A 288358-nucleotide genomic window follows, 5' to 3' on the forward strand; every position below is an offset into this window, starting at 1 on the left:
GTGGGTTTAATGAGGTACTCTCTGTAATGAGGTATTCTCTGTAATAAAAATTAAAAGAGGGAGACAGAGTTCTTCAGCTTAATTGCCACATCTGTTATTAGGCACTTTACTGTGATTGACTGGAGTGTATGTGTCAGAGACTGTGCCAGAAAACAGGGAAACTTTTAAAGTAGACTTCTAACTTATAGCCCAACTGGCATTAGCAGCATCGCTGTTACGATTTCTGCTGCCGCTCAGTTAATCCTACAGGAACATTGGCTTTAGTTCATTCCTTAAGAATAAAAACAAATATTGCAAATTGTGCATTTTTTAAGGGAAATTAAAAGCATTCACTATTTTCAGAAGGAAATGCAGTGAAATCTGAATGCGTGAATGTGTCATCTCTCATTAACGGATGACAGACTTAAGCAATCCAGTGTTTGTAAATTGCACAGGAAGAGATTTCACCTTCAGTAGTATATCTGCAACTTTATTTTGCTAGCAGAGTAGCAACCAGCTGAGGAGACTGAAAAGCAGCACAGCATCTGCAGAGGGACCGGACATTCATGGTGCAGGAGCTTCTGGGAAAAGCCAAAATGGAACGGATGCTCTCCTCAGATCCATGTGGAAATCTGGGATGAAACCTGAACTCACTAAACTGCTTGTTCTTTCTGAAATTCAGAGCCCAACAGATCAATGCTGCCAGCATTTGCCGTATCACCTCCCTGGCTGCAGCAGGGACACTCCAGGCAGCTTAGCTATCACGCTTGCTGCAGAAATAGCAAACCCAAATGCAGGTCCCTGGCAGAAGACAGTGCAAACAAGTAGAGGAAAGCAAAGCCCATGTAAGAGGGAGAGATCAGAGCAGCCCGCACCAGAGGTTGCGTGATCACAGCATCATGTAATAGATTGGGTGGGAAAAGACCTTCAAAAGTCATCTACACCAATCCCCTCTGCAATGAGCTCCAATGTGACCAGGTTGTCAGAGCCTGGCCTTGAATGTCTCCATGGATGGGGCATCTACCACCTCTCTGGGCAACCTGGGCCAGTGTTTTAGCACCCTCATCATAATAAATTTCTTCCCCATCCCTAACCTGAGTCTCCCCTCCTTTAGTTTAAAACCATTACCACTTGTCTTATTATTACAAGCCTTACTAAAAAGTCTGCCCCCATCTTTCTCAGAGGCCGCCTTTAAGTACTGAAACACCTCAATAAAGTCCCCCGGGAGCCTTCTCCAGGTTGGACAACCCCAACTCTCTCAGCCTGTCCTCACAGCAGAGGTGTTCCAGCCCTCAGATCATCTGGCCTCCTCTGGCCCCTCTCTAACAGGTCCATGTCTTTCCTGTACTGAGGCCTCCAGAGCTGGACACAGGACTCCAGGTGGGGTCTCACCAGAGCAGAGCAGAGGGGCAGAACCACCTCTCTTGACCTGCTGCCCACGCTCCTTTTGATGCAGCCCAAGATACAATTTGCCTTCTGGGCTGCAAGTGCACATTGCAGGCTCATGTCCAATCTTTCATCCACCAGCAACCTCAAGTCCTTCTCTGCAGGGCTGCTCTGAACCCCCTCATCCCTCAGCCTGTATTGGTGCTGGAGGTTGCCTTGAGCCAGGTGCAGGACCTTGCACTTGGCCTTGTTGAACCTCATGAGGTTCTCATGGGCCCACTTCTTGAGATTGTACAGGTCCCTCTGGATGGCATCCCATCCCTCAGGCCTGTCAACTGCACCACTCAGCTTAGTGTCATCCGCACTCTTGCTGAAGGGTCACTCAATGGCATTTTCTATGTCATTGATGAAACGCTAAACAGTACTGGTCCCAGCTGGGAAAAAGTGCATCTCTCATCCTGCCCATGGCTGTATGCTGGGTGGTGCTGACAATTGACTTTTGATGACTACAGGCTCAGATTCATTATTAAAAAACCTGGTGAAAACTCCATGCCTGGGCTGGCTAACTGCTATTACACTGTTTCTACTACCAGTAGATCTGCTTTTGACTCTAAAACCCAAGCTCTTAGCATCTTCCAGTCCTGACACAGCAAAATGACTCTGAGCTTAGACACACCTTCTCCCTCAACTAACTGCTTCTTTCCAATTTCACACAGGCTTTTGAATAGGAGCACAAAAATGTATGTTCCTATTGTCAGCAAGGAAGATGGACAGGCCAGCTGCCATACTGCTTAAAATTACTTCTTTTCATCTATTTCATCCAGTAATGAACAAGAGATTATTTGACCTTCCTTAACAATTTTCTGCGCTGCTCTAGAGACTGTGAAGAAAGGTAGGAATGTGTAGAAGAGCAATAAAAACTGTACAGATATCCATTGCATCCGCTCCTGAAAGGCAGAAGGATGCCCTTGTGTTGAAAGCTAAAGAAAAGCCGCCTACCATGGGCTCGAGCAAGTGATGGGTGCTTCGTCTGACCCAACCGATCAGCTGCCCAGTGAACTAATCCATGAATAAATCTTTCTTCTCTCTGGAGGGCAGACTGGGACACTCTAATTCCCTCCCTCCAGGAGAGCAAGTGACTGTTTTTTGGAAACAATCTCCCCCAATGGGTTAGATGAGCCAGGGCAGATGCTCTCTGTCACTGTCTGAAGGTCTTTGTAGCTCTCTCAGGAGTCCAAGGCTGCTCCATGCTGCAAGGGGGTCCAGCAAGTTTCCATGTAGCTCTCTGACTGTGGGGTCTCCTTCCTCTCATGTGCCTTCTGCAAATATCTGATCTCCCTCAGCCTCTTTTATACAGAAAAGTATAAGATTCACTTGCTTAAGCACATTTATTTTTAGGTATATATTATGAAATAATCTCATATACAGTATTTTTATCAACATAACTCTATATAAGATTTACAACACTTTTCCTAATGTTGTAAGGCTTTTTGTTATTAAGGCTGCTCTTAATAACCAAATTGTATATGGATAGTATTTAGACTCCTGTCTATATATCTTATCTCATAAAACAAATCAACAGCAGAGCTGAGAACAAAATTTAGGTCTCCTGGTCTCCAATTTAAGCCTATTCTTAGGACTCATGCCTCGGGTTCAACATTTTGCCAGTGGCAATAACATGCACATCATGCTTACAGTGCTTACCGTGGGTGTAGCATCAGAATAATGAAATACAGACTTTTGGGTCTTAGACATTTACAAAGGAAGCACCACACATAAAATCACAACTGAAAGAATTTTTAACAGATTTGGGTCATCTCTGAAGAGGCCAATAATGCCCTCTTGTCTCTCTGGTTTTTCATATCTTTATTTTTCCCATTGGTATTCATGTTGTAAACTGCAATGAAGAAAAACACACATATATGCATAAGAGAAAGCCTCAATGTAGTAAAACTTTGGTATTTCCCTGGACATAGGCAATACAACAGAAAGCAGGGTAATTTTTAGAAGTGTAGTGAGAGACTCCATTGGAGAAGAAGAGGAAGCTTAAAGTACGTCCCAGGACGCTACCTCCAAAGATGCGTCTGAATGCCACTAGACATTCTTGGAGTGACTGCAATTAATTTATACTTCATTTCAAAAACCTCCAACTGAAGTCCAAGAGGCAGCATCCTCAGACTTTTTTTTTATATCTTCTTTTACCACTAGATGAGAAAGAGCATTTCCTCCCTGCATTCCAACACTACTTTGGCAAACCAAACCAAACCAAACAAAATGACTTTTCTGAAGTGGATCCACTGTCAAAATAAAAAGGAACTTGTAAAAGGGTGTGGTACACACAACAAGGTTGACAGTCTGCAAAGACACAAAAAAAGCTCTTCTGTATTTTAGTGGCACAGACCAGAACCCCAAATTACTGCATCCTTTGAGGTTCACTCACCATGAAGGCATATCTTGGCTGTCATTATTCATACATAATGCAAATTGGCATGTTCAGCAAGAAAGAATGGAACATATCTTAAAAGCGCATTAAAGTCGCAGAGGAACAATGTTGTTCCAGAGATGTCTCCAAGCTCTACGAAATGGGTTATGGAGATGGAAAAATCTACTGACAGCAGCAAGGAAGCACCTCTTGCCGTGTTTTTGCTTCATTTTTCAACAACTACTCAACCAGTCTCCTTATTCAATAATTAAATATGCACTCTTTTATGGGTTCAGAGTTTCAACAACTTCCGCAGAACTAGTGAAACTCATTCTATTCAGCACCATCTCCTGTCTTAAGGTGATGAAGCCCTATGGCATACCTGCACAGCAGTATTTGCAATGTGTGGTGACTTCAATCCAAAATAACCCTAAAGCATAAAGGGCACTAATGTTGCTATGCATTTCAACAGAATCCATTACACAGCTCAAAATTCAGCTTTTTGCTGAAAGAAAATTTAATAATCTATTAAAAGAGGCCAATTGTTTTGACTTCGGTGGAGGCACCTTTGGGATGTCTGGACAACACAGAACATGTGTGTGTGTGTGTGTGTGTGCGCACGCGTGTGTGTGTGCGCGTGTGTGTGTGTGTGTGTGTGTGTGTGTGTGTGTGTGTGTGTGTGTGTGTGTGTGTGTTCAGAGATCCTACAAAGTATTGCACAGGCAATGCATGAGGGTTCTGTATTCATGGACTTCATCTCACTTACTCTGAAAGTTCACTGTTTTCAGTTGAGTTATTCCTGGTTTACTCAATGTAAGCAAGAAAATTGGGCCCTCAGCTTGTCTTCTCTTATACATTTTATTTTAAAAGAAATGAAACTAGCTAAAATTATTTTTTTAAAAAAAGAACATTCTTTGCACTCAGCTAAAATCTTCATGAAATCTACCCCTCAGTTTAAAATACGCATTTCAAACTGCCTGGCAGGTACCTTTCTGAAACAGTTGTTATTTACAATATCAGTCTGTGGAAGAAAAAAAAAAAAAGATTAAAATATCAAGTTACCCTGCACTTCCAAACAAGCCTGGCCACAGCTGTACATCAGCTTCCGAGCAACTGCTCCACAAACACACAACAGGGCTTCTGTCTTCCCACAGGGTTTGCTCGGGTCACCCGCATGTGGCGTGGATTAAAGCCGCACCGAAACTCCATTACAGAGCAGGCGGAGCTGCGAGTTAAGTGCAGGAGCCGTCGGTGCCTCCGGTAAATGCTCCCCATCAGACGATCAGCCCCGAGGGGTCTCCTCAGTGCCGGAGGTGCCCTCACACAGCCCTCACACAGTCCTCGGCCAGGATGGAAAAAAGGACCCAAGTGATTTTTCTGCTCTTACTTTTTCACTCTCTAAGCAGAGGGAAGTCAGTGAAGAGGAGATGAGCGTGTTAAGAGGAGTTGTTGTAGGCAACAAAGAGGATAGTGAGGAGGATGCCTATGATTTTGGTGGTGACAGAGCTATTGAGCCAGGTAACCTGCATAAATTGTGAAATTTTCTTTAGAAACATCATTGTCAAAACTGAAAACCAGTCCCTGTGTCAAACACCTGAGTATTTGGCACAGAGGCTCCCTGTGGCAGGGATCACAGAATCACAGAATGTTGGGGATTGGAAGGGACCTCCAGAGATCATCTAGTCCAATCCCCCTGCCGGAGCAGGAACACCTGGATGAGGCTACTCAGGAATGTGTCCAGGCGGGTTTTGAATGTCTCCAGAGTAGGAGATTCCACAACCTCCCTGGGCAGCCTGTTCCAGTGTCTGTCACCCTCACTGAGAAGAAGTTTCTTCTCATATTTAAGTGGAACCTCTTGTGTTCCAGTTTGAGCCCATTACCCCTTGTCTTACCATTGGCTGTCACCAAGAAGAGCCTGGCTCCGTCCTCGTGACATTCACCCTTTATATATCTGTAAACATTAATGAGGTCACCCCTCAGTCTCCTCTTCTCCAAGCTAAAGAGACCCAGCTCCCTCAGCCTTTGCTCATAAGGGAGATGCTCCACTCCCTTAATCATCTTTGTTGCCCTACGCTGGACTCTCTCCAGCAGTTCCCTGTCCTTCTTGAACTGAGGGGCCCAGAACTGGACACAATATTCCATTGAATCTTCTTGAAGAATTTAGATTCCTGAAAGTCTCCTAGTTACATCATAAAAAACCCCACATTTCACAAGTTCTGAAGCTCCTGTATTTTGATGTCACTGAATATAGTAATTTGGATACTTACAATTCATCAGAAAATGACAAAAGAATGGGAGGAGCTGATAACATCAAACAGGACCATGAAAGCTTACATCATGAGAGAGAGTGACACCTACACCAAACTCTATATAACAGCCAAGAATCATACAGCATCATCTCTGCAAATGTCCTTGTCCTTTGTGGTCCCAAAACCAAACACAGCACAGGCAGATGTGATTTGAAGAGTAAGGCACACTTGCGACACAAGTTAATTTGGACATATCCAAGCAATCCAAACATTAGTATGTGGAAGTAATAACTTCCTTTCATGAGTAAAAGGGCCACCTGTGAGGTGGGATTTCAGATTTGGAGAGGCTGTTCGCTTTGCTGTCTTCAGGAGATGGACAATGTGCTGTTTTACATGACACGTACTTTTAGAACATTCATAGGGACATCATAACTTAAGCAATTCTTATGCATAAAACAGTAATTATATGGATAATTAAAATCCACTGCTCTCGTAAGACTGTGCAGTAGCCTACAATCATCCTATAATGACAGCACAAACAGAGATCACAAGCATTTCCAAAGTGCTTGCAAGAGAAAAGGAAATCCTAACTCTATGGAGTCTGGGACCCTTCTAAAACAGAGTAAAAAAATCAAGTACTGATCCTTCTGTTGAGGTTTGAAAAACAACAGCCTGTCTAGCCCAGCTGTACCCTCCGCAAGCATTTATTCACCTGACTTAGATAACCGAATTTCTTAGACAAACAGCTCGGCCTTAGTCTGACACCAGCTGCACTGTATCCTCAGTATTTCTTTCTATTTAAAAGATTTACTAAAACATGTAACATAAACACTGGAGGAAGAAGCTGCCAACCTGTCTATCTGCCAACGTTGCTCCCCAAACCAAACACCTCCCAGATTTTTCCCAGGAGCAGTAAGACTCTTCAAACACCTCATAATTAAAGAAAGAAGCAACCACCACCAAAAAAACATTCAAGTGCCAGGCCAAAATTGGCCAGCATTTTTACTGACATGTAAAATTCAGGCAAAATTATTAAGCTCTCTAGTTTCGATCCTCAACCACAAGCAACTTGGCATAAAAAGGGGTGTGTGCGTAGAAGTGCCAAGTTCACACAGAGCCTGTAACAAGTCCTGAGAGTCACATTTTTGGAGTTGGGGGGTCAGTGCAGGGAAGGGCCAGCTGCCCAGAACAGCCCTCAGCACATGCTGGATGGAGCAGGACTGAGCTTGGCCCTTCGTTGGTGCAGGCGGGAGTAACAAAATCACCAGCTCTTCAGGCACTTCTATTGTGTATTTAAATAGAGCTACCAATATACCATGCTTCTTGATTTATCATTTGTACCCCAAACACAAAATACGGCCTGACCCTCTTCAGATTGATTCCTGCTGACACAAAACTCTTAATGCAGGCATAAGTAATTTTGGTCATTGTCTCTCCCAAAAATATAGACAAAAAACCCTCCAAAGAAAAGCCTAATGACAGAGAACTGAATAAATAAAAAGATTAATTATTTAATACTATGTTGTCACAAGTTGCGAAAAATGCTTTCTGGCCTTCTTTGCACTTCAAAAACTTCTCTGAAGTAAAACATTCACTAGGAGAGTGTAACTAAAGTAAGAAAAATGTGTCAATATAAGCAAAACCTAACTGAAGAATATGAAATAATTTCGTATTTCAAATTTTTGTATTCGGAAAGTGTAACAGTCAGAGCAAAATGAAAAAAACATATTTGAACCTGATGTGAAATTAAAGAAATTGAACTCTTGGTGCCTTTTTTTTTAATACCTGTCCAAATATACTAATAAACTACATGTTTCCCCTAAGTGTTTAGAAGCAAATATCAGTCAAAAGCAAACACTAGTTTAATGAGGTCTTCAATCAAATGAAGAAAAAAAAAGAGAGGGAAAGAGGAGGCAAAAGGAGGGAAGAGGAAGGAAGAGAGGGGAAGAGAAAAAAAAAAAGAGAAAAGACAGGAGAAAAAAGATAAAAAGGGGGGGGAAGCAAAAAGATAAAAAAATTTAAAATATAAAAGAAAGGAAAATAGAAGTAAAAAAGGAAAGAAAAAATAAGAAAGGGGAAAAGGAAAAAGGGGGCTGGGAGGGAGAGGGAAAAAGAAAACAACAAAGAAGAAAAAATGAAAAAAAAAAAAAAGAGAGAAAAAATAGAAATGTACAGCAGTAGCTAGGGAATGAGGCCAAAGTGCCTTTGCGGGGCGTGATCACCAGCGACTCAGGTCCTCAATGGGTGCCACCCCCTGTGTGCTGGTTAAGAAAATCCAGCCCTCGGGGCAAAGGCAAGACAGTTGTTTTTAAACAAATACATTTCTAATTGAAGAGCTTTCCACTCCAGCTGCCATAACCTATTTTTTAAGTAGATTTACAATGGCTGACTCAAGTATGCTGCCTTTGGGGCCAGGACTGCCTCAGCTCACAAGTCATCAGCAACATTTCTTCATGTATCAAGTGCTCTGATTCTTGCTGGTGGTCTTGAACCCTTTGAAGAGGGTTTATAAGTAACCAAACAAATGCTTCCCACAATCACACTTAAGCATTATTTGTGCCTTAGTTCCAATGATCATAACATGTGTGTGTTGACAGACCAGTGAGTTGAAGATTTTGTAAACACTTTAGAGGAAACTACAACTCAGTTATTCAGGCTCAAAAGCACACTGCAGGAAGCAGTCTTGTAGCATGGAGCAAAAGAACTGGAAGATCTACTTGGTCTGTTGACATACTCTTTTTTTATTCCCACCATGTCTGTCCTCAGTGCTATGTTACATGGCTTCTGCTGATTCCTGACAGCAACTCCAAAAAAACCCATAAACAAATCAAGTACATAATTTTGTACGTAAAACTTAACTGGACCTCAGCACACACGTGAGCATGCACACACAGACACTCATGTATTTTTCTTCTTTTTTAACATACAAGTGGTTCCAGTGTATTCACGTTCTCGGGGCAACCAAGCTTAGTCTGACTATTGGCTTTGGGAGGATATGATGCCAGCCAGCCATGCATAATGGCCTCTTTGTCTGGCTGTCACATGAACAGCGTTGTGTTACAATCATTGTCACTCTGGGTTTAAACTGCAAGGCATGCTTTCACACAAAACATTCACTTCGGGGGCTCCTTTTGGCAGAGCCCTGTGATCGAAACTCTTTCGTTCCTCTTTAGTTAATCAGTTCAGCAATGCTGAAACTTTAAAAAGTCAGGATTCAAAAGCTCTCACACAAATCATCTGCATCTAAAAATTCTCTATGGTTCACATGCAAAAAAAGGGGAAGTAACGTAAAATAGCAATCGCTATGCACGAATCAACACCAAACTCATGCGTTGAGCAACACAGTTAATAAAAAATAGACTGCCATAGTACAAAAGGTCTGAGTGAAACTAACAATAGTGAAAACATAGAAATAAGTTTGATTCAGTCCACCTTTGCAATATGAGAGGGAAGAACAATACCACCATGGTAGTGGGATCCCCCTAAAACCCAGTTTAGGAGAAGACAAGCATAGCACTGCACCTGCAAATTCCTCCCCTTTGTTCCACCAGCTCGCCACCTCACTGTCCCCACCTGTGCCTACAATGCAAGGCAGGTGCACCCTGTAGCCCTGATCTTTAGATACGAATACAGTCAAAACGAGACTGCCGTGTACAGCTTTCCCCAGCACATGCTGGCTGCCCATGAGAAACCCCACGGCGCAGGCAGAGCCGGAGCCAGGGAGCTCTCGGGCAGCTTCTGTACCTTGGGCTGGCACTGGTGCAGAGCTGCAGCCTGACTGCGGAGTACGGGCAGCGCACAGCACTGCCAGGTCCCCTGTGAACCATGGGTGAGGATCTCATCATTACTTTTCCTAAGCCCTTCGACAGCAGAGTATTTTGTTCCAAATAACAGTTTGGGACAGGAAAAATCCCAAGTCAAAGTTATCGCCCCCTTGAATATTTTTCTCCTACACTTCGGGAAAATGTCTGCAAGATAAAATCAAAACATTTCCACAAGATGAAGATGAGCAACTTACCAAGTGACAATGTTGTTACCTGCTCTGTAAATCCTTTAAATTCATCAAGTACCCAAAAAGACTCCTGAAAAGTAGATAAACAGGATTTCTGTATAAGAGAATCTTCAAAAGATGCTGTGAACATGCTGAACTCATTGAGACCCTGCACGGATGTCTTTGTTTTCATTAATGGAAAATATTCTCACAGGGCTAAGTCTAAAATATGTTAAGATCAACATCCTCCAGCCCTTACTGTCTCTCTGAATCACTTTGTGTTGCACATATTTATCTCATACAGTTGCTTAGGGAATACAGCACTACTTACTTTGAACAGGTTTTACAGGATCTACCCCTGTGCAATGCAGCAAGAACTCACAGAATAATGCTTGAAATGTACAGAAAACTTTTCAAAGCAAAGGTTTCCTTCCAAAAAGAAACAGGGGTGTGCATGGAACAACAAAGTACCAGCTTACTTAGTGTTTTCTGTCCAGTTCATTTTTCTTTCCTTTGCAGTTCACCAAAGCAACGTATCTACTGCTAAACTCCGGTTTGGTATTCCACCCTGCTACTGCTTGTACATGTCAGTTGCCCGAAACAGACATTATCGCTCTCTTGATAGTTTTCCTTTCTTGAGCAGCCTTGGCCAGCCCTTCTTCTACTCTACATCCTCCACCACTATTTCAAGCACTCCCTCCCAGACCAGCACTGCCCATGAGAGGTACCACCAGGCTGGGTCAGGGCCCCCCCAGTGTCACACCTGGACAACTTCACCCACACCATAAAACCCTGATGATCTTCTCTTGTCCCCTGACAAATCCACCTTCTGCATCATCCTAAGGTCATGACTTCCCTTTGCCTTTCATGGTCTCCTCCCATGCCCAGCATTTCCCATTCTTCACAAGATGTTGACCCCTTCTTTGGCAGGGCCATGGTACCAGCCCTCATAGGTAATATACCGGTGTTTCAGAGAAGCAGTTCTACACTGTCTCCTACTTGAAGACTCGCACCAGAAAAAAAAAAGAAAACTATCATTAAATCCCTTTAAACATTTTAATTTACATATTTTTATTAATAATATGACTGTGGCTTGACAGCCAATTTCATTATTTCATTGTCCCTCCATATTTTGTATTGTCTTTTGTTTTAAATTTTAGATCATAAAAGGTAAGATCACTTTTGCTGTTGTTTTTGTGCTGTTTTACAGGTACTGTGACTTGCAGGACGCTAGAGCCATACAACCTACGGTTGTTAGTGCTGCTGTTACCATTTTAAATATAAGAAACATTGATATGAAGTCTTTATATTCAAGTTGCATCTCTGTATGTTCAACAAAAATAATTTAGTAGGCTTAAAACAGTATTCTTTTACAGCAGCAGGAAAAAAAGATTAATATTCTTGAAATCACACAGCGTGTCAGTGTCAAAATTATGCTGCTTTCCAATCTATATTCTTTCATTGTGTTGCACATCAAAAGGCCTCAGAATTAGTACTTCATTGCTGGCTATGGGCTAATTTTTCTGACAATCAGATACAAAACATAGATAAAACACGAAGAGCTGTCTGTCTACGTTTTAATGTAAACCTAATGTGTACATCCAAAGGCATGAAGCACAAATCCTTACATAAGCAAAACATCAATTAAAGACTAGACAGTTTGAATAGGTTAATTAACAAGAATGCTGACACAATCAATAAAGCTATTCTAGTAAAGCAAATCCATCCCCAGAATACTCCCAGGTGGCTTTAGATGATACATACTCTTTTAATCAGAAAAACATTTGGCATATCAAGACACAGATTCTTCTCATAGATGAAAAAACACAGTTATATCTAAGTTCATGATACAACAATTCTAGTGTATATTTCAAATCTTCTAAGGGGAATATGAGTACCAGTTACTGGGAAACTCATGTCTTAATGTAAAAAATCAGGGTCAAATTCCATTGCTGACAATGAGTTGGTAACATAACCACTCTATAGTGAAATCTAGAGTCACTGGCATAATTGATCAGGGAAGACACTGTTTAATGGGAATAAGCATGTAAGAACTGTGACTGCAATTCTACTATACCATTCCACTTCGTATATAAATAAAGGCTTATAGTGGATTTTTACTGCTATACACTGTGTTCCATTTAAAAAATGAATATACTGGATCACATCCATGTTATGGTATTCTCTATGGAAGAATCAATATATCTTTGTTTTGCCTAAAATTGCAGCACATATGCAAGTAATCTGTTTAATTTTTTCCTTCCTTAGAAGCCACTTACTTCCCTTAATGAGAAGAAGTGAAAATGCCTAGACAAGAAACGGGGATGTGGAGACACGGTGTAAAACTCCTGCCAAGTAATCTGAATATAAATTCAAGCAATCCTTACCAGCTGCAGTCAAAAGCCCACTCCAAATTCTGTTAATGTTAATCAAAATTAAGTATGCTAATGCATGGTTCCTACATTCTTTGCGTAGATGAGTTAGCCACTTTTGTTGAAGTGCATTTGCTTCCCTAGGTGTGTGACCCATACAGCAGAATACATCATGTTGCAGAAAATGTCATCGTGAGAGTCAGGGAAGAACTGTTCCCTTGGACAAACTCCTCTCCTCACCGGCTGGGCAGGAAAAGCTCATTTAACGCTGTAACCAGGGGACAGGTCCTCCTCGTGCCCGCCCTGTGAGGACACAACCCCACACCCCCCCAGTCGCATTTAAAGTGTTGGCACTAGCTACGTGTATTTTACCTACATGGTAAAATTTATGGTATACAAATGGCTAAAGCATCATGATGTTGCGGGAAAAGCAGTACAGTTTCTGTCTACTGGGGATGTCCATGGAGACTTGAAACTGGTGTCCACAGCCCTGCCCTGGAGAACAGTGCAGACCCTGGATGGTTTCACCACCTAATACTCAAAACAGGGGAAGTCTGACAAGTGATTTCCAGTTTACTTCGCACCAGTTTAGTGTCACTGAGTAGACAGCAGCTGAGAATTTTTTTGCAAGATATGGATTGTAATCAGTGAGCAAGACACAGGAAACTCATTGCCAACACTGTGAACTGCTCGTCTTCTAGCAGAGACTTGTAACACTCCAGACTTAAAACTGCACCATCTTAAGAAGCCAAACATAAAGTCCTGCCACCTTCACAGCATATTAACAATCAATACTAAAATGATGTAACTGATACACCTCTTGTGGGAGCAATACACATTTAAATTAAATTGTATGACATGGCTACACGGTGATTACAGTTGTCTGTGTAAGAAAATCAAATAACTTTCACTAGATGAGGTCCCATGTTTTGATGCCATGCAGGTGCATGAGTTATATGAGCAAACAAGTAGAAACTGGGGCCTATATTACATTGTTTGTCAAGCTTGTTAAAAATCCGGAGCACACCCGCCCTGCTGGCTTTTCTGACTTGAGGCAGAAAATAAATTCCTAATAACATTTTGTTTACAAGGCCATTGAGTAGCAACCGATACAGATAATTTGGCCACCCAGGCTGTTATTTTCCTAAATTCTGTCTCCAGCTCAGACAGTTGCACACCCCCCTGCACTTCAAGAGGAATGCACATACCTAATTGTGTATGCTTTCCACCCAATATTGTGTTATTGGGCACAAATGCCATTTAGGGGTGCTGACAAGGAAACTGAAGCCTGAAGCCAGCTTTCAGTTTCAGTCTCACAGAAGACATGCTGCTCAAAGCATCTCAGACTTTTCAGCACAGGTCTGTAGCTTATCTGCTGGGAAATAAGTGACACTCTCCAGATTTGGTGGGGTTTCTGTTCTTCAAAGTTGCTGAATAAAAACACTTTTTCCTAAACAGAGTCTTTAGGTTAATCTGATGTCCCAACTGCTGCTGCCAAAGCTCAGTTACAAATCTGAGAAAGCATGCCATGAAACATCTTCAGTACCAATAGCATGTTACAAACTGTGGTTTTAAAATCACTTCATAATCAAAAGTTGGTACTTGAGAAAATCTGCAGAGCTGTATATGATTCCAGGAAATACGTCTGCTTTGACTACGTTTAATTACTCAAAGACTGGCAGCAATATTTACATTACACATAAGATTACCAAAAAAGCTCTGCATTCCCACCTCATTCTAAGAAAAGCAGCTGTTTATTTTTTCTAATTGATTTGTGCCTACATTTCCAGATCGAGCCTACTTCTTGGCTAAAACACAAAATAGAAAATCCGTACAGGATACCACACAACTAAGAATTTCTCTAGGCAGCTTCTGCTGAAAGACATATTCTGGAACAAAGTCAGGTTATTAAACAGATGTGAATTTTCAGGTGCAGGTCATGCTTATTTACATATATACACAAACATCCCTCTATCTCAGTATGTAGCCTCGTCCAAGTCTCTGTTTAGGACTGCTGAAAGCTTTCCGTGAAAACGAACAGTAACCTTAAAAAAACAAACCAAACCAAACCAAAACAAAACAACCTTTCGCTCAAATTTTCTGCTCTACGGAGAGCATGAACTGACTCGTCCCGGCTTCGGACCGCTGGCGCGGAGAGACGAAGGCGATGCGAGTTGGGAAGAGCGAGAGGAGCCTGCCCGGAGTCCCAGAGCCGCCCCACCGGCCCGGTCACCCACCAGCGACAACGCGAGGGGCATATACCACGGGCGCCTGGCTGCGCTGCAAAAGCGGCGCGACCGACCAGCGGCGTCGGCGCTCCACCGGTGACCCCAGGACACCTTTTCCCAGGGCAATCTCCGCGGCGGGGACAATAGCGCCTTGCCCTCCCCGGGTGGCCGCCTGACCCGGGATGCCGTCACCCAACCGGGAATGCCGCCACCCGACCGGGAATGTCGCCGCGCTGCTCCGTCGCACCCGCGCCCGGCTTCCCAGCGCCGCACCTGCGGGGCGGGACGGGATGGGACGGGTCCCTGCCTACCTGTCCCGCTGGCACCCTCCCCGGATGCCCGGACGCCAAGAGCCGCCGGGTGCCGCCGCCGCTGCGCCGAGCGAGGGGCGGTGTGTGCCGGGGGGCCGGTGGGACGCAGCCCCTCCTCCGCCCGGCCCGGCCCGCCCCCGCCCCCCGCCCCGGCCGCCGGCCCTGCTGCCGGGGTGGGCGGTGGAGTCCGATTAGCGGCGCGTAGCCACGGCGGGCAGAGAGACAGACAAGGCACTTAACCACTTAGAGGTTTTTAGGACTGGTGTTTCCCTTGGGGAGGTCGCCGTCGGGGATATTGCCTTCCCCCTCTTTCCCCCATCTTCCCACCCCCCAAAATAGCCTCCCTCCAGTCACTTGCAGGCAAAGCGAAAGCTACAGAGGTAATTTTGTTCAGCCCCGTGAAGGATGGGCATCCACCCAGTAGGTAACCGAGGAATATAATCCTCGAGACTCCTTAGGTCTCAGGAGCGCTGGTCCCCGGCTCCGTCAGGAGACCTAAACCCACAGGAAAACAGACGTCATGTACTCCCTTCCCATAAAGCTTGATAAAGAAGAGCATCATTAGTTTTCCACTTATATGTATTTTTGCATATTTAGGTGGAGATACTTGTTATTCCCAAAATATTTCAGGTAACTCAGACCCGTGAGCCTGTTTCGTGACTGAAGTTGCAGTATGGAGCACAGGAAGGAAAATGTTTTGTGAAACTAAGCAACCACTACTCACTTAGGTCTTTAAACAAAAGAGAGACCAAAAGAGACTGACAACTGTCATCCCATCCTTCCCTACTGCGTTTAACACAGACTTTGCACGATTAAAAAAAAAAAAAAAAAAAAAAAAAGTATGTTTTAAATATGAAAATAATGAAGACAGTAGCTAATCAACCAAATGAGATTTTGCACGGTGAAATCTGCCTTGCATAACTGTTAAGTAGTACTTCGTTTATAGATGGAATTTTGCGCTTTGAGCTTCGCGTACTAGGCTGTTGTGCCGTTAAAGCATCTTTTTTTTCTTCACAGAAAAGGGAGCAGGTTTTACTGCTGGCGGTAGCGCACGCTGGGGTGCGCAAGCAGAGCCCAGTTCGGCGGGCGGGGGCTGCGCATCGCGGACGCGCGGGGCAGCAGAGACACCTGCTGTCGCTGCGGGCGGCGGGGCCGCGACACTCCGTGGAGTTCACAGTACGGCAGCTACGCCACTGCAAACAGCTGTCTGCACACAGGATCTTCCATTTAGCACGGGGCGGGGGCGGGGGGGAAGTGCGACAACCCAAGTTTTCTTGTCACATATATTATTGACCGCTGTATCTAACCCTGTTAGAACTAATGGCAGTTTTGCTCAGATCTTAAGCATGAATGGATAAAAAGCACTAAGAAATGGCAAATACAAAAAATAAAAACATAAATTAAACAACAACAAAAACCGAGCTGATTCAGGTTAACTATACTAGTCACAGACAGATTTTTTAAGACAATCCAGTATGAAATGGTAATTGTCTGCACAAGAGGTTAATCTAGCCAACTGAATATCACCAGTATCAATCGTATGCTTGTTGCGTAAATTTGGTTAACTTCCTTATGCTTCATGGGAGAATATATTTGTATGCCCCTTCTCAATGTGTGTGCCTTAGGACTTATTAGTGTTTTAAAACACTACAGTTTTTCTAAAGCAGTAACTCTGTAATTTAGTTGCACATCACCGTTCCTCTGGTTTTGGTGACAGAAAGATATATTCAGTCTCAGATCCCCAATTAACACACCAGATTAAGTTATGCCAATTGTGTATTACTCCTTTTTGACATCTTTTACAACTTCAGGAACTTCCTCTGTTTCTTTTAATCATTTGTTCATCTGTAAGGTGTGCATATAAATGTGAAATACTAAGAAAATATATTTTTATATTTCATCCTCTTTTGCACCAAGAACCACATTCTTCTGTGAATTGTCTCTTTTTCTTGAAGGGAAATTGTGGAAGAATAAGGAACTGCATTACAAGAGTGTGTTCCGAAGTGCTCGTTTGAATATAACTTCCAATGTAGTACACTTGTCATCGAAATACACATAGGAGCTATAAAATTAACAACCCTAGCAACAAATTATGCAAATAAAAGATGTTCTACCAAATAAATGGATGATCTTTAATAAGAAATGAACTGGCCTCTAAAGATGTTTGTCTGTTACTCCTGCCTAACCATGACTTAGATTAGATATCTTAACTTTTAGACTGCAATGAGTGCCATGAGATGAAAGCTACCTAAGTTGCCTTACACAATTATTTCCCTACATAAGTAACACTTTAAAATAAGTAGGAGCCTGTCTCACTCTCTGACTCCCTAAGAAAAACTAGTTGTATGATGATGTCTTTTATCTGGTTTCTCTTTGAGCAAGGAAAGCTTTTAAATTATTGTGTGGAATATCTGAATTCTAGACACTGAGGAGAAATCACAGGAAGAGATTGTCTTCGACCATATCAGCATCTCAAGGCCTTCAAGTACACCCACAAGAGGTTATGAACACACGTTAAGTGACATTGGGTAGAAGTAAAGCTTCAAAAGGAAGAGTATAAGTCCAGAAGGGGAAAGGTATTAAACACAATCTACTGAGAAAAAGAGCTATATAAAATATGCATGTTTATTAAAAGCACAGACTGTTATGTACAGATATACTTATCCAATATTTTCCACTCCTATTTACCACTTTTCCAGCCAAATTATTTGATCAGAAAATAACAATGTGAATATATGTAACATGACTCATTCAGGTGATACACAGAAGCACAATGGTATTTTAATACAAAATTTGCACTCACAGTCCAGACCATGTCTACAGTTTCACACTGTCAGGATTTCAGGTTGATATTATTCCTCAGAAAATCAGGAATGAAGGAGAGAAGCGATATAATTATGAGTTTCAGATGGTTTCATCATTCTCTTAACTTTGAAAGGACAGGAGCACAGAGTAATGCTGCTGCGTTCCCCAAGTGCCTCATGCATAGGCTGTTTTCCAGTGATAAGGGGAATGCTGTTTGCTTTCAAACTATGCTTGCAGGGAAGAGGAAAGGTAGAAGGAAAAAAACCAAAAGAGAAAGAACACTGAAATCAGGCTGACTCTTCCTGTTTGTGCTTTGGCCTTCAGAAGGCAGAGGTGGAATGAAGCAGTGACTGTAGGCTGACCCTGGGCTTCAGATTAAAAGGTGCTGGGGAGTAGAGACAGGGGACTGGAGAACAAAATCAAGAAAAGAAAGTAAGCAAGCGGGGAAAAAACACAAAGATAGTAAGAAGAAGAATCTAAAATAATAAACAGAATGGAGAAGGAAAAAAAATTAGCAAAATAATATGAAAGAGATCATGCAAGATTGTTTTTTTAACTGTCAGGTTCTTCAAAGGCATCCATCCCGCATTTCAAGACAGGCAATATTTTTAACCATTCCTTATAATTTTATAACAAAAATATTTGAGGCCTAGTTCTAGGCATGGACACTGGTGGTAATTCTGCTATTTTGTGTGATAATGTTGTGATATCACAGGAAAAAATGACAAAAAAATCACTGACTCTCCATTTCTTTTTTTGTGTGGATTCATGGACATATGACAGGTTTTCAAATAAATCTGTAAGTGAAAAAAATTATGAAAACAAGTATGAAAATGGAATGATCTATGATTTGAAGACATAGGTAAACAAGAAAGACATTCAGTATTAGAATTTTTAAGTTTTCTGCCGCATAAGAGCTACCTTTTAAAACAATCTTTCTTCACTTTATAATAGTGACCTTGAATAACACCCAAGGACAGTATTGGGTGGAAAAGAATACCTGCTCTGGCCAACAGACAACATTCCAGGCACAATGAAATACGCACAGCAGACACAAACTGTGTAAGATAATCCAATTAAAATAAATTAAACTGAAATAATATTAACTTACACTGTGTATAAAAATTACCTTTACATTGCAAAAATTCTCTTTAGAAAAATAATAGTGTTGCCATGCTTGGGTTATTTGAGGCAATGCAATAGGAAAATCCAAGACTGTTTATTCTACTGCCCATGAAAGGACAAACAGAAATAGCTTAAATATAGTTTTCCAAAATTACTCTTTAATCTTTTATAACACAATTTGTCTAAAAACTCACAGCTTCTTGTAAACATTAAATCAGTAAGTGCTGAGATATTTACATTTCTTATATATGTTGGTAAACCAAGGCTCATGTTGGCTAACTGACAGATCTGAAAATGGGCCTTAGATGTTTTAAGTTGTTGTTCCCTGCTTGACAATACCAGAAGACACCTTTAAACTGCTCCAAATGTAACTTTTCCTCTGGAGCTCAGAATCAGTTAGTCTTATGCTCTGAAATCTCAGGATGAAATAAATTACCTTGTGTGCTTCTCAGTGAACCTGACATTTTCACACACTGATAAAAACAGCAGCTGTAACAGCGTCTTCACTCTTATCAATGGACGTACACTCTGTTCAAACAAACAAACGAACAACTAGAGCAGCCTAAGGGCAATGCTTTTTATTTTTTAAAATAAGATTTCATTATGTAACTTTCCACTCCGCAGAAATTGTAATGCCTGCCAGAAGAGCTATTACAGTCCATTCAGAAGCAACACCATTCATGGACAATTCTGCCTTGCAGCAGCCCCATCCCCATGGGTTGCTCTCCACGGGATGCTCCCCACAAGCTGTTCCCTTCCTTATCTTCTTACCATCTCTCCGCCATTGACTTTGTGAAAGAAGATCAGAGCAGTTCACATCACTCTCACAACAGGATAAAGCTTTTCTGCCTGTGTACTACTGTTCAGAATAGTGCAGAGAGGCTGGTGACAGAAGCCTGAAAGTGATTTCTTCCTACCACTCCAAAATATGGTCAAGCCTAGCACAGTTGTCAAGCAAGGACCTTCTAAATATATCAATATAATATTGCATTTATCTCCTCTAAGAGGCAAGCAGTGATAAAACAATCCCAACAGCTCAGTATCACCTCTGTTAACAATGTTTCAGGTCTTCAACTCTAGCAAAATGGTTTAACTTTTCTGCTTCTCTTTTATATTTCATACTTAAAGCACTCATTTCCTCTTAAAAATCAAAACAACACTTTTAGTGAATATACAATGTGCAACGTATTAAACTTGCTCTGCTCTAAATAATTATACAGTCCCAAAATGTTCAGCTTAGCTAAGGACAACGTTCTGCTGTAGCACAACAGAGGTACAACATACCAGATAAACAGCTTCACAACAAAGTTTACAGTTGTACGAAAACTATTTGTAAAGTAAAGTCTGGCTAAAAAAAAAAACAAAACAAAAACAAAAACAAAAAGTCCATAAGACTCACTGTTGATTTGTTACTTATTCCCTGAAATCTATGAAATACAAAAGCCTGAGTTCAGGTTCATTTAAGTTCAGTATTCCCCACATAACATACTAAATGACACTAATTCATTTGTTTCATTTGTGAAGGCTGAGCATCTTTTAACAGACTTGATTTGTTATTTTTCTGTGCTAGTTTTTAAACTAGTTTCTGTTGTGTAGAGCAGTCAAGTCAATAAAAGCATAGAAGGCTTGTGTAAGAAACAAACTATTTCTAGCTTATGCAACCAACCCAGTTATGTCCCTTGGAGCAATTAAGCTGTAAATAGCACACAATCACTGGCATAATCAATCAAATGTGCTTTACCACATGTTTGTACGTACTGTTGAAAGTAAAGCTATCATCTTCTTCATTTAATAAACGGTATTATACTTGTAGTGTAAGAAAAAACACTATCTGTAAGGTCCAAATGTTCACTAGAATTTGATTTTAGGTTATAGGAACCCAAGATTATGTATATATACATTTTACATATCTAAATATGCATATATACATAATGTATATATATTGTGTATATAGACATTTTACATACATTATTTATCATGCCTAATATTGTTATATTGTGTTGATATATAATAATTATATTAATATATAATATTAATTATGTTATACATTAATAATATTCTGAAGAGAATTTATCTCTCCATCAATGCAGCATCTATGGATTTCGAATATGCTTTTGAATTCACAGTCCTGATACAGAAAATTAATACAAACCAGTACCACTTTCAATGAAATAGCTACTGAAACACTAGCTAACCACATGCAGAAAAGAAAACAACAATCAAAATTTCAATAACTTTTTTGATAATCTCCTATTTTGAGTCTCTCAGTTTAAATGGATGACTCTGATGTTACTTCTTAGTTAAAACTTTTTTTTTAATCTAACATCATGTAAATTAGCACACTACTAAGTAGAAATAAATACAACCTATTATTAACATTGCAGAAAATGAAGATACTTGTTTTTTCATTTCACAGTTTCCCAATATAGCTTCTTAAAAATAGCTCTTCCCCTTATTAAAAGTAAATTTTGATGCTTTGAAAAGCATAGCCCAAAAGCACTGATTGCACTAGGCTCTGAAAACCTGCCTCTTCAGATTCTGAAGGTTGCCAATAAAGTCTTCAAATTTAATTTATTGGAAAATGCTTGCTCTTCTGCAGCAATAATTGTGAATGAAAAATAATATATGTAAAGGTCAATCATACCAAGACAAAGCTCCAATCCAATCATTTTCACTTGTGTGGTAAGAATAGATGAACCACCACTCTCTGTACTTAGAATCATAGAATCATTTAGGCAGGAAAAGACCCTTAAAACCGTTGAGTCCAACTTTATAGAAATAATTAAGTGTTGTCTGCCCCATTACAAATCAGGGGCCTCCTGCATGTGAGGCGAACGTGGTAACCACTACACTACAGAAACACTGGCTCACATCCTCTGGGAGAAGTGCCTGTAGTCAAAACAGTCAAGACATACAATTTTATATATTCAATGTCTAGTGTAAAACTATAATATCTCCTGTTCCAATATTAGATCTTATGTGTATGAATGGTACCTATTAGTATATTTGTTTAAGGTGACAGAAATAAACTCCATACTTTTCAAAAAGTTCTCTGATGTGGCTCTGTAATACAGTTTTCAATACAGAATGTGAAATCAGTGTTGTCATACTTGTATTTAGATCCCACAGTAAGGAAACAAAAGACATTCACATAAATTAAGAGCCTTATTTTAAGTTAGATCTGATTTGTGTAACTTTCAAGCATTTATGTTTGTTGCACTACATAAAGGCAAATGGTTTTCTTAAACCCACGAGAAGAATATAGTGTTTCTCTCATAGGTTTTAGTACCTTAGAGTAACACAAAACTAAATTTTCCAATTCATGTTGACCTCTTGATAAGGTAGATCTCATTTGCATATGGAAGCAGATAAAACTGAGATTTGGTGGCAAAGTTATTCACATAAAAATCTTGACACACAACTCTGCTACAAAAACCATGAAGTTGGTGTGTTGAGTTATTTAACATCAAAGGGAACTTAGCAAACTAGAAACAAGACAAGTTATAGACTTCTAAGCAAATTCATCCTCAGATATTGGAGAAGAAAATTAAGATGTTCAGACACTCATAAAACTAAGTGCAGTTTAAATTAATCACACCTCTTATATGCAGCAAAGAGAATAAAAGTATCACTCAATTAGGTCCACAGTCTCTGGAGTGCTATGTGTTGCCTGGTGCTGAATGTTGCCTACCAGTTTGCATTGGGAAACATCAGAGATGCTAATATGTTTAGCTCAGAGTTTAAACAGAACAGATTCTGTAGCATTGAAAAGAGAGGAGTGTTTAATTAACCCTCCTTAAAGATTTAGTGCTTTCTCATTCACTTTTTAAAGAAAACTGTGCTTGGAGATTACGTCTTTTGAACTGCAAATTTAGCTTCAACAGTTTATTAGTCTTCCTCACTGAAGGGATGTTCCTCGAAGTTAATGCCTGCTGTATTAGCAGCTACATTTTCTGGCAGAGCTGGGAATTTAAAAGACCAGAAAAACCTGCCAGGCTAGAAAAATGGAAGCAGGAAATAAATACTGCTGCATTCCTTCCGACGTAATTCCATAGCCTGAAGTTCACTTAGGTGCCAAGGGTTATTTGCTACCAGCACTCTATCTCAAGTCCTGAATGTTCCTTTCTTTTTGGAGTTGTGCACTTCCATTTTTTTGATAGGGTGGACATCTCAAAGTGTAGCCCACTGCTCCGAATGCAGCACACCAGGGATGGCTGTACTGCAACAGGTATATGAAAATAGGATTGCAAAGAAAACATGCAGATGTTGCCTGCAACTCTGAGACATTGAAGGTGTGTCTGTGTTCAGCCCAGCTCTACTGCTGCACATGTTGATATCTAAGGGGAGAGAATCAATAAGGCAATTATATTTGTAGCTTCGCAGTCTTGCTAGCAAAATCCCTGTGCAATGGATCAGGCACAGGAGCTTCAGTGTGTCTCAGACTGGACACAGCAGCTCAGTATGCATTTATAGCATTATTAACTACCTTTGGGGTTTATTTATGATTTCATTTGGGGCTTCTTTATTCTGTGCTTGGTTAGTTTGCTCGTTTGGGTTGTTTGTTTGTTTTTAAATTATACACTCTATCTACACATCTCACTGGAAACTATGCTGTAATCTTCGTTTCATTCCATGTAATAAGGCAGAAATGACAAATTATCTTTACACTTAACCATTTGAAAGATGCAGAAGCAGATATGGTGCCTGTTAATGTGTCGTCCTCTAATTCTGTTATAGATCAACAACCACAAAAGACATAATACTGTAGGAGGGGAACACTTTTCATTATACTTTATTCTACAGGTCACTGTACTGTCTTGGAATGATTGCAGCCACTCCAGATGCTGCAATGTATTTAAAAGTGCACCTATCAAGCAAAGTAAATGGAAACCACGAGTCTTAGGGACAAAGGAGACTCTTTCTATAGGTCTTTCCACAAAAGAAAAGGTGTCAAGGTTATTGTGCAGTTTTAGGCACTTCCAGAGAAAGTATCACTTCATACCCCACATTGCAATCAAAAGCATCTAACAGAGGTAATAATGTCAGTATGAACATCTGTGTGTTGACTTTTAGGTTCCAGTAACCTGCACTGAAAGCCAAACCTTAAACGGAAATTGCTCTCCTCTGCCATCACAGTGGACAGTTAGGAGTGAGCTGATGGAAACCCAGAGATAGTCATGCAACAGGGACACTATCTCCATACCTTCTTTCTTCTGGCCACACTCTCAGAGACAGTTCAGATGAGGCTAATATAAGGCTGCTCAGGGTATGTCTGAATGACAGCTTTAAGGGTCATCTGGATGTGCACATCAGCATAGAGCTTTGCAAAGAGCACCATCTGCAATGAGATATGTTTGACTGAGCAGAGCATCAGATGAAAATGCAAGAATCTGTCCAGAGCTGCCCTAGGTATGTGTGCATGAGCCTGAACCGACAATGGAAAACATGCCTTGGTCCTTGTCCCTCACTAGGGGACCAAGGAAGGTAACAAGCATGAGCTGAACCTGGGGTCATGCACTTCCAACAGCACTTGGCTGGTGAGAACACCATATAGTCTAATGCCCATTTTGTCACAGCCTTTTCCATAGTGATACCAAAAGGATTACCCATAATCTGCATTTTATAAGTTACCACACGCCTTTTGGGCTGTATGCTTCCAAAATGTGCTTTGAAGCAGATATTCCTTTCTCATGTGGAAGCCTAGATGAAGAAAAGGCACTTGAGACCTAGGGTTCTTATTTTGAAAGACATTTTTTTAACATTTTGATACCTACAGCAAAAGAACACTTACACAGCTTTAGTGTCTATTCTCTGCAAGAATTTATGAACAGAATATCGTTACTGATAAAGAAATATATTGATTCTTATAAAACCACAGTTATGGTGAAACAGGAATGAGTCTATAGATAAAATTATACTCTCTTAAGCAAGTGTTTAACTTTTCAAAATTATTTTTTCCTCTTGACATTTCTGAGGCATAGTGTTCTCCTTAGTAAAATTCTTATGGAGAGATTTTTTTATTTAAGACAAGACTTTTCAAAGCAACCAGAGGTTTAAGAAGGTTTTCCTTTCCTCCTTCGGAAAAGTTTTCTGTGCCATATAGGGTGTAAAAAGAAAAGGTTATTCTGCCTAAAATAATTCTGTGTTGATGAAATATCCATCTCCTTCATTCAATTTGTTGTTAGTTTTCCTAAAACTAGACATCCAGACTTGAATTGAGAGCTACTCTCCACAAACAATTGCAAGTGTGTAGGCTTCCTCTAGTTATAAAGCATACAACCCATTACTGTAGTATCTATTGTTAAGACCAAATTGGTGAGATAGTGGTCCTTTAGAGAGCTCAATATTTTTTCCATAGAATAACATGTTCAAAAAATGGGTGAGATTATGAAGGAAGCAAAAGTAATACTTCTGCAGTTTTATTATTAATAACAAAATTTTTGGAGAGAACATGTAAGACAGAATAAAGCTTATAAATATTTTTTCTATTATTAAAAAATGCCTGAAGGTTAGAAAGCAGCTGTTAGGTTTATGGCATACATATGTAAATATATATATGTTTATGTTGGAAAGTAAAATGTGGGAAAGCAAGATGTGCGGTTCCAGCCACCTGGATGATAAAGGAAGATCAATACTAACATGACCATCCGGACGGTCGAAGACATAATACTAACATAATAATATATAAAGGGCCTTGGACAGATTACTTGGAAGTACGTTTCTCGTAATTGTAAAAATCTGTAGCCCAGACTTGTGAGAATGGTATCTCGGGCCAGATAACCGCCCCCAAGTGCATGGGATGTGTGAATGTCCTTGGGCCTGGTCTGTGAATGAGTGGAAAAACAAGTGAGACAAACATCACATGAGTTTAGTGTGTTCTTAATAACAATTAGTGGAAAAACACCTTTTTGTAAACATCTTAGTCCAGGCCTGTACCTGTAAATCCTATAAATGGTCAATTGTGAATAAAGAAGGCAGCCTAAGTCTAGGCCTAGGTCAGCTCTTGGCTTGGCCAGGCTCTGCGCTTCTTCCTGAACAAGATCTCTGCCTCTGCATGAATTTCTGTCTGCGTCCTGGTATGTGTTGTTCCTAATCGCCGCATGTATATAAAATCAGATTATCGTAAAATTATAATAGATATTTTCAGTAAGTATGCTTATATATTAGGCAGTTCAAGAACCTTTGTTTAAGTTTCAAAATCTTTTGCAATAACCCAGCCAGCCTCTTAGCTAGATCCCCCTTGCATGTTGCACACCACTGGAAGATGTACATCCTTGTAAATGGCAAGATATCTTTGCAACACGTATTTAAAAAAACAAAACAAAACAAAACACATTTCAAACATACCATATTTTGAATATTTAGATATTTTTCACTGTCACCTTTGTACAGTTTGATTACAAGCATATTTGACCTAAAAACCTCTACATTATTTACAACACTTTCAGACTTTTGAAAATGTTCAAATTACCTAACTTAGGTCTTGAACTGCAAACAGCTCCATCCAGCACTAACTACAGATGACATGTAGCACAGTTACTGAAACATCATACTGACTGATTTCAGTCTAATTCCTTCTAATTTCTTCAAAACTATTACTACTGTTCTACATTAGAACTTAAGTGGATAAATGATTGCAAATCAAATCTGATGTTTATTTCAGAGGTCAAAACCATGCCTTCCTTTCACAAATTCACTTGAAATGTTGAGGCAATGCAACTTTTTCCCAAGATCTCTTCATTAAATTTCCTGCTATAAAATTGTGTCATTCTAACAGAGTTTGACAGAATATCTAATGGCTCAAACCTGAAAGACATTACTGGCATCATTGAGTATTGACAATAAGTACCAGTTAGTATTATTGATAACAACACTAAACAGCTATTAGTACATAGATGTGCTAGTTAACTTCTGATTAGGGCAAATTCCCCACTGAGCTCTATAATGATGTAGATAAGCTGCTAGGTATTCAGTGTAGTCAGTTTAAAGCAAGGTCAGGTATCTCTGTTTTGTTGCTGTCATTTTTCTGCATGGAAGGATAATTGGATAGCTGCTAAAGGTGAAAAACAAAGCAATCTTCTTTCTTCTCATTCATCCCTATGTTCACCCACCAACTAGTTTTCTCTGCCCTTTTCCTCTTTGTTTTCTTATGTTTGCCTGTCAAGTTGCTCTGGGATTTCCTACTTCAGTACTGCTGCCTTCGTCCCAGCCACAATCAGACTTCAGTTGCTAACTCCAAAATGGTGCTTCTCATTTGAGAAGTAGACACACATTATTGAGGATTAATAGCTGAGGGTTAGAAGTTTAAATAACTTTTCGAAGTTGTAGTCATATTCTTGCCCTGAGTACACTCTGTCTCATACGCAGAGAATCAAGATTTCTAAAACAAAATCCACTGTCTTTCATAAACTAAAATACATTACTTATATGTGTGTTATAATAGTAATCAGCATACATTAGGAGTCGATCAGAGAGATTTTCGTTGGATATGTTGCAAAGCAAAGTCACGCACAAGCCACAGGGTGCCGCTATACTCACAGTCAAATAACAGACATTTTTCTTCATTTTACTTACTCAATAAAATTTAGGACAATAGGAAAAGTTGTAATGATATCTAGAAATACAATTAGAAGAGCTAAGGAATTATTTTGAATTCTGATGGCTTTCCTCGAGGAACTGCAAGGTACATTATAATTGTTTCACTGCAATCCCATTACAACAAGGAATTAAATTCAGCATGAACAGAAGAGAGTACAACACAGTGACAGAGCCAAACTCCGAACAATTCTTTATTTCTTTCCACTCCATCCTCACACAAAATTCTGTTCAGATGCTTCAGTCTATGGAGCAATTAGTTGGTACCATATCTAGACAGGCTCTTAACATCTTGGAGTTGATCTCCCAAGATCATAGTGCTACACCTGTTATGGTGTTATGCACGGACTTCTCCTTTATTTAAAGTCTGTCTCATTCTTCAGCTACAAATGCCTTCTGGCAGCCTTGTCCTTGCATACCTGTAAAGTATATGAGATAAAGTAGTCAGTGGCTCTTCCCAATGCTTGCTTCAAGAAAAGCTCATGAAGATTATTAGCTCGCCTTAATCAATAGAAATTATTGACTCATTTCTTTTGTAAGGAAAGTTGTCAGTTCCTTGTTAAGGAAATTATAATGCTTTTCAGTCATTTCTGGTAGTAACCCCAAAGTGCTGAAGTGCTTGCTGAAATGTATGCTGACTTTGTAATAGCTTCTCAAGAATAACAGATCCTCCTGGTTTTTAGTAGCTACCTTGCTGAGGATAATTGCATTTCTTCTCCATCATAGGCTGTAGAAACATGACAAACAGAAGCCTCTCCTACTTCAGCTCACTGAAGAACCTAATTTTTTTTTATTTATTAGTTTCTGTTGCCTACACTTCTCACCTTAGTTCCCAGCTAAGAACTGGAACCTACCTCCTGTACCTCTTTCTGAGGTTCTAACATATGAATGGGAATCAGCCATCTGCACTTCCTTGTGGCAATGCAAAACCAACCACAAAGCTAAGTAAAAAATTACATATCAACTAACTTTATTAAGGGCTGAACACTGCAATATATTTATTTCCAAAATAGATGCTAGGAAGAAAACATGGAGTGCAGAAGAGAGAGATTAGCTGGGTTAAAATATGTTAGAACCACCTATGTAGAATTTTATATTAAAAAATTTATAAGTGGCAATCACTAGAATAAGTATGGAAGCATAAATGAATAAGGTTATTTTAATATTTTACTCATTCCTATATTAATACATGAACATCTTCATTACAAATGTCCCACTTGTCTGTTCAACTACACATAACAATTGTTAAGAGAGTCCGCTTTGATGTGCTACACTCCCAAATATTGAAGCCTCTTGTCTCAGTCATCTCCCTCACATCAATTCAATCTCCTCCAAATTATTTGGGCATTACCCGGTAAATTCAGTTGCTGCCAGTTACAATGCAAAGACTTATTTTTAGAAGCCAAGGCAGGAAATTAATGGAGATTCAGTTCATAGCTTACTGATCTGGTACAAAATATGCTCAGTTTGAATTTTTAAGTGGATCCAAAATCCAAACTGGATTTTTTAGAGGTTGTTTAGCTTCCAGATTGTAACAATTTATCTTATAGACTGTAATTTTTTTCAAAGGGAATGAGTGTCTTAATTAAGGACAAATATCCCACAGGCATAGCAAAAGGCCCTCAAAATGCCTAATATAATTGCCAACAAAGAAGAGTGTTACAGGTTTCCTGAAAGTACTATAGTGTTTAGAACACATCTTAAACAATGCATTACTCAGTTCTTTGTCCTCACTAGTGTTGAGGCATTTCTGTCAACACTTTGGAAAAAAAATAAAGTTTAGCACACCCAGTACATAAAAATCCTTGTTCAAAGAGCTGAAGTTTTGCAGTTTTCAGAACTCTTCCCATTTCTCTTTATATAGCTGTTGGGTTGATATTTTTTACAGGAAGCTGAAACTTTACATTTTCTTTTAATTTGTGAACTGGTCTACTTTGATGTTTAGATTGAACTCTTCAGGCAGAGACCCCGCATCTGAATTTGTTTGGAACACTATAATTTGTTTCAGATATTTTCCACAAGTTCGAATAATGTTTTCCAGTGATGCTACTGAACTTAAGATTTTAAGGATTAAAAATAAGAATTCAAAGACTTTCAAGATTACTTCATTGCCAACTATTTGATTGTCCAGTTTTTCAGACAATGTTAATTTATAACCAAATGAAATGTCTGCAAGTCTGATGTCATTCTATATCCATGCTAGCACACTGTAATTATGATTTAAAGATTAAGATTTAAAGTACTTCAAACTTTCTATGGCTCTAAGAAACTCAACAAATACAAGAAACTTTCAGAAGCTCATTACAGTGACGAACTGTTAATCAAAATGAAATATTGCACCTGCAAACTTTTACTCCTTGTTTCAAAGTATTTGATGGATTTATACTGCCTGCCTAAAGAATCATAAGCACATTTTAAAATACTTATGTCTGTACTGGTTACAGCCTTTGAATCATGGTGTATTTTTCTGTTCTGACAAACTGGAAGTCCTTGAACAGATAATTATACACAAAGCCCTGAGGCTCAATTTTCCTTCCTGAGCAGCATTCCACTTAGCTGAAACTGAAGGAATAACAGAGCATATCTTCCAAATCAAAACTGAACTTTCTTGAAACATAAGGAAAACTTTTTAAAAGAGATTCTGAATGCTTTAGCTCACTCACACTAGCAAAGAAAGAAGTGGCTACAAGAAATTACTAATACTGCACTTGAAGTTTATCATTATAAATCTAGAGTTGCTAGATCATCTGTTATTTAATTTCTTTGATCAGTAATATTGTGTTGATCATGTAAGTACTCATGCACTATCCTTAGCACCTAACTATGAATTTAAAATCTGTAAAGCAGTCTGAACTGATCCTTCACATACTTACCACTGTTTTCCCAGCATACTGGTTTTCCACTAGTTAGTAAAGTTAGGAAAACAAGACTGGAGTTCTTCAAAAAATGGACCCAAAAGACTAAGTTTTGCATCATGTCTGAGAGATTAATAAATTAGATAAATAAAAAAATCAGTCAGGTAAATAATGAGGAAGCCCTAATGGAACTCCTTTTCTGTGTAGGCTGACTTATCAAATCCCTACCTACACAGCCCCACTGAAGCCAAAGTAAGAGTCATCCATTTTCTTTTACATCTTTCTGCCTGTACTGCTCAGATAAAGTTAGCTTGTCTTTTCAATTGCTGCACTAAAATGTAGTTAATTAATCTTCCTTCCCTACTTCAAGATACTTCTACTTACTAAGAACAACTCAATATCCTTCCCTCTCTTTCTCTCACCAAAAATAAGTAAAATGTAACATACCATATTGAAATAAAGTCTTGTAACTGGAAGAAGCCTCTGCAAGTGTTCTCAGATATCAATCTTGTTGAATATCTACTGTATTATTTAGATGCCTGTGCAGTATGCAGCCACATTCCAGCTGTGTTTAGCATCATACAGATGGACCAAAAAAATAGCCAAAATTTTTCTTGAAGCTACAAGGTGCCTAACAGCAGGGTTCTTTTTTTCTTGAATAAGAAACAACAGTTGAAGGAAGTGGAAGAAATCCATGGAAAATGAGGGTACAGATATGAATAGATGTGCCCAGTTAGTTTCTGAAACAATGAAAATAGCTGTCTTCAACACAAATAGCCTGTTCTGTAGAAAGTAGTTGTAATGAACTGCATTATTGTCTTAAGCAAGGTTGAGAAACTGACTGCTGTGAGAACATTACAATAAGGAAATACAAACCGTCAGTCTATATTCAGACCTTAGCTTATTGAACTATTTGATATACTGCTTCCTCTAGAACTAGCTTAGAAACCACTCATGTAGACCTTACTTAGCATAACTCACTTAGCATGAATAACTGTATTTGCTGTAAGCCTTAGGCCACAAGCTGTGAATTCTGAACTTTCTGCCTAGTTAAGGAAAGAAGGGCCCTAGACTTGGTTACAGACAGAAGATGAGGGAGATTTGATTGTCAGCAGAAGCTGCACCCCTAGACATAAGTAAAGAAATAAATATGGATAGCTGGAGAAGCACGGACAATGACTGAACAGGCCATCATCACAATAAAGTGAATACTGACTACATATAAAATATTAAATTATATTTAAAACCAGAGATGACAGGTAAGCTTTGAGGACTGCGTAAGTAAGGAGAACACTTGTATTTCATATGTCAGAGAGCGAGAGTCATGGGTTAAATAAAACTAGACAGGTGACATGATGAAAATAATAGTCTAAGAAAAATATCATTTACATTGAGAATAGATGCATAGGAAACAAGACTGCATCTTTCCTCTTCTCAAGGACAAAGAAAAGCATTTGTAGAAACCAAGCCATAAACTGGAAAGAATCATAGCTACAAAAACAAATAGGAACAGCCATGGACTAGACAAACATGTGTGATAAGGTCTAGACAGACCGGAGAAGTAACAACTGGGAGGTCTGAACTGAAGAGTTTTCCTCGTTATCAGCCTGAGTAACACACACTGTGGTGATATTCCACAGGGACAGAGGAAAAAATACGGTAATGGAAAACTCAGCGGGAGACTAAAGTTGCTTTACTCATGCAGAACTAACAACTAAACAAATCGGGGGAAAAAATTACTTAACCAGCTACGATTTCATTGAGACAGTAGAAAGAGGTCCAGAAGAAATAATTTTCCATTTTAAACAGTAGCTGCATCTGTGTTCGAGGATTCAATCACTCACAGAGAAACTAGTGCTGAGAAAGAAAGTGGTGAATACCGTGGGATCTTACCGATTTTCAACGTGCTAGCACATGCACACATGCATAAACATACAAGCTGATCAGGAGATGAACAGACAATGCTGAAAGAGTGATTAGAAAACAATAAATTCTTTCTCCCATCCTCCCTTATGGATACTGAAAAAAAACAACAGTCTTGCTGAATCTTACTGTTGAATAGAATCCTGACTTTCGGATGAAAAGGACAAAATGCCTACTCTGAGCATATGCATGCTGTTTTTTTAAGTTGTAGGTTAGTCAGTTTAATCTAACAGTTCAATGAGAGCAATTAAAGGAGTCACAGAAGTACAGTGAAATTAAGTCAAACAGGAAGAATAGTGGGGGTTGATATACCTGCGTTGATTAGGAATAGAACGAAAAGCTCATATTTGATAGCATCTGTGCACAAATTACCACAGAATTGCTTTAATTAGGCAATCCTGCTGAAATAAAGCTGCTATCTTTTTTGTGTATTTACTTTCTGAACAATCCTAGGCCAACTGACAAAGCATAATGAGAAGCTTTACATCAGCTGCAACAATCAGGTGTCACCATCATTGTCACTTTGCAACTTCTCTGCCATGGGGTCATAATTACAGCAACACCCAATGTATGAGTTAGTCCATCCTGTGCCTCTCTGTAGTATCGGGGCAGTATTGCCCTGCATGTTAGGGAGGTATCCGTTATTAGAAGTTTTGCTTTGAATACTGTTGAACAACCAGCCCACTCAGTGATCCATGCAGCATACCAAAACTGATTTTTGCAGCTGTGAAACCAGATCCTTGTGATGCCTACACAATTAAGATCATACAGCTCAAAACATTTTTGGTAACACAAGCTTTACACAAAAGGTCAGACCCTTCATCTATGAAAAAATTCTAGTACCATCACATTGCTGTGGTTTAACCCAAGCAAGCAATACAACCACGACAGCCGCTCACTCATTCCCTCCTTTACCCCTCCCAATAGGGGAGAGAATCAAAAGGGAAGGGAGAAACTTGGATTGAGATAAACAGTTCAATAAAATAACAAAATACTAATACAGTACTAGTAAATATATATATAAAATAGAAATAAAAGATACTCAAGGCAATTCCTCACAAACACACTGAGCAGCCAGTCCCAGGAAACAGAACCTGGTCCCAAAGCCAGTCCCAGAGAGATAAAAGAGAGGAAAAAGGCAGAAAAGCCTAGAGGCCTCTGCAAAATGGCAAAAGGCCGAACTAAACGTCTGGACTGGACTTGTCCGGCTGCACCCCAGAGCAAGCAAGGGCAAGAGAAAGAGCAGAAGAGAAAACAGAAGAGTACAACTCCCAGCTCTCCTTAAATACGAAGCATGACACTAATGGGATGGAATACCCCCGTGGGAGGAATCAGGGGAGCCCAGAGGGCTGGCCAGCAGGGCTAGGCTGTGGGGAGAGCCTGTGTGACTTTGTCCTGCAGCCTCCCAGGGAGGCACGGTGTGTTAGTGAGTGAACCCTCTTGCCTTATGGGCCTGAAGATGTATGTCACAACCAAAGCAACCTGATGGAGCCATGGGAAGACACAACCAAGGCCTCGGTGACTGGTGTGAAACACCGATGCCAAGCACAAGACAAGAGATGCGGGGATGGAGTGGGCAGTGGCTCTGTGGCAACCCCAGACATGTGCTGGGGCCTCAGTGCTGCTGGGTGAGTGCTGTGGGCAAGGATGGTCTGTCACGATGTCCCCAAGAGATAGATGGTGACATCCCTCAGCGACGAGTTCTGATGTCACCTAGTGATGGACTATGACATTCCCGAGCAATCAATTGTGACCAGGCGTCCCTCACTGCTTATATCTGGGCGTTGAGTCTCACCCAGCCGTCTTGTGACCGCACTCCAGCCAAGCGAGTCTGCGAGGTTTGGAGTGTTGAGTGAGGCTGTTGTCGGTGCTGGTGCTGTGCTTGGGCAGTTGTTCTTGCAGCTCTCAGTGCACAACCCCAGAGCCACTGGAGGATTTTCCCCGGCCCTGCCAGGTTCAGGCAGCCGGGGCACCCAGGAGACAGCTCGCAGCAGCAGAGGTGAGCTGGGCAGGGACACCTCACCCCGGGGAGCTGGGAGGGTTTCCTTCTGGAGGAACCTGGGCATTCCTTCCAGCCCTCCCCGGGCCAGCCAGTGACCGTGGCCTCTCTTCCTTTTCCAGCACAACAGCGGCTGCTGCAGCACCGGTGCGAGGGAGCAGCTCCACATCCCCAGCTCCCCCGAGCCCACCGCAGCAAGTGGACAGCATGGCCACAGAGCTGGACAACTGCTGTCCCATCTGCCTGGACAGCTGGGAAGAGGCCAGCTACGTGATGCCATGCCTCCACCAATTCTGTTACGGGTGCATCCTGCAGTGGGCACAGAGCAAGCCTGAGTGTCCCCTCTGCAAGAGGAAGATCCTTTCCATCTTACACTCAGTGTTGGCAGACAATGACTTTGAAGAAAATGTCATCACATCATCTGCAGTGGCATCAGTCATCGGCCACCAGGCAGGAGGAGCTCCTGGGCATCCACATGCCCACAGCTCTGCAGCAACACAACAACAGCCTGTGGAGCAGCAGCTGCATGGGGCTTCTCTGGGCAACCTTCAGCCCATCACCTGGGCGTTCCTCTTCCGGGACCAACCAGCTCTCCTCCAGCCCCTTCTGCCGTGGGTGCGTCAGGAGCTGCAACAGATCTTTGGGAACAGGTCTCCACGTGTAGCCATGGTGGAAGATGACCTCATGTCTGCCCTGAGCCTCTTTGGGCTGCACGAAGAGATCCTGCTCGAGGTGCTACGGGACAGCCTCCAAAACCAGACAGCGACATTTGTACCGCAGCTTATCAACATCGCTGTGCAACGCTGCAGCGGGGAGGCCTACCGTCTGCTGGCCCTCGAGGATGGGCAAGCTGCCGAGGAGCGGGAGAGCAGCCCCCCAGCTCCCCATCCTGCTGCCTCCCAGAGGGGGTCTCCTGCCCATGGCCCAGACCCCTCTGGCAGCCCTGCTGGAGCCAACCAAGAGGAGCGACCCAGCACCTCAACTGCTGCTCTCCATGGGGGTCCCAGAAGTCCCCCCGAGGCTCCTGTTCCCACCCGTGGGGAGCAGGAAGAGCTGCACGAGGATTTGTGGGAGGCTGCAGCAGGTCCGTCCACTCCCAGCTGGGACAGAAATCACTCACCTGGGAGGAGGTGGCAAGCCCCAAACAGAACGGTCAGCAGCTCCCATGACTCTTCCCAGACTCCCAAGATGCCACACCAATGGCAAAAGTAGAACCAAGCCCGAGGAGCTGCCAAAACCAGGACTGTGCAGCATCTGGAGCACATGCTGGCCTGAAAGTCCATCAGGAGGCTCTCTGTGCTCTAGATCTATAGAGAAAATAAATGCTTGAAAATCACAGAAAGAGCCTTGGCGTCACTAACATTGCCACTGGTGTTGCTATCACCACCTGTGCTTTCTCCCCCGTTTCCTCGTGCTACACCCACCCTTTCCTCACATCTCTGCTGGACCCCGTGGGGTCAGTGTGGTGGGAGAGGGAGTGCAGTGATACAGCCCCTGGCCAGGAGGGGTGGAATGTTAACACTGAGGGGTTAACATGTGCCAGGTACTATTTCACAGCTCCCCAAGAAGGCAAGTGCTGCCCAGCTTCAGGCCTTCATCTCTGCAGCTGGTCCTGGGGCAGATGTTTCCAGCTGGGGGATCTCCAGGGCCAGCCGGTGCCCCACCGCTGGTCACCCCAGGCCTGTCCGTCTCCTCACCGCAGCCTCTGTCCCCACATCTCGGGGATCTGCTCTCCTACCAGCCTGCACTGACGGTGCAACCGCACTACAGCAGCATGCAATTCCTTCCTCCTGCGCAGAGTCACAACTTGGTGCTGCTCTCTGCATCACCCCATGGTGGTACCCTGCCAAGGCAGGAGCCCCAAGAAGTTCAACAAGGGGAAGCACAAAGTCCCTGCACCTGGGGAGTGACAACCCCAGGCACCAGCACATGCCTTGAGCTCCTGGCTGGAAAGCAGCTTTACAGAAAACATCCTGGAGCTCCTGGTGGACAACAAGCTGATCATGAGCCAATAATGTGCCCTTGCCAGAAAGAAGAATAACAGTCTCAGGGGCTGCATTAGGAGGAGTTTTGCCAGCAGGTTGAGGAAAGTGAGTCTTTCTCTCTCCCTGGCACTGGTGATGCCACACCTGGAGCACTGCGTCTGGTTCTGGGATCCCCAGTACAAAAGGGAGATGCTCGCACTGGACAGAGTCCAGCAAAGGGCCATGAAGATGTCTAAGGCACCAGAGCAACTCCTCTGAGGAAAGGCTCAGCAAGCTGGGACTGTTTAGCCTCGTGAAGAAGGGATTGGATCAATGTATAAAAAGGGTCTGAAGGGAGGCTGCAAAGAATCACAGAATCACAGAATGCTGGGGATTGGAAGGGACCTCCAGAGATCATCTAGTCCAATCCCCCTGCCGGAGCAGGAACACCTGGATGAGGTTACACAGGAATGTGTCCAGGCAGGTTTTGAATGTCTCCAGAGAAGGAGACTCCACAACCTTCCTGGGCAGCCTGTTCCAGTGCTCTGTCACCCTCACTGTGAAGAAGTTTCTTCTTATATTTAAGTGGAACATCTGATGTTCCAGTTTGCACACTTTGCCCTTTGTCTTATCATTAGTTGTCACCGAGAAGAGCCTGGCTCCATTCTTGTGACACTGTCCCTTTATATATTTGCAAACATCAATGAGGTCACCCCTCAGACTCCTCCAAGCTAGAGCCGCAGCTCCCTCAGCCTTTCTTCATAAGGGAGGTGCTCCACTCCCTTAATCACCTTTGTTGCCCTGCGCTGGACTCTCTCCAGCAGTTCCTTTCCCTTCTGAGGGGCCCAGAACTGGATAGAATATTCCACGTGTGGTCTCACCAGGGCAGAGTACAGGACAAGGAGAACCTCTCTTGACCTACTAACCACCCCCCTTCTAATACACCCCAGGATGCCATTGGCCTTCCTGGCCACAAGGGCACAGTGCTGGCTCATGGTCATCCTGTTGTCCACCAGGACCCCCAGGTCCCTTTCCCCTATGCTGCTCTCTAATATGTCATTCCCCAACTTATACTGGAACCTGGGGTTGTTCCTACCCAGATGTAAGACTCTACACTTTCCCTTGTTATATTTCATTAAATTTTTCCCCGTCCAACTCTCCAGCCTGTCCAGGTCTCGCTGGATGGCAGCACAGGCTTCTGGCATGTCAACCACTCCTCCCAGCTTCGTGTCATCAGCAAACTTGCTGATAGTGCACTCTGTTCCCTCATCCAAGTCATTGATTAATATATTGAATAGTACTGGTCCCAGTACCGACCCTTGAGGCGCTCCACTAGATACAGCCCTCCAACTAGACTCTGCCACATTGACCACGACTCTCTGGCTTCTTTTCTTCAGTCAGTTTACAGTCGACCTCACTACCCAAGCCTCCAGACCATGGATTCAGGCTCTTTCCAGTGGTACCCTGTGACCAGGGAAGGGATACCGAAGAGCAGCCTTAATATGATCCTGGGTAAGCGGCTTTAGCCATCTCTGCTGGAGCAGGCAGCCTTGACAAAGTGACATCCAGATATCCCCTCCAACCTCAGCCTTTCTGGGATACTGTGAAAGTGTGTGAGTTGTGTAAAGACTCTATTCTAATAACTTCATATTGATTATAGAAAGCAAAAAATAAACAATTCTGCTCTGCTTATACTAATAAGCCTTCCTAGGATACATGCGGATGTACAACACAGGTGCTGTTTCTGCTACTAAGTAAATGGACTGAAATCTAGGACTGCTAGGAAAGACACATAACCATTACACTATAGGATAAATATTTTCTCTCTCCTCTGCTGGTCTTCTAATTTCATTTTCAGCTGTAACTGTTCAGTCCTCTTGACCTTATTTGTGAGTACTTCCCCAGTGTTGCCCTTGTCTTCAAGGATTAAAAAAACCCCAGCTTCAAAACAAATTGTTCACATGGAAACAACAACAAAATCCCACATCTCCACTTCCATTAACAGAAATAATATATTGTGGGCAGTTGTATGAGCTGGTAAGAATGCTTTTGGTACAGATAATGTTTATTTTTATGGTCTATCTGGACTTCTGCAAAGCCTTTTACATGGTCAGCCACTATATCCTTCTCTCAAAATTGCAGAGGTATGAATTTGATGGGTGGACAGTTTGATGCATGAGGAACCCACTGGATCTCACCATCCAGAGAGTTAACAGTCACTGGCTCAGTGTCTGGATAAACACCGGTGACTAGTGGTGTCCCTCAGGGGTTGGTATTGGGATCAATACTGTTAAATATCTTCATCAATGACATAGAAAGTGGGATCAAGTTCACCCTCACTAAGCTTGCAGATAGCACCAAGCTGAGTGGTGCAGTTGACAGGCCTGAGGGATGGGATGCCATCCAGAGGGACCTGGACAACTCGAGAACCTCATGTGGTTCAACAAGGCCAAATGCAGGGTCCTGCACCTGGCTCAAGGCAACTGGTACCAATACAGGGATGAAGGGATTCAGAGCAGCCCTGCCAAGAAGGACATGGGGGAACTGGTGGATGAAAGATTGAACATGAGCCAGCAATGTGCACTGACAGCCCAGAAGGCAAATCGTATCTTGGGCTGAATCAAAAGGAGTGTGGCCAGCTGGTCAAGGGAAGAGATGCTGCCCCTCTACTTCACTCTGGTGAGACCCCACCTGGAGCCCTGTGTCCAGCTCTGGAGCCCTCAGCACAGGAAAGACATGGACCTCTTAGAGTGGGTCCAGAGGATGTCACCAAGATGATTAGAGGGAAGGAACACCTCTCCTATGAGAACAGGCTGAGAGAGTTGGGGTTGTTCAGCCTGGAAAGGAGGAGGAGACCTTATTGCAGCCCTTCAGTACTTAAAAGGGGCCTATAAGAAAGATGAGGACAGACTTTTTAGCAGGGCCTGTAGTGACAGGATGAGGGGCAATGGTTTTAAAATAAAAGAAGGGAGATTCAGGCCAGACATGGAGAAGAATTTTTTTACAATGAGGGCAGTAAAACACAGGAACAGGTTGCCCAGAGAGGTGGTAGATGCCCCATTCCCGAAGACATTCAAGGCCAGGCTGGATGTGGCTCTGAGCAACCTGATCTTGTTGAGATGTCCCACCTCATTGCATGGGGGTTGGACTAGGTGACCTTTGAATGTCCCTACCAACCCAAACTACTCTTTGATTCTGTGATTATAAGATTGACAATATAATTCTGGAAAAAAAAATGTTTCTCATGTACTTCCTCCATCCAAAATGGAATTATGTTCAGTGTTTCAGTTAGGGATGCAAAGGCTGGGATTTAAAATAACTTGTACAATTATGACTGCTTGCATCACTTACTCCTAATCCTTTCCTATTTGTGCTGAGACAGTGAAATTACATCAGATAGTGATGTCCTGCTTTTTCTGTACTGTAGGTAGACTGGGTCTTAGAACAACACGGTGGTTTTTGCCAGCAAGTACAATTCTGTCATGTGGACCTGGAGTACTCTCTTGAAAGCAATTTTCTAAAGGGTCTCATTTTAAGAGGTCAGACCAACTGGAGAGGCCTTGTGGTCTAATCCAGATTCCAGGCTGTGTCTGGCATGGATTCTTGGTGGTGTTTATTTCTCAGCATTCATGCATTATATATTCTAATTGCCAGTGTGACCCAGTGCAAGAAGCATTTGACCTGGAGTCACACTCAGCAAATCTGACTATGCACGTTAGCATTTTACTCTCTGTTTGTCAGACATAATTTGTAATGTGACTTTTAAAAATGGGTGACTACACATTTTAATACGGATTACTTCTGGTAACTGTTTGGTATGCATGCAATCAAACATGTACTAAGAGATACATGTAAATATATGCTCAAGAAAACATAGCATATAATGCATGCACTTTTTTAGCACCAAGGTTATGCACCTCAATGTTACTTTGACACCTCCAGAACTTCAGAATATTTATTCTTTCAACTTGCTTTCACCAAGCTCTCTGAATGTTTTCAATTTAAATAGTGCAGCATTTTTCTTAATCAGAGTTATTCAAAAGAGAAAGATAAAAGAAGGAATTAGTGAATATGGAACTTCTCTTGCTAGTGCTTTGAAAGGGCTCTGCAGCTTTAAGAAGGAAGAGCTACCATGCAAAATATGGAAACAGCACAGAAATTCCTTGCTTCATGCACTTTCCTGTGTGATTTATCTTGATCTGTGAGAATTAGAATGACTGCCAGGATACCTTCCCATCTACAGACCGTCACTGCCACTGGCGGCTTTCTGCGGTCACCTTGCGTCTCTGCATCCGTGTGCACATCAGCTTTGATCCCCCGAATACAGATCCACTGTGGCTACGCATGTTCGCAGTTTCCAGCTGAAAACTACACTCAAAAAACTTAAAAGGTTGGCAAAAATACCCATCCAAGTACATACGTTTCCTGTAGCGACAAGTAAATTCCAGGTATGTGGTTTGATAGAAAAACAGCAATGACAAAAAAAAGCAAAACAAACAAACAAACAAAAACCCCACTACTTCACGCCCGACACCCACAGTTGCTCCGGCTCGGGGAGGGCACCCGCGGGAGCCAGGGCAGCCGCCTCCGCCGGCTGCGTCTTACAGAACGGAGTCTCACCCGGCGAGACAGGGCTCCGGGGGGAGCTGGGAGCCCCCGAGAAGGGGCTCCGGGCACACGGCCGCGGCAGGAGGGAGTGGAGAGATTGGGGCGGGCGGGTCAGGCGGGCTACCAGCAGGGGGCGCCGCAGCAGCGGCGGGCGCTGCTTCCTGCCCAGCGGGGCCGCGCCGCCTTGCCCGCGCCGCGCTCCGCCCGCCGCGCCTCGCCGTTCGCCGGGAGCCCGCGGCAGGTGGGTGAGCGCAGCCCGGGCCCTTGCCGTAGGCCCGGCTCGTCCTACGGGGCCTCGGGAGTGGCCCCGGCCCGCCCGGGTTAAGGGCGGCTGGTGCCGAGCTCGGGCCGCGGGGCCTCCCCGGCGCTGGCGTTGCAGGCGCGGCGGGCCCGGGCCGCAGTTCCCTGCCGGCACCGGGCCTGGGGAGGCCGCCCGGGAGGCAGAAGCCGGGCAGAGGGTATCGGGCGCCGCTGGCCGAGCCCCGGGCGGCCGGCGCTGCGACTCGCCTGCGCTCCCGCTTCTGCGTATGCTTTGAATGTCTATCTGTAGAGGGCATTACAGGTTCAGAAAATAGCATCAAAATACATCAGGCTTTCTCGTTACAGGAGACAATGGAAAGACGTTTGGATACACTCTTTACGCGATTTGGCTCCACCTCGGCCCTTGGCGGGGAATAGATCGTTTAGCTGAAAAGTTTTCAAATGGAGATGTGTATAACAGTCTTAAACTCTGTTATAATTTTACTTTACGTTAATGGTCCATTGCACATGCAAGTTCTTCAGTGTTTAGAAATAGACTTGTGGCCATTACAGCAATCTGTTGACTGCCTTTTATATTGTCAGAAGTTCGGACTACAGGCCCTGGACCAGACTCTAGAATGGATACCTCTGGAGTGATCACTATGAAAATTTGTTGCACAGTGGGATGCAATTATACTCTTAATATTTTCTGGGATGGAGTGCTGTGGGTTTGTGGCATTTACCCCAGATTACTGCAGTTTGGAGGAGAAAATGTATAGAAATATGTATTGATTGATATGTAACATCACCTCACAGAAACAAGTGGTATTACTGACGATATTTTTTAATTTTGAGATGGTGTGAAAATCTGATTCTTCCTTAAAGACCTTTAGAGTTATATGTATTTGCAAAAAGAAGCTTAAGATTCTCCTGTATTTTTCATGCCTCCTCTGAAAAGAGGCTGATGGGGTAAAAACCATGTGGGGATCTCAAATACTACAGGATTTGGTGTCTCTACTCACGCATCCTCCTTGGCCTCTTGCTGTGGCACCATATTTTCTTGTTTGGTGTTTCCTTGCTAAGGAATCAAAGTGACAGCAGCATTCGGCCAGCAAGTCTGCTTTCCTTGATGACCATAGCTGGTTTTGAATGAAGGACAACAAAAAAAGGCTGTTTTAAACCACCACTGACTTGGGCCATCAGCACATATTCTTACATTTGCATCTGCTTGCTTTCCTCATTGTCTGTCGTACTAGAGTGAGCATTAAATGGGGGGTAAGGGTCAGTTTAATAGATACTAGGTTTCTTTAAGACAAATGGCTAAAAAATGTCTAGGACATTTTCAGTGTAATGTTTTCCATGTTCCTGATATGTTACCGTTACCTTGCAGAAAGAGGTGTTGTGATTTGTCCAGGCAGTCCCTTTTTGCTGTCAAACCCAGGTTAAGGTTCCAAAATCAAATTCTACATTAATGTCAACTGTATACAGACAAATGCCTGCAAAGTCATAATAATTTCATCCTGTTGTATCTGTATACAAATCCATGGAAAATAAGACATAATCCTGTCCATATATGTTGATCATTAGGCATATAAAACATTCAGAACCACAGACAATAGCATATCAGTGATTTGAAGCTGAGATTATTTAAGAGTATATAGCATCGCTGGGTACATAGTTGGAGAAAAAACAGCCATGCTTGCCTTTCCTTGATTGATGGTTTATACAGATTATTGTCTCGTCTAAATAATGGCTAGTTTTAGTGTCACATTTTATTTTTCCAGCAGGTGAGGATTTATTAGGTGATGGAAATTCTGTTACCAGGAAATTAGTCCAATTTGGCTTTGCAAAACAGCATGGGCCAAGTCCAGACTTAAAGCATAATTTGTTAAATCATTCTGTAGTATACAAACAGGTAAGTTCAGAAGTTTGCAAGCATCCTTAATATGAATTACATATTAATTTTGTTCCTCAGACAAATCTTTATAATTTTTTGGGGACAGGCTAAGGAGAGCTCCTGAAAAATCATGTTGAAAGATTTTGTGTGTGTTCGTAGCATTTTAGTTACTTCATAACAAAAGACAGATACGATACAAACGTGAGTAGGACTTGAATGTCGTGGGGCATCTGTGCAACACTTTTTGTCAGTGATGAAACCAGCATGGAAGTGACCTCTGTGGCTGGAGCTCTGCATTCCAGAAATGTTACTCAGCTTAGTGCAGGTCAATGTTGGGAACCTGCTAAGGTAGTGTGCAAGCATTAAACACCTGTGTGGCTCTGGAATGCTGTTCAGACAAATTGAGCTGCTGCAGCAGATTTGACTGGTGAGTGATTAGATATTCACTTTCACCAGCTCCTGATCAATAGCAACTCTTCTTAAACCTTTGTAATATTAGAAGTCTTCAGTGTTTGTGCAAAACCACTGCTATTTAGTTTTTTCCACATCTTATTTTACTTAACCCAGTAAAATACGATTAGTAAATTCTAATGATTTAAAAGCAAATTTCTATGGGGACAGAGTCTCAGTGGCAGTCCTGTGAAGCTGGAGTTGCACTATGCTTTATCCCTGGTTAAATGTAGCAGGTCTCACTGCTCTCCTTCCCAGTGATGCTTTCTGGCAACTGTGGGCTTTGGAAGCCTAGGGAAATCAAGCTGTATCATGTTTACTATGGGAACATGATGCCATCTGACAGTATCTCACCCTCCCTGAGGGCTAGATGTCTCAAACTGCTTTATGCTTTTTTTATGCGCCTTTTTTTTAATGGTTTTTATTTTTATGAAGTTCAACAAGGGTAGTGCCAGATTTTGTACCTGGGATATGGCAACCCTGGCTGTACATACAGACTGGGGGACGAGATGCTGGAGAGCAGCTCTGCAGAGAGGGATCTGGTGGTTCTGGTTGATGACAAGTTGAACATGAACCAACAGTGCCCTGGCAGCCAAGAGGGCCACCCGTGTCCTGGGGTGCATCCAGCACAGCATTGCCAGCCAGGTGAGGGAGGTGATTGTCCCGCTCTGCTCTGCACTGGTGCGGCCTCACCTGGAGCACTGTGTGCAGTTCTGGGCAACACAGGATAAAAAATATGTTACACTACTGGAGAGCGTCCAGAAGAGGGCTACAAAGTTGGTGGAGGGTTTGGAGGTGAAACTATGAGGAGCAGCTAAAGTCACTTGGTTTGTTCATCCTGGAGGAGACTGAGGGGAGACCTCATGGCGGCTACAGCTTCCTCACAAGGGGAGGAGGAGGGGCAGGCGCTGATCTTTTCTCTTTAGTGACCAATGACAGAATCCAAGGGAATGTCAGGAAGATGTTCCAGGGGAGGTTTAGGTTGGACATTAGGAAAAGGTTCTTCACCCAGAGGGTGGTGGAGCACTGGAACAGGCTCCCCAGGGAGGTGTCACAGCCCCAAGCCTGACAGTGTTCAAGAAGAGACCAGACAATGCCTTCAGACACGTGGTGTGAACCGTGGGGTTGTCCTGTGCAGGGACAGGAGTTGGACTCGGTGATCCTTGTGGGTCCCTTCCAACTCAGGATATTCTATGATTCTATGCTGATGGAAGAGCAGAGCATGACTGGGCCCTGGGTGGAAACGGGTCATTTTGTAAATCAGGATTAGTCCTTCAAGTCTTTTTATAACTGGCTTTACAGTATGCCCTTAGTATAATTCTACATGGGTGAATAAATTGATGGCCAGGACTCTCTTTTCCTTAGGTTATTTATAAAAACATTCAGCCAGTCTTCTGCTAACTCTGGAAACAGCAGACTTGCTTCAGTGGTAGTACTGGTCAATGAAGATTTGCTCCTGAATTCCACAGACAGTGTTAAAATTGGTGAGGAAGTAAGACACTGTTTAGTTCTTTTTGTGAGATCTTGAAGCTTAGATACTGATATTGTCTTATCCATTCCCCTTCAGTTGATGTTTTGGTAGGAGTTGTCCACTGGACTCAAATTTACTAGAGGGTGGAGGGGTCAAAAAAGGGTATATGAAGGAGTGAACCAGGGCCATTTTGTATACGTGTATATATGGAGGAATAAGATAAGTGGAAATCTAGCCATTAGCCATTCTGCTGTTCACAGAACAATTTGGAGGCATTTTCCTTGTTTTGAAGGCACAAAATTTGGCTTGCTAGGCTGGCAACAAAAGCATTCATTTAAAAAGTTGCCAGAATGCAGACTATTTGTTTTGGCATTTTAATCGTGCATGTGAGCAGGCCAACATGCTACAATTTTTTATGCTAAAACCACATCTATTCTGGGCACCTATTTACTATGGATGTAAACATTTCTAAGTGTGACTGAGGCTATTTACTGTCATCCAGATTTGCATTTTTCCAAAAGGTTCAAAGCTTATTTTTGTATCCATTATATAAAATCCCAGACAATTAGATTTCTACCTGGCTAAGTAAAACAAATGCAGTAGCTGCCAGGACTGTGGGCTATGGCAGTGTGTGCTGAACCAGTCGCCTGCAACTTTGCAGTGACAGCATGTGTACTGCTCTGCACCCGCAGCTGACTCTTACTGGTATCAAGCCTGACATGTACAGATGAAGAACCCTTTCTGACCCAAACTAAACAGTAAGCCCAAAGCCTGTTCATTGCGGAGTACTCTGTTTTAGACAAATTTATTTTTTATGTGCTCAAAGATAAAAATTCTTATTCTTTCCTAGCAGCTGAAATTTGATAATTCAGGCTATTATTTTCAAAGGGTAATACCTTTTCTTTGTATTTTCTCTGTTGAAACTTCTTCTGGAAACATGGCAAGTTACCTTTACCAGGGTCTTCTAGAAAAAAAAAAAGTATATTTGACAGTGCAGAAAGGCTGGTGGAGCAGTGTCATGTCACCCATTTGGTTTATCTTGTGGTTGTTGCTTAGAAACACAGCAGTCAAGTAGCCTTAACTGTAGAGTCCACTGCAATGTTTTGTTCTTCCTTAGAAGTTATGCTGGCTAAACTGCCTCTCTTTGAACAAAACTATATAATGTTAGTACTGAGAGATTCAGTGAATGCACTAGGCTCTTTTTACTGAACTTCCTAAAGCATGCTTATCAGTTGTAATGTAGTCCTGCTGCTACTTACGTTATTTAAACTTGTGCCATTACCTTGTGTGTTTGTGGTTAGCTTTAGTTAATAGAACTACGGTTAAGTCATGTCTGAACAAAAGCAGTTTGACTGTATGTAAAAAGGACTTGATTTTTCTCCAGTGTAAACGCTGATGTTAAATGTCACATCTGCCAACGGTTTCCATACAGACTGTCTGTTGCTTCTGGTTTTTCCACTTCAGCCATAAAATGCCATGTAAATTTCTCATTAAGAAAAAAATGTAAAGGAAGCACTGTTGTTATTAGTGTTACAAATAGGTGACTTCAAGACTCCAATATGATACCCTTCAACAACACTAAATTTACTTGAACTCTTCCACAGAAATCACAAACCCATCAACATCTTTCATAAATTAATTTACTGTTGCAGGACTCAGCAATGTGCATGCTTTGGATATTATCAAGTTAAATTGTCTCGGCTGCAGCTTTTTGTTCACTGCAGAAAGCATTATATTCTGATTAGGTACAGATTAGTTTTTTGATGGAATAATTTTAGTAAGTAGAATATGTCAAGCACTGCAGCAAGATTACTGAGGTTCAAAGCACAGCATTTTGCATTTTGCATTTTGCTAATATAATGTAATTCTTACTGGCATCTATGCAGTTGAAACAGCGTAATGCATTTATCTCAGCATTTGTGTCAGGGAATTTAAAAGAGGCATTTCAGCAAGAAAACATAGGGGTCATTTTTAAAATGGAAGTACACTCTTTGAGCCATGTAATGGTTCTGGCATGCTGCATAGTAAACCATTTTTCTGATTAAGGTGTTGATACCGTGAGCATAAAAATCCTGGGAAAATGGTTTGATTGTATTTTAGCACTGCAATATAATTATCACATTTATGTTAATATTAAATTTCATGAGCTATAACCTGCCACAAAACAGTTAAACATTTTATTTTTGTCTTAACAGGACAATGGTGCTTTGTTTTCTGAGCAGAACACTGCAACTAGGAAAGTATTCATGCAGTCCACTGGGGAGATACCTCTGTTCAGCCAGCACAAATAAGCCAGTGTTGACTTTATTCACCAAGGTAAAAGTTGTTTACGGAATAAATCTATGCAAGACTGCATATTTATCAGCTTTAATGTACATGAATCCCAGATGAAAGAGCTTTGGGGTTCTTCCACACCAGGCTTTACAGCACAGTCTTACTCTCATTGTAGCAAGCAAGTAGTTACAACCAAGAAATGAAGATTTCAGGACAGTTGTGGCTCAGTAACACTACAGTCCATTCACTAGTTGAAAATTGTTCCCTAACTCCCAGGATTTCATCCTGGAAATGGAGAACAAAGATGAGTTGTTTTACATAATCTGCTCAGCACAAGCATCAACTGCCGAAACAGGCTCCTCAAAGCACTCATATTTATGATTTCCACACTGCCTGTGAGACTGAAAATATATCCAAGTAGTGTTAGTAGTGCACAAGGAAAAAGTAGATTGTGCTTTACCCTCTTTATGCTGTATTGTCTGTGTAATGCTAACAAGAATAAAATGAAGGCAAAGGTTTTTCTGTAGCATGAGCAGATAGGATTCTTAAGCATAGTTAGAAAACAGATATGATCAGCAGGAATGGTCATTTGTGAATTGTCACCTTTCATGAATTGTCATAAAGCCTGTGTTACCTGCAGAGGTCCTCTGCACTTTGAGACAGGGTGGTACACAGTGGGCTATGCTGCATTTGTATGGTTGATGTAACCCTTAAGATGGGAATCCCTAGAAATGCAAAGGACTGAGAATGTTGACATCAGTATGGCATTATCTGTTGGCGATGGATGTGATTACAATAATTTCCTCCTCCTGCACAATGTTTGTTCATACCATCCCTAGCCATAAAGAGTGTTTTAACTGAAGAAGATATGAATAGGATAGAAAATAAAAGGTCACCATCTGTTTATTAATCAGAGCAATGCATGCTATAAGAAGAATGGTACTTAAAAGTTACAGCTCTCTCTTCCCCTGCCTGATTCTGCATGAACTCATTCATAATGCAAATGTGATAAGGTAGGGAATAATGATCTTACCTTTGGGTAAATAACTGGAAAAAAGCTCTTTGTATGATTGTTTTGTGTTTTAAAATTTCCAATTAGTAAGACACTGTATGAAATCAAATTTTCTAAAAGCAGAGTTCAAGTAGTTCTCTAAAGTGGCCTCTGCTTGAATATGTTTTTAACTTAAAATGTTTTTAATGTCTGATACCACTGGCAATTGCAAAGCAAAATGTAGAGTACATCAACATAAATCTAATCTGCACTCAGTTTATGCTAATTAACTCCTTCTCCCTTCCTTCCTATTTTTAAGAATAAGGAGACAAGAGGAGGAGAAGACAGGGGGGAGCTATGACTTCCGTAGCCACTTCAAACTGATAGAAGCTACCACTGCCAAATAGTTTTCCCCTTGCAGGCCCCTTTTATGCCAATACAAGCATCTGCAACAACTGCTTCAGGTTAAAAACAAAGTTGGTTTGGTTTGGGTTTTTTGCAAGGTTACTGTTAACTCAGATCAGTTCTCCTGACTAGCCCTGCTGTAGAGCTGAGTGCTTGTGGCAGCACAGAAGAAGCAGTAGCAGGAAGATGAGTCTGCTTCCTTCAGCACCAGTGCTAGCTTAAAATGACCACAGAACAGCAGTCTGTACTGGTTTTGGCTGGCATAGAGTTAATTTTCTTCCTAGTAGCTGGCATAGTGCTGTGTTTTGGATTTAATATGAGAATAATGTTGATAACACACTGATGTTTTAGTTGTTGCTGAGCAGTCAAGAACTTCTCTGCTCCTCACACCACCACACCACTGAGTAGGTTGGTGGTGCACAGTTTGGAGTGTACACAGCCAGGACAGCTGACCTCAACTGAGCAAAGGGATATTCCAGACCATGTGATATCACACTCAGCATATAAACTGAGGGAAGAAGAAAGGAAGGAGGGACATTCAGAGTGATGGTATTTGTCCTCCCAAGTAACAGTTACAGGTGGTGAAGCCCTGCTGTCCTGGAAATGGCTGCACACCTGCCTGCCCATGCAGAGTACTGAATGAATTCCTTGTTTTGCTTTGCTCGCATGTGCAGCTTTTGCTTGACTTATTAAACTGTCCTTGTCTCAGCCGAATGGTTTTCTCACTTTTATTCTTCTGATTCTCTCCTACATCCTGTCTGGGGAGGGTGAGTGAACAGCTGTATTGTTTAATTGCCGGCTGGGGTTCAACCGTGACAGGAACATAAATGGCAATTATCTGTAGAAATAACACCGTCCCTTATACCACATGTATTGTCTAACACATCTAGCTATCAACACAGCATATGTCACTTCGGGAAGAGTTTTTTACTACCTCAGCAGTAGGAGTCCCTTTTGCCACTGTAATATATATCTGAGAGAGAAGGTTGTCCAAGACAGCTTTATCCAGGTAGCCTTATTATAAATTACCAGAAAGCAAGTGATGGTACAAATACTGTTGCACTGTTCTACTGAAAAATATGTACTAATATAAATGGTCTGTTTAAACAGATTTTACTCCTGGTTTAAATAGTTCACTTTCTGATTTTAAACCAGTTCCAGTTTTATTATCAGCAGGTAGTGGTTGGACTAGATGATCTATCAAGGTCCCTTCCAATCCCTAACATTCTGTGATTCTGTAACAGGAATAAAAACATATTCTTTGCTAAGAATCACAGTTTGACAGTATGTTTGGGATTGGAAGGGACCTCAAAAGATCATCTAGTCCAATCCCCCTGCTGGAGCAGGAACGCCTAGGTGAGGTCGCGCAGGAACATGTCCAGGCGGGTTTTGAATGTCTCCAGGGGAGGAGACTCCACAACCTCTCTGGGCAGCCTGTTCCAGTGCTCTGTCACCCTCACTGAGAAGAAGTATCTTCTCAAATTTAAGTGGAACCTCTTGTGTTCCAGCTTGATCCCATTACCCCTTGACCTATCGTTTGCCACCAAGAAGAGCCTGGCTCCATCCTTGTGGCACTCACCCTTTATATATTTATAAACATTAAAAGGTCACCCCTCAGTCTCCTCTTCCCCAAACTAAAGAGACCCAGCTCTCTCAGCCTTTCTTCATAAGGGAGATGCTCCACTCCCTTAATCATCTTTGTTGCCCTACGCTGGACTCTCTCCAGCAGTTCCCTGTCCTTCTTGAACTGAGGGGCCCAGAACTGGACACAATATTCCAGATGTGGTCTCACCAGGGCAGAGTAGAGGGGAAGGAGAACCTCTCTCGATCTACTAACCACCCCCCTTCTAATACACCCCAGGATGCCATTGGCCTTCCTGGCCACAAGGGCACAGTGCTGGCTCATGGTCATCCTGTTGTCCACCAGGACCCCCAGGTCCCTTTCCCCTACACTGCTCTCTAATATGTAATTTCCCAACCTATACTGGAACCTGGGGTTGTTCCTGCCCAGATGCAGGACTCTACACTTGCCCGTGTTAAATTTCATCAGGTTATTCCCCGCCCAACTCTCCAGCCTGTCCAGGTCTCGCTGGATGGCAGCACAGCCTTCTGGCGTGTCAGCCACTCCTCCCAGCTTAGTGTCATCAGCAAACTTGCTGATAGTACACTCAATTCCCTCGTCCAAATTGTTAATGAATATATTGAATAATATTGGCCCCAGTACTGACCCCTGAGGCACTCCACTAGATACTGGCCTCCAACTAGACTCCGCACCATTGACTACCACTCTCTGGCTTCTCTCCTTAAGCCAGTTTGCAACCCACCTCACTACTCTATTGTCTAGACCACACCTCCTCAATTTAGCTGTGAGGATGCTGTGGGAGACTGTGTCAAAGGCTTTACTGAAGTCAAGGTAGACCACATCCACCGCTCTGCCATCATCCATCCACCTTGTTGCATTCTCATAAAAGGCTATGAGGTTGGTCAAGCATGACTTACTCTTGGTAAAGCCATGCTGACTGCCCCTGATAACCCTCTTATCCTTGATATGATATCAGCTTAGTTTGTCAAATGCATTTATGTGATAGTTAGAAAGCTCTCCACAGGCCTAGGGGAATGGAGTATGTCCTACTGTGACTGTGATGAGCCTGGCATGTTACAAAACTGATGTGAAAGATCCTGAGGCATTCCTGTCAGTCACCGGTATCAGGTGTATCATTCCCTCCAAAAGTGACAAAAACTAGCTATAACACACCGCTGTTGATCTTTAGTGTCTTGCATAGGTTTTCAGAGCATAGGGACTTCTATGTGTGGGAAAGACAATTTAGATTCTGTATGAATTAAAAGAGTATTTAATCAAAATAAATTTCACATACAGGAAGTAAGAAATAGCTGTTTCAGATTAACTTCATGTTTAAACAAGCCCTTGGAAAACTTTTGGCAGGAGAGAGAGAGGTGTGAGAGGTATTTCATGGCAGAGAAAGGTCTCCAGCTGTGAGAGGTATTTCATGGCAGAGGGACAGATCCATCACCTTCACCACCGTATACTTTACTATGTGAAGTATAGGCCAAATTCTGCCATTACAAGCACTGAAGCAGCATGCCTTCATGTGAGTCACTCCTTCAGCTACACACTACTCTGATGGTCAAAATGCACGATCAACAGAAGTCAGCTGTGTAACTGTAGTGGGAGACTAGAGAGTTTTCAAAAATGTGAGATTTTCTTCACCCCACCACAGGTCAAAACACTGCAGCTGTTTGCCAGTTCTCCCTGCTGGAGGCTACAATCCTGCCAGTTCTGCAAGTTGGAGGATCATGCTTACTTCCTTTCAGGCAAAGTCAGCCGAGTTATCTTAAATCACCTTCTTTTGCTATTTCAGCTGACCCAGGTGACTCGATCTGAAACAGATTAGAAGTTACTGGTGTGACTTCCTACCTGCAATTGTTTTCAGCTGGTGATGGCAATGCTTTGAATATTCATTGCTGCTGACCAAAAGAAGGCCTCTGTGCATGACCTTCCAAAGCATGGCCTTGAATCCGCCTTTAGAAGAGCCATTGAAAAGTGTTAATTTGCACCATGAGGAAAATAATAACAAATGAGAAATATAATTAAATTCTGTGGCTGAACAGTTTATTTTCTTTATATCCATGCTGCATTGAAAAAGTAAACATCTAGAAAGCAGAAGGGTGGTATGGGGGTGGGAACCCACATTTACAGTAATGATCACTTGTCTCTGTGTGTTACTTTACAGTACAAATGATTTGTGTGTTTTACTGTATGTTTTAAGTTGGTCTGAATATTTTCCTTTAGAAACCGTGCCCTCTATGTGATGAAGCAATGGAAGTGCTTGAGCCATATAAGAAAAGGGTAACGTATTGCAATACTGTGTACATTTTCTATATAGAAAGAAAAATTAGAATTCTTTCTTTGTTAAAGAACATTACTTGGATTTATTTGCATCTGTTATTCTTTTATGGCTGACTTATTCAAGACAATTTCAGCACTGATTTCCATAAAACTCATTATCAAAAGCATTTTGTGACAGTGCTACTCAAATATTGGCAAAGTAAACCAATACACGCCTCATCGCAATATATTTTAAAACCACTGCTTTTGTATTGCCTTGTCTGATAAAGGAGTTTGCAACTTTTATGAGGCAAGTAATTGTATCATTTGGGAAGGACTTCAGTAAGTGGGCCTTCAAATATTTGAACTATGTGTGATTACAGTTTTTCTGTTCTTCAGCCAGATTTTGAGACCTTTCTTGACAAAAGAAACTGTCAACAGAATCATTAGGGTGTTGCACTTTGCTGCCTAACAGGCACCTCTTGTTTTGCCAGCTGCACATTTGTTGTGGTTGGTGTTCACAGGACACTGCACGGAAGGTCAAGAATAATGTTCTAGACTAGAGAGAGTGTCCTTTGTGGACATGCAACCAAGGATTGTGGCTACATACATTTTGTATGCACAAAATTGGCAGTTTTCTACAACATGGAAGAATAAATCCAAAAGCACCAAGAAAACTTCCTTGCATTTCTGAAAAGAAAAAATCTATTGAAGGGGAAGTAAGTGTTATTTTTCAGTGCCCTGAAAGTACTAACATATTTATTTTCTGTCACAGTTTGTTTTGCAAGAGGTGGATATTACCCTTCCAGAGAACTCAGCATGGTATGATAAATACAAATATGACATACCTGTTTTTCATTTAAATGGGAAGTTCCTAATGAAGCATCAAGTAGACATTCAAAAGTTTGAGGACCAGCTTATGAAGCTGGAGTTGCAAGATGATGGAAACCAGTGAAGAAAATGCAGCTGCTTTGGTGTGCATTTGAAAGGACTGTGCAACATAAATTGGGTGCAAAAGCAGTATTCGTTACCTTGCCGTATGTTTCTTAGAATGTACAGTACCAATTTCCTAAAAAACTTAAGTGATTCATTTTTTGTGTGTGTGTTATCCTCCAGCCCAGCTTCACTAGTAGCAGCCTTTTCTGTACCATTCATTTGCTGCTATCCTAGGCTGGCTTTTTATTGAGGGAATAAATGCTGCTCCATAACAGCAGATAAAGTGAAATGTGTCTGTATTGGGTTTGTGTGGCAAGGTTTTGGTAGCTGGGGAGACAGGGGAGACTTCTGTGAGAAGCTGCTAGAAGCTTCCCCTGTGTCTGATAGAGCTGATGTCAGCCAGCTCCGAGATGGACCCACCACTGGCCCAGGCTGAGGGCCTCTGTGACAACATATTGAAGAAGGAGAAAAGAAAAACCAACTCCTGTGCCGCAGCAGCTGGAGGAGAGGAGTGAGAATATGTGGGAGAGACAACTCTGCAGACACCAAGGCAACTGAAGACGGAGGGCAGGAGGTGCTCCAGGCACCAGAGATGAGATTCCCTTGCAGGCCGTGGTGCAGCCCATGGTGAGGCCGGCTGTTCCCCTGCAGCCCATGGAGGTCCGCAGTGGAGCAGAAATCCATCTGCAGCCCAGGGAGGACCCCACACCAGTGCAGGTGGATGCCCAAAGGAGCCCCTGGAGCTGGAGCAGGCTCCTGGCAGGACCTGTAGACCCGTGGAGAGAGAAGCCCATGTTGGAGCAGGTCTGCTGGCAGGACCTGTGACCCTGTGATGGGCCCAGGCTGGAGCAACCTGTTTAGAAGGGACCCACGCTGGAACAGTTTGTGAGGAACTGCAGCCTGTGGGAAGGACTCACATTTGGAGAAGTTTGTGGAGAACTGTGTCTCCTGGGAAGGACTACACAGTGGAGCAAGGGAAAAGTGTGAGGAGTCCTCCATCTGAGGAAGAAGAAGTGGCAGAAACATGGGATGAACTGACTCAAACCCCAATTCCTTGTCCCTCTGTGCTGCTTGTGGGGGGAGGACGTGGAGAAAATCGGGAGTAAGGTTAAGCCTGGGAAGAAGGGAGGGGTGAGGGGAAAGGTGTTTTTAAGATTTGGGTTTTATGTCTCATTATCCAACCCTGATTTGATCAGTAAAAAGTTAACCTAATTTTCCGAAGTCAAGTCTGTTTTGCTGGTGATGCTAATTGGTGAGTGCGTGATCTTTGTCCTGATCTCAGCCCACAAGCCTTTTGATACATTTTCTCTCCCTTGTCCAGCTGAGGAAGGGGAGTGATAGACCAGCTTTGGTGGCCAACTGTCACTAACACATGAATAGTTTATGTTTCTTCTAATGGGATGAACATATGTTTCACTTAAATCTATTTTATCTACTACAGCAAGCTTTGAGCTCCTTAGTACCTGAGTTACTCCCAGCCACAAGAAAAAATAAAAATAGAGTGAACTATAATTGAGCCAAAAGAACTAAATCTGTAGTGAAAACAGCATTTAATATCTCCAAATATGTCTCTCTGAATGCTAATAAATTAATAAAATTGAAGTATGAAACCCTAAGAGTATCTTTAAAATTTTCCTGGCCTAAGATATCTGACTCCTGCCTTAGACTCCAATTATGTTCTTTAAAAAAATCTGTGCTTATATATGGTTTATTGTCCTGATTAGGCGTGCTTGTGGCATAGTTCTCCGTCATTACAAATCCAGTGAAGAGAGAAAGCAAACTTCTTTGATATTATATGAACAATGTTTGGTCTTACGGACTAGAGTTCTGTGGTAATTGAGTCTAGTTGCTACACTGACAGGAACCACATTTCAGTTCTATCTGCGACACAACTGCAAATCAATTTATCATGTGGCAAGAATACAGTTTTATCAAGGGCTACTGCAGTTGTCTTGGTGCATTATTTCCAATGATGCAGAAGGCCTGTTAAATATATTTTCAAGAGGAGGAGAAAGAATAAGGAAAAGTAAACTTTTATATTTAAGAGTCTGTAATAAGCACTGGAGAAAATTATTGGTATTTTTAATCTACTTAATGAATCCTTTAGCCCAGAAGCAAATCCCTACCTGCTACATTTCTGTTCTTTATACCATGGTGGCAATCAGTCTTCTCTCATCACCAGAAATTTTAGCAGGGACACTTGACAGATGTCTAAGACCATCAAGGAGTTTGCCCTATCTTGTCTCAAACAACTCAGGCAGGAAACATTGCAAGGGGGGAACCTGGAGAGAGAGAAGGATGGAACCCTGCAGAGGGAGAGCAGCAGACTATTTTCCTCTACTTCCCTCTTGTGGGTGGGACATCATCTTGGGCATGCAGGTAGTTATTGACAAGTAAAACTCTGGTCAACTTGCTGGAAGGGAGTATGTGCTGCTGATCCCACCCCCGAATCTTCTAGAACACCCAAACCTTCTAGAACACACCGCTGGCAGACACAGGACAGTTGACCAGACTACATAAAGGTGAGTACGCACACTTACGGTGTCAACCCACCACCTGCAGATCAAGACCACAACTCAGGACAACAGCGCTGGATCCAAGGGTGGTGAAACCTCTACATTATCAGTCCATTTCTCCCTCCTTCTCCTCCCCTTTTTCTCTGTTTTTCCCCTCAATTTTAATACATTTTACTCCTTTTTATCAGATGTTGTGTGTTTTTGCCTTAAAGCAGTTGATAAGGAAACCACGCCTGTGCCATTGACATGTTTATCCACAGTTTCTTGACTGCTGTTTGTCATTAGAAAAACCAATAAATTGTTCAATATTGTTCCTCTGACTCACTGTAGTGACACCGCCACCTCTGCAGCCATGCTGAGCAGGGAGAGCCCTTTTCAGGGGTTTATAAAGATTCACCTCCCTTGTCACCCCCCGAGTGGGGCAAGATGGGGTGGGAAATTAAGACTCTCTTCCAGTTCAGCATCTTGAGTCCAGTCAGCAAGGGATTTTAAAGTAACCAAGAGTTTCCAAAAGTGAGAGCTGTGCTTTTTTTATAGCAGAGAGCTTTAGGTAAGTTCAGCCACATAATCTACCTATACTCTGAAATTTATAAGACTTCAGAAACTTCAGTTTCATGGCGCTTCACCCTTCTCAAGAGGTCTGAAAAGAGAGTGACATCAATAAGGATGAGCTTAGCAGATTTGCAAGAACTGGAGAGAAGTGTAGAAGTTTAATAATCTTGCTAAACCTGTTTAAGGCTTTTCATAAGCAATTCTCTAACTGATCCCAAACTGAAATTATCAATTATTGCTTCTAAAGGAAAACACTCATCCTGCCTTCAGGTGACCAGTTTATTCTTCTCGTAGCTTTACTTTACCTTTAGAGCCTGATGCTTTACCCTGATGTGTTCCGTCACATTGTAGAGGAAGAGTAAGTTGAGATGATTGTTAAAAAAACCCCAAGCTTCTCAGGAGTAAGTGACTGAACTTGAGTAACCCAGCAACGCGTTAAGTGTGACACTTTCCCCAAAATGAGAAAAAAAAAAAAAAAAAGGTAAAACTTGAAATACCAAGATGCTTCTTGAATCATACAATTGTATGTATGTTGCAGCATAGCTTTGCACTATCCACAGTGCTTTTCATTACCATTGGCAGAAGAAAAGTACCACAGGGACAAAAACAACTTTACTTTCTGCAGTTCAGAATTCTACAGTCAAACTTAAAAGTGTACCATAAGTTACTGTTAAATAATAGGTCTGAATTACCTCTGTATCAGCAAGCACCATTTGTTTTCATTCTATAATATGAGACAGTTTCAGAAGGCCCAGGTTTTTCATAGCTGAGGTTTTTGTAATAAGAGAACTGGTATACAGCACTCTTCAACCATAGTTCAAGTGCTTTTCTAAAATATAACATTATTACCTCAAAGATATGAACGACAGAGGTCACGTGGACTTGCCCCATTTCCCAATATGCATCACTGACAGAGGATGGAATAGCCATCAGAGAGCAATTTTGCTTTGTTTTATTTTTAATAAGGTCTCTTTTGGGAAGAAAAAAACGGAAGCTAAAAGCAAACTTGTTAATCATATAGGAGATGATGAATCCCTTGTTCTTTATTCATTCAGACTGTGGAGGCTTTCTTCTGTAGCAAGTGCCAGATTTTTCCCCTCCCCTATAATTTGTAAAGTGGATGATAACAGGATCTTTATAATAGCTTTTGTCTATGGTCTAGTCTGTTATCAGGGAGATGGAGGTCTTCTGTTAGTTCTGACTAGCTGCATATTAATATAGTGGACAGAGAAGGGGTGGCTGCTTCTTTCAACTTTTCTTCTGGTGTAAAATTGAACACAACCCTGCATTGTGGATGCCTCAATTCTACTTTCCATGTCAACACAAGTAGCAGATTCAGGTGTGTGAGGAAGGTCATCGTAGACCCATGTACAAGCCACAGGCTGGGACTCCAGGGTGACTGTCCTATGGTATGGAAAGATCACTGCCAGCCACTCCTCTCCAAACACCACCCTGTCCTTCCAAAGCTAAAAGATGGGATATACTGCCAAAGCCTTCCGGCAGTATCTGAGAAGATGTTACTGTTCTACTGTTTTAAGGGAGAGAAAGCTGTGTTCTCATCAGTTTGGACACAAATATAGGAGGCAGAAACATGTAAACGTGGAGCGTCCGTGGCACACCTCAAAGAAGGAGCTGTACTATAATTGTTTATAGATAGAAGTACCAGGCTCCTGGTTAATTTTGGACTGTAGGTGCTATTGCAGGTTTCTTGTTGCAAAATTAGGTTGTGTCAAGGTTGCTGAAGACATTATTCCCTTCTCTGTTACCTTCTCTGAGGAATACAAATTACTGAAGTAAAAACTCCAGGAGGCCACCTTCTCTTCCAAAGCCAGCAGCTCTGCTCAGTGGAATAATTAGGCACTCAATTACTGTCTTCACACGTGAACACTAAGAGTTCTCATCTTCTCAGTAGCAGATCAGAAAGAGACATATTTCAGCATCATCTTCCATTTCCCTGCCATTTTCAGTCCTAGTCATATTAGTTTGTGATCCTATAGGCAAAATAATTCATTAACCTCAATAGGACCAGGATTTTACCTCACTTAACTACTTTCAATTTGCTTTGATGTGTGGGGAGACTGAACAAGTGCTTGTGTGACTTAACATGACTAGCAGGTCTGCCATCTTAATTTTCCAAAAACAAGAGAGGATGTATTATTTGTAAATGTGAGGGGGTTTTCTCCTTTCTGAATATAATAAATGCCACAGGCTTCCAGCACATTCATCTCTCAAATCAAATGTGTTGAAGTATAACCACAAAATGAGAAGGCATATGCCTGTACTGAATATACATTTATGGAGGCATATGCAGCTTTGTTAAAAAGTGACAATTTACTCTTTTGACAGTGAACATTGTAAGGAGTGCAAAAGCTCCATGGTGTACTATATCTGTAACATAAAAAGAGCTTGAATCCAACATGAACTTATTTCCTGTTTCTGATCAATTAAAAAACAATGTCCTATATTCTCCCAGTAGCTATAAATAAAAATACCCATCAGGCTTACTTGTTTATATGTTCTACTTCCCTGACTCTTTATTTGTGTCTCTAAATTGCACACAGTACGTAGAAGGGATTGTCTCATTTCTTTAAGCATAGCACTCCTAGCACAGTGTTTTGCCATCCACACTGGCCTTGGATACATAATCTCAGATTCCCTCCTAGCTCTTGAAAGAAAGCTCTTTCCATAGAGTTCCCATTTATATTGTATTTTTTATCTCTCTTATTAGCATCTAACTCACCAAAATAGCAAAAAATCTGCATGTAGGTTTAGCCAATTCTGAAAGTATTAAACTCTTATTTCAGTCTTACACACGCATCCATCTTTAATCACATGGCCATCTGAATTAACTACAACTGCAGCAACATGTAAACAAAGCCACACTTTCAAGTGTTTGCAAGATCATAGCTCAATTTTTTGCACAGAGGCATGACTCTCCAGTCAGCTTTGCGCTATACTGTACCAATACAATGTCTGTTTTCTATCACGTCCTGCTGGCAAGGCTCCGTCCCATTCTGGTGAAGCTGCTGAACCTTGAATACCCAAACGTGAGTTCTTGCAGGGCGGGACTGGAGTTGTGAGATACATCTGAACAGGAAAGCTTCAGCATTTAGGGAACTCCAACTGAACACTGACTTGTGCTGCCTTGGCAAAAGGCATGGTAAGAACAACAAAAACATGGTGTGTCCTATCCTCACCTCTCATAGGATTTCACATCAAATTCTAGTTCTTGGTCTTCGTCTTCAGGTGAGAGTTCCCCAGGATAACAAAAGGGTAAAATGAGTTCCTCTAGGAGACAGATAGTCTCGGGTGTCTGTCTTGTCTGTGGAATGAACTGCAGCGACTGAGGCCACTCCGGACCTTCCACATTTTTCATTATATTGCCTTTCTGGAGTTTATACCGTTGACCAAAACTCTATGCATATTATACAAAATAAATCCTCCCCAGTCATACACACATAAAAATCTTGCTGCAATGAGATACAATTACATTCCCTTCTCCTGGGGAGAAAATGAAACAACAACATTTGTCATGCATTACTGGAATGTACCTAGATACTACAGTGATTAGGGCATATAAAACTGTCAGCTTTAACTCAGGGCCTTACTATGGGCCATATATTTTTAGCCTGTCTCATGAAGGAATGAGACTTGGACCATTTAATAATGTATCAGTCTAAGACTTTTACTTCCCTTCTCCCCTTCTCTGATTCCTTCCCAGGAACCTTTAACCCAGAGGCCAGTTCAAGAAAGTGATCCAGCTGGTGGTGAAGTTGTTTTGCTGTTGTTTGTTTGTTTTGTTTGTTGGTTTTGTTCTGTTTTCAGGTATTATAGTCCTAGAATTTTTCTGAAGATCTGCTCCCAGGAAGGTCATGGAAATCTCTCCATCCATATCCATCAGCTGGGGAAAAACATGCTGAATGAAACCACCACACATTTTGGCCAGCTACTCCCAAGCAAGCAGCAGAAGGGTAGTTCTGTACTGATCATGACATTTAAAATCTCTCATCCAGAGAGCATACCACAGCAAATATGCCAAGGAGTCATGTTGCTGCAGTGGAAGGAAGTTTATGGGATGAAGGACACCAATTCACTGGTAACCAGTGTCACTGATCTTGTTTCTCACAAAACAGTCTGTTTAGTTGGAGACAACTGGTTGAAAAGCATCACTACAAAATTCAGATGCTTAAAAAAAGTGGTCAGAAACCACATTTATACACATCAATTTGGTGTGTGTGTAGGCCTAAATGCAAATTTAAGTTTCTGCTCTAAGCGGTGGGACATCCATTGCAGGAAGGTCTCCATGATGCCAAGGGCCATCACTGCAGATCAGTTTGCAAGGTTGGATGCCAAATGACTTCATTACTGTTCCCACTCCAGTGAACAGGTAAATTTCTGCTTAATTTAACCCACCTGCCTTCTGCCAAGATTTACTAAGTGACTCCAACAACCAGTATTGGGGCCTCTCCTTTTAATACACAGGTGGCACCTGTATGCATCTTTCTGTTCCATTTGGAAGAGTAGCTGTGTCACTGGGAGTGAACATGCATCCACGTGCAAAGAGAGACGGGGTTTTTTTGCTCCACTGGTGGGAAAGCACACCAAAGGCAAAACCCCCACGTCATTAGCCTCCTAGCAAAATTTCAGTATATCTTGGTGTTTTAATGTGTAGTTGTATCAAGAGGACACAGTCGTTGTACAGAAATAGAGCAAAATAGATACTATCTCAGCTCTGCCATGTTCATTCATTTTTGAATAAGGCAAGCAAGGTTGCTTTGAAAAGAACATGAAATGGAGAAGTATAGTTAAGCAAACAAAAATATTAGACTTCAGGTTTCCTTTAGGTTATTGATTGCTATCTTAGGAACTTGGAGCTGTCATTTTACACACAGCTTCAACGGAGTTTCAAGGACCTGAAGGTTTTCGTTGACATCAACACGAGCTTCACGGTTGCAGCAGGCTTCAGAAAAGCTTCTTCCTTCAGACTACCAAGAAACAGGTATTTTGAGGTTTTAGCTTTGTGACAAGAAGCTGACGAGTGTTTTTTCCCTGCCTGTTTGTTTTTTAATCCAGACTTGGGTGTCGCGGCGTTGCATTTAACACCAAGACTCGCACACGGCTTTCCCGCCGCGCCCGGAGCTCGGCAGGGGGCGAGCCCGCGGGGGAAGCCACGCGAGGGGAGTCCCCGCGGGGGGGCTGGGAACCGAGCCTTTGTGTCGCTGCCGCCCCGCGGGTGCCGCTGAGCCGGGCCGGGCCGGGCCGTGCGGCGGCGGCGCTGCATGGCGGGGGCGGGACCGCACGGCGCCGCCGCCTCCGCCGTTGGGTCAATGAGTTGTGAGAAGCGGCGGCGCGGTGCGGTGCAGTGCAGCCTCCCGCCCGCTCGGCGCCCGGGCTGGGCGGCGGAGGGGGTGAGCTAACGCGCGGCTGCTCGGGGGAGCGGCGAACAGCGGGAGCGGGGCCGGCGCGGGGACAGTCGGAGTCCCCGCCTGTCCGTGGCCGGAGGCACCGGTGGGCCCGCGGCAGCGCCGCTCCCTGCGCTGCTGCCTGTGGATCTGCCGCGTCTCCCTGCGGCCCCGCGGGGCGGCGGCCATCCGCGACCCCACGCACGCCGCTGGGTCCCCGAGAGGGCACCGCCTTCTCTAAGAGCCCGGCTGCACCCCTGAACTTCGGCAGCGCTCCTCAGCGACTGTCCCCGTCGCTGCTTTACAGCCCGTCTGTGGAATTACGCCGGGTCCGCGCCAGGGAACGCAGCGGCAGAGGGACAGGACGCGTCCCGTCCCCGCGAGAAGGAGGTGGAAGTCTGTGCGTGAGCGTCTGCCCGCGCGTGGGTTGATGGCAGCGAAGTCCTGTGGCGCCAGCGGAACTAAAATCACGGTACGTGGTCGCTTCTGCACTGGCGGCTTCTGGTAGTTGTTATTTTGTTTTTCGTTTGGCTGTTGAGTTTGTGTTTTGGAAGGACAGCTGAGGGTCCGGGTAGACGAAGTAAGTATAAACGGACACATGCGAATAAAAATGCCTGGCTCTGGGAGGAGGGTGTTATCTATATAGAGATGAATTATAACTTTTTTTTTTTTTTGTAGCATAGCTGAGGTTTAATTTTAACACTATCATAAAAAAAAATCAGAACCTAGTACCAGCAGTAAAAACGTCCAAGTTAAAGTGATCCAGCCAAAGACTCTTTCAGCCAGACTTACCTTCAGTACTTGCTGGGAACAGGGGGTGAAAAAACAATAAACATATTTTTTTTTCTGTTACAGAGCTTGTGACAAACCCATGCAATTTCTGAGATTCAGCCTTTTGCCTTTTTTTTTTTTTTTTTTTTTTTTTTTCAATAGCCAGGCATCATACAGCTCTTTACAGAGAAAAGGGATTATGAAACTGCTTGGTAGTAATGCCTGAATATGTCAGAGGAGTTTAACTTTCAGTGTCAATAAATTTTTTAACTTAATTTTAACCCTGTGTTGCACTCATCTTTGGACGTGGGCTGTTGATAGCATGTGCAGAAAGCAGGATGAGCAATGCGTCAACTCTGTACAGAGTAATCTAGCCGTTTCAAAGTCATTAAACCAGCTGAATATTTGTCTGTTAGAAAAGACTGGTTTTGGCAATGACATTTACAGCCCATCCAGTGCCCATTGAAACAAACAGAAAAACTTTCACTGATGATGACTGGTGTCTGTGGGCTTCAGACCTGCCAGTGCAGAGTGTTGGAAACTGGTGTTGATCTTGAGCTGACCACTCCTGTAAGTAATGCTTCTGTGATCCCACTGATCGTGCAGAGAAGGAGACAAGGTGGGGAGTGGCAGCAGGCAACAACTAGTGGAATTATGGCTTGCTTTATCCAGGTGTGTTTGCCAGTTATAAGTAGTCTGGGATGTGTGTTCTTTAGGGGTTTAAATGTCATTTTCTTAGTCTGTTGCTGTCTGTTAGACTGATGAAGCAGCCGACTTCCAACTTGTCTTTCCTTCTTAATGACTATTGTGACAGTATGTTGAGGTGTATGATGTCTGCTTTGAAACTTCAGATGATGGGGTGCTTGTGTGTGGTAGTTACAGAGTTACTCAGTTATTAGACTGATCTAGGAATGCACAGATTAGGTGGCTGCCAGATTTCCCATACAGAAGGGGCCTTGTCGATCATCTGTTCTGATCTCTGGCTTATTATAGGCCACAGGGTTTTGCAAGTAAATTCTGGATCAATCCCATAACTTCTGTGTGGTCTTCCCTTGTTAAAGAAAGGTTCCATCCACAGCAGGAGTTCAAGCATGTTTCAAAGTTCCTAGTGGCTCACAGGCTTGTGCTCTAAATGGGTGAGTAATATCTGCTACTTCAAATGTCTGTAATTAGGATGAGAGCTATTTTGGTCTATCAAAATACAGTTTTGTATATAATGCATATTAAAACTCACCAGGATAATTATAGTTCTTGTGGCATACATAGTGGCAGAGCTGCCTTCTTCTCTTTGCATGAGGATGAAGCATTGTTGGGGCTCCTCAAAGTGACTTTGGACTTTCTGTTGGAAAGTTCTTTATTCTCATTCAGCTGTGGTACAAAAATGACACCCTGGTTTCTGGTGGTTTCTTCTGCTTTCCTGAATTTGCCTGTCATGCAACAGTCAGATTGTGGTGGGGCTTTCTGCCTTACCCTGCCATAGCTTTCTGCAGAAAGAGGAGAAAATGCTTTGGGTCCTGTCTGGACTTCTCAGCCCTACGTAGGCTTGGAAAGGCAGGCTGCTATCCTGTGGCATGCTGATGGCCATTGTGGCTTCCCATTGCTTGTAGCTTGTAAGATGGTTCCCCCTAATTTTCCCCATTGGATGAACCTTGTTGTAGAGCATGCATCCAAGCAGCCAGGGTGTTGTGACACCACCTCTGTGTGAGCAGATAGTTAAGATGTTTGGAGCATGTTGAAATGGCATAGGGTAGTAGATATTATGGCACCCAAGAGATCTCCTGCGAAGATGGCGCAGCTAATGATTACAGGTATGATAGCACACTCTGTGTTGTATAGCTGTAAATTTTCTTCTAAAATTCCTCCTTCCACTACTGGTTAGCTGCAGATACTGTGGGTACTGACCTTCAGGACCCTGACTGAGACTAGTCTGTCTGTCTGGAGTGGCTGGACAGTAGAGAGGAACACTGTTTATTTTGCAACCTTCTTTGACACCACTGGAGTTAGATTAGCTTCAGATGTTTCATATGTGGTTCGAAGATTAAAGAGGTAACAGCAGCTATGTAACACAGCCTTCTGGCAGAGTCCTGCCAAACATATCACAGCCTAGTGGCATGCTGTTGTGAGGGGCAGCCCTGACTGTGTGAGAGACAGGAGGAGAAAACGTGGAAAGCAAGGGGAAAATCAGGGAGAAAATTTTCTAGCTTGCATGGTTACTCTTCCCAACAGCTGGGGTCCAGTGTGGCATGTAGATGAATTAAGACATGGAGAGAAAAAAATTAGTCCTGCTTTGCTAAACCTCTGCCTGAAGCACTAGGCAGAGATGGGCAAGCTTGGGTACTGGCTGTGTTTTTACCATGGTCTTCACATGAGCTAATTTATCTTCTGTATTAACATGCCTACACTGTTTCTGGTGCCACAGCGGACTCTTGTAGTACTCCTTATAATGTCTGTACACAACGGGCAGGGTTGCATTGGAGAAATCAGAAGGAGAAGTAGGAGAGAAAGATAAAACAACTAAGACAATGGGGAAGAGAGGAAATCTCTCATGTTGCTGCTAAAATATGCAGCTTGTCTGAAAGGAAAATCAATGTATGTCTGCTTGCTCTCTTCCAACACCTTCCTGAATTTGTATAGATGATTACTTGTTCCTTCTCTGCAGCAGATACAAACTCTTTTCAGAGATGTGCATAGTATTAGAAACTTCATCTACATTTGAAAACACAGGTAGCATCTGCATAACTTGTTCTTTGCAATTATTTTTTTTCTCCAGATCCCTTGGTACAAATTTTAAAGGGGTTGTTTTTGCTACACTTCTGAATGGGTTCATCATCAGACCGTCATTGACTGAATGACATATTACCCTCACGATGACTCCAGCTAGCTAGAGCAAGCCCAGAAGAGCCATTGTGGGCATTCTTAATTTAAAATAGAACATAGATTATAGAATGAGGAAAAGCATGTGAGAGTGTTACCAAGGTAGGCACAGTGGATTTCCACTGCTTAGGGGTGTGTCTTCTTTCTGGAAGCTGGCAGGAAGAAATACTGCTGCTGCTTGCAGCCACAGTCTTAAAGGGATGAAAAATATTAATGTCACTGTGCAGAAAGGCTTGGCACAAAATCAAAATACTGAAAATCACTGAAGTGATAATACAAAGTAGAACAGTTTTGAAGGAATTGTTGCCTTACCCATGTATGATCCTCGCTGTGTCAGTCCACTCAGTGCTGTGCTGTAGTTATTCTTCAGTTCCCTTACTAAGATACATGCCTTCCCACAGCACAATGTGTGATATCCCTATTTCTTCTGATTATTGAATGTGTTTTCACATGGCTACAAAATAACATGAAGGGAAAAAGAACTAGTATCTCTTACTTTGGTCTCAGTTAAGTTTCATGCAAGGCACTGTAGACCAGGATTAATTATTAATTCCTATTATATTTTGAGTCTTGGATATATTGATGGTATTTTCAATTCCAGATTGATGCCTTTCCAACTTTTTTTTTTTTTTTTTTTTCACTGCAGCAACAAGGCCAGCAAAGCTCTTAAACACGTGCCTGTTTCTAAGCCTGCTAGCAGTCCCTTTGACTTAATTGAACTGAATGGCCCAGGCTGGCTGAGTGCAATCATTTAATATAAAATTCTCGTTGGCTTGATGAGTCTAAGTTGCTGTGGTTTTGCTGGGGATTTGAGGAGTGAGGGAGAGAGAGAGAGGAAGGAGCTGTTTCTTCCTGAAGACTAGTGCAACTGTGCCATATTTCTCCTGAGTAAACTCTCGAAGTGGGGATTCTTGTTATGTTAGAAATTCCGGCATCTTGGTACTTGCTTCCATCCTGAAATTAAAGTTTAGTGGGAAATCAGAAAAAAATCCCTTTGGAAGTATCAGAACATTTTGTTTTGATGTTTCTAAGGTGAAATGTTTAGTTTCCAAACTTTGTGTTTGAGGTCACCACTAATCCCAGCATGAATCTGTCTCAGCCCAACAGGGTGCTCCTTGTCTCCTGGATGCCTTTGGTATCGCCTCCCGGTAGAGCTCCTGACCAGGGCTGTCTCTCCCATGGGCCACTGGGATCTCAGAGGTACTCAGGGATAGATGGCTCACAGAAACTAAATGCTTAGATTCAGATTAAGACCGAAGACAAAATGCCTCAGTAAGTTTATTCCAACATAAGGATGTGGTATCCTGTGGGTGGACTTCATGTTCAAAATCCTCAGTTTTTGACATGAGGCTCATTCATTCAAAGTAGTTTTACCAGGCCTTGTTCGTTCCCATTGAAAAATCTGAGGAACAGCATTTTGAGATGGAATTTAAAATGATAACATACACACAACACTTAATTGTAACAAAACCACATATTAAATCTGCCTCAGGTATGTCCGTTTCTGACCTGGAGTATGTCTACATGCCCAGCCTTGGCACTTTAACATCCTTCCACACTTCCTTGTCTTCACCTTTTTTCTACCTGAGCTCTTGCACTTTCCTAGCTTTCCATTCCGTGAGTACTTATCTTGTACTTTTTCTTTCCTTGCTAGCCTTCTCATTCTAAAACATAGGTGGTAGAACAGTATATTTGCCAACATCATCATTCCACTTTTGTGTTTTCCTTTTCTCTGCACAGTTTCAGCCTGTACACTCTAAACAATTCAGGACAAGGATTGTATGATTTTCTGTTGCCTACCTAGACTTTCGTAAAGCCTTTGACACTATTTCCCACAGCATTCTCCTGGAGAATCTGGCAGCTCATGGCTTGGATGTGTGTAGTCTTCGCTGGTCAAAACTGGCTGGATGGCTGGGCCCAAAGAGTTGTGGTGAGTGGAGTCAAATCCAGTTGGAGGCCAGTCATGAGTGGTGTTCCCCAGGTCTCAGTATTGGTGCCAGTTCTGTTTAATCTCTTTATCAGTTATTTGGACAAGGGAATCGAGTGCACCCTTAGTAAGTTTGCAGATGACACCCAGTTGGGTGGGAGTGTTGATCTGCTGGAGGGTAGGAAGGCTCTACAGAGGGATCTGGACTGGCTGGATTGATGGGCTGAGGCCAGCTGAATGAGGTTCAAGAAGGTCAAGTGCCGGGTCCTGCACTTGGGTCACAACAATCCCAGGCAGCGCTACAGGCTCAGGGAAGAGTGGCTGGAAAGCTGCCTGGTGGAAAAAGACCTGAGGCTGGTGGTTGACAGGTGGCTGAACACAAGCCAGCAGCGTGCCCAGGTGGCCAAAAAGGCCAACAGCATCCTGGCTTATATCAGGAATAGTGCGGCCAGCAGGACTAAGCAAGTGATCATCCCCCTGTCCTTGACACTGGTGAGGCCCCAACTTGAATCTTGTGTTCAGTTTTGGGTCCCTCACTATAGGAAAGACATTGGGGTGCTGGAGTGAGTTCAGAGAAGGGCAACAAAGCTGGTGAAGAATCTGGAGCACAAATCTTATGAGGAGCGGGTGAGGGAACTGAGGCTGTTTAGCCTGGTGAAAAGGAGGGTGCCCTGGTTTAACAGTTTGGCTAAGCATCGTGAACTGACTGATATTCTTTCTACATTGCAAGAGAGTTGGTCTTCTGGGCATAGGAAACGGGCCTCCCGAGCTGCCTACTTAGAGAACATCTTCACCTGTTGTAGGGAAACATACACAGGTTATAAGCTGACGGAATGACTGGTGTAAAGTACTAGTACCACAGGAGCAGACTAGGACTGTTCCTTAATTGTTCTGCACAAACTTCCTTGTCTTGCTGTAATGGAGCCAATCCTAAAGCTTTGTGGAAATTTGAATGGGGAGGTATGCCAAACTTCATCTTCGTGCTCTGAGTTTGTCTTCTGTCCCTGTGAGCAAGGGAACTTTCAGACATCCTCCTGCTCCAGGACACCTCCACCACAGATGCCTAGAAGGAAACCTTTCTTCCGTTCTGTTGAGCAGTGGAGCTGTGCTTGAAGCTTTGCAGAGGCGAGAGGGCTCACAGCATTGCTTGCAATAAGCAAGCTGGCCCTTGAAAGTGGGAAGGAGCCTCATCAAATGAGCTTATCTGGAGAAATAAGCCAGGACTGTGTCCTGTCCCACTTAGTGTGGTGAGGGCAGTGTTAACTTTTGAATACTCTCTGCAGTAACCAGGAGTACTGACAATTACTTGAGAGGTTCAGTTAAATCACAAATTTACTTAAAACTTGGTGGAATTACAGTCAATAGCGGCTTGGCAAAAGTTTATAAATATATCTAAAACTTATCAAGATTTCAACAACAAAACTCAAAATATTACCCTTGAGTGCCCAGAATAAAGTTAGAAGGAGAGAGAGAAAAGAGAGATAGATTAAGATATCAGAAGACAGGTAAGATTTCACCACTCCAAGGGTCCGTTGATCGAGCAATGATCTCTATAGCTCTCTTAGTGGTGGGTGTGATGGAACTTCACTAATGCCATGCACAAATCTGGTGTCCTGAGTGAGGAGTTTTTATCCTTTAGTCCATTTGCATGTGAGATAGGAGAGGTCAGCTCATCTCCTCCCTCTGTTCACTCTTCATGCTAGTTAAGGAGGTCATTCCAGAAATAGGTCGGTGGTCTCAAAAGTGCCTAGAAGTGAGTTGTTTTGTCCTCTAGGGGTAGATGTGATTCATTATTTCTCAGTGATCACGGAATGACCCTTCCTTGGTTCCAGCCCAGTTAATCAGGAATGAGGACTGAGGCTGCGGTAGGCCTCAAGAAGAAAGTGTTAATGCTTTTATCTCAGAAAATGTATGCCTTTATTTTGGCTGCTGAAGCTTAACAAGCCTTGCCATTTCCAACTATCTACAGAAAGCAAGACTGAGAGGTGAGAGCCTCATAGCTTCTATGTAGAGGTCACTCAGCTCTTTGAGCAGCAGATGTTTAGTGAAGTCGAATAAGCTTAGGCTCTGGGTTAGCATTAGGTTGGAAGCAACTGTGGTGTAATACATGAACTCCTGAATTACTCCTCAGGCCAGTCAGGTATTATCTAAGTAGAAGTGGAAATAGTTTTTATGTGCTGATGAAAACCACATCTTGCTTAAGGTCTTCTGCAAATCCAGAGTGCCTGTAAGACTGGTGGGTATGGACATGCTCAGGTACATGCAGGTGTCTGTTCACTCTCCTCATGCCCAAAGTTGTGGAGAGATGCCAGCTTCATTTCAGAAGTTGTATAGCTGTGCTAGCACACAACCCAGCACTATCTAAGGGGTCCCCATGTTATATTTAAGGAGTTTTTTGCAAGTAAGGGCAAAATTGTTCTGCCTCTAAGCTGCATTAGAGTAATTGCCTCGTGTTTGCCCATGTGCCAGAAAACAGTCATATAGTTCTAGCTTGGCTGGGAGCATTAAATATATGGAAGTTCCTCTTTGTGAGCAAAAGCTTGTGTAAACATACCCTCCTTTGGCATCATCCCTGCTGTGGTGTCCAATGCTCACCCCCAGCTGGAGCTTTTCTAGGCTCCAGCAGCACCAGTGCGACAAGCAGGTTGGCATACACTGGTGGAGACCTGCCTATAGTTGCAAGGTGTTCGTATTTACCCTTTGGAGAGCATGTAACCCTCCTAACCCTGCTAACGTGTGTTGTCACACCTGGCTGGTCTAGTGAAACGTATAGTAAAGGCATGAAGCAAAAGACAGCCCTGGCTATAGGATGGAGAAGTGGCCATTTTAACTGTACCCAAAATGTTATTTTCACATCCCAGATCTGTAAAACAAGATCCATGGCATGCACAACAATGTGTGCATGTGGATACAACATTGAAATGTGTAGACAGAGTTTTACAGCTGTCACAAAAGCTATCAAAGTATTTGGAGAGGGTTCCCCTGCCCAGACACACAAGATGGTGTGTTTCTGCACCAGACAGAGCAAGACTGGACAAAGCCATAGGGCAGCCTGACACATTTTTCTAGGCCCTGTCCCAGTGCATAGAAGGTGTTCTGTTATTGCCCTTTTTCTCAGGTCACTTCACTCTCTTATTGTTGGTTCACTGCTGCCAGCCAGATTCTTATAAGGTGTTGGTTTTCTTTTAACAGACCACAATTGTGTAACTGTTATTTGACATATTGGTGTTGTAACAAATACCCATCTAACAGCAATGAATTTGTTATGTTTGTTCTGAGAAGTGCTGATTACTAGAATGCTTGTTTCCTGAACAACCAACTTTCTCTTCTAGTTGTCTAATTTCCTTATACCACAGATAATCATTAACAATATCAGACTTATTCGTGCTGGTGAAATATGGTGCTTGATATCATTATATCTCAAAATAAACAGAAAGGATGAGGGGACAATTTATAAAATAGATTATAGCAAAAAAATATGCAACCAATATGGACTGACAGGAAAAACATGGTGTACTTGAAAGAAGCAGTGGCAAAAGTGTCTGCCGTTCATCAGTCTTTACATTCAGTACTTCCATAAATGGGGGTTATGAAAAAATCTGTCCCTGATAGCTGCTGTGTGGTAGTATACATGGGTGTCTGTAAGTCTTTTGGCTCATTTGTAATGTTCTTCTGTTTTTTTCATAAAATCATATTCAGGCCTGAACACTGAAGCTATCAGCATACATTATCTGTATTAATTTTAAGAATATCTCAATTCTAACAAACTGAAACTATTTTTTTTCAAATGGAAATTATTCTTCTGGGAACATTGTTCTTCTAGACATGCAAATTTAATTTTTTACTCTTTTGTTCCACAATACCTAGCAGACTGAAATGATTTTTTGTGACAGAGAATAGCAAGTCTGTTTTTCCAGATCTTGACAAGTGGAGTATTTTCATTTCTTCCCAGGTTCTTGAGTATGCTGCCAAAATTATTGAATGCAGTTCTTACGATGTCTGTCAGAGCAGATTAAAGAATGCCCTTTTCTTCATTAAAGTCATAATTCTGGGAAGACTGAACATGGGAGGAAGAGTTAGAGAAGATTGTCTCAACCACACATACTTCACGTATTGTGTAGGGAAAATTTCTTCCTTGCCGTGATTTGTTTTGTGTCCTGCTATCACATCAGACCCAGTTTAACCAAAGGGTATTAGAACTTGGTTGTATTTTTATAGGTTTCTGATGAGAATTTCCAGGCATAAATGTATTATGTAAACAGTTTTAAAATGCTGTTTCCTAATGAGTTTTGTTAGAAAAGCACTGGAGCACTGGTAAGACGAAAATGTTTTTCTGAAGATGTCTTCAGCCTTTGTGTACATGTCTGCGTTTCTGTATCTGGTAAGTTAGCCCTGTGAAATTTGATGAGAGGGTGTTTTAACTTTGCAGCCTGTGTGGATGGGAAACAGCAGGGACTCATAGAAAAAGTGTAGTCCTTAATAGTTACACACAGGTAGCTGAAGTGACACGAGTGAGTCTCCTCTGCTGGAGCCAGAGCTTGGCCTGCACCTTTCCATTGAGTGCATGATGTGCTTTGAAAGCTCTTTTGTGATCTGCAAAGGCAGCTGCTTTATGGCAGAAGTGGCCCTAGAGTTTCTTAAATACATTGAAACAGGTGTACTGCAGATATTTCTGTGTTGTTTTGACGGTCTGGGAGGGCAGAGTTTTGGGAAAGCATTTGTGCGCTGGCAACAGTGACATGGGGTGTATAGTGCTGTTACTTATTCATAACAAAGTTACTCAGTAGTGTAGCATGAAATTGGAGACATCACAACTTTCAGGAGCTGAACCAGTGCATCTTGCCACTCTTGCTACTCTAGCTATTGTCCATTGTGCATATCTGGAAGACTGCATGAGCCGAATTTCTCAGTTTAGGAAGAACTTTAGGGCCAGCTTTAGGAAGAACTTTTTTGTTTTTTGGTCACTCCCCAGCTGTCCAGACATCTCAGTTCCAAGGTGAGAAAAAGTAAGAGTTGCATAGGTTTGTTTGCAGCTGACCAACTCTCTACAGCAGAATCTTAGTTGGGCCTTCTCTGATTTTAAGTCTTCTCATCTCTCCCTCTTCGTCCTTGTGAAATAGCAGAGCCTTAGTATTCCTATCTGAGTATACATTTAGAAGGGATTAGTTAATGCATGGAAGTGAAGACACTTGAAATGCATAGCCTTATTATCTGAAATAGTTCTGTGTCCTTGCTAGGAATACTTTATAATTTAATGTACTCATTATGAAAAGTATGGAGTATGAGATCAAGGCAAAAAATACTTACATCTAATTGGGTAAATCTTCTTAACTACTTCTACTTAAATTCCCAGGTTGCCTGACATACTGTTTTACTTAGCTGATCTTAGCTGTTCATCTTCTGTTGCCCACCCCAAACACATGGCTCATGTGCTTTAAGTTGAACATGATGTCTATAAATAATTTGTCAGTGTTTTGTTTGCTCAGTGTTTAATCAGAGAATCCCATGACTACTCATCTATTTTTTTCTTTAAGAAGTATGAATCTCTTAAATGGAAATTCGTGCTAAAAATACTATTATATTGAATTGCCATAGTGAACTACAAATTGACCTGTGAGCCAGAAGAAGGAGAGGCAAGAGACACACTTTCACAGATCCATGTGAATCCTCAACCTTCTGTAGGAGAATCTTCAGCTTTGATAGGAAGGGAGAAAACCCCAAGCCAGTTTATCTTTGAAAACTGTAGTTCTTAAAAGAAAAAAGAAAGAAAAAAAAAAAAAAAAAAAGGCAAGCTTAATATTAACTTATGCAGAATTTTGGAGCAGAACAGAAAGATTTTCTGCATCCCATCTGCTCACAAGAGTACATTTGCTGGTGCCAGACTGAGACCTGGCTTTGGTTACTGATAGGAACCATCCCCTCATGCTAGATTAAGCAGTTGAATACATGCCTAAAAAGCCTGGGGTTATTTGGATGACTAGATAGAGTCATGCAACGATGACTGAATATGAATCTGTTATGAAGCAAGTATTCATTCACTGGAAGTCCTGAGCAGAAATAACCTAAGCTTATAAATACAGAGTACACTGTGCAGATGGCTGCTGCGATCATGTGCAGAAATGTCTAGGCTCAGATTTTCACATACAGTTCTCTGGATTAAACGCTTTTAAGTTTAGGCAACAGGATACAAATCCAACTCTTCATGGCCTTTGAAAGGAGCATTCAGGGAACATTTTTCTTGTCAGGGACCTTTCAATGACATGTGACCCTTTAGTTAAGTTTCAGATCCATAATCTTTGTCAGGTGTAGAGGTGTGACCTGGAATTCTCTCCCTCATAAACCAGATTTGTTTTAGGACAGTTAGAGGGAGTTTGAGGTCTGACAGCAACCAGTGTTGCGCAAGATACTGGTACAGGTCACTGAGCAGCAGTGGGATTTGGCTGCATGTCTGTAGTAATCAGGCTTCTTTTGGAGAAAACAGAAAGCAGGTAGATGGTTCTCTGCCCGTGAAACTCGTGTATGGACTGTCACCACTTTGCACCTCTGTAGTCTGCAATACAGCACTGCTCTCTGGACAAAATCATCCTGAACAAGATGGAGATACTGTAAGCACATCTGTGCCTGGCCAGTCAGCTGCAGTGGGGTTGTACAGTACCTTGTACTGCTTTTCATGTTTGTACTCATCTGGGTGGGATGGAGATTACTTTCTTCCTAGCAGCTTGTACGGTGCTGAGTTTTGAGTTTGTGGCTAAAACAGCATTGCCAAGGTTTTCACTCTCTTTCCCTCCCACCTCAGTGAGTAAGTTGTAGGTTTTTGGGGGATCACTGACTTGAGCTGGCTAACGGGATTTTCCATAGTATATAGTGTCATGCCAAGCAATAAAACCTGGTGTAAGGGAGGATGGACGAGGGGTGTTATCCTCCAAGGCAGCCATTGCTGGGCATCCATCTGCCTGTGGGAAGTGGTGAGTGACTGTCTTTGCATAATTTTTTCCCCGTCTTTCCTTCACCTGTTAAACTGTCTTTATGGTTAGCCATGAGTTTTCCTGCTTTTGCTCATGTGCTCTCTCCCATCCTGCTGGTAGCAGGTGGGGTAGGGAGTGAATGAAGCTGTATGGAGCTTGTCTGCTGGGCAAGGTCAACCCATCACGATGCTGTGCAAAGGAATTGAGAAAAGAAGCAGTGGGCAGGTAATAGGATTGGTCTTCCAGGAGTATGGTACGCCCTTTGTTGACTTTTTTTTCTTTATGGGACAGAAAGCGATATGGATGATCATTTAATGTGGGTAAGGCAGAAGGCTCATCATTCCTCTTTGAATGCAGACATGAAAGTCATTACCTGGGGGATAGGAAGCACATGGGGATTTTTTTGAGTCCTGTCCTGTGATCCAGCACAGTCTATGGTCTTGCTGGCCTTGGCAACTCCTGGCAGTCACCCTGGGAGAGATGTGCTACCCGTGCACATGAGCAAAAACCTGTTCCTGTTCTGTGAAGTGATGGATGACAAGTAGTTAAATAGATGAGTTAATTTGAATGCTGTCCTATATAGTGTAAATATGCATTTCCTAATGAGGAATAACTAAGTTCTGGCTTTTGTCTATACTGCAGTCACAGTTATTGTTTACAAATGATGCAACAATTTCGAGTAACTGTGACTATTTAATCAACTCATTTTTTTATTTCCTTATGAATTTGCTCAGAAGGCAAAAATCTTATCTCAAGTATCTAATAGGAGGTTGCAATGCAAGAGAGACTGATTGGATTGTTGGCTTGTGCTGCATTAGAGATCTCTTTAAGCTACATCATTGCCTTCATTTTTCCCCAGTTTTTCAATGGGAAATTTTGCTTGTTTTGATCTCCTAAAGCATTTGACATTGTCCCCAGTCCTAAAAATAGAGTTGTTATTGCTAGCCAGAGGCATTTTATGCTGAAAAATTTGTGCCACGGTAGATAAAGATGGCAAAGTAGGAAAACCAGTTTAAAATGACTGAATAGGCTCTGCTTCTTCAGATAAGGGAAGACTTAGAAGTTGAAGCCTTGTGCACTTTTTCCTTTAAGAATATATTAAACCAAGAGATAACAGTTTGGTTATATCACATGGAAGGAGTCCCCAAACCTAGTTTTCTGACACTGGTGTCACCAAAGCCTAATGGAAACCATTTTACACCAAGGTCTTAAATGCATTTTCTAGGCAACTCTTACCCTTTGGTCCTTCATGCTTCATTGAATGGTATTTATCTTCATCATCATGTTGCTGTGAGACTGTTGGGTTCTCTCTGGACATCCCAGTGTCTTGTCTTTTAACAGACTATCATCTTTCTTTTTCCCTTGGCTCTGTATATTTGTCAACACTCAAGTACAGACCTGGTTTCCTTTGAAAGAAAACCATGTCTGCAGGCAGGAGGGGTAATGCAGTGAGCACCTAGACATGGCCAGTGCTGGACTATGCGTCACTCTTGTTTCACCATCAGGTTGTGCTGGTGCGTGCACAGAAACTACAACTGCAGAGCTCAGGGTAGAGCAGTTCTGCCCTGCTCTGTAGACACAGTCTTCTTCTGAGTCCTTTGTGGTCCCATCCCTTGCCCACCACCATCTTATCTTAGATGACCCATGCATTTGTCACCAATGAATAATGATTAAACCTTTCTCTCCTTTCGTAGCATACCTGTCTCTGTTATTATGCCATCCCTCTGAGGCTTTCTGAATGAGGGTCTCCAAAAACTTGAGCACAAAAAATTAGACTGCTTATCTTTTCCCTTGTACGTGAGTTTGTGAGTTTGGCTATTGTTTTCTTTCTCCTTGTTCTCTAGTGTGGCTTGTCAGACTTCTAACCAAGATTCATAATCTCCTGCTCAGTTGTACTGCATACCAAGAACAGTGTTTTTCTGTGTTATTATATAACACATTCTTCTTCTGTGTTATCTGTGGCTATTAATTTTCTTTCTGACCCTGTCCTGCATACAATTAACTGTAGCTCTTATCTTGTTCTTCCCAATGGCCACAGCAGTCCTTGACACAGATTTGTCACCTCCTCCTTTGATGACTCCACAGAACCAAATTAAAATCCTCTTCAAAGTCCCCATAACTTTACCTCCTTGATACCTGTCTTCTGTAGTATGTTATAGCGATTCCTATAATCTGTTGGACCGTTCAGGCCTGCCTCATTACATCATTTAACTGAGTCCCTTGTAATAGTGTCTGTGTTTTCATTTGTGCTCCCATATGTGGGAAGCTGTTCATGACTTTGTCTTCAGAAGGTCTTGTCTCTCCTCCTTCTGAACTTTCTGGAAGATAAATGCCTGCCACAATGCTTACAAGGAAACTTGCTGATTGCTAATGACACATGAAGGGTAATTGCAAATAGTTTATATAGTCCTGCTGGAACAGGGAGGATGGACAAGATGACCTCCAGCGGTTCCTTCCAACCTCAACCCTTCTGTGTTTCTGTGATTCCACTCAGAAGAGCTGTCCCCAACCACTTGTCCAGTAGTTTTCAACATTAGCTAAATATAATTAGAGCTGACAGTTAAGCAGCAGCCTTATCTTGTAAATAATCACTGTAGAACTTTAAAAGGAGAATTGTCTAGATGTGAGAATCTTTACATAAATAACTTTCCTTATTCTCCTCTAATTTACACTCCCCCCCCTTTTTTTTTTTTTTTTTGTATTTGATCATAAATGCTTTAGGCCAAGGAGTTTACCTGTTTTTCCAAATTGGAGAGTACTTCACATATTAGCACAACCCTTAACAAGCAAAGAGCAAATCATCTTTGACTATAATACCACTATCAATACAAAGTAAGTAGCTGTGGCCATTCGAGCGGAGTTCTGCTGTAATTTTGCCTGTGGTGTCCTTGTCACATGCTGTCAGATTCTGGAAAGCCAAAAGAAAGCTGCAGCTTCGGACCTAATCAAGGCTGGAGGTCTGCACGTGCACTGTTACCCATTATGCTGTCAGATAACAAAGTACTTCAAACCAGTTGGGTGTTTTGAGACACTGACTTTGTATGTTCCCAGTAGGAATGCCAAAGCTAACAAAGGCTGATATGCACTTCTGCAAGCGGTAGTTTCCTCTTACTGTCTAGAAATTTAAAAGTCATTGAGGAAAAGGAGGATGTTTGGGAAGAGTGACTTCATATTAACGTATATATCCTACCTTAGGTGCCTAATGTTTGGGTTAGTAAGAATGACCGGGTCTCATTTAACCTGAATAAAGGATGACTGAATTCTCTCTTGAACTGCTGATTAGGCCCTTTAATATTCAAGATGGTTAAGCAACAACATAGAACAGCAGACGTATCACATTACTTAAAGATACAACTTTCAAGGCTGTGTTGACTTCCCAGTAGCCCGTGTTCAGTTACTGTACTGCAAAAGGCTGAGAATAGTTAGAAGTTTTTTTCACTGTGAGGGTTTGTAGCCCAGTGATATCTATAGGTATTCAATTGTAATACGAATATTCTCTATTCTATGCATATTCTGTAGAATATACATGGTTATCTGTAAACATGTGAACACAGCTTTTCTTTTTTTTTGCTTACTTGTTTACTGTAATAAAAAGGTAAAATCATTATCTGTTTTCCTTCTTTTCTGTACTTACTAGTAATACTAAAAACAATTTTGATATGGTGCTGTTTGTGACTAGACTGATTTTTTTGAAGAGGAATCTTTATGAACAAAATGTTAGTACTGGACTTTGAATTTTATATATTTCTCAGTCATAGGTGTAACGCTAAAAAATACTTGTAGTATCCCTTGACTTTTGTTTGAAGTGTGGATCCCACACTACTTCTAGAGCTTTGCCTTCGTCAGAGGGTAATCAAGTGTCATCAAGGAGAGATCAAGGGTTTTCTGGGCATTTGTAAACCAGTCAGAGGATAATGCTCTTTTATCTTATGTAAGCAGTTTGCAACAGAGCCAAAAATTTCTGTGATAATTTCAGCAACAAGCCTTTTCTGCAGCATCCTTGCACCTATGTAAAGACCAGTTTGTGGTCAGAGTTACAGATAACGTTGAATTCACTGTCACAGCAGCTGCAAGTTACAATATAAATAGACCAATATATCCCATCTCATTGAGTGAGCAGTTTTGTGTGTTGTGTGATCCAGATGGTCTATTAAGCAAAACCTGAAACTCCTCCCATTTCCTGTCTGTTCATTTTTGTGTGTTATGTTAGAGCGGCCATCAGAGCCTAGCATCAGAGACAATGAGGACTTTTAAAGTGGGACAGAAAATCTTGATCCGAAAAAGTCTTTCAGAAAATTGTTAATTAGTATAAGAAGAGATACTGTGAACAAAACTGCCCTGTTCCTTAAGGAAAAGTTACATTCTTATGCTCTCTGATCCTCCCCACATTTACCTGTGGCTTTGTAGACATGTTGTGGGAAACAGCAGAAGGTAGGCATTTCTCCTCTTACCTGGGATGTATAAATATTCTCAGGCCTCTCATCCTTCTTCTCTCTGTGACAAAAGAGATTGCCTGGACTGAATCTAAGCTTTTGCAATTTTCTTCCAAATGTACAAAGTGTGGTAGTGAATACTTTTCTTTCTCTAGCCTCTTTCAGTTCTGAAACTGAAGCTTCCTTGTGGGAAAGAGCTTCACATGTGGTTTCATCCCAAAAGGAATCTGAGGAAGCACATACAGGTAGGCTGGCATAGACACTGGAGTTGAAGCTTAGCAGCAGTGAACATGACCATGCTCAGTAAAATTTCAGATGGAAAGCAAGGTCCTGTCTAGAGACACTTTGGCTTTGACTATGTAATACTTGTTTCACAATGGATCTTAATGGGATCCTATGCTGATCCTATAGGAGGGATTATGGTTATGGTGTTCAGAGCACAGTGGAAGATGTGTGTGTGGTACATGTTAATCTGAGGTGCAGCCAATGAGACCGATGCCAAATCATCCTGGTAAGTTGACAGAGCCCCGCTACTGTATAAACAAACTGACTTTTATGCTTCATTTCTGCTGAATATTGCTGCTGTGGCGATGTAGCCTCCGCAGGCAAATTCAGCGTAGCAGTTAAAAAGGGGAAACTTGGCAGCCAGGCCTTCCTATTCCTACCACTGCCGTTCATTCTGTGTGCAAGCAGGAGAGAGCCAGGCAGTGCTTCTTTCCACCTCAGTTCTATTATTTGTTAAATGAAAATTACTTCCTTAAAATTATGATTTGAGTAATATTTTAGTACTGATATCCTTTGCTAGAAAGGCATGGTAGGTTTGCATGCACAGTTCATTCTGATTCAAGGTTGTTTCAGTCTTTTATGTATAATAAAATTATTATGATCAAAGCTTCACTTCAGAAAGGAGTTTGAAAAGGTCATTAACAAGGACAGAATAGTGTTTCTTGATTTTTTAACTTTGCCAGTTCTCAGTTTATTTTTGCAGTCTTACAAGTGTTTTCTCGCTTTCAGAAAAAGGTTTTCTTTTTTATTTTTTTTATTTTTCCTGAATTCTGATTAGGTTTCATAATTGATGAGTTACTGCTGGTTGATTACCATTTCATTGTATTCCTTTTCTGTCTGTATCTGCCTTGCTTTGTTACCTGCTGCTTTCCTTTATCTTCCACTTCTGTCTTGGGTGGTTTCCTTGTACACACCCCTCAGGGCTTCTCAGCATCAGCTGTTACCGCTTCTAACTCCAGTACTTCGTGTTGATTAGGCAAGCACTTGGACTGAAGGCTGTCTGCAAAGCCTTCACACTGCATTTTTCATGCTGACGAAGAGGTTCTTCAGATGAGCACAGCACTCACCAGTGAAGTAAACTGCATATATGATAAATAACTCGGGGATAGCACTGTTGTCTTAAAGTCTTGGACTCTCCTAAGGAGAGCTTGGTAACAGTATACAAAGGCTGTTGAGTTACACCCCCAAAAATTATTAAATGCAAGTTGGAAGGGCTTGTCACTTATCTCTGTTGTTTAGCTGAAATGAGACAAAATGTCTTTGAATGCTGAGGAAAACCTGATGGTGAATATCCAAGGTAGCTGATGCTAACCGTCTGGCTCTGTAAGAACTCACGATGCCCACAAAAAGTACTGATGTGTTTTTGGGGTTTCATGTGCACACTCCATGAGAACAAACTGTCAAGATGGAAACCTACTGGCTAACATTTCAAGGCTAATGAGTAAATCTAGCGTAGGCTAGTGTCTCTTCCTATCAGAAGCAGTGCAGTAAGCAGAATTTATTTCATTATCCATTGGGGGGAAAAAATGTCCTCTATAGCTGTTTGCTTCTGATAAAATCCAGTTATGGATCTGTGGACCTTTCCAGACTTAGGAGTAGAAATATGAGTACAATGTCTGCTGCATTTAATATGGTCATGGATCCAGGCTGCCCTCCGCAGAGAATTCACTATTATGTATGTAAAATTCCAGCCATCTGTAGTAGGTCTGTTAATGGTAACAACAGATAAGACTGTGTCATCACACACTAGGGATTTGGTCAGCTATGGAGGAAGCCTATAGATAAAGGAAAGCTCTCCTGACAGACCTGCTTTTTGTCAAGGGGGATGTGTTCCTAAACAGCTGCTTGGTACACTACTTCTACCCTGAACTGCTGGTACATTCCAGAACTATGGTTAGATATTTAGACCTTTTTACTTGAAGGGAGGAATGGTGCAGGTAAGGAAGCAATGATATTCTCTAAGGCTGTCATGAGCATACACTGAATCCATATGTGGGAGGGTTACGCTTTTGTTCTGTAGGTTGAATTATTTCTTCCTGGCACGTGTGCAAGTTGAACTCCAGATGGACAGGCGATTAAATTCACGATCCCATCGCAGCAAACAAATGGAAATATTGCTGCAATATTTGGCATATTTTCAAGGCCAGTTGTTTTCTTACTGCATCTTGAATATAAATTTATAAAATACTACTTTTAAAGTAGTGAACTGATTCCTGAATCTCAACCTTATATACCCCTGCTCTTGTCTTGAGTCATGGTCATGATGCATACTCCAGTGCACATGGCACAAGAGTACAATCTCCTACTCTAGCAGTTGTGACCAAAAGTATTTTGCGTAGTACTCCACCCTGATGTGGCTTGGTTAATGGTCATTCAGCAGAAGTTGTTGAAGTACATGACAGATTACCAAAAGGGAGATAAGAATACTATTTGGAAGGGGACTTTAGCTGTTCAGAGTTATTTACAGGAACAAGAATAACACTTATAAATTCTAGACTTTAGAATTGTAAATAAGCAATAGCATGCACGTGGTCATGTTTGGTTACATCTCATTATGGATCTCTCTCTGCAAGTTTATAGTAGATCTGTAAAGAGACAAAGGTGGAGTAATTAGCCTTGCACCATATGCAGAGGTAAAAATAGTTGTGTGCTTGTATTGACTGTTCTGGCTCAATAGCAGGAATAGAGCCATTTCATTACACTGTAGGTGCTGGATGAGGAACTAGTGCTCCTCTCTTATGCTGAGTAAACAGTTTTTCTGGAACTGTTTTTTCACGGGAAATTAAGTACATGGCTTCTCTGTATTCCACATGGCATGAATAAAATACCACTGGCAGAAGCTATAAATCAATTCTGAACTGTTGTTAGTACACGGAAAAATCTAAGGAGAGTACTCTTAGCTTAGCTTGGTGTATGAAGCCTGCACACTGCTAGGCACGTTTGCCACTCTGGGGAATGTATTTAACAAGGAGCATAAGACAGCACTAATGAATACAGAAAAAGCAATAATGGAAGTACCTGTCAGCTGTTAATTTTTTGTTATTTAAGAAAGACAAATTTATTCCATATTAAAGATACTCACAGTGTTGTGCAAGCATAGAGGGGTGTTTAAAAGTGTACGTGAGGATGCTGTGCTATTGCCAACAGCACTTTCTTGGCAAAATAATTTTTTTCTTCCCCTGTGTGTTACATTTATGGTTTGGTTCACTTTATCAGTGCTACTGGCAGCTCTCCAAACCCTGCACTCCATCCAGAAGAAACAGCCGAAGTGAAGCTGTGCCAAACCACAACTAAGGCAATCTTGGTTTGTTCGCTTTTCTTACAGGTAAAATTTACAGCATTTATCAAGCAGTACTTCACTGACATTTACAGCAATAGCTGAGTTTCTCAGCACATATGCCGGAATTTAAAAAAAAATCAGGAAAGGCCCAAAGCAAGGTCTTGGACTTTAGTACTCCCTGTGTCTTAGATATGATCTGAACCTGAATCCTCCATGATTTTAGGTCTGTTCTGCTTTTGTAAGGGAAGAGAGGTTTCGGAATTTTTTTTTCGACCAGACTCCTTTCAAATACTCATTTTTCTTTTGTTTGTTAAAAAGGTGCCATTTGAAACCTTGGGATAAAAAAATATTGGTCCTTTAAGTACTATATTCTGTTTTCCTCCATGTCTCCATCACCTTCCTGTTGTCCAAAAATCAGTAGGATAGGAGTGTGGATCAAAGGGAGCATATAGTAAATTTTTTTTGTTATTTTTAATACTAAAAATATTTATTGAAGAAACACACTGAAAGGTTTTGTCAGTTTGAGAAGCTAATCACAATATTTCTGTGTTCACATTTAAGCATTTAGCATCTGTGGATTATTGTATTTTATTTATACAAAGCAGTCTGATCTAATTTAAGGAAACATGCTAAAAACAGATACATGGAATTGGAAATAGCACTTCTAAATAAAAGTATGACACTTAATTCACAGACTGCCTGCATTTTTGTAATCACTCTGACAAGTGCTAAATGGCAGTGTGTTATACTTGCTTTTCACATAAGGGATTACACAGAGAAATATCGATGGTGGGTCTAGTCCAGTTCATTTAAGAAGTAGAAATATGTATATGAATAATTAAAAGCTCCACCTTCAGTGTGAATTAGTTTTCTTTTTAACTATTGTTCAATGTTAAAATTGTAAATTGGTACCAATTTTCTCTATTGTTTGTTACCCCTCTTCTTTTTTTATTTTTTATTCTTAAGTGCGTAACCTTAGTTAAAGAGTGAAATAACTAATCAAAGCCAACTGTTCAATGCCTCATCTTTTTAGGCTTTTTGTAAAATAGTTTATCTTAAATCTCTGTGCTCGTTTGACTGAAAGCAAGTTAATTTTCTTCATGCAGTTAGGAACTTTTCCTTTTTTTGTAACTAGCATGGTCATTGTTTGGATTTGGTTCGAGACCAAGAAGATAACACCCCAGGGCAGAGTTAATATTCTCCAGCTGGGGAGACAGAGATGGAGACCTGTTCTGGTTCTGCTCTGTTTTGGTGGATTTCTGTTTGGCAGTTTCTTTAGTTTGGCCTTTTGTCATCCTGCCATTTTGCAGAGGCCTCTGGGCCTTTCTGCCTGTTTTCTCACTCCGGGATTAGCTTTGGGACCAGGTGCTGCTGCCTGGGACTGGCTGCTCGGTGTAGACAGGGCTCATGAAGAGTTGCATTGAGTCCAGACCCAGTGTTTACAGTCCTTCGCCTCTTTTTGTTTGGATTTCATCTTTGAAATGTTATCAGCTAGGTTGTTTCTAGCTTGCTGAGGTTTCGTCATTCAGAAACAGGGAAGTCAAATGTCTAATATTTCTAAAAGCAGAGGTAAATACTTTCACAGTGATAAAGCTGGTTGTTCCATGTGTAAAGAGAGACTGAGTGCATCAGCATATTTTCCTGTAATTTGTGCATGTTTTTAACGGGCTGAAATCCATGCTGGTAACCTTGCATGTCAGGCCTAAGTCTAGGTAGTTTCAGTCTTGCCTTAACTCTGTTTTCCCTGGAAGCATTAACATTTGTCATTACTGTAACAAGGGGCAGAATCTTTCAATTGTGTTAAAAGTCTTTTGACTTCCATGTGTAGCTTTTGAAAAAGAAGAGGGGGGGATAACTTTTTATGTAGAGGGATGTGTCAGAATGCTTTCTGTGTTTGCTGAGACTGCTTTTCTTGTGTGAAGAAGTCAGGCAGTTCCACCTTTCCAAGTGTAGCTCGTTCTTTCCCAACATCTCTTTATGACATTAACTAAGCAAGAATGAAAATTTACCCAAGTTGCTTCTTAGACTCATGATGGCAGCAGCAAGCCTGATGAGAGGCTGCTCGTTCTCCTGCCTGTCCCTCTAGCTAACTGTGTCCTCCCGTAACACAACCAGTGTGGAGCTACCATTAAGCTGAAATAAGATCAGTAGAAGATGCAGAAGCTGCAAGTTTCTGGTTGTTCTTAATAATTAACAGGGAGAATGATTAAAACCAGCCTGCAAAAAGGTAGCAGAGACCTGTTCTCCCCTCTCTCGTGGTGACCAGAAGATTTAATGATGGAAGAGGGTCTGGGGAGAAAGAAAGAAGTAATCAGTGCTGGAATAGTCACAATGTCAAAGTTTAATTTTTCCCAGGAAATTTTCCTTCCTATCTGGAGGCTTATGGGAAAGAGATTTCTACAGCAAAATATCCATGGATACAGTGTGAACTGAAAAACCAGTATCTTACTCTTTTTCTAGAGCTAGAAGTTGGTAAAGGAACTCAGCTTTACAAACATTGTAAATATCTGTTTTCTTGTTAGTTGAGTTGATGGAGCTCCCTCATTCTTACATGCCACCATTTGTAGCTCTCCTGCTTACGGCATGTATTGGAAATGGGAGGAGGGAATAGCTGGCTGAAGGTGAGATGGGAAGAGAAGATACCCTACAAAAGAAAATTATAGCACACAAAGTTTAAGCTTGGGTTGCAGAAGTGAACAAGGGAAAGAGAAGGTATAAAAATATCTAAAAGGAAAAGATGAAATGCTGAATTCAACTGGAAAGATGCCACTCCACATCCCCCCCCAAAAAAGTAAACCCAGGAGGAGCAGTGAGAAATTCCAAGGTAATAGAGTAAATTACTTCTGTCTTTCTGATTTAAAGAATTGTTTTACACTGTGTTGTTCAACAAATTACAAAGAAGCCTTTAAACTTGGAACTCTTTTAAGGATTTTTGACCATTAAATGAAGAGTGGGGAAGATGTCGATAGGAATAGCAGCAGAGATGTTTCCAACTGCTTTGTGAATTTACTTTCCAGGTGCACAGGAATGGGGGTCCTGAGTCCCCAAGTCATTCACTAGTGACTAGGTAATAAGAAACGTAGAAGATGAGATAGTAAATTAAGTCCTAACACATTCAGTAATTTTCTGGTACTAAAAGTTATACTGACAAGCATGTACCGTAGGTAAGCTCTATGAAACAGGGAAATCTGTTTGCTGGAGTGCATCTTCTATGGCTTCAGTTAAAAGAATAAGGTTTAGTAGTCTTTTTTCAGAAAAGAAAATAAAGTTAAGCAATTTAAAATTTATTTTAAATTTGTTACTTGGAGATGTCATGCAGTCATCTCTGTGATATGCACAGTCTTCAGCGCGATACATCACCTTGCTTGCTACTGGATGCACGGTAGGCTGTAACAATAGTCTCCAAAATGTGCTGTGAGGCTTTGGGCATGAGTTATAGGCAGGTAAGAGACACTTTGAGAGAATGCAGGAGGGACTGGTTTTAATTTCCTGATCAGGCTGGTATGACATGAGCAGCTCTGGTGTAGTACTTTGGGTATGGTATGACTCTGCAGAAGATCTACTGGTGAAGGAGGGATCTTTTTTCATTATTCTCTTTCTTGGTAGGAAGGAAAATAACCAGGCTCTAGAGACAGTGCTTTAAGAGATGTGCTTACTCTCTAGGACAGAGAGTTCTACATTTGTCTTTTACCTTTTTATAGCACCCATCCTGGCTATGCAGTTTTATTAATGGAGTCACACATCTAATCCTTTTAGCTGAAAGAAAAATTGCAGCATTAATGACTAGCAAGCATATAGGGCTTTGCATGCACAAGGGAGGGCCTTAAGAATATTGTGGAAGGCATCTGTAAATGCTCAGATGATTGTGGATAACAAAATTTTAAAGTATTAAATGAAATAGAAAAAGATTGCAGCTAACTTCTGCTCTCTTTACCATATATCTGGATACAGCACAAAGATCTCTATGAGCTGGTTTTTGGTGTTGTGTGTGGGGGTTGGTTTTGGGTTTTTTTGGTCGTGGTTTTTTTTGGTTTTTTTTGTTTGCTTGGTTTTGGTTGGGTATATTGGTTGGTTGGGTTTGTTTTGTTGTGTCGGGGTTTTTTTGTTTTGGTTTGGTTTTAATAGTAACACAAGCTATGGATCCAAAACTATCATAAACATGCTCCCAGCTGGAAGAGCGTACCCCATTGTTTTTTCAATTCTATCCTTTCTGGGTCGCCTTATAACCAAACCCACTGAGCTGTTAGTTAAGACATCTGTGAGCTAGAAGTGATAGAAAAAGTTACATAGTAGTAAGCTGTTCCAAAATCCTGAGTTATTTGGAAGAGAGATGCAATTCACAATGAGTTCATTTTTCTCCATTTGAGTACCTTTATGGAAATAAGTTTGCATGCAGTACAGTTTATATGCACAGTTAGTTGTTTCAGAGGATTCACAAGTACATTTTCCTAAGTTTTTAAGGTACTTAATTTATATAGCAGTGTGGAGAAAGTTTAAAAAAAAAAAAAAAAAAGCCAGGGAAGCATATAGCATATAGCATCCAGAGGTACAAAGGGAGCTACAAGGAATTGTCATTTTGGGTTTAGAGGAAAGGAAGGAAAATAAATGCAGGGTGATGTCTGCTTCTTGATTTTGCTTTGCTCACATTATTTTTCAGATATTAAAGTATTTGACTGTGGTTTGGAGAGCAAATGATTTGTACACAGGATTTGTAGTTGTTCTTTTAAACCTTCACTATGTGAAAGAAAATGGGTTGTACGCAGTCTGACAAGATATCTGGGAGAGAACAGGAAACTGTTTCTTGTAGTGGAAAGTGCTCTTTTTTCATGCATACTAAGCTATGAAATCTTGCAAAATTTTCATGCCAATTGTGTCACAATTCTGTAAAAGTAAATGTAGTAGTTTTAAAGAGCAGATATCACAATTACTGACAGCTGCAGCATTTGGAAGTTCAAAGCTGAAGACCAAACAGAAATAATAGTGATGTACATTTGACTACCTATGTATCATCTAATTACTGTCTGTGTTTTATTAGAGTAAAGGCTTCTTTACACTGTGTCTGCTCATACAATTCACATAACTGCAAAAGTACATTTCTTAAATGCTCAAAAATTTGGGAGGGCAGGTAGGGAAGCAAACTTGGCATGCAGATCTTTTAGTTCAGAGTCTCCATGGAGTTGTACATGCTCTCCTCTTGATTCTGTTTAGTATTGTCAGGAAACACTTTCCCTGTGGACGTTAATGAAAAACTTAAACTAAACTTCTCAAGATGCTTTTTGAGTTTTGAGGTGTCCTTTGTCATCTGGTATTTGGTAACCACCTCATCTGCTCAGAATTATAAGCAGCTTCCACTTGGGTATATTCTGGAAGCTCATGAGAACCAACTGAAGAATGTGCATGCCCGAAGTATCAAGACAGATGAGAGTATTAGATCTTCTCCCAGTAGAAAATGGTACCTCTAGGCAGGAGATAATGAGTTTGAATTTTGAACAGTGAGCAATTACCTATGTGTTCACAACATAAATAGGAAGTCTTTATTTGGCCATGTAATAATCTTGAGAAAATAGTATTAAGTAAAGGAGGGATTTGTGCAATGTTAGTGTGAGCATATGACTGTGTACTCATGTGCAGATACAAACTCAATGCTTCTGGGTTTGTTTGGGCTTGTCAGAAAGGTCTTCCAGATGCATTCTACTTGGTTTTGTTAAATACATGCTATTATTCTGAACCCCTTAAAGCTTTGTGTGAGCGTTCAGAATTCAGTTAGTGGAAGAAGCAGCCAGCAGAAGGCAGCTCTTGTCCACAGGGATTTCTCAAGTGACTTGACTATGTTTAGTCAATAAGATCTCTCTGCAGTTGAACAGTGATGAACAAATAATCTTTTGATTTGACTGCCATGAGTTCAGAGAAGCTGTTTATCAGGGATGGGAATAAGCAAATGGGTTATGAGTACTTCGTGCTTTCTTTTGCATCACACAACAGAATACATTTCTGCTTCTGCAGAATTGACTTGAGATGTTCTAGTAAAGCAATGCATTCAGATAGAAAGATACTGATAAGATGAAGTCATCTCTGTCATTTTAAACAAGCTATGGTCAAGCAACAATTCTGTTTGTTGTTTCCAATACTATTCTGGAACTACATTATAATTTCTAAGCAAAACCAGATATCATAAAACTGTATGTCAGGTTTTCTTGTGTTAAAAGTTTAATAGAAAAAGTATAGCCAGCTGATTAAAAAATCTGTCTCCATGGCTTCCCGTCTAAACAGTCACTTTGAGCATGCTAGCGTAACATGACATGTAAGTCTGTTCTTCCATCTGCTGGTCTAATGATACATCAATTTATAACAAAACATTCGCTCCCAAGGCCTTCCAGTCTTGTGCCCTATATCACTGACATCACGATCCATTTCCTTCATGCTTTTAGTCAGACCTCTATTACCAATCTGTAACTGTATAAATTGGTTGCAAGACTGATGTTTCAATGTTTTTTCCTTGTGGTTTGTTGTTGTTCTTGTTTTGTTTGGCTGGGGGGGTTTGTTTGTTAGTTTGGGTTTTTTGTGGTTTTGGGGTTGGTTGGTTGGTTTGTTTGTTTTTCAGGCTTTTCTTCCTTTCATTTCTCTCCTTTCCTTTTCCATCCTTCCACTATTACAGGGCAAAGGAAGTGGAATTGGTCCTCTGAGAATGGAGATTTGTTTTAGTTTAGGTACCTGAAGAAGTTCATGCCACAAAGCCTTAGCTAGTGGAAGAAATTATTTTTCCTGAACTATGTTAGTGAATGTCAAGACATTACACTTAAAGCAGATTTCTCTTTTGGATCTGAGAGGTCCAATCCTCAAAGTGATGGAGGCAAGTAAAAACACTTGATAATAATCCACTGGTAGGCCTTCCTCTTTAAAACACCTCTCATTTTGAGTTTGAGTATTTTCTGCCTTTAGCTAGGAGTCAATATATGTTGCTATGTCCTTGTCTGAACGGTTGAAGATCTCCTGTCAGCAGGTGCTTCTCTTTAAGCATTGCTTTTCCCTTCAGATCTATGCATTTTCTGCAGTAAGCTTTCTTTCCTCCCAGCAAAGACTTAAGCCACCCTAAGCAAGGCCAGAGTCAGAAACAAGTCTCACTGTAGATAACCTCTTCACCTACTGCTGCAATAATGTAACCCATATTTTCCTCAGCAATTTTGTTTCTTAACAACATCTAACCAAACTCACTTTGAGGTTCCTTGAAGAGTGACGAAACTGTCACGGAGGCACCCCGAGGTTAGTTTAAGGGACAACAGGGTCCAAAACAACTTTTATTAAACCGGTGAGAAACAGGGTTTTAGCACTCCAAAGTGACTTAACTAAAGGTTCGGATATCAGTTGAGGAAAATTATTAAGGGGCAGCAACTAATACAACAGGCGGTCCACAGTGTGCATGCACGTGGCTTCACTCAAAACAATGTTGGAGCCGTCCCTGAGTCCCGGAGAAGTACACACTTGCCTAAACACGGTGCAGGATTATTTTTAAAGAGATACACGGTACTCGTAGTGAGTACGGGAAGTGTACACTCGCGATTGCGCGAGGGTAAATTTATAATACACTCGCAATCCTGTGAGGGTTAATTTACTTACACGTGCAAATGTGCACGGAATATTACACGTGCTTATGTGGAAGCACGGGAGGAAAATACACTCGCGACTGTGCGAGGAAATAATTTATACACGTGCTCGTATTGAGCACGGAAAGCTACGCGTGCAAATGTGCACGGAAAGCTACGCGTGCAAATGTGCATGGAAAGTTACACGTGCATATGTGCACGGAAGGAAAATAGACTCGCGATTGTGCGAGGAAATAATTTAAAGTACACGTGCAAATGTGCACAGAAAGTGTAAATATACTCGCAATCCTGCGAGAAGTTTTACTCACACCCGTGGCGGCAAGGCAAGCGCAGTCTCCATCCCGGGGAGGGGGGCTCTCAGCGGCAGCATCTTGCTCATGCTCCGAGAGACCCACGACAATGGGCGGAGTCTCAACGAGAGTCCCGTTTTTATAATGCCTGATCAAATCTGACTGTAGGCATTCTAGAAGCTTCTCTGCACCCCCACACTGGCTGTGGGTGCCCCTGAAGCCTCTAAACATCCCCCACACTGGCCGCAGGCGCCCAGCGGCTCACTGGCGCCTCGGCACTCCCTTCTCCTAATGGCCCTGGCCAGGGTGCTCCGGGGCCAAACAAAAGAAGCTGTTAGCCTCAAGTAGCAGAGAGACAGGGAGATGTGCCTACTCCTTCCATACTGAAGGAGGAAGGGGGAGAGAGGGGGGTTTGCATTCTGCCACAGAGACCTTTGCCATTTCTCTTCATAGGACATTGTGCCTCTGTGCAGGCTGCTCTGACTCCAGCAACAGCTATTTCTACCTGTTCTGTCCCAAGCAGAGACAAAGTCTGTGAGGCGATGAAAATGGGTGAACACACAGAGCAGATTCTCTCATTTTAAGCTCACAAGAGGTGTAAGGTGCTTTTTTTTTTTTTTCTTAAATCTTTTAGAAAGCAGTTGCACCGTCCTCTCTAAGGGTGGAGTACTGCCAGAAATGCTGACTAGCGGCACTTTTTTCATTTGTATTGATCTCTCTCTAGGGTTTTAAGTGCCTAACCTTGAAATGTGTGGCCTGGATACTTACCAATTCCACATGTAGGGCAGTGTCACAGACATATTCTCTGTGTAATAAGCTTCAGCTTTATCAGTCTTAGAGGCATTTATGATTAATTACTGCCAGCATTTTGGGAACATGTGCATTTCTACAGTTGTGTGGATGGACAGTTGAAGCAATGATACGTTCCTTCTCATTATCAAGTGTAGAAATATCAATGTAGTAGGTGCTGACTTACTACTGTCTGGCAGGTTGCTGGCAAACAGCACGTACATTCCTGGCTTTCCAGGTGTTTCTCATTTGCTTCACTGATCAGATGCATTTGCAGCTTGCACTTCCACTGTCTGTAACACATCTGTCCTTGTATGCAAGTGCAGCTGAAACAATCACAGAGGAAAAAAAAAGGCAGAAAGCTGAGTTTAACTAATTTTTTGTATGATTGACTGGATGGTTAGCTAAATTTTCATTGTTGCAAATCTCTGTCCTGCTGTGGCAACTGATCTGGAGTATACAGCATAACTTTAATCTTGGGATTTTCTAATCTCACCTAAACTGTTAAAAAACTGCTCAGTCTGCCTCAAGACTGGTTTCTGGCTGACTTGGAATTTCTAATGTTTGAGATAGTTAAAGTAAAACTAGCCAACAAGTATTTGACACAAAATAGCTGAATACCAAGTGAAGAATCTGAGAGAAATAGCTTGATATTGTCAGCTGGCATGAAGGAACTAAGTCTAATGAGTGTAAATTATGTTTGTTAGGATTATTAGCGTTTCTAATTAGCAATTTTGTAAACTGGGCTTCCAAGCCTATTCTGCAAGTATGCAGAATACTTCATCTTGCCAAAAGACTACAGACCATGGCTCTGTTAGGAAGTAGTGAGATGATGCTGGCCAATGCAGTGGGGCCTTGCTTAACAGCGAGGAAATCGTGGCCCTGTTGAAGTCCATGGCAAACCTGTCCTTAAGTCAGTAGATTCAGATGTCAGCTGTAGGTGCTGGATCAGAGCTGGTATTTTCTACCTATTCCAAAGAAAGGATTAATGGTTTAAGATTATGAGACCTCGCCAGGAGTTTCTGGGAAAAGAGATGTCACACAGAAAAAGCCAGTGAAAATTAAATACCACCTTAGTAGCTGGACCTAGATCTGACCACTTGCAGTCTAGATACAGCTTCATGTCCTGTGGGGCAGAGCCATGTGAGCTTGTGGGAACTGAATTAGCATGGTAAAGGTAAAACCTTTCTTCTTTTGGTTACTTTTGGAGGAGTGTAAGGTACATGTCAATGTGTGGTGCACCAGAAGTACTTGAATGTCTCACTAGGTCTCTCACACCTGGTCGAGAGTAGGGGCAGTGCCGAACCTATCGCCTTAATTATAGGCCTTAGTGACAGCAAACGCATTTGCCAGAAGATAATATTTCAAATGCTTGTGATGGCAGATGTGCCAAAGAGTAATACCAGGGCACGACATTGGCCCTTCTTAAGCTGGAAAAGCAAATGACTGACAGCATCCTGCCATGGTACTCAGACCACATCCTTACAGGATAAAATAGCCCTGAGAGTTGCTGGAAGTAGATGGAAGGCTCCTGGGGAAATATCTAGGCTTTGTCACCAGGAAAGGACGGTTCTTTTTTTCTTTCTTCTGCTCATGTAACTTGATTGGGTTTGTGCCTGACTGAACCAGCTCCTGCTGAGCATGCCTCACTGTCTGCTGCTGTGCTTTGTTCCTGTCACACACTTTACAAAAATCTGTGTTTTTCCCAGCTTTAAAAAAAAAGCTCTCACTGTTTTCAGGTGTTATGTGGCTGATGCTGTTCTTGGGTCAATCCAACAGTATGTCACAGGACTAAGCTGCTGGGCTCCTTTTGGTTCCAATAAACTTTGGAAGCAAACATGTCTGTTGTTCAGTATCACACTGTATTGTATGGTGCCTAGGGATGCAATTATTTAAAAATTTAAAGTCCGAAATTAAAAATAGCATTATTTTTGTTAACTTCAGCCCTTGTGGAAAATAAGTAAATACTTACATATGCAATAGGGTCAAATACTGTTCCTGGGAATTAATAGACCTCCTTTTTTAAAAAAGAGAATAAAATAAAGTAAAAGACATTAAAAATTTGTACTTGGCAGAAGGGCAGAAACATTACATTACACCAGACACAGGTTTAAGAATAAAATACCAGTAGGTGCAGTATTAAGACTAACCGCCCACAAAACCACACCAAGCATTTAGAGTGAAAGAGATAAGCTGTGCACAACACCCAGCCTCTGTTCACAATCAAAAGCTCAGGTTACTTCCAACACTCTCTAACAAACACAGAGCTTCTCATAAAGAATACTGAAAGCCTCCCAAAGTGGAAGTAAATTTCTCTCTGAAAATTTATCATTCTACTTAATAACTTAAGTGCTTAGCTGTAACGTTTACCAGTAATGGAATAAAGTTTATACCTCCTTATCAGATATTAAGGGATAACTTTGATAACTGATAGTCCAAGTTAAATGAACTGTTTTGTCTGCTTTTTAAGCATGCTTAGAAGTATGCAAATATGAAATGCTTTATGCTTTCATAAAACTTAGCATACAGAGATTCCAGGAAGGTGTCCTAAAATTTAGGTGAATTAGTAACTTGATGTTATGCCTCCAGGTCTTTAGATTATCTTGATTTTTCCAGGAAAGCCTGCCTTCTAAAAAAATTGTGCAAATATAGACATTGCTTTAACATGACCAAAAGTCCTAGTTTTGTGTCATATTTTTCCTTACAATTTAACCGTGCTTCTAAAAAGAGCTGAAAGTGAAGCATATAACTGAATTTGTCTTGAGAAAACGGCCTTTTTCCTCTATTCCTGTTTCTACTTCCTCTTTTAATTGCAAATATTACTGTGTTGTGAAAACAGGTTCAGGGGTTCTGTGTGAAAACCCCCCCTGGCTATAGCGAAATCCTACCTGCAGGTCATTGCACACAGCAGCCCTATAAGTGATGGGTTAATATGCAGGTGCAGCTTGGCAAAGTGTACTGATCCCAGACTCACCCATGAAATGAGTAAAAGACTGTGTCAGGTTATGCCCATATGTTAAGTTTTATGTGAGGGACCGAGCCTTTTCCTCCGTAAGTCCTTCTCCATAGTTAAGCGGCAAAGAAGCTCCTTCACAAATGTCCCAGATGCCCTCAGGCTTACTCAGAACCAAGTTCTTTTGACAGCAACATCGTTAGAAGAAACACAATATAGAGAACAAGAGGTTTCATGGATCTGGGATTTATTCTTTGAAGCAATTAACAGCTCATTGAACTGAGGATTTGGTTATCAGTAGTGTCTTTATGGAAGAATAATAAAGTTGATAATAGTTGCCATTTGATTTTATTTAATAGATTGGTGAGGCTTTTTCTTAGCAGAAATCAGGAAATGAGCAATCTTGTTAACATGTCCTGCTCTAAGTTGTTGGTTGTCATTGCAACACTGCGCTGCCAAGGACAAAATAATAGAAAAGTAGGGTAATGTAGTCTATAAATTACTTTCACCTGTTGAGTTAGTGTATCCCTGTTCTGAATGGATCCTAGAAAAAAGGATGTTAATTAACTGACTGGTAGACATTTGCTTTAAAGAAAAAAAATGAGGAAGAGACAATAATATTATTAAAAGAGAACAGAAATATCGTCTGGTCTTAATTACTCAACAGTGTTTAGTGGTGATTAGTCATTGCTGGCATTACCAAGGACAAAATACTTAGTCTAATGTTTTGTAAAAAAATCTCTAAATGCTCAAGTCTGATCTTGGATCCTTTTTCTTTGGTTCTTGCAGATCTTTACTAAGTTTTATTGGACCTGTCAACATTCGTATCGAAGTCAGAAACTCTGCTACTTGTGCACAAGAGAAATCAGTTCTGATATTATCCTGTTATTATGTATTATTCTCATCTATAACTTTTCACTATCATATCTTGTTTTTCAAAATAACGCACTGAATGTTTTATCGAGTGAACTCTGCAGCTATGGCATGTTCACATGCTATATCCCACAGCTCCTGCCATGAATACTCACTGCTTGTCCCATGGAATCACTAGCTACCTAATGTTGCTCTAGTTATTTCTGCTTCAGACTGAATGACTCTCAAAGCTACAAACCAATTTGAGGACAGCCATTTGAACACTTCTGTATTTTTTTCTGTGTTCATGTATTTGGACTAAACTGTGGAAGTGGGGCAAGCATCTTTTTCTCTCCCCTTTTTGAAATCTATCTTTCTTTTTAAGATTGAATGAATCTGTTTCGATTTGTTACACAAAACTGCTGAGTTTTGAGAACAAAATATCCTTGTCTAACTATCATGGCTACATGTAGAGAAGCACAGTGGCTTGGATGGAGCACAAGACTGAGGATTGCTAGAATGTGGAAAAACAGTCAAAGCTATGAAATAAATCTGTGGGTCATGCAGCTTGCCAGAGGACCTTGATAACCTGCTGCTCAAATCCTATGAATCTTTTTAGAAAGAACAGTATAAAAAAGCAGGAGCCATGCTTTGCTTCCTGGTGGAAGGTGGGAGTGGAGATGGCCACTGGTGTCACTTGGCCCAGCTTTCAAGCTCATGATCTTAGCAGGGGCCATGCGCAGATCCCCCTTTGGGAGGTGGGAGAAGAGTTCTGTTATATACAGTTGACCAATGCTTTTTTTAATATCCTGTTAAATTTATATCAGTCTGCCCAAACTTTGCAACAACAGTCATAAGACCACTGGGCATGTATTGAAAACTTAACACATAAAAATTGTAAATATGGTCTCTGCATAGAAATACCCATGATGAACGTAAGCAAAAAAGACTTATTTCTGGCTTAGCAGTCATGATGAATAGGCAAGCTTCACAGAAAGTAAGCCAAAGGATACAATCAACTGGCATAAAACTTTTCTTGACTATGATATTTATTAGGATGTGACAGTAGACACTAATGAATGAATACTCTTGTGAAGCTGTTACAGCCCAGGCAGTCTGAAGCATTTTAGTTTTGATGCTTTATAAAAAGCTAGTATAGAAGAAAGTGTACCATATTCCATCCTTGCAATGGGATTTCATCCTACATTTTAACTTTTATCCAATGATCAGGTTGTAGCACCATGTAGTGGCTGCCAGTCTTCATTGAGACTGTCTTCATTGTTCCTTTTACTTCTCTCTGGAGTCCCTCTGGAGGGGAAGTACTACAGCTAATGGTCTTGGTGCTGGGGAACCAAACATCTTCATGGGCAGTGGGGTAGAAACCTCTGGGGAGAGCAGCAGGTGGTGATAAGGCTTGAGGACAGTCAGGAGGTATGATACAACTGCAGAGACGGATGCAGTTGTTCAGCTATCTTTTTCATTATTTTAGTAGACATCTAACCAGGGATTCTTACATGTTGATGTGCAATTCAGAGAGTTAGCACCTAATAAGGGTTTAAAGTTACACACTCAAAAATGGTGACTGCTGCTTTGAGATGGTCACTGTGTGGTGCCTACCCATAGCTTGGTGTTCCTTGCTGATGCTTACTTCTTCCATTAAGCCTCCATCTGAGATGTGAAGGAAGATGATATAATCCAAGATGTTTGGCATACAGGTGAAGTGCATTAGACCTGCCTCTTCATTTCTCATCAAAACTGAGCTCTGGTATTCCATTTCTTGTTGTAGCTGACCAGTGTTTTATCTCAGGCAAGACAGTAGCATGAGGTGAGGTCAATGCTACAATAGTCTGGAATCCTTTCTTATCCATGTGGTTCTTCCTATCAGTGTGTGAGCTGCATGAGAGCTTGCCTTGGCATTGCCTTGGTGTCAATTTGAGGCCTTTTTGAAGTTTTTTTTTCCCCTTCATTTCATTAGTCAGAGAAAATGGCCCTCAGCTGAAGTTGAGTAATATTGATCATGTAAACTGATGACCTGACACATTTGCAGAATCCTTTGAAAATGCAAGCTGCAGAGTGTTCCTGCTCTTGATAATTCTCCAGTAGCAGCTTTGACTGACTGGTGGAGGTTTTATTGATGGACTTTGGTAGATGGCTTTTGCCAGGGCTGGAGCAACAAAGCCAGAAAGAGTTTGTTCTGTGTCAGGCACATCATCATACTCAAGGGCAGTGTTGTGTCCCCCTCAGCCAGATGCTTTACAAGCCTCACTGGGCTGAAGACTGGAAGATTAATTTTATCCTAACTAGCTCAGGGTTTAGATAATAGATTTTCTGAGAGCTTAAGAAAGAAAGTAAAATTGTAAATCTGACACAAGGTCGGTGTTAGTTGTTTGCTTATCTGCTCAAGGCTGTTCGTGAGAAGCATCAAATGCATTTCTCTCTAAAATTTTTGGAAATAAAACACTAACAGTTCATAGCTGGGACTGGTAAATATACAGGGATTGTTTCAGCTTCCAGTATTGATGAAGTAATCTTAGTATCTTCACATGAGGACAGCCTTAGAGCCTTGTCCTTTGGGCTCTTTGAACCATCAAATTAATCTTCAAGGTCTGATTCCCTTTGAGCTCAGATCTCTGCGAAAGAGAATAAAATAACTTGTGTGGATGTCACTGGAGACCTTATGAACTTACAGATGTCCTCAGACTGACTCTTCCAAAGGGGCATGGTCCGTGGTGACTGAAGAAGCTGCTGGTGCAGATCTGTGCTGACGGAAGCCGTCCTGCATGAGGCACTTAGCTGGGCACTGCAGGTTGTCAAAATCTGGTGGGCAGAGGCAGCTGAATGTGGCCAAGACTAACGTGGGCAGCTGGACCACAGAGCTTGGAGGGGGTTACCTTCCCAGATGCTTCAGGAGGAGCCATGCTGGTCATTGACTGGACACCAGACCTCTGCACAGGCTGCTGCCAGAGCTGAGGAGTCAGCTCAGAGCCCAGCATGCTCAGAGAGCTTGACTTTGGGACAGACTTGTGGCCATCATCTAGCATGTTGTTTATGATAATCACCTTCTAAAGCATGCACAAGAAACGGCAGTTTGTAGTGTGACAGGTTAATTCATGTTTGAGGGAGGCTAGTGCAGCAGGGGGAGGAGAATTAGTTACTGAGAATGGAGTACTAATAGGGCACAGAATAGTCTTTGTTCGGACCAGCCCCTGAAGTTGATCAAATCTTAGGAGGCTGGAAATGGAATCCTACATCCATCTTTTCCCCTTCCAGCAAAACACAGAGCTATTTTTTCATGACTGCCGAAGTGGTAGTTTCTCTCTTACTGATGAGTCTGTGCCAAGGCAGGCAGGAAGATGAATGTGGCAGCTAATCCTCCTGTTCCTACTTTCCTTCTACTTGAGCCTGTAGCCTTTCAATCCATGCAGTTCAATTGCAGCATAAAAGGATGGTTTCCCTTATAGCAGCTTATTTTAAATTTAGGCTGTGCTGAAACCTGAGAGATCAAAGTATTTTCAATAGCACAGGAGGAACTCATCCATAATAAAGCCCTTAAAGCTAACTTCATAGCTGTAAGGTGACTTCATTGCACAGGACTGGTTGGTCAGTTACTGATAGTGACTATAGGGTTGTGTTGCAGAGGTGTGATAATCCTGCTTTTAAGGACACATCTTGGGCTGGAAGTAATAGGCAGCTGCAAGGCTAGTGTAGGCTTTCAGCTGTGACCTACAACATGGTGTTAATTCCTAATTGCTGTTTGAGTGCCTGTCGTTCAGGTCCTGCCCATATGAACAACCAGCATTTTTACACCAACTGCAAAAAGTGCAGTGGGGAAGCAGAATTGGAAGTATAGTAATACCTCACTGGACATTACTGTTGTAATCATGCTCTGCTGACATTAAGATTTAGAAACTAACAGGCAACTCTCTCAGTCATTTTAGATATTTTATACTTATACATGTTGCTCTTTCTGGCTTGCTCTCACTCTCTTACTTGTTCATATTCTAGCTCGTTTTAGAGGTTTCAGACCAAGTTGGGCCTGGTTAGTTTGATTTGAAAGCTTTTGTTAACTACATCAAAGTGGAACAATGAAAAATTACAAACTCAAGTGACTATGGGACAAATTTTGCCATGGGAATTGGTGTTTTGTATATGTTTATCTATTAAAGCAAGATAATACAAGGACATCTTTCTCCAAGCTTATTTGGATAGTGGCTGACAGACCTTCACCATTTGCTTGTTCACACTTGGTTAGGGGCAAAACATGTTCAGGAGTATAAACAGGTACATTTATTTTTTCTTTCCTGAAGAGACTAATGGCAAGCAGTCAGTTACTGCCTTCCATTTGCATCAAAAAAATATTAAACAGGTGAAATTTACCACCATCTGGACTCCCACACCTCCGCCTGCACTGGCCTGTTGCAATTTGTTGCTTCTGTTGGGCGTTGGGCTCTTGTTTTGCTTTTGAGAAGGCAGCGAGCTCTGGTGTGGGCCAAGGTTGTCCAGTATTTTGGGGCTGAGACAAGGAATTTTCTACCTCTGTTTTCCTTTTTTCAGCTCTGCTTGGTGGTTATGAGCTGATGGCTATATGCAATGACACAGATAATGTCAGTTTAGTTTCTGGGTACACTTGATGACAAATACCTATCCATAATTAGTCCATCCACTGGTTGTATCAGCAGTCAGGAATGTAATGTGCTTGAAGCAGATACTGTCAGAAAGTGCAGATCTCACAAACATTAGGTGTGCATATGTGTTTTAATCATTGCAAGGATGTGACTGTTCAGCTTTGGAAAAAAGCTGCATTGAGGAAGGGTTTCAACAAGACTTTGGCTTACTTTCAACTAATTTTTTAATCACTCTTTTGAATCAATGTTCTTCCTTAGGGTTACAAATAAGTTGTATGTCTGCAGGGTATTACATAGACAAGTATGTCAAGAGCATTAAGATATATTTTATAGCATTATGTGATATCAGGAATTCATTCTGCATCCACAGCATCGGTAAGAGATAAACCAGGAGGTAGAAAGGAAGGAGAGCTGTTAGAGGAAGTAAGCTCCCTAACAAAAACAGTGGGGATACTTTTGATGGAAAATTGAACAAATTTAAGGACAAGCATGACTGAGAACAATGCCCAGATGGTATGGGAAATTTAATTAACCTTTGGCAAAGCAGCAGTCTCAAAATGATGAGACAAAAATTCACTAAGATTCACTAGTCTACTAAGGTGTTCATACATTAAGTGATCAGTTTTTCTACTTCAGTATCAATGTTATTATAAAATGCATATCGAAAATATATCAAGACCCAGAAGCAAACACTTAAAAATGTAGTAGCCAAAGACAAGAAAGGTAAAAGTCATGGCAATAGCCTAACATAAAATAGAAAATAATTGACTCTTAATTATACAACTTACAGGGTGAAAAATGATCCTTCTAACAATAAAGAAAAGCTAGGAGACAGAGTACCTAATGAGGAACTTTGTTTTAGTGCTTCCCTCTAACAAGGTGTACTTTCTTTCTGGCCTGACAGGCTGATAAATCTCAGGATGTCATTAAACTGATAATGAAGCGCCATGCTAAAAATAGTCTGTCTGCATTTTTCTGATTGCCAGAACCAGCAGAATCATCTGTGTAATTGATCTACTACTGAGTTTGAGACATCTCTGCATGGAAGCCTCCTGGGATGAGGTGTCATCTTTTCTATCTGTTGCTCAGAGCTGAGTTCAGTGCTCATCATGTACTAAATAAGCAGATAGAGTTGGAAACTAGTTATTTGATCCTCTTTGTTTGCCCACCATCTTTGGATTATTGTTAAATGTGCTTTAAAAGCTTAAGCCGGAACATTAGTTGAACTAAGGAAAGTGCTCTTCATAAAAAGTGTGGTATGCTTGTTTATTCTTTTAAATACTGTCCAGTTTTAGGCAACCTCTTCAAAGCCAGATCCTCAAACTTCACATTTCTTGGGCTATGTAACTATAAATGGGTGTCGAGTAAGAAACAGAGCTAGAGTACCTAGCTAAGGCTATTCTTTTTAGGGCTTCTAACGTTTCCATTTTTGGGTTTCATTGGTAATCATCTCTAACTATACTTTCCTTAACTGCTGTGTATAGTCACTGGACCCGAGGTGTCAAAACGGAAGATAGTCACTGAATAGACTCTAGAACTTTCCACAGTCCAAATGTGGGGTAGGGCTGGCTGAAAATAAGTTATTTAAAGTAGTGGAGGGGACAGAGACCAACAAAATCCTGTGTTATGGAAGTTACTAACAGGTTATGGAAACCCTACATCCTAAATTTCTGTTGGAGTGTTCCTCCTTACCTGTCTCACCAGAAAGCAATGACGGGAGGATAAGTCTTGTCCTGTCTGGGAGCTACGTTGAAGAATCTTCAGTTACTTGGCTTCTAAGAATGGATAATGTTTTGGAGTGTGAAGTATGTTGGCATAAGGCATTGCCAAAGGCAGATAATGATTTTATCTTAGCTTTTATTCTGGCTGTTCACAGCTTTTCCAGAAAGCCCAGAATTGTGCAGCCCCTGAAGCAAACCTTTGAGCTTTTTAGCTATTTTGCCCTTTGGCAACAATTAACTTTATGCATTTTCCCCTGCAACTAGCCCATGCACTCAGCATTTTTCTCCTGGATGCTTTCTGTGCCAGCAGTGATACTTTATGATATGCAAAGTGGTATATGTACATACTTTTTGACAAGACGTAAGTGAATCTATAGTAAGATACGGCTTTAAAAGGGTGGCTGGAGTAATATCGTAATTATCACATCTTCAAACCTTAAAGGGACTTGGCCTTCTTATGGAATTGGACCAGAGTCTCTTCATCATATCCATACACATAGGATGAGCTCCAAGCCAGGGCATGGTGGTGAGGTAATGGCCCACTTCTCTCTAATACTGTTCTCTGTCCCTACACATATTAAGCTTGACAGACACTCTTCATGTTGGAGAAGGAGAAAAACACCTTTCAAGCAATAAATACACTTTGAAAGAATTTATATTCAGTATACATGGGTTATAGGACTGAATATTTTCTGTGAGTTGATCAAGGTTGTCCCTGTAGATATGAGTATGTGTTGATTTTTCAACCTCATTCTGGCCAAAGTAACATAAGTAAATTGTTTCATGGTTGTAAACTGGGTGTGTTCCTCTGAAGTTCCTTGGAGGTCATGAAGCCTGATCTAAGAGGCATTGAAAGAGTTGTTTCAAGGCCAGTCAAAGTGGACACAAGGATATGTTTCTTATTTTGTTCTTTAGTCTTGTCCATGATGCAAGTAAGTAAGGTATTTTTCTCAAGGATCTGGGACTTGCTACTGCAGGATACAATTTCCTAGACTAGTAAGACCACACTCAAAATTCCTGCAGCTGTAGAAGATGTTAGGTGAAGATCTCAACTGATGTTATCTTGGGGATAGGAGGCCAGAATCTGGCTATGACGGCTAGCTAGGAATTTCGCCAGTTTAGAAAGCGATATAGTGGTATAAATCAGGTAAACTATACTGTACATGTAGCCTCTGAAGAAATAGGTGGCAATGGTACAAGTTACACAACAGTTATTGGACTGTCATGAAGCTCTAACAGCACTGGTGCAAGCTGAGATGTCACCATCAGGCTGTTTTACTGTCACTGCCTTGTCCAAAGCTAATCATAGGCATAAATCACAATAACACGGAGATTAAAATCCCAACTGAGATCAGCATCTACTCCAAACTTCCTTTGCCTTTATTTCTCATAGTATTAAGGCTAACACCTAGTTCACTTCTAACTCTTGTTCTTTTTATTTTTCTTGTTAATATTTCTTTTGGATTTGAATAAGGAGAATGATGTTGTTCAGTCAAATTATAGCTATGCTATTTTGATTTAGTTCTGTCTTGTGGTTTTGATTCACTAGTGCAGCAATTCAGTAATTTGCTTGAAAAATTACAGAATAGAAATTTAATTTTATATGCTATGTTTACAGCAGTTATTTTTCATTCTCAGGTCTGTGTGTCAGGTCTGATTTGTTAGATCAGTGCCAAGTTCATTTGACAGTGACAAAACCCATTCTTGGTGTGCTTTTTGCTGGAAAAGGAATGGGAAAGTCCAGTCCCTGTAGCATACAGTCTTACACAGCACAACAGATATGGACATAAAACTAGTTAGTGTAGGGAACTATCGCTGGCTTTAGTTAAGTTGCAGTTTTCCCATGTGCTTGTCACATCTGGAGTGACCTCTACAGTGCAAGTCTTGGAGTCTGATGAAAGACTCAAGAATTAAGTTCAGAGGGAAATCTTTATGTAAACATTGTGGACAGCCACAGAGTCTACATTTTCCTCCTGCTGAGAAAAAGAAACTCTTTTGCTCTTGTATTAGTGTATCTTCCTGTGTGGAGGAAAATGAGAACATTTTTAGCTGTTTTTTTCTGCAGGGTAAACAGAGAAAAGGGAAAAGGAAAAGACCTGAATTTTGAGTCATTTTTCTTTAAGGAATGTTTTATTTTTTTCTAAACAATGTTTTTGGGAGAGTAATTCCCTTGTCAGTAAGCGTCAAAAGTTCAGCTACTGCCAACTAAAACACTACAAGATAAAATAATACGAAGTAAATTTTCTTCAGTGAAGGAGAAGGACTTGTTAGATGGCACTTTCAGAAATGTGGGGTGATTACATAGTCTTAAAATAAGAGAAAGCATGGTTGAGGCAGGCTTTGCAAAGTGTCACATACAAGCTAAATTTCATGTACTCACAAGGTGTCATCAGCTGATTCATTGCTGAATAAAACATTAGAAGACTTGAATCAACCCCAAGGAGTTTGCAGTTTCATTGTAGTACCGACAAACACATTATCTAGAGAAGAAGAGGGGAGACTCTTCCCTTCCTTCAGCTTAAGTTTCTGTTGTACTTAATGCACGTAGGCTTCAACACAGAGTACCAGGCAATGCTTTTACTAATGCACAGAGCACTACTGAAAGGTTTCACAGGGTAGGATGTTTGGGATGCATCACCGAGGAAGAAGAGAGGTGCTCTGTACAGGAAGTAAATGTTAAATATTTATGCAGATGAATACTAAGAAAAAAGAAGTTACTATAAAGGTATCATAACGATTTCAGGTTAAATTACAGTGCATTGAAACACAGATATTCAGGATAAGATAATAATCTTTGTTTCTCTATTTCAAAACTGAAATCTTAAAGATAAGTAATTCATTGAGCTTCTAACAAAGTTTTTGGCAGCAAGCATAAGGCTGGCACAGCCAATATTGCTAAATTCTAGAATTAAAATATTAAGGTATTAAAAAGATAATTGTTTAAAATTTTCTACTTATTTTAATTTGAAAGTGGTTTTAATTTATTTTTTTTTTTAAACTTTCATACATTCAGCTGCTTTTCCATCAGTGGTAACGTCTATAAATGTGATGTTTTTAATGAGATTATATTTAATTGCATTCTCAACTGCAAGAGCTTGAAACAAACTACTTGGTTTTCATCCCTGGCTCTGTTTGGCTTGCAGTTTTCAGCCTCTTGCCTCCAACACCAGCCAGCACTGCCTGTGTTCTCTGTCATGCAAGCTCTTGTACAGAGAAGTTCCTTCGTCATAGACCCAGTCAAGATTTAAGTGGAACAGACCACTGTGAGCCATGTAAAACCACAGGTTTACAAACTGCTCCCATTTGTCAAATAATTAATTTACAAAAGCTTCACATGAACAGGAATTAATTATTAAACCCCAGGCATGAAGTTAAGCATATTTACACCGTTTGCAGTTTAAGCAAGTAATTTTTAGCTTGACCTTACCTGGTCAGGAATAATGAGTTGAATTCAGCTGATATTTACCTGTATGAGTAGAAAATGAAGCACAGTTAGGGATTTATTATGTGGGACAGGGCTATAATTCATGTGCTATTATCAACCCTTCTTTTTAGCCTTGCACTGGAAATGGTGAGAACTATTTTTGGATGTTTCGTGGGGAAAACATGGCCTTAGGAGTACATGAAGATTTAACTGCAAGCTTTTTCCCCTGAGCTTCATCATGCAGCTGCTGAACACAAACTTTGAGTCCAATGTAAAGTTGGAGAAGTTCAGTGTTCCATCAAATGAAGCAAATTTGGGCAAATCTGACTTGACTCGTTCTCTTAAGACTGTGTATTTAACAAATATTTTAAGACTTCATATTTAACAGGGACATTGGTCCTCACACTGTCTTGGTCCTCACTGTCTGCTGAAAAAAATAGTTAGATATAAAACATTAGGGTGTAGTAGGTATGGTTTCTGTTACATTTCCTCGGTGTGCTTACCTGCCCCAAAGTGTGCAGGTGTAGCGTGAGTCCCAGAGGGCACGATGAGATACGCTTGTGTGGAAGGATTATCCTGCACTCTTGGATTATGCTTTTTTGATTAAACAAGCACTAGAAATGAAGGTTCTAAGTAGAAGAGAGGTCAGGCAGAGTACAGAGGCCATGACCGATCCAGTTAAAATTACTGCTGTTGGAAATTGCGAAAGACAGGTTTTCTGATGAAATCCTCTGTACTTGCAGAGAGAGGGATTTCTGAAAACTTTACAGTTCCTGTGCTAAAGGTTGTGCAGTATCTGTTAGAGGTATTGTGCAAATAAAAAAGATTACCGCTCTTCAGAACAAAGTATTTAGTGATTTTTAGAGATTAAACCTGACCTTAAAGGAGTGACAAGGAATTCCTTCTTCTTTGGTCCTTGTTGAAGAGAAATTAAATTCTCATGGTACAAGCCTCATCCTACACATTTTAGGCTGAAAAGTAAACATGCATGTCTGGCATTTGGTTACAGAATTTGCTTGTCTTGTACATATAAAGTAACCTAATTTAGGAAAGTGAAAAATAATCTGCAATTCACTTTCTAGTGCAAAAGTGAGCTTCCAGGCATCTTAACTTGTAAGTTTGCAGCATAAAGCAGATACTGATTCTGCCACCGCATTTTGGTGGTTAAGTGTGAAAACATCTGCAGCTTAAGCTGTGTCCTGGAATGATCCAAGTTGTAAATAAATCACTTGGAAACAGTGATTCAGGGCAGTGTCATTCCCACCCCTCCACTGGGGGAAGCCACATTCAGGTTTATTCTGGGTCAGACTTCAGGAGCAGTATTTATTCATTAAACCACATTGTTTCTGTGGAAAGCCAAACTTCCCAGATTGTGCCCGCTAATCAAAATAAATGAAGAAAAGCACTGTCTCAGCAGTTAGCATGACTCTGTCAGTAATCATAGTTTTTCAGCCTTAGACGTGATCTTTTAATAAAGGTAGCTTTGAGATTCTGCCAGAGGGGTGACACATGCACTTGTGCGGGGTCAGCCCTGCTCGCCGGTACAACCACCGCCAGTCTGGCAGAGGGGAGTGCAGCTACCCCGGGGAAGCTCTGACTCCTCCAAAATCCATCATTAAGCTGGACCAGCATAAGCAGAACGTTTGTGGGCAGGAATGGGCAAAGAAGGGAGGGAAGTGTGAAAGGATGTGACAATGTAAAAAAGGGAGTTTAGGAACATGTTAGGATGAGTACCTTCCTCCATTTTCAGGGATTCAGCCTGGGTGTAGTCACCCAGTAGAAGGTGCAAGCAAGCCTTAGCCTCTGGTTCCAAGTATTAGCTTTCTCAGTTAAGGAAGTCTAGTAAAAAGATTTCTGTAGTGGCAAGCAGCATAGAGGAGATTGTGGAAAGAATCTGGAAAATACTTACTCATTTTGACTCCTTCACTCAAGATTGTCAGCAAAACTACTACAGCCTTCCTCACCAAGGATGCTTATCTTGGAGCAGCATGTCCTTAGTACCCCGTTCCAGGACAGAGTAACCTTTACCACTCACGCTCCTGTTCTCCTTCCCTGATATGTCAGGCTCAATGCCCAGGCATGGGATGTCACCCAACCTTCAGGATCCAGTGTACATCTGGCTCCAGGGAGCTGAGCACTCTCGGGACCCTTAAATCAGAAGAACTTGTGGTAGCAAACAGCGTCTGGACTTAGCTGCAACAGACAGTTGTGTGGGCTGGTGTAACTGGAACAGAGTTATAAGGAGTGATGGGCAGGCAGGGACAAACTTCAGCAGAGTTTGTGCATACGTCTGGTGGATGCAACAGGCAAGCGTAGATTAAGTGGCTATTCTGGGAGTCTGGCTGGCAATACCAAGCCATTGCCAGGAGTTTACAAATGCAAAATGGGCATCATATACAAAAACACTTATTTCTCAGGTTATGCTTAGTAAGGGTGCAGTTAAGCACATTAGGCTGTTTTATTAATGTCTATGTTCCACCAGCTTCCACAGGCACAGGGAGCCCATTCATGCAAAAGACAGTTGTGGTTTTCTGCAACCCGTGTTGCTCCAGAGAACCTGGAAGCAGCTTCTTCAGCTCAGGAGGGAAGATCTGTTGGCAGCACCATTCAGTATGCTGAATCATAACTTCCTCCTATTTGTCTAGTAATCCAAAATATCTTCTAGGAAAAATGAGACAGACAGGTCTTGTATTCCAGCTCCTATGAGGAAAGACATTTCCACCAGAAAAGAATAATACTAGGAAAAAAAAGTGCCTTCATACTTCAAAAGAAACTATCATTACTATTTCTGGATCAGTTGTGAACTGTATTTGTGTCTTCTGATTTTTAATTATAAATGCAAGACAGCATAAGTAATTATGATATTTGTTATCATGTGACATCTTCCATTTTGACAACCAACAAAAGAAGAAAAATCTAAGCAAAAGACTTACTTTATTGGCTGTGCAGACAAATAAAGCAATTTATTGAAGTCCACAGTGCCAAAAAGGTGGTCCGTTGCTTTCATGAAAAATGGTTCAAGGTTCAGTAGATAACAAAAACCCACATTAATTTGTGGGTGGGCAGTGATTTTTTTTAAATGCATGGGAAGACTCTTAAGGACTATTCATGCCGAATTGCTTTGTGCTACTGATTCAGACCAGCACTCAGCTCTTTGATGTGTTTGTTTATGAAATTACAGTTTACCTGCACGCTTCTGCATGGTAGTTTTAGTTTAAGAGGCCTTGGAGCTCTCTGTAGTCAGGCCAGCTGAGCAGAAAATGCTGTCTACACCACAAAGTATTAGTAAACTATGGGCTGAAACAGCCAAACTAAATTTCCTAATATCAGTAGAGTTTGGTATTGCACTGCTTTCTATATATTGACATACTTCAAAGTTAAATCTTGCAAGGAATGTGAAGATTACCACCTTCCTCAACTGGTAAACTAGTACTGGATCTTCCTCTTGCAGCATTTGATTGTTTCTCATAGCTCCTTTGGAAGGTGTAGTGGTGGTGGTGTAGTTCTTACAAACTGAATGCTGCTGATCAGGTTGTGTGGATTCTTAAGAAAAATCTTCAACATCTTTCTTCTGTCATCATGTATCGAAACTGCTGTGCCCCAGTGCCATTTCCCCGCTGCCTTTCTCACTGATGGCTTAATGCCAGTAAGTGCTTTGCACCTCCGTAAGTGGACAGGTTATGCAGCATCTTATATGTCCTCCTGTTTTGTAAGCCACAAATGACTATCAGAGGTAGGAGTTATTTTGTCTTCTCAAGTTGCAGAAATTAATTTTTTACTCTGTAGGACTTAACGGTCTTATGTGCACCTCCTGTGGAGTTAAGATGCTTTTGCGGAAAGTTTCTGTACCTTTTTATTTTCCTTACTTTATAACAAACAGAGCAAGAGTACCAATGCTACTGATCCTTACATGCACTAAGGCTGTAGGAGAGCTCCATTCCCATTATGAGTTCAGGTCTTAGCTGCTGTAAAGTCTTACTTCAAAGAACAACCCTGGTACACACACGCAGTAGTACAACAGGACTGGAAGCAAGTCCAGAGAAAAAAAGTAATAGTAGCTGATGAGCTGGAGTCTTGGGGCCGCAAATGCAGAAGAGACAGGGCCTGGCCAGACACACACCATAGGGGACCCAGGCCGTGCCTGCCCTTCAGGCATCTCCCACGCCGCAAGGTTCCTAAACTGTAATTACCAGCCTACAGTGGCCAGCTGATTTCTAAGAAACACACTGAAAGAAGTATGGTGGCATCTTCCGTGTTGGCAGACAGCATCTAGGGCTACAACTGGAACAACCAGTTACTCCATTACTTTCTTTACTTAGTCACCTCAGTGGGATTGAAACCAGGAGGGGATCCATGAAGCTCTGTGTGGTGGAGTGTGGAGGGAAGGGTCAAGAAACATTTAAAACAATTCCAGATATGAATGCCTTGGAAATTACATACAGAAAACTTACTCATAAGGGTGTCAAGTGTTATTAAAATAAGGGTTTCAGGTGCCCCAGGGTGTCTTGCTCTTTTAGAAAGGTTCTGGCCATGCCATCTTCAGTGTACCCTGTCTCAATAGGTGAAAAAACTAGAAAGTTTCATTGTACTGTGTAGCTGAGAATTTTGGTTCTTCTTTTGCATTTTTCAGTGGGAAGGTGAATCTGAGAGACAAAGCAGCAAGTCATCCAGTCACTGCAATGCCTGTTTTAGTCTCTGGAGAACCTTAACATAGTGGGATTGGGCTCAGTCATGGCTAGCTTAACCACCTACAGTCCTGACTTCTGTCCTGCTGTAACTAGACACCTAATAGTAATTTAATTAAAGCAGAGGCCTTTTGTGCATAGTGGTTTATCTCTATAAGGATCATGCAAAGTCAGGATAATTGGAACATGGACGTGTTCTGTATTGAGAAACTACTAGGAAAAATGGCTGTCTTAAGAGGCACAATGGCATAAAAATACTGTCTAAACCTCAGTGAGGAAAAGATGAGTTCCTGTTCTCCATGAAAAAAAACCCATAGTATATACACTGTAATACTTGTTTGATATGTTTGAAGCCAGTGAAGAACAACTTTTGAAACTAGTTATTTGTACACTCTTTAGAATGCAACAATTTGCATTCTGAGTAATCAACTAGGATTGACATAAAAATAAAGGTGGAAGACATTTCTCCACAAGGTGCACTGTTCTTCCACATTGCAGTACGATGCAGAATTGTATCTGTGCTCCTAATCTGCTGATCTGTCCTGAAGTAAAAATCTGTCAATGAACACAATTCACTGAAGGCCAAACTGCTAATCTATGCAGAAGAGTTTCTTTTGTACCTGCAGAATCTGTGGTGCAGGCTGAGTCAGTCATGGGCCCATGTAGGGGACATGGACCTGTCAAGTCACACAATGTGGCTAGGTTTCACTCCTGACCTCCAGGACAACTAGTTTGCCATTTCTACTTGATACTGGATTGTCATTTTAATTTTGAATGTTGGGTTGTAAATAGAGTGAAAAGAGAAATATTCTTCTGGCATGTGAAAGTACATAAACAGGAAACAAAAATACATCTCTGAAAACTGTTTTTTTGTTTGTTTTGTTTTAATCAATGGCTGTGTTTTTTAGTAATGCAGTATTTCTTGGGAAGATGTCTCCAGGTGGGAAGGCAGTGTTTTTTCATGCGTGTTTTTAAGTCACTAAGCTGATTGGTACATGCTTGAGTTGTGTTTCTTGAACCTAATACAGTAGCTCATGGGAACATGGAATAAGAAAGGTGGGTGGATTTCCAAATTTGAAACACCATCACTGTGAGAGGTGCAATATGTGCAATTCTTAACAAAGATGCTGGGGAAAAAAAAATAAGTGAGCAATGCACACACAGTCTCTACATGAATGTTTGTTTAACTTTTGCAACTCACTGTTTGAAGTGTAAGATATTTTTGTCTCATGCAAATCTAAGCCACTCACTGCTGCTTCAAGCGTCACTGCTTAAAAAAAACTACTGTGATAATCTAACTCTTCAGTATGATACTGAAGGTGAATTCACACACAGTAGGACAGAGTGCAACAAGGATTCCAGTTGGAGGTGCTTATTGTAAATGCAGACAGTTTCTTCTTTAAATTCCTTTTCAGGACAGTAATGCTAGTTTTAACAACACATATTTGAGTATAATTCAAGAAGAGCAGCAGAAACTTTCTCAATGGTATTTGTTGAGTCTTATGGCTTCTTTTGATATAGAAGTTATAGCTCTCTTAAAAAGAAATATAAGCATGGGAAAGAAGATATGCTATAAATACCTTGCAGCACATAAAGAAATGTTTGTTGAGCTCAGTGGGGGTGCGTTGTTAGCAATAATCAGCAGTTGACTAAGCCGAGAAGTAGCTTGTTTCTGAAACAAAGATTGCAAGTGTTTGGTGGCATTTGTTTGTGGAGCTAAGCCACTTTTCCAACATATTTGCATTCATTTGTATAATGTCAAGGAAAAAAATACTTCCAGATACTTCTTAATAACTACTGAAGCCCTAGCATGCAGTCTGGACTTTGGAATGGTTTAAAAAATGAAGCAGTGGGAGAGGACAGAGAAAGGCAAGATAATCAGATGGTGTTGACTTATCGTTTTAACACTGGGAGTAGCAGCCAGCAGATCAGGAGGCAAAAAACAGTGTACGGTTTCCCTAATATTTGCTACCTTAGCATCCTATAAAATGTTATTGGGTAAAGTACGTAGGTTGCTCTTGAATCTTCTACCCAGCTCCAGCATGACTCAGATAATTTGCTTGAATACACTGCATCTCATTCTGTTCTGTTGTTTGTTTTTTCACAGTGACAGCTAGGTTTAATTTAATAACTGTATGTATAGTAACTCACTTTTTTGGGGGAAATAGCATAACTAACTGCAAACTGCTGTGATCATCTACATCTGTAACTGTAAATTGAACAAGGGAGTAGACTTGTTATCATGAGACTTGTGCTTTTTATGTCTGTAAACCAGAGCACTGAATGCAGAAGTAACAGGAATGTATGTGAGACTCGCAATACTCACTGAGATACGTATTTCAAAAGCCAGTGAATGAAGTGGAAGGGATAAATCACAACTAGGACACACTAATCAACATTTCATAGAATGCTGTTCCACTGTGTCCTCCCATCAGGAAAACATGTACTGACTTCTTACCAGACAGGAATGTGAAATTTCTGAGGACACAAAACAGCTGTGAGAATGTAACAGCGTTGTTGTTTTTTTCTTCCTCACATTTATGGTACAAAGAAAATACATGCAATATCCTTATTTTTGCTCTAATATCCATAAATGCATATGTTCATATTTTCCATTTTTAATATTTTTCTATTTGTGATCATTAAACAACCCTGAAAATGAGACTTTTGTATATCTGACTGAAGTAATTGCCAAGAGAGTGAAGAGAAGAAGAAATATACCAAGAAGTACAAACTTATCAGTGACAGCTGGAAGGTAGTGCTGAAATTGGAAAGTCACTCTAAAAGACTATTAGACTTTGCCATCTCCCGTCCCAAGATCTCATGTCATGTAGGTGAGGAGAGTCAGAGATTGGTAACAAAAGCAAAGCAGAAAAACTAGAAGAGGGAAAAGATCTGGTTTAAATATTACAGTAGGAAGGTGATCTTAAAATAGATTTGGGATAGACAAGATGTGCAAGATGAGTGGGTGTAGTAACATAGAAAAGCGGGCTATCAATGCAGTACTGTACACAGAAATTTGAATTAACATCATTACAGGGATAAAGCTACATTATTTCTGGTATGCTTTAAAGCTTTCCATTTACTTGCATCATCTGATGCTTCAGCAAATGCTCTGAACTCATCAAGTGGCTGATGGATGTGTTTGTAAAGGCTTGGATAGTCACTTTATACGCAACGATAAGCACGCTGTTGTACTTAACGAGGTCAGTGAAGCAATCAGAAAAGAAATATATAATTGTGTAGCATGGGTCTGTAAGCATGGTACTGCCTAGGCTTTTTAAGTTTAATGAACCAGCTCTTCAGCTGCTGAATATTCTTGTTACAGTCTCAGCATGGATTTTAAAACCAAAATCTTGATACCACAGTCTCCTTGGAGAATCCATGGCTCTTATTCTCTTAAAAAGTCTGCATCTCTTATGTGTTAATGGTTGAGATCAGCCATTTGCTTCATTTTCATTGTAAAGGAAGGCCAGAGTCTGATTTCCTTCCCCATTCTCTGAACACCATATCCCCTGCAAGCTGTCTCATCAGCCTTCATTTGCTCTCTGGGGCATGCATGGTCTTAAAATAGCTGAAATAATCCTGTAAAACAAACACTTTGCCAGCCATTTTCCTGTTCTGTTAGGGTGATGCAAAAGTAATTGCGGTTTTGGACCATGACTTTTAAGTCATTATAACTGGGTTCAAACATCTTTATTAATCAAAATAGGAACCATTACAAGAAACACATTTTCGCCAATGAGAAAAAAGTTTGTTTATTCCTGTAGCATGAAAATCTGTGCTTCAGGTTTCAAGAAACTCTTGGAAAGCATTTCCTGCATCCTGCTGATTGTGGAGGTGTTTTCCCTGCAAAAAGTTGTTGAGATGCTTGAAGAAGTGATAGTCAGTTGATGAGAGGTCAGGTGAATATGGCAGATGAGGCAAAACTTGGTAAAGCAATGTGTTCAACTTTTGAAGTGTTGGTTGTGCAACGTGTGGTCGGGCAATTGGGTCCTTTCTGTTGACCAATGCCGGCTGCAGGTGTTGCATTTTTTGGTGCATCTCATCGATTTGCTGAGTGTACTTCTCAGAGGTAATGGTTTCATGGGGATTCCAAAAGCTGTAGTGGATCAGACTAACAGCTGACCACCAAGCAGTGACCGTGACGTTTTTTGGTGCAGGTTTGGCTTTGGGAAGTGCTTTGGAGGTTCTTCTCGGTCCAACCACTGAACTGATCATCACTGGTTGTCATATAAAATCCACTTTTCGTCTCATGTCACAATCCAATTGAGAAATGGTTTGTTGTTGTGTAGAGTAAGAGAAAATGACACTTCAGAACAACTATTTTTTTGATTTTCGGTCAGCTCATGAGGCACCCACTTATTGAGCTTTTTTACCTTCCAATTTGCTTCCAAATACCAAACAACCGTACCCCTGAGGCCCCAGAGGAAGTCAGGACAATGGAGGAGTTTGCCTTGGTTGATGAGGTCTGGGTTAGGGACCAATTAGGCAGCCCGGACATCCATAAATCCATGGGTCCAGATGGGATACACCCACGGGTGCTGAGGTAGCTGGCTGAGGTCATTGCTGGACCACTCTCCATCGTCTTTGCCAAGTCTTGAGAAATGGGAGAGGTGCCTGAGGACTGGAGGAAAACAAATGTCACTCCAGTCTTCAAAAAGGGCAAGAAGGAGGACCTGGGTAACTATAGACCAGTCAGCCTCACCTCCATTCCTGGGAAAGTGATGGAACAACTTATCCTTGGTGCCATCTCAAGGCATATCAAGGATAAGAGGATCATTAGAGGCAGTCAACATGGCTTCACCAAGGGGAAGTCATGCTTGACCAACCTCATAGCCTTTTATGAGGACATAATGGTGATGGCAGAGTGGTGGATGTGGTCTACCTTGACTTCAGTAAAGCGTTTGACACAGTCTCCCACAGCATCCTTACAGCTAAATTGAGAGAGTGTGGTCTGGACAATCGGGTAGTGAGGTGGACTGTGAACTGGCTGAAGGAAGGAAGCCAGAGAGTCATGGTCAATGGGGCGGAAGCTAGCTGGAGGCCTGTATCTAGTGGAGTGCCTCAAGGGTCAGTACTGGGGCCGGTATTATTCAATATATTCATCAATGACTTGGATGAGGGAATAGAGTGCACTGTCAGCAAGTTTGCTGATGACACTAAGCTGGGAGGAGTGGCTGACACGCCAGAAGGCTGTGCTGCCATCCAGCGAGACCTGGACAGGCTGGAGAGTTGGGCGGGGAAAAATTTAATGAAATATAACAAGGGCAAGTGTAGAGTCTTGCATCTGGGCAGGAACAACCCCAGGTTCCAGTATAAGTTTGGGAACAACATATTAGAGAGCAGTGTAGGGGAAAGGGACCTGGGGGTCCTGGTGGACAGCAGGATGACCATGAGCCAGCACTGTGCCCTTGTGGCCAGGAAGGCCAATGGCATCCTGGGATGTATTAGAAGGGGTATGGTTAGCAGGTCGAGAGAGGTTCTCCTTCCCCTCTACTCCGCCCTGGTGAGACCACACCTGGAATATTGTGTCCGGTTCTGGGTCCCTCAGTTCCAGAAGGACAGGGAACTGCTGGAGAGAGTCCAATGTCGAGCAACAAAGATGATTAAGGGAGTGGAGCATCTCCCTTATGAGGAAAGGCTGAGGGAGCTGGGTCTCTTTAGCTTGGAGAAGAGGAGACTGAGGGGTGACCTCATGAATGTTTACAGATATATAAAGGGTAAGTGTCATGAGGATGGAGCCAGGCTCTTCTCGGTGACAGCCAATGTCAACAAGGGACAAAGTGTGCAAACTGGGACATAAAAGGTTCCATTTAAATTTGAGAAGAAACTTCTTCTCAGTGAGGGTATCAGAGCACTGGAACAGGCTGCCCAGGGAGGTTGTGGAGTCTCCTTCTCTGGAGACATTCAAAACCTGCCTGGACACATTCCTGTGTAGCTTCATCCAGGTGTTCCTGCTCCGGCAGGGGGATTGGACTAGATGATCTTTTGAGGTCCCTTCCAATCCCTAACATTCTGAGATTCTGCGTAATGGTTGATGTTGAGTTCTTCAGCTGCTTCTTATGTAGTTGTAAGAGGATCAGTTTCCATGATTGCTCTCAATTGGTTGTTGCCAACTTCCGCTGGCCGCCACTGTGCTCCTCATCTTCAAGGCTCTCATCTCCTTTGCGAAACTTCTGGAATCACCACTGCACCATGTGTTCGTTAAATCTGATGAGATAAAATTACAAGATTTCTTTTAAAACCCAGAGACATACCTCTGTTTAAAAGTGTGGATTAATGTTTAATTTCTAAAGACTCTGTTCCCTTCTGTGGTACTGTTACTACACAAGCAATGGTGATGTCCAATGCAAAACGCTTTTTTTAAGGGTTAAATGCAGCGCAGACAAACGTGTCTGCTGTCAAGGTGTGAATGTTGTGGTAGTAATCTGTAGCGTTTACATGTGACTGTAGCCAAGTCTCTAAAGGCATGCTAGGAAGTCTTACCCTGCTTTTGCAAAAGGATTAATCCACCCTGTTTGTATGCTGTTGGTGAGCAATCTGGAGAGCAAGCCTGCAGGAGCACAGCCTGGTGCTCTACCTGTTGAGATACACAGCCTCCTCTCACCAACAAGCACACCCAGCAAGGAGCATCGTGCAAAGCTATCAGGAATTTACATCCCCAGGCTCTTTATTATGAGCATAACCCTTGCTTTCCAGTTTCCACTGTTGAAAGCACTCTAAGTGATGGAAGAAAGAGTAAAGCAGAGAAAAAAGACACAGTCGAGCTGTGATTTCTGCCTCACCTTGTGGCATAAATTATTACTGCACACAGGCTGTTATTAAGCAGGTCTGTGTGACACAAGGCCTGTACAGGATTATTTGTTGGGTCCATGCTCTGCCATGGGTTGTTGATGGAAGGCACTTAGCAGCAGTGGAATGTTCTCACAGGGGATTTGGAGCTGATCGGCCACTTTTTCCTCTGATACGTAACCTTACCCATTGGTGGGCAGAGACAGCCTTTAAGTTTAAAAGCACAAGAGATGAAGATTTTATTTGCCTTTGCAGCCTTTGGGGGGGGAGGGACAAAAAGATTTAGTTTTGTCATTTATCACTCATAAGCTTAGGAGTCTGTGGAGAAAAAAAGCAGTGCAGAGACCCAGTATGCTCTTTCGGAGACTTACAGGCTGTTTTCCATGATACACAAAGTCACGAGCTTCCTCTGCCTTCTGAGCGGGTTTCAGAGGGTTGGGGTGGGGAGGGGGGGGCACATTTTTTCCCACGCTTGGTATTGATTGGTGTGGTGAAGCTGCAGACAGGGAGGGACGTGCCCTTTACCTGTCCTCCCTGCTCCCTAGATGGGGACCCACCAGCCGTTGCCATGAGGATGAGCCGCTGCAGCCACCTGCCGGGAGTCCCGCCTGAGCGCCTGCCATCCCCCGACGGCAAGGCCCTGCCCGCTGGCACCAACAGCTGCCCACAGTATGTCATGCAAGTGTCGACCAAAGATGGGCAGCTGCTCTCCTCCGTCGTGCGGACGCTTGCCACGCAGAGGTACGTGAGGGGTGCTGGGATGGGCCAGGCCCCTTCCCTGTGTGGGCTCGAGTGCCCCCTCCCCAGCTGCCACCCACAAGTCCTGCGGGCATTTGAAGGGAAGATGTGGTGGTGTGCATAATGAAGGCTTACCACCCTGCACTCATAATTAAACCCTCGTCTTAACTTTATAATGATTATGCTACATATGTAATTAAGCCCTCATCATTATACTCCGTGAAGAAGTGGGAAGCAAGCTGTCTGGGGATGCTGCTGCTCAAGTGTGTCAGCTGCAGTAATTTGCCCTGATGTGTAGCGGGAGGGTTCGGCAGGCGCTGGCTGGCGTGGGATGCTGTGTTTGGCCTTTTTGCTGCCATCAGTGCTTCTGCAAAATGTTTTCTTGACACTTCCCAAGCCAGCGCGATGAGCAGCTGGACAGGCTATTTCTAGCAGAGATGCACACACAAGTGTTCATGCTTCAGCCATCAACCAAGTGACTGAGAGCACCTTTTCCTGCTCTCAGTGTAGAATGGCAGATTAGTGGTGAAATATACATTTAAACTGTATCCTTTGAAACACCACCCTACTCCACCTTGGCTTTGTTTTCATTAGAAGCAAGAAAGAGGATACTTAGGGGTTTGGCCATATCCAAAGTTGATACTTGGGACAAAATTAAATGCCACTTCAGTGGTGTCAAGCTGGAAAGACTGCATGGGTAGCCCTGTATTTTCACAAAACAGCAAATATAATCCAATCCACTGCATTTATGTGAAGAGTAGAATTATTAACTGCTGCTGCACCTGCAATGTGACAGCCTGAAATGGCTTTTTCACCTTTACTTGTAGCAAGTTTTTAAAACCCAGTGCATTTTGCACAGCCCAGATGTACATGCAGAGCATCAAGCACAAGTTCATACAGTTTTACCAGGCACATGGAAAGGAGCGGGCTGGCTTCTTTACTCTTTCCTGCAGTTACAGTTGAGTGAGGTCTACCTGGGGCAGCCTGCAAAGGCCCAGAAGAGGGACAGAGGGAATAGCTGTGTGCCACTGTATGCTATCTGCTAGTGAGGTTTTGTCAGTGACAGTGAAAAAACCCACTTTTCTGAGATCACCTGAAGTGGCATAAGTGGTAGGGAGAGGTTTTGTTTCCAAGACCTCTGCCAAGAGATGAACTTTCTGAGCCTTGGCATTCAGGGGGAGTTGATTTGAAGCTGCAGTATAGTGGATCCATGGCTCAGCAGCACTGCTGCTCTCAGTCTGCTCCTGCTTTCTGCCCACTGCTCTAAACCCAAGCACCTCAGGCAGCCATGCGACTGCCTTCCTCCTTCCTGAAAGATTCCTCTGCAAAACAGAGAATTTCAATAGTTAAAATCAAGAGTCATTAAGGTTTTCACTGGCAGGAGGATCACCTGTCCCCCTTTGTACATTAGCACCCTGCCACCAGGGGTGTGTGTGACACAGTCCTCCTTTTCAATACTGTTAATATCAATCCTTGAGCTGCTGGTGGGGTTTTGTCCCAAAGAGAAACCCTCCCCGTGGACAGGAGCTTCCTGCTTGCACACACCTGCCTGAAGTTGTGACCCTGCCTTCACACTCCTACAGGGCAAGCTGCTGCTGTTTCAGGTCCAGTAGGCCTTTGCTGTTGATCACTGGAGAGGTCAGGGGATCATCACTAGCATAAGAGATGCTACCTTGCAGGTCAGGAGTGATGGCAGAGATCATCATTACTATAAGAGGTGCCCAGCTGAGGCAGGGTTGAAACTTCCCTGATGCATTTAGATATTTCTTGAAGCGACTGCTCCACTGGAATATGAAGAGGTGGGAAATCCAAAGATACAGAAGCACTTGATTGTCTGTCTGTCTGTCTTCTGTCACTCTGATATGTTTTGCACTCTCCACTTTTTCTCCCCCAGAAGAGATATTTTAAACAAGTACACCAGACTGCATGCAGCCATTAGCCCAGCAGCCCAGTGTTCTAACTACAGAGCAAGTACACAAGCTGCAAATCTTTCCCACATTGTTAATTCGTGACATACAGAAAGAGGCTACATCACAGCCCTGTGTGCAATTTTCTCTCCTCCAGCAGCCCTTTCAATGACTGGGCAATCTGCAGGATCTGCCATGAGGGCAGCAGTCAGGAAGACCTGCTTTCCCCCTGCGAATGTACAGGGACCCTGGGGACCATTCACCGCAGCTGCCTGGAGCACTGGCTGTCATCTTCAAACACCAGCTACTGTGAACTCTGCCACTTCAGGTTTGCAGTGGAGCGCAAACCCAGGCCATTGGTGGAGGTCAGTACATGGGGCATGTCCCCAAAAGCTTAGCTTCAATGAGAAAATCATGCTTGTTTTTATATAGGCATCTCAAAGCCTTTGCAGTTCTGCTGAAGCCAAAGCAAGCTATGAGTTTTGAGCTTGGCAAGATGAGGGCAGGAGCTCAGTGAAGGGGTAGGAATAACAAAACCCGTATTCCAAACCAAATTTTAAAAAGGCAAGAAGAATGGAATCAGTGGGTTTTCTTCATGGCAAATGTGAGTGAGATTTGGGAAACAGTCTGCAGTGAATTCCTTGTATACCAGCCGGTTTGGCAGAGAATGGAAGAGGGGTAAGTAACAGTTTCTGTGGAATGCGAGACAAGTGTCAGTATTCAGCATATTAAGTATAGATCAGGAATAGTTTTTTCTTGCTTTTGAGAGAGAGGTAACAAACCGAGGAGCCTTAGAAACCTGATTTGCAGTGTCAAGCCCGTAAGAAGGAATTGTTCTTGCTCAATATCTGGCATATTTAGCCCTTTGTGAGTGACCTTTTGGCCTCCTCTTGCCTGTGTACCAGGTTCAACAGTGAATTGGACAATTGTTTCTGCCTTATCGGTTAAAATTCAGTTTTTGCCAACTATAGATGCTTTAGTGGTTGCCTCAAGTTTGCCAGGGTTTATTTTTTTTGTCCTCAGAAAAAGAAAAAAAAAAGAAAAAAAAAAAAGCCAAGATAACTGTCCTTACACTGTTAATGATCTTTCTCCTCATGTTTTTTTAATTTGGAAAAAAAATGTGAAAATTATGGTTTGTGTTGGAATTAAAAGTGCATTACAAATAATAACATTTTACAGAAGTAACGAGAAGCATCTTATTGTACTAGTTGTAGACAAAGGTGGTTACATGCTAAGCTTGAGTCTAGGACAACATGTCCTTCTTCATTGTTCCTCTAAACTGCAGCAGAACTGGATGAAGGGCATACAATATTGTTGTGGTTTAACCGCAACTGGCACCACACAGCCACTCACTCACTTCCCCTGGGTGGGATGGGGAGAGAATTGGAAGAATAAAATTGAGAAAACTCATGGGCTGAGATAAGGACAGTTTAATAGGCAAAGCAAAAGCCACACACACAAGCAAAGCGAAACAAGGGATTCATTCTCCATTCCTCATCAGCAGGCAGGTGTCCAGCCATCCCCAGAAAAGCCGGGCTCTGTCACACATAACCGTTACTTGGGAAGACAAACACCCTAACTCTGAATGTCCCCACCTTCATTCTTCTTCTCCCAGTTGATATGCTGAGCATGAAATAAACTGATCTGGAATATCCCTTTGGTCAGTTGGGGTCAGCTGTTCTGGCTGTGTCCCCTCCCAGCTTCCTGTGCACCCCAGCCCTCTTGCTGGTGTGGTGGTGTGAGGAGAAGAAAAGTCTTTGACTGCTCAGCAACACATGAAGCATCAGCATGTTATCAACATTATTCTCATACTAAATCCAAAACACAGCACTACTAGGAAGAAAATTTACTCTTATCCCAGCCAAAACCAGGACAGATATTAAAAACAAGAGGGATGAGGGCCATGTTGTTTTGTTCTTACTCACAGATGAGAGGATACAGAATAAAATGGGTGGCTGGGAAGCAAGTCAAGGACCCGTGCAGAGAGGGGGTGAACAGATGTCGTTGAAGTCTACCAAAATTGCTTTAGGCTGGATTAAGTTAGGCATGCATATTTTGTGTCTAAGCCTAAGGATATCTTCATTCTTCCTTAGGATCAGCAAAAAAGAGATACATGACACAGTATTTAGCACAAGACCTGTAGTCTTGTCAAGCCTTAACCAGAGCAAGCTTAGGGCAGCTGTGTTCGATTGCCTCTGGCTTGTTGTTTGTGCTTCTAGCAGGACTACAGCCTCTCCCAGAAACTGGTTCCAGTTTGAGAAACTCTGCTGATGACTGTTCTTAGGCTGTCAGTGACTGGGCAGCAAAATCACAGTATCACAGTATGTTTGGGATTGGAAGGGACCTCAAAAGATCATCTAGTCCAATCCCCCTGCTGGAGCAGGAACGCCTAGGTGAGGTCGCACAGGAACATGTCCAGGCGGGTTTTGAATGTCTCCAGAGAAGGAGACTCCACAACCTCCCTGGGCAGCCTGCTCCAGTGCTCTGTCACCCTCACTGAGAAGTAGTTTTTTCTCAAATTTAAGTGGAACCTTTTGTGTTCCAGCTTGATCCCATTACCCCTTGTCCTATCATTGTTTGCCACCGAGAAGAGCCTGGCTCCATCCTCGTGGCACTCACCCTTTATATATTTATAAACATTAATAAGGTCACCCCTCAGTCTCCTCTTCTGCAAACTAAAGAGACCCAGCTCCCTCAGCCTTTCCTCATAAGGGAGGTGCTCCACTCCCTTAATCATCTTTGTTGCCCGACATTGGACTCTCTCCAGCAGTTCCCTGTCCTTCTTGAACTGAGGGGCCCAGAACTGGACACAATATTCCAGATGTGGTCTCACCAGGGCGGAGTAGAGGGGAAGGAGAACCTCTCTCGATCTACTAACCACCCCCCTTCTAATACACCCCAGGATGCCATTGGCCTTCCTGGCCACAAGGGCACAGTGCTGGCTCATGGTCATCCTGTTGTCCACCAGGACCCCCAGGTCCCTTTCCCCTACACTGCTCTCTAATATGTAATCTCCCAACCTATACTGGAACCTGGGGTTGTTCCTGCCCAGATGCAGGACTCTACACTTTCCCTTGTTAAATTTCATTAGGTTATTCCCCGCCCAACTCTCCAGCTTGTCCAGGTCTCGCTGGATGGCAGCACAGCCTTCTGGCGTGTCAGCCACTCCTCCCAGCTTAGTGTCATCAGCAAACTTGCTGATAGTACACTCTATTCCCTCGTCTAAATCGTTAATGAATATATTGAATAATATTGGCCCCAGTACTGACTCCTGAGGCACTCCACTAGATACTGGCCTCCAACTAGACTCCGCACCACTGACTACCACTCTCTGGCTTCTCTCCTTAAGCCAGTTTGCAATGCACCTCACTACTCTATTGTCTAGACCACACCTCCTCAACTTAGCTGTGAGGATGCTGTGGGAGACTGTGTCAAATGCTTTACTGAAGTCAAGGTAGACCACATCCACCGCTCTGCCATCATCCATCCACCTTGTTACATTCTCATAAAAGGCTATGAGGTTGGTCAAGCACGACTTACCCTTGGTAAAGCCATGCTGACTGCCCCTAATAACCCTCTTATCCTTGATATGCCTTGAGATGGCACCAAGGACAAGCTGTTCCATTACTTTCCCAGGGACAGAGGTGAGGCTGACCGGTCTATAATTACCTGGGTCCTCCTTCTTGCCCTTTTTGAAGACTGGAGTGACATTTGCTTTCCTCCAATCCTTGGGCACCTCTCCCGTTTCCCAAGACTTGGCAAAGATGATGGAGAGCGGTCTAGCAATGACTTCAGCCAGCTCCCTCAGCACCTGCGGATGCATCCTATCTGGACCCATGGATTTATGGATGTCCAGACTATTTAATTGCTCCCTAACCCAGTCCTCATTGACTAAAGCAAACTCCTCCATTGACCTGGCTTCATCCGGGGTCTCAGGGGTACAGGGCTCCCCAGGACAGCCTCCGGCAGAGTAGACAGAGACAAAGAAGGCATTCAGTAATTCTGCTTTCTCTGTATCTTCTGCCACCAGGGCACCCACCCCATTCATCAGTGGGCCTACATTGCCTCTGGTATTAGTTTTATCTGCTATGTATTTGAAAAAGTTCTTTTTGCTGTCCTTGACCCCTCTCGCCAGCTGTAATTCTAAGGAGGCCTTGGCTATCCTAGCTGCCTTCCTACATCCTCTAACAGCAGCCCTATATTCCTCCCAAGTGGCCAGCTCCTGCTTCCATGACCTGTAAACTCTCCTCTTCTGCTTGAGCATACCCAACAGATCCCTATTCAACCACGCAGGCCTCCTGGCTCCCTTCCTTGACTTCCTACGTGTGGGGATGCTCTGATCCTTGAGCGTGGAAGAAGCAATCCCTGAATGCCACCCAGCTATCTTGGGCCCCTTTTCCTTCAAGCAGCCTTGCCCATGGGATTTCCCCCAGCAATTGCTTGAAAAGGCCAAAGTTAGCCCTGCTAAAGTGCAGGGTTGCAATTCTACTTGCTATTCTGTTCCTGCCACACAAGATGCTGAACTCCACCATCTCGTGGTCACTGCAACCCAGGCAGCCCTCAACCTTTACTGCTGCGACCAGACCCTCCTTGTTAGTGAGGATGAGATCCAGCAGTGCACCTCTCCTAGTCGGCTCCTCCACCATCTGCATGAGGAAGTTATCATCAATGCACTGGAGGAACCTCCTGGACTGTGGCTGGCTGGCTGAATGGTCCTTCCAGCAAACATCAGGGAAGTTAAAATCACCCACAGCAACCATGGCCTGTGACTGTGAGGCCACTCTCAGCTGCCCATAGAAGGCCTCATCAACTTCCTCAGCCTGATCTGGTGGCCTGTAACAGACGCCCACAACAGTGTCACCCCTGCCAGCCTGCCCCTTAATTCTGACCCATACACTCTCAACTCGCTCATCATCCACTCCTGGGCAGAATTTAGTACATTGTAGTTGCTCTCTCACATAGAGAGCAACTCCACCACCATGCCTGGCCGGTCTGTCTTTTCTGAAAAGGGCACAGCCATCCATGACCACATTCCAGTCATGTGAACTGTGCCACCATGTTTCTGTAATTGCCACCAGATCATAATCTCCCGACCGAACACAGGATTCTAACTCCTCCTGCTTATTCCCCATGCTGCGCGCATTGGTGTACAGGCATTTCAGGGAGCGAGCAGAGCACACCCATTTCTCCCTAGGGGCATAGGAGGCCACTGGGTCCTCATCAGTTTTAGAATGCTGCCCCACTGGGACAAGCCCAGCTACAACCCCATCCCCCTTCAAGCCTAGTTTAAAGCTTTCCAAATGAGCCCAGCTAATTCCTGCCCCAGCATCCTTTTTGCCCCTATGAGATAAACCTTTCCCACGTGACACTGTCCGGACTGGAGTCTATAAAACCAACCATTATCAAAAAATCCAAAGCCCTGCCTGTAGCACCACTCTTGGAGCCAACCATTTAGAGACCGAATTTTCCTATTCCATCCCACATCGTCACTTGAAGATGGAAGGAGTGAAGAGAAGATCACCTGAGCCCCTGAGCCTTTCACCATCCTTCCCAAGACCTTGAAATCGTTCTTCATTCCCCTCAGACTACGGGAAGCAGCTTCCTCCCCATCTGTCTGGAAGACCAGCGGTAGGTAGTAGTCTGTCGGGTGCACCAGTTTGGGGAGCTCTCTAGCGATGTCCTTAATCCAGGCTCCAGGTAGACTACAAACTTCCCTAAGATGAGGGTCAACTCTGCATATTGGGCCCTCTGTTCCTTTCAGAAGGGAATTTCCTATTACAATCACCCTTCCTTCTTTCTTACCAGAGGCAGTCTTAAGTTGTGAAGTCAACTGCCTCGTCGTATGTGATCTTGTAGGCAGATCTTTGTGACTTCACCATTTTCCAATCAACATGATACCTTCTGCCATCCAGCTGCTCTGAGCCTGTGCCAGGCAGTTTTTGGCTGCAGTTCTTCCACAAGGACAGTGCCACTCTGAATTTGCTTTCTGAAAAGAAAGATAAGCAATGCTGAGGCAGTGCAAAGTGAACAGTTTGATTTTAGAGTCCGGCTTCTTTGAGCTGTTCTCTTGCAAGAGCTGCTTGTGATGTTTGCTTTGCATGAATGGGACATGATATTGTCCAGAGCTAATGATGATTGAAGAAGTTGAAAGCAAAGCTAACACTGCCCAGGCTGGGGGAGTCTGGTCACTTAATCATTCTTTGATGGAATGAAGCTTCTTTTTGGCAAAAGCAGTAATAAATAATAGCAACAACAATAATAATAACATTAAAGCTGTCTTTTGGTTTTTTAGCTGAGGACAAATGAGAACGAGGTGCAAGAACATTTCTGAAACATAGTACACATTGTTGATTGATATTTTTGTCTTTATTACCTAATCTTCTCCTGCTTCTCAGCTACACACCCACAGTATTTTAGTGCAGTAATTAGCAGTTACATGTGATTGCAGAAGAGGTAATAAAAAAAGGCAACTGACTTTTTGGAAGTCTGTTGTGATCTTATACAAGAAGTATGTTTTCAGTTTAGAAGGGAATTAAAGCTCTACTTTTAAAAGTTGAGAACAGCAGAGACAAAAGAGTAACTACAGTGACTTGTATGCAAGAAGACAAATTGAGCAGAAAGATAGCAATCGAAATTCCTGATTTCTGTTAGTATATTTAAAGTTTGTCCTTAAAGTTTGTACCTTTTTAATACATAGTTCTTTGAAATCCAAAGTTGTCCTCATGCTTTTAGTTACAGCAAATATGAAAGTTCCCAAAGCAGATGCAAGTTGTCAGGTTCCCCCATCTTCTGCATCATAAAAGCACTGTCCTGTTTGCCTCCCCCTGTATTACCCAGAGTATTAGAGAGATGTATCAGGTGTAGTCGGACTGTCTCTCACAAAAAAAAGCTGCTGTAATATTTGGACAAGTGACAAGTCAGAGTGGCCACCTGCTTTTAACTCCATCATGTGTGCGTGTGTGTCCGTGTCGGCGGGGGTGGGAGGACACGTGTGGGTCAAAGTAAGATAATTAGTTCTCCAAAGATGCCTGTGAACTAGATAATGGAAATGGTGAATGGTCCTTTCAGTGGAGGTGAATGATGAGTTTACCAATGCGTTTTAAGAGGTCAGTAGGTACTATTGTACTCTTAAAGTCATTTGTAGAGCATAGTCTATAGAAGTTTACCCAGTGACTCCTCAGCCGACCTTATCTTATGCAGCAACTATATCCCAGCCATTGGTCAGTGACAAGTAGTATAAAAATGCCTGAACCAATGAACCATTACATTTATCTTTCCTCCTAGAGATTTTCCATCAGGAAAAAAAAAAGGTATTTCTGACTATTCGAAGACATTACTGACTTTCTTGAGGGGGCAAAAATAAAGAAGAGAACACAGTTTTATGTCTTTTCCTCATCCCTTCACTGGACTGAGCATTGCTTCGTAGCAGCTTAGCCATGGATATGAAGGAAATCTCAAAAGAAACAGAGACACTTCACTTGCTTCATCTAGAAATGTCATATCTGACTTCAGTCCTGGTGTTAGCACCTAGGAGAGGCTGCAGAAGGAGTGGGCTTGAAATGAAGTGAGCCATAGATGGCATGGATGGTTGTTTAGCCATATTCCTTCCTCCCCCGGGTACATCACTATGGAAGCAGCAGAGAAATTTTTGCTGTGCTTCATGATTTGATCAGAACATACTAGTGAGCCCATAGCATTTTTCCCACCATTGGTGCTCTGTTGCTAGTTTGTCATGAGTTCATCATGAGATGAAAACAAGTGTTCCATAAAAGTTAGTTACAAGATGGCTTTTTGCCTTCTTTTAAGCAGTTGCCCATGTTCACACGAAGGATGTGGGCCCATGCACTCAACAGGAGATGTGTAGCTCAGATAAAAGGGACATATCTGCAATTATATCCTGCCTCCTGTGTACATCATGTGTAGGATGCAAAAATGCAGGGAGCTCACCTTTGCTTTCTCTCCTCAGCTTTTGTTGTGCAGAGCAGCCTGTTTCTTTTCCTGGATTCATTTTTTAAGGAAAAGCAAAGGAAAAATAACATGCATTTTGACCTCCATTTCATCTTTTATCCTTTGTATCTTTTCTCCATCATAATCTTCTCTCTGGTCAACTGAGTTTCAAACTATGCTTCTAAAGGGAGACATTTCCTTATCTGTGCCACAGGACATGTTTTTGTTGTCTGGGGGAGAAACATCTCTCACAAAATGTACAATCTGCTAACTGTTTGATGCCCAAAACCCCATCAGAGTGGCAGAAAATGGTAGTACAGTCCATCAGGCAGATCCATCCTCTCAACATTGCATTTGTGAAGCTTCAGACATTCTTGGTCCACTGCTTTTTTTAAAACTGGGGTTATTTCCCCCAGGAGAACTGTGTTCCTGAGTCATGAATCAGGCATTATGGTGGGGATGAACACCTCCTTTGATGTTCAAGGAAAGTGGTTTTTTCATTGCCATCCACTATTTATGTCTTTTGCCTGCTGTTACCTTGGGTGGAGGAGCTCTGTGACTTGTCCTTTGTTAAGTCAAAGAACCACACACCAGGGAATGCACGTTTCTCCTCCTCCACAGTTATTTGTCAAAGGTTGGACAGCAAAAAGAAGTGTAATGTCCTTTACAGTTCCTTCTCTCCATACTTTTGGCCTACACATGGCAAATGAGCTCTGTGTGATTTTACAGTTGTCAGTAAGAGCTGCTTTCTGTTAAGCATTCACAGATTTTGTTAATTTTGTTACTTTTGGCTAATGTACTGCAGGTAAGTGCAGAGCCCCCTCATGCCACAACCTGACTTCCAGCATTTACACTGCCTTGCTTATGGACTAAGCTAACTGGGAACTGTCACACTCCCTCCAGATGACCATCCTTCTGGTGGGACTTCTGCTCAGAGACGGAACTGATGCTCCTCAGCTTCTCCATTGAGACCTGGGATGTATTTCTCAGTCACTCATGAACTTCTTCACAGCAGCTGCACTGGAGATAATGTCATGTGTTGTTGTAAAGGTGCAAGAGATGGATGGTGATAGAAAAAGAGTTTTTTTCATACATATGATCACCGAGTCCTTTGTTCATCTCCCTTCTGGAGAGCATCTGGCAAGCTCTGGCACATAAAATACAAGCTACCAACATAAATCAGACATAATCTACTGGAGCATAAGCTTTCTGTAGCATCTTTGGAGTCACATTTTTGCTAGACAACATGATGCTATCAGAGGCACTTGGCGGGCATCAGCAGAGCAAGTCCAGCCATTTTGCCTGATTTCAAAGGCTCTCCTTCAGATACGGGGATTCTTTGGAGATGCCCACAGCCCTACAGTCTGTTAAAAGGAGCTATTTTCCAGGAATTCGGAACACGTTGTCCCTTTACAAATTACCAGAACATGGACATTCCCCTCAGTCCCAGGGCTTATGATACGGCAAAATTACATTCAAGAAGTACAGGCAAGGTCTGAACCCACCTGTTCTACCATATGCTTGATGTACAACACCCCTGTACAGTCTGCTGGAAATTAGGAGTGTGCAGGACACATGCTTAGGCACATGATGTCTCACCATGAGTGCGCCCAGGGACGGTGCATCTCAAAGGAAAAAGCAGCTGCTGCTGAGCAGCCCTGCGTCTCTCTCCCGTGTCTCAGTCACCCCGCTGCCAGTGACACCCTGACACAGACAACCCACGCTGAAGCAGCAGAAACTCTAGATACCAGAAGAAAGAAAAGTCTGTAATATGGTGGTTGATGTGTGTAGATCTGATGTTCCTTGTGCCACACCTGGAAGGATCTCAAAACAAACACAGTGAAATCAAACTGCAGGAAGATTGAGTTATAGGCTTTTATAGAGCTTCCTCTTCTATATAAGCTGCTTTTTTAATGCAGCCAATCCACAGAAATAAATCCACTTTAGAAATTTATGACATTTTTCACGTAGATGCTGTTGCTATGTTTTTGAGGCAAGCTTTATATGAGTATTATGTATCATCTTAATTTCAATTTCAATGTTGCAGCTGTGTTGCTTCCACTTTGCTTAGTACAGAAACAGACAAAAATCATGGCAATGCAAATGTATTTATGTGCAATAAAATGTTGTTAGAAAATAACCAGCTACAACATAAATATGGTGTAGGAACACTATGAGACCATATGAGTCAGACTTGTATTGCTTGTAAGTTATTTACGTGTTTTAAACCAACCAGGATTTGGTATCTCTTGGTTCCCTTTTTTTTTTTATCCAAACAAAAAGAAAGCACTTAATTAACAATATAAAACTCATAAGCAAAACAGCATGACTAGGAGAAAAAATAAAATCAAGATAATAATCACAATATTGGGCAGAAATTAACTTCAGTTTTTCCCAGTCTGTTGCTGGTTGTTGAGCTCATGCTAGAAAATAAAAATAATTTTTTTAAAAACCCCTAAGACCTGTATCTATGCATGAAGTAGTCAAGATGAGCTTACATTACAATTTAAAACTGGCAGACGTCTTATACTGAAATATGAATTTACTTTTTGTGCAAGACTTTTGAGTCATGCTGGTTTTATCTGTTGGGATTTTTTTAATTTATTTTTCCTCCCCACTAATCAGTGAAGTAAGTCGTTAGCATTAAATTACTGCAATGAAGAGTCACCAGATTTGCTGTGTGTAATTTGTAGAGGGATCACTCTTAAAGCCAGAAGGCAAATGGTGACTTGGCATAGTCACCTGTGGAGGGGTTTTGATAGATAAAGATCTGTTGCTGAATTAGTCAGGCTCAAAGGAATCTCAAGGCCGCTTCGAGAAGCTGAGAACAGAATCTGCTGTGAGAAAGAGGGGCGTTCCACAATGGCGTGAATCATCGGACGTATCATCAGTGAGACTCCAGCACACGGACAGCCCACGATACTCATTTAGCAAATCCATGCTTGGAGCGTGGACGCGTGATTAGAATATAGTTACATATATAAGGAGACTTGTTTCTGTAATAAATGGCTTTAGCGTGATTCACATTGAATTGACTTGTTTTGCTGAGTCCTTATTCGTTCCAACAGTCACCAAGAAGGAAAACTTTAATCACTCTGTGTTTGGAGGATCTGTAGCTGTCAGTGCTGCACATTAGGGCTGGGAGCAGATAAATTAAGCATGTCCTCCCTGCTTTCTTGACCTTAAAAGGGCAAAGTAAAAGGAGCAAAGCGATGGAGATGCTTTTGTACCTAGTTGTCTCCAGCTACAAAAATGCTAACCTGGAGACCCAAGCCACACAGGGAGAATTTGAAGTAGCCATGTAGATTTCCACTAGAAGTATTGACTGAGTTAAAGAAACAATTACAAAAATAAATAATTAACTCCCCAGCACATATAGTTTTTAAAACATAGCCTCTTTAAGACACACCTTTTACACCTAGAATACCCTACTTCATTCATTCCTAACAAGGCAAAATTCAAAGACCAAAACAAGCTGTTCTCTGTCCTTTAAAGAGAAATTAAATGGTTGTTTTATGTTCTTCACAGAGAGTTCTGGTGCAGTGCTTAACTTTTTCCAGTAACAAATCTTTCTCATAGTACTGACAACAAGAATACAAACAGAAGTTACCCACCCTGTGCCAAAAAAAAAAAAAAAAAAAAAGCAAAAAGTACTTGTCAGTGAACAGATTGTGCCTTCAAACCATCATCTCTGTAGCTGTTCGTTCTTAAATTTAAAGGACTAGCAATCAAGGGTAAAAAATGTCGAGGAAAGTTTCCAGGAGAAAGTAACTGAACAGTCAGAGAGAAAATAGCTGCTTTAGCAAAGGCCAAATGCTTTCTTTAAAACCAGCAAGATGAAGGAAGATGCTGTGTTTTCAAAGGTACAGCTATTTTTTGTTTTAGATTATGGTATTGGTGACTCTTCTTTGGACATCGTGATTCTATCATAGTTCTAAACTGCCTGATTAGCATCTCTGTCCTGCTAGTAGCTTTTCCTACCACCAACAGGAGCCAGTCAAAGTTTCCTTTTTCTGAGGAAAAAAAAAGTGCTAAGATAAGAAGTTTTATTGTATCTGTCTTTTTGGAGATCATGTCTTTAGTTTCCATATATTTGGACTTGTAGATCAGGACATTTCCGGTGTGTTGAAATACATGTTGCCAATAGCAAATGTGCTTTGCTTTTGATTTAAAATGAAAAATGTGATTTTTTGTTAATTGACTTTCTTGAATGCATCCATTTGTCTGCCCAGTTTGGAATACATTCTAAAACAGAAGTAGCTTTAAAAATAAAAGGAAAACATAAATTATTAAAAAATATACATTAAAAAGATAAAAGGAAATGCTGCTTCTCCCAGAGTTCCACATAATCTTTTTTCTTGACACATATTGAAATCTTTTTGCCTGTTACAAGCATCAAGTGAAATAATACAAATTAGAAGTGGATAACAGGAAAACAGAATAGCAGTTAACCAGAGTAATGTTAAGGAATATAATGTTGTTTAATTAAACTTGCAAGAAATGTCATGATTTTTATAGTGAAATTTAGCAAGCTCTATTGTTTTCACTATCAGATAGACACTGAAGTTGTATAATCCAGAAACTGAATATGACATATACCAGCCACTGTATTATTGCTACTTGGTGGGGCATATTATATCAAACTCCTGTTCTACAGCTGGCAAACCACCCACGTTCTAGATCGCAAATTCAGTTGTGGTGTGATAGCACCAGTCTGCAGTGCTCTCCTTACACTTACCTGACACCTCGGCTTGGTTCCTACCTGCACTGTGGTTTATTCTTTTTACAAAATAAAAAAAAAAAAAAGGCATATCATACACCACCCTCACAATGAATAATGTATTATTTCCAGTTATAAAAACATGCAAATGAAATTATTTTCCCATTTCAAAATGTACATTTGGCTCATTCAGACATCCACAATTAAAACATTCCCTGGAACTTGAGCTAAAATAAGCATAAAACTTAAGTAAGAGCAGACTCAGATAAAAAGAGGCCATATCATTAGCATGATAAAGTTGCAGAGATCAAATAGTTTAGTTTCTGCTTGTTGAATAGACAGGCCTCTATCTCTGGCACCAAAGGAGCATCTTTGCGAACTGTCACCATGACCTTTCTTAGAGGACAATAACACTGTGCCAGTAACTAAATGTTTGATCTAAGCAGAAAACCCAAAACCTGATATATAAATATTTTTTCAACTAAAAGATAACTGTCAAATGTTTGTTTTCCTTGGCAAAAAATTAACCTAGAAAAGTTTCCAGTCCCCTAAAATGTTTAATTGCACTGAAAACTGACATACATATTATTCTGGTGTGGGAGACTGTATTTTGAGTTACATGTAGTTAAGATAAGTTTCAAAATATTTCACTGAAAAAGGTTAAAACATTTGAAGTAAAAAAGTATTTGAAAAAAACTATTCGGATGTTTTTAGGTTTGGGGTTTTTTTTGGCCAATAAATGGTCCTCTTGGTCCTTAAAAATGTCCTTCATTCCAGAGAAACACTAAAAAAAGAGGCAATATCAGTCTTTCTTTGCTTAAAGCCCAAGGCAAAATGCTCCCTTTGGTCACTGTTGGCATGAAACCAGAAATGACAATAATTGCCAGCAGTTTTTCTTGTATTCATCAAGATTCACTACAGAGCTATCACTGTGAAAAGAATGAAATGAACTGATATGTTTGATGTGTAATAAGCTATTTTTAGTTCAAAGAGAAACACATTTAGGGAAGACTATTCCTTCCTGTCTTTTCTGCCCAGCTTCAAATGTTGTAACAATTTAAATACCTTTACCTAAAAAGCGGTGTGATGGATTTTCTTTATACTCTGTGGAATCTTCTTTGCTGCTGGTGTAACTCCAGCAACATTTATGTAAAATCCAAGGAAAATGCAGTGAACTAAAAAGGGCTTTCCAGTAGAAACAGGTTGTAGCCTTAGGATCTGATCTGGAAAATACTATGCACATAATTTTGCTTAGCATTTGTGAGCCATCTAGTTGAAGTTAGGCTGTGGAGGTGGGCACTTAAGGATTTGGCCTTCGGCAGTGGTAAAACAGCTCAGATTTGTGGAGATGTTTTGAAGTAGATTTCTGCTGGCAGCTCATTTTGGTTAGGCTATATAAATTCCCTATCTGAGCCCCTCAAGGGTGTTCTGGTCCTCCACTGCTGCTTGTTCTGATGATTTCCTTGTCTAGATGTAAGGCTTCACTTTGCTGGCTCGTGGTGGAAATGCCTCAGCCTGTCTCACCTTTCAGATGAGCAGGTCTCCAGTCTCCAATTAGGTTTGCTTAGGCAGGATGAAGTAAAATGGTTAAAAGAAAACTGAGATGATTTGCTCATGTCAGGAGCCTGAAGTTTCAGGTTATTTGGCAATATCAAATAAACATCTCTGTACATTTGCACTGAAAGGGGATTTTGGACAGTTTCATAGTTCTGGTTCCATGTGCAGTTTTAAGTATCAGGTAAAATTTTGGAAGCCAGTAGTGGGCTCATAGACCAAAAGTCTCCCAGAGACTGTTACAAATCTACATTAAGTTCCTGAGCAATAGTGTTTGCATTCAGTTAAAGTAAGCTTGGAGACCCTCTCCAAGAGCTCAATTTAATCTTTCTAGGGCAGATCATAATTTAAATTCAACTCTGCTTTGTGAAGGAACTGTAACAAATCCTTGTATGTGTATTACTTGGTGAGGTGAAGGAGACTTGGGTGTATTAACAGTGTTTTCTCATCTCAAATTCAGTACGTTAAAACATCCCTTCCAAAATGTAAGCAAGTTCCTTCATAAAGCTGTGTCAGCTTTGGGGGTTTTAGGCTATCCTGCTCTCCTTGGGAGGCTGTTCCAGAGCTGGATCTTCTGAGATCTGGGAATTTTTTTCTGATTCTGACCCTAAATTTATTTATGACCAACTATTATCCCTTTGCTCTTAAGCCAACATTGTCCATTAGCTTAAGTAGCACTTCTCCTTCACCAGTGTCGCACTTCAGTTCTCCCATCTTCTGGCCACCGCAAAGATGCATTTAGAGCATGGCTCTGCTGGGGTAATTGAATCAAACTTGTAAAGTCCCCTCTTGTGGTATGGGCTTTTGTTTTCTTGATGCTCTGTTTTTCCTTTGAAGCGATCCTGTCTGAGCACAACAGCATGTGTCTGTGGAGCTTGTGCCACTGCCTGCAGGCTCAGGCTCATGTTTGCTGAGCGAAGCGACATGTGGCTGAAGACGGTACCCTGACCAGACCGATGGCTGCAGCTGCCCTTTGGGAAGTGCCTGTTCCCCAGCATGGATGGTCTGGGTCATGTCAGCAACACCTGCCCCGTTTAGCTGAGCGTGGCTCAGCAGAGGACCCCCATGCCGGAGCAGTGCCAAGGGGTGGCATGTGCAGCTGGGGGAGCAGGAGATCATGCAGCCATAGCCTTTAGCTCAGGGTTTGCGGGGTCTTTTGCTTCTGAGCAGACCCCTGTTTGGTATGTGTCACTGTGAGGGACAAGGTGGCACCCCACCTTTCTTCAAGGGTCTGGATTCTCATCAGGTGTGTATCAGTCTCCAAGAACAGGGTTTCTTTGCTTGTGTCTGTCATGAGCCAATATTGGGTTGTGCATCAGGTGTTGCACTTACCTGTTGTTGAATGCGTGCTTGCTACCATTGCTAAAGTCAATTCATGTCTTGTTACTCTGACTTTCCATCTGTGTATCAGGAACAAGAATCACTGTTCACTTTTAGATAGCACTTGATAAAATAGTTGCTTTACCAGGCAGGCCAACATTTTGCTTCAAATATGACCCTTTTTATGACTTTTTTTTTTCCCCCAAAAATGGAAATTATTACTGTGGGAGTCTCAATTTATTGCAGAAATAATTTAGCACATTGACACATTTTAATAGGACAGATTTCAGAGTACTGTAGTGCAGATCTGACAGTTGCATCTGGCCTTACATCTCATTCTTTGGCAGCAGGGTAGTCCTTACTGTATTGCCATGCTAATTAATCAGCTCAGCACTCTTTTTTGGGATCATTCTGTGGGTTTCACTTTCACAAAAGGATTTACTGACTTGGCTTTTTAGCTATAAAGTAGCTTGACAGTGCACATTGCCAAAACAAAAGACTGAAACCTAGAATCTAAACAGAAGCAGATTTAAAAACACGTGTACCACTTCAGGAGAAAAATAAGTGCTATGAGTGAAATCCATACAGCCATTGAAATTACTTATTCATTACTTTTAACTTCTGCTTCAGAACTAGCTAACAAAACTTCTCCAGCTTTACTAGACTGTAGAATGGTAAGGGGTTTATTTATTATTTAATACCACTCTTGTCTCTCTTAGCCTCATTTAATATCTGAATTGCTTGGGTTTGATGCTTTGTTCATATGAGTCAGACAGGATGTAAGGAGTGTGGGGAGCCATCAGCCTGCGAAGTGGTTTCACACCATTTTTGTCTGCTCAGACTTTCCATTGGGTTAGATGGCACACCATAAAATGTTGTCTTAATTCAAGTGCATTGTATTGTGCCTTCTGAAAGTCATAGGACAGAGATGACAACACATGCCTTAATGTCTGTGCCCACTCACAGGTATGTATTATTGCTGTTCTTCCTTCTCACTCAGATCAGTAAACAGTAATTCTTGCACTAGCTGAGCTGCACAGATGCCAAATAGATCACAACAGACTGGGATTTGAGATTGCAGCTTCTTCTAAATGGGTTCTGAAATGTTGTAGTGTGTTCTTCACTACCCAGTTACAGGGAGAACAGTCACCACAAGGCACTGAGATAAGGAGATATTGGCTTTTTAGGGTCTGCCCTGGGAAAGTGGTGAACATCTGCAATTCCCATTGAGATCAAAGAAGAAGTGCAGGCACTCAGCAGTTCTCTTGCAGGTCAGCTTTTAAACAAATACTTTTCACAAAACCTTTTCACAGACACCTTTAAAAGCAAATCTCCACTACCAGGTACTTTCAGTTCCTCTCATTTTCCCAGTGGTTTTGCATTACAAGGATTTGTGGAAATTGAACAAGGTGAAGGTTTCCATCAGTCCTACCTATAAGCAACCAAATATAACTTCAGCTGCTGTTTGAGGTGGACCCACGACACCCAGCATTCTGGTATATAAATAATTTTGAGGTTAAGACGCTGCTTGAAAAGGAAAAAGACAATACTGAGTAGTGTCTTCCCTTAAAATTTTCTGCTTATAGTAGTACACAGCAGTTACGAAACACTTCCCACTTCCTTGGAATTTTCAAAGTATTCAAGCAAATTAAAAGCATACATCCTGCAAAAAATGTTTATGACCATATTTTTGTGTTCTCCTGAATACCTGGTTCATCCATGAAAATTTATCTTAGGCTGCTGAACTAATGTGTTGAAGTTAAAGCTCACAGAAATTATGTGAAGTACGTAATTTATTATTTCCATCTGAGAGATGGTGAGGCTGAGGCAAACTTGTCTATTAATTTGTCTTTCTGCTAGTGTCAGATGAGTGACTATCTGTTGCACTCCATTTCTTGAGTGTTGTTTTACTCCATATGAAGGTGGAGAGATAATGCTGTATTTGTTTTCATGGTGTGAGCAAAGTGGGAAAAGGCAAGTGAGGTCTGCAAATAATACAGGGTAGGATACCTAGATGAGAAGTGTTCATTAGCTTGCACGGTGCTCTCAGCCTGCACGGTGTATGGTGTGTTTGCATGCTGGGGCAGTACTGCAGCTCCCAGGCTGGCTGGGGTTCCCTGCTGCCACAGTAGGAAACATTTACTGTCCTTGCTAGTACCGTGCATACAGTTACATGCTCAAAGACCAAAAATTGCATGGGTTGGTAGTATTCCTCTTTACATATTGACTTGACTGAGGAGGTTTTTTTATTAAAAGGTCTCAGTGTACTGTTGTGGGCTGACCTTCTTTCACCTCTGCCATCAAAATTTTGTTAATAGAAACATGGGTGTGTGGGCTTGATAGCTGTTCCATCAGCCTTCGCTGCAGCAGTTGGCTTCACTCTGTTCTGCAAGACTAATACGCTCTAAATAAAAGCACTTTGTGTGCATTCAACTTTGCTTGCATGTGGATATTGAAGGCAAGTTGAAAATGGCTTTGCCAATACTACAAGCAGAATGTAAATAAAAAAAATCTTAAAATAGCATATGAAATATTAACAAACGCTTTCTGCACTCTCGAGTTTTCAGGTGAGCCTATGATTCTTTCCACATTAAGAAGGGAGTTTCTCAAATAGTTCAGCAGCTGAATGCCAGGGGCTGCACTATGCAAAACACTTCTCCTTCTCAAGGCAGCTTTTACAGAATCTGAATAAATGATGTGGTAGGTACACATGGCTAGAGGTGCACATCGGAAGCAGTGAGGGGGAGAAGTTCAGAGGGGAGCTCTCTAGGGACAGCCAAAGCCACATCGTGCATGTGGTCCAGGTTTCCCCCTCAAAACAGCAGGTCTGTGTTTTACAAGCAAGCAGCTTGTCTCAGGTAGAACATCCTCCCTGTACTGACACTCGCTTTGTCTGCATTTTGCCTGCAGTGGCTGAGGAACCCAGGCCCCACGCATGAGAAACGGACTCTCTTTGGAGACATGGTGTGTTTCTTGTTTATCACTCCACTGGCCACCATCTCGGGCTGGTTGTGTCTACGGGGAGCAGTGGACCATCTGCACTTTAGTAGTAGGCTGGAAGCTGCTGGCCTCATTGCACTCACTGTCGCACTCTTCACTATTTACCTCTTTTGGACCATGGTAAGTATTGGTTTTCTATTCAACGCACAGGAATATGGGAAAGAACAAATCAGAAAATTAATTACAGAGAGTGCTGTAGAGTGGGTACAAAGCACTGCTTATTTGCCTTCTGTACTGATAAATTTAAGTTATATCTAAAAAAACCCTTTTTTGTCAAACACCATACAAATTCTCTGGAAAACCAGAAAGACAGATTGCCTTTGGGATCAGAAATTCCCAAATCCCAGACACCAGAGGTGACAAGGAAATAACACAGAAGAGTTCAAGACAGATGCTACAGGAGGGAATTTCATCAAAGATAATGTGCAAAAGGTGAAGGCACAGTGCACAGAAAAAGCTTCAGGGGAACAACCTGGCTGACACAGGGCATTCAGATTTAATTCTAATAAAACATCTGGCCCATTTCACAATTCAAAAGGCTTGGAAGTGGGTGTACTGCATGCTTTCCCCATTCCTCATGGCACAGTGGGAAGTCCACGGCAGAGCACACCTCACACCCAGGTCTGTAGAAATGTTACTGCCTTTGCAGTGCAGATTAAATTGCTGCCTTGCTCCCATCCTGCACCAAAGTGTGCTGTCACTTGCTTGCCAATCCACCCTGAAAGTCACTTGTTTTGTGCTAAAAGTTATTAATCTGAGAACAGTTCCTGGCCCCAGCACACCCAACAAACAGTTGGCCCAGCAGAAATAAAGGGAACCCAGAGATCAGTTGCCAAAATACATGTTTATCCAGCTGTGGTCTAGCAATTCACTGAAAACTTCATGTTACTGTTGAGTGTGACATTTCACACCTTTAGCTCTGGTGAGGGAAGAAGAACAGAACAGCAAATGCAGACAGAGAGCATCCACACAGACAGGGTGATTCTTGGGTGATGGTGCAAAGCTGTGCTGCTGTGAGAGGAAAAGCTCATCTGAGCTTGTGCTGCCCTGAGTGGGGGCAAGGCCACCCTGCCTGTGGTGCTGGCGTGGCCACTGGTGCCACAGGGCCAGCACCCAGCTCTCCCCTTGGTGGGTATGGCCACATACCCTTTGTCTGACACCTTCCAGCCCCTTTTGGTCTGTGTGAGCTGCTGAGGAGGTGGCACTTTAAGAAGTGCATTAGTAGAGATAGCCCACTGCATAAAACCCCAGTCCTGAGCCTAGAGTAACCACAGAAGAGGGGAGGTGGGGGGAAGCACAAAAGCCCCACACTACCAAAGGACTAGCCCCAAGAAAGCTATCGAAGTTAACATCTCATTTACCTCATTCGTAACAACGAAACTTTGTCTCATCCATAGAGGGCTGCAGGCTCATTTTAGCAGCACACAACAGTAAGGAAAACTCAGGAGTTTTACCTCAGCCTTCTGTAGTTTCTCTTTTTTTTTTGTTTCTGCTCCCATTTTCTGTGAAGCAGCCGCACTCCCCTTTGACAGGATGGCCATTTATTCCAGCAGTGAGGTGGCACTTGTCTTTACTGCAGTACTGTGTAGACACGTCTGTCAGGTGTTCAAGCAGAGTAATTTCATTCAAATTTCCTTAGAAACCCAAATGCTGTCCTATTTACCTGATTTACAAAATTCACGAGCACCAAAATGGCTGGAAGTTGGAAATGGTAGTCTGGCTAAGTAGTTGAATTTAATTACCTGTAACACATGGGCACATCTGACCTTACTCATTAAGTAAGGTCAGCGTCTCAACTGTAGTCCTAACACAGTCTATTTTGTTTGCATTTTAAGTGGCAAAAATCCCTTCTATTCCCTTTATAACTTATAGCCCTTCAAAAGCCTAGAGAGAAATGTGTTACCAGCACTCAGAGAATATGGCGATAGTGAGCCTGATGTAAATGCATACCTTGGTTGATTTAATTGAAATACAGCATGTTTAATGTCCACTAAGTTGTAGAAGATGTAACTCCACTCTAAACTCTTATTCAGACCAGTAGGAGATGGATGGGCTGATGAAACACTGTGGTTATCAGGAAAGGGGGTGCAGGAAGGTTTTCAGGGCAGAGTGACCCCTCATGTTCAGCATGGGGTTAATTCCGTGGGCAGAGCAGTGGGACATGGTGGGAAGGACTCTCAGGCTCTCGTCTCAGTACAGAAGGTGCAGTCATTGCTCTCACAGCATTAGTACTTGATGGAAGAGTTATGAGCAGGTTTAAGTATATCTGCAGATTAAGTCAACAGGCTTGAGTGACAGTGCTATTGTGCACTTTCTCAGACAGCAAATTTGCAAAGTCTAGGCAGAGATTTGAAGTAACTACTTTACAAATGGCACAGAGCACCCTACATGTGGAAGACGTGCCCACTCTCTGCTAAACGACCTGTGATCCATCACTCGTATGAAAGCCCCAGCCTGCATTTGCCTTGGGAGGCTCCACAATTCCCTTGCCATGCAGCAAGGAATGGACCCATACACACCATCAAGTGCTTCGGCAGCACCTGCCCTTTAATTTTCAGAAATGGGAGAGTCCTGTACTGCTTGCTTGCTTGGTTATGACTGCTTGGGGAATATATTGAGTGCTGTGGGGTAAATTACACACGTGATATAATGCTCCTTTAGGTCCTGTGAAAATTAAGAAGACTAAAACTTCATTTCCTTTCCGATAAATCAGCTTGTTTTCTCTGGAGGCAAAAGCTGGCTTATAGATTACTTACACACCACAGTTATCCCAGTGAGCAGGGAATATGAGATGCTATTTTTAGCATCCAAGATGTGTTTTATCCCATCCCCTAAAACACCCAAGTTCTCCCTGAAATGCTGTTGCTTTTCCTCTGTATTTAACGGTTATAACCGATGTACACACACACACACACACACACACACACACACACACACACACACACACAGAAAATGCTACTCCCAAGAAAGCTTCAGACACAAAATGGAGATTGCTATTTAATCTAAGAATTCAGGGCCACACTCTGCTTTCTCTTGCACGCAGGACATCTTCACTCCAGTAAGATCAAGTAGCAGGTTGGAGTACAACAGGATTTAGCCCTGCAGCTTCTAATATAACATAACTGCTGGTTTAAAGCAAAGGCTAGCCAATATTAGTTCAAAGTTAGAAAGGTAGACCCCCCTCTTGCTATCCTTTCGAAAAGGCTAACAAAGGAGTTTAGCGTGCCAAGGAAAAAACGTAAATCTGGCCTTTTTTCAGCATCTCAAGCGTTTTGCATCCAGTGTAACAGCTTAGAGTGACCAACTATAGCTCTGCTGAAATTCAGTAGCTGACATCACTTGGAAACTGCCTCCAGGCAAGAACCCATTGTGAACAAGCTGTCCAACTTAATTCACAGGATATCCTGTGAAAATGCCTTAAGCAAACAAGCAGTTAAACCCTGCCTTAACAGTGCAGCCATTCCTCAAAGATTCTTAGGCAATGCTGCTTGAAAACAACCTAAATTCTAGCTCACTCCCCTGAAGCATTTTGCATGGCATTCATCTTTGCAGGTGTTGGTTTGTGTTTGTTTGTTTTGTGGGTTTTTTTTTTCCCCTCCTCTTTCTAACACATGATTTCTGCTGATACTGCAGTGCCTTTTTAAAAGACGTTTCTCATGTTCTTTCATATACAATGTTCCAGAGAAAGGAAGATGCAGGCTGCTTTACCTTCACGGGGGGGCAGATGATATTGAGAGGTGGGGAATCAGTTCATCTGTTGGAAGAACTGTCTTTGGGCAACTGCTTAGTGAACAAAAGCTCTGTGGGTTTCCCTTGTTAACAGCAGACAGCTCTATAAAGATATAATTAGGAAAAAAAACCAAAAAACAAAACACACACAGCTGCAGTCAGCACAAACCAAGCATGTTACCTCCAGCCTCCATGGCACCCTCTGCCCTCTGAGTAGCATTAATTAGCAGAATTAGCACAGGTGCATAAAAATCAGTGACAAATGACCAGCTGCAAGTGAAGACAGAACAGCTGACAAGACAACGTTCCTCCTGTGCTCACTGTGTGGGTCCCTCCTGCCTATAGCTCAAGAATACAAAAATTGTCATATGGCACATTTCACCCCAAAGAGGTCCTAAGCCAGTTTACAGAGGCTTTGTGTGTGCATGGTTGTGGATTTTGTTGTTGTTTTGGTTGGTTGGTTGTTTTTTTTGTGTGTGTGGTGTTGGTTTGTTTTGTTTTGGTTGGTTGGTTTTTTTAAAACCTGCATATGTAGGTCATCTTACACAGACATAACTTTCACTACACTTGGCTGTCACTAAAATAAGCAATAAACTATTATATATATACATATATATAGTCAAGCTATCTTGTATATCCATAGCAAGCAGTCATTTCTCTTCCACTGTTAGCAGAACCATGCCAAGGTTGAAACTGGTTAGCTGGTAACAATAAAAAAGAAATTCAGAGACAATTAAATTGAGATACACACGTCAAGGGATGTCTTACGTTGTGGCCTCTGTGCATTCTTGATGTGTTGAGCAATAAAGCATTACAAGGTAGAACATATGACCCTGTGTTTGCACACAGTTTAGCTACCTGCAGGCCTTCACCATGGTGAGAATTGCATCATTTGTCAGTTTAAAACCAAGGTGATAGTACCCCAAAGTCACTCTAAGTGGCTGCCAACACTTCTAGTTCTTAGGAATGACAGAGGCAACATGTCTGATTTTTCACATTACAAAAAAGGGAATGAGAGGTCAGCAACAGCATGAAGTAGGGCACAGGCTTCTTTTATTCTCTCCTGTGGCAACCTGGGGAACAGGCCATCTGGGTCTCACCTTTGCCCACCACTTTTTGCCCATTTTTCTCCCACTCAATCAGGCTGCTTATCAGCTTTTTTTTCAAATCGAAGGCATTTCCCTCCAAACTGCAGCTGATTCCTTGGAGGACAGCCGTGACTCTAAACACAGTGCATATCTCATCTCTCCCCAGGTATCCTTTAGGTATCACTGCAGGTTATACAATGAATGGCGTCGGACCAATCAGCGGGTGATACTCCTGGCCCCAAAGTGTGCCAACATCCCCTCCAGCCACCAGTCCCTGCTGGGCCTGCAGTACCTCAAAAGGAACTCGAAAGAGACAATCGTTTGATGAGAGTAGTTCTGCACTGAAAGTATTATCCTCAGACCTCACTTGTGTCAGACTCCGTCCAGAACCAAGAGTGCGCTGTTCTGATTTACAGACTCTGTAGAGGAAGCGATCACTGGATGCTGCAATCATGATATTTGCTACTCTGCCACACTTGTTTATTTAGGAGATACTGTATGGAATTCTACAAACTGATGTTAATACTTGCATCATCAAGTGATGCAAACTTTTTTATTGTTCAAAATATTACACTATGATAACTAGCAATGGAAAACAGGTTTTAAAAGTGCTTTGTTTTTATAATTCCCTGTTCCTACAGTGTCAATTTTTAGGCAGCTAGACAGTAACCAGTGTTGTTTGTTTCCTGAAGCACAGCAATAGCATTCCCCCATTTGATTTTATTTGAAGGCTCCTTATGCCAATATTTTGGATTATTAAATTTGTGCGTAATGAGTTTTACAAGTTGCCATATTATTTAAACACTATGAAGTGATTAGAAGACAATCTTCTATGTTTCCTATTTGGCAGGCAAGTTCCAATTGGATCTTCAGTAATAAATTTAGCATGGGCAAAAGAAATTACACAAACTGCAGTAATCTTCCTGTTTGAAAGTATTCCAGTGCATAGCACTCAGGTAAGAAAAAGTACATTTTTCCACTCAGAAGCAACAAATTAGGCACCACATTCTGCTGGTGTGAATTCATACTTAGCCAATTTACTCTGCATTTACACTAAGCTGAATTTAACTGCACTTGTAGAACTGACTTTTATAAGGAAAATTCTGCATACATGAGATAATTAGACATATTTTAGGAACTTGTCTTGCATAAAAATTAGCATTTCAGCTTGACAGCCAGATTTAGCAGTGTATGTAAACCCTGACCTCTCATTGCAGCACTAAGGTGCTTTTTAAAAAATATAATACACAGCCTACTATGGTGACCAAAGTGAATTTGGAGTGTAATGACTAGACTTTATTCCTGGATGGTATTATCCATTTCCCCTTGGTTTTATGCCAAATTCATTCAGCATTTCTTCACTCTCAGAAGAGACACACACTTATGCAAAGAGATTTATTTTACAGAACTACACAGAATTTCATTGACAAATGCTGCTAGAAATTTATTCATAGCCCCTTTGCACAGATGGATTTTTTAGAAATATGCATAGATGGCAATGTCAACATGTGCTTTGTTTTCCACACTCCGCAGGAACTGATAAGAAAAAGTAACACATAACAAGGGGGCTAATAATTTATGATTTGGATAGTTCGAAGTATATTGGTGTTTACCATCAGACAATAACTTACTTGATGTGTGTACTCTATAGGATAAAAAAGCTTAGTACACAAACCCCAATCTGTTAGCTTCTTTATTCTGTCTTTGGACCAGTCTAGCTGTAGTCATGTAATAGTATTCTTTGTAATTGTCAAATTTAATGGGGATATGACTCAACTACCTGTATAAAGCAATACCATCCTTATTCAGACATAAAATTAGTCTCACAGTGAGCCAAGATGTTTAAGAAAATAATGATCTCTACTCATTATAAGGTCAGGGGTTGGTTGTATGTTTGGCAGTGAATACCTGCTTCTCTTCTAGAGAAAACTATACAAGATTCTTAAAATGTGGATGTCACTAAGTCTGTAGTGCCTTTTTTTTGTTGTTTGTTTTGTTTTGTTTTTTTTTAAACCTCTTCCCAAAGGCAACAAACTATCTGGATACAAGACTGAACATGCAGGTAAGTACAGAGGTCCAGGTTAAAAGAAAACCAGCCAGCGGTACAGACACAAAGCAAGTCTAGCGGGGTCAGAACCCTGTCAGACAGGGTTTTAATGCCTACACTTTTCCTTTAGGTAAACTTTCTTCAGAATTCTGTTACTAGTTTTGCTTCTTTGAGAGATAACCCAGAAAGCTGCCCCACAAAAGAACGATCATACTTAAGTACCATTCTTGGGTTTGTTTCATGAAACAAAAATTAGGATGATACAGAATTAGGTAGCAACTAGCAAAACAATTATTCAAATCAAGTTGCAATATTTATGCACACAGATGAGCAGTGACTTGGCCCAGCTCATCTGTGATATTTTAATTTTTTGTTTAAGACACCTTATTTATTCTGAAGAAGGCATATTTGAGCAGCCAGAAGGTATGGTCCAGTTTAGCAAATACATCACTACTCTAGTTTCTCTGCTTGATGCACAAGTACAGCAAAACTGACTGGTGAAGTCACTAGGAAGTCTCCCATGCATTTTCTCAAGAAAAAAAAAAAAAAGCCAGAAGTTATCTAGTCACACACTTAGTGTTTTCCATTAAACCCATGGGAAAAAACCCCACACTTCATAGTCTTCCTTGTTTTTGCTTAAAATGTAAGAACAGGAAGGTGGGCAATATCAGTTATTTCCACTTTTGTTCTGAACTACAGACTTGCAGACAGAAGGCTCTTCCTGATGAGTATTGTTGTTTCATTACTTGAGGCTGCTGTTGCCACATCAAGTCCAAATTTTGATTAACACTTTTAGAACTGGATCATTACAACAACTATTCTACAACAGCAACAATACTCAATTTCATCTGAATAGCTATGGAAGATGAGATTAGTTGCAGCAGTAGCTACAGCTAGCAAATCTCCTGCCAGTACAATAACATCTTTGTTATGCTATCCTTAAAGAGTTCCCAGTTAAGCAAAAAAAGAAAAGTAAAATAATCATAAATGTCTGGGGAGGTGTGGTCTTTTTTTTTAAATGAATGTTACTTTCCTTCTCAGCAACATTATGCTTTCCTCTCATGCAGTGGCCTTTCCATTTATATTCCTTTTCCATGTGAGAATTTACATAGAAGGAGCAGGATTCAAACCAGTATTTTGAGCTGCAAGTGATAAAAGCAACTTGAGCCACCCAAAAAAAAAACCCAACCTTCTAAAAAGATGGAGACATAATTGTTTTGTTCCTGCATTTCACGTCCTATTTTATGACAACAGAGATCACCATCCTCAGTGTACTGTGTACTACAGATCAGTGTACACAGTGTACTACAGATCAGTGTTAACAGTGAGTGCAAAGTGAAGTTTTACTACTTCTACATAGCCTCTATCAAATTATATAGAACAACACACAAGACAAAAATACAGTAACTTTAAGTAGTGGTATTTCAGAAGATGATGCTGAAAAGGTGTGAGATCTTAGAGCAGGAAGCTATGTGACTCCTCACTTCCTTTTGTGGTGAGGCGAATAAGAGGAAGCAGCACTACAAATTACTTGTGAAGAATCAGGGAAGCACATTCAATGCGTAGAAGAAACTGATAGAGAAGGATGTAACTGAAGATTTAGAGATACCGTAGACTGGAGGGAAGTCAGGGTACAAGTGGGATTAAGGAATACTTCCGTTTTTTGGGGTTTAGTTTGTTTTAGTTTTTCTCTTTACTCAATTGTATGTATAGTTCTGCCAGACTGAGACTTCAAAGTGTCATTTTACATTTCATTAATTAAAATCAGCTCTGCATCACTTTCACAGTAGGAAGTCACACAGGGCAGTGTGTCAACTCAATGCAGCTGGTCTTTGCTGTGATGGATACCATGAGAGAGATGAAGAGCCATTGGAAGAAACACTCATGCACTAAAAGCAAGCTAAAAGCAAGCTAAAAGCTCTCCCTTTCAAATGAAGGCAAGTTCAAAAAAACCCCCAAACACCCTGTTAATAATTAAACTCTTAATTTGTTATTGTTTATGAGACCAAGCTCTATGTGACACACAGCTGGTTAATTAAATGTTCAGTTCCTAAATTTTTACTAACAGCCTCTCAAACCTCATTGTGGCAATGCTACAAAACATTTTTTCCTTCCTTTGTTGAAAAGTTATAGAACTAATTGTGATTTTTCTGAACTATTGTGTACAAAACACTTTCCAAATAAAACTTGTTAAAAGACAGAATGAATGTTGACATTACCCCATTACAAACAACAAAACACGCTACCTTCAGTAACAAAATTCTACAGTGCCTGAGAAAACCAACATGACAGTTTCATTCTATGACTTAACATTATGGAAAAGGTCAGACTTGCTTGCCCATATTTCATGTTCTTGAAATGCAAGAGTCAAACCTGCTACGAAAATTCACATTTAAAAATTAATTCATATGTAGGAAAATCCTATCAAGCAATCAGCTTAGTCTGAAATGTACCTTTAATGATGCCACCAAATGTAGCTTTTCTTATTCAAGGTTAATCACACAAAGAACATCCTGTTTTTACACAACACATAAAAGGAAACCAGAGATCAGCAAAGGAGTCAGAGCAACAAATGCACACTAAGAAAAACCTGAGATAAAGTAGATAACTTCTACCATATTATTATAAATAATTAAGTGTCCTAGTGTTTCCTTGAGCTTAATCACCATATACCAGGAAAGGCTAAGCATTCACATCCATCATTCAGAGCCTCTATTCTCTTTATAAAAACCACCAGTAAGTAGTTGTCCTATCAGGGACAAGAGCTTTAAAAATTTTTATTCCCCATCAGCTACTTATTTTTTTTGCCTGAGAAAAATAGTCAATTGCCATGTAGCCATTTCTACGAAAACAGCTGTCATTTAAAAAAAAATTTCTCCTAGAAGTACCTATGCTACTTACAGTGCAGTATGAATATGAAAGGCACTTTTTCATAAATTTCTTGGAGTTTCCAGATAAAACACCCTTTTCACTCCAGCATCCTTCAAGTTAGTATCAAAATGATACATCAATACAAGTTAAATTTCTCTTTGAAAATTTCAGACTAGCATTTTAAATTGCTTCATTTGCAAAAGCAGATGAGAATAATTAACATCTCTTGAAAAGTTATTTACATTACTTACATATAAATTTCTCTTTATTTTGCTCTGTGCTTGGGCAAATATAATATAGGTTTGCACAGCAGGGATAAAGAAGTCAGAGGTATCAGTGTTTGCAGCATAGAGCTACAATTGACCACGCTGTGTAAAATAATTTGTACCACAGGACTACAGTCACTGGGGTTTATTAATGAACTTGTCCAATATAAATAAAAAATGCAGTTTACAAGTTTGCTGCTTTTGCTGTGGACAAAAAAACCAACCAAACAAACAACAAAAAAACCCCAAACTTCTACAGAAACAGGACCAGATGAGAGGAATACATATCATGCCTCAAGAGTGTTCATCCTACAATACTAGCGCTGTACAAGTCACAACACTTGTGCCCTGAACAGATTGTTATTCTGGTTTTCACAGGAATAAATGTATTTGAGCACATACATTTCTGGTATTTCTAATTGTAAGCAGTAAGTTACTGAACAGTTTTCACCTGCAAGGATGATACAATATGTATTTCTTGTCAACTGAGTAACAGATCAGTATCAGATGATAATCCTTATCTGTTGCCAACTATAGAAATGACTAAATGTACCTAAAAATAATTATATATAAATTAATAATTTAAATATTACTGTAACAGAAGGAATAAAAAGACCTACCAAAATTTTAATCACAAGTTGAACATGTCTACAGAGCTAACTTGGATATTGCTCGCTGCTTCTCCAGCTCACTACCTGACTAACAACCTCCAGACAACATCAACACCACATTTAGCATAACATTGCATGCAGACAGTAAGTTCATTTTTCAGTGGTCAAATACCTTTAGCAAATCCATCAGCGTGTGTTCTCTCACCCAGACTGGTACAGATCATGGCAATAACCACAACAGCTGAGGTGGTGTATTTTGAATGCAGTTCCAAGCGAACAGGAACAAGAATTCTCACAGGCGTTGTATGATAGGAGAAAGAAAAGCCAGTATACCACAAAAATGTGCATTTGCTGCATACAGCAGCACAATGCCTACCCCTCCACAGCCGTGACACTGGTGTTTTTTAGTACAGAAATGAAATGTCCACCCTACCTTGCAGTTATCAAAATGTACCTCTGGACTTCAATGTGGGAAGGTGGGGAAAAGCTATTCTGGTCAATAAAGCAGAAACTTTCAGAAGTTATTATGGAACTTGCAGGAAACTGTAAGAAGTTTTGGTTTTGTTTGTTTCTTTGCGGGTTTTTTGGTTGGTTGGTTTTTTGTTTATTTTTGTTTTTTTTTGTGTGTGTGTGTGTGTTTGGTTTTTTTTAATACTGGAATAGTAAGATCTCCACCTGGTGGTAGGATGTTTCATTCTAAAATTTAAAATTAATGTATGTGTGCACACACACTCCCCAAAAAGGTCATTTGTGTTTCCCCAGGCTCTTTATGCTAGTTTACAGAAATACATTTCTGCTATTGTTATCCATCGCACTGATTTACCAGAATATTTGCGAGACTAATGTAAAAATTTCTCTTTATAGAGAAAATTAGTTTCAAGTAGTAGCTTCTAGCTACACACATCTAAGCAGCACTGTTCATCATCCTGGTGACAAAAGCAGGCTCTACAAAACTTCAACAAAGAATGCTTGATTATAGTGTCAGGTTCCTACAATGAATTAAGAATAAGGTACCCAATGCCTACATGCACATTATTTTCTTTACTACTGACTGGAGGGATACACAGTCCTATCTAACTGGCCTAATCAAGTCTTTACTGGTATACATTGCTAGCCCATCTTATTAATTTTGGAAACAACAAACGAGGAATGGAATTAACTGCTTCGTGCAACACACACGTTCGTTTATATGGTATATGCCTACAGATACCGGCACTACAACAAGTAGAAAGCCTTTATTCATGTAGATCAAGTTGAAGAGTATTCATAACATTAGAGGATACAGAGTGCTGCTTAAAAGCCATGAAAATATTTATGCTATGTAAACATTCAAATATGAACAGGAAAGTAAGTATTACATTGTGGTTTAATACACTTGTTTAAGCCAGCATTACTGTCAAAAGAAGCAATCTGCCTAATCCTCATCCATCTGCATAACCCTTGGCCACCTGCCACCCCCCCCCCCCCATCTTCTGCTGGCACACGGTTGGAATAACACCATGTATTTCACCAGAAAAATGGAACTTATGCAAGATGAAAGAAATGTTAACAAGTCTTACATTAGTCATAAGACTAAAACAAGAGAAAAAGCTCAAATCAACTTCCAAAGTTCTGGGCATGCGTTTAAAACTGTTTCCAGACTAAGATGAAGATAACTATTTACAGTATTTCTACATTTCTATTTGTTACTGTCCCATGCTTGAATTGCTTAGCCTAGTTTTTCTATGATGTATTAAAAGTAAGTCCAGTGAGAATTAACATATGAACAAAGCTGATGCAGAAAACCAGTTATGCAGAGTTTTAATAAAGCTCTAAATAATCATTTTTCCCCAATGTGAAGTTATACTACCCATTGTTTAGAAGAAATCTTTGCCACCGTTACATTTACTTGGACATTTTGCAGGTTCAAAGCCAATCAGTTTCAAGCATTCACCACTCATTCAACTTTTAGCTCAGTTCTAGGATAAAACAAATTCCAAAATCTTTACTTGATGACATCTTAAAACAGAGAAATTTTATTCAAAGCTTTTACAGACATCAGGTTACTGCCAAAAGGACAGAAAAACTTTCCACATTGACAAAGTTAAAATTGTTTTGCATATAAATGTAGACTAGACACCTAGAAGACTTGGTTTTGTTCCTAGAAAGTATAAAAAAGCAAGACAATTCATATTGAAACAATCTACTTGTTAAAAGAAAAAATAAGATGGTTACACTATTTTAACAACACAACTAACACATTTAACATGAATCCTCCTCCAGAACAAGAAAACTAAATAAAGGAAGAGTATCAATAAGGAATTTTACTGCATCCTTCATCCTCTGAGAGATCGGCTGGGCTACATTCTTTCTTTGTGTGTGTTTTTTTCTTTATTCTCATTTGGTTTTGTTGGGTTTTTAAGTTGTGGGTTTTTTTTAACAAAACTGTTGTGTTGTTTTTTTTTCTATAAATATGTTTTATAGTCTTGACTGCACTGTAGGAAAAAATCTCCAGTATAAAAGAGTTCATAGTATCGAAAATTCCTTCCCTTCCTCAACAGCACCTAAATATAAAGAGGTCAGCAGCAACTGGCTAGTCTAGAGTGGTGTAACCTAAGAAACTTTGATCCCCAAAACAGTGGAATATTTCTATTCCAACAAAGTTTCAATAAAAGAAGAGTTGTTCTGAGTCAACAATTCACATCCTGCAAGAAAGTTACAGATACTTCTTTTACAAAACTTCCTTTTCAGTGGCTAAGGAAATTAAGGCCATCAGACTTACAGCTTAAAAATTCACATACAGAAAATACAAAAATATGTTGTGCTTCTGAGAAGTGTCTCTCTGTTCTGTAGGCAAGGATTTGAGGAACCTGGCTGACTGGAAGTTTACATGATCACACAGCTTCTGTTGGATGCCTGTGGGCCTGCCTGTTATGAATAGAAAGAGTCATCTTTGAAAAAAAACACAGCTGTAAAAGGTTTAGCAACTTCAAAGAATATACTGTACATCTTCAATATATCAAATTATTAGCCTGGCATGGTTTAAGCAAGAGTCAGTACGCAAAACTGTACAACCTCTTATCCCCTCTAAGTAAAAGAACGCTAGATATCCTTTCCCATGAGAAGCAATGGAGGACAGGTACCAGAAAAACACAGCTACAACAATTATTGTATTTGAATTTTAAGTAAAAAAGCATAATTGAATTTAGACAGGTGGTGAATACTGCAGGGAACATATACAAGTACTTTGAGAGTTTTTATCTAAAGAAATCTAATTTCTCTGTAACATTTTGTAAGTAAAGCTAAGACACACTTTAGCTGAACTACACAATCCCAGAAACCACAAGAACAACTGGATGCACTTCAGTACTTTTGCATAACTCTAATAAAAACCTGAATCTATATTAAACACCACAAAGTTACAATTCAGTTATAGACCAAAAACTATGGCTGCCAAAAAACTGATTTCCAACCCAGCTAACTCTCTCCATTTTCTGTTTATATATGCACACTTACTGTTCTATATTATCTTTTTAACTGACTTTTAAGATATATACTAACTGAAACACAACAGGTTTAAAGTAGAGAACTTGAATGTTGCAATGCAGGAACTTATGTTTGTTACTTTTCCTTACTTTTTTTAGATGAACCAGTCAAAACAGTAAATGATAAAATTAATAAGGTGAACAATCAAGTATGCTATAGCTCAGTATTTTCCCTTATAATTAAAAACTTTTAATATTGTCACTCAAAGTTCACACCTTCCCAATATCTTCAGAGTTGCATTTCCTTAGCATGCAAGAATCACTTTCTCTGATATAGGAAATTGAAGGATTGGAAGACACTATCAGAGAAAATGAGATATTTAAGTTCTCAAAGCTTTAGGTAAATTTCGTGTATCTTCTTAAGCCAAACTTTACCATAAACAATTATCCTGGAGGAAATCTTACCAGGACTAGAGTTAAAAAACAAACAAACCAACCAACCAACCCACCCCCCCAAACAAACAAAAAAAACCCAACAACCAACCAAACAAACCCACAACCTAACAAAACCACCACACAAACACACGCAAATCTTTAAGCTTTAAAACCTTATTTTAAGAAAAATCTGTCCATTAAGGGAATCTGTGAAATATTTTTTTTTTTACACTGGTTTTAATAACAGAGCTTCATGTTTTTATTAAATTACTGATTAAACAAAATAAAAATAAAAGAACACCCACACCCAAACAGATTTTTTCAAAAATTCATTACTTATATATTGTTTTTTTTTCCCAATCTAAATAACCTTGTTAACCTAAATACGATACCTGTTGGTGGTCATGGTCTTCTTCCTCCACATCTTCAGCTGCTTCTTGCTCAAATTCCTCCTCTTCCCCTTCACGTATAGTTGTTTTAAAGACAGTGCTTCTCTGAGCAACCTCCTGCAACAGAGTTTTAAGACTTGACTCCTCCAAAGATCTGGTGCTAATCTGCTTAGATTTTGAGAAATAGGAGTTCCAGCTGTTGCGAAAGCTACTTGCACAATTTTGTCTCTACATTTTTCATGTACTGCTGTGCATAAACAGCATTCATAACACCCTAGATTTAAATATCTTAATGATTAAAAAGAATTTTTCTAACAAGGCAGTCATCAAGTTCTTCCAAAATGTGCTTTGCTTATATATCTAAATATTTCAATTGCAAGATGTCTTGATGACTTTCCTACCCAAAGTTGTAACTTCTGCCTCACCAGAATTAATGCCTCATTGCTTGAAGTAAGTCTCACTGTAACATTATCCACCACCCCCCCCCCCCATGAACACACAGTTTTAAGGAAAAATGATTTAAAGGACAAATCACTGAAGAGTTTACTAATTTTCAAAGCATATTCTAAGGCACCACCTAATTCTGTGGTGTGAGTGCACTACTTCTACTTATACTCACTACAGGGGAAAAAATTCACACACTTCAGTAGATTGTATTCCTACATTGCAGTTAAGACAAACAGGAGTACAGTGTGCTTGTTGAAAACTAAAGGAGAAAACTTTATTACACACCCATGTGCATTCACGTGTACAGTCCTAACAATGGTTCTACCTGCATCTCAGTAGGGGATGGCACCAAAGAAAGGTGAGTTTAAACAAATCTGAGGTACTTTACCTCTCCCTGAGAATTTTTCAGCACAACTTTCACATCTTTACCAGTGCCCCAAGAATTCTGGTTCTTCCAGATGAGGTCAGTGGGAGGGCTAGCACTTACTCCAGCATTTGCAGCCCAGATCTGTTAAGAGAAGTCACATGCAAGCATTATTTGCTAGCCTTACATTTCCGTGTTATTTATTGAGTTAATGTATTCAATTTAAATAACACTGATGAATCTCCTCCAATTAATGAAACACAGGTCTGTCTGCCTATCTACTCCCCAAGTTTCTTCAAACGAAACACCCCTATGTTTTCTTTAATGCAGAGACTTTTGAATAGATAAATGCATCTGTTTATGATCAAAACTATTGCTCCACAGAGAAAATAAGTTACTGAGAAATGTGGCTGTGTCCAACTTCTTCACAGCAATTGATAGAACCAATGCCAAATACAAATATAGGTGATTATTTTCTGAACATGTACACAGACAGGACAAAACTAAAAACACTGTGTCTTAAGTCAGCCTAGAGCCCATTTCAACTGAACAACTTGACAACTTACTGTAACGGTCTGGCCTGCCTTTAGTATAAATCTTGACGTATATCTGTAAACAGCAGAAGTGTCTCCTATTTTTCGGATCATCTCCCAGCCTCCCATAGGTTGATCCTAATAAGAAAAAAATATATATATATATATATCCATCAGCAGCCATTATCTGTTACATGATGTGAAATGTATTTTACAAATAAGGCCATGAGGCACATAAAATCTTCAGTAAAAATGTTTATTATGACTTCAGCATGCAATTAAGAAAAATTTAACTAAAATTATTCTCTCTCTTATTTCAAGTTTAAGCTTAAAATATCCTGCTTTTGAGTTCTGATGATATATTGACTAATGCTTATAATTTGCATCTGTTTTGCTACAGCTTGGCCCAGAAAAATACTTAAATATTAAAACCCCCTTACAAATATATAATACATTTTTTAAGCACAGAATGACTAGCAGGCTTCTTAGGAAACAAATATTCCTGTCAGTTTTCTTAAAATGTGTTTCTACATATGCAGACCTCCCGCTACATATTCCTTTGCAAGATCCTTTTCCTTTCAATTATTTTTTGCCTGCCAACTACTTGAAAACCACTGGCAAATCTAATAGAAAAACATACACAAGTCATCACTACAGAATGACTACTTCAAAACAAGAGTAGATCTTTAAATTCTCCCATCAACAGACAGTTTCCAAGCATTAAACAGTTGCCACTGGAGTTTGAATACAGTTAAGATCTTAAATGAACAATCTTATCTTAATGGATTCTGACACTCAGATGGTCATTGCAACAAAACATACCATACTTAAGAGCATTTTATCTATTATCTATAAACTGTCTAAGACTTGTTAAAATTCCCCAAGTACAGCTTATTAAACTGCACTACAGACAGCTGTGCAAATTTAGACACCTGGAAAAGTGCTGTAACCATGAACCATCTATGGCTACCGCTAACAGAAGTGATGGTTTATCCGTGGAACAATGAATGTGTGATTAAGTTAAATGAAAGAGCGGAAACCCATGCAGTACACAAAGTGGCAGGGGGCAGGAAATCCCATAACCTTGAAAAACTCAAAAAGGAAAAAACTGGAAGGTCCTGACTCATTAGAAGTGGTCTTTCATTTGTCTGAACTGGGTCATCTAAACACTTAGCTGTCTAGACCAAGACCGCTGTCAAGGGTTCTTCCATTCAGTAAATCAAGTTAGCACTCTCAGCCAAATCCCTAGCCAGGTAATTAAGATACATGTGTGTCATTGATTAGAGGGGTTTGAGGTACTTGCAACCAGAGCATCTAAAAGATCAAGATGAGCTGCTTTTGAGTGAAGGTAAAGGATCTGATTACCTTAGACAAAACTTATGTGTCACTGAAAACAACACAGCTAACATGGTTCTAGACACAGCTAAAGCACAGACAGCACAAGAGAAGGCAAATATTACTTAGACCTCCCCTGCAATCAAGGCTGTAAGAAATTAGGTCTTGTCATTCTGGTGTCCTAATGAGACAATGCTCAATTCTCTCTTCTTTCAGATAAAAGATTTAAGAAAGTATAGTACCCCATCTCCAACTCCTCCTGTGATGACTCATGGAACTGTATATAGCATAGGACTTTTTTTTTCTTAATCAGAAACTACAAGTAATGTCAGAGGCTGGCAGGGGGGGAGGGAGGAAAAGAGGAGGGCAGGGGAGAAATGTACTAAATGTAACGGCATAATTCTGAGGGCAATATAAGGAAAATTGAATAGTACTCAAATTAAGTACCCTTTGATTAACAGATACATGTGTTCCCCACAATAAAAATTCCACCTTATTCACAGAATGAAATAATTTGAGTAGCCATCATAAAGGTGACTTTCGCATGGGAACCAAGGGCTCCTAAAGACTGTGGGTGCAGCCAAGGAAGAAGAAAAACTATGATTTAGAGAGGCTACATGCAAGTACAAGGGACACAGGCAATTAATTAAATTTAGACATTTATTTTGCATCAGTATGTATTTCTTTTGGGGCTTTTCAGTGCAGAGAAAGTTCTTAAAAGGCTTGAAAGTAGCCTAATGTCTGCTTGCACTATTTCCTATCAGTGAAGTTATCTGTAGAGCTTTACAGGTAGATCACTTGCAAGGCAGAACTCTGATGTAACACTTTGGTGGGTGGGCAACCTAGCAATAAAAAAATTGATATGAAAAGCATTAAAAATAATTTGGAAGAAGTCATCATAAATCCAGAATACTATATGAAAGCTTATTTTGCAGCACACTAGCTTCTTAGTGCCATCTCTTGTACAGTATGCTTTAGCTCCAGGGTCAACAAGAAGCCTGGGGCTGAAAGGGTTCAGAAGATGCCCCCTACCTCTAATCAGACCACTATAAAGTCACAATACATGTGCATTTTCAAACCTGTTCAGAGGTGTTCTTCAAGCGGATGAATTTTCCATCAACATCTATCTCCTCAATAGAGACATTTCCAGTAGCAGAAGCTGAGTGGGAAATGCTAACACTACTGCTGGCTTCAGATTCCTCCACATCAATCCTCTTCCTCTTCCCTCTGGTTGTACGCACACTGCGGCTTGATAAAGCCCGTGAAACTGTCACTCGGGAAGATGGGCTTGGAGAAAGTTTCAACCTATGTTGAAGAAAATAAATATGCATTCATCACACTTTGGTCTTACTCTTTCCATCTTTTTTAATAAACTTTCTTCCTCCCTCCTCTTATTCCCATAGAAATACATAGCAAAAAGGTAAAGGAATGTAGCAAAATACATTATATGAAAAAGCAAGGTCTTAGGTACTCCTTGAAGAATTTAATAAAATGTTGTCAAAGAGTTAACTAATGCTTTTGGAACATAGAATACTGATGGACTACTACATTAAGACCACAAAGGCATCTGTGTGCATTTGTTAAAGACTGCATTTCTCAGGAGACAGAACAAGTAAAGAAAAAACTCTTAGGGGGACTTAAGCCATTGTAGGAAATTTATGCATAAACACAATGGCATAAGAACATTTGCTGTTTCATCCCCACACATGAGAGGAAACAGCCTGGACGAGTAGGGTGCCCTTCAGGGAATGATGAAGTATCAAGCTGCTTTAAATGACAGCTATGACTTATCAGCCAAAAATTCTCAGTATTGCCGAACTCTGGGGTCAGATGTGGAAAATGCAGCTAGCTGGTACACTGGGCAATCATAACATCTACTACTTTATTAAAATTATTCTATACTTAAAGAAATTTGGATAATTACAGGATTGTTTAATTGTTAAGTCTGAAAAAGAACCATGGTACCAAACAGACCTACAAATTACAAGCTGTTAAATTCTCAGTGTGGAATCTTCCCTTGAGAGTTATTGGTCTGATACACAAGCAGCTGGGTCTCATGGAGACTTAGAAGTGTGCCAGCCAGGAGGGGATATAAACAAACAGCATATTTTGAAACTGCAGTAAAGCACCTAATGAATGCACTCCCACTAAGAATTGCTTTCTTAAACAGAGGATGGAACAAGTAAGGGAAGCACACAGATATCAGCATTTGTTGCTACATTTGTTCATACCTCTCTTCTTCACCCTCCAGCAATTTCCGGTATGCACTGATTTCCATATCAAGTGTCAGTTTAACATCCAGAAGGTCTTGGTAGTCACTCAGCTGTTCCTGCATCTGATTCCTTATCTGAGCCAACTCCTTCTCTTTCTCAAACAGAATTTTTTTACTTTTTTCCTGTTCCTTGGCCAATGTGTCCTCAAGCTCTTGCACTCTCTCTTGCCATGCTCTAGACTAGAAAGCATTGAAAACAACAGTGGTGTAAAGAAAACCTCACCCAAATCTCCATGCACTGCTATTCAGATGACACAGAATTCAACACCTTAGGTTAAGCATCCTGCGCTCTTTCTGAATGCAAACTTGCCCATACACAACTTCCTGTTCTCCACCTCATCTACTACAAATGTAACACCTTAAGTTCCAATGAAACTGAAAACATACTTTGAAAGCCCTGCTCCATTTTCCTGAGATCTGCAGATAGGTTACTACACCTGAATTTACACAGAACATTTTGACTCCTAAATTCAGTTTAAGACACACTGGATAGGAAACAGAATCAAAGCACAGCTAAGTGTATTTCAGATCCTGCAGTAAGTGATTGCTCTTCAGCTTTCAGATGTCTACTTTCTGCTTCAGTTATTGGTGCCAATTCTGAATTCTGTGAGGAAGTTCCTCTAAAAGAACAGGGGTTGTTGTCAGTGAAAGCCTGTCTGCCTCTGTTGCCAAAGCCTTCAAGGCTTGCTGAAAATACTAATTTGTCACATACTTTAAAAATCGCATCAAGCCAGTAGAACTTACTATTGTATATACAGAATGGAATGCTTATCAAGAAAAGCCAAATTATGACAGCTTTAAGGTTTACTTTCCCTGACCATACTTTCTTCCGTTTCATAGTCTCAAGATTTTTTTTTTTTTTTAATTAGAGGACAGACACAGGAACCAATGATCCACAATCGTCTTTCTAGTTAAAGTTTGCACTCTACTTAGAAAGTCCAAAGGCACTTAAAACAGGCAGTCTAAAAGGGTGATGCAGGGAACCAGTGCAACTGGTTATCCATGTTGAAGAGTCAGAAAAGAAATTTAATAAAAGGAGTCAAGTGTCAGATCAAGATCCCTGTACAAACTACTACAGAGATCAGTGCTGGTAACTCAAAACAGACCAGCATCAGTGACAAGAGAGTTGTCTTTTTCCAGAACAAAGGTGAAGTTAGTGCTAGCAAACAGAAAAAACAAAACTCTACTCCTTGATGCATCACTAGCACTACCAAAAACATATCACCCCACAGTAGCAAAATGTGGTTTTTAGTGGACAATTACAGTCAAACTGGCAGAAACTGATTTTGATAGTTCTGAAGTGAACAACCAACCCCTCTGCAAATTCAGAAGCAAGTTCTTTGAACCTAGCTGTCACTCCCAAGGAAGTACCATAACACCGTTAATTAACTGAAGTTAAAAAGGAAAAAAACTTCAGAAGCATTTGTTGACTGAACCACCAAAAGGTACATAGTAATCTAAAAAGCAGAAATGAGACTTAAGCAGACAAAACTCTCAATCCAGTTCTTGTGTAACCTCATGCAGATTCATTACGTCACCTGATCTTTTCCAGAGACTAACTTGACTATATAACAGGAAAACTGGGAAGACTTATACTAGTATCTGCCAAGTTATTTGGAAAATTATGAAATAATGTCCCCTTAATTTATATTCTTCACTTCAAATACACATAATTTTAAAGTCCTACAAGATTATACTGTACAAGAGGAAGATACTTAAATGTATCATAGAAAGGATCAAAGCCAAATATTACTAATATACATTTAAATGTTTTGTTGGATTTTTTCAACTGAGTAGCAAGTTACAAAAGCCCACTTCAGAAACAACTCCTAATGTTCTAAATTTTCACTCTAATTTTTCCACTACAATGCACATGACATTACTCCAATCAAATAAGCTAGTACTGAACATATGGCTTGTCATAGGTTGTGTCATACTTCTTTGAGTGTGATCTACGTGCTCTGTGATCTGACTAAGTATAATTAGATTCTGCTCAAGACCCTGTTCTACAAACCCTCAAGTAAAGTTACTTGATATATTTTCTCAGTCCTGTATCTCACCCTAATCCCTGGTAAACTCACTCCATATTTTTTTTAGAGTTCTAGATGCAAACTGGATCTAGGATGAAGAGAGGTAACAGAAAGACTGCATATTCCAGCTCTAGCCTTGAGTGTTGCCTTGTGGAATCCTACGCTAAGCTGTCCAATTACTACAGAACAGAAACAAACCACATAGCACGTCAAGACCCTTAGCATAGAGCTCTTGTCTAAAATTGCCCCATCTGTCCACAAAAGTTTCTGTAAAAAACAGTTAACAGTACCACCTTTCAATGCTCACTCCAGCAGGATACTGCACAAAAAACCTCAGCTTCGTTGAAAGGAGACATTAAGAAATTTGAAAAAGTACAGAACAGCAAAACAGAAGACAAACTCAAGTCATGATGCTGAACATACAAGTTAAGGGAGAAAGTCCTTCGCTATAAAAATGAAAAACTATAATTAGTAAGACTGAGGAGTCACAAAAAGCTTGTTACCTCTTTCTGAAGGCTGGAGACATGGGAAGACAGATTTTCAACTCGTAAGCGACTTTCATTCAGCTCTTCTCTTACCGAGTTGGCTGCACAATTCTTCATCTCAGAGGACAATCTAGCATTCTCAAGCTGCAGTACATCGAGTTAAGACATGAGTTTCAAAGTAACTTTGATTAAAAGAAAAATGAGTCACTAAAACCCACACACAACACTATGCCACAAAACTCCTCTCTACAGCTCTAACACAATTAAACATCTCTTTCTTGAGGGGTTAAATATGGTGGCTCAATTATCACACTGGATTGCCCCACCTAAATCACAATTTTCTGAATATTTATTTTAGGATGAAAATCTTAAGTTTCCCTTGCAGACATTACTGAAGTTGGATTGCTAATTTCAGTTTTCATGTGGGTCAATTTTTTGCTTTAAATATTCCATTACTGTAACACTGGTTTTGAGTATACTTAAATAGAGGAAGATAAGCTGAAATTAGCAATTCTCTAAAACCAAGCAAATTTATGTTAATTTTAAGCCAACATAAACAAACTGGTTATGTGCCTTCAGATTATAGTACCAGTGCCATAAGACACTAGTGATTCATTGTATAATATCAAATTCAAGCTCAAATAATTTTATTTTTTTAAACTGGCTGCATCATGCCTGCTGAACACCACTACATTCACCTGAGCAAGACAACAGGCTTATTATTGAACTTGTAGATGAAATGAAATCTAAACTAAATAAGAGTCAAAAAACACAGTAACAGTATACCTGAAGAAAGGGAACAAGAAAGCCTCAATTAAAAACAGATTTTAGACTACAAAAATATATAAAATATAGCCAAAAGTTTTTCTTGTCAGTTTTTCCAAGTCAGATTAAAGCCCCTAAGATAAGCAACTGCATGCTGTCAAGATGGTAAAGACTGAAAACTATGCTAATAAATTCAGTTTATATCAGCTTTTCTGCTGTAACATCCCTTCTTGTTTTCAAAAATATTAACTGCAACAAATATAGCCACAGAAATCAGCTTCAGTTGAGACATAAGGATCCCTCCTGACAGAAATGCTGAATTGTAGAGGAAGGAAATCATGAAGTATAACTGATTTCAGCTTGAGTATGATTCCTCTTTAGAAAAGCAAAAGTCAGAAACCATTGGGTGTGGTGTAACTTTCACACATTTTGTACACGGTCAGAGGACTCAGATGCTGTCTTCTCAGCAAGCCCTATTATGGAATAAGTTTTATACAAAATATGGGACACCTTATCAAGACTATGTTACAGTTAATGCGTAATAAGCCTTGAATTAAGAGTAATCCCAGTACTAATCACTTTTGTCCCCACAGTTCACCTTCACACAGTGCTTCCTACTTTTACATTATCGTCCTTCCTGATTAAACCTGCTCCCAAAATGAGACATTGTCCTCGTTTTGTTAAAAACAAGTTTCTCTTTTAGTGAATTTTCCTGTCAGCTAAAGCCTTCATATTAACTGCATTTTCCTGGAGAACCAGACCCATGTTTTGGTAAACCTAGCAATGGAATGCAAACATATTGATAAGCACGGATGTACATCTCGCAAGAGGGGCAACAAGAAACCGGTGACCAAGAAACTGACCAACTGTGTATAACATTCCATTCACGTGAATACTTCATATAAAAGTGGGAGATCACGAGGATCTTGTCCCTTTTCCCTTTTGCCTTTTTTTGCCTTTTCCCTTCTGCTTATGGCCGACATTAGGAGAGGATCTTGCTAGTCGTCCCTACGAACTGAGGCCTAGTGACAGACTGAATCCAGCTCCGGTTGGCTGCAGAGTCTAATCCAGGACTTTGGTTGCTGGCTCTGCAGTTGCTGAGACTTTCAAGATTGGTTTTGTATATTTTGTATTATTTTCTCTATTCTTATTAGTAGCATTAGTAAAACATTGTTAATTTTTCCAACTCTCTTCTCTCTGTCCTTCTTTCCCTCCCAACTGCCTGTCCTGAGTGGGAAGGGGGGAGAGGGAGGGGCAAAAACGGGGAAGTGAGGGGGGAGAGGGGGTTAACAATCCATCTGCCAGGGTTTTATTGTCACCCTGCAATCTTAACCCTCGACATGAAAATGCAAATTAAACCAAGCTCCACAATAAAATCCACTGAAATGCAACTAATTAGGTTGTCTCTCCACTAAATAAAACAAAAATAAAGTATATCAGACAACTGTATGAAAATATGTTCTCACTTTGGCATGGTAAAACATTTCAAGCTCTTCTTTATACAGCTTCACTTGTGCATCATGTTGCTGTCTTAATTCACAAAGGGCTTGAACCAGTTTATGTTCATATTCAATTTGATGCCCAGAATGAACCTCAGCTAACTGAGTTTCATGTTTCCTTCTTGTTTCATTGATTTCCTAAGAAAAACAGAAAATGAAATAACATTCAGTAAATACAAGACAAAAAGTTTCAGAAGGCCATCTGTTGAGTGGAGAGTGAAGAAGATTTTAGCTAGCCTTGTGGATCAGCGTTAGATTAGTTTGACACTGAAACTTTCAGTAGAAACACAGGGTCATTCCCCCAATCTGATCTTCATAGTACCTTAACTTGCAATAGCCAGAAATGGAAACAAGAGCTAAGATAGCATCAGTATGTAAAGTCACATGTACTGCTGAGAGCTGTCTGCATTTTTAACAAATACACCTCAATATGATTAGACTTCAGAAATGCTTCCCCCATTTGTTTAGTTATCTTCCATGCTTGCACAAAATGAAAGTACTGTGAAATTAAGCAGTCACTTTGACTAACCAGCATTTTGCCCATTTATTTGTATGCTTGCCCGTGGTGCCTGCAAAAAAGGATTCCAACAACATGAACCGAGCTGAAAATACAACTAGCAAGGAAATGTGAACATGCAACAACAACAACAGTATGGTCAGGTACACTTGTTACTCCTCCAAAGTTCCTCTTGGAAAGTGAAAGGGAAGGTGACAAGAAAAAGCTGTAAACAACAGATATTTATCAACATCTGTTTCCATTATTGAAAAGTGTCCTATTGGAAAGTTCTGAAATGAAAGAACAGTACAAGTCCATAGCACCTGAGTGTCCCTTTCCACTTAGTCATAAAGGGCTGATGTGAGAAACTACTAATCTGCTTTCTTATTTCTATGAAAATATGATTCCCTGTCCCTGGAAGTGTTCAAGGCCAGGCTGGATGAGGCATCCCTGCCCATGGTACAGCACCTGGAACTAGACGACTGTTAAGGTCCCTTCCGACCCAATCCATTCTATGATTCTATGAAAGGACGTGTACAGAATTTAACACAAAAGAACACAATATGAAGCTCTTATCACAACAGCTCTAAGTTAACATGACATTTCCTAGAAAAAGAAGAGTTGGAAAACTTCCAGCTGGCATAGAGGTAAACCCTGATCTGAGCTGGAGTTTAGACCAGATGACTTTCTGAGGTCCCTCCCAACCTAAATTATTTTAGTATTCTAGAATGACCCCCCAGTTCTCTTCTTCCCTTTAAAAATGTGAATTCTTGAGACTGAAGCATTTACCTCCTCGTACAAATTTTTTCGGAATTCCAAGTCCTCAGTGAGACTCTGACAGCGGTTTTCAAGATCCACCTTCAGTAAAGTTTCATTTGCGAGCTGTTCCTTGGCAGCAGCTAAGGAAACTTCAAGCTTTAAGAAAATGCAAAAGAATCAACACAACAATGATCACAGAGCAGAATTTACACAACACAAAAACCTCAACTACCTAGAAGTACAGCTAAATACATGTTATGGCTGAATTTGACAATCAAATCCAATATTTACACCACTATTGACTTTCTCTCCCCCTTTTGCAATCACTTGCACATATTAAGTTGTGGCTATTTCACATTGATAACTAGCATTAAAATGCTATTTGTGTTTTCCTTACAAAATTTCAGTCCTACAAGGAAAACACCAGTTTCCTGGTCTCCTCAACTCATTCCCTTTAAGTGGTGTTGCTTAAGATCACAAATCATGTGTTTCGAAGTGTTGACAAAAGCAACACTATTTCCCTCCCCTCTTTTTTTCTATCAGATGTCCAGAAGTTGAAGAACCACACGCAGAACACAAAAGGAGGGCAGAGAGAATGGCAAACTGTTACTTGTCAGTTTTTTATTATCAGTATTTGTGAAGTCAGTCTCTCCGCCAAAACAGTTCTACAATTTGTCAAGTTTATTTTCACCCCTGACGTGCTTTCTTCAACATAAGTACCATCCCTTGCAATCTCAGAGTCTACAATTTTAAAAGCACTCTATTCCACCATTCATGTTCTTAATAAACTGAGGAGTACTGGACACAAACACCTACTCAGTATTGCTTCCAATGGTGACAGTGAACCACAGTTTTCACTTGTGACTAGGTGATAGGTTTGCATCCATTTTTCTGGCTACAAAGTTGCATTTTACCAAAATGACAGCTCTTACTATAGAGATATTATATAAAAAACACCTCATTTGCTGACAGAAGCTTGATGGTTAAATATTTCTTCTTCTCACCTGTGCAATTTGATCTTTTAAATCCTCTATTTTTCCCTCCAAACTTTTCTTATCACCAAGGGCTGTGGCCAGTGCAGCATCTTTAGAATTAAGGGCTGCTTCAAACTCAAGAAGCTTAACTTGGGCTCCATTAAGATCAGATTCCTTTTTTGCATAGCTGGAATAAATCAGAAAGTGGTAAGAAAGTCTAGAAATGCCCAAAGAAGACTTCTGACTAATAAAACAAAGTGCGATCTGAATATTAAACTTGAGAGACACCCAACAAAAACATTTTGTCTTGCCTTAATTTAATTTAAATCAACTCCTTAGCTCTGCTTTTTCACCTGATATAACAGTATCTTAATATTCTGCTTGGGCTGTAGAAACATTAACATATGGGAAACAGAGTGTCAAGTCTGAGAGGCACACATGGAAAGAGCAAACTGTGTGTTTATAAAGGCACTTTTCTTTTTAGGGAACACTGTAAAAATGTCCTACCTTCACCAGAATCTTAACAGGAAGAAATAAGGTCTCCCATCAGAGGGTTCTTTCCATAAGGTGGAAACAAGTAAATTATCTTCATTGCCTTTGATTGACACAGAAATTTGTGCTGATCCACCCTCCGGACTGCATATAGCCCATTCCTAACCAACAAACCAACTTCTCAAAAATTCACGTTCACTGTCTGTAAGCTGGTCCTCCAGAAGCAGAAGCTGTAGCATAGCAAACTGCTTTGCACCTCCATTCTACTCATACATAATAGCAAAGTTCCACAGATCTGAGGGAAGACACCGAAGTCCTGTCTATACAATAGTCTGTGCCATCACTGAAACTGCACTCATGCAGAGGTACAGGGTTCCTTTTCTTTATGAAAGCAAACACACAAGCTTTTCAAATTACTACCAGTTCCTTTCCATGTCTACGCAAGCAGTCAAACAGTTTCTAGGTGTTTATTCCCTAAAACAGCATATGCAAACTAAGAAGTCAAATGAGAAAAGTAAAGTAATGCTATATAAACACAAACCCATGCTTTTCAGCCTAAATTAATTATTCATAAATCATGCTACAACAGGCTACTACCAAAAATAGGGGAAAGGAAAACTATACCCAGGAATCAAGATGACTGTTGACTTTCAGATAGCCCAAGCTGCTGCACTTGAATGTTTAACAGAAGTTCTTCCACCTTGAAGTTGACTATTTTTCTCTCTGGGCTATCCACATTTCCCTAGTAAGGGCAGTAGCACATAGGAGTTCTAGATGTTTAGAACCAAACTATACTTATTTTACAGGAATCAACAGATTCAGCACATTCTTCTTCGGTTTTCACACTTCTCTTTGCGAAAGTGAAGGAAAAAAGTTTACAACACCAAACTGAGAAGACTGAAAATTGGATAAAGACTCTTCAAGAACAAGATTTTAAAGTGTTAAAGCATTAACACATTCACTAATATTTTAATCACTGTACTGCTTATAAGAAACAATGGCAATGCTTCTCAAAGTGAGACTAATAAAATCAACAGAATTTTAAAAGGAGAAACTCTCAAATTTAAAAGATGCTTTTTCCAAGATCACATGCAATTAACATTGTGCTCAAGAGAGCTGTTTGTTTTCAAGCCTTCGTGTACACATCTGTAGAAATAAAACAGATGTCTGGATGTTTCAGCTCTACAGCCACAAGATGGCATGCTCTAAGCCACAAGATGGGACCCGTGCTAACAGTAACAGCACACTCACCCAAGCAGCAGTCTGCAAGAGCCTGCCACACACTAACTCTTCTATACTCGACTATTTTGTTCATTTCTGGTGCTCAAGACTATCCAGCTCCTCCACAGCCTTTTACACACCAATTCTTAGACCCAACAGTTCAGAGCAGTTGGGTCCACAACTCGGACAAAAGCAGAGAGTTTAGATTTTGGCACATGGGCTCCTACATCCAGCTCTCCACATTATTCACTGGAGGCCTCTGTCCTATCCTTCCCCTCCCACCCAGGCATGCTGGAACTTCAGGACACAAGAATACTGTACAGCAGAGGAAGAAAGAGAGAAGGAAAGGTGTCTTGTTATGGTACCTCTGTAATAAAAATCTCTCCATGACTTATGAGGAAGTATGAGGGCCCACATCAGGCCTTTCTTATTTGATCACTGTTGGAGAAAGCTTTATTCAAGACATGGAAAAACTGTCACACACGCTCTCTCAGAAGACTTATTGCTGAAACCAAGCCTATTCAAGTTGGATCCTGAAACCAGGTAGTTGCACATACTCAGGGCCATAGTGTGCCACCCTCCAACCCAACCTGAACTCCACTGGACTCTGGAATATGAAGACTCCACACACACCTTAGTGTTACTTTAAAAAAAAAAAAAAAAAAAAAATCAGTGCAAATATTTCTACCAATTACAAACTGGTAGGCAGCTCAGAAGACAGTTCTTACAACTGGGGTGGCAGAGAAAAAGATGTATAACATGGACAAGCAACAACAATATGATTAAAAGCCAATACCCTATCTGTACCACTAAATTAGGCGCTACCCGTTACATCAGCCCAAAGTAACTTCCTTGCTTGTCTGCAACAAGATTGGCTGTGAAGCCATCATATAATTTAATGCAACTGATGTCACAGAAAGTGGGGGAGAAAAAATTTCAGCACTATTAGTTGTGTTATGAGCTGTCTAACTACAAGACAGCACATCTGAACACATTCTCAGAAAGGAAACAGAAACTGGAGCTCAACACTTCAAACACTGACAGCCAGATGAAATCTCAGCAACTCAGCAGTGTCATCCTAGCCCTGAAGGAATATGGGAAAGAAATTAAACAAGATGAGAAGAGCCTCTATGAACTATAAAAACAAACACCAAATGTACACAACATATACTTCACTCTTACACCTAGTAATTATTACCAGGACGAACTTCAGCCTCTCAGCAATAGTCAGCTTTTTCCTCCACAAAAATGTCAAAAACGAATTTAAAAAAACAAACCTCAAACACCTTCCTGTTGTGGTCTTCAGAAATGAGCTAGAACTTTAGTCCTTCAAGTAGCTCAGCTTATGAAAGAAAAAAAAAAGCAATAAATAATTGCTGACTTGTACCTTCTTCAAAGGAGGAACTTGTTTTTCTCTTTTGAATCTAAAGTGTGTGGACCTCCTTAACCATTGAATTGTAACTTATTTTATAACAGTGTAGAACTATGATCTGCCTCCCCAAAACAGACAGTTCCCATTTGTTTTTGTTGTACTTCAGAAATTTAACCCACATTTAACTCACATAGACATTACCAAGTATAAAGAACTTGGTCTTACTCCCGCCTAGCATTACCAGCACAGCTCCAACTAATGGATTTGCAGCCACGTATATTTTTGAAATGGCTCAGCACACACCACAACAAAATACTACAATCTGTTTTCCCCACCACACTCCAATCACTCAAGCAGCCTGACAGCAGTACACTTTCCACACTGCCACTCTCAGGAGTACAAATAACCCTGACAGCTACAGCACATCTGCCCAGCTCACCATTAAAAAAGCTAATTTCTCACACCAGATGCAGTCTACCTGTGGGACAGATTTCTACACAGGTTAATTTGCTCACCATTCCCAAAAATTAACAACATGTAAAGAAGAGTAAATCAACTTGTGCACAACTACAAGGTAATGTGGTTGTGTCTAGTTACCTGCACTAGATCATTTAAAGCTGCCAAATACAGATACCAAGGGGCAATCACTGTTCTGCTGAGATTACCTGGACCACTTGGTTTGCAGGTTAGTAAAATGGCCAAGTCACTGAATAGCTCAACTCCAAGAGGCAGGCTCCCTTTTCACTCTCTTGTGCAATCACCCTTCTTCCCTCAACCTGAGAGGTTCACAAAACCTAGAATTTCCTGTAATCTCCTTAAATTTCTTGCTAGATTAGTAGACAAGCCACACAGGAAAAAGAGACAAAAATAATTTTCTACCAGTTTAATAAATTGAGTTGGCCTCCTGAAGCCAGACAAACCACATGCCTAATGCAAGGTAAGCAGAAAGACTGCTCCTTTCAGTCAGTACCTAGATCTCAGGTGTAATTTATGGTTCCTTTGAAACTGACCAAGTGCAAGATGCCATCACCTCCCACAACCACCATTTCCGCCAGTACTTACAGAGTCAGATCACAAAGCTAAGTATACCAACATTAACCAAACCCTCCTCATAAAACATTGGTTTTCAGCTAATTCATGACACAGCCACACAGGTGTTGTAATTCATAATAAAGCAGCCTATATTTACATCCATAAAAAATTATATGGTACTGTACATTGGACTGGTTTCCAATTCCACAGTGAATCCACTCCATTAGAGAGAAATATGAAAAGTTTAGCTAGCTGTCAGCTTTCCATGTTTTTTGCCCTACAGTCGACAGAACAATAAGGCTATGTTTTGCAAGGAAGTGATTTACAATAACATAAAAAATATCTGTTCGAAAGCATCCAAGTTGTTTCTTTTTTTTTAATGTACAGCAAGATGACAATAAGAGAAATTGGACAAGCTTACCTTTCCTGTAAATAAATACATGTAAGTTGGTTTCAACTTGTCTCGTGTTACCCATTTTATTTAACTGGAGACAGCTGCCAAGGGTTTCAGATAACACAAAAACACACATCATCTCTAACCACTTACTGCTCAACAGCAACCCTTCTTGAAGAGCTCGGTCAACCACGTAAATCTCACTACTCTAGCCAGCAATCTAGGCAGAACATTTACACATATAGTGCATACACATCAAGTCATTGTCCATTACCATGTTATCATTACATGTCCAAAAAGTTTCAAGTCATCTTCCTCAGGAGAGCATCTGCAGCTCATTACAGCACAACACATATGCACCACAGGAAACTCTGGAACAGCTGTTAAAACTTTCTTGCATTCGCACAACATGGCTCTTCTGAATACCTGCTCAGGGTACCAGCTGCAGAATACCACACATTTGCACATTAATTCAAGCCATAGGCTGACACCAAGCTATGACTGATGTTTATTTTACTGTTTAATCCCACTGCAGAAATTAATTTCAGAATATAGATAAAAAGGAAGAGCAATAGAATATACAAAGCAAGAGAGCCATAGAATCTCTAAAATACTAGAAATGTTAAAACTAGTTCCTTGCCACAATTATATTTACTATAAATGCCTGCACTCTATAAAACACTTTACTATTATCAATGGCCAATATAGATTCATACAATGGTTTGGGCTAGAAGGGCCCTTAAAGACCATCTAGTTCCAACCCCCTGCCATGGGCAGGGGCACCTTCCACTAGACCAGGTTGCCCAGAGCCCCATTCAACTTGGCCTTGAACACTTCCAGGGATGGGGCGCCCACAGCCTCTCTGGGAAATATGTTTCAGTGCCTCACCACCCTCATGGTGAAGAATTTCTTCCTTATAGCTAATCTAAATTTACCCTCTTTCAGTTTAAAGCCGTTGTCTTTTGTCCTGTCCCTACAAGTCCTTGCAAAAAGTCCCTCTCCAGCTTTCATGTAGGCTCCCTTTAGGTACCAATATCTTCAATAAACCACAGATCTTCCTTCAATATTACTTTTTATCACATTGACTCCTCTTGGAAAACCACCACCGTGAAACCTCAGCCTGCCAAAGACAAAGGTAAACAAAGAGTTTCCTAAATAAATGAACATTAACACTAGCTCATGCTTTCTGAACAGTGTGATGACATCACATGGTGTATCAGAATACAGACAAGTCCAGCTAGGGATTTTGACCTGCTGTACACTTAAGTAAGTCCCCATAGTGAACATTCACCTCACCAATAGAAATCTATCCTGAAACTTGACACATAAGCATATCGAGTAACACAACAGTAAGTCTGACTTACTGAACTGCTCTCGTTCAACATTACTAGGTAATATAGCTGTGTCAAACTTCACAATGTAAACTGCTATTACGTTAATTGCTCAAGTTACATATCAGGATTTTCCCTTCACCATCTTGGCTCTACAGTTCTCCCTTGACTGAAGCTATTGGAAATGATGAAAGCATGATACACTTGCACCCAAAAAAGCCGGAACTTAATCCAGCCTGTAGGATGCTGGATTGATGGAACAAGTGTAGAGCTCTGAACTGCACCTGCCACTTAAATAATGACATTATGAAATGCCTGAAGATCATGTCTTTCACTACTTTGCCTGCATTGTCTATGTAGCTCTTTTCTCAAGGAACACGAAATCTGCAGTAATCTGAAGTCCCAGATTCCAGGTATTTGCAGGCAACTACCTGGTTTCACCTTCATTACTCATGAGCAAGTCCAGCAGTTGGAAATCCATTTGCAGAGATATTTATTCTATGTAAAATTAAAGTTTACGTGTCCAGAATGCCTAGTGTCCTCCACTCACAGGTCTTCACTGAAGCCGTTAATTACTCAACTCACCCCAATCAGTTTGTACCTAATGATAACTTGACACCCCTATTTGAAAGGACTGCCTCCATAGTAGCCGAGCCACCAGCCACAGCTATCTGGCTGTAAACAGGAATGAAGGCACACGCTTGTGAATCCCAGTCATTCTCCTTCACCACTGTCAGGCCAGCAGTGCCTGTACCACAGAATGGTGAACAGGATTGCAGCTGCTTTATCAGCCAGCTCAGTTTCTCAATCGAGTTCTCTGTACAGTCACACCACCGAAAAAAGGGGTGGTTATGGAACAAAGAGTAATGATCCTGAATTTTCCAAGACTAGTTTAAATTAGCAATATGAGTTTAGGTTGTTGAACTACTGTTCATGTATTTTATAGCCCTTGAATGCAGAAACATTCTAACCACAGCTGAGCACACTATTTAAAGGAAAGAAGTAGATGGATGTCTCTACAACTGCAGAGAGTAAAGTCTTGCCTAATCAGGAAAGAGAAAATGAACTGGAAATATTGTTAAATTAGTAAGTTCTCCAAATTCTTTCACAATTAGAGCGCAGATGCAGTCTCCCTCTTCTCCACTTCCACAGAGCTATCCAAGAGTTCTATACATGTAAACGGCAAAGTACGTGGATTTTTTCCCACAATACAGTCTTGAAATAAGAGACTTACTTTGGCTTATCTCCATTCTCCCTGTCACAAGAGGCTTTTTTACTTTCACAATAACACATATCATTTCCCCATCCCTCCCTCAGAACAGAAATAGGAAAGTTGGGGTTTTTTTTTACCTCACTTTTTTTTTTTTCCCCTGGTTCTTTAATATTTGAAAAAATCAATAAAAGCCTTCACATTTATTTAGCTACAGCACTACTCACTGCATTGCAGGCCCTCTAGAAACAAGGTGCATAATATACAGCCATATCAACTATAGAAACAAATGCATGTTTTTCTTAAGAGATTCAAAATGTTAACAGAATAAGCTTCTGGCACTTAAATTCAGAAAAATCACATCATATATATGAGACTGAAATCAGAAAATCCCACAAATAGGTGACTAGGCCTTGAAATTAATTTTCATAAAGAAAAGTCCTACAGTACTTTGAAAGTAACTAGGAGTTTGATGCACTAATTAGGCAAGGGGTTGAAAAAGTGATGACTGGAATAAAGTAAATTGATAAAGCACTTCAGAAGAAAGTTGTACTAACTAGACAAAGCAGAGTTGCATCTGTGTCCGGGGAAACAATCGCAACTGCAAAAATATTCAAACAGCACAAGAAAGCAAGCTAGACCATTAATCACTTTGCCCAACTAAGCAGTGAATTATCTATGGCTCCCTCCACAGACCCAGGGCACCTGGAGAACAATTCCTCCTACCATTTATCTCTATTGACTCTAAAGGGAATCAAATACCTAGCCACCACTATTCTGACTCTGGCCAGTATACCTAGGCCAAGCAAAGTTTTCAGCTTACCAAATAACACAGTCCAAACTCAGTGCACCTCTATCTTGCTCTCAGTCACCTCCTATATGCAAGCCCTGCTACTTCTGCTGATCTAGTTTTCCATTAACAGAGAAGTGAGCATCTTTCTGTCATTTTAATTATTAAGATAGCTAGCTGAACAACCAAGACAACAGTCAGAACCATACTTTGGACAGCAATGGGAACATATGGCACTGTTCGCTTCTGCAGCAGCACACTGCTAGATTGGCTAAGCTGTGCATCCACCAGCAGCCTTTCATAACCACGGACAGATGAGATGAACCTCACTCCAATGAGCAGGATGAGTATTTTGCAAAGAAGTGCAAGAAGTTTACTCTGCAAGAATCTAATAGCACTAAACATGCCAGGAAACTCCCTGCTTTTTTCAGGTGGCTCTGCTGGCCAGATCCAGACTACTATAGTTACTCTACCGCATTTAAACTAAAGCCAGCGCATCACACTGCACTTCAGCTTTCTGGCAAAGAAACAGCAAAGAAAATTCTTTTAAGAGAACAAACACTCTCATTGCACCTTGCAAACTGAGGTTTTTTTACAACTACCACTACTCCCACGAACACTTGTACAAAGTGTTTTAAGAGTGTTTTTGTCAGGTTTTAATAACTTAGCTTCTTTCTTAAAGCTGTTATCAGGGAGCGTGCTCCAAACCAGGTAAAATAAAACCTTTGGTTCTTTTAAGACTTTGTGAATAGAATTACAGATAAGCTTACATATCCCCAAGTTATGCATCTTAAAAATACTTGAAGATGACTTAAAAAAATGTAATGCCATATTAAGGTCTGCCACCAAACAACAACCAATAGCTGCACATAAGTTTATGTAGAGTCTAGTAGCCTTAAAATTGCAATATGTGTTTGTTTTACTAAACTATTCAGGCGTTCTTGTCCTGAACTACAACCTGTATTCTGTGATGTACAAAGATGATCTATTTGAGTCAGGTATTGACAGACTATGAAGCAGAAATACTTGACTTTTCGTAAGAGGTCATCTCTGCAGCACAAGAGCAATTCCCTGTCCCCCAAGCCCCCAAATCATCAGGTTTTTGCTAAATATCACATCGCATGAAAATGTAAACAAGAATATGAAGAACCTCCAAGTTCACACTATTAAGTGCCTCAATTACAGCCACATAAAAGGAATCTACTACAGATTGCATCTTGAGCCCAATCCTCCACATACACTCTTAACTTCTCAAAAGAGTGTATCTTCCTCCATAAAGTCACTAAGAGATGGAAATTCCTGATTTGACTTTCAAGTCAAGTCATTTTGGTGCCTATCTGCAGCTACACCTTGCTTTCCCTGTCACTGTCAATAATCTCTTTGATGGAAGACCTTCATGGGGCACCAAGAAGGAACCACAAGAACAACTAGACTCATTAATTTAAAGCTCATGGTTTGGTTTTGATTTTAAATAACAAGTTAAGAGCCCAAAAGATCAGAGCTGTCTGCGGACAGATGAAAACAACAATACGCTTGTTCACACACAAAATATCTTTTTCATTACAACAAAGTCAGGGCTGAGAGTGTATTTAACTGCGAATCAAAATTAACAGGTTATATATACAATGGTGGAAAAATATTAACAATTCCGCTCTTTTTTCCCCAACACCAATCCAGCAACAAACTTCATGATCCCAAGACTAATGTTAGAATGGTAAGTGGGTCTAACTAGCAATAAATAAATAAACACAACACCGAAAAATACCCCCACCAAAATATTTTCTTCTGCTAAGGGAAAACTACAGCACTCACATAAATCCAAATTATTGTAAACACAAACAAGGAAGAAAGTAAACAACTGAATCAAGTCAAATGTGCAAGAAGCAAAATCTAGTGGCACAAATCAGTTAATCACAAGAGTGGAGATCTTGGCACTGTGCCATAAAGCTTGCCATCTTGAGGATATCTGGTCACAAATCTACCTCTTGTAATATCTAAATACCCAGCAAAATCAACAAAAGTTATAGGTATTTTTTCGAGTAAACTCTACTTATTCTCTACTCGTGTATTTTCGTATTATCAAGTTAACACCTTTCGGGAAGGACATTTAGAAAGAAACAGGCACTATAAAAACTGTCACCGCTTTGCATTTTTCACCCTGAAACAGCTTAAGCCTTACAGACAGTCATCTGTCTGTACCGGGGCAGTGGTGAAGGGCCACCCTGACTCAAACCCCGGAGAGCCTGCCAATCTCAACTAGGTCAGGCTGAACTCAGACTAAGTTTCCAAGGTGCCACCAGCCCCGATTCAACCGGAGGGCTGGCTCTCCAGAGCGGTGGGCACACGGCAGCTTTCTACCAGCCCGGAGCCAGCCGCCGTGGCGGCGCAGGGCGGTGCTCCGATGGCCGGGGCCGGGCCCGCCGCGGGGGCCGGGCCACTGCTTCCCGCCGGGGCGGAGCGCAGCGCGGCGCGGCAGAGCTGCCTCTCGCTCATTCATTCAGTGCCGAGGCGGCCGCCGCCGGCCTCCCCTCGCGCTCCCGGCGGGCGGGAACGGCCACCACGGTGGGCAGCGCTCAGGCCGACCGCTGGCACCGGGCCCCCCGCCTCCGTGTCCCCGCTCACCTGCCCAACAGCTTCTCGTGCTTGGCATTGATGGCGCCCAGCTCAATCTCCAGCTTGGCCCGCTCCCGCGCCGTGTCGTCCAGCGTCCGGCGGGCGTCGGCCAGCTCGGCCTCGTAGGTGGCCTTCAGGCTGGTGACCTCGCGGCCACGCACCTCCTCCCGCTCGGTGACCTGCAGCTGCAGGGAGCTGTTCTCCAGCTCCAGGCTCCGCACCTTGTCGATGTAAACGGCCAGGCGGTCGTTCAGCTGCCGCAGTATCTCCTTCTCCTGCAGCCGGGAGAGGCGGGTAGGGCTTTGCGGCATGACGGGCTTGGAGCCTCGGCTCCGTGGCCCCAGCTGCGTGGCGGCTGCCATAGCGGAGCGGCGAGCACAGTCCACGGGGGAAGCGGAGCGGGAATGCGGGAAACCGGGTGGGAGCCGCCGCGGCAGTATCAGGAGAACACAACCGGCACCGACGAGGCAGCGTCCAGGCCACGGGCGGACAGCAGACCCACCGCCTCCGCTACACCAGCCGGCTCCGCTCCGTGATCTAAAATGGCCGGCGCCCGCCCAGCCCCGCCGGTCCGTGCCCCCAACCGCCGCCGCTGCCATTCACGTGACCGGCCGTCGGCCAATCGCGATCCGAGGCGGGCCGAGCTCGGCGGTCCGCCGCCGGCCGGAGACTAAATTCAAAACCCGCCACCGCCCGCAACTGTCAGCCGGCGCGCGAGGGAGGGGGGCCGCGCGCCGCCCCGCCCCGCCGCTGGGGGAGGCCGGGCCTCGGCGACGCGTCCTTTGTTGTCGCCATCGGCTCCGGACAAAGGGACGGGCCCACTGAGCCCCGCGCTCCGCGCCCGGTGGGTTCCCGCAGAGTGGGGGAGAGACAGCTGTCGCGCTGCTCCTTGGGGCCTCCCTCCCCCAGCCCTCGAGTATGAGAAGGATTCCGCGACGCAGCCGAGCTGCGCCCTTCGCCGACCTTCCCTGCGGCTCTCGTTTAGTAATGCAGCTTCTGCCTATGATAAGTGATTTTGCTGCATGAGATATTTCATATCCCAAATTTATTCCTCCCTCGTCTGTAGGCTGCACACTGTAATCTGAAAACGATGATTGACTCCTGATTCTATGAGTGCATTTTAGGTTACCTCAGATGAGTACTCCCGATATTCCAAATGCAATTATTCAGATCCAGCTCAACTCAGGTTTTGGTGTTAGCATATTCCTTATCTGATGTTAGTCTGGCTCCTGAAGGTATATTGCAAGTGAGGTGTCGTATCCTTAATTACAAATCGAACCTATGTTCTTCAGAAAATGCATGAATCTTTTAGTGCTGCAAGTACAACAGAAACTTCTGAAGATCCAGTTTATGGCTTTTAAATCAGCACTATCCCTTCACAAGCAAGTAAGTAGGCTGCATCTTTCTGGAGACTGGTTTATATTAGGACCACTGGGTGTTGTCAGCTCTATGTTAGAAAACAGAAACTGGAAAGAGGAACAGAGTGAACAACTGAAAGTCTCGATTGTAAACCCAACTGTCCTTCTTGCAGAAGTTCTTGTAGAGGGGGCTTGTCAGCTGCAAAACACTGAAGATTTTTACCTACTTGGATTTCTTTGGAGTCTTGTAGTAAGGTTCCTTCTAGAACGAGCCATGGCGAGATTCCAGAAACCCAGCAGTTTTCCACCAGACATAAGGTCACTCCTATGGGAACTGGGGGCCCCTTCCCAGTTCCTGGATATTCATTCTGTGTAAAGTTTGCTTAGCAAAACGATTTTTGCAAATTTACACTATTAAGTGACATCCCCTCAAAGAATAAAAGTTTTCCAGTCACAGGGATCTATATAATTCAGCCATAGCAGGGAGCTCCTGCTTTTTCCCATATGGTATCTTTGTTGACACATACCATTATCTGTTTCTCCTTTTTCCTTCTCTGGAAAAACAGCAAAGCTGGATAAAAAGAGTAATAACAGCTGGGGGAAAAGAAAAATAAAATCTGTATAGCACCTGCTGCAACATAAAATTGTCAACAAAGTAGGATTATAGCCCTAGGTAGTTTTACGCTGCAGCTGGCACTAGACTGAAAGGATCTGTGTTCACAGGCAGTACAAGAGACAAATAAAGTTTGGGAGATTTTATTATTGTACAGGCTGAACCCTCCACAGGTGTTTAGTTCTGACTTTGGCTCTGTCTGCTTCCAGGATTTAGTGTAGTGCTGGGTTTTAAATAAATGAATTTTCATTTCATTATAAAAATATATATTATAATTCTCTTGCCACCCTCCGAGTGTTTGTTTTGCAGTTTGTGTGCCTGAAATAAAGTTTTGTTTTATTTTGTTTTTCCAGAAGACTTATGAATGGCATGTGTTTCATTTCACATCACAAATTAAAAGGACATGTTTAAAATCCTAACTATTTGTAAGGAGGCCTTCCTTTCACCTCAGAAGCCTCAAGCTTTAACTTTTTGTTGTTGAAATTATTGCATTTTAGCTTCCCAGCCTACCACATGAGATGAAGTTAGGTAGGGCTTACTGTCTCTACCATTTACTTCCATCTGAGATTTCTTGCTGGTATTTGAGAGATAGAATTTGTCTTGCTAGTATTTGTGAGATAGAATTTGTCATGCCGTAGGAGGCTGGGAAAGAAATGAAAGAATTGGCCTTCAAACTGTGTTTTGGCTCCCGTCAAACACTTGTGAAACTGAATATCAACATTGTTCCTCTTTAGCCTTGGCAGCTTGAGCCTGATAGAGCACGCATATGTGATATACTGCCTTTGTACAGAAAAGCCCGTAAATGCCATTATTAAATCAGCCAGAGGGGTCACTGCTTGGAGGAACAAGGCAGCCCTGAAGTATGGAGCACTGACACTCCTGTGCCTCTGGGCTGCTGCCCAAGGGAATCCGGAATATTTTCTCTACCTCAGAAAACCAAAACAAAATGAAGGAATGTGATGTTTACCGTGTAGCTGACAACTCAACTCAAAACATTTTCACTTTATTAAGTATGACTCTGATACTCTTTACAGCTCTTAGAGCTTATCTCTGAAATACATCACAAGTACAACACACCTTCAAAATACCACTGCAGCTACCAATTAATACCTTTACAGTCAGCATAAATTGTGTATATATAGGGCATGTGCACATCTTATAGACCACGCTACATTTAGACTTGCCTCCCCAAAACATGGAAGGTATTTCACTGACAGAGACATTTTAAAGGAAAGCCTTCCAACAGGCACAGTTTAACAGCAAGGGTTTTCTTTGTACACTGATCTAAATAAATCTGAAAAAGTTTGTGGGAGATTAGCACAGATTCTGTAATTCTTAGTAAATGAGCTATTTTTACTGTTACCAACTTTGTATTGTTAAAATAGATTTTTATGTATATATAATCATTTGTATTTATACCGTATATACTTTTAAAGTGGACAAGAATCATGGTGTATACATTCTGCAAATAAGTCAGTACTCTGAGGGTTATGTCAAGGCTTCAAATGTGACTCTACTACAGAAGAAATGGACAAATACTTTAACTTTGTGTTAACTAATCTGAGTATTTATCAGAAAATACTGTATGTTTCCATTTGGGGATTGTTTGCTAAAGAAGAGTCAAATGGAGTAAACGCTGCAGTCTGTGCTTTTGAGAAACAGAACAAAAAAAAAAGGAATACAAATGCTTTTCTCTAACAGCAAGCATTATAGAGAAAATAGTTACAGTCCTGCAATACGTAGCAGGGCTATTGTCCTGTTAGATACATTCAATGTTAAGCAAGTGAAACTTCACTCAGTATTTTCATAATGTCAGAGCACAAAACAGGCTTGTACATACATGATCCTGTACTAGGACCTGATCAAAAGTCCAATTAAGTTTACACTTCAGTCATGAGAAAAGTCTCTTTCAGGAGATTCCCTTTATTTCTGTGTATATATACATCACAAATACTAAAGTATGCAATTCTGGCAAGTCAACCAAAATGTTAATTTCCTTGCTTATTGAGTGCTGAGTAGAGACCACTTCTGGTAACAAAGTGGCTGGGAAACATTATCTTATTTTATTTTACCCCTGAGATGATGCCATGGCAGGAGGATGGAGCACTGGAGTGTCTGCAGCTGTTTAGAAAGATAGCTAAACCTGGAGACTTCTCACATGAGCAGATGGGGTAATAGTAATACTCATCCCTGTCTTTTTGGGTTAAGTAATGCAAAAATTAAGCTAGTTAGATAACTGTAAGTGCTGCGTGGTTCATGTGTTTCTAATCGCTGCTTTTCATAGTAACAACTCGTGTGACTACATTACTCTTAATAGGTCCCCTCATGCATAGCTTGAAACCATGTTTAAAAATTACTTTTAAAATATTAATTTTACACTGTATCTCACCAGGATTCAAACTGAGGTGTTGATGTTACCTGCATGCAAATTAAACGAACACAAAACAAAACAGTGGGTTTTTTTTGTTTGTTTGTTTTTTGTAATTACACTTCAAGGTACAAAGAAAACACAATTTTTCATTTCTCACACTGAAAATTTTACTGGAAAACTTTATTTATTGTTTCTTGGGATCTCTTCCTCCAAGAGAAGCCAAAATAGAATGAATAAATGTATTTGGGATGTAGCCATGTTCTTTGTGCATGCCCATGGCAGGCTGCAAGATCGGTGAGAGCAGGGAGAGGAAAAGGGACTGTAGCCTGGAGAAGCAGCACAGGAAGGACAGAAGCAAAAAGAACTATCGCAAGAGGTGCAGTGGTCCTTGGTATTCATTATCAAAACCACTGCTCTTCAGCTTGCTTAAGCAGGTGCTAAACCATGTAGGAATCCTGTTTAAAAGAATTAACACATGGGGGTGGGTGGTTGATTTTGGCAGAGGTAGTGTCCAGGGAATAGTCTACCCACACTGCTGAGGTACCCACAGGGGAGATGTAATGATATGACTTAGTTGTAGTTAAAAGTCAATTCCCTCAGTGACTGAAAAACTCCAAAGAGAGAGAAAGAAACCACAGATGGTAAAGTAAAAGCAGGAACTGAAAATTATATGGCTCACCATGAAGATCTGATTAAGCTCACTTTAAAACTGACTGTGCAAAACTTGAAATATTGCATTTCTGCATAACAGGCTATAAAACAGATTACAAATACAGAATCTCCTTGCTAAGAATATAATTGTTAGCACAGATGCCTTGTGGTTATACTGAAGTACTACTTTTTGCTAAGAAATTACAGAGGTATTAACCACATAGTACATGATAGTGCTTTGCTGTAGCTGGTGGCAGAACAACTCTCATTAACTTTGTAAGGTTTTATGCTTACAGAATACATCAACTGTTGCCAACTTCTGTAATTTTGTCATTAGTTTTATAAAACTGTGGTGTTTTGGTTTTTGTTGGTTTGGCTTGGTTGGTTGTTGTTTTTGTTTTATTGTGTTTTGTTTTCCAAAGACTAATTATATGAATTCCTCTGATTAATCACAACTTGAAAGTTTTAGTTAAGGTATTAATGGAGGTAAATCCAGTTAGTAACTGGTCACAAGTGGTGTCCCCCAGGGCTCAGCACTGGGGCCAGTTCTGTTTTAATCTCTTTATCAATAATTTTGATGAGGGGATCAAGTGCACCCTCAGTAAGTTTGCAGATGACACCAAGTTGGGTGGGAGTGTTGATCTGCTGGAGGATAGGAAGGCTCTACAGAGGGATCTGGACTGGCTGGATCGTTGGGTTGAGGCCAATTGTATGAGATTCAATAGGCCAAGTGCCGGGTCCTGCACTTGAGTCACAACAACCCCAGGCAGCGCTACAGGCTCAGGGAAGAGTGGCTGGAAAGCTGCCTGGTGGAAAAAGACCTGAGGCTGGTGGTTGACAGGTGGCTGAACATGAGCCAGCAGCGCGCCCAGGTGGCCAAGAAGGCCAACAGCATCCTGGCATGTACCAGAAATAGTGTGGCCAGAATAGTGTGGCACGATCACCTGGGAAGTGATCGTGCCAATTTACTCAGAACTGGTGAGGCCCCAACTTGTATCCTCTGTTCAGTTTTGGGCCCCTCACTACATGAAAGACATTGAGGTGCTGGAGCAAGTTCAGAGAAGGGCAACAAAGCTGGTGAGGGGTCTGGAGCACAAGTCTTATGAGGAGCAGCTGAGGGAACTGGGGCTGTTTAGCCTGGAGAGAAGTAGGCTGAGGGGAGACCTTATTGTTCTCTGCAACTACCTGAAAGGAGGTTGTAGCATGGAGGATGCTGGTCCCTTTTCCCAAGTAACAGGTGATAGGATGAGATGAAATGTCTTCAAGTTGCATCAGTGGAGGTTTATATTGGATATTAGGAAAAACTTCCTCACTGAAAGGGTTGTCAGGCATTGGAACAGGCTGCTTCCACAGGGAGTGCTTGAGTGCAAAATTAAACATCTTAAAGAAAATTAAACACTTGCTCTAAAATGAAACTAGTGTTTGACAGATAATACTAAGCACAGTGAATTTCCTGGTGTCTCTGCCTTAAGGTGAGCTCTTGTTGGTGTCATTGCTGTGCTTCACATCCAAGTAAGTTTAGCACAGAATTTCAGAAAACTCTGTTTTAACAGCCTGTTTGTCTCTCACATATGCTGCTCTGTCCCCAGTCAATGCTCCTTTCCTCAAGAGAATAAACACCTGGAAAATCTATGGGAGAAATATCTAGCTGTATCAGACACTATGAATCACTTGCTCACCAGTCTGGCTCCTACCTCCTGCCTGAGCATAAGCACAACAGTGCTAACTCACAGAGAAAACACAAGAAAACCAGAAACCATGGGGAGTGGTGATGGGATGGATGGATCAAGAAGACTGACTGAGATTAATGCACGGTATTAGGATTGCTTTGCCTCCACCAGAAACTTTGCTCCAGAGTGCCTAACATTAGATTTATGATACAGTGCTTTTTGAGACCTTCAGTAAAAATACTGAGATATTAGAATATGGACTGTCTGTCTGCTCCTACAGTAGTTGCAGTGGATGATAGTGCAAATATAATAAACATGCAGCACATTTCAGGCGCAGACATGCCCTTGTATTTAGTTTTATATCAATGGCCTCTTTTATGTGGCTGGGAATAAGAGGAGTGTCAGTGTTTATTCTAAGGGTGTTACAGGCATTGGAAATACTAGTTTTAACACTATACATTTGAAGATGTAGGGGACTATGAAAGCCTTATGATTTTTTTTTTTAAATTAATCAGCAAGGTAGTTATTATGATTTTAAAGTTTGGCTTGTTTGTAGAGTTATTATTTAAAAGTCTTGCTCATAAAGAAGTCTTATAAGAACTGTACTATGTTTCAGAGTCGGGAACCACGATTACCTCAAAGTGCCAAGGGATTTCTAGTATAGAATATTGGCATAAGGAAAAGGTGGTAAATCACAAGTCAATTTCAGTGCAATTAAGGCTAGTCTTCCTCCTAAGCATTTTGCATTTTTCAGTAAGGAAAACGATCCAACACAAAACCTTGATATTAACTGAAAATGAAGTTGGATAGTAAGTTCTTTCATCTGCATAGCCAAATTCTTCAGTTGAAGTCAGTATATTCAACAGAAGCAGGATCCAGATGACCAGTGGGATAACAAAGAGGTTGTATTGGTACATCACAATCTTACCGCAGAAATGTTTTAGGTTTTGCTTTATTAGTGTTTGTGTGATTGGTGTGTTGATACAATCTCAATTTAATTATTATTATAAGCTGCAATAACATTATAATTAAAATAATTATAATTATAATTAAAATATGGAAAAAAGATCACCATCTGCGTTTGTTTCATTCCAAGGCCAGAAAAATCTAACTCTCAGAGTTAGTTGGTTTGACTGACTATTAAAACTTGGTATCAGGCAAAAGTCTAATAAAATATTGTAAATCATGATGTTAAAACTGTCATGCACTCAGATAATCATGTATTTGAAACAGACTAGAAAATACAGTTTTCAATATTTCATCCTAAGTTCTATATTTTTAGCATATGTGGAAATTCAGAGAAGTACTGTGTATTTCTGATCTGTTATTGAGGGAAAGATATATAGCATTTTGAGATATACGCATAAGCATATATCCAACAACAGCAGTAGTATTCTTCTACCAGTTATTATTTCTTGCACTCATGTAGTTGCAGAATAGACATTATATCTTAGCTGTGTAATACTAGAGAGTGAAGTCTCTCTAATGGAAATTTAATATGTTTTCTATACTTCTGAAAAATCAGATAAAGGGAGGCTTGCTTCAGAGTCCTCAAAGTGATAGTGATAACTTCTTCCATTTTGAAGTGTTGCTTTAGCTATTTATGTGGAATTGTCCCCAGTCTTGCTTGGCAGAGGAAAAAAAAGCAATCTTCAAAACTGTCATAGTAGTGTCTTATCACAGCCCAGCTGTTTGTAGCCCTGAGTTACGAGGCAGAAGGGATTGTGGATACCAAGAAAACTACACAACCACTCAAGTAGCCATTAAAACAAAACAAACAAAAAAAAGTAGTCTTTTGAGAACAAAAGAAAAGATTTACCAAAACTTCAGAAGGAAGTTGCAGCATGTTTTTGGCTACTAAGTTTCTATTTCTGGGACTGTAAGAGTACCACATCATAACTACAAGTGATTGTAGAGGAATTTCAGCTCTGCAAGTTTAATAGGTTCTAATTTTTTACTCTAGCTGTTTTTATTTTAAGCATGCTGCTTCTTACTTCCTGAAAGCAATGCAGATACAAATATTCCTAGATTTTACTGATTTATTATTCATGATTCTTTAAAAGTCAAATGTTCAATATACTAAGCAGGCTTTGCCAGTACTTGAAGTATTGTTTAATTTCACTTGGTTCATAGTGGTAGTTAGTAGGCAGAGCTATATTCTAATAAAAACCTCAAACTGCATGCAGATTCTAACCATCTGGAGGAGGGATTGTGGGAGAGTGATGTAGAAGACTGCACATCTTGTATCACTCAGATAAGCTGCATGTAGAGGTCTGAGTTATGAAGACTGCACACATCCCTGAGGAAAACACTTGGAGTGCAGTAGTGCTGTTGCTGACAAACTCAGCACTCCAGAAAACCCTGTAATTCACAGAGCTGCGGGTTCTAAGCAACATAGAGGTGGTATGCCTCAGCAGGGTATTAAGCCATTTGCAATGGATTTTGTTACCTGCGTGGGAGCAGAAGTAAGAGGCAGTCTTCCCAGCAGCACAGGAGTAGAGTCTGTGTAGGCCTTCTCACTCTGGAATCGTTATGATGAGCCAGTGGATTTTTGGTAGAGATTTCAGCACTCACTGTCTCTCTGTGCGTGTTTACCACCACATACATATAAAGAGTGATACTTTAAAAAATGTTTTGCAGTAAATAGCTACTCTTATATATGACACTATATCATTTTTTGTTGGCTGAGAAACTTAATATTGAAGTTTATGTAGGTAATACACTTTCCTAGTCAAGAATCTGCTATAGGCTAAGAATTACGTCATGCATTGAAAGGGCATAGAAGTAGAACTTGAATTAGGTGCAGAAATTACTAGCAGGTTCTTACATTTTTTAATTACGAGTACCATCATTATAAACTTTCTTCTTTTGTGTGCCAGCAGAAAGTAGGAAGGCATAAGGAGTCTCTTACCAGCAGTGTCTTCCTGATGAACCTTCCTAGAACTACATGCGCTTCTTTGTTTGTATTAGTATGTACCAGCCAAATTATTCAGAAAGACAGACCTGTACTAGGATGCAGAGCTTTATTGTACAGGTCCTCTGTACTGGTAAAAGTGATCTGACCCTGTAATTTTTGCTAATAACTGCCTTTCACAGAACAACGATGGCTTATAAAATAACCCTTCTTGAAGTTTTCCCTTCATTGACATCTACACTAATGGATGCAAGAGTGCCTAAAGTTAACTACAGAAAATTAATAATTGTTTATTTCTATTTGGCTTCAGCAACTGAAATAATGTTTTCTTCTTGCCTCTAGTATCCAGCAAGCAAGTTCTCTGAAAAATCAGCTCACTACCCCAGCATAAATGAGCAATTAAGAAGAAATAAATGAAGAATCATAAATACAAATCTGATCTTCCTGTACGCACATGCATCTCTCTCCCAGGGGCTGTATCCTGCTGTGAGGCAGAGCTCCCAGCTTGTGCTCAGACAACCAGCTTAACTGGTGGTCATGCTGGCTGAAGCAGAAGGTCAGATCTGAAGCCACAAGCACTAAACAGCAAGGTTTGTGCAGCTATGCCTAAAGGGTAGTCAGGCAGGAGCTGTTAGCAAGAAAGAAGAGTGGATGGGGTTGGTCAGCTGTCCATCTCACGTGTTTCTGAATCAACTGGACACTCCCATTCCAGCTCGTGTATCGCAGTACCTATGGTGAGCATGGGAGGAGAAGGCATCTTCATACAGTTCTGCTTCCAGGCATGGTCATGCAGTCTCCTCTGTGTACAACTCCCAGTACCTAAAGACAGCTAGGAAGAGCTGTAATCTCTTCAAAGAGCTGTTAACTCTAGATGATCTTGCTCTGGGTGGGATTTACAGGGTAATGGCTTTCTGGAACATCTGTTTTATTCTGAGGAGAAGCAGCCACCTTCCACTCTCCACAGATGCTAAATTAACAAAAGACTGACTAGAGAGAGGATTATTTGTTCTGTTATTTTGTTTGTTTATTTTTTTATACCAGAAACTGTTTTCAAGAAGCTTGTGGTTCATGGTCCCATATTTTGTTTTCTGTCAAATAAGACTCTGAAGTTATGACTATTGTGATCTGGTTTTGTGTGTCATTGGAAATTTGGACCTCAGCAGTCCAAAATGGGTAGGCACCATTTGCACTCATTTAGCAAAATCAGTTTCAATTTTACACTGAGTACACTGAGTATGCATGTGGTTCTTAGTTGCATGTAAAAGCCCTACATGTAGCGCTACAGTATTTCCTGCATAACCACTAGAAATTATATTTAGAATTACATTAGCTTTAGAAATTTCTTAAAGTGGGGCAAGGAGGTAATCAGTGTTTTTAAGTCACACCTTCCTAAGTTTCAGGTACTTTGGGCAATATTTTTACTTGGACCATTGTAAAATTGTTTTACACTCCTCATTAGCTGCTTTGCACATTAAGAATTTTTGGAATCCTAAAGCTTAGTTCCTCATGGTTTAAGAGATTTGGGTATTAATTCCAAATGGCATCTCACAAAGGGCCAAATTCCATCCAGGGATAAAGAACTGCTCATCCACACCAAATTTAATGAGATCTGCTCTGCTCAGCAGAGGACAGGATTTTATAAAAGGCTCTTATTTGATTCTGCACCCATTTGCGAAAGTAAATATTGTATACTCCTCTTGAAGCATGATTGAAGCAGCAAACAATGTTAACTGCTATAAAGAGGACAAGAGTACAAAAAAGCACTTGAGTTAATAGTCTAGCTGATAAAAAAAATTTAGAATTAGTAGGCAGAAATCTTATTTTTTAATAGAAGGTGCTCTGCTCTGTAGTAGCCTGTGAATGGGAAAACCCAGTCTTTGCTAACAAAGCCTTTTTAAAAAATAACATACTTCCTATAGTAGTGTAACACAAATAAGGTAACTGCAAAAACATTGGTATGCTGGCTGCAAAAGAAAACTCCTATGCCATTCTAGAACTACATTTACAAATTCTAAGAATCTGTTCATCTTCCAACCTTTTTGAAGCCTCAAATAGTGGCTCAACTGTTTCGAAAATTTCAAAGACATGTGAATAATTCTTTCAGGCCTTATGCCAAAAATTGCTTCAACTTCTTGCAAAGATGACTTAGTTCTGAAAATATGTGTAAAACTAGACAATAGTGAACCTGTAAGATAGTCTCTCCAAAGTTCTGGGTTAGAGACCTAAAACAACAAAATCTGTTGCTTTCTCCCCTGCCTTTCTTTTCAGGATGCAACTTACTCTTATTGCCTGCAATTTCCACTAAATATGCCACTGCAAAATACTACCTCTTCTCTACACCAGTATCTAAGAATATTACGCTAGAGAAATAACGTTGTGTACTAACAATCAAGAGGCAATAAGAAAGTAATTTCTTTGTTATTCATTGTGTGGGATAAAATCCATGCTTCACTTTGAATCCACTGCCTGCCCAGCATCAGAGAGGGACTGCACTAAACACAGATACCTTAAAATGTAATGAATTGGGTTTTGTGGTTTTGTTTTGTTTTGTTTTAATCTTTAGACCTGAAAGCACCATCTGCATTCTTTAGTACAGAAAACTTGTTATTCTTTCCTCCTTCTCTGGTAATTCCTGCATAATTACCTAACTAAGCTTTAAAGGTTAAAAAATATAGCTCTACTGCCAAATATCATAGAACTCCTTACAAAGAACTGTCCTGAATCACAGAATAATACTAACATGTTACCTTTTTCGTTACTATTAGTCTCTGACAACACATGCAGCCCTCACAAACTTAAACCCATGGTCCACTCCTTTTGAGAAAAAGCTGTTTCCATGCCTGTCATTTGCTAGGAAATGTTTAGGGCAGGAGCAACGCTCAGAGAGGGAAAAAGTTGACAGAATTTGTCAGCATTTTTTAAAATTAGGTTTGACTATATGTAATTTTTTTTTTCCTATCGATGCTGAGCCAAGGGTATGGTGAGTGCCCTTATTTGAACTTCAATGAGTCCCCAGCATCACTTTAAAACAGGACTTACTGAGTTTGGCTCCAGGTCCTGCTGCTAATACCTCCTTAACAGATTTTAGACAACAGAATGCTGTTTCCTTGATTACTTTTCCTCTGGGGAAACTTGGCCTCGCAGCACACATCGAATCCAGATTTCCTCCTAGCTGCCTCACATTCTTGATTCAGAGACTGTATGGGAATATAGTGGAAGAATGGCGAGGAGGTTGGTTAAACGTAAATACGCTCAAGTGACATGCAGCTGTCTGTAGAAAAAGCACATACATCACACTAATTGTTTTACTGACCTTGTGTGCTTGATGAGTAGAACGTCTGTGTTAGATAACATAGGCCTGTGAGAAACTCTAGGCACCTTATCACTGTCTGAGATTCCTACTTTGTTGTGAGAAAGAGCGGGAGGCTGTGCCTGAGTGAAACCTTGAAATATAGGCGAGCTCAGCAGGCCCGGCAATCTTCCAGCAGGGCTGAATTTACCAGTGTCTGCATCCCCGCTGGTGTCACCTCTGCCTGGGAGCTCAAGTGTGGCTTCGGAGATCCGCCAGCAGAGAGGTAACTAAAATAAAACTTGCTCTTTGCAAATGCGTTCATGGCCTCTGGCTCTTCTTGCAATGTGCCTGCATTTGTTTACACAAGGTCATGCTCCGTGTAAAACTGGGGGGCCAGATGGGAAAAGGGACTCACTGTCTGGAGACTCAAAGTGTGATCCAGTGTGCTCTTTGTTTTCTTCAGTGGTAGAGCGTGTGATCGTATTTGAGTGCGAGCTGCTGTCTGGATCTCTGTTTTTCTGGGGTGGGGGTTTTGGTGTGTGTTCAAGCATGAGCTGCAGTCTAGTGTGCGCAACTGCTGCTCAGGGGATTGTTACTGTCCCACACAACATCCTTGTCTCTAAACTGGAGAAATATGGATTTGACTTTTCACCAACTTCATGGCTCTCCTCTGGAGACTCTCCAGTAGCTTTATATCCTTTTTATCCTGTGTTGCCCAGAACTGCACACAGTGCTCCAGGTGAGGCCGCACCAGTGCAGAGCAGAGCGGGACAATCACCTCCAAAATCCAGCATTCAGCAAGCAATTCAACTAGGGCAGAAGTAGTAATTCCAGAGTTGTGAAAAGCTGAAATGCAAAACAGATGAACAGATTGTTCCCTCCACTTGCCAGCTTTGGGAGAAAAAAATTCAGCAAACTCTCATTGCTCGAAGGGACCTTTTCTCTCTCCCAAAGCCATGAAGGACAGTTCAGTGGAAAATGTCACATTGTGCACTTCAGAGTCAATCTTCAGCTAGCATGTTGTTTATTTCTGATATCCAACCTGTGGGCTTTGTCTTGCAGCCTCCCAGGGAGGCACAAGGTGTTAGTGAGTGAATCCTCTTGCCTTATGGGCCTGGAGATGCCTGTCCCAGCCAGAGCAACCTGACCGGGCCCTGGGAAGACACGGCCAAGGCCTCGGTGACTGGTGTGAAACACAGATGCCAAGCACAAGACAAGAGATGCGGGGATGGAGTGGACAGTGGCTCTGTGGCAACCCCAGACATGTGCTGGGGCCTCAGTGCTGCTGGGTGAGTGCTGTGGGCAAGGATGGTCTGTCACGATGTCCCCAAGAGATAGATGGTGACATCCCTCAGTGACAAGTTCTGATGTCACCTAGTGATGGACTATGACATTCCCGAGCAATCAATTGTGACCAGGTGCCCCTCACTGCTTATATCCGGGCGTTGAGTCTCACCCAGCCGTCTTGTGACCGCACTCCAGCCAAGCGAGTCTGCGAGGTTTGGAGTGTTGAGTGAGGCTGTTGTCGGTGCTGGTGCTGTGCTTGGGCAGTTGTTCTTGCAGCTCTCAGTGCACAACCCCAGAGCCACTGGAGGATTTTCCCCGGCCCTGCCAGGTTCAGGCAGCCGGGGCACCCAGGAGACAGCTCGCAGCAGCAGAGGTGAGCTGGGCAGGGACACCTCACCCCGGGGAGCTGGGAGGGTTTCCTTCTGGAGAAACTTGGGCATTCCTTCCACCCCTCCCCGGGCCAGCCAGTGACCGTGGCCTCTCTTCCTTTTCCAGCACAACAGCGGCTGCTGCAGCACCGGTGCGAGGGAGCAGCTCCACATCCCCAGCTCCCCCGAGCCCACCGCAGCAAGTGGACAGCATGGCCACGGAGCTGGACAACCGTTGTCCCATCTGCCTGGACAGCTGGGAGGAGGCCAGCTACGTGATGCCATGCCTCCACCAATTCTGTTACGGGTGCATCCTGCGGTGGGCACAGAGCAAGCCTGAGTGCCCCCTCTGCAAGAGGAGGATCCACTCCATCATACACTCGGTGCAAGGGGACGACGACTTTCAGGAGCACGTCATCTCTCCACCTGCAGCACCATCCATTGTCATGCACTTGACAGGAGCTCCTGGACATCAAGACGCCGGCAATCTCCATGGCCCTGCAGCATCCCAGCCATCAGCTGTGAGGCCGATACCCAGGGCCCCTGTGGGCGGCCTCCACCCCCACGTCTGGGCATCGCTCTTCCGACAGTACCCGGTTCTGTTGCGGCACCTGGTGCTCTGGCTGCGACACCAGCTGTGGCTGATCTTCGAGGGTGCCCGCCAGGAAGCAGCATCAGTGCAGAGGCTGGTCATGTCCAACCTGAGTCTCTTTGGCCCGGACGAGGAAGCCCTGTGCCAGCTGCTGCGGGCTGCCCTGGGCCCGCACACGGTCAGCTTTGTGCGCCAGCTGGTTGACACCGTGGTGGCGCGGTGCAGCAACGAGGCCCAACGCTGGATGGGCCTGGGGGACAACTGGGCTGCCGAGGAGCGGGAGGGCAGCCCCGAAGCTGCTCCCGGCCCTGCTGCCTCCCAAAGGGGCTCTTCTGCCCCCAGTCCAGCCCCCTCCAGCAGCCCTGACAGATCTGAGGCAGAAGAGCTCCCCAGCACCTCCTCGGCTGCCCTTCGTGGGGGTCCCAGCAGCACCCGCTCTGTCCCCGTCCCCACCCACGGGGACCCAGAGGAGCCGTGGGAGGACCCAGCGGAGCCACGGGAGGACACAGAGGAGCCGCAGGAGGACGCAGAGGAGCCATGGGAGGATGCAGAGGAGGCTGGGCCCACGGCCTCCACTTCCATCCAGGGCAGCCAGTGCTCCCCTGGGAGGGCCGGGAGAGCCCCGAAGAGGAGGGCCGGCAGCCCTGAGGCCACTTCACCACCAAACAAGAGGCCACCCCACTGGCGACAGTAGGAGGGTGCCCCAGGAGCTGGCGAAACCAGGGCTAGGCCAGCAGCTGGGGCACCCGCCAGCCTTCAAGGGGACTGGGAGACTAATGATCAAATAATACAATAAATGTATGAAAACTACAGAAACAGGCTTGGTGTTTCCAATAATGGAGTTACTGTTGTTGTCACTACTCGTATTGGTTTCTCATGTGACCAGAAATGGCCACCAAGAGGACTTGGTCCATACTTTCCCCAGGAGCAGGAGTGTGGATGACTGTCCTGCAGCCATGCCAGCCTCCTGAGTGTGATGCCATGCCTCCACCAATTCTGCTACATATGCATCCTGCAGTGGGCACAGAGCAAGCCTGAGTGCCCCTTCTGCAAGAGGAGGATCCTTTCCATCTTGGCACTCAGTGTGAAGAGACAGCAACTTTGAGGACCATGTCATCCCTCCACCTGCATCACGGTTGTTGGTCACCAGGCAGAAAGAACTCCTGGCCGTTTAGCTGCGCACAGCCCAGCAGCAGCACAACCAGCGATGGTGCCCAGGGCTCCTCTGGGTGGCCTCCGGCCCATCACCTGGGCATCCCTTTTCTGGGACCACCCAGCTCTCCTCCAGCCCCTGCTGACCTGGGTGCATCAGGAGCTGGGACAGCTATTTGGGACCCGGTCTTCACAGGCAGCTATCAGTCCCCTCCTGGTCTTCTTTGGGCTGGATGAAGATATCATGGTCCAGCTGCTGGGGTCCACCCTCCAAAACCACGCGGTGACATTTGTGCACCAGCTTATTGACGTGGCCATGCAACACTGCAGCAGGGAGCCCCACCGTCTGCTGAGCCTGGAGGACGGCTGTGCTGCCTGGGAGCGGGAGAGCAGCCCTGGGGCTGTCCCTGGCCCCTCTGCCTCCCAAGAACAGTCTCCCGTGCCTGCCCCAGCCCTCTCTAGCAGCCTGAAGGAGACAGTGTGAGCAACTGGCCTAGCACCTCAGCAGCTGTCCTGCTTGGGGGTCCTGGCAGCCCCCCCTCTGCCCTGCTTCCCATCCCCAGGGAGCAGCAAGAGCCCCAGGAGGAGGCTGCACCAGGTCCATCTTCTGCCAGCCAGGGCAGGGAACGCTCCCCGGGGGGAGCCACGGCGAGCCCCGAAGAGAAGGGCCGGCAGCCCTGAGAACTCTTCTCCAGCTGCCAAGAGGCCACCCCACCAGCAGCACTAGAATGGCCCAGGCTCTGCCAAAACCAGGGCTGGGCCAGCAGCTGGGGCTTGTGCCAGCCAGCAAGGGCTCTCAGCCCTCTAGGCTTGATTGTCAGGCAGTAAAAGACAAAAAGGGCCTAAAAACTGCAGAGGATGTCTGGGTGTTACTAGCAGTTCAGGTGGCGTTGCTGACCCCACTCGTACTGCTTCCTCCCCTTTGCCTGGGCTGCGCCCACCATTTCCTCTCGCTACCCTCAGCAGAGGCCACGGGGCTTCTCCCTCTGCTCTTGCACAGCCTCCTTGCCCTGCTTGGGCCATCATGGGGCTGGACCTGTGCTCTCCGAGAGCGCCTCTCCCCAGAGCAACCACTGTGGCTCTTAGAAATTTCACAGAGGTGGCTTAGTAGTAATATTAGTTCCTGTTCACAGCTGGAAGGCTTAAGATTTGCTACACAAAACCAGCAGCCCTCAAAAGCTCCAGAAATGCCAAAGGAATACTGTGTACTGTTCTCTATGCAGTTCTGTGCCCCACAATTTAAGAAGGATGTGAAAGTCCTTAAATGTGTCCAGGGGAGGGCAACAAAGCTGGTGGAAGGGCTGGAGGGAGTGTCCTGTAAGGAGCGGCTAAGGGCTCTGGGTTTGTCTAGTTTGGAGAAAAGGAGGCTGAGGGCTGACCTCACTGATCTCTACAGCTTCCTGATCAGGGGACATGGAGACGGAACTACTGAGCTCTTCTCCCTGGGATGCAGTTGGTAGGGCATGTGGGAATGGTTCAAAGCTACACCAGGTGAGCTTCAGACTTGGCATTAGGTACTAAGAGGTTGGTCAAACAGTGGAACACATTCCCTGGAGAGATGGCTGATGTCCCTCGCCCTCCATTGTCTTAAAAAGAGGCATTTGGACTATGCTTTTAATAGCAGGTTTTAACTTTTGGTCAGCCCTTAAGGCAGTCAGAATAGATTATAGTTCTAGGTCCCTTCTAACTCCTCTTGCTGGAGAAGCCTATTGATTTAACTCTTAGAAATTTCTTGGGCAGTGATTATGATTTATTAGATATTGGCAGAGTAATATATTAATTACTTTTACAACCTTTTTCTTTTTTGCTTTCATCTCATCTGTTTAACTCCTCACATAACTGTTCAGGTGAATTCACTCTTAGAATTACTTTAAAGCTTGTCTCATACACACACTCCTCTATGTTTTGCCAAGATACCAGGCTATTCAGCATACTGCTTATCCCATATATGCTTTTGTATCTACAGGGAACTCAAAAATGGCATTAACACTACCAGAGAAAGCTTCTGAGTGCAGAAGTTTCCTGAGAGTGGAGGCAGAGTGCCAGGGCAGGGAGAGTAATAAAATAAAAAAGGTATTCAGTTATCTAACTATAAAAGCGCAGGGAATCCTAAAACCCCTTATTTTCCTGCTCACTTGGCACTCTTTTCATTCCATCATCCTGAAAAATATGAAGATGGTTACAGCTTTACAGTTGTAGTGCTCAGGTATTCAACTCTTTCTACTTTTTTGTCTAGACTTGGAGCATACAAGCCTACAACTGCATCAGCAATTGTAGGAACCCAAGAATATCCTCAATTTATAACCCTCAGAGCAAAGAGACTGAGATGTTAAATTGTGGTATCAGATACTGTCAGATAATTTCTGTGGGAAACTTGACATAAGTGTACTCACTGTTTTCTTACTCCCAGTTGTAAGTATTTTGAAAAAAGAGTAGTTATAATTAACCCTTTAAAAAAAAAAAAAAAGGAATGTGCCTCTACTGTTCTCCTATGACATGTATGCATTCTGATTTCTTTAGATACAGTCATCTCAAACTGGAAACACTAAAACTGAATGCTACACCATCAATAATTAATTGCAAAATGACAACCTGATGACATAAACAGTTCAATTTACCTCCAAATATTTTGCAGAAATTAATGAAAAACTTTACTGAACCATCAGTCTTTTGTAGATGTTCTTCCATAGAAACTAATCTTGAATGACTTTCATTGGGGAAAATCTGGATAATGTAAGAAATCAAGTTGTTTGCAGAAAATAGCTCAGAAGAATACCATTAAAAATCAAACCCAAATAAAACCAGAACAAGAGAACACGTTACATGTTTTCAGAGCAAGGAAATAGACTCACTTAGCATTAATAGCAATGATGCTCATTTTTTATTGCCTTCTGTAGAAAAGAATATTGTATGAACCATAGATTTTTGTCCACTGTAGCAGAAGTTCTGCAGGGAGAAATAACAAGGTACAAGATATATTCTATATATTTTCCTAAGTAAATATTAATGCAACTTTTTAAGATTTGAGACCATTTCAGGAAAAATAACACTATTCTATGTACACAAAACTAAGTGGATAGTAATTATGTAGAAATCTTGAAAGCCATTCTTCTCATTTGTTTCCATGGCCATTTTGTATTCCTTTTGATAAGTACCTACAGCTTTGAAGCCAGCTTCTGTCCATCGGATTTAATAGTTAGTCTGCTACAAAACAGAATATGGGGTAACTTGGGAGAACACATTTTTCAGGAGAGTAACCTAAAATAAAGCTTTAGTATATCATATTTTAAAAGACAATAATAAAGTATCTAGAAAAACATTAGAATAGACAAACTTACTTGTACCACATAAAGCAAAAGTCAAACAAGTATACCAGATATTAAAAACACTTTCTGGAAAACTTTTAAAATACTCAAAAACTTGCAAAATTTTTTTTTTCTTTAGATTTCCCATTTGCCACCCTCCAGGTAAACAATTCAGTATTTACGCAATGACAAGTTGGTGAGAGAATCGCGAGACAAAATTGAATGATGTGTGTGTCCGATTGGGGCTGACACCTCTATGGCGAAGGGTGGCTGGAACGAACTGCTGTCACTTGTGGAATTTATTTTATACCTTCATTTACTTCAGCTTATTCTTCACTTAGATCTTCATCACAATTTCTCTAATGGCCCTTAAGAATCTCTGTATTTGTCTCCTTGTCTTTTAAAAGGTGTCAGGGACTGTAGATCAGAAATCCTTCCTTCAGAAAATCTTAGTTCACTGTAGTAGGCCTGGGGATAATTAAGTCCTGCTACAGAGGAGTTAAGAGTGTTTCATTTATGTTCCAGTTAGGCAGAAAAAAAAGAGCACTGCTTAAAGAAGTCAAAAAATAAAAAGGTAAGGTGGGTCACAGTAATATCTCCAGAAGGAGAAGAGAAAAATGAACAGGATCACTTCCAGCAGATGTAGGAGCACTAGAAGAAAACCATCAGGACTTTAAAAGGAGACAGCATAGGATTAGGCTGCTACCCATCTCCTGTACCTCTACATGGATACCCTGCTATTCTACCAAAATCTTAAGTCCAAAATATTTTGGGTTCTCCTATTCTTTATGAAGGACAGCAGGTCAACATTAAGGCAGTTTTGCTTTGGTTTTATTTTACTTTTCTCTACAAAGAAAACAGTCCCCACAACATTTTGGTGCAACTTTATGTGCCATTTAAACATTCCACACTACGCTGCTGCAGGTTGCTCTAAGAGGAAAAAGCAGGTCATGAGTTTTCTCAATGCAAGAGCAATCACAGTTGCCTTGTATCTGGAAACAGCAAATAACATTTTCCAGAGCATTTATTTTTTTTTGGAGGATTTTTCTTTCATCTCCATGGAAAAGTCTTTCCTGGTGCTCTAAAAACAAACTGTCTTCAAAGGCCCCAGTATATGTTTCAGCAAGTTCTGCACGCTGAATAAAGATGTTCCAGTGGTTGAAGGCTGTCAATGCAAAACTTGTCAGTGATAACTAAACAACAAATATGAAATAATTTCTGTGAATAGCTGTACTATCATTTGGAAAAAAAAAAGAAACACAAAAAGCCACACAACACCCCCCCCCCCAAACAAACAAACAAAACAAAGACAAAACAAACAAACACACCACCCCACCCACAACCAAAAGCAAAACAAACAAGAAAAAAAATCACACCAAAATCTGATAGAACAAATGAAAAATTCAGGGGGCAACTTAAAAAGTGCAACTTCTACGGAAAAATGAGAATACCTTTCAAAGCAATGTTGTTTTAAACAAGAATGCTGATATATGGAATCACAAATGAGCTTTCAAGGGAAAAAAAAAATATTTCCAGGGGAAAGTTTTCAATATAAAATTTCTGTGTTTATTTAATGCTGCAAAACTGTTTGCCTCCCCCCGCCCCCTTTTTTTCTTTAAAGAACTGAAGAGTGAATCCGCTCAAGCACTGCTTCCCCGTCCATTGATCTAAAAGGTAGTAACCAGAATACCTAACTTATACATATTTCTCATTTTCATCAGTATTTAGCTTTGGATGTTGATGATTCTAGAAATGTGTTTGGCTGGCCATATTAAATCACAATTGAGTGTTTTCTTCCTCCTTCCACAGCTCTGAAAAAGTGGCACTTATCAGTATTGCAGACAAGGAAATGAGAAAACTTCAAATATGTCCTTTCTAAATATTGAGCAGCTCAGTTCTGCAAGAATTTCCTAGGGCCTTGGCAGGTCACACATCTGGTAGGATGCATAGGTCCAAATTATCAAAAGGCCACAGCTGCTGCAGAGGTTGCCACTGTGCAACATGCTATCCAGCTGCCTGTTGGATCCAAGAAGTGGTCCTACGAAACTGCAACCAGCTGTCTCTGGCAGGTTTGTGAGTCCCTGAAACAAACTGTGATGCAAAAGCTCTAAGTCTGGATGTTACCAGAACCACGGAAGCACCAGAGTGGTTCAGAAATGGACTTGAATCTGCTGCTGACCACTAAAAACTGGGAACAGGAGTGAAGTAGCAAGTAAGCCCATATTCACTGGAGCCAGGAATATAATTCTCTTCTGTACACTGAAATAAACTGAGCTTTAAAAAAGTGCCTCTGGCAGACATTTCAGTGTCAAAACTGCAGCAGCAGAGGGTGGTATATGAGTGTTGTTATAGTGAAGTTTTATGACAGATTGAAAAAATCCATCTTTCGAAAAATTCACAACTTTATTATGCAGTCTACCGCTCCAAACATTTACTCTGACAAAATACAAGGAATGCAACTTCTCCGTAACGCTGATTGTCATAACAACTGTAGTAAGTAGCAATTTCCTTTTCATTCACTTTTCCCATCACCTTTATACCTTGTTATTGCTTTTTTCCTTCCTCTCCCTTTTTGGCTTCTCGTAGATCTTTTAGAAACCACAGTCCTTAACAAACCCATCTGCAGAATAAGTAACTTTTCATATGCCAGCTATCTGTCTTCAGCTGTTTCTCATAACAAAGGAGCCACTTTTTTTGTTTTAAATTATGATATAAAAACCAAAACCCAACAGCAGAAAAGATTTAGTAATGAAAATGGTACAGAGAGAAGAGCAAAGCATTGCCGTGGGGCCTGATATTTGGAACTAGATTCAATGACTTGCTCCAGATACTCAGCAGCACCTTGGGAAATTAGGGACAACAGCTAAGCTGTATGCAGGACAAAACCAGTTTCTGATCTCACTATCACTACTTTTAAATGCAAATTATTTTTTGTATCTTCTTTCCAAGGTGTCACAGTGAGCACCAGGTCATTCCATGCTTGCTTAAGAATTTTTTACTGTAAGTAAGCCTGGAGGACACCGAAACATTTTAATGAGATAATCTATTTGGAAAGGGAAGAATCTGTAATATTGTAATTAGAAGTCATGCTTTCATGATCCACTATAAAACTGAAAAACTAATAAATTAATATTCCATGTGATACCAAAAAGCATTGTTTTCTTATCTGAGTTGGGGATATAAGGAAGAAAAACATATTTGGCTACAAGATTTGTGTTTTCAAATGAGAACACATTTCCTATATTTTCACTATCTGCTTCAGGCAATGACACGGCTATAGCTTAAGAGATGGAGGGTGATATTTGTCCCAGCAGTACAGTTTACATTTGCAGCAGAGATGGTCTCAATCACATCTGCCCATCAGAGAAACTTCAGAACACAAAACCCAACCCTTGTATTAGCATTTTTGCCAGTAAAACCTCAGCTACTGAACATCCAGGTGTATCTGTTCCCAGATGAGACACAGCCCACACAATCCAGTTTGGCTACAAGTCACAGTGGAGTAACAAGCAACCACAGAACTGCTCTCTCTGCAGGTATCAGATCAGGACAGACTAAACAAGTTATGTGGAGCTGAGAGAGAAAAACCTCTAGCTTACCCACGCTTTCTATTCTTGCAGTAGTTTTGGGAGAACAGAGGAGGGAATTATAAGCTGTTTTGATGAGGAAAATGAAAATAACCACCATTGGATCCCCTCACCACCTTCCAGTAACCCCAGTCAGATACTGAAAAAAGAGACAGATGTACAGCAACACAGAGGAGCATCACAGCCTGTTCTTTCTCACCCTTGCACATCTGCATCAGTTCCTTTGGAAACCGTGGTGAGCCCTGTGGTCCTCAGCTCCAACGCTGGTCAAGCTCAACCCAAGGCTTGCTGACACAAGTCCCAAATTCTGTCACACAGACTCATGCTGTGGCCACTGCTGGGCCACCACCACACACCAATATAAGCAGGTACATCCCACTGAAGAGGGCAGGGACCTGTGCCAGGCTGCAGAGGGAAGGAGCAGCCCAACAACTCCACTAACCAACGAAAGCTTGATTGCAGCCACTACAGTGCTACACAAAACCCAGTGCTGCTTAATGCAATCTTTTTGGTATCAAAGGTAACAAAAAGAAATCACTGCTGTAATAGGAATGAAGATTAGTTGCTCATTGTTTAGAACAGTTGCCCTTTTAAAAAGATTCTGTTGAAAGACAAAGAAAATAGAAAAGAAAGCAAAACCAGAAGATAAGCGAAGGCCAGTTAGTCAGACACTGGAAGGAAGAAATGGGGCACTGTCTCATCTTCCTTTTGTTAAATAGAAGAGTTCACATGCTGTTTCAGTACCCCTTACCTGGGAAATCAACATCAAAAATATTAACATTTAAAAAAACACACTGTGCTCATTAGCAGCAAATTACATAACAATAATTACTTAAACCACCATTAAAATTTACTGATTCTATCCAGAAAATTGTTAAGATGTTCCCAAACAGTTCCTAAAACTAGTAGCAAATAAACAGTCCCAAACTTATTAAACAGTACAGAATTGCTTCCATGAGTTATCAGTTTAGTATTCTGAGCATCACACGTTAGGAAAGCTAATGAACAAATGTAGACTTTTTGTTATTTCAGCGCAACTACTACCAGCAAAGGCGTGCTTCACATCTGATGACTAACTTAACAATAGGAAGCTCCAGCACATGAACAGAAAAATGCAGAAAAGTCAAAACTCTTAATTAAATTTAGTAAAGCATATAATGGAATGTGCTATGTGTTGAAGAACTCTTTCTTCAAATATTGTAGTCCTTTAAGCAGCAGCTCTTGACAGTACTGAATTGTTCAATACCCTAACTTCACGTTTTAGTGATATGCTTTGCTTCTAAAAATCCAAGGACTCCACACAAACAAAAATTTATGTGCAGAAGTTTGTTACTGGGTTTGAAAGTGATTCATTCATTAATATTTCAGAAATATTTTATATTGGAAAATAGTGTCTAGCCACAGAAAACACAACTTAGTGACAAAGTATTTTAGATGTCATACATATCAGTGTCGCACATGTTCTCTGATTGTATTAAAACTAGTATTCATCATAAAATTTGTCTTAAATCAAACTTAAAAACTACACAATGGTCTTCGGCATCAAGTAAAAAAAATCACCTTTTGCATACTATTGTTTTCTTAAGAGTCAGCACAGAACAACTTTACAGCTTCTGCAAGCCACACATTATCCTACTGCACGCATGAGAAGCAGCATGGAAACAAGAATGGCAAGGCAAAGGGTTTATACCTGCATGTAGAGTCTACACACTCTTGAGGGGAACACAGATTAGGAAAATCTCACTACTCAGAACAGATTCAGTATACTTCTTTTCAAACAAAAAGATCTGTATAAATTGTGTGTGTCTGTGTCTAATAATGGAAAAAGTCTATATAGAACAGGTAGGAAGCTCAAGCCAATATTATAATATGAAGGATTAAACTCCTGCAGAAATTTAAAACATACATTGCTCAACAGTGCTTATTTACAAAGTTGTTATTCAAACATAATTGACCATTAACTTTATTTCACAAACCAATCTGTTTTTATAGGTCTTAATCCTATGAACATTACTATTCTTGTCAATGCACTGCCATATTAAGAATGAGGGATCTTTCATATCAAGACTAACTTTATACTGTTTTTTCTGTTCAACTGTAATGAGGAGCATTGCTTAATTGATTACTTCATTGGCTTCGGCAAATCAAATACTATTTAATTTGTTAAAACACAACCTTAATTCCTAAACCTAATGTGTGGCTAAGAAAAATCCCCAAGAACAGCAGAGCTGTTATCTAGAAAAGTCTTAACAGTTTTTTGAGAACTCAGCAAAAAAACACGAGGACAATTGACATCTTTCATGCTGTTAAATTTAGCTAAGAATTATGTCATGTTCTTCAGCATTAAATACTTCCCATGTTGCTGCAGCTTATGAAAACAAGAAGCCATGGGATTATAAGGCTCATGTAATATTAGACACTTCATTATCAAGAGTAACTAGAAGGTCTCCAAATCATGAGCATTATCGATTTCAATAATATCTTCAGGTTCCATCTTTGCTTCATTATGTCCCTCCTGTAGATCATCCAGGGAAGCCAGAGCCTCATTCGTATCGCTAGCAAAAGTCTCACGAGATGCATCATCATATTCTTGCAGGTTAAGCCCTTTAATAGCTTTTTTCATTTTCTTTCCTAGAACTTGTATTCTTCTCTTCTTAGCAGCTTTTTTGTTTTCATACTCCTTTTGGTTTTCCAGATAGAATATTTCCTTGAAAGAAAGCAAACAAACAAAAAGTTTGGCATATTCATTTTATTAGTGTTTCCTAAAGAAAACATAAAGAAGTAAAAAAAAAAAAAAAAAAATTATTACAAATACTGTTCAGTAATATTTAATTAAGGTGCACATAATTGATAGCAGAAGTATGAGGATAGACTGCACTTAAGGAAAATGCCCCCTAAATAATTCTATAATTTCTGAGCAATCTCAAAGTGTATGTAAATAAGTATCACTTTTTCATTTCAAGTTTGCTCATGATACAAAACTGGAAGGAAGAGGTGCTAGACCAGAGGGTCACGCTACCATACAGAGGGACTTGTGGAGAAAACACGACCAAAGATTCTGTAACAACTTGAGAAAATTTTCTTCTGCAATTAAAATTTGAGCCCAGGTTTCACAATGTTTACTCTCACACATTTGTGAACTCCATTAACATCTTCTCTACTGCAAAATATGACTTTACACGTTTCTTCCATATTTCAAGGGGGAGAATACCATGCAGCAGAGTTAAATGTTGCTACATGCCTTTCTTTCCCTGCTTATTTTTTAAAAAACATAAATAGCATACAGAAAACATTCATGCTTTTTTTCTCCCAAAAAGCTGCAAGTCAAGTGCTAAGGATACACAAATCTGTGAGTTGTATACGTGACAACCTCTATGATGACAGGATTACATATACTTTTCCCACAGGTTTGTATGACAAAAGATGCCTCACGCCATCAACCATTCAATTTTCTTCTGGGTTTTTGCTTGTATTTGGAATGTGAAAAGCTGGTTTCCTTTGAATATAGAGCTAAACTCGCTAGCAGTTGTGAGAGAGATTGAATCACAACATCTTGTGACAGATGCACTCAACCCTCCCAACAGCCAAACCAGCAGCAGTCTGGTACAGGCTCCAAAGGAGGTAAAGGCCTGACCTGCAGCTGAGCCAAGAATTCCTTTTAGGAAACACACAAAGGAGCGTAACAGCACACTGAGCACTGCTAAGTTGTGGATGAAAGGAGTCTTGTGCATACCTTTCCCACTGTATGCAATCTGACTATGAGCCAGCCACCTTATCCCATAAATAGGATAGCCTGGGTGAGCCTACTTTGAGCTCTCTCTGCTAAACATGCATGCTGTACGGCAATGATGCAGATCATCATCACTGGATGAGCCCAATTTAAGTTTTATATTAATAATTTAGCTTAATGAAATGTGTTTTAAACAGAATTAATCACTTAGAAGGTTGCATGATTAATATGCTGTCTGCTTCAACTTACTTAGTAAGCTAAATTTGCTGAAATTTTAAACTGTATGTTGTAAAGTTCCATTCACATCCACCACAGTTATCTACTTAATGAAAACAAAGATACAGACCATTATGAACATCTGCAAGATAAGGCCTGTTTTGCACTCTGCTCAGCAAACCAGGATTCATTTGGACAGAATAATGCTTTCAAGGCCAGCACAAAGCGGTTCTGGACTATGAACAACGTCTGCAGCTAAAGAAACCAACGGCCTGTGTGAAGACATTGAAAGAAGCAGCAAGAAGACCCCAGACTCACATATTACTATTGGTCTGAATCATCATGTGAGGGGCAGGTAAGCAGTCCCTGAGAGTCCCAGGGACTTCTATGCTTGGCACCTCTGCAAAGGCACCCAGCTTAAGCCAACCCTGCTGCTAACTACATCATTAAATTATTTATTTCTACAAACTTCAATGCCTGAGAGTTTGCTTCATGAGACCAAGGATCCAGACTTTGGAGTGACCTGAAACCAGGTCACTCCCTAGAGGAGAGGTAAGCAGGTTGAGATGAAGAATGATGAAACTTTGAAATCCTAGCTAAGTGATGTAAGGGATCAGGTGTGCACATACAATTCTTTGGCTATAAATACATATAATCTCTTACCTGCTTTCCCTTACCCTCTATGTCTCTCATATAGCTGATGAAGTCTGGGGCTAAGTTTGGATCCAGCTGCACCTAGTCTCCTCTCTGAGACAGAGTTTAGAGAGCAAGGGGGTCCATTCTGAACCTTATGACTCAACAGGAGGGCCTCCCTCGGCCTTTTTGCATCTCTTGTCCCCACATACATCACTCTAAAATGACGCTCACCTGATCTTGCTTGGCATATTTCCTCCATGCAGTAAGTAATAGAGTGAACCTTGCTACTGTACTCTGTTAAGTTGCACTTTTCTTGAAGTGATCTAAACATTGCTCTGCGGAAAGCAGGACCCTAAGTCACTCATCTGCAACACATTCCTAGTAGAAAAAACCCCAAAATTTACTTTGGACAATTAACTGAAGTCTTGACAATTTTACCTTGATTTGTTCTTCTTTGATGCTAGGTGTGTTCTTCAGCAGGTTTAAATAAACTCCCCCTGGCGTTCTTCTCCTAGTGCCATTCTTAAGAGGGAAAGAGTCAATTAGTACTAGTAAGCTTATTATGTAAGTGTTAATAAAAACATAGTATCTAAGACAATGCTTTGCACTGAGACAGAATAAAAAAATTTAAGTTCTGCTGGTTTAGGTATTACATAAAACCAATCCTGGGTATGTATTATTCGTGCCTGAACTAGTTATAAGAAGGTCAACAACCAGCTTGCTACATTTGGCCAGGTGAAGTATTAGGTTACAAAAATTTTGCTTTAGAACATGATACTGAAACTGTTCAACTACATACTTGATTTGATTTTGGTAGAGAAGAAACAAAACACAAATAGTATTCTAACTAATCTCACAATTATCTGCAACAATGTATATAGTAGGCTAAATATTCAGAACACCCCTAATGTGTAAACCCTGTAAAATGTCAAAAATTAATTTTATAAAATTATGTAGATTTTTAAAAATTTATTTTGCTCAGCAGTTCTACAACATATCTGCAGGATTTTCCATTTCTTTCTAAGGTATATGAACACAATAGGTACTTTAAAGTTTTTCCCCACAACACATTAGTTCCATGCTTCAACACTTTTTGGTGTAACAGCACTGGTGCAATGTGTCATACTGAAGCACAAACTGACTCAGATATGAAACCTCTGTAAATTATAAGTACTAATTACCATACTATTGTACAATTACCATTCATAGTATATAAAGGTGAATTGTTACTCCGGTGCTCTCATATTGTATTAAATGTGATAATTTTCTGCTAATCAACAAAGTAAAATACAATCCAAAACTTCTAAGACAGAGGTCAATTTATAAGTATGTTCTTAAAACAGCATATGTTACATACTTTTAGCATCCTATCAGCACAATATCCCAACCAAGAAAATCAGTATGATCTGCCTTTTGAATGACGTTCTCTGATCTGCAGCCAAAGGAACCTGTGCCACCAGGAGTTACATCCTTTCATCTCCACTGCAAATATTTGTTAATAAATACTTTAATCCTTCATGACACTAGACTGCTTCTAAGACAAGTCACTAACTGGAAAGTGTTTGTTTGTGTGGGGTTTTTTTTTTTTTTTGTTTGGTTGGTTGGGTTTTTTTTGGTGTTGGGGGTGGTGGTTTGTTCTTTGTGTCGGGTTGGTTCTCTTTTTATTCCATCTCCACTTTTTTCTCCTCCTCTTTACTTCCAATGATGGAACTTAAAACATGTGAATTATAAACAAATGCTTTAAAATACTTACTATTTTCTTTTCACTTTTTTTTTCTTCTGAACCTTTTTTGCACTGAGGCTCATTATGAAAAAAAAAACCCAAAATATAATGAGAAATTGATAATCTAACCATTATGTATTGGATTTTTACCATGATTTGTAACAGAAATCAGTAGTCAGTTTTGCTCTACTGCTACACAAGCCAATGGTTCTTTAATAAAGCTAACAGACTCCCTTTTGAAGGTTATTCTTCAAGTGTGATAACAGAAATACTGAGTATGTTGACCTCTGATGGCATGTTGATAAACCCAGTAGATAAGTCAGTGCTGTCAAACGTCCACCTGACTTACTGAAGCAACATACCAGAGGCTTTACCTGGATCCTAACTTTACAAGCGTTTATTCAAGCTTCAGAATCCTTGACTCTTTAATCTGCCAGGGAAAAGATCCCAAGGGGAGACAGAGTAGCAGATCCAATGTTACCACTGCAAATCAGATTCTAATCTCGGTACAAAAAGTTGGGTAATTTCCAGGTTCATTCATTGCATTGTTTACTCAAATCCTGCTGAGAAATTACCTTAGTACTTATAAAGTGACTTTCATGGTAGGGGAAGGCCATGAAACTCTGAGAGTGCCTGCCCAACATGGAAGCTGTGCAACAGTACTACGTAAGTATTCTACAAGTTGTGTGTGTGTGTCCCACTGCAAACCCATAATATTACATTTTTCTTACCACTATGAACAGTCCACCATTTTGTTCCACTTCAGCTGTTTCCATGAGCAGTTCAATAGCTTTTCTTTTCCCAACTATTTTTACTACTCGGGCAATTAAGTCTTTCTTTGGCTCACAAAGCCTTAGAGAAGAGGAAAAAAAAACCAAAAGGCACATTTCTTGTTAGTATAATTTCTGGAGTAAAATTGACCATGGAATTTTCATAATTAATAATTCATTCTGTACAATGTAAAACTGTGCTAAGATTAAGAGACTCTACACATGTAAATGTGCTTCAATGGCTTATTGAATCAGATATCAAAATACTGAGCTTCTGAGGAATAGTTTTTTCTGAAGCACATATTTTTAAAATTTGTTTCAATGAAAGTGCATTGATTATTTTTCTTCTGTTGCTATGTGAAAGATTAAACCAAGTAAGAGACTGCAACGATCTGTATACATCTCTGAAATGAACATATAAAAGTCTGCTGTGTGTTTAAACAGTTAAAATTACAGCACCTTTTACAGTTAAATCAACAATTAACTGGAGACACCATTAAGTGTAAAAATTCTCCCCTGGATTATTTGCCAGTCAGACAAACCTACGAAATTAAGAAAAAAACAGTCTGATGATTAATCTATGATAACCTATAAAATGCAAACATGAAAAAAAATGGCAATGTTACTGTGTTAAATTGTATTCTTTTGTTAGCAACGATGTCCTCATACAGAAATTTTCATTGTCAGCCTACATAAAGGGAGAAGCTTATATACAATTCACTGTGTCAAAGTATGTACTCCCACTGGAAAACATCATAAGCCCACAAATCAATAGCACTTGTCCAGAGCAAGAGTTCATATGCCATAAATTAGCACAGAACTGCAGCTCAGTTTCACAACACAGAAAGAGGAAAGGCTTGATTTTGTGCTGGTGTCTAACCTTGGCACAGCCCTCCGTTATAACAGCAGCAAAATGTTTTCTTAAGACAAGTATGTTCCACGTAAAGAATACGTGTAATTCTGAAGCTGTGCTCTCCAAAATACTACACAGTCTTAGTCAGCTATGGTTTCAAAGATTTATAACTTATCCAGATTTTCATGGTGACCACAGCAGGTGTTCAGTGCTATAAACTCCAAACACGTCTTCACTCATGGGGCACCTCCTAAAAAAATGCAGCACTATATCTTTGTCATGAGAAACAGCATTTTTCCTTGCCCTTGTTCTCAAATAATAAAACCATTCTGGTGGATCCTTAAAAAAAAATAATTAGACAGTATTACCAGATGCTCCTACAAGATACAAACCACAATGCTCCATTTTAATCCCATAATTTTGGAAATGCACACAAGATACTACTATTTTTTGTAATCTGCTATGATATCGTACATACTTAGCAGGAAGAAAGCTTTTTTCCCCCCTCCTTTCCATCAACAGTTTACCAACAGTTAAGGAAGTGAAGATACACTGTTATTAAACTCACCGATAAGCAATTTCATCAGCCACCTTTTCCTCTGAATCTTCTTCCGTTATCTCATATCTTCCTTTGTATTTCATTTCTTGTCTTTCACCCAGTCTATCTTTTACAGGGCGCTTCCTCTTGAGAAAGCCTTGCCTATTTTCTTCTTCTGCTGGCAATGTTTTCTTATCATCATGCATGTATTCATCCAGTTCTTTATCTAAAGTCTCTGCCTCCTTTTGTTGAGCTTCCTTCATCAGCTTTTTAGCCAATAAATAATTGTAAGTTTCAGACTGTCTGCTTCTGTCAATACTACCATCCATGCCAAGAATCCCAAGTTCAGTAGCCACCGCATCCTGATTCTGCTCCTGGAGCACCACACCCCAAATGTTGTTGACCTTCTTGCCACCTAGAGCAGTTTGGTTTTGGTGGCTCTGGCTAAGCTGAAAAGGCTCAGATTTAGCAGGAGGAGAGTTGAAACATTTCTGTCGTTTTCGTTTCCACAGGCAGCTGTCATCATCAGATTCGGAAAAGCTTTCATCACTTGAACCCACACTTTTGGTTGTCCGATAAGGAACACTTGGTGCACACAATGAAATGTTGTTCTGGAGTGATCTGCCTGAATCATTGCCATCATGTAATTTCTGAAATGAAAAAGGAAATGCCATTAATTTAATTACTCTTGTAAATTAAAAGAGCTATCAAGTCATGTCAAAGATTTGATTAGGTAGCAAACTTGATTCTGACTCATGCGACTGTTTGGGAAGTCCTCTATGAGCATCCTTTGAACAACAGTTGACAGGAGCATGCTATGAAACTTCCGTATTTTGAAATTAAAATTATTATGAGACTGGAAAAGCTATTAAAGTTCCCAAATCAAATAAAGATGCAATATGCAGCAGTTCTAAGAATTACTGAAAAAGCAAATCACCAATCACCACGGCCACTTAGCAGAAGTTGGTTTGTTTTTGTTTTTTTTAACGCTATAGAAATTAATATTCTCTCCAGAGTCTGAAAGGAGTCAAAACTAGTGATATGCAACCACAGCAGTGTTCTCAGAGACTCAAGTGAGAAGAAAAAATGACCAAAATACTCAAATCCAAACCCATAAAACCTGGATGTTGCTCTATCTTTGAGAAGCTGACAGTGTAATTCTGGTTCAATCAGGACAGAACCAGCCAGGGATAGTAGTACCTTACAGAAGAACTGGTGTTTTCTTCCTTTAAACCAACAAGACACCACAAGACTCACTATGGCAAAATCCCTAAATGTTTCAACCCACTTCACAAAAAAGGTCCCACTGCTACAAAAAAATTCAAGAAATGCTGTTTCCTGACACAGCTGACAGATAAACTAAAACATGAATGCCAAACCTGCTCAAATTTGCATAACCTTCAATAGCACCAGGGTAACATAACCCAGAATTCCTAGTCCCAATTGCTGGAAACTTTTGGTCTTGATGTCTGTGCTAATTTGAAGCAAGCATTTTCCTTACTTAAAATTCTTTTTCCTAACTGGTTTTCTATCATAAAGTTAAATTCTGTCCCTTGATCTTTAAAAATAAGACCTCATTCTTGAGTTTCAGGTGAAATAAAAGTTATTTCTTTAACCTCACTGCTGTCACCATCATTTTGGCACCATTTCTTCTTTCTCCTATTAGAAATAGGAGAAATCAGAAAATAAATTCTTCAGCTTATTTTATCATGCTATGAAATAGAAACCTTTAATATAAAATGTATTCCATAATAAAATACACTAACAACTACATACATTAAAAACAATCCCACATCTGTAATAATTTATTTTGTGCTACATGTCCCAGAACTATATTGCAAATAAATCAAAATAACTAAAGAAAATTAAAATCCTTCCACATGCAGTATCATAATTTATGTTATTTCGAAATATTTTCCTGCCCACGCACCACAAGTTCCTCATAAACATACGCCAGCATGAAAGCAATGTAAGACACTCGAAAACAAATAACATTTCTTCAGCTATTCACAAATGCAAAAGAATTGTGACGTCAAGGGAAAGCAGCAGTCGACACTCTTTGCTTTCACGCGTTTTTACAACTGTTTATTTCTATTGTTCTTGAAGCGGCCAAGGGAACCAGTGAGCGCTCTCTTTGCTCACCAAACCCGCTGCCCAGCAACAACAAAAGCCTTCCCCGCCCCCCGGCAGCATGCGCGTTTCCCGGGTGAACGGTCACGGAGGAACACGCCGGTTCCCGGGCCGAGCATCATCCCGAGGGAAGAGCCCCTGACGCAGCCGCCCGGGCCGCCCCTCCCGGAGCCACCGAGCACCGCCCGGCCTCGGCCGCGTCCTGTCGCCAGCGGGCTCGCCCAGCGTCTCCTGCCTTCTGGCCAGGAGCGGAGCACCCCGGGCGGCGGGGCCTCTGCGGCCCTCTCGCTGCGTTGTCCCGGCTGGGCCTTCCGCGGCCCGGCGCCAGGGGTGGCGCGGCACCGCCTGGAGCCTGGGCCTCGCCGCCTGCCACCTTCCCCTCCTCACCTGCTGCAGCTCCCCCGGAGAGCCGGCGCCGGGCATGTCGGAGTCCGAGTCAGAGAGCTCTCCATCCTCCACGTCGACCTCCAGCCCCCGCGCCTCCAGCGCCATCTCGCCGCCGCGGTGCCGGAGAGCGGCGTGGGGGGGCGGCGCCGGGCGGGCACAGCCCCGCTGCCCGCTCAGCAATGGGGAGAGCGAGCGGCTGTGACGAGCCGCGCGGTGCGTGTCGGGAGCGCCGGCGGGCGGGCGGGAGGGCAGGAGAGGTGGGGGCGCCGCCATCTTGTCAGCGTGTAGCAGGGTGGCGCTGCGGCGGCAGGGTGTCTTTGAGACCTCCCGGTATGTGTAGCCGTTGCGGTTGTGTAGGTGGCTGGTGCTGCGCAAATACGTTTAGATGAGACCCTGTCCCGGTCTGCTTTACCGCAGGGCCGTGCGCACCCGTCACCGCAGCGGCCATGGGTCCGCCCAGGGTACCGGCCGAGGCGTTGCTGCTACTCGGCGCTTGGGGCTACAACAACAAAACGCGAATTAGTAAAATGGCTTGTTTTGGTTTCTACAGCAGATTCGTGACGTATTTCCTAGGAATTACTGGAGGAAACGCTCTTCCTACTTGCACAGTGTCACTGACAAAAACCCCAGAAACTTGGAGAAATGTCTGTTTCTTACTAGTCAGAAGGGGCTAATTGACCTCCCAGGTCCATCTTACCCTAAATTATTGTGTAGTCCTGTTTGTTAGTTCATGTATGACTTAACCGATCATTTCTGCACTGCGAAGCTAATATGTCACTATGGGGGTGTATCTATGGGTCTATAACACAGGGCACTGAGTATTAGGTAATGGTTTGATAGAGTGTTTGATAACCTGAAACTGAGCTACTTGTATTTATCACTACAGTCCAATACAGTTCAAATCAGGCAGGCAAACTGTTTAATCAGTGAAAGGACTTCTTCCCTCCCCCCAAAAAAAGAAAAAAAAAATCTCAGACTGAGTAAAGCACAAGGTAGGAAAGTCCTACCATATCTTTTAGGACTGCTAAGAATCTGTCAGGCAACTAAAAGAAGTCTGATGATGGAGTTTATAGTTGCTTTCTGTGAGTAATGACATGTAAATGTGATGGTATTTGGTGACACAGGAGTAAAATAGCAGGGATGTGAGAAAGCGATGAATGAATATACACAGTGTTGGACGGATGGACCAAAGGTCCAGTATCTTCAGCTGCTATAAGCAGATGTCATTTATATAATTTCATCTGAAGACAGATGCGCAGCTGCAGAAACTAAACTGCACATTTGAATCTTTGCTCAGGGTGAGAGTGAAGTGTTATACTGACTTATATCAGGAGAAAACCCCTATGTGATTGTTATTTCTTCACAAATTTTCACGAATACTGATTCTTCAATAATGGGAAATAAATAATGCTGCCATATTTTGTCTAAGAACCGATGTTATTCCCACTTGGTGTGCTACACAAATGGGAAGAAGTGAAGAAATTGCTGGTAGGTATCCTTGCAGCCGAACTCCAGAAAGTGAGCATTTACTTCAATGATAGACTATGATGGTCAGTAGTCAGGAACTTCCCCTTTGGCTATGCCAATTAGGAGTTCAAGGGAGGTCCTTTGGGTTGTTTTAGCTCAGATTTATGCCAGATCAATTTATCTTTTGTCTTCCTTCAGTAATTAATATATTTCCTTCAGTAGTTAATACATACACAGTCCCTCAGCTGTGTACAGGAAGCAGTGGGGCAGGGTGCAGCTCAGAAAGGCCTACTGTGTCTCTGGGTAGAATTTGAAAATTTTGAGTTAGGCACTGAGGTTCCTCATGCAATGGTGAGCTAAGCAGAAATCTGCTCATTAACATCCAAAGCAGGGAGCTGGGAACAGCTAAACGAAGGGAATGATCTTTATTGTTGCCTGTCATCTCAGTCCACGACTAGGTCCATCACTGTTGGCACCATGCAGACAAGCAATGGCTCCATCCTGCCAAATCAGATGTGTTACTTGCACAAAAGTAGGAATACAAGACTTAATAAGCTGTTGACAGTTCCTGCCCACTGCTGGAGTACCTCCAGTAATTCCTTGTCCTTCTTAAACTGGGGAGCCCAGAACTGGATGCAGTACTCCAGATGAGGCCTCACCAGGGCAGAGTAGAGGGAAAGGATACCCTCCCTCAGTGTGCTGGTCACACATTTCCTAATGCACCCCAGGATAGTGTTGGCCTTCTTGACAATATGAATGCAATATGAATATATGAATGCAATATGAATATATCAAATATCTGTCAAACACAGGGATTCCACACAAGCATCCAGTCACACAACACACAACACATGATGTGGGTAACATAACACACGCTCTGCAAATTGTATCATAAAACATCTGATGTATCTGTCACATAGCATACAATGTGCTAATTGTATCATAAAAGTTAAGGCCTAGCTGTGAATATCTATGAAAGGACCTCCTAAGACTTGTGTTTTAAGGACTAAGGAAGATCAGTGTAGATAAATGAGGAGGGGTGCACATGGAAAAAGATACACAAAACCTGACATACACAGCAGAGATGGGTGCTGAGATTATCATTATAATAGCTAGTCCCATGAAGCAGTTCAGTGTTCAGGTGGAGTTCAAAACTAAATGAAATGTTAGGAACTACTAGGAAAAGAATGTAACATAGAAAACAAAATTTTCATACTGTCTAAGCCCATAATGTGTCTGCAGTTTGTACACTGGGTGCTGCTTTGGCTCCTCTCCTTTGGAAATGTAGAAGGGCAAGAAAAACTAGAGTAAAGGGTAACAGTGTAAAGCCTTCAGGAGAAATAAATGAAAGGTGACTGAATAAGACAGAGATCTGTAGAATAGTGGTTGCAATGTTTCCCTTTTTCCAGTAACCAGGACTTCACCTGCCTGCCATGACTTCTCAAATGTCATGGAGAGTGGCTTGGCAACTACATCAGCCAGTTCCCTCGGGCCTCTAGTAGGCATCTCATCAGGTCCCATAGATATATGTATGTTCAGGTTTCTTAAGTGCTCACAAACCTCATCTTCACAGTGCGAGGGACTTTGCTCCCTGTCTTGCAGTTGATCCACTCAAGAAGTGTGGGAAGAGAGCTCACCAGTGAAGATGAAAGCAAAGAAGTTGTTGAGTACCTCAACCTCTTCCTCGTCTATTGTTACCGGTTTGCCAGTCCTGTTCATCAGGGGTGGTACACTTTCTTTGACCTTCTTTTTCTGGTTGACATACCTGCAGAAGCCCTACTTGTTATTCTTTGTGTCCTTGCTAAGTTCAGCTCCAGCTGCACTTTGACCTTCCTGACCTCACTTCTGCACAACGAGACAGTGTCCATATACTCTTCTCAGGATATCCATAGCTACTTCCCTGCTTCCCCAATTTCTTACACCTGGGGATCGTGAGCTCTTGTGCTCTGTGGAAAGCGTCCTTAAAGATCTGCCAGCTCTGTTCTGCTCCCTTGTCGCTGAGGGCAGTTTTCTGACTCCTTGAAGAGCTGGAAGTTGGCTTTCCTAAAATTCAGGGTCCTGACTTTACTCTTTGCCCGTCCCACATCCCTCAGGACTGCAAACCCCATGAGTGCATGATCACTGCAGCTCAGTCTGCTGCCAATCTTGATATCACAGATTAGCTCACTTGCATTGATGACCAGGTCCAGTGTTTCATCGCCCCTGGTAGGGCTGTCTGCTACCTGGCTTAAAATGTTATCCTCAAAGCACTCCAAGAGTCTCCTGCATTGCTTACAGCTCAACATGCTACTTTTCCAGCAGATGTAAGGGTGGTTGAAGTTCCCCAGCAGGACAGGAGCGTGTGAGTGCAATGCCTTCTGCCCACTACATTCCTGCTTTTAGAAGATTAAAAACCAGACTTAATCCTTGAGGAAAATAACACATGCTTGAATACAGAGAATGTAAGACAGCCACTGCTCCTGCTCCAGGAATTTTTCATACTCTGATGACTGCTTGAAGTGTAGTAATTATGCCATTGGCATCAGCTATTAATTACTTGCCCAATGGTAGTGCATCAGGGAGTTGGAGCCACCATTGACTGACCATGTTTGGCTTAATATAAACCTGACTGCAATCCCAGTGCCTGCCCTGATAGGCTTTTTTCCATTGATTTCAGTGATCTTTGCAGCGGATCAAGGTCAAGGTTCTCTTCTGATAAAGCAAGAATTTACCAGTGCAGGGCAAGGTCCTGATGAACCAAAATGACTGGAGAGACTAACAGGAATAAGTCAGTTTGAACATTAGATCCCCACCACGCATTCCAAAGGGCTGTTCTGCACAGTTTTGATCATTTCTTTGTAGACAGTTACTATTGACTGCTGCAGCAGCGGCAAACTGACCCTGTCAAAACCAGGGCTGGTACCATAAGGTACTAAACACTCTGCAGACACAAAGGGCTGCTCCACACTACCGACCTGCAGTCTGCACAAGGGAGAGTCTCACAGTCTGAAAAAGCTTTCCATGAGGCAGCCAAAATGCTCAAGGTTTTAATACTGATCCTGGACTGACACCATCGTAATTAGTAAATTATCAGACAGAAGGCAGTTTCTTACTTCAAAAATGGTCTGTGGCACTGAGTTTCAAGAAAGGGTAAAAAAACACTGTGCAGCAGCTGTGAGAGAGGAGTGAGAAAAATGCGAGAAAAACGACCCCGCAGACATGAAGACCAGTGAAGAAGGATGAGGCCGATGTGCTCCAGGCATTCCTCTGCAGCCTGTGGTGCAGCCCGTGGTGAGGCCACCTGTCCTCCTGCAGCCCATGGAGGTCCACAGCGGAGCAGAAATCCATCTGCAGCCCAGGCAGGATGCCACGCCAGAGCAGTGGGATGTGCCTTGAAGGAAGCTGCCACCCTTGGAAAGCCCACACTGGAGCAGGCTCCTGGCAGAATCTGTGGTGTATGGAGGACCCAATCTGGAGCAGTGCATTCCTGAAGGACTGCACCCCAGGCTGCAGCAGTTTGTGCAGAGGAACCCACATTGAAGAAGTTAATGAAAACTGTCTCCCATGGGAGGGGCCCCATGCTGAAGGAGGGGAATGATATGGGGAGGATGGTGTTGCAGAAACAAAGTGTTAGGAACAGGCTGAAATCCCCATGCTTCTGTGCCACTTAGCAGGGAGGAGGTATGAGATTCAGGAGTGAAGTCAAGCCTGGGAAGAAGGGGTGGAGGATGGGTGGCAGAGGGGTTGGAGAAGATATTTTATCCTCCTCTGTTATTAACTGGCAATGAATTAAATATTCCTCAAGTTTGGTCTGTTTTGCCCATGATGGTAGCTGGTAAGTAATCTTCTTGTCCTTATCTTGACCTATGAGCCTTTAATCTTCTCCCCTGTCTTGCTGAGAAGGGGGAGTGAGAGGGCAGCTTGGTGAGCATTTGTGGCTAGCCAAGGTCAATCCACCACAACAGGCAAAGAAAGATAATAGGGAAAGCAGAAAGAAGATGTTCATGAAAGAGTCATTCAAAAACTTTGGACAAGAAATTTTGCAGCTGGTGACATATGGGCATCAAAAGATGCATTTTCGTCATGACTGGTACAGCATGTTCTCATTTGCTAGCCTCAGTTCTAGGATATTCTTAGAGTGTCATTTTTCTTTCTTTCTTTTTTTTTTTTTTCTTTATTCAGTTCATAGGAAGTTTAGGGCATCTTCCTAATACCTGAGGACATTAGGAAAGACAGGAGACCTGTCTGACATCTCACACGCTGCGAACAACACGCAGACTGCCCAAAATGAATTTGCAGTTTGAATAGGTTTTAAATAAAGCTGTTTCTGTGTAAAATGCTGTCCATGGCACTGAAAGTTGTGCACAGAAATATCAATGTCAGGAGATATGTATTTTAGGAAGAGTGAAAAGGGTATAGATGTAAGGAGAAGAGTACTGTGAACTTGACCAAGTTCACCAGTAACTGTGTTAACAGATTCGAGAGTTTTCTAGACCTTTAACTGTGCAAATTGTATCAATTTCTCAATTGGTTTATGCAAATCAGTTTGATGCCCAAGAATTTATGCTGTTGGTTTAATGCTCAACAACATTCATTGTTAGATCTGAGGGCTATTAGCAGCTTCCAGTTTGATTGCTTCCTTTCATTCTTGATAAAAAACAACAGCGATGACCACGATAAGATAATAATGATAATAAATACAGCAGCAACGTCAGCAACTAGAAATGGTCAAGTAATTAGATATGTCAGGTGCTACAGTGACACCAAGTGGTCAAATACCAGCCTTCATGCTGCAATTTCAAAATTGGATCTCAGTTCTGACACTTCTCATCTGTCTCCTGTTTTGCCTTTTCTTCCCGTCCATGTGTCAGTGTCAGAAAAGCAATTAGGACTCATTATTTTGGATGTGAGCAGAGCTAAACACATACTTTAAAATTCTGCCTGTTAACCTAAAAAAAAATCATATAAGTATTATGCACACTGATTGTGTGTTTGCATATAAATCCAGTTAAATATGTACAGAATAATGGAGGAATTGCTTTATTACCACACGGGGAATGTATGAGCTACAAGCCCATTGACACAGAAGCACTAGCCCAAAGGCTCTGAGTTATTAAATCATGTCCTGGTAGATATTGATATGTATGCATGCAAATCATGATAGTAAGTCTTGATTTCTTCTATTGATGTGGAAAACTACTCAGGATAAAAACCAAGGATCAAGTATTTTTGTTGCCAGAGGACCTTTCTTCTGGGAAATGTCCAGCCATCCACAGAGACTGTAGGAAAAAATAATTGGAAAGTGCACAGGTCCTGTCCTTGCTTTTAATTTTTAATGGGAAAATTGAGTTGTAGTTTTGTCAAATTCCTGTGGCTCTTGCCATATGAATGAAGAAAAATATGAATGATAGAAAGAGAGTATATTTGGTGAAACTCGTTATTAATCTTCCCTTGCCTGGGGAGCCATTCCATATTTATTCTCTAGGCTAATAAGGTATCACATAACAAGACAAAGGCCTGAGAGGGGCTTAGAAGGCTTACCTAACATATGCAGCAAGTCCAGAAAGAGTTGTTTTAATGTCCTGCGTTATGGATGAATGACAAAACAATGGGAGGATTTATTTTATTTTATTTTTTCCACTCTGTGATGTGCATAAATAGAGATAATGGTTTAAATACTTATTTTTCCTAAGGCTCTAGGGCCTAGCTGTAGCAGATTAGGTGACCCAGTTAAAAGAGAGAGAGTGAGAAAGGAAAGGAGTGCTTTGGAAATAATGCACTTTTGAACTATAGAGATTGCAAAGCCAAAAGTGTGGAAGGGAAATAGGAAAGAGTCTCTGTTTGTTGTCAGGTGAATATCAGAGGCAGCTTCTCCTCATTGACTGCATACATTCAGATGGATGAGCAAGATTTTGCAGGTGAGCAATTACCTGTACTTCTCAGTAAGAGCTTCCACACCACTGTGAGCCTGCAGGTAGTGCAATGCAGTTAAATTTTACTCAGTTTGGAAAGGTCCAGAACTGATCTCACCTTAACCCTATTTTCTGTTGGGTAAAAGCAATAATGGAAAAAGAAGATGCAAACAGATGACTGCTCTCATGTTTAGGTTGTTAACCCACTTGTCTGTCAGGCTGAGCATTTTGGTCTTCAAGTTTTCAATAGTGCTGCTGATCACCTCACTGTGCTGTGTGTAACGCACTTAGATAAAGCACAGTTTGGGTCTTTAGAGTCTTACAGCACTTCTGACTTCGGACTGGAAAGATAATGAATATTGGACAGTCAGATGTTTAAGGTGAGAAATTCAAGAAAATATTTTTAAAAGTGTAAGAAATTAATGATACAAAGATTCAGGGTTGTAAGTGTGATTCTTAGATGGCAAATCCTTTTTCTAAAGGTGCAGATTTTGCCATGGGTTATGAAGGGCCAGATAGAAACTCTCACTTTCAGACAAGATGTCAGAGCAATGATGCTCTGCTTCTGTATTGGAGAAGAAGGAAAAAACAAAACTGCATGTCCTTGCTCTTGAAGATCCCATCAGAACACAGACTTCTCCTGGGCTGCAAGTTGACATGTCATGTTTTTTCAGACTAGCTATTTAGCATTACCTTGCTGCACTTTCTTAGCTAAAACAGAGAAGAAAAATTTCCTTTCTATGTTGGCTGTTACTGATTTTGCAGCATGACTGAATGTGGGTATGGCTGCATTTTACTAAATAGAATAAGATTGACTTGCAAATAGGGAAAAACAGATATAAAATCATTTAGGCTGCAAAACTAACTTCTACCTTTCTGTTTGAGTCATGCTGTAACACATGCCAGTAGTAGATATATAATGATTTTCAAACATAGAACTGTGGTTGCTTGTTAGATGAGAAGTTCACTTCTTATCAAGTGCATCTGTATTCCAGGAATTCCAGGAACATCTGCTGCCAACCTATGGCAGATATTAAAAGGATTCTTAGCAAAACTTGCAAACATATGCATATACATAGATATAAGTGTATATATACATATACAGATACACACATGCAAAAGTATTCTTAAGCAGAAAGTGTATTTCTGACTCTGAAAGGACTACAAAGCCATGGCCCAAAGACATGGTGAAACTGCAGCTGATGGGTGATTTCCTGCCCCTGTCCCAGACCCTGGTAAGAGCAAGTCTGTCCTGTCAGATTCGTGTGCCTACAGGGCATTCCTTGCCCCACAATCAGAAATGAAGTGGAGCTACATCCTCAGCTGTGCAAGGGGGACGTTGACAGCTCCCAGCTCACACTGGCTCTCCGCGAGCTCTGGGTGCCCAATGCCAGCCACTTGGGCGCAGGGTGGCACGCTGCCTGTGCTGGGGAGCACCATGGAGAGTCAGCTGGTGACTCACATCACACAGGAAGAGTCAGTCTGATGGTAAAGGATTAGAGAGGCATTCCTAACCCAAGGGTTGTACTTAGGCTCACCAAGTGCCACAGGAAGCTTGGCATTCAAGACATCAGTCATTTTGGGGTTTGAAAATTAACAGTATTTTGGTGTAAGCCCCAGAGTAGATCTGACTGAAGTTTCACTGTACATTGAGAACCTTTGATTAAAGATGGCATCAAAAGTATTGGAGATTAATGAAAACTATTAGTGTTGACTTTCCTGGGTGCACACTCTACTTACCTCAGTATTCATGTCTGTAGACATGCCTTAGATAGGAAAAAGCGACTGATTAGTTGATTAAACAGTGTCATATTTTTATTGTGCACTTAAGGAACTTTAAAATGTTGCTTTAGATACTCATTGAGGTTTAAATCTCGTTTTGATATTTTGCTTGGAAAAGATCAAATAGGCTCCAATCAGTTTCTAAAATTACAGGGTTTTTTTTTTCTTTCTTTTTTTTTTTTTTTTTTTTTCCTATAACGTAAAATGTAGAGTTCAGTATCTCATATCTTATCATGAAATTAGGACATTTTGCTTTAAAATTCTAGCAAGAAAATTTATAGAGAGTAATAGAAGACACTGCAGATACTAGTTTCTGCGACGGAAACTAACTAACTTAGGAAATTCTGTATTTCACAGTTCACTGCAAGCAGTACTTTCTAAGTTTTCTTCCAGGTCTAAGATGTTACCAGAGAACACTGATGTCATGAGGCAGTCACAAACCCACTACAGATCCTTTCAGTAATGATCACTAGCTGGCCTATGTAAACATTTAACGCCCCAGCAAATAAACAGTGCCTCCTAACGAAGTGGAGATGTTGTGTTTTGTGGGCCCAGTGTGGACATGTCCACTTACTCCTGAAATATTTTTACTTATATTGTTAGCAATTTCATCATCACAACTTAGAAGCACCATTCCTGAGACAAAACACTGAACAGTTGAAAAAAAAGATTGCAGAAGATGTAGAGGAAAGACTGAATTTGCACATGCACACTATCTTATTATATTCCAATCCTTGCAGGACTAGTGGCCAAAGCTCTGGGGCAAATCTGTGGAGGAGCCCATGCTCATTCTCTGAAATGGGTGCAGAAAATAGTTAACAACTTCTAAAGATTAAATTATTAAGGTGATGTCATGCCAAGTCACATGCAAAAATGAGGAGCACAAAAGAAAAGTGCAGGATGAGAGACTGGTCACTTGCATACCAGGGCCAGTTTGTAGCCTTTTGCAATCATCCATGCTTGTCTGGCGGACTGAACTCACAGCAAGGCTAAGTGCATCTGTCAAGTCACAGAGAATTTAACACATAAATGATTTATCCAAGAAGCACATCTGTCATAAGCTGGAGATGGACTTTGGAGGAAGGTAATTTGTCATTTTGTGAAAAAAAGGAAACTTCCACATCTGTTCTCAGATTGCCTGGGTAATTTAGTGGTAAATCTAGTAGTGAAATGCAGAGCTTAGAACAACCTTTTTGCAAGTACCAGATGTTGATGCAGGTTTAGATACAACAGCTTACACATACTACAAAGTATAAGATTTGAATGAGCCTTAACAGCCCTTAGAAGCAAGTAAAGGTCCAATAAATACACTTAATTCAATGGAGGAAAGACTTAGGTTTATCAGTCAATACAGCACAACTAAGGCTGTTTCTGCAAACATTTAATCTATGCAGTCAGATGCAGAAAGAGCTGTTGTGAAAACCACAGTCTGATGAACGTTTTTAGGAAGCCCCTAAAGACCTAGTGTGGAGGAGCTTATGTACATGCCAGGCTACTCCAGAGAAAAGTACTTTATGTAAAGACTGGAAAATATGACCTTTGCATGTAGAAATTTCTATCCAACTTAGAACATCTGCTATATAGCCAGTCTGGTAGTGTGACAGGAAATCATCCAAGAAAATAACATATTTGTCATGACAGATACATTATTTTAGCCTGAACAGGGTGCCTGAACAGGGTGCCTGGAAGAGACAGTAAAAGGAGACAAATACATGTGTGCAAATAGAACTGCTGCTCAGTAGATGAAACACATTGAAAAAGTACTTTTTAGCCTTTTAATTGTAATGAGAGGCAAAGGACAAGACCTCTGCATAACAGAAGACGATGTCACAGCTGAGCAAAAAAAGTCTGGTACACTGTCTTCGCATTTATAAATGAAAACTGGATCTATAATGCAGACTTGAGTACAGGCTCTCTGTTATGACAATTTCTGCTACAGAGAAGGATCTGCTGTTAGAGATGTTGATGCAGTGATCACTGGATATCATGCAAACACTACAAGTAGCAAAACATCTGTGCATTTAAGCTGTCTTTGTCAGAAAACAGAGTATAGAAGCAGTCTTCCAAAATATTGTCAATCTTACCTGAAGCTTCTGTTTATAATTGGAAACATGTTAAATATCCAGATCCATGAGAAATTCGCATTCTGTTCTGCACCATAGCTTAAAAATATCTCCAAACAGTTAGGGAGAGAATATTACTGCAACCACATTGCTTCACTGTAAAACAGTCTATAGGAATTGAGTGGCATGAAAATACTATCTTTTTGATGCAGAACAGTTTGTGCTGTTCTGTTTTATGCTATTGTCTGCAGAGGAAAAACTTATATGAAATCTGTGATACTTACATCTAGGTCTTGTAAGATGCAACCCTTCATAATTAGTCAGTTTTCACAAATTGTGAATTGTTTTACAATGTATTTTGAAATATTTTAATTGCTTGGAGGTTGCAAAGGGTCAGACACAAGGCTTAATTTCAGGAATAATGCATGAGTTCCCATGATCCAGTACCAGAGATACCTGAGATGTGTAAATCTTTCAGCAAGCTGTATTTTGGTTAAAAAAAATGAAGAACACAAATGCACACAGAAACTGCAGGACGAAGTTATCAATATGTGTGACAAATCTCCGTTTCAAGCTAAACTCCCACCTGTGAAAAATCTAAGTTCTCAGATCAAATTGTAGAAAGTAAATACAAGAGTCTTTTTTTCTTGTCTCAGCTGATGGGTACTTCTGAAGACACAGATGTCCTTCATTTTGTTTTTTATTCATCAGTGATTTATCTTGCCCAGCATACACAAAAATGAGAACACAAGTATGGACCTTACCAAGTTTTCATGTTTGATTTTTTAATATTTCTTGTTTTAGGGACACAACCTGCAAGGAAGTAATATCAGGTGGCCTGAAACCTTGTGTGGACTTTCTCAGGTTGGACCAGAATACATGCTCTTAACAACCTACGTGTGGCAATACAGCTAGAAAACATAATATTTTATTTATAATAAGGTTAAATAATTAATTGCATTTCTTAATTGTATTAATAATTTCAATTTGTCAAATGAATACAATATCTGGTAAACATATAGTGAAATTACTAGCAGGGAAGGTGCCATCTATTCAGAATACAGCTGTCAGAACTGAGCCATCACTCAACCGAAGCAATAGTGGAAAAAAGATTTCTGGCAAGTGTACCCTTTTTTGCTTTTCTGAGGCACCAGATGGGACTCTGCTTAAGTTTAGAAACTGTTATGGTTTGATTGCAGGGCGACAATAAACCGTGGCAGATGCTTTGTTAATCCCCTTTCCCTCCCAGCCTCTTTCCAACCCCCCATCAACACTAAGTGCAGGTGATAGGAAGGCAAAGAAGGACAAAAAGAGAGAGAGTTGGAAAAAAATAAAAATGTTCTGCTAATGCTACTAATAAAATAGAGAAAATAATACAAAATATACAAAACCAATCTTGAAAGTCCCGGCAAATCAACACCAGCTGCTCTGGCAGCTGTAGAGCAGGCACCCTGAAGTTCTGAGCCGGACGATGCAGCAAACCGGAGCTGGATTCAGTCTGTCACTAGGCCTCACTTCTCAGGGATGACTCGCAAGGTCCTCTCCTAATGTCAGCGATAGGGAAAAGGGACGAGATCCTTGTGGTCTCCCACTTTTGTATGAAGTATCACGTGAATGGAATGGAATACTTAGTTGGTCAGTTTTAGTCACCTGTTCAGTTCGCTCCTCCTTGCTTACAGGTCGTCATCCTTATAAGCGATCTTGCGTTCCATTGCTATGCCTACCAAAACATGTATCCAACTTCATAAAAGTACAGTTACTAAGAAGACTTTAGCTGAAAGGAAAATTCACTGAAAGAGAAACTGGTCTTGTTTTTAACAAAACCAGGATGGAAACATAACTGCTTACCTACTTCTTACATCCTTGAATTACTTCTCCATGTAACCACTTTCACACAGCAAAATGAGTGCTGTAAGTTTAAGGAGAAAAACCTACTTATTTCCAAGTAAGTCCCTTGAAAGTATGATGTTCTTTAAACATCAATCAAATAATAATAGAAACTATGCCCAAAGCTTCAATGCAATCTGGAAAAGGCAAAATTAGCAATAATTGAAAGAATTCACGAGAAAAAAAAAAATTGCTCTCATTAGGAGAACATATTTGAATAGGAGGCCTGCAGGCAAATCAGCATTGATGGATTCCTTACTGCTTATATAATATCTCCATATAGAGTAATGAGTAACGCCTGCTTACCATTTCCTTTGCATCAGTGGAATAACTATGTTGTTGTAGTAGCTAATGCTCCTATGGGTCTCAGAGTACACCAGGAAATCTCCTCAATATCGAGTGTTTTAGCCTTAGTTTGCCCTTGCTTGGTGAGCAGTCTTCTGCTTTCATGGGGCAAACTGTTTTGCTGCTAATTTACTTCCTTAAAAGCAACTGCTCACTTCTAGCCTGAAACAGGTTCATGTAGGGAGCATAAAACATGTCCATCAACAGAGATTTCTGATGAAATGTTTACAATATCTTTCATATCTGTGCTTGCACTTTTCTTTGAAGACAAAACAAGACTGAAAGGGGCTTGTGTTGTATCACAGCTATTTTCAGGTGGGACACTGCAGTGTTAAGAAAAATGTCAGGACCTGTTTTGAATGTTTGGGTCAGAGCCTTCATTAATAGGAAACACAGAAGTTCATGAAGATATTTACCGCCTTTTTCTCCAGCAGCAACAGCAGCGAATGGTTTAAATCCAGATGGATTAGGAACAACATTGACACTGTAACTAAAATTATTGTTGATTAGCTAAATTAGATAAGCGCTAGAGAAGATGATCATTAGCAGGCCTGGAAGAAGTCGTAATATTTTAAAATCTAACTTCTGACTAGAACTGAAGAAGGTGAGAGGAGGGCAACTGAGGTATTCAGAGCTGGAAAAAGATGTAGTAAAAAAGCTTCAGTGCTCCCCCAGGCTTTCATGCTGTGACCCAGACTGAGCTGCCAAGGTAGCATGCAGCCCTGCAGGCCTAGGGCTGCAGGTAAGCAGGGATTGCTCACTATGGATCAGGGAGCTGGCGTTCTTGCCCACAAGAGTTATGTGTTGTCAGAGGGTGTAGGGAGGCAACTAGGAAAGCTAAGACCTCCTTAGAATTAGACCTGGCGAGAGGGGTCAAGGACAACAGGAAGAGCTTTTTCAAATACGTATCAGATAAAACTAACACCAGAGGCAATGTAGGCTCACTGATGAACGAGGTGGGTGCCCTGGTGACAGAAGACACAGAGAAGGCAGAGTTACTGAACACCTTCTTTGTCTCTGTCTACTCTGCCGGAGGCTGTCCTGAGGAGCCCCGTACCGCTGAGGCCCCAGAGGAAGTCAGGACAATGGAGGAGTTTGCCTCGGTTGATGAGGACTGGGTTAGGGAGCAGTTAGGCAATCTGGAAATCCATAAATCCATGGGTCTGGATGGGATGCACCCACAGGTGCTGAGGGAGCTGGCTGAGGTCGTTGCTGGACCACTCTCCATCATCTTTGCCAAGTCTTGGGAAACGGGAGAGGTGCCTGAGGACTGGAGAAAAGCAAATGTCACTCCAGTCTTCAAAAAGGGCAAGAAGGAGGACCTAGGTAACTATAGACCGGTCAGCCTCACCTCCATCCCTGGGAAACTGATGGAACAACTTAACCTTGGTGCCATCTCAAGGCATATTAGGGATAAGAGGGTCATTAGGGACAGTCAGCATGGCTTCACCGAAGGGAAGTCATGCTTGACCAACCTCATTGACATTTATAAGGACATAACAAGATGGATGGATGATGGCAGAGCAGTGGACGTGGTCTGCCTTGACTTGAGTAAGGCATTTGACACAGTCTCCCACAGCATCCTCACAGCTAAATTGGGGGAGTGTGGTCTGGATGAACGGGTAGTAAAGTGGACTGCGAACTGGCTGAAGGGAAGAAGCCAGAGAGTCGTGGTCAATGAGGCGGAGTCTAGTTGGAGGCCTGTATCTAGTGGAGTGCCTCAAGGGTCAGTTTGGATGAGGGAATAGAGTGCACCATCAGCAAGTCTGCTGATGACGCGAAGCTGGGAGGAGTGGCTGACATGCCAGAAGGCTGTGCTGACATCCAGCGAGACCTGGACAGGCTGGAGAGTTGGGCGGGGAATAACCTGATGAAATTTAACAAGGGAAAGTGTAGAGTCCTGCATCTGGGCAGGAACAACCCCAGGTCCCAGTATAAGTTGGGGAACGAGTGTAGGGGAACGAGTGTAGGGGAGCGGTGTAGAGAGCGGTGTAGGGAAAAGGGACCTGGGGGTCCTGGTGGACAGCAGGATGACCATGAGGCAGCACTGTGCCCTTGTGGCCAGGAAGGCCAATGGCATCCTGGGGTGTATTAGAAAGGGGGTGGTTAGTAGGTTGAGAGAGGTTCTCCTTCCCCTCTACTCTGCCCTGGTGAGACCACACCTGGAATATTGTGTCCAGTTCTGGGCCCCTCAGTTCAAGAAAGTCAGGGAGCTGCTGGAGAGAGTCCAATGTAGGGCAACAAAGATGATTAAGGGAGTGGAGCATCTCCCTTATGAGGAAAGGCTGAGGGAGCTGGGTCTCTTTAGCTTGGAGAAGAGGAGACTGAGGGGTGACCTCATTAATGTTTACAGATATATAAAGGGTGAGTGTCATGAGGATGGAGCCAGGCTCTTCTCGGTGACAACCAATGATAGGACAAGGGGCAAAGGGTAGAAAGGTGGAACATAAGAGATTCCACTTAAATATGAGAAGAAACTTCTTCTCAGTGAGGGTGACAGAACACTAGAACAGGCTGCCCAGGGAGGTTGTGGAGTCTCCTACTCCACAGACATTCAAGACCTGCCTGGACACCTTCCTGTGTAACCTCATCTAGGTGTTCCTGCTGAGGCAGGGGGATTGGACTAGATGGTCTTTTGAGGTCCCTTCCAATCCCTAACATTCTGTGATTCTGTGATTAATTCTGTGATTCTGTGTGCTGGTAGTGCCTCTGTGTAGAGGATTTGCAGAAAGAGGTCAGCAGACTGCCCAGAATCAGAGAATGCAAAAGGCAGTTAAAGTGGTTCTCCCCTGAGAACCTTAACATACGAAATCCCAGCTGTATAAAGGGAGGAGCAGGCAAAGCCTGCACTTATCAGGCTGGAAAATGCATGCTGCTTTCATGGTGCAGGCTAGAAACTTGTGAATTTCAGCTGGCTCAGGTTTCCCAGAGAGGTGCTGGATGCCCCAGCCCTGGAGACATTCAAGGCCAGGCCGGATGGGACTCTGGGCAACCTGATTTAGCTGAAGGTATCACTACTCATTGCAGAGGTGTTGGACTAGATGATCTTTGAAGGTCCCTTCCAAAATAGACTATTATATGATTCTATTAAAATTATGATTCTATGATAATAAAGTGCGGCCTTTGTCCTATCACAACAGGCCCTGCTAAAAAGTCTGTCCCCTTCTTTCTTATAGGCCCCTTTTAAGTACTGAAAGGCCATAATAAGGTGTCCCCAGAGTCTTCTCCAGGCTGAACGACCCCAACTCTCTCAGCCTGTGTTCAAAGGAGAGGTGTTCCTTCTCTCTGATCATTTTTGCGACCCCCCTCTGGACCTTCTCCAACAGGTCCATGTCTTTCTTGTACTGAGGGCTCCAGAGCTTGGCACAGTATTCCAGATGGAGTCTCAACCAGAGCAGAGTAGAGGGGCAGAATCACCTGCCTGGACTTGCTGGCCGTGCTTCTTTTGATGCAGCATGAGATACAGTTGGCTTTCTGGGCTGCAAGTGCACATTGCCAGCTCATGTCCAGTCTTTCATCCACCAGTACCCTCTAGTCCTTCTCAGCAGTGCTGCTCTCAATCCCTTCATCCTCCAGCCTGTATTGGTACCGGATGTTGCTCTGACCCAGGTGCAGGACCCTGCACCTGGCCATGTTGAACCTCATGAGGTTCTCATGGGCCCACTTCTCGAGCTTGTCCAGGTCCCTCTGGATGGCATTCCATCCCTCAGGCCTGTCAGCTGCACCACTGAGGTTGGTGTCATCTGCAAACTTGCTGAGCATGCACTTGATGCCCCTGTCTATGTCACTGATGGAAGTATTAAACAGTACTGGTTCCAGTACAGCCTCCTGCAGGACACCACTTGTTACTGGTGTCCATCCAGACCTTGTGCCATTGACCACTGCTCTCTTAGTTGTGACCATCCAACCAGATCCTTATCCACTGAACTGTCCACCCATCAAATCTGTGTCTCTGCAATTTAGAGAGAAGGATGTTGTAGGGGACCATGTCAAAGGCTTAACAGAAGTCCTGATAGATGGCATCCCTAGCTCTTCCCTTATCTACGGATGTAGTTACTCCATTGCAGAAGAATACTAGGTGGGTCAAGTGGTGCTTGCCCTTGGTGAAGATGTACGTATGTTCAAGTTTCTCAGGTGGTCACAAACCAGATCCTCACAGTAGGAGGGACTTTGCTCCCCCAGTCCCCATCTTGCAGTTCATCCACTCGAGAAGTGTGGGAAGAGAGCTTGTTGGTGAAGACTGAGGCAAAGAAGCTGTTGAGTACCTCAACCTTCTCCTCATCTGTTATTGCCAGTTTACCAGTCTTGCTCATCAGGTGTGGTATGTTTTCTTTGATGTTCTCTTTCTGGTTGACATACCTGTAGAAGGTATGACATACCTTCTTGTTATTCTTTGTGTCCCTTGCCAAGTTCAGCTCCAGCTGCATCTTGGCTTTCCTGACCCCATCTCTGTACAACTGGGCAGCGTCTCTATACTCTTCCCAGCATACCTGTCCCTGCATCTACTGCCTGTGCATTTCCTTCTTGCCCTTAAAAAGTACATTAAAAAAAATTAGTGTTAGACCTGGAGAATGTATCCTGAATATGAAGCAAAGTAGAAAATGAGCCTCTTGCAATCAGCAAACCAGATATATTAGACCCAGTGATCTGTAGAGACCAAAGTTTAGATGCTGTGCTTCGGATAACTGAGCAGGGGTTTCAAGGGCAGAATGGCCATGACACACCCTGCACCTTCTGTGGCACTGATACAGCTGGTAAATCCCGTGCTGTACAGATGCTGAAAGGATGAAGAAAAGATCTAAACATTCCATCTTAAAAATCCTCATCTCTTTTACATGCTGAATACAAACTGTCTTCTTGAGTTTTCTGAATGTCCTGTTCTTTTAAGTGTTATGGTCTGTGAAACAGCGCTGGTGGTTCACCAGTGCAGTCACATTTGTCTGCCTATAGGAGAATTTAATCATTCATCATCACTATCATTAGCAGATGTTGAGAACTAGAGATGTGGTTAGGCATATTCACAGGGGATTTGCTATATCAGAATGTGCTGTCACCTTGACCATTTGTTGTTTTTGGCTGTGGATGTGTGATCTCATGTATCAGACACTGATACAACCTCAATACCTCAGTATTTTTTTTGCTGAATGGCATGTCCATTTAGCCAGCAAAGATCACAGCCTGTTACAGCACTGAGTATTGTCAGTTCCTATTGATGCTCAATTCACAGGAGATGTTAATCATCTGCTGGGACTGCGTCTGAAGAAGTTAGAGCTCATTGTTGCAGTTTGTCTTAATTAGGATATTTTCAGTGACAGAAGTTAGAACTGGCAGACATCGCCCATTTGAAAAGCATAAGATCCAAGCTGACATTCCTTCTCCCAAAGGCACAAGTGAATACCACAAGTCATCAGAGCAAAGTTTAAGCTACACTGCAGTGCTATAATTCAAAGGGATAGCCTTTTCTCAAGCTGCTTCCCTTATACTATTCAGGCAGCTCCCTCTTCCTCCACTTCCTGCCTCAGAATTGGTCTAATTGAGAAAGAATTACTTGAAAAGAAACTACTTCCATCTTATCTTCCTGGTGTGTAATTTATTAAACCAAATTCATCATCCTGTCTGACCTGCACAGTTACAGGCCAGAGGGGATGGGCGGAATAGAAAGCCTCCCTGAATATTACTTTTATTGTTATTGTTTTAAAATCCAGTTTTGGATTTAAAATCCAGGTCTGGAAAGCACTTCTGCACTTCCTATCCTCTGTCCCACCGCTACAGGGACAGGCAGGCTGCTGTTGCACACGTCCATTACAGCACAAAGAGCAGTTGCCCTGCTGGGTCTCCGGGCAGTATGTGGCAGACACCAGCCACAGGAGGCCAATCAAGCTTCTAACTTCTGCAGGGAAATGGGATTTACTTCCCCATGTCTTCTAGGTTCTAGTGCAGGCCTGTTCAAAAAGATACTCTAAACAATCATTTCAATGGGTTTGGTCTCAGCCCTGACTGCTGCAAGTGAAGCTCATGTAAACCCTGATGAAGAAGGAACTACTAATGTTTATGCACAAAGAATACCCAACTACTGGTTTCTTTGCAAAATATTATCCTATTGGAAGGCATAGTGTTATTTACAGTGCAGCTGAAATATCACAATACAAGACACCAGTGAATCTCAGAGATGATTGTTTTATTGGAAAATACTCTGGAACTGACTTCATGCCAGTGAATGGTGTGTTAGGCTTGAGGTTGAAGGTACTGCTGTCCTAGGAGATCAGGGGCTGTAGCACCTAGGGATCACCGGTGAGATCTGCTAGGCTCCTGGGGAGATGAAGGGAGCAAGCATGGACAGGACAGACAGACTCTCCTAGACTCTCCCAGCAGGTGGGAATTAACTTGGGAAGAAACATACTGGTTGTCTTAACAAAATATTAAGTGTTATATTATACAGGAACCTGAAAACCTGTGATCTCAGTGTTGTGTGTTTGATGGACTCACTCAATCAATCAAGGTAGAAAAGAGGGTGGACTCCATGTATCCAGGTGTGGAGTTACAGGAAGCACAGCTTTTGTGGAGAGGCAGAGCAACAAACCAGGTCTATCCCTGTTGAAGGTTTACAGAAAACAACCACAGAGTCTGTAGGGGAGAGAAGCTGGAGCAGAGGGTGACACCATGCTGCAGGGGCATTGCCCTTCCCAGCAAGGACCCATTGTGGCGGCCAAGCCAGTAGACTAAGGCACGTCTGGTGACAGCAGCGTGAGTCAGTCATGGTCCAGCAGTCACTAGGCAAGTCCATAGGGACAGAGTAGGTCCAAAGTTGAGCCAGGAGGTCAGGGCAGTGTGTGATGATCAACAGCATACATTGCCAGACATGGCTGTGGCTGCAACGTAGCTTGGGCAAAGAACTCCAGAGAGAGGGAAGACGTTCCTGGTGGAGGTTTCTCATGGCTCTTCCTCAGACAGCTCTTTCCAAGGCTGCACAGCAACACTACAACTGATCTGGACCTGAGATCAGGCAGGCAGACCTTGGGGATGGGGTAGGTGTGCACACAGGGTCCTTACACACTGCAACTCAATATTAAAGTATTTACTTTCCTTTGGTATGGATCGTGTAGCCAGAGCAAAGTGTTCAAGAGATACTAACCTAAGTGTTTTGTTGATGTGAACAGGTGGAAGAAAACAGCCTCCTGTACCTAGAGGATGCCAAGGTGAAATAGGAGGAAAATGAAGACCCTTTCTTGCAGTCAGACCTCTATAAAGAAAAGTAAGTGTTGTGGAAGATCAAGCCTTCATCTCTTCCTACCTCTTCATACACAAGAGGGTACATGCAGAAGAATACGTCTTCAGAAGCTCTCCAAGTGCTTTTTGTCATCCTTTCTCTTAAGGAATGCAAACAACAGAAAGAGAGACCATCTTAGCCATTTAGAAGTCCAGTTAGTGGTCCCCTCAAAACAGTATGCTGGGGTCACTTTGCAACAGATGCAACTCTCCTTTTTACTGAAAGGCACATAATAAAGATGATTTTTTTTTTTTTTTTAAACATAGGTAAGAAAGGGATAGAACTGATTGGTGCAAAAGAAACAGGGAGAAGCTAATTTTGGTTCCACTGATTTCACCAGGTCTGGGACTTGCCAGCATTGCTATCCCCTGTTTCTTAAGGGTGTCTACTACTTTATGCTATTTTCCTGCTGGCAAAATGGAACAAAATACTGGAAAGATATTTCAACACAATTACTAGTTATACATTTTAGCTCCAAATCTGATTTTGACATTTTCTAGAATTTTGCATATAATTAATTGGAAAGTTTTGAAGCAGAATATAATAAAAAAGTGAAAGTTAGTATTTTTTAATGAATGGGGAGGAGGAGGGAAGACAAAATTTATCATTAAGTTTCAGTTGATTCAGGGACTACACACAGGGTGAAAAATTAAAACTATGTTGTTGAAGAAAGAAAAGGCAGGGCTGCAGGGAAGAAAATCAGACTCATACCAAAAATGTGTTTCCTTTCTTTTTTTAATATGCTCTTTTTTTTTCTCTTGGTATAGAATTCTTTACTTGGCACTTTTCTCCATATGCAATGATAGCTAGTTTTTCATTTTATCAGACATTTTTCGTATTTATGGTTACATCTCAACACAGGCATCTTTTACTCTGTCAGTCTTACCTTCTGCAAAAGACAGCACACACTCCAAAAGTGATAAAAAGCCAGGCATCTTTTCTGTCTTACATAATAAGAGTCTTCATATGTACATGCGGATGTGCATGCATACACATACAGAGGCAGGAATGACTGTCTCACCAGCTTTCTGAGGTCCTGTTCCAGTATCTGAGCTGTCCTTTTCCATTATGTGCTTCATCAAAAATGATTTCCTACCTGCTGCCAAACTCCTCCAACTGAAAAATTACTTTTACATATGCTATTGTTGTTTCAAATGTGCAGGCAATTCCTTCTTCTGTGGTCCCATAAATCCAGGCCTGATTTTTTTTGTTTGTTTGTTTGGTTGGTTGTTTTTTTTTGTTAATGTTTTTTAGTGCAAGCCTTCTGAGACCACAACCCCCATTCTATCCCTTTGCATGATTGTACTTCACTTAAAACTAGATAAGAGCATAAAGGGGACTACATTTTTTTTCACACCTGGATTTTCAAATCAGTGGTGAGTTGCAAAAAGGTCACCCATGGAGTAGAGATGCAAACCTCTGAACATAGTTATTGTGTGGGCTAGTTAGAATACTTGATGGCATAATGTATTTTTATCAGTTGTGCCTGCTTTGCCTGATATGAAGGCATTGAAAAGGAATATATAGTAAAGACATAAAGGTTTAGGTCTCCTATGCGAGTGTGTAATTCCAAAGGTTTCCTCCATCTTTGTGTCCCTCTTCTATGCTCACAGAAGTTGATGGCTGGCTCATGTTGTGTTCAGTGAGTGCTATGCTGTCACAGAAGGGCCCTCACTCCTATGGAGTCCTATATCTCCAGCATGTAGTGGAATGAGCTTTTTCACTGATAATGGAAGAAGCGATACTTGGCAGTGGACGTAGCTGAGGTCCCGTCTTCCCAGTTAGAACTACAGTGTGCTTGTTCTGCAGAGAGGATGATTGTATGAAGGACGAGAATGTACTAAGAAAGCAGATAAAACACGTAACAAATTCTGTACCTTTTGGGAAAGGGGTGATATGGCATGCATATAAACTGAAGAAGGAAAACTTTCCCCCTTAAAGGAGAGAAAAAAATTCTTCCCCTCAAAATACGATAGTGAGTTGATTCTTCCCCAAAGGAGAATCTTCAATTTCTTTAGTTATATACAGATGTCCTCTTGAATTTTCAATATCAGCACTTCTTATGCTCTGCCACAAACCCCTATTCACAGTCTATGTTGTCATATGCAGCAGATACAGCAAAACCATATGCTAGTTAAACATATTTTGTTGTTTCTTTTCCTCTTGTCAGCTTTTGAACCTCTGGAGTGAACTGGAAAGGAATGCTCTCCTCTTTCAGGCATTAACCAATATTCTTACATGTAAAAGAAGGAAGAAATTTGAGGTTAGAGAAGCAGCTGAGAATTAGGTGAGGATCTTAGCCAACAATAAATCAAGTTTACAGACAGAGAAACCAGTGCAAACTGCTTTGCCCTCTTCACCTGTTGTTATGCTGTAGTTATGGTTAGCCTGCATCAGAGGCTGCAGGTGGTGTAAGAGGAGTTCATATTTGAGAATGGACCATCTAAGATGCATTGGATCATCAAAGGAAAGGCAGTGAGTTCTCCATGTCTTTTATCTTTCTTCACAATCTCTGCCAAACTATTTCTCCTAGAAATGCTATGGTTTCGGCATTTTGGCTTGAGGTGGGTATTTTGATCTGTTTCAGTCCTGGTCCAAGAGCAGCACACTGCACATCACACAATCTCTGTGAGGTTTCAGTGTAAGACTCCTCAGCATTAACGATCATTGCTGAACTATGCAAGTAGAATATTTAAATCAGGCAACTTCAAAGCCAATAGTGAGCTTGATTGGGGTTCTTTGAGTAAGTGTTAAGGCAAGGAAGTGACTGTTCTCATGAGATAAGAGGTTAAACCTTTATTTCTAAATCATGTATATACAGCACTCTGCCTAGGAGGATAGGGTAACGTCTGATAAGGTGCTGAGCTGAACAAGTCACCTGTAGTTTTTCAGGCATTGGATATGTGCGGGGAATGTTTATTCCCTTCCAAAGAAACTTCCTAGGGATTCCTCTGTAGGCCACAGTGATGTTACAGAAGACAATAATTTAGTGTAAAACTAGCACTCTGCAAGCCTTTCCCCCAAAATTCTTTCAAGTCGATAGGACGGTTTCCACTGACCACAGGATAAAGACCTTGACTGGACCTTGATTTTCACTGAATTGTTTTAGACTTTGAAATTATAAACAGATAAACACATAAATACTTGCAATTCCTCTTGTGTGTGTGCATGTGTGTATGTGTATGCTAGTTTTAAATACCTGAAGACATTTCAGTTGGGATGAAAATAAGGAAAAAAATGCAGATACTCATTTAGCCTCATTAAATTTTTTCTTCAACTTACTTAACTGCAGTAACACAGGAATTATTTTAATTGAAGGTTTGTGTTAAATACCATCCAACTGAATATAGGGATGGCTATTTAAGGAATAGATGCTCATAGGTCTTGTTGGTTACCTTAAGCTATTGATGAAGGCATTTGATCACACTAGGGTGCTAGGTCAAAGAGGAGAGATCTGCTTCACAAGGTATTAATATAAACTAAAAATGTATGATTAAAAATGAATAAGACTAAGAAACTAAAATAATACACTGATTGGAAGTTGCTGCAACCCAGAAGAAAAGAAGAAAAGAAAAAAAGAAGAAAATAAATAAAATAAAATAAAATAAAATAAAATAAAATAAAATAAAATAAAATAAAATAAAATAAAATAAAATAAAATAAAATAAAATAAAATAAAATAAAATAAAATAAAATAAAATATAAAAGAAAATAAAAAAAGAAAAGAAGAAAAAAAGAAAAGAGAAAAGAAAGAAAATAAAAGAAAGAGAAGAGAAGAGAAGAGAAGAGAAGAGAAGAGAAGAGAAGAGAAGAGAAGAGAAGAGAAGAGAAGAGAGGAAAAGAAAAGAGAAGAGAAGAAAGGAAAAGAAAAGAAAAAAGAAAAGAAAAAAAGAAAAGAAAAGAAAAGAAAAGAAAAGAAAAGAAAAGAAAAGAAAAGAGAAGAGAAGAAAGGAAAAGAAAAGAAAAAAGAAAAAAAGAAAAGAAAAGAAAAGAAAAGAAAAGAAAAGAAAAGAAAAGAAAAGAAAAGAAAAGAAAAGAAAAGAAAAGAAAAGAAAAGAAAAGAAAAGAGAAAAGAAAGAAAGAAAAGAAAAGAAAAGAAAAGAAAAGAAAAGAAAAGAAAAGAAAAGAAAAGAAAAGAAAAGAAAAGAAAAGAAAAGAAAAGAAAAGAAAAGAAAAGAAAAGAAAAGAAAAGAAGAAAAGAAAAGAAAAGAAAAGATAGGAGATAGGAGAAAGGAAGCTTTTCGGGAACCCTGAGGTGTCCAGGAAAGTCGCACAAAAGCAGAGCTTTACTTCTCTCGAAGTTAAGTTCCTTCATTGAATCACTAGTCCTGGTTGCATCTAATTCTATGTCAGAAAAGGACCCCTGTGAGCACACGGTCAGTAGACATACTTACTCGAGGAAAGCTATAGAGCAAATACAGCACGACCAGCCACAGTTCATTCGGTGCAGGGATTTGAGGTGCCACTAGGGAGAGCTCATGCTCCGCGTTCTTCTCAGAGCGAACAACTCTTGCAATATGGTCCTTTTTTTTTTTTTTTTTTTTTTTTTTTTTAATAACAACAACTTCCAGGATTATAGCACATGCGTGAGACCTGAAGCATATGCGTGTAATATTTAAAAAGGCAAAATACAGCAGGAAATAGTTGGGATATTTCTGCTTATACTATTTTTCTTGTAAGCAGGTTTTCCACATTGTTTCTGAAGTGTAAGATTTGATAACAAAACCAAAATACCTGCTGCATCTGTTGCATACTTTTTTTTTTCCCCCGTAGATCATCACCGCACTCATCTCTGTTCCTTGCATACGTGCCTCATATTGGGAACCAATCTTCTGTGTCTTGGTATCTTGTCTATAAAATTGAGACAATGATACTTTTTGCACCTGCTTTCACTAGCTGATTGGCACAGCCTTCAAAGAAGGTGCCAGATGTGCATCCGGTTTCAATTGCAGCCCTCTGTTTTTACTGTATTCTGACTAAGACATTGTCTGAAGCATATCTCCAGCATAAAAAGGAAATACTAATGATTGTTTGGGGAAGATGTTTTTTTCTTTATAGTGAAGTCAGTGCAAGAGAAGAGAAAGGAATAATTTTTTAATGTTGGAAGGCTGGCTTGCATTGAAGTACAATTTCCATCTGGGAACAGATACTGATATTTCTAACACAAGCACTTCTATAGCAAGCTGTTATTCACTAAACAGCTATAAGGGCTGCTATAAACCACCAGAGGTTGCTATTCACAAATTTAAAAGAGCCACCATGAAACAAATCCATGACAAGTAAGTCCTCCTCTTCCCACGTATATTCATGTCTCTCTTCCAGTTTTTTGTCCCAGCCCTCCAATCCTCAAGCCATGCCAATTTGGAAGGAAGAGAAGGAAGACTGGGGAAAGCAGGGATGTTGGGTCCCTTAAATTTAACACGTATGAAGAGGAAAATCTGCCTTTCAGACTGAGGTCCCGAGGTGAATTGAATTGTCCATACCTTTTGTTTCTCTACCTTCCTTGCACAGACCCTGGTCATTCATTTTACTCTTGACACATGGAGAAGCACAGTGACCACAGTCTCTGATCTGGGGAGGTGGACCAGTGTGCTAGTTTGACTGAAAATGAGTTAATAGTCTTCATGCAGTTAGAAATCTTTCTTTTTCATAGCTAGCATGCTCATTATTCAGACTTAGTTTGAGAGCAAGAGATAATACCCCAGCACAGAGTTAATGCTTTTGATTGCTCTGGCCTGAGAGCCAAGGATGTTCTGAGTGCTCTGCCCATAGGTGTGAGGCAGTGAGGAAGGGGGGCAGAAATGGGGCAGAACTCGACTGACATCCAGACTGATCAATAGAGTATTCCATCCCATTAGTGTCATGCTTCATATTTAAGGAGAGTTGGGACCTTTCAGTCTCTGTCTGCCTTCTTAGTCTTCTTCGCTTCTTTGTCTGAGCTGGGGGAGTTCTGTTTGGGATGTTTACTTTGGCCTTTTTGCCATCCTGCCATTTTGCAGAGGCCTCTGGGCCTTTCTACTTTTTTAAAATTTTTTTAGCTCTTTTCTCACTCTGGGATTGGCTGTTGTGACCAGGCTGCTTAGTGCGGGGTTCATGAGGAATTGCATTGAATATATTTTATTTTATATTATATTTCTATCTTATATATATATTTACTAGTAGTGTATTAGTATTTTGTTATTTTATTAAACATCTCACAGCCTCTCTGGAGCAGCTTACCGCCGTGGTGTCAAATCCTGTGAAGATGGAGCAGACAACTCTGTCACCCAGAGGTGGCAGTGCACATTGCCTCCTCCCTGTGCCTGCCCTGGGGTGCTCAGAAGATTTTTCAGCCTTGGAGGAGCAACCAGGACCTCTCTGTCTGATATGTTTTTGGTGCCTTATTTATATGCAGTGCAATTTTTATAAAAGTATTTACAGCCACAGCTGCACCAGTCAAATGCCTGTCTCTTGCCTGTACTCCATGCAGACAGACAGAAATTAAACCTCTTTGATTTCTAATACTCATCAAAGATCAATCTGGTTGGCAACCTGATGGTTGGCTTTCTTGAAGGGTACAGCCATAGTGCACTTTGCTGCTTTCTGTTCCTGTTCATCGTAGGTGACGAGTTGGAAGTGTCCTTATGCAGCTAGAGGATTTGGAAGCACAAGTCTCCACCTTCTTATTGTCTTACCATGTCAACCACTCTCACTTGTAGTGCACACACTCTTTACTCAATTGCCAACAGTAAGGACCAGATTCAACAGCTTCCTCACTAATATAAGCTAGGTTAGTCTACCAACAGAAACCTGAGAAACCCTTGCAATTATGAATCAAACAGTGAAACAATGCTTTTCAGAGAGGAGAAAGGGAAAAGACCCAGTGTAATGCATCTAGAGAAGTTATTCCTTTGTCAAAATGAAATCTTCATGATTTGAATTCCTCCTGAGTTCTTACTGCAGAAGATCTAGAGCCTCCCAATGCCTCTTTTAATATCTCCTCATGGTTTCCTAGTATCAAATCCCAAGGCACTATCATGACTCTACCGGACAGAAGAGCCTGACTTAAACTATTTGTCATCAATTACTACTAGTTCCTAATAAATTGCTGTAGCTGCTCCAGCTTGTTTACCTTCACCCAATATCGTTTACAGTATATTTTTCATTTCAAAGACGCATGGTTCTGCATTAGGTGAGTGACAGCCCACCCTAGCACAATAAGTCCGAAGTATGCTTGCTCAGATTTACAGATGTTACTCTGCACTATTTTTTTTTTCTCTTTAACAACTTGACCACTCTTTAAAGTGAGTATACAGCTAGATTACATTCAGACGTGTCCACTTGTGCTTCCTTTGCTCCTTTTCTCTTCACCAGACTGGCTTTCTGATCTTCGCAAGAGCTGGATTTCAAGGGCAGAAAGGAGGAAGGAAGATGGGGAACTTATTTTTAAGGCCTCATTGTTTTGATATACTGCATAAAAATATCTTCTTTTTACATAAAAATCTAGTGCCTAGCATCTAAAAGAGAAAGCACCTCCTCAGAAGGAAAAGCAAACAAAGAAAACAACTTCCCAACTTTACAGACAGACTACACCCTGTAGTTATCCAGTGGAAAGAGAAGGAAATAAGTAGTAAAGGCTAACAGACAGGCCTGAATATTTACATATGTTGTTTTATTGTGTTTGGGATGCATTTCTGTTAAAAATAAAAGGAAGAAGTGTTCCACAAAGTGGAAAAGTGGTAATGGTTTGCAGTGGTGATGGAATGCAAACTGGCTCACATAACCAGGCTTAAGTGAGCATGTTACTGTCATATCTCAGGGAACAGCTTCCAGCTCTGTGTTCAGAAAGGTACAACCAAGAGGGAGAAAGTCTTCAATTTTGTGTTTTAAAATTCAGACTTACCTGTGGGCTAAGAAATGGAAGTCTGATTTAAAGCAATGCACATGTCTAAAAATACTTTATATTCCTAAATATTACATGTGATCTGAGTGGGGAGCTGACATAACACCAAACCCTGTGAAGACCATACTATAATACATAGCAGTGCAGCTGAAGAGAAGAAGTAACGTGAGCAGCTCACAGAGGGGACATTGCTCACATCACCACATCACCTGAGCAGCATTTCCTTGATCTGAGCTTCGTTGCCCTGCAAGACAGGTCATATTACCTCAGAGCTTGGTTATCTTCACCTGCAAGTCGGTCCTACTCCAGGAGGGAAGACAAGTCTATTTGGCCTTTCAGATGTCTTCTCAGGAAAAAAAAAAAGAGGACTGTAAAATAGCTACTGGTGTTTCAGCCATTAAATACCAGATATTACTCCAACTTGTTGTTTGGCTTACTTTCCCTGTGAGATAATATGTTAACAGTATTTTTATACTGTATCTCCACCCCCGCCAAGTGTAGAAAATTACATTCTTGAACATCTGAAAAGTTAGTTCAATCTTTCCCAGGAAAAGGAAAGTACACGCTCAAGCACTGTCATTGTGAGTGAACCCCATTGAACCTTATGGTTCCTGAATAAGCCCTGGAAAAGAGGTGGCATACAAAGAGTGTATATCCTTGGTAAGAAAATGAGAAGATTACTGAGATTTACCTCTATTTCTTAGGGGAAAAATATTTTTATTCATTAAATAGTGAAGATATCTGTATACTTCACACTCCTCATTTATCCTAGAAAGCCTTGTATAGGGATAAGGCTATCCAACCTGACACACAAAACGAGGTCCGTTTAAGTGTTCTAGCCATGGATTGTACTGCAGAGCTTTCCAACAGTGCTGTGGCAGGATCAGAATGAATGTCACGGGTACTACCACAGGAGGAAGTTTTCCAAAGCTGCTTTTGATGTACTATACTGGTCAACAGACCTATGATCCCAATGCCTTAAGAAACTCTTTTCTCTTAAAACTCCTACCACTTAAGTACTTGGGAAACTCTCTTCTCGCAGTGTGTGGCAGACATTTCCAAAGTAGGTCAGCCAAGTGGTGGGGAGAATTTACTGGTGCCCTCTCTACTTAGAGAAATAAAAACTAATTGCTTGAGTGTCTTGCTTAATGGAGGTGATATGTGCTGCGGACTTGGAGAAGAATAAAAACAGGTTGCTTTATTTTGGTTTGCTTAATGTGAATTGTGGAAGCCTTAGTTAAATGGAAACTATATTCCTGATTTCAGAATGAAGCAACTCTGGTAAGTGCAAGTTTTCTCATACAGATCAGTCTAGATGACTTCCTTCAGCAATGCAAAGCTAGTCCAGCCTCTTCTCTGTCAGTTTTGAGCACAATGCCACTGTCATAATGTTTTCAAGAGGCACTTCAGAGACCAGCTAACTTCACGTGCTGAGTTTTTTTCACATAATATGTAAATCGTAATGGTTGCAAACTTCCAGTAAATAGCAGGAAGCATTGTGTATCAGTGCCAAAGAGGAGAATGTCTCTTAGGTTCACCACAGCCTGGCTTGAGGAGGAAGTTTTTGGGTACGTACCTATCTTCTAGCATGGCTGGAGTTGAGTGGAAGTTAAAATGCAGCATTTATATACAGAACTGATGTCTGAGAGGCAGAGTAAACCTCCAGGATGTGGGGTGGATGGCAGACTGCACTGAAGCTCTTGTAGTGGCCACACCGTGCGAGAAGAGGGCCCATTTTCACAGATATGAGGCTGGAGAAGATCATAAAGGCTTCTGCTTTCTCTTTCACCCTTTTGTGAAGAAATGCTCAGAAGGAAATGTGGTGAGGCACTCAGAAAACGTGCAATGACATATGCAACCTATGAGATTTTGGTCTTACAATCATCACAAATTTCATGTCCAGCATAAAGCTCAAATACAGGTATTGGTCTGTCTCTTTCTTGAAATCCTTTACATGATTTCACAAGCTTTTATGTAACTAACCATTATTTTTATAGAGTCCATTTACAGAACTCTTATTTTATGAACAGTCAGATCCAGAGAATTTAAAATCTTCCTGTAGTGGTCTGTGTAATTCCACTGTATTCAAAATACAGCTAATAAATCACATTTTTTTTTGCTGAGTGTGGATAGGGTAAATTACTTGTCCCAGTTTCAGCTGGGATAGAGAAATTTTCCTCCCAGTAGCTGGTATATTGCTGTGTTTTGGATTTACTATAAGAATAATGTTGATAACACATTGATATTTTAGTTGTCGTTTAGTAGTCAAGGACTTTTCAGATGCTCACACTGTGCCAGGTGCACAAGAAGCTGGGAGGGGACACAGCTGGGACAGCTGACCCAGGCAGACTGAAGGGATACTCCACACCACGTGACATCATGCTCAGAAGAAAAGGAATGGAGGGACATTTGGAGTGATGGCATTTGTCTTCTCAAGTAACGGTTACAAGTGACAGAGCCTGACTTTCCTGGAGACGGCTGAACACCTGCCTGCCCATGGGAAGTAGTGAATGAATTCCTTGTTTTTCTTTGCTTGCATGTGCGGCTCTTGCTTTAACTGTTGAACTGTCTTTACCTCAATCCACAAACTTCCTCACTTTTACTTTTCCAGTTCTCTCCGCCGTCTCACCTGGGGGAAATGAGCGAGTGGTTGTGTGGTGCTTAGTGGCTGGCTGGGGTCAGACCACAGTACTACTAAATGTGAGTGCTAGTTTGTATTAGTAGGAAAAAAAGGTAGAATACCTGTTCTACAAATATGCAATGGAGACAACACGTATAAGCTTCACTTTTTTTCTCCTGACTGTAGGTACTGCTTCACAATGCACAAAAATCGAAAGAAAAAATTATCAAGAGGTGCTGACATAGATTTAAGAGCACAGTTTAGAAGAACAAAATATCTCATCAAAACAGCAGTCTCTAAAAGTAAAGCTAAACAAAAGTGACGGAATGAAAGCTGGCAAAACCAACAGAACTGAGGCAAATAAAGAGGTGGCAGTGATGTACTCAGCTGCTGGTTCATGCTGATGGTATGCAGCGTTCAGTGTGATTTTTCAACTATTTCACAGGTGCTGTCTTTGCTTCCCACAAGATCCCAGGACCCCCATCCCTGCTTGTCACAGGCTGGTTTGCTCCAAAGAGCTATTAACTGAACATCTGTGGAGGGGAAGCTGCATGCATTTCATGCAGGCTGTGTGAATAGTTTTCTCAGCAGAGCATGCTGGGCTCTCATATATGAACAGTAGAGTTTGTCTTGATTTGGCCTCTACTTTCAAAACCTTTCAATGGTCTGCATTGCCATAATTTCCCTAAAATAATGCAGGCCAATGTAGAGCAATTGATTTTAATTGGTAACTCAGCCTATGGACTGCAAAGGGAATTTGGGGATTTAATTCAAATTTAGAAAATACAAGCAAAAATATCACTGCTTCTTACATAAAGACAGTGCAAAGAACTAAGTAGAAATAGTCCTGCCAGGTCCTGCCCCAAAAAGTCATTTGTGCCTTAGTTTTTCTGATGACTACAGAGGGCATAATGCTACATAACCCCTTATGAGCACTGGAAGGTTTGCAGAGAGAGGTTTATCAATGTAAAATATATTAAACTGTTTTCATAAAAGATTTTTTTGATTCACAATTTTGGGCAGCAGAGTAGTGTTCAGCATTGTGGTGAGAGACTGAAATGTCAAGTATCGTCCCTTGCAACTTGGAAAACAAATGTAAGATTATAGCTTCTTTTAGAATCCTCTTCTAAGTCAGATTATGGTATATTCCCAGCAGGCATAAATGACTAAATAGTATTACATTTCTGTTCTTTCCCAGACAGAATGTATTTGATAATAGCAATCTGTGCAAAAGGGAGAAAGGTCTACACAGAGAAAACTTTTTTTTTTTTGGTTAGTCTTAGTGGTTAGGACTTCTTTTGAAGAAACTCTACTAGCTTGGGTTAATCACAGTTAGACAATAGTTTAGATTTGCTTTTACAAAGTTACTTATCCAGGTACCTTTGCTCCATATTAAAGATTTCCTAGGCACTGACTAAAGCAATGTTCCAGCGTTCTCCTGGTTGTGATTTCCCAGATCTTATGCTGTACTTACAGAGAAACATGTCATTTTTGTGTTCAGTCTTGGCTCTGTAGAAGAAAAAAATCATGTGATCAACTGTTTAGAGTAAATGTTTTAAAGCTTTTCAGTATCAGCTGTATAAAAGATATTCATACTACTCCCTGCCCTGTACCTGTTCCCCAATAACAGACATCTGGAGAAAGACATCTATTAAAACCAAACAAAAATACCCACAAAACTGAAACAAAAAACTCCTAAGAGAGTCTGACCTCTCTGCTTGAATTTCCACTTTTTTAATATGGTGCCCTGGTTCCTAGAAATGAACTTCCACTGATCACCAGTCCTAAGTGCCATCTCAGTTATTAACCTTCTTGTCTGACAGGACCTGGTCTCAAGATGAAGACAGGTGGGATCACAACATCAGAGCATTAGGCTACAATCTGAAGTGTGGAAATGTTGCTCCCCCAGAACCTGACTGACAAATAAACACACAATCTTGAAACTCAATGATCAGTCAATGAACAGCAGCAAATACATCATAGTGAACAAGCCATTCTGATACCTTATTGTGATATAATTAGGGGATTTTCCCCATGTGAACTTCATGATAAATTTAGTTGCAAAAGATCTAACACTATGAAAAAGAAATGTTGACCCTTTTATATGAAAGAGAAGTAGCTTTTCATTTAAATAGCTATTAATATCTGCTGTCCACAACCTCTCATTTTGCCTTTGTTTCCACAGCCATGAACTGGTGATTTTGCATACTTCCTTTTATTCGAGCACTGAGCCTTAAATCACATTAAATTGTTTTGCTAGGTTAATACTCTCTCTGGTCTTTTTGATATGATTTGAGTTTTAAAGTTCTTTATGTTATGGCTTACTTGGCATTAAGAAACTGCCATAAAATAAACCTTAGAGTTGTGAAATCTAGAGGTGCAAAAATCAAAATCTGTTGTTTCAGGTGTCCCCATACTTATTAATTTCTACAGAGCTAAATGCACTTTTTTGCTCAACATTTATTCTTGACACTAGGAGTTCTCGTGGGTGACATTAAGAAATGTGTGTGAAAATAAACCTGTTGACAAAAGAACATATTCATATGGCTAAGGATTTTTTGCATGAGTAATGGTTTGCAGTACCAAGGTTCTAAACTTGGGATCTTGGAGTTTGGCCCATGTTTTCTCACACTTTAAGTGAATTTGATTGGAATGCACTGTAAGTGAAGACAACTGATATTTCATGTGATATAGATTTCTGGTATTGCTGTGGTTGGGGAGGCAGGTGCTGTTCCTGAAAGAATCTTTATTCCAAACAAACCAGAAATTTCATAGTGAAACATATGTTTAAGGGTCACACTAAGTTAAGGCTTAGCACTTTTATAATTGCTTTGTACTGCTACTGTACAATTAGTCTCTCAAGAAAATAATTGTGTAGAAGAAGAAACATAAAACCAGTCTGGTGTAATCCTAACCAAAAATTATTTATGATTATTTTGAAAATAAGCCAACTGATTATCAACTCCTGATACACCCACTCTCTCCCCTCGCTACACCTGAGCATATACGAGAGCTTTCAAAGTAAAAGAAAAACATTATCATGTATCTCTGACTGCTTACTTATTCTGTCAATATCAACTGTGAAGCTTAGATGATATCATCAGGAGCCTGGAACACCTTAAAAGAAGGGTGCAGAAGAAAATGCACAAACAGATCCTTGTTGGCTCTGACATGAACTGCAGTGAAGAGCAGCCCATAATTGCTCTGCCCTGAAAAGAGAAACAATCTCTGCAGCTGCCCAGCTGAGTTTTGCCAGCAGGCAGAGGTGGGATGATTAAGAGCTGAAGCTCTCTTCCCTGTCTCCTCTGTCTAGTATTCTTCTCTGTCAGGGGAAGCCATATGACCCATGGAGAGCAAGAAATCTCTGCCACTCACAGTGCAGAGTGCCCATACTTCAGGTATTACCTGCTGATCAACTCAAATGAAATGACCCCACTATTATTATGTGAGTATTTAAGTTAGATAAAGACACTTGTTACAGCGTCATGGTTTCCCATTGCTCTGGCTCTTTCAGTTCACAGTGTTGAAACTCAAAGGCTCTTCTTACCTGTTCGTTTTCATTCTCGAAACTTCAGCCTCTGGAGACAGGTGAATATGTGAGAGTCATGGTTTTTATTTTAAGTTAAAAAAAATGTTTCTTTTCAGACTCTGTAGAAAAGCAACAACACATAACATTACAGCATCTTGCAGCTTTGGAAATCAAGTCCAACACAAAGAATTCAAGCCACACTTCAAGACCATGCATGTTTCTAGGCATCTCAGGAAAAAGCCAGCCTGATACATAATATCTGGACATTTGGTGCGTTGTAGTATCACTACTTCTGATTATCCCAGGCCACCTTGCATCAGAGGATTTCAGGACAGAAGAAAGATGAGGTGTTCACTAGCTTGTGGTGATTTTTTTTTTTTTTTTTTTTTTTTTAATGAAGATACAAATTAATGAAAAGTAGAATGAAACCTCAGTAAATTCAAAAGAATGTTCATCTGGAATTTATGGACATTAGCTGAACACAGCTTACCATTATCTGTTTGCACCATACTAGGCAGTGGTGAAAGTCTTCAGATTTCCATGTAGCTCTTGGCATTCCATGAAGATTGCCACAAGTTCACAACAGGTCTTGATCAGGGATGAAAAGGTTGTTTTTTTCTCCCAAATGTGGTTATAAAAACAGTTGCCAGTGAAGAGAGAGAGATTCATCTGTCATGTCACTTCGCGTTTTTGTGTGTTCAGATCCAAAGTTACAAGCACATCTCAGGAGGCTGCTGAGGTCCCCCTGAGCTGGGAACTGAAGGAGAATCTCTGCTTTGTGTCATCTGCAATCCTGAAATGAGCCCATTTTACCAGAGTTGGGGCCCAAGCTCAGAGCACCCGAAAAACACTCAAGCTACCACTACAAGTTCCACCCTGCTTTTTTTTTTGGTCTGTATCCAGCTTTCTTTTCCATGTGATCCCTTCTTTATTTGGTGATTCAGAGACTTATCTGATATAGCTGGTATTGTTTTATGTTAATGTATGTATTTCTGATTTCTCTTTAAGCAAGATAGAGTTTATTTTGCTTCAAGAACCTTCCTAACATAACTACATGACTTCTACAGCTTTTCAGTGCTCTGAAATCTTTGCTTCATGCCCCAGTGCATAAGGTAAATGGCATCAATAAACTCAGATCATTCATAAACATCATCTTCCTTCTCCAAAACCACAACTTGCCAGATGGTTTTAACTCAAATACAAACACATAAATTGTTCAGCAGCAGTCTATTAAATACCATGGTAACCCGCTGCTTTTAATTATCCTTCTCTGTGCCATAACAGCTGCGAAACACAGAGTGACAAGCCAAACGTCATTTAAATACTGTGGTGTGCTCCAGATGTGGCAGTGCTTTGCCAGGTGTTTATTTTTAATGTATAACTCGACACTTTAATAACTTATCTTTTGCTCTAGAAAAAAATAACTAAAACCACAGGTTTTCTGCCACAAATTCTTCAATATAGTCACAATTGTGACTATGATTCTTTATATTTTGGTAATGAAGGAAAGCTTTTTTGCTTCCTCTCCAGGTCTAAATATTAATTATGGACATTATTGCTACTATTTTGAACCAAGGCCACACCATGCATGACCCAGTACAAAAGCAACTGAAGTACAGGAATATTCTATGGTGTTCCTGTCGTTGATGCCTGTAAGGTGCAGATCTAGCCTTAAGCTACAAATCACACTGTTTGTAGCACACTTGCACCCACTTTTCCCGCTATTCACTGATGCTGTCAATGTTGGGCTTTGTTGTTTTGTATTGTTTTTTATATAACTGTTCCACAGGCAATGTAACTTTTAAGTTTTAAAATCAGAGGTAACATGAACTCCAGTTTCCTGCACAGTCCAAAGACAGATAATTTAGTCTGTTAGGTGGTATGACAAACATGGAGAAGTTCCCACTCATTTTCACATTGACAGAAAGGAGGACTCTTTTTAAAAAAGAACTCATGCTTCAGATGTAGAGTGTAAACTATTGCTTTAAAACCTGAAGTCATTCTAGTAAAAGGAGTAATATTATTATTTTCAATGCACGCCACATTATTAATGTAATTTAAAAATATATGTATCTTGGAAGTAAAAAAGAAAAAGAGGAAAACAGGAAACTCCTCATTGAACTATCAGCACTCCATAAAAGAGAAAATTTGAAAGCCAGTGCTCTTCATGCAGATACCACAACAATACTTTACAAATTATTATTTTTTTTATTTAAAACCAAGAAAATCTTTGTAAGATGTGCTCAAAGTGTGAATGTTCTGATCTTCTATGCTTTGTGTATTTTTAGCTGGGAGATTTAATTGATGGGATTCTTCACATCTTTCTGTGGTGTTTCTGTGACTGACACAGGAGAAAAAAGGTTTGTTTTCTGAATGGTCATGCTATTAGTGTAATTCCAAGACACAAGGAAATTATGACTTCTGAGGAACTGGCACTACTTAATTACTTGAATTATCTGAAGGTCTTTCACCACTGCTCATCGTTGTACAATTGACATTATTTTACCTATGTTTGCCATCACTTCCTAGAGCAGAATGGTACAGATACATTGTAAGGGCATATTAGTCATATTAGTTATGTGTTGCTTTTTACCTGAACTGGATCATATGCAACCTGCACAGATGTCTCTGTGCTGTAGTCTCCAGGATCTTTGGTTCCAGGTTGACTATGGCCAAAGATAACCGGAGTATCTCTGAGCCCATTTATGTCATGTCAATTAGCAGTAAAATTCAGCTCCATGAACTTAATAGGAGTCACTTCTGAAAGACACTGCTGAAGAGGCTTGCTGGCCCTTTTCTGCCCAATACTTTACCTTGTACTTTACTGTCACAGGCCTAGACAGAGAAATATGTGGTTAAGTATTTGAAGATATGGATGATTCAGCATGATCCCAAACAATGACATTCTCTCATGGGTTACTGTTACAATTCAAAAAGCAAGTAGGATAGGATAGGATAGGATAGGATAGGATAGGATAGGATAGGATAGGATAGGATAGGGTAGAATAGAATAGAATAGAATAGAATAGAATAGAATAGAATAGAATAGAATAGAATAGAATAGAATAGAATAGAATAGAATAGAATAGAATATTTCAGTTGGAAGGGACATACAATGATCGTCTCGTCCAACCACCTGACCACTCCAGAGCCAACCAAAAGTTAAAGCATAGTATTAAGGGCACTGTCCAGATGCCTCTGAAACACTGACAGGCGTGGGGCACCGACCATCTCTCTAGGAAGCCTGTTCAGTGTTTGGCCAGCCTCTTGGTAAAGAAATGTTTCCTAATGTAAAGTCTAAACCTTCCCTGGTGCAGCTTTGAACCGTTCCCACACGTACTGTCTCTGCATCCCAGGGAGAAGAGCTCAGCACCTCCTTTTTCCTGTCCCCTCCCCAGGAAGCTGTAGAGACTAACGAGGTCAACCTTCAACCTCCTTTACTCCGAACTAGACAAACCAAGAGCCCTCAGCCGTTCTGCGTAGGATATTTCTCCACCCCTTAAATGGCTAGCACTCTAGCACTGGCTAGCACAGTAAGCTAGATCTAGTAAGGCAAAAACATTGCAGACACTGTAATAAACTGCAGGCTAGAAGACACACCAAAAGACCTAGAAAGACAAAGAAGTAATGCAAATTACATCTAGTTCATTGTAATGCTCTTACTAAGCTTCCAACTTCAAGGAACATTTAATTATTTTAGGATTAAAATTACTGTATGAAAAAACACTGAATCATCATGTTTCTTTCATATTTTTAATACATAGTTTACCTGCAGTCTTATCACAGGAGAGAATAATGGACACATATCTTAAAATCTTTGGTTCTGGAACAAAATGAAAATGGTCATGCACAGTGAAAATATGAAGAAAACCAAGGATTTGGATCAGATGGCTAGTTTTCTCTCTGTTGGAATTTAATAACTGTATTCGTACAGACAAACAACTGGCATAACTAACTATTGCCAAAGGCACTAATGGCCCTGAGCATTAGAGTACACATACGGTGCAGATTCTCTACCCCGCACACTTTAGCTGTCCATGTTCCCGTTTTGTAAAAACAGTAGCCATGCTAAGAGATAATGTGTGATCTCTTGTATTCAGAGTGATATTGGCAGCCAGTATATGCTTGCATGACTTCCAGGAGTGCACCTCAGCACTACCGTTATTTGTACTGGTTTGTCAGGCCTTTCTGAAGAAGTTGTGGGAGGAGTTGGTCCTTTCAGAATATCCATGGATACAGTGCAAAGGCACTTGTGGAAAAGCACCACTAAAGCGATCACTTATCCTGTGATCAAAACTGTGATGTTAGCAGTCAGCTGAGTTTTGATGGGTGATCCCTCTCATTCCAGAGCTGGCATGTAAGGCTGAGATGTAACACTGGTCAACTGCAGCTATAAAAAGTCCCTGTGAACAACAAGGTTGTACATCAGGCCCATCAGGTCATCCTCTGCTCTAGAGGTGGTCCCTAGAGAGTGAAAGGCTGTTCCATTTACCATTTTACAGAATACTTCTAATACAAAAGCTTGCTAATTTAGCATTATCATGCCAAGTAGCCAAAAGTCCAGAGTAATGCCCCAGAGTGACTGAAGAATACTTTTAAAAGACAGAATATCTTGATGTTTTACTTTTTTAGTTTCAAATTCCTTCTTCAGACACATGACTAGAAATGTTTCTGTAAAATATTGGGTGCCGATGATTCTGTTTCATCCACGTACTCCAGCATGTAAGCTCTCTGTTGGACCTGGAAAGATTCAGTTTCAATTCCTGATCCAACAATACTAATTCAAACTAGCCAAGGAAACAGACAGCCATTTAAGAAAATTAGCTCAAGAACTATGCCGTCATTATTCTGTTTTATGTAGAGACAACTTTTAAGTATTTGCAGTTGCCCTACATGGCAAACATTGACATAAGATTGCCCTTTTTTGGAGTAAGGACAATAATTCCCCCCCAGCTAAATGAAGTTTGATATGGTACTTTGTATGGAAAAAAAAAAAAAAAAGTAATCTCATAGAACAGAAAAATCTCTAAGAAGATTACACTTGAGAGTTACCTTTATTTAATGTTTTGTAAAAATGCAAAAGGAACTGAACTCAGTAACATTTCACAAATGGAGAGAACAGTATATGGGGTGCTGTCCAGCTGTTGTAATTTATTGCATCTTACTGTTTTGCTTGTGAGCAAACATAAAATATTTAAATCTAGTGGCTGTTGATACTATTACGTGTGCTTCTGCAGCCAAAGGCCGTTGTCCTTCCTGTTCTAAACCTCACTCAATGAGAGGAATTACGCAAGTACAGTGCAATTAAAAATATCTAACTGTGTTGGTTTTTTGAGGTAGAGCTTCTCAGATTTTCAATAAGTGAACTGTTTTACAAGCGATTTGTAGTTTTAATGCCAGTAGAGTCGTAAGTCCTTTCTTACAGTATCGCTGAGTACAGTTTACTGATGAGTTTATACACTTCAAATGATTTAAGAGTAGTTTAGGAATGACGTGGAAAACTACGAACAGTATCCTGTAATAAGCTATGACTTAATACTAACTGACAACATATAAAAATTTCTGCAAGTTTTGCATGTTCCTCCCTTGTAATAGGCTTTCTTTCATTCCCACATTTTCTTTCAGGAATCTGTGCAACCCAATAGCTGCTTCAGGGGATGCAACTAGCAAAGCCAAGTCCAGTTTTGTTTAGATGATTATTTGGAAAGAGATCCTGCTAAAGCCACCCGCATGCACACTTACTCAAAATATTATTTGTCCAGTTGACTATTAGTCCAAGTGAAACTTCTGCTGAGATCACTAGGAGCTGCAGTTTGCTCCCAGTATCCAAAGCAGAGGATTGTTATGTATATATTTCCCCGAGCCAGAGGGTGACCGTCAGAAGAAGCACGAATCTGAGGAAGGATAGCGAATGAAAGGAGATTTGCCAGATATGGTATTTTCGTTGCTACTCTCTAATAATGAGAAATCGCTTGCAGACTAAAAAGTATCTTATAATGATAGCTGATACTTGGTGTTTCTGCGTGCTAACAGAACCAAATTGCCAACCCTCAAATTTGCTAGTCCGGGAGAAAGAGAGTGCTGATCCTAATGCTGCGGCTCTCTGGAGGAGTGCACTGTGGTCATTTCCAAAGGAGTCAATTTCCCAAGATATAAGCAGCTGTTTTTTATTGCACCACTCTACAAACACAGCAGAGTTTTTTAGATTGGATTCTGCAATGGGCTCTGCTCCCAGTCAGGCCCCAGAGCTCCATGGTCAGGCTTTCAACAGAATTTAGGGGCTAAGCTGCTTCGGAAAACCAGCCAAAAATGTGTTACAAAGCTATGGGTGGAACACAGGGCAGAAAAAGAAAAGTTGAAACCAGTGCTCTTTTCTAGAAGCTTAAGTCACACCTAAGCTTGCTAAAGAACCAGTTGGGTGGGAGTGCTCTAAGACCTGGCCACAGGGATTACTTTAAATAGTAATCAAAATTAACAAACACACATGTGGAATTAATGCAGTCATCTGTTTGAGATTTTGACCAAGCCACTGTCATTGAGAAACAATATTAGCTGGAGAACAGGAGACCAAGGAAATCTTGGCAAGAAAGAATTCCAGTTTTGCCATGTGGAGGTATTGTTTGTTTAGTTTTAGATTAGTGAATACATTTCACCTTGGGTTTTCTCTTCATTTCATCAAAAATTGAATCAGCTTGCATGCAGCTGACTATCTCAGAAGTGTTTGTGCTTGGATTTAAAATGCAGTATGCAGAAAGACCCTAGATGTGATCAAAGGAAGAGAAGAGAAGTAAATCTACAAGCTCTGCTGAATGGAATTTTTCCTTTTAGCTCTAGTATGAAGTTAACATTGAAATAATTGAAATCCATGTGGTGAGTGTTTGTTTGGACATGTAAATTAGTAGAGTATACTTCATCATTAGAGATTTGTTTTAAAGAACTTTGGAGATTTAGTTTCTATGTTATATAGTAAATGCTTATCCAATATTTTGCTAAGTTACAAAAAGAAAAAATCTACCTTTTTTTTTACAGTAACCATGGTGATGTACAGAATAATGATACAACAAGGGATATAAGAAGCATATGGTCTTTGAACAGCTTCCATATATTTTCCAGATTCTATTACTATATTAGACTGTCAAATGTTTTAAGTTGCCAGCAGAGGGAAGGAAAAAATGCCAAAAAAGCCGTTCCTCATTCAGGCTATAGTCCATATTATGTCACCTTACCTGATAGCTTCTTCTTTAGGAAACCTCCAACTGTCAGAAAAATCTGCAACCAGAATGAACTTTCCTGTAGCGTAGCATATGTTTCCTTTCTGTCTTTACATGCAGGAATTCAGTAATAATGAAGGTAACAGAACAAGTATCTTTCCTTACTGTACTGTTATGTGATAAAGTCATGCTATCATTACCATTTGATAGGGAAACAGAAACCTCAGAGGTACTTTTGACATATTAGCACAGAACATATTTCTCCATCTAGTGTCTTACTTTCCAAGATAAATGCCAGGATCCCTCTGCTGTGATCATCTGTGTTGGAAATTTCTTAAGGTGGCTGAGAAGAAACAGTGAAGACAACGATGCTTCCTGGATCCTTATATCCCATTATTCTAGCTTTACAGAAGCAGCTCTTCCCTTCTGTGTAGAATCTAAAAATTTTCTTGAGGTAACCACATATATTTTTCTCTTCAGGTTAAGAGCTCAGTTTCATTTTTTTCCTTTTTTTTTTTTTTTAATTTTTTAAGTTTATTTTTTATTTTAATTTTTTTTTTTTTAATTATATTGTGACATGTTTGTGATTTTAAGCTATGACAAGAAAGACTGGGGTTCAACACCATCCTGTTCCTAGTGAATCCCAATGTTTCCACATCTCACTTGACTGGCCAACCATCATCATTACAGCCATGAGACATTCTAGCTCCTCCACGTTCTATATTTATCCTAATTGCAATAAATGCTGAAAAAGACAAGCCATGAGATTAAACAGGGATGGGAAATCTGATTTCCAAATGAATGCTGTATCTTTAATCACAGATATAGACTGGCATATAGAAGTCTATATGTCTAACTAGTACCTGAACCAGTGAGGTTCGGATGAAAAGAACTATCTTCCTCTGCTCCACACAATGCCTTGATCAGAGGCTGTTTAGATAGGAATGTGCTAAACACACCCATTAGTCCAACTCTACAGGTTAGATGGAAAGGGAAATTCCTCACTCAATGTTTTCAAGTCTGAAGCAGTCTTGGGCACAGCAAGCAGACCTTTAGGAGCCAGAAGAAAATTTGTGGATATTAATCAACTCCAGAATGAGACCACAGCTGAACGAGGGCTTTAAGAAACTCAGGTTTGGATTTGTGGCACTAAATAGGTCAATTATAGAACTGAAACATTGATGTTCACCATGAACACCTAGTCCAGAAAAAGTAAGGTCTTGCTAACATGGACATGTGTGGGCAGACACAAGTTCCTCTGAGCTGTATTGGACAGATGCCATACTGCTGGGTGGGTGTGACTTTATTTTCAAGATAATAACCCCAGCCTGTAAGTGCAGGCTTCTTAGGTCAAGCACAGCACACTGTTAACACAGTTTTCTGACTTCCAAGCAGCATCCAGCCTGTCCAAGCATAAACTGAGTTAGCTTGGATCCACTTGTTCACCTCTATGAACACACATCTAAATGATTTTCCAGAAACCACACAGCAACTGTTGGCATAGCAGGGATTTATTCTCATTCTTCACACTAGGAAAGAGTTCTGCATAAGGCAAAATTTAAGGTATTGCTAAAAACAACTTCTAAGTCTTAATCCATTACTTTAATCACACAACAACTCTTTTCTCCTTTACTTTCCTACATAGGTTTCCCTACTCTATGTTACAGGAGGCAGAGGAAAATATACTTTCTGCAAATTTCAGTTAAACCTTTTATTTTTTTTTTCCCAGAAAGATAATCAGGTGCCTAGAAGCCAACAAAAACACACTTTATATTAAAATGATATTATGTTGAAATGATCTTGCTACTCCAGGCAACACTTCAGCAAAGTTCTTTGATCCACACTTAAGATGAAACAAGGGCAGGCAGTGTCAGGTGAGAACAGTATTCAGCCACATCAAAAGACTCTGGTCACAGCAAATTTTCTTTACAAAACTAATTGCACCAGTTTGTGTCTTATAACTCAGAAAACACACTGTTGAGCCTGTTTGCTCTGTCTTTAACAATATTCAGGCCAAATAAGCTCATGTAACAGTTTTTCATCCATGTTACGTTTCAAAGTATAAGTAAGCTATTTGCAGCATGCATTTCTTAGATGTCAATAATTTATTAATCATTTACCTCATGGCATTTTCCCAGTTTGAGATCAGTGCTCCATAGTAATGTTGTGCAAACACACTTTTACAAGCCTTTCACAGGATACCACGTATTATATCATGGAATGAATAAAGCAAGTGATGATAGTTAAGTAATTCAAGAATATCTGCCATAACTTGCACTTTAAGAAAAATCAGAGGTGGAAAAGGCCAGAAATATTAGGTTGTCTCACAGAACAAGAATGTTTGTAATATGCTAATTGTGAAGTATTTCCTATAGAGGAAACACAAATTCACCTGAACAGCATGTGATTGCATGGCAAACTTTGCTGCCTTTGGAAGGTTTCAGAACTTTGCCTCACATTGAACCATCTCTTTGCATGTGATGTAATAGTCTGTTCTCAGGAATTAGATACATGTTCTTTCCTTGAGGCAGAGAGATGAGTAACTTTCCATGAATCAAGCTGATGAGAACATTCCACTGGGGGAAAGCATTGTCCATATACTGCAGGTTTATAAAAAAACACCCAAACAGACCAGGTGGTCCAAAATGTCAAAATGGAGAGGGAAACACACTGGATTTAATTGTAAGATCACAACAGTTCTTATCACTGAGGATGTAATTGTCTGTAGCTGCAAAAATCTCAAAGCAGAAGACATTGATCAGGGACTTTTTATGAAGTCTGGAGGGCAGGTACACCTTTCTGTAACACTCACCCACAGGGATCATTCCTAAAACAAAAGTTACCGTTTGCATTTTTATCTGTTATCACTCATCTGAGCACCCCAGAGAGAAATTAGAAGTACAAACCCATATACCTTGTCTTGAAGGAAGAAAGACAATTAGATCCCTTGACAGTTTAGCTTCCTAGTCCAGACTCTAGTGCTTTGATGACAACTCCATATCATGGTGCTTATGTGCTGGGATAATACAGTGGTGAATGCCACACAATACTGTGCATAAAAAATATAGCAGGTTTTGATAAATTAGATTGTTAACTCCTCATTTGTTTTTAATTCCATTTGAAGAAAATCACTTAACTCATTGAGATTTCATTTTTTCTGCAATAACAGTACTGTCATATTAGATACAAAATACAGTAGATAAAGTTACATATGCTAGTTAAAATTGATTGCTGTCCTGTCTGTCTTGCCTATTTGATAGACATTAATGTTCAAAGTTCATAATATAAAAGACTGGTATTGAATCTTACTTAAATTTACTTTTTATATATGTACCTAAGTATTCACAGAGGACAAATCAGTGTGTGCATATATATACAGAGTATGATTTTTTTCCCTTTATGTTGATTTTTCCATTACTGATTTCGTCACAGGAAAAATATGAAAATGTCAAACTCAAACTTGTAATCAGCATGTACTCTAAAATATGAAAATATGCTATGCTGCAGTTACAATTAGAGAGTTATCAGTAGCTCTGGCAACATGAAGAAGGAATGAAAAAAAAGTATTTCTTCTCTCAAATAGTCACTAAAAAACACGGGTACAGAGTAAAAATTAAAAATGAAACCTATATGTTTTCAGTGCTCACAAGATAAAATGCAGCTGATTGAAGATGTGTGTATACCAACTGCAACTAACACAGAAATGCTAGCAGGCCCTCATTAAATTGCTTTAAAAATACTTAAGTGGTGGTTTAATGGAAGTGTTTGGGTTTTTTTCTTTAATATTTTTGCTCTTCTTCAGTCTGACTAAAGCCAGTCCTTGACCTGACTGCTAGTACCACTTCCCTGTGCACTACACACAGTTATAAAAAGAATGAGAAATCCTAGTTTGTAAGAAGGGCAGCAGTGTACTCAGGTTTTACCTGTGGGTGAGTGACCGCAGGAGACAGGAAGGCCGCGGTGACTCAGAGGCTTTGCCCAAGTGGAATGGGAACCTTGAGGTGGTAGTGCTCCTGCATGAACATCTTGCAGCCAAACCCACCTGTGGGTCTACTCTGAGCCACAGTCTTCTGGGGGTTAAGACCAGTCATTAATGTGCCCCTCTGTCGAGGGTTTAATTGCGGGGTGACAATAAAACCCTGGCAGATGTATTGTTAACCTCCTCTCCCCTCCCACTTCCCCCTTCAGCCCCTCCCTCTCCCCTGTTCCCACTAAGGACAGGCGATCGGGAGGAAAAGAAGGACAGAGAGAAGAGAGTTGGAAAAATTAAAAATGATTTACTAATGCTACTAATAAGAATAGAGAAAATAATACAAAATACACAAAACCAATCTTGAAAGTCCCAGCAACTGGAGAGCCGGCACCCAAAGTCCTGGACTGGACTCTGCAGCCAACCGGAGCTGGATTCAGTCTCTCACTAGGTCTCAGTTCGCAGGAATGACTAGCAAGGTCCTCTCCTAATGTCGGCCATAAGGAAAAAGGGGTGAGATCCTCATGATCTTCCACTTTTATATGAAGTATTCACGTGAATGGAATGTTATACACAGTTGGTCAGTTTCTTGGTCACCTGTTTCCCGTTGCCCCTCTCGCGAGAGATGCATCCATGCCTATCAATTACTTCGTACTCCATTGCTATGTTTACCAAAACATGTATCTGGTTTTCCACGAAAATGCAGATAATAAGAAGGCTTTAGCTGACAGGCAAATTCACTAAAAGAGAAACTTGTTTTAACAAAACCAGGACACCCTCTTTCCCCCAGATTTCACATGACATGTTTCAGCCAAAAGCATGATGTTCACCTGCTGGCATAAGAGGTTGATGTAACATGATTAAGTTAACTTAAGTTGGTTGGTTGACTTGGGACTGCAGAGATTTCCAGCACAGGCTCCATCCCCTGGGTGGAGAGAGCCCCTGGCTGTGTGTGGCTTTGGTGGGTTTTCACCGGTGTGGGGATCAGGAGCAGTTGCACACTGGTGAGGACCTGTGTGAGGTTGCACACTCTTCTCTGGTCATGCAGGGGAGAGGTCCCATGGCAACAGGGCACAAACATGACTCCCCCAGGAGAGTCTGGCCAGCAACATTTTGGGTGTCTGTTTGCATGTAGCGGCTGTCAGTTGCAGTGGTGCCTGACAGGCAAGTGAGAAAAGCCCTCCTGAGAGACACTGCCAGTGACTGAGAGACACTGCTGGCTGTCCCTCCCTGGTTTGCCCACAAGCTTTTTCTCTTCCAACACGCTGCCCTGAGTGAGAGGAAGGCTGAACGGGCACAGGTGTTTATTTGGCTACATGGCAGCAGCATCCTACAGTGTCAGTTCCCAAATATACCTCTAACGGTGGCATTTCTGTTGACTTAGATTAGGTTACACTCTGCTGTCATTTGAGCACGCAACCCCTGCCAAAAGGACAATAGCAGCACTGTTCCTCTACTGAGTGGAAATCTTTCTGCACAAATAATGAATAATGATTTCATTATATCTCCTGCCAGTGCTTCTGAGAAAGCCATGGCATGCCTCTTTACTCAGAAATGTCACATGGACACCAGGTCTCTCAAAATTACATTCTCTTGGAACACTGTTGTTCACATCTACATGTTGAAAACAGCGCCAGACAAAGAGACAGCTAGCTTATGAACCTTAATTTTTGTTTCATTCTGAGTTTTAAGGACAGAACTAATGCTGAAAGCCATGTTGTCCTAGCCTGCAAACAATTTCCTTTATAGGGTGAACAAACATTATTGCTACAAACAGTAAAAGTAAATTCCTTGGTGGTGTCCATCACGGAGGTCTGTGTAACCTAACTGCCTTATTTTAAAGTGACCCCTTTCAGTAGCATTTAACAATCACAAATCTACCAAGAGGGGGTTATATTATCCACCTGAAGATCCTTTCGCTGCTACCCTCTTTTGTGCGTTTCTTCCCAAACTAGACAAGCCTGGAATATTTTTGGGAGAAAGAATCAGCAAAGTTTGGATGCCTCTCTGAATTTTATGAATCAGCCTGACAAGATAATGAGAACAGCATTCTCTTTCTGATTGAATTATAAATAACCATGGCAACAGTATGTCTCAAAATGGTTGTATTTCCCAATTAAGAAAAACACTCCAGATCAACCCAGATAATTTGCTTGATTTGGTTTTGTAAAACTAACTCTTCTTTAAAATTCCACTTACTTTCCTTTAAGATTCAGAATATGAAAACAAAATTTTGTAGAAAGGGAAACTTTTCTGCAGAAAAGTGTCTTAAAATGAATTGTATAGGCTAAGCCATTTTTAAACTGTAAAATAATGGTCCAACCTTAAAAACACATTGGATCTTCCATTGCTCAGCCTATAGAGAAATGAAATTAAGTAGTACTTCTACTCCTAATTGTTTGGATTAGCTCAAAAAAGGAGCTCAAGAGAAAATGAGAACTTTTTTCTAGTTATATTTTAGGATTTAACCTGAAGAAAAATTTTCTGAGATGCCAGTGCTCTTGTGTCAACAATGCTCCATTTAAATGAACTTATTCCAGGTATATACCACTACACTTTGAAGAGAATAAGACCTCAGAAATCAAAGTCTGGTTTGTGAATTTCTATGACAATGGTTTACAGTTGCCAAAAATGCAATCCTTTTTTTACCATATAAATAAAAAATAGATGATCAGGATTAAAATGAGATGCAATTCTCTTTCCCTTCTGCACTTGTAAGCAGCAGGCATTTAGAAATTAGCTATTGGGAAAAGAGATCATGTATCCTTATTGGGGGAAGAAATACAAAACCTGAATTCAGCATGACAATAAGCAACCCCGTGAATCAATAGTGTCAAAAATCATTCAGTTTTGCAAAGGAAAAAGGTGTTTGCCACAGGCTTTCCAGAACATCAGGTCTTTATGTGACGTGTCCCTCTAACCCAAATGCACCCATGATCTTCTGTCTAGGATCACCAGAAACACCGGCGGTGTGCGCTCTTAGCAATGACAGAGGAGCTTTTCAATTGTCACATCCACATTTCCACATACCAGCGAGTCCAGAACTCCGCTTCCTCAGCAGGTGATGACACTGGGATGACACTTATTTCAATGTGTAATTAATGTAGTGAACAGGTGCATGAATAAACAGATGCTCAGCATACATGTCTAATTGGATTGAGTGATAGGTTCAAGTCAGCAGTATTGGCTTGTTAAGGGAAATGAGGGCCTCTTAGCAATAGGTTTGCTCGTGACACCCAGTTGTAAAATCTGCCTGTAATCGTTCATGTTACACAACAAGTTTCATCAGAGCAATGAAACCAAACAGTGCTATGTGTCAATTCACTTTTATCCTGCTCATCAAAGCTGAACGAGTTGTAGTCATTTCCAACATAGGACAAAGGGGAGAAAAGATATACTGTTTTCAAAATGCTGTGTGGCTTTCAATAGGCACTAACAATCCTTTTTTTTTTTTTCTTTTTTTTTGATAATTACACCAAAAAGCACTATGGAAGACTTGCATTTTAAAACACAAACCCTACCGATTTTGTGGAAAACACAAGACAAAGCAAAGTAAGACATAAATGGCATTATTGACTGCTTTTTCAAAGTAAAACCTGTCAATTAGCTGTCCCAAGAATATTTAAACCATTAGAAATGAAACAAACCCCCAAACATTAGATTGTTGTTTTCTCTTTTTCTGAATCTTTGGGAATCCAGTCATATTCTGAAAGTCACCATGCCATCAAATTTCCTATCTGTTTAAAATTAAAAACAAAATTTGATTTGAAATTTTAAGATGTTCACTCAGACTTTCAAACAAGCTATTGCCTGTTGACAGGATGGTTTGAACCTCTGCATTGCAGGATAATTAAGTAAGTGGGGCCTCACCTGGTTGATTCACTATGATGACAATTTGTAAAACTACTCCTATTTAGCTAGTTTAAAGACCTCTTTCAGCACATTCCTAATTATTTGGTCAAACAGCTGCTGTTATCAGTAGAGGTTTCCCAAATTTTGATAGAAACTGTGATGACTCATTCCAAACACACTGAACACAGCCATGAAATGTTTTCCCGTACTGTGAAATTCCTGGCTTTTATGGGGTTAATATTTTTAATTACTTTTAAACTTCTTGATTTTTTCCCCTTTCCTTTATGATATTGTTACACAATCTTTAAAAGCTGGTGCTAAAACTGCAACAGCATTGTACTAGTTCTAGGTGACCAGAAGGCAAAAAATGTTGGTGGTCCTTTTCCATTCCTATGAGGAAATCAGAAGAGTTTGGTGGTGTGTTCTGTGTTTTTTGTTTGTTTTTTGTTTGTTTGTTTTTCTTTATTTAAATGCTTAAAAGGGTGTTTTCATCTGTCAAATCCACTCTCTTTTTATATTTTTTTGGAAGGGGCTGTAAGGGAATGATGTTTCTATTAGCATTTGGGGACTATTTAAAAACCCGGATCATTACAGCAATCTCTCAAATACATGTTTGAGAACTGTTAAATATTTATTATCGACCCGAAGTACTACACCATAATACCAAAATGAGTAGTTTTTGTCATGCAATTTTGCATACTGTTACTGTATAGAATAGGAGAGATTTAAGACCAGACTTCACAGACTATTAGCCTTCCTCTGCATTAGATCTATGTCTGTTCAGGCTCAAATATTTCTGGGAAGGAAGGAAGGAAGGAAGGAAGGAAGGAAGGAAGGAAGGAAGGAAGGAAGGAAGGAAGGAAGGAAGGAAGGAAGGAAGGAAGGAAGGAAGGAAGGAAGGAAGGAAGGAAGGAAGGAAGGAAGGAAGGAAGGAAGGAAGGAACTGAGAGAAATGCCAGATGTTCATGGTTATTTGCAATATCAAGGAGTTTTATGATGCTGCCCACTGGGAACAAAGGATGATGAATACAGCTACCTACAATCTTCCAGACACTTACCTATGCTTTTATATAAGGTATCTGCATAGGTGTGGACTGGGAAGGGTTACCAAAAGAAGCTCTGAATTGACTCAGTGCTGAATGCCTTCTCCCCAGAGCATATATAGCTCAATTTATGTAGTTCAGACTCAATTTGTTTCAAATTGTGATGAATTTCTCTTCCCCACAGAAGTCTAATTAACTTTTATAGATATGTATGAATTCATGGTGAGGGGATCCTGCCATCCAAGTCAAAGGCTAGCAGCTTAAGTTCACTGTCCCAATTATTATAGTATTTAGACTGGTTTAGAATATACCCTTATAACATACATACTCTCACTTTTTCATTACAACTGCTACTTGTAGCTTTAGTGTCAGGTTAATTTCTGACCTGTGGATACATTTGTGGATGTGCACTGTGCACACATACACGCCTTTTTTTTTTTTTTTTTTTTTTTAATTGAAGCACACTGGGAAGGTGAGTGTGAATATCACTTTGTTCCCAGGTACTGGGGTCAGGCTGTCCCAGAAACAAAACCTCCCAATAGAAGGATTCGGGTTCTTTGGAAGCAACAGTGAGGATACAGTTGCATTTGGACACGCTGACTCACTGTCTGCATTTTTGTTTGTGATAACAGAATCTAAACAGCGATGAATTCAGAGGAGCTAAGAGGAAAGAGGCAAGGGGCACACTGGAAAGACTTTGTTGATCAGAAGCTGTGATGTCTGTGTTTTGCCTTGAGCTGGTAACAGTTTACAAAAGGCTTCAAAACATGGGGAGGTTATTTTATTCTTTGGTGAACATGTAGCACATCTTTTCCATTCTGTGGCTGCTGTCCATACAATAGACTGGACAGCTGGTAATAAAATGAGTTGATGTTGAGAAGCCTGTGCTTCTATCCAAAAATATGTTTGCTTAGGTATAAAAACTACATCCTTGTAAAACATATAGACTTATTTATTGTGGTATTTCTAAAAATGCCAGTCCAGGTCACAAGATTCAGTTAGTACAGGCCATGTGCAAATACATCTGGAAGGATACATCTTCTCTTGAACCACCTCCTGCAAAATTAGGTGTGAGCAACACTGAGGAGAGTATCACAGGCAAAAAGAAATGCAGTTACTACCTCTGGGTCATGAAGTTGCCTGCCTCTCTCCCTAGTGCCATGTTTGTTAGGCAGCAGGTAACACAATTTTAACCCAATAGTGATGCTAATGAATCTCTTGCACTACACGTTCTCCAGAATCAACAGTCCTTCCACCACCTAGAATAGCTATCTTACTTCTTTAAATTATGTTTAGGAAGTATTACCTTCACTGGATTTGCATGAAGACAGTATCTGTTGTCTGTCCTATTCGTCTTCCAGGCTCCTTCCCACTAACAACCAACATTTCCAGAAATACTCTAATATGTGTACCTGGTAGCATCAAGAGGCCCCAGATGAGAATCTGCTGGTCCAAAGTGTCTCTGTGGTCTGCTCAGACATGCACATGATTGTGCTGAAAACAGCCATTAATGGGTTAAACTGAACCCATGTATACATTTGTCTCTCTTAATCATGCCCATTTGTGGTCCACTAGTATCCTGGGCTGAATGCTGTTGGTGTTTCTCATTTATCCTATGGGGTCACACACACATTTAGAGCTCATTTCATAAGGTCTAGCACTAAGCATCCTTTCTATGCCACAAATAATTTTCAAAACCTACTCAGTCCTGAACGCGTCAAATAGACACTTTTTATCTTAAATATAGGACATTTTTTTTCTGGTGCTACCTAGACCCTCTTTATACTTTCACAGAGTAAGACTACTCTCTGTTCTCATAAGTAAAAGTCTGGTTTCGCTGTGGCAAGCTTTCTTTTTTCATGTGCCAAGGGAAACACTCTATTAGACCAAATGACTCAATATTGTTTGGGAAAAGATAAAACTACTAAGAGCACTAGTTATGAAAATTCATCTCATTAAAGGTGGTTAGGAAGCAAATCGCAGGATGAAAGGAGGATTTTGTGAACCTTTTTCTGAAAGCATATTAATCCCTAATAAGATATGGTATGGTACAGAGCATGCCAGTGGTTTGACCTGTGGTAACTCCTCTGAAATTACTCAAGGGATGAATTTGTCAACGTCGATCTGTAATCTTTTATTTATAGGCAGAGTTCATATTGTTTTATTGTGTTCCTCCTATCTCTTCTCCAAAATCCCATGGGAGACAAAATACGAAAAATCAGAAAACTAGCATGGTATTAGTTGTGAGTAACCAATATAGGGACTATGACACAGTCTGCAGAAAGAGATATATCTGTAGGAAGGCTGATTCACCCTGAATAAATCCACCAAGAACGTGTGTTTTAGAGAAAGGGTGAATCAAGGTAGCAAGAGACACAGCCTTGCTCAGGATGAGCATAGCAGAACAATAGGCATACATTTTTGCTACATATGCATATTTCCACAGCACTTCAGTATTGCTATTTCTGACCAAATATTTGTAGATTTATCTGATGAGTTCCTGGTCCCAGTCATGCAAGTATGAACATCTGAGCTGAACTTAAGCAAACATTTCACCTTTGGAGAATGTGTTATTGAAAATGAATACTTACACATACCCATCAAAGGTGAGACTAGTAGAAGAAAAATTATCTATGGGGATCCTTAGCGGTTGGGATAAGAAGGCTGGTTGGCCACTTTGAGGCTATTGAATGTGCACAGAAAGATATGTACCTGCTTCTTCCTGTTGTGTGGGAGCAAGGTTAAATCTCCCAGAGATTTAACTGCAAGAGACCTCAGCAGTTTGCAGGGTGTAGGGTTTCCTTTTCTCACAGCATCTGTTTCATCTGTAGCTGAAATCTAACAGCTTCCAGGTTGAAGTTATTTCACCTTCTTTCCAAGTCATACCTCAAAGCAAACTCTGTAGTCTGCCAAGGTTTAATCCTAAGCAAGCTACTGGCAGTACTTCCATAGAAAGAAGAAACACCAGTGGTGAAAATTTATAAGGCCAGACAGAAACTTTCCCCATAATAAAGGGAGTAATGGTCAGCAATTTCTCTCACCAGTTGACCAGCTGATCTGGATTCTCCCTTTTTAGACTATTTAAACCATTCACAGATGAGGAGAGGCCTCATTCCACTTCATTAACTCTTTCCTGTCTCTTTGCAAGACACAAAACTACACTCATTATTTATTTATCTTTATTTCCTATTTTCTCTGTGCTCCATATATTTATTTCTCTGTATTTTTAACTTTAGTGGGGGCGTAGTTCCAACTATTGGTTTGAACTGTATCTCTTCATCTAGACATTTTTTCTCTGGGCATGAATTTGTTTAGAAGCCTACATAAGGTATTTACTTCTTTCTTGTGTTAGTCCTCCAGCTGATTCAGTGAGAGATCACTAAGGACCAAGAACAGGACCAGAATATTGTAGGTTTGTATGCAATTTTTATCATATTTGTGGACAGAAGCCTTAAGATATCACCTTCCAGATATAAATTTGAGACACAGAAGATCTTATGGATCCAGCTTGCACAGAAGAGAAGAGACTTTGAGTTTTTACATGTTAAGCAATCTTTCATATGGCCTCTCATTGCCCCTGCCCATAGGCAAAAAAAATGAGATAATCCGCAATTGGGTTAATCCTCTGTATTGTGCTAACAGGCATAGGAAAACACATCCTGCTCCAAGATATCTAAATAAACTCCATTTATGATGTTCTGACTCTGCAGCCAGATTTTTCAAAGCTTGACACCTCTTTGGGGATAATACTATCAAAATAGCTCATCCTCCTATCAAGTGGAGAAAATTCCATCTGGCTTGCTGCTGATCAGAATTTTGTATGTATCTTTGCATGATTTATTAATTACTGGGTCCTGCCCTTTCTGGGTCACCTTTGCTTTATTTCATGTTTTCATCCTTTCAGCAATATGTCATATCTTATTGACACTTCCTACACCTTGAAACTAACATACTAAGTAGTCTTCCATCCGTAAACATATCAGGACAGCTAATTTTGATCCAGTGCCTGTAGAGATTAATGCCTTCCTTTGTAACTGCCTTGTATTCTTGCTTCCCCTTCCATCAAGTCCTCTTCACTATGAATTTATTCCAGCTTTGCCTTCTAAGAGAAGGCTTGACCCTTCCTCACCCATGAATCTCACCCATGAACCTCACCCGTGAATCACCTTCCTTTGTTACACCTTTTCTTCCAAAAACCTATGTAAACACATCCTCCACAGGTTATCCAGCAGAATCCTCGCAGAACATTATGTGTTTTTTAAGTAGACAGGTAATAAATTTCTTAAACTAGTTAAATATTTTTTTCTCTAAAGAACATTCAAACTGATGTCTAAAAAGTTTGATCATGATGCTTCAGAACTGCAAAGTAAGACCTTATGGATGTTGAAAAAGATCGGATTTTCTCTGTCTTACATACCAATCACATATTATACACCTAAGGCTCAAATTCTTTATTTCCCACTAGTGAGTAGCAAAGTTGTCTGTTCTCTTACTAGGGAAGTAAAAAAGTCATGGAGTGAAATATGATAAGCATGAAAGCTCTATATGTAAGGCAGATGGAGGATGCCAAATATGAAATTAAACCAGATGGCCTCTGTGAACACAACTGACTTACTACACAAATCCAAAGTTCTTTCACTATAATTTAAGAATTTATACTGAAGCCTAAATTCCAGAAAAATTTCTTTAACATATGCAAACTCATGTTCAAAACCTGGCTGTATGCAATTCCCAATGTTGCATCCTTCTTAGGCACTTGAGCTTTTCTTTGGGGATGACTTGATGGAGTATGTGCAGTGACTTGGATTTTGGATGCTTGAATGCAACCTTTCAGGATTTTCCTCTGCTTGAGATCTTTTTAACACCGTATTATTGTGAATCTTTTGTGTACAAAATCTATTGCCTTTCTTGAGGCTTAGGCTGATAAGTAATGTTCAGCTGTAGACCAATTTAGCCTTCATCGAATAATTAAGAGGAAGTTTTGGGTATATGCTTGACAGTCCAGGCTTCTCACAGGCTTCTCTTAAAAGCTCTTGTAACAACTTACATCCCCAGTTTCAGCACCTTCACAACTCTTACGAAGTCACCTTGCAAGATCTCATCCATCTCCTAGTGGCATGCAAGCCAGAGGTGAGCTAGCCTGAGTTCAGGTAACCTCTGGACAGCTCTGATGGCTTCCTGTTTGAGATTCACTAAGAGGCAAATATGAAAACTGAGCAAGTGGTGTTTATTTCCATGTCTCAATAAGAGTAAAAAGTAAAAATCCCATAGTACCTTTAAGAATGTTGTTGTTCATTTGGGGTTGATATCCTCTTCCTTTAGATATTTTGGCTTCCTTTGCTGAGTTTACTGGATGCAGAATCTAGCTAGCTGATTCGAAGATGAGATCATTATAGCTTTTAGGGGAGACACTTGATCCATTTCTTCTTTCTGAGTGAAATGCTCAGTCCCTATATTTAAGGATGAAGATGGATTCAAAACTCTTGATATTCTGAATTCAGGCTTTCAGTGAAAACAGGTTACCATGTTGAAAAGCTGATTCTGAAAATTCAAGTGTGAAATTCCAGGAGATAAAATTTTTACTCACTTATTCAGTGGATTTTGTTCTGACAGATTTCCTGCATTTTCTCTATGATTTATAAGGTCTTATGAATATTTCAACCTTCAGAGAAATCTGTCAGCGGTATTTCCACAGCTGAATCTCCAATTTGAAACTCTCAGAATTACTTGAATGCTACCAGTCTTGTGATTAATATTGATTCTGACTTTGTTTTTTTGCCTCCTGCATCTATCTTTTTTAATCTAGATGTATATGTGTGGTTACTTGATGCAATACTTTCTTAAGCGTCTTGCACTATTGCCTGCTGTGGTGTCATGTCTTGCCAAGAGATAGGGATGGGAAAGGAACATCTTCCCATTGTGTGACCTGTTTCCTCTTCTGCAATAGCCTGCCTTAATTGTACACTGCATTTGGCCTCTTACATCATCTGTGATTAATGGAAATAAGTCCCGGCTTGAGCTTGTGCCTGTAGGGCCCTTTCTAATCATCAGCTGACACCCACTAGTCTTGCCACCTTTACAGAAATGTGTGTTTCATGAAACTTCTAAGGCCCAAAATGAATGTATTTTCTTTTTTTCCCTTCTTCTCCCTTTCATTTTGATAGCAATTCAGATACCATTGTCTATTTATCCAAAGAAACACATTTTTTGTACCATACACTGTCCTGTACTACAAAGTGAGCATTGTTATAGAAGGCACAAAAAGTTCTAGAGCTGACATTGCAGAATGATTTCAAATCTCCTTTTCTCAAAACTCCCTCTCAAAATATTTTTTTCTAAGTACTATATTTTCCCAACTGTTTCTGAGTTGTTTTGCTTGTTTAGCCTACTACAGCAGACAAAACATTTTACCTCAAGGTTTCTGACACTCGAATAAGGAAGAGAATCTCACTTAAATATTTCACATTCATTGAAAAGAAGTTATGTAAGACTTGAAGAAATGTGAGGTGTTGTGTTGAAATAAGCCATGATTTGGCTTGAGTCATGGGTCTCTGAAGCTCCTCCTCTGCACAAGTAATCAAACACCATTTTCTTCCTCAGTTCCTCAACAGCAGTGTGCAGTACAACGTTTTTCACATGGGTATGATTAATAGACTCAGAGGCTCGATGCACAACTGTATGTAACATATACTAGAGAACAAAGTTAAGAATGTTCCTGCTAAAAGATTTAATGATCAAAAACTTAGGTGTTAAAGTACCTAATCTTTAGTGTGTTACCATCATGACAGGAATACAGAAGACTGTGTGAGTTGCCCATTCTTCCTATAAACTCTTTGTGAAGAGTTAATGACTTCAAATGCAGTCCAAGACGTGGAGGCACACTAAAGAGGGAGCCACAATCATGGCCAATGATCAAAGCTGAGAGTAACCATGGAAGCTATGGATCTATCTGAGAACTCATCATTCTCATAGTCATCAACATCTTACACAGGGCTGCCTCAGTTTTGCTGACTATTTTCTTTGCAATATCACTGTACCTTTCAAAAAAGTGGGATTGGGCTGCACTCGTGTCATTACAGCACTCACCCACAACACAGGAGACACAAGTTCACCACAAGCTCTTCCTTTCTACTGTAAGTCTCCTCATTCCCTCAAAAATGTAGGAACTATCTAATGATAGGATCATAGAATCATTTAGGTTGGAAAAGACCTTTAAGATCTTTGAGTCCAATCATTAACATAACACTGCCAAGTGCACCATTAAACCATGTCCCTAAGTGCCACATCCAAATGTCTTTAAACATCTCCAGGAATGGTGACTCAACCAATTCCCTGGACAGTGATTGATAATGCTTTTGGTGAAGACTTTCTTCCTAATATCCAACCTACCTCCTCTACCCCTCTCTGGGACAACTTGAGGCTCTTTCCACTTGTCCTATCACTTATTATTTGGAAAAGAGACCTATGCCCTCCATGCTGTGACCTCCTTTCAGGTAGTTGCAGAGAGTGATAAGGTGTCTCCTCAGCCTCATGTCACTTAGCTGCTTCTCATAAGACTTGTGCTCCAGACCCTTCATCAGCTTCATTGCCCTTCTCTGAACTCACTCCAGCACCTCAATGTCTTTCCTGTAGAGAGGGGCCCAAAACTGAACATAGTATCTGAGATGCAACCTCACCAGCACCGGGTAAAGTGGAATGATCAGTTTCCTAGCCCTGCTGGCCACACTATACCTGATACAAGCCAGTATGCTCTTGGCCTTTTTGGCCACCTGGGCACACTGCTGGCTCATGTTCAGCTGGCTGTCAATCAACACTCCCAGATCCCTTTCAGCCAGACAGTTTTCCAGCCACTCTTCCCCAAGCCTGTAGCACTGCCTGGGGTTTTAACTCAAGTGCAGGACCCGGCACTTAGCCTGATGTGCCATACTGTGTCTTCTCCACCTTCCTGATTGGAATTGTACTTCTGCCCACCAAAGAATTAAATTTTTTTCCAGGGCTGGGGAGCTGTGAGGGGAAGAAAGGGAGAGGAAAAGATAAAGTGCAAGTATACACAAGGGGGGATATAGTTTTAAAGACTAGTGGTTAGAGCAATCTTCAGCAACAAGGAGAGGGAGAGAAGAGTGTATTGGGCCCTTGTCTCAGAAGTTACTTTTTTTTCCCCATTAACTGTTTCAACAGATGTTGTTCTAAAATGGTGATTCAACTTTTTCTGTGACTGGTTTCAAGGGCTTAATGACACAGTTGCTTAGCCTGTGCAAAACTAGAGCAGCACCAAGGTGATACAGGAGAATATAAGTTTTGAAATTGCAGTGTTAAGCAGGAGTTTGCCTAGAGTTTAGGTTTCCAGTGTCTAGTTGCTTCTTACATTTCAGTTTCAGACGGCAATACTTCATGTCTATGGCAGATCTAGTCTTGAGCTAATGGGTACCACCAGACCATGCAAATATGCTAAACATAAATTGCTAAACATGATTGCATGGGCTAATATGCTTTACTTATATATTTGCCAAGCAAAATAGGACCCAGATCTGATTTACTGCCTCTGTTCAGGAAATAAGCATTGCTGCACTAAATGTATGTTCTTTTCCATGACAAGGAGCAGAGCTAAAACCTGCTGTTCATTTACCGTCACCATCCTCCTCACCTTGATGCTAGGAGACAGATGAAACACTGGAACATTCTTCCCATTTTGGCAAAACAACAGCCTGAAGTCTAATTGGTGAAACACATTCATTTTTTCATGCGCACATACTTCCTAATAACCTTAAAGAGGAGTTACTGACCTGATGCACCTCATGATGCTCTTGCCAGGATGTTTCGCAGGAATGTAATCAAAACAGGTCTGATATTAACTAGTTGGTAGGAAAATAAGGGGAAAGCACTATGTACACTCCAATCTTTAGCAAAATGGTCCTCCCGCTTAAACAGAGGTAGTTAAACTACATTTTAAAATCTCTATTGCTCTGTGAATCATTCATCAGTATTTCATAGTACTGCTTTTGTATAATTATCCTTGTTCAAATAATCAAAATGTTCCATTAACTGGAACTTCTTAGACAACCTCTGCCAGGCAGTTAGAAGGTTATCCTTGACTGCACAGGGTGTTGTACTACTGTAGCCTGGAATATAAAAGCTGTCCTGAGGAATTCCATGATTCTGTGAATCTGTTGGCACCGGATTTAATTCACTCATACCTGATTACACCCAGATCTAAGGGAGGTTAGATAATGGTAGAAGTTGATGGACCAAGATGCGTTATATATGTCCTGTGCAATTCCATTGAGTTCAACTGGTTGCACAAAGTATGATAAGGGCAGAATTTATTCTGACAGCCCTCTACTCAAACACCGCTTTCAAAGTAAGTTTCAGAGTTTGATGCCCAGGTCAAGCTTTTTCTTATATTTTAGTATCACCATTTTCCATTCACTTCTGGGACAAACAGTTTTGGAGAAGGATGTTCAAACATGGTTGGCAGAGCCTCAACATTCAGTATATCGAAAGAAAGAATTCTTAACAAATCAATACAAAAAGTTCAGATTTATTGTAGTTGTGTAGTTTGAAAGAGGTAGATTTTCTAGTCCTGGCATTCTTCCAGTGCAACTTGTCAAACTAAGTTACATTTGAAACGTGCCTGCAGCCAAGAATGTGAGAGCTCAGCATGAAGATGTGCAGAGGCTTGTTTGATTTGGGGTGATTTTTGCTTTTCATCAAAGAAACTACCTGATCCTCTTTCATGGGTAATATTTCCAAGACTCATTATTATTCTTTTGTTTGCTTTGGTTACTGGGGCTTATTGGAAGAAACATCTCATTTAAGTTAAGTTTTTTTCATTATGAGACACTTGTAAAGATGTGATGTTCTACTTTGTTGTTTTGACTTCTAATCCATAAAACCCTCCCTGCCTTTGCCATGTTTATTGCATTGCATAACATGTCAGACTTGATTTGTTTGTTTTCCCCTCCCAATTGTCTTTATTTTTCTAGGGAAAAATTATTCAAAATGCAACATTTTGTAGAATACCTGTGTTTTGTAAATCATGGAAAGCCTTGGATCCTCTAGAAGTGCTAGAGGTAACTGATGGGAAAAAGACAACTATTTCTGAGTAAGAGGAAAGAGAACAGCTTGACAACAGTAAAATGGGGCAGCAACTTTGCAAAACAGGTTGGAACTGATTGCTGTTTTGTACCCAGCAGCAGCTGATTAGGCTGCACCGATTGGCTGCAACACTGACAGAGGGTGAAACAAATTTCTGTCAGACTCCTTGAATCTGAGTGGTTTCCAATCAACATAGATCCTGTGGTGATGACCAAAGAGAGAGAGATAGAACCTGCTCCATTATTCTGTTTGGAGCTAATTTTTTAATTAACAAGACTTCAACTAGACTCCAGGTATCCCTGGCTGTTTGCTATGCAGGGACCTTATTCAAACTGTCAGCTACTTTTACTCACAGTGAATGAAACCACTGAAATTGTGTGCATTGCCCCAGTTCAATGTAAATGAAGAAGGGACACTACCAACTGGAGAGGTTAAATTAGGAAGCAATTTCTGTTGGTGAGAAGGAAGGAAGCAGCATACAAGGAGAGGAAAATCCTGTTGAAGTCAGCTTAGGAACACCATACTACTTTCAAGAAAAACATTGATCTAAACAGCGAAAATAGAAAAATTATTTTGAAGCTAATATCTTCTATGGTCAAGCTAGTCTTGTTCTCATCTGAGAACACGGAGTAAGTGCCAGAAAACAAAAGCATACCTTTCAGCCAGGGGCAGATTTGCTTTCAGAAACCAGCAAGGCAAGGACCACTTTTCACAAGTGTCCTGGCTTACGCTGCAGATTGAGTGGAAACCCATTCCAATGAAATGCTCCTCTTCTCAGTCCAAGACTCACCATTATCCACTACAGCATGAGTCAGAGCTTCCCAAAGTTCCGTGATGTTATGTCAACACTTTCTTCTACAATAGGTGAAGTGTCGTCTACCCTGGAGTCTTGTAACACACATACCTAAATAATTTGAAACACGTGTTGAGCTGGAGTTTTTAAAACACAAATACTCAAGGAAAAAATCATGTTTGGGAAGCAGGTTCCTGAAGTGATCAGAGAGAAGGTGAAGGAACAGAACTAGTAACTGGAAGCATGTTCTTAGCTTTCTTGGCTTTACAGAATTTCTCCTCCCTCCTTCCTCATCCCTTCAGCAGCATTAAGCAGTGTGTTCCAGTATTACTTCAATATATGACTAACATAATTAGTTTAATGTTTCAATACTTCCTCACTTAAACCTGACAGTAAATGATAATTCCACTCTAAGTAAACTAACAATGGCATGTGGAGCCTGTCTTAACTAATGCTCATGCAAAAGAAAATGCAGAGTATTGTGGAGGTAAAAAAAGCAGTAAAAACTGTTCAGCTTAATATGTTTCTTCTGCTTGCCTTCAGTTCCTGCAGACATATTAAATTCCTCTGAAGAGACGTGCATTTTTCTAAGTCAGAGTGTGCATCTGCTTCTGAAATTCAGGCTAGTAATTCGCCTCAGTACACTCATGCTAACCTTGGAGCCCTTCTGTGAGCAGGTGAAATAGTGGATTTGAGAAAAGCTAGATTATAGCGACACACAAGTACCTAAACATTAACTGTGGAAACAGACAGTATAATATTCAGGAATAGTTATTTAGTAAGGGTGCAGGCAGGGAGACAGTTTACCAGAGACAGGGAGAGAGTTTACCAGAGACTTCCCAGACACTTTAGCTAAGATACACTCCCCTCCCCTCCCCTCCCCTCCCCTCCCCTCCCCTCCCCTCCCCTCCCCTCCCCTCCCCTCCCCTCCCCTCCCCTCCCCTCCCCTCCCCTCCCCTCCCCTCCCCTCCCCTCCCCTTCTCTTCCTCTTCTCTTCCTCTTCTCTTCCTCTTCTCTTCCTCTTCTCTTCCTCTTCTCTTCCCTCGCCTCCCCTCCCCTTCTCTTCCTCTTCTCTTCCTCTTCTCTTCCTCTTCTCTTCCTCTTCTCTTCCTCTTCTCTTCCTCTTCTCTTCCTCTTCTCTTCCTCTCACCTCGCTTCTTCTCGCCTTGCCTCTTCTCACTTCTTCTCCTCTTGCCTTCTTCCTTCTTCCTTCTTTCTTCTCCCTTCTCTCCCCTCTTCTTTCCTCTCTCACCTCACTTCTCCTCTTTGCCTCACCTCTGCCGCTCCATAGTCATGGTTGCCACATCCACATGTCCCAAACACCTCCAGGGATGGCAACTTCACCACTTCCCTGGGCAGCCTGTTCCAATGACTGACAACCATTCTGGTGAAGAAATTTTTCCTAATATCCAATATAAACCTCTCCAGCACAGCTTGAAGCCATTTTCTCTTATCACTTGTTATTTGGGTAAAAAAGTATATAAATCAATATACGTTTCTCCTGATTTAAACAGAATACCTTTTACACTTGATCTTTTATAAGACAGAAAATTCACAATAATAATTGTCCAAATATCTTCCCAAGTTTTAAAACTGAAGAACACTTATTCATTTTCCTCATATACTGAACGTACTTCCCTGTCAGAATTTCTATAAAACAGACACCACTCCATCAAATGGTACATATCCTTGAGGTTTCCTTCCATGCCCATTTTAATCAACTAGGCCAGCATTTTCTAGCCTGTCCTGAAAAGATAGTACAGTTGTCTTCAGAAGGACTGAACAACCACTCTTCCTACTAGCTTCAGTGTAATCTGCAGCTGTGCAACATTCTTTGTAATCACACCACTTCTGCTAAGATGGCTCCACTTTCAGTAGCCACACTTGAGAAACATTCGGTAAACTTATCCAAGAGGAGGTGCTCTCAGTGAGCTGAACATATGAAAAATGTCATTGAGAAAACATAAGCCAGTGTGCTTCATCCCAAAGTACATGGAATACAGTGAGATCATCTGGCACTTTCCTACATAAATATATCAAAAGCATGTGTTGAACAGGTTTGACTAGATAAATCCATTGCAGAATGATAATATTTGCTGGAGCTGAAAAAGGCAGCATTTAAGGAAATGTTGGATTGCAAATGGATTCAAAGCGTGGCACTTGGGTTTCCATCCTTACTTCAAGAACTGTGTGAGGCATGGTGAAATCTGGAGCATATAAATAATCTCACGATTAGCTCCAGCTGAGGCCACTAGCAGCGTTCAGATTGTGGTATCAAATTTCCAACAGCCTCAGGAATTTGCTGGATATTTCAAGCTTGCCATTACTGTCCAAAATCCCAGCATACGGTTCGATGAATTATTTGAATTATCCTCAAAGCCCTTATAATTAGCTCAATTTCTTTTCTCTCTGTAAATCTTGGCAAATTATGTTTTGTAAATCAATACCTTAATCTCCTTCAGCAAATCATAAGGCAAGAACTATAGAACATACAAAAATTAGGTGAGAACAAAGTACTCCCTTTTCAACACATTATATAGAAAGCGATTATTGCTATTCATTTTATTGCAGTATGCCCAAATGCAGTAGTTACTCTAAATTCCAGTTGTCATAAATGCAGGTAGCAGTTATTCTCACTGAAATTATCCTTTATTTGTACAATTTGAAAGAAGATTGCTTGCAATGGTCAGTGTGTTTGGTCCTTCTGACAATATTTCTTAATCTCCTCCATAAATTTTTATCTCTTGTATTTGGCAAGTGAGCCTTGAATGACAAGAAGGGCTTTGTTGTGGTCCATGATTCATTTCACTTATTCCCCAGCCACACCCTGGGTGTGTTTTTATAGGAGAAGGCTCTTTTGCAATCTGAAGTTGTGCAGCTCTGTAACAATGTGACATTACCTGCCTGCAAAAGGCAGGGAGTATTCTGACTAACAGCTTCAAGAGGAAAATGCAACATCCATTCAAAAGGCTTCCACAGCTTGTGTCCTGATGCAACAACTTTGTCAGAGTAAAATGCTTTCAAAACGTCCATCCAGAGACTCTGAAAAGTGCCACTCATGCAAACTCAAGATGCCTATGCTCTGCCGAACCACCTGTGTTTGGTCAGTGTTTATTGTTGGAAAATCTTTCCACAAACAAACAAACACAAAACAAACAATGAAACAAAAGCCCCCAAACCTCAGAGCTGTCATTTGAAGAATGTCATCTACACAAATTACTAAGGTTGTAGTTTTTGTAGAGTCAGCTCATTTGGGTATAAAAGCAGCCTTGAGGTACAGCATATCACTCCACATTTTTGCGGAGTGTTTCTGTGTCCCTAGCCTTTACTTTCACAGGTACAGTTCTTGTGACAGTGATTGCCTCTTTCTTATATTATTTTTGAGCTTAGCACATGTGGACTCGGTTCTTGGTTGGTACCTCTAGGCTTTCCCAGTGACAGCAACCTAAGAAACAACTACATGATGCTACATGCTCATGAGCCTCAAGATGAGTATTTCTTATTCATTATACCTGATGTTTGACTTCTGATGGGAGGAGATGGTTAAGAAAGTCCACAGGCATTTTAAGTAGCAGCTGTGGCCCAAAATGGAACTGAGGTCTATTTCCACAGGGCTGAAAAGTCCATACACACATCTGGGAACCCACCTTGTTTCCAAAAAAGGAATACTGTGAAGTATAGAAAGAAGAAAGGAAGAAGTGCCCATCTCCAGAGCAGTGTGACATATGATATTGCACTTAACATGAAAGCACAGACTTGTCTTCTCTACACTGAGCATTCTCTTCCTCAGAGTCAGAGGAAAGCATGTACATAACCTACAAACTGTCAAGGGAATTGTTATATTGTAGTAAGAAACCAAAAAACTGCATGTGAGCACAGAAAAGGTGATAAACTCAGAATGCATTTGCTATGAGATACTAAGTACTTAGTACAGATTTGACTTCCTACCTGGACCAAAAAAAGTGTTCTGTACAGTGATGGATAGCAGGTTCAGAAAGCAGCTTTGCTACATGCAAGGCAGTAAATGAACAGTCAATTGATCAATACATGAAAAGGAAAAAAAAGAAAAACAGAAACAACAAAAGCTTTAGGTCAAAATGAATTTATGCCTTAAACCAAGTATTCGGACACTTTTTTTGCCACTTTATTGCCATTAATCTTCAAAGCCTTGCCAATCAATTGAAAAGGGAAACATAAGCCAGAAGGAAGATTTTCGTTGTAAAAATCTCCATAAATTGTAAAACTATAAGTTTTATATCACCCATAATAATGGTCTTTAATAAAAATCATCTAAGTTTCTTCTTCATTGGAATATAATAAATAATCAGTGTTGAGTTCTTGTGGAAGCATTGCAAAATACTCATAATGACTTTCCATTCTTTGATGCTGACAAACAAAATTTGGCTGAATGGCCCAAACATTAGTGCAAGTGAAATATTCTTCCGAGTCACCAGTCAGGCATGGCCACAAGTTTAGCCATCGTATCTGTTAACAGATCATGTCTTAGTCTTAAATGATATTTACACAGTGACAGTCTTATGTCAACAACTGGAAGGTTGACTTGGAAGATGAAAACATTTTTAATGGATTATTTATATATTTAAGACATCTTGAGCATCTTAACATAAAGCAATCAAGATGTCTCAATCTTAAACGTATGTCTATCTTGATACGTCAGTTACCTCGTATGATAATTTTTTCTTTGCCATATAGCCCTGACTCAGAGAGGTACGTAAGCACACGTATATTCTTGAGCAAGTGCATTGTCCCATTGATTTCAGTAAGTGATTCATAAATCTATTGAATTACAACCGCAGTCTTACTCTGTTAATTTCTTCACCTGCGAATAGTTCCTTACAGTTTAAATTCCATTACATCGTCTGTTTGCTTTGAGCATTTTATGCTTTTAAAATACTTAACAATTAAGTCCTTGGGGAACACACATTTACAGCTATAGGTCTTTCAGCAAGGGGGAGAATATTACACAAAATTCAGCCACTTCATGCTATTCATCAGGAACTTAGCCCAGCAGTCTAGTACATACAACTTTGTGCCTTTCCCAAGACATCTTAATTTTTTATTTATTTATTTATTTATCTATTTATTTATTTATTTATTTATTTATTTTTTAGGTGAAGGTAATGATTCATTGGTATTGACTGTTAACTTTCTGTCTGAAAACACAACTCGGCATTTGCCTTTCCAGGGTAACCTTCTTTTCGAAAGTTCCTTTCTAAGCTTATGTGTTTGCAAGAACTGTATCTGCTCTAAAGTGTTTTCTCATAGGCTTTGGCAGGTAAAGTAACCGGAGTCTGCTCATGCTTTCAGGTAGGCATTTGGCAGGATCACAATTTAACAGTATCAACATTTTCTACCTAGGATTAGCAGACTGCTCCCACTGGTGTTTTGCTGCTGCTTCCCTGCAAGCCATTGCAGAAAGCAACACGAGATGGCAGTACTGCATGAGTAATTGAATCAAAAGCCAACTTTTTACAGAACTCATTTCTTGGGAAAAACATATTCTACTGGCAGCTTCAGACCTTTTTTGTAAGTTCAGTCTGTCCCCGGTCTGCTTTGCAACAGCAAGGAGATAATGCAAGTGAAATCTATACCCTCCACATTGTGCAGCATGGTGGTTAATGTGTTTCACATTCTTCTGCTAAGCAGCATGTACCAATGTGAAGGATGACGTTATATTTTAGGGCACCACAGAAAGTATGCAACTAGGCAGTAAGTTTTCCACTATATCAAAACTTGACTTCTAGCTGAGAATGGAAGTGTTCAGAAGAATACCAAAACTGGAATACTGAATTTCAAGGAGAACAGAAAGGAATGAGTTATTTGCAAACATTTTTACAGAAGCGTTGACATCCTTTGCAAATGAATGTTCTTTATTGTCAGCATGACAGAGTTAATTACAGAGGGAAAAATAATGTGCTATTGTAGCTAAATTGTTCTCAGTTTCTGTAGGCTGAAGTAACTCGTCATTTTTGCATAATGGTCAATTCTGTATAACAACATACTTGTTCGGTAGGGCTGACCAAGAAGCAGATAGGAATGACTGAGCGATAAATGTATAGCCTTTAGAGGTCTGAAGAAGCATATCTTTCCTTTGTCCCTTCATTTTGTAGTGGCATGAAGGCAAAATGCCTTTTGTGAATGAAGTAGTCCCACTGGGTTGCAGAACATTGTGTAGTAATTATTTGCCTTGCCTGCAAACTATTTCCTTCAAAACTGCAGAGATCAGAGATTGGTTCAAGTCCTGCTTCGGGACTGCTGGTGTCATTTCTCTATGGTGGGCTGGACAGAGTCCAGGAGATGGCTTTTGTCTGAGAAATGCTGTTACACTGAACCTTCGAGAACCAGGTGTTAGACCACTCTGTGGCTCCCCTGACACAACAAGAGACACAGCAAGTGTGCCTCTTACTCCAGTGGTAACAACTATCACAGCCCACTCGTAAGTCCTCACATGAAACCGGCCTTTCTGTTGTGCCCATGGGAAGGAATGCACTTTCTGAGACAACCATAAATACATAAATACAATGTGAGCAGGATCTCTGGTCCTCATTGATGACCAACTACTGTCACTCGCTCAAGCCAGCATTGTGGATTAAAACTTCTAGGTTTCCATGTATGACAAAATAAACCTCAACTTTGCTGCTTTGAAATATGACACTGCTCTATGTCAAAGTGGCACCTCAAGCAAGCAGGACGGCTTCAGTCACCCTTTTTAATTTCCAATACTCAACAGCTTTGTGTCTCTGAAAGCAGAGTCAAAAATAGCTCTTTCCTTCAGATACAAAGAAACAGATGTGCCATGCAAGGCAGGAAAAAAAATGTGAGAAATAAACAAATAAGGAATTATGCAAATAAGCAGGAACACCTTCCTGTCCCTAAAGGAAACACTACTGTTAGAGCCTTGAGATTAATGCAGTATGATGCAATGCAATATGATCTAGCACACTAAAGACTGAAACACTCATGAAGGTTAACTTCCTTTCCCCAATAAGAGAATAGATGGGAGGCAGTGAGAAAACAAAACAAAACAACAACAACAACAACAAAAACCACAACAAAAACAACAACAAAAAAAACAAAACAAACACAAACAAACAAACCAGCCCCAAATCCATGGAAATAGTGGTTTCTGGCTGCTTGATATTTAACAAGTAACAGACACCTTTTCTCCACTCTTTTACTTAGGAGGTTGCAAAGCAATCATTTCACTGACAATGTTTACTCTGGAGATATTCCAAAACAAGAGAAGCAGACAGCACAAAAACTTGCACAACAGATTCCTGTCAGATCCATCACTTCATTCACAGCATGGTTAAAGTCTAATTGAGAGGAATGCATTCCTACACAATGCCTGATATGAACAGATATATGCATGTGTGTATTTGTTTACAGAAATACATGTACATTCATTTTGCTATGATGTTTTCACTGGAGAAATAAGCTGAAATTATCAAACTCATACTGGGAACAGTAATGCTGGCTGCTGAAAACACAGAAGTTTTTACCCTGTCACACAAATACTTTGCAATCTTACTGTAGTTTAAGGAATACCATGAAGGTGAAACCAAGCAAGATCAAGGACAAATTTTACCTTTCTAGATTACCCTTCACTTGCATTGGGAATCTCTTACATTTGAAGATCTATGCGAGCTCACCTGTATTGTGGTTTGCCATCTTGCGCTGAGAATGTTAATCGTCAGCCATTTTTCCTGCAAGGTGAGAAAGGAGGAAAAAGTCTTAATACAGCTATTAATACTTTTGAAATCCCTCTGCCACCAAGGCTTTGAACATTTTTCATCTGAGGGAATATGAATAGCAAACTGATTTAATTCTTACAGCAATAGCCACAGAAGTGGCTATGCTAAATGTTAGGACTGTAACCCTCTTAACACCGCATGGAGGAGAGGGAGATTCAATGGCATTGTCAAATTGCCCTTTTCCTGCTGATTGCTAAATCCTTTAGCTTGTTCATTTTTCACATTCAGTGTCTGGCAAAGGTGAGTGGTGCTTGCTGTCTTTGCTGGTCATGTGTTCAACTAGCATCTCAGAAGATATATGCTTTATCAAAGCCACGGTCCATTTCCAAGTACACAATAAAGAATTACGTTGGGGCTCAGAAATTCACAATGCAAACTGCAGGGGACAACACCACTTTGCAGGAGATTACGTATTCAGCAGGTATATACTCCTTGGCTATCTCCACAGAGCATTGCTTCTCTAGGGCATTACAACTGGACCGTTGTAAAAGCTGTGATTTCCTTACTATGGAAAATGTAACATTTTTGGAAAAGGTTGCCACTGCATTGTCTTCTGATTCTGCATTTTCAAATATCAGACTCTTTAATCTGAAAACACATGGCTAGGTCTCATTACTATTCCTAAATCCTCCTAAAATAGCATGCAGTTCATGTTTAACTGGGCTTCCTCACTGTGAAAAAAAGACAATCAGCAGGTGATGGTAGGCTGAACTGAAAAAATAACTTTTTTGGCTGTTGTCTAGGTCACAATGCACCATAAATAATCAAAGAAACCAAGAAAAATCCTCACAAAGTACAACAAATACTTGAATATTTGTGTTGTGGGCTCACATGAGAAGATTCAAGAAATCATAACTGCAGTCATCCACTGTTCTTTTTATTGCTGTTATACACAGAAAGTAGTTAGTCAATAGAGAGAAAAGCAGAATCATTTGCAAGCCATTTTATACACAAATATAAGTGGGTCTGGAAATTAATATCTGCCAAATATTACGTAATAATCCACCATGAACTTTTTCTTTACAACATTTTTCTCTTCACTTCTGCAAATATATATCCCCCAACCAAAACTCCTGCATGGGGTTGTGCCTTGATTTTCATCAGCCATGTCGAAAGATGACACAATACATGTATAAATCTTTGAAATCCATTTTGCTTCCAGGAAAAGCTTTCAGGAAAGCACACATGCTCACTCCATGCATATTCAAAACTCAGCAGATGTATCATGATGAGTTGCCTTGATTTGGCTGTAGAAGTACAAATTAGAGCCATCAGCACAAATCTTGCCAAGAACCAAGAATGAAACTCTATTTAGTCCAATCATCTTGCTTTAGTTGCTGTCGTGATTTTGTGTCTGTCACAGAAATATTTCCTTATAAAAGTATCCCACTAACATTTGTTAGTGTATTTTGAAATCACAAAGTAGTTTGTCTGTTCCCTTGCAGGGCTTCTATCTCTCCCCAGATCTGATCATGCTTGTTATTACAGCTGATTGGAACTGAACTGATGAAACAACATGTCGCTGTAAAGGCTGGTTGCTGAGCCCAAAGGTTTTTACTGGAAATGTCTGGTCTTGAGTAGCTCTTACCCAATCCAAGAGATGACTCCAATGTGACTGAACATTCCTGGAAAACCTAATTCCAGAACTGGTGATGCAGGGCACACAGCAATTCATAGTCCAGGTTGATCCTGCCTCTTTCCCTTTCCCTTTCCCTTTCCCTTTCCCTTTCCCTTTCCCTTTCCCTTTCCCTTTCCCTTTCCCTTTCCCTTTCCCTTTCCCTTTCCCTTTCCCTTTCCCTTTCCCTTTCCCTTTCCCTTTCCCTTTCCCTTTTAAAATTCTGAAGTAATTTATTTTCAGTCCATTTCTGTTTAAATACATTTTTTCTTAAAGGCACAGAAGAGGGTAACCCTAATCATCTGGAAATGCTGATTTTTGTGAATTCCAGTACATATTCAACATTACTGTGGAGAAAGTTTCCTACTAGAACCTTCTTGAGTAGAAAAGATTCTGAAAGTTATTTCCAGATCACACTCTTTCACTTTATCCTTTTGTTTTCTTCCTGGAACACAGCTAGGTCAGTTTTGGATAGACATTGTATTGCAGTAATATATTCTTATTGTCCCGATGTGGCAAACACTTATGAAAGACACTGTTTTCATAAGATTTTTCTCCATCTGGAATAAAATCTGAAAAAAAACCCAAAACATTTGCAGGATGATTTAAAAATAAAATTTGTCAGACTTCAATGCACCAGCTATCAATGACAATACAAAGATATTGCTCTATTTTATATCATTGCTCCCTAGTTTTGCTGTCTTAGAGCAGATAAAGTCTTTCAAACATTTGCTTTGGTATATGTATCCCAAAATGTTCTGTCACTTTGGGATTTCCCCATTCATATGACCACAGTATGAAAGGGACAAATCAGCATGGTTTCCCTTGGAGGAATTTCACTCCCTTTCAGTTCTTTAATGCTCTCCTGCAGCTGAAAGGAGGACTCAGCAGCATCATAATTAAGCCAGCTCTCAGCACATTTCAAGAGACTAATGAGGAAACTGTGTAGTAGAAAAAGAGAACATAAGACAATGCCTTATTTCAAAAACTGCCCAAGAAGCAGGGCAGGAAGCTGCAATCAGTGTTAAATTATAGACAAAAGCAGTGAGCGTCTTTAAAATTGCACTCTGTCTCATGGACCTGTAAAAAGCTCATGTCAGAGACACAGCTTGCAGCAAAGCAAACTTCAGACAATATAGGCAATGGAAAATATGAAGCTGTCCAAACCATGTTGCCTGACGTCAGGCTTCTCTGAACACAAAACAGTGCATGCCAGCCTCAGCGGAGCTTCCGGATATTTTAGGATTTGGTGGCATCACATAACTGTTGAATTTTACCTTTTCCTATCAGATACCAAGCATGCCATGCTACCAAGAATGACACTTGCCAAGGCATCTAGACACAAGAGACTTATCCCGCAGATGCTATTAGCAAAAGCACAATTAGATACGGCTCCAAAATTCTTGGCAAGGTCCTGACTCCTATTGAGCTCACTGGCTAAAGCCATCTAGCAATTTACGTGCTTTCTGTCTGATGACATTTCAGACTGACTGACATTTTCAATGTATGTGGTTATCTACTTTGTTCTTACTGTGAAGTGCCTGCTTACAAGCAGGTATTAATATAATGTGCCAAAAAACAAAAAGGAAAGGGCATTTTGCACTTTGTAAATAGGTTTTTCAAGAAAAATTATTACATATTAGCAAGGCAAATTCTGCCTATCTTTCACTGCAAGAAGAGGGAGTGAGAAGCAGTCAAAGGAGATAATTTCCTTATGTGTTCCTTCTGTTTCATTACTAAGCAAGCCAATAGATTTAACTCACTATAATATTTGGGAATTTTCATGTTCTGGTTGAATGCAAGTAACAGGACAGGCAGGTACTTGTTTAAGGTGTAATCAGGCTCCTACCAAATATCTGATTAGAAATACAATGCTATATGTTTACTACAGCTACAACGTATTTTCAATGAATTGTCTAGCCTACATGCTACCATTGAGTGAACAACTTCAGTTTCATTTTGTGTGGCAATCGAAACCATTCAGTTTCAAAGAGTGACTGAAGTTTAATAAAGCATTCAGTTGCTAACCACCAAACAGTGTCAGATTTCCACTGGCAGGTTTAGGCAAAGAAATCTCTTGCTTTTTCAAGACCAAGTGAATCATGGATGTGTCATCAAGAATCAGCTTTTGTTTTAGCTTTATAGTCACTCTACAACTGATTTTGAATGCCCTGTTAGTATCAGGTTAGGCTTTTTGGAGTACTGTGAGAAACTGAACCTTAGTTTTTGTGAGAGAATGTTGGGACTTAGTTGTGCACCATGCTGAAAAAGCAGAAGCTGTGGAAGATGACAGTGTATGCAGAACCAAATGCCACACCATGGATTCGATTAATTGCTAGAGCAGATCCTTTATACAGCTCTGAGTGACACATTCAACTCTGCTATACCAAACACAGAGACAGACATGAATGGAAAACACTTGTCATGTAATGTTCATGACCAGACAATATTTAGGATGGTTTCAGGCACTAAAACTACGGCAAACTTGAAGCCTAATCTACGTAATAAACCAACTCTTTCCTATGTCATATGTAACTGGCAATGGAGCATCGTGTCGCAGTTGTGTACAGTTGTCGCAGTATGGGAGTTTATTGCAGCTCCCAGACAGAAGTCTTCTCTCATTAACTCACTTCAACATTGCAATTCATTTTTTTTCGGAGCTGGGGAGTACATATCCTCCAATTCAATCTTTAATGGGCTGACATTAAACAATAAGAGCTTTATTTCACTTAAGAATACGTGCCCCAAGTTCTCAGCAGAGGAGCAAAGCTGTGTTTGGTGGATGGAGCTGTTTACATACAATTCAAATGAATTCAATTTACATACAATTCAAATGAAGCTTAAGTAGCTCATGACTAACTTAAAAAGCACGAAGATTCCAGTTCTGTGTTGCTGAAAAATGTAAACCCAGATCTACTCCTGCCCTTACCAAATATGTTACTGCCAGAAGACAATTCAGAGGTCAGGAAAACTCAGGTCCACTTCAAAGTTGATTCTGGGATTTCCCAGTGTAAAACTTATGAAGCATACTGGAAAAAATCAAGATATGAGTCATGCACACCAGTCCATCAAGACATTGTGGGAATCTACTGCTGTAACCCTTTGGGCTAAATGACTTTCTGGAGAAATTCCATTGAAAGAAAGTCACAAGAGACTACTTCAGCCTGCTATGTTTAGTTCTTCTTTCCTTTTATTTCCTTCCTTCTTGCTTTCTTGCATTTACTTTCTTGCTTGCTTTCTTAATTTATTTTTTCTTCATGTCTTGTGTTTTTTTGTTGTTGTTATTGAGTTTTTTTCCTTTTTCTTTTTTTTTTTTTCCATGCTCTTTCTTTTGTTCATTCTTTCTGTGTCTTGTTCTGTTTCTTTCTCTGTTCTTTCCTTCCTGCCTTTCTTGATTCTCAGTGTAACAGGAACAAAGGACCGAAGAAAGTTCGAGACATTGATCTGAGGGTATAATGTGCCTTAGAGAAGGAGCTGTGGCAAATATAATCAGTGCAGAAACACACAGTGAATGGCAATGATGGACCCAGAGGGCTTATAACATGTGTTGCACCAGGCTGAGTATGAAAGAAATGGAAAGGAGTGCCAAAGGGCAGTGAAGTGACAATTTCAGCATTATTCTCCTAGCTTACAAAAGGGGGATCAGTCAGTCTGAGAATATATATATTATTTGAGCCAATTCACACTGAGAGTTTGTTGTCACAGAATCAAGCTGTAAATGCAATTAGTCATTTTCTGATCTTCTGTCTCTCCCACCAGTTCCATGCCACATATTTCCATTCTTTACCCCTCCATCCTTCACATAACTTCTCACCCTGAAGAAGTGCATTTTAAAGACATCACAGCAATGCAATCTGATAAAAGTGCACTATGATGTGTCTTCAGCTTTTATTAGGACTGACAGAATAATATTGCTGGAAACTGTCTGAGGGGAAATTTGGCTTTCAAATCTTATTTCTGGTCCCTAGACAACATGCTTACTTTCCACAGAAAAGTTAATGTTTTCTTCCTGAGAAATCAATGCTTTTAGAATAAAAGACAATCCCCATGACAGTTGCACAGCAGCCCTATTATGTTACTTCTCCTCTACCAAAAAGCATGAAAGCAGTGTTTTCTAGATGATGTGTCCTTAGAATGGGATCTAGACTTTGCTGAAAAACAGAAATTTCAGAATCATGTTCTCATGAAGGTTCCCATAGACACACTTCTGAACAAGATTTTTCGTTTATTGACTTTTACAGGAGAAAAAAACTCAAAAAACCAAAAAAACCTTTTGTTTAAGATTTCTTCAACAACTTTGATTTTATGGTATTGGGAATTTTCTGTTGCAAAATGAAACAAAAAGCATCAGACATCTCCAGTTCCCCACTAACGCTCATCCACGAGATGAAGAAAGAAATATTGCTTGGTTTTGGACATATTCTATTTAATATCTGATTTGCTGAGGAGTCTGAAATCTCCGTGATTCTTCTCTATACTCTGAAACTCAGCAAATGAAAATTGCAACCAGTTTTCTACTCTCTTAAACAAACAACTCTTGCATCATCAGCTTTGTGTACTCATTTACATTTGTGCTGTATACAGCCGAAGATTACTAAACACAAGTTCTAAATTCATTACTAACTGTAATAATTTATTTGGGAGCTAAGGTCCCTCTCCCCCTTCTGGCATTAAGAATGACTACACCTTCAGGTGAAATCTGTGCTTGAAGGTCCTAGTACACTTTGTAACAGGAGCTGCTGCAGACTTCTGCTCCATCTGCAACAATCCACCAGTGCTCTCACAGCACCCTTAACTCCTTGCGTTCCCATGCACCGCAAAGACACATCGTCTCTTTAGTAGGTACGTGAAATCTACTTGAACACTCTGATAATGCCTCTGAGGATTTATTTTTTCCTCTGCAGGAATGAGGGACATCCCTTGCTTTCCCACTTCTTTCCCACAAAATTGCAAGGTTTTAGAGGGAAAATTTTCGAAAGGGTGCTGGCATTAATCTGTCATGATTTTTCTGCCACAAAAAGATATTCACACCTCTTTCTTCAGGAACAGTGACTCCACAAGGGGGTTTTTAAGGCACTCTCTCTCTCTAGTACTGCCCTAAGGCTGAACTTAAAGTTAGGTACCAGTTTTAAGGGAGCCCCACTGCCAGCTTATGGTTGATCTGCACATACAAAGACAGGTTTTGTGGTCATAGTTTCAGTCACTTGCAATGTGTGTCCACCTTTCAAAGTAAGTAGGTACTATACTACCAGGATTAATACCAGACTTATACTACCAGACTTGTATATACAGACATAGATACACAGGTATGCAAAGTATCATTAATCTTCAGTTAATACTAGTGCTCTCAAACTGCTGTCAATGAAATACTTTGCCACTGCTGAAGGTAATAATAACAATTCGTATTAGGATAAAAAATAATGTCTTGGGTTCCTGAACAACTTCCAGGTTATTCAGCTCAAAAAGTCATCTATGAAAACAGGAGACCTTCCATTTCTTGAAATGCCAATTTTCAGAAATAGTCAGTTTTTCTAAATAGTCAGTTTGAAAATATAAACCAAAAGATAACATCAAGCTCCTCTTTAGAAATTAAATCACTTGGGGGCTCATCTGCAGATCCACTTGCAAAAGAAAATGCTCCTCCTGAGGGGACACTAAAGATTGGAGATTCATTTTCCAAGGTTGCAGAGCTTATTAGTAGCCAGATGTGGAACTGAGTCTGGTTCCTTAAATGTCAGGTATAATGCTCTCTGAACTGCATTTACTCTTAGCCAGCCAATGAATTGTCACCTAACATTGATATCAGAGATTTTTGTCACTTTATTACTGCTATGAAAGTTTCTTCGCCACTAGAAATCTGATATCATTTAATAGTTTACATTCTTATCTACCTGCTAGAAAGACAGTGTGCCTGATGCTTTTTAAATGTTCCATTAAGGAAATGCATCCAAATTTTGGACTTTGCTAACATCAGCATTCTCTTCTAACAATAGTCTCCCACCACGTGTGTTAGGGTGAGCTCATGATGTTAAAATACACTTTCCCCCTCTAAGACCCGCATTTGCAAAACAGAACCAATGCTTCTTCTTGTGTCAGGTCACATTTCAGATTTGGTTTTCCTTAAACCCTCTTTAGGGCCAAAAGCTGGTTTGATTTCTAATCCTCTGGAAAAGATATGTGTGATGATACAAAAATGTATATATTCCTACCCCAAATGAGAGTTACAGACAATATCTACCCAATTACTTGTCATTTTTATCACAGTTCACTAAGACCTCATTCTTGCCATGCTGCTCTGTTATCACTTAAAAAGGGGTTCGTATTTGGAGTGTAACTTTGCTACTGTAATCTGCTTTGCCATAAAGATTTTAATAGCCTTTCATTGGAGATTCATTACAATGATTACAAAATACTTTATGAACGCTGATGAGTTTATACTATTAAGACAACATCTGACAATCATGGTTAGCATTGCATGGTGGGAAACACTGGCATCTTATAAGAGAAATTTTCAGGAATAGGCTCGAGAAACTTACAGAAGATAGAGCATGACTGGTTATAAACTATGGTCCTTAAAACGTGATTTTCATTTTATGAAGTTCCTAATCTACTGGCCCTAATAAACTGGAAGAGGAGAGTGGCTGTACGTGTTTGCAGTGTTTGTCCTGGTTCCGATATCCTTTGCTCACACATTTGCTGGTGGCCAGCATGGGAGGCAGGGTTTTATCTAGCCCCTTTCAGCTATTCTTCTGTTGTAAGTCACTTACTGAAAAGACTTTTCCTTGGGAACTGGCTTTGTGCTTCTGATTCTGAAGAAGTTAAAGTTATGACTTTCCCATAAAAAGCCAGCACCACAGTTTCTTCTTCCTTCTGATTTTCTTTAAACGAGAGCACTTCACCAGAAATGTACTGGGAGTCATATTCTTCTCTGAGTCATACCTCTTGAATCTGTTTTGAGTTATGTGTGTTACATGAGTTTTTGTAAGACTTAGAACAGAATGTAACCCAATGAGCACAGTAAGCCAGGTCTTGTCAGTTTCTACAGAAAGCACAAGGTAAACATTGACTGTAAGTTATCATATCACATGATCTTACAACAACATAAGATTATAGTTCATTGTTTTAAGATGCTAATTCCACCATTTCACAAAGTAGAAGTTTAATGATTCCCATTAACACAGAACCTAGCAACAATTTATAAAACTGGAGGCAAGACAGGTGGCACACTGTCCTTTGCTGGACTAGGTGTGGAAATAGTACTTGCCATACTGAGGACAAACCAGAAATTACGCAAGAGCAATTAACTAAATCTTCCCTGCAGAGGAATCTGTAGACACACCTTGCCTTCTTTAAGGAGATCAAAGAGCTCTACAAATATGTTTGCCAAGGCCTTTACAGAACATTATCCCCAAATCACCTGGAATTTGAGTGACATGATGAATGCTGCTGTCCTTGCTGGCATTTCTAAACTCACATCTGGGATGGCACGCAACTCACACTTGTATCGTCAGAGAAATCATTTAAGTAACATTAGAAAGAAACATGAACAACCTGTTATTACTCAATGAATTCAGGACTAAGCAGAACTACAATGCTTTACATTAGCTGAGAAGTCCTGCCTGTTATTTAGTTACATGCTTTACTGTCTGAAATTATATTCTTTACTGTGTCAAATTTAGTTTACACTTCTTTATCTGCATTATTTGTTTTGAATTATGAAAGGCCTTGCAAAAAGCTTTGCTAGGCAGGTGGTCTTTGTTTCCCAAGTCAGAGTTACCTTTTCAAAGATTCCTAGCCATTCACCAAAAAGATAGATCTGTATTGTGCAGCCTTTACATGTGCCGTGCATGTAAAGGAATCAGCTTCTGATGTGTAGCAGTTACAAAATAAACCACAGCTAATAATACCTCTAGTAGAACAAAATGAATAAAATGCTCATAAACTATAAACTATTAACTTAAGTATGTATTTTATTCATCTGCAGATTTTAGTACCAACATTAAACTTCGAAAACAATAAGCAGATCACCAAGAGATTGTGAGGATATTAGTGGAGTTTTATGATAATTCAAAAGATAAATAATTGTAATTGTAATTTTTGACTGTAGGTGTCTGTCTACAATCAGCCTTATATGCTATGTCTGACAGTGGTGACACAGTTGTACTGTACTGTCTGGTTAAATATATTTAACAGAGAACTCATGGAGGTATAGGTAGGTAGGTGAAACAGTGCTACAAGTTCTGTATCTAATTTGAGGCCAATTATATGCCCCCAAATAAGAAATAAAAAATGAAAAATCAATTAAAGCAAGCGTAAGTAGCACTGGAACTCAATAGAATTCCTTTTGATGAGTTTGGCGGAGAGACCTCTAAACTCAGTTACAGATTTCTCCTCCATTACAGTGCCAGCTGCAACACAGTAACACACCCAGGGCATGAGTTCCCCATGCATGGGCTGGAAGTTCCACTTCTCAGCAGGGACACGTCTCTGTTTTCTGCTTTACTGACACAAATTTGAGCATTTATATAAAAGCTTATTTCCGACAAAAAAAAAAAGGAGGATATT

General features: G+C 41.0%; 4 protein-coding genes across 5 annotated transcripts; 2 read left to right on the forward strand and 2 right to left on the reverse strand.

Moving 5' to 3' along the window:
• The first annotated feature begins 40978 nt into the window (after positions 1–40978).
• LOC309451528 (glutaredoxin-like protein C5orf63 homolog) lies at positions 40979–53612 on the forward strand. 2 transcript variants are annotated; one of them, XM_082075236.1, is made up of 4 exons: positions 40979–41053; positions 47066–47186; positions 52352–52408; positions 53163–53612. In XM_082075236.1, exons 2-4 carry the CDS (start codon positions 47070–47072, stop codon positions 53340–53342), a joined length of 354 nt encoding a protein of 117 aa, XP_081931362.1. In that variant the 5' UTR covers positions 40979–41053; positions 47066–47069; the 3' UTR covers positions 53343–53612. The 2 variants fall into 2 exon arrangements, with proteins under 2 accessions (XP_081931362.1, XP_081931361.1); XM_082075235.1 differs by lacking the exon at positions 40979–41053 and adding an exon at positions 42837–42967.
• Positions 53613–62149: 8537 nt separating this feature from the next.
• Positions 62150–142730, forward strand: MARCHF3 (membrane associated ring-CH-type finger 3). Its single transcript, XM_082074666.1, has 5 exons — positions 62150–62265; positions 116609–116804; positions 118866–119073; positions 137160–137369; positions 142233–142730. The coding sequence occupies exons 2-5, from the start codon at positions 116632–116634 to the stop codon at positions 142389–142391; spliced, it is 750 nt and encodes a 249-aa protein (XP_081930792.1). The 5' UTR covers positions 62150–62265; positions 116609–116631; the 3' UTR covers positions 142392–142730.
• A 7134-nt stretch (positions 142731–149864) lies between these two features.
• LMNB1 (lamin B1) lies at positions 149865–175168 on the reverse strand. The gene is made up of 12 exons (XM_082075744.1): positions 174573–175168; positions 164139–164295; positions 163165–163290; positions 161847–162017; positions 159634–159759; positions 157060–157280; positions 155908–156133; positions 153527–153631; positions 152985–153104; positions 152153–152266; positions 150078–150768; positions 149865–150046 (listed from the first exon to the last, which is right to left on the reverse strand). Exons 1-11 carry the CDS (start codon positions 175160–175162, stop codon positions 150727–150729), a joined length of 1998 nt encoding a protein of 665 aa, XP_081931870.1. The 5' UTR covers positions 175163–175168; the 3' UTR covers positions 149865–150046; positions 150078–150726.
• A 21352-nt stretch (positions 175169–196520) lies between these two features.
• On the reverse strand, positions 196521–208881 carry PHAX (phosphorylated adaptor for RNA export). Its single transcript, XM_082074961.1, has 5 exons — positions 208707–208881; positions 206220–206839; positions 204760–204880; positions 202744–202827; positions 196521–200430 (listed from the first exon to the last, which is right to left on the reverse strand). Exons 1-5 carry the CDS (start codon positions 208809–208811, stop codon positions 200161–200163), a joined length of 1200 nt encoding a protein of 399 aa, XP_081931087.1. The 5' UTR covers positions 208812–208881; the 3' UTR covers positions 196521–200160.
• Between the last annotated feature and the right edge of the window lie 79477 nt (positions 208882–288358).

This window comes from Streptopelia decaocto (assembly GCF_964273445.1).
Source record: "Streptopelia decaocto genome assembly, chromosome: Z".
NCBI classification, from domain to species: domain Eukaryota; kingdom Metazoa; phylum Chordata; class Aves; order Columbiformes; family Columbidae; genus Streptopelia; species Streptopelia decaocto.

Bases quoted from the DNA above. Each gene is read 5' to 3' on its own strand.
- LOC309451528 (XM_082075236.1), top strand. From the start codon at position 47,070: ATGGTGCTTTGTTTTCTGAGCAGAACACTGCAACTAGGAAAGTATTCA. The intron at 47,187-52,351 runs GTAAAAGTTGTT...ATTTTCCTTTAG, and splicing joins TGTTGACTTTATTCACCAAG to AAACCGTGCCCTCTATGTGA. The intron at 52,409-53,162 runs GTAACGTATTGC...TTTCTGTCACAG, and splicing joins TTGAGCCATATAAGAAAAGG to TTTGTTTTGCAAGAGGTGGA.
- MARCHF3 (XM_082074666.1), top strand. From the start codon at position 116,632: ATGAGGATGAGCCGCTGCAGCCACCTGCCGGGAGTCCCGCCTGAGCGC. The intron at 116,805-118,865 runs GTACGTGAGGGG...TCTCTCCTCCAG, and splicing joins CGGACGCTTGCCACGCAGAG to CAGCCCTTTCAATGACTGGG. The intron at 119,074-137,159 runs GTCAGTACATGG...TTTTGCCTGCAG, and splicing joins AACCCAGGCCATTGGTGGAG to TGGCTGAGGAACCCAGGCCC.
- LMNB1 (XM_082075744.1), bottom strand. From the start codon at position 175,162: ATGGCAGCGGCGGCGGTTGGGGGCACGGACCGGCGGGGCTGGGCGGGC. The intron at 164,296-174,572 runs GTGAGCGGGGAC...GATTTATTCCAG, and splicing joins CACGAGAAGCTGTTGGGCAG to CTATGCAAAAAAGGAATCTG. The intron at 157,281-159,633 runs GTAACAAGCTTT...AATGCTTTCTAG, and splicing joins TCTCCAGCCTTCAGAAAGAG to TCTAGAGCATGGCAAGAGAG.
- PHAX (XM_082074961.1), bottom strand. From the start codon at position 208,811: ATGGCGCTGGAGGCGCGGGGGCTGGAGGTCGACGTGGAGGATGGAGAG. The intron at 206,840-208,706 runs GTGAGGAGGGGA...TTTTCATTTCAG, and splicing joins CTCCGGGGGAGCTGCAGCAG to AAATTACATGATGGCAATGA. The intron at 200,431-202,743 runs GTAAAATTGTCA...CTTTCTTTCAAG, and splicing joins TCAAAGAAGAACAAATCAAG to GAAATATTCTATCTGGAAAA.